Below are 288,358 nucleotides of genomic sequence, written 5' to 3'. Positions count from 1 at the left end.
GGTTTTCTTTTCTTTTTTTTTTTTAAATCAAAACCCTATTTTCTATTAAAAAAAGCTTTGACAAAAATAATATGGACCAGTGAAGCATTTCCTTTTATAATGGCTTCTGGCACTCAAGGTCAAGCTCCACTACATTAAATACAAGAGCTTAAGATCAATTGTTCAAAAGCAGGAAACCAGTGACCAAAGAGCCGGTGTCCTCATTTTATAGGTCCTGAAGCCACATGAGATCTGTCAGGGCACACACAGATGTTGTAGTAGGGCAGTAAGGGTGAGCCCTAGTCATTTTTCACCTTACAATGGGAGACTATCAAAGATTTTTGCAAGTCTTTCTTACTCTTCCATGAGAGAAAAGGTTTTTTCACCAACAACGTGCCCAAGACAGACCGTAGCAGAAAGAGATCAAACAAATTTGCCTAAAAAATCACACATCGGGTCAACAGCCCAGTGAAAAGAGGGTACTTGTTTAACCAAGCCTAAAGCCCAAGCCACTGAGTCACAAGCCCTGTTTCAGGAGAAGAATCGTCATACCAAGGACTACAGGTCGGTGCCACTTACCCTCTGAAGATGGAAATCACTCTTCAGGCAGCAAGGAGGGCGTACGTTGGATGCTTGGTGCTTTTTGCAAACCATTGCTGAGGCTTCAGAAAATGGTGCACAGGCCAGAAATATGTAACGATTTCCAACTGAAAAACTATTAATACAGTTTTGCAGGGGTTAACAGTTCACAATAATCTCCTGGTCTGAAAAGTTTAGGATATTGGACTTAGAAGTCCCACCACAAAGCAGTCAAGATGCTACATCAGTGAGCTGGAAATTAAGGAGACCTCAGTCGTCATCAAACTACAGAGAATCTAATATCAAATGATCTGGTCAGTCCAGAAAATACCCAGATTTGCTCAATCTCAGCTGAGTTATTTGGAAGAGGGGTGTTACTGTCCGATGCGCTGGGCAGACACGTTGGCCACATCCTCAGCCCAGCAGGTCTTGCTGCTCTTCTCAGAGGAAACAGGCAGAAACGGAAACCAAAACACAAACCATCGATGCCGATACCTAAATGTACCTCTCCTACATGGTAAAGCAGCAGACTGAAGAAACCCATTTTTGCACTAATTGCTAACTACTGCAGGAAGGGCTGACAGGAAAAAACAGTCACACGTGGCTTACTTACCAGGAATTTATACCAAGGTGAACGTATTAACCTATTATTATTTGGCCACTCAGTCCAGCACAGCCATACCCCAAAAAGTGAAAACAAAAAAACCTTTGGAAATCGCAGTTTTATCACCGGACAAACTTGGAAACCATTTTTGTTAAAGGAGGGAAAACTTCCCCCCCCTCCTCATATCCACAAAGGTCAATCAACGCATCTGTCCTTTTTTTCCCCCATGTCTGTTTGCAGATTTTTTTCATATATATTTTTAAAAGTTACGATTTTATTGTCTTCTCATGAGGGAGAGCAGCAGTGGGGAACATATAAAGGAAAAGATAATAATTGCCCTTTTTTGTGTCTTTTGTGCATTGTCCCCAGCTCAGAACATGAGGACAGGGGAATGTTGGTCCTGGCGCAGGCAGCCTGTCAAGAAATGTGCAACCAGCCACTCTGACCTACCATTGCCCTGTGCAGGAGTCACGAACACAAGAAATGACTTTAAATCCTTCCGATTTTAGTTCAACAAAGCCAACATGCTTAAGAGATCTTAATCTTTCTCCGTTTGTTTTCCCACTGCTTCACTCTTAAGCTATGCAGCCATTCTCTGGGATGACGTAGACTCATAAAACATTTCTCAGCTGACCTGCTTAACCAACAGTATGACCCTAATAGGCTCAATATCTCACAAGAAACCTCAGGAGAAAAGAAAGCTTGGTTCTCTGCTGCTGGACTGTAAGGAGCGTACTGGTTTACAGTAAATCCATGCCTGTATCTTGGCTGAAATAGTGGCCAACAGCAGATGCCTTGGGAAGACTCTCATGACCAGAATAATCATGTAATGCTGCTCCCCAGAATACTTTCCAGCTGCTGGGGCTCTGCAGGCCAAAGGCTTTCTGAGCCAGCGGTGTTACTTTTGTCCTCCAAAGCCTTTGAAGTATTCTTCCTGAATTTGCCCACCTGTTTTTTGAACCAATGGAAACTCATGCCCCCCACGACACCCAACGGCACGGAGCTGCACGGCTAAACAAGGAGCACATCTTTCTGCTCTGAACCTGGGGCCTGGCGGTTTCATTGGAGGCCCCTAGTTCTTCTCCTGACAGAGACAGTGAACAATCGATCACTCCCTAATTCTTCCTCCCCGTGCCATTTACGCTTCGCTCACCCCTCTGCTTACCAACAGAGGTGGCAGGTAAAAATCCAACCATCAAGAAAGACAGTTTGAAAGCACCTAAGCCATTTCAATCTCATTTTCCCACAGCAGAAGCAGTGGTGGGAACGATGAACTCGTTAGCAAATAGGAGTGCTTGAGGTAAAGGTAGGAAATCCTCTTACTTTTCGTCCTTCAAAATCAACACTCATGTCCCACCAAAATCCTCACTCGCACATCATGTAATCTTCTAGGCACGTAAACACCTCCAGGCACCTAAATTCACTAAAAATCCACTAAAACCCACTTAAAGACTCCCAGTCACAGCCTGCCCAAGCTGTAGCAGGTATCTTCAACTGCCTGTCTGTCCTGCTTCTCATGAAGGCCAGAGACCCTTATTGAAGCCCCCACTTTGCTGTGTTTGGAGCAAGGTTTATTCAGTGCTCCCTCATGCCAGGGTGGCCTGTGTCTTACCCAGTTCAATTGCCTGCACATTAGCTTGGCTAAATCTAATGCTTAAGTTCTCTGTTGTCATGGATTTAACTGGTAACACATTTTATATTCCCCAAGGGTAGCCAAAATAGTAGAGCCTCTAAAATAGCTGAATAAGGAAAATCTCATTATTACCTCTACCCTGAAATGTAGTCTTTGACTGACAGTGCTATATACTATTTGAAGACAATCTCTGAGCAACTAAAAAAACCAAAAGGGCATTTTTTTTACCCCAGCAGAGCTATTCCCATTAGCCCAAATTGTCCCAGTACGTGCAGTTTTGCCCAGCAGGTTGTAAAGACCAGACAAGGACAACTTGGGTAAAAATAAAGCTTTCATTCTGCTCAAACATCAGGTGAATAAAATCTATAGCAAGATGTAGCACTGTGATCTGTACCTGTCAAGGTATATATGTCCCTCCTAACTACCTTACGAATTTAACAGAGCATTGCCAAGCAAGGCTGTTCCCTTTCCCTCCTACAAGAGTTGCTACTGATTACTGAGTGTCAGAGCCAAAACCATTGAAGAACACTAAATGATATAATAAAACCAGAAGTAGCACACAAATTCATCTTCATCACACACTTTATTTAGCCCAGCCTGGATTTTCAGTATATTCTGCCCATATTAATTTCTTCTTTCTGTTGTCCCTAAATACTAATTTCTTGTTGATGTGTTTGACTTCCATTAATTCCCAAGTGTGGGTACATCTTGCCTGAAGAAATAACTCCGCAGAATTTGACATGTGAATTTGTTTTCCCTAGAGAAAATGAACAAGATACACAGAGCTGATATTCAAAATGATAATAAAAGCAGATAGAAATGAGAATTTATATCCAGTGTGTACTTCGGTGATCTGGTGAAGGACTGTCTAGGCTGAATAAATTAGCTCCTAATACGGTCAATTAAGATAGGTAGGTCATCTGTCAAGAGAAGCTGAAAGAGAAACAAGTCCAAAGAGACAAGAATGCTGAGGTTTGGAGAACTGGCTTTCCATCCATTGCCTGAAAGTGTAGTCTCTCCTCTCCTAGCTCTGTTACTGCCCTCCCACAATGTCTAATAGACAGCTTGTCTCTATTAACTTGAATGCCAACCTATTTTATTTGAATGACAGTGAAGGGGGAGGTATGTAAAAACAGGAAAAAAAACCTCAGGGATTTTCTTCCTGCTTACATTTGCATTGGTATTTTCTTACAAATAAGAAACCAAGTGAAAAGCGAGGGGCATATGGAAGGAAAAGAATCAGGTCTTTCACCTGGAATGAAATCAAGTGGACCAAACTTGGCTGGCATTAGCTATACATCCAGCTGCAGCACCTAGGTACTACGCAATGGCATTCTTAAAAATGTGTACTTGGAAATGCCTATGTCATCTTTAGCTATTTTGAACAGCTTGAAGAGGGAGGAAAAGCAGTGGTGGCCAGGAAACTCTGTACATACAGCCATCGTGTTTCTCAAGACTGAAAAGAGACAAGAGAGGTGGGGGGCACACTCTCTGGAAGGATGAAACTCCTGTAAAGCATCTCAAATAAGGCATTAGGATAATTAGGAAACCTTGACCTCACTAGTACTCAGAGGATTTTAGAAAGCACTCCCTTCGTGAAGAACATATGTAGCTGGAGGGGGCAGAAGGAGGGGAGGGGGTGGCAGACAGGGAGGTCTAAACTGCTCCCTAGCAGGAGCGCTCAGCAAGAGCTGCTGAGCTGGGCTCTAGGTTCAGCAGAGCGCCCTGAAAGCAGCAGTCCGGCAGTGCCCTCCTGCCGTCTGTCCCTCCCCATGGTGGTCTCTCTTCCTCACCACACAGCTCTGATGCACACAGTGCCAGATCTCACTTAGCCTGAGCTGCTCTGCTTTCCTCCACGGACTACAGCAGGGACCTGAGGAACACATGGAGGGTCGTCTGCCTAAGATGTGCCTCTGCACTGCTGAGCAAGAGTGCAGAGGAGGTTGCACAGAGCATCACTGTGTCACTCTCGAAGCCACAAGACTGCCAGCACCTATGTACTACTGATGGCGCCGGGTCACCACTGCCTGAAGGAGCTCACCCTGTTTCGGTGACTGGCACGCAGGGAGCAGGCAGGCTCCTCAAGAGACCAGCTCACCTGAGGAGCCAAGGGCTCAGCTTAGGGAAAGCCTACCCCCCACACACAACTTAACAGCAGCTCCACCAAGACACTAACATTCCACTGATTCCACCAGTCCTCAGAGGTCCATTTTCTCCACGTTATTATTGAAATTCAGTATACCCCCAAAAGAAAGGGCAAGGACATTATTTCATTTCATCTGTCTCTGGCAACAAAACCCAGGTTTTTACTACGCTTCTGAGACATCCAAAAGAACCCTTCAGCTTATTGCTCCTTTATGAGAGCACACGGCACTGGAAAACTTGATCCAAAGGGAAAGTGTGGATTTAACACTGAGCTGCTCACCCATACTAAACCCTGTGCAAGCGTTTCAGCCTTCTATCTCACTGGCTCAGTCCTGTCCAGCTCAATTTATTTTTGAAGCAATCAATGAAACATCAACTGCATCTAGGGACAGCAAAGTCAGAGAGGTCCCAAATGTTAGGCTACCTCTTGTTGGCCATAAAATCACGCAACATGCAGAACAATAGAAAACTGGGGGGTTCTCCCTATTTTATCTTCCCTTCCTGACAGATATAAAAGGGGATGCTAAGTCACAAATGTTAGAAAATCCTCTGGAACAGCAAAGAATAAAGAGGAGACAAATAAACACTGAGGTTTCATACTCCAGCCTAGGGAGCCATGGCATGAAATTCATTTTAACTGTTGGTTGCCCACATGACTGCTGTTTTTTCCAAGACATGCTAAGGACCTGATCCATGAACTCAGTGAGGAAGGTTCTCCAATGGGATGCCTGAAGTAGGATCTGGGCACTCATGATCCAAAGTGGGGGCTGCAACTGTGTTTCTTTTTATTCCTTGCTCTTTTTTGCCTAAAAGGAGATTCCCTTTGTCAGGCGGTTCTTCATGCAGCCTTCATTAGCCCTGAGGTGTTGCCTGAGAATTAAGGATTACCCATTTCAGCATTTTTAAACTAGAGTGAGCTTAGTTTAACTTCTCTTGGCACCGCTCTAGTTGTCGTGTACAGCAGAGGAATTCAGCGCAGGTAGCCCACAATTCACAGGGAGGTCAGTCCACAACGGGCGGCTCATGAACGGGCAGCACAGAACAGGCTGCCAGCGTAGACCAACTCCCAAGCCCTGATTCAGCCCTTGGGCAGCCACAGAATTAGGTATGAAAAAGAAACAAGGCTCGAATACCTTGTATCCACAATCCCCAAGGTCATTTTGATCTTTAATAAACCCTTAATTTCCAATCTTGACCATCTCGGCACTCCCCCTACTTGTAAGCAAAGGAGTATGACAGGTAGTGGAAGAAGGTAAAATTCAAAGGAAGCATTCCACATTATTCACAATGCAAGGATAGAATTAATCAGCTTTCTCTTACTCAGCCTGTCCAAACTGTATAATAACTATATAATAATTAACACTAACAGTATAAAATACTGCTCTGGGAATATTTGTTAAAAGAGATTAGCAATGCTGGGCTTTATGAGCCTGCCTAAGTGGAGAGTTCCTCCCCAGAACAAAGGGAAATCCTAAATCATCTTGTTTGCTCTGTGTCGCTCAGGCTCTGCCAAACCAAGGGCAGCCGTCGGAGCCCAGCTCAGCAGCTCAGAAGCGCTGAAGAGGACCCCAGGCTCCAACCACCTCATTCACCATCCAACTCCAGTTGTCTGAGCTGCTGTGCACTTAGGCTAGCGGGGCTAAAGCTTTAACAACAAAATTTGGGAAGATAACACAAAATGAGAGCAAGACAGGAACAGCAGGACAAGAAGCCCGAGCAGTTACTCGATTCATTCTTTTGATAGCGCGCCTTCTACACTGGCACTTTCCCGTCACTGCCAGTCTCCAGCAATGATGGGAAGCAGCCCGGGTCCACCTAAGAAGGAAAGCTCGCCTTTTGGAAGGAGTGCTGAAAATTGTGATGGGAGCTGGAAGGTCTGTGTGCACACCCTCGTGTGCATTCCTACTGACTTTAGTAGCTTTTGGTTGCCTCTGTAACCACCCTCCCCCTCGCCTCAAACCTTCAGGTTATTTTTCTAAAGCTTTTAGCAGTCACGAGAGTCTCGCATTCGCCTTCTTGCAAAACCAGCAGCCTCGCGTGCCAACCAAGAGAGCTCTTCCATCCACCGATGTCTCCCCCTGCCCGAGATTTTACAGCCAAGGGATGCTCTGCTGCCGTGCAAGGAACAATAGCGGCGGGCGGGCGGGCGAGCGATCCGCGGACCGCCAGTCGCCCCGCACGGCTGATGCACACACCGGCGGGTTCGCTCCGCGGGGCGGCTCCGGGCGCTCGGCGCTCACCCTGCGCCGGCCGGCCGAGCCTCCCCCGCCGCCGCCGGGTTCGCAGCCAGCGGCGTCCTGAGGGGAGACCCCGCACCCCGGTTCCTCCGCACCCCGGTTCCTCCGCTCCCCGCCCTGCCCGCCGCAGGCATCCATGGCAACTCCAGCCGGGAGAGCCGCCGCCGCGGACGCCAAAGTTTGCCCGCCCCGCTGACCGCCCGCCGCACCATGGACAGCGCCCGGCGGGCTCCCGCCGCCCGCCCCGGCCCCGGCCCCGGCCCCGCCGCCGCCACCGGCGCAACCGCCCCCCGCGGGGGCCGCTCCCGGCGGCGCGGCGCCCCCTGGCGGGGCCCCGGCGGACACGCCGACAACCGCTCCCCCCCGCGCTTCCCTCCCGCCTCCACTCCCGGTGGCGGCCCCGCGCTGCCGGTCCCCGCTCCGGTGTGCGGCGGGGCAGCGGCGGGCTCCTTACCTTCCGCAGCATGCTGCTGGGCAGGCAGCGCCGGGGGCTCCCCGCCACGGCGCCGCGCTCTACCCGTCCCTCACGGCGCGGCCGGGCGGGGAGAGGGGGTGGGGTGGGCAGCGCGGCTGCGGCCGGGCCGCACACCCCGTCCCCGGCACGGTGCCGGTACGGCCCCGGTACGGCGTCGCGGTGCCCGGAGCCCGCGGGCGCGGCCGCCCTCCGTGCGCACCGCCCGCCTGCCCACACTGAGCGGCGGCGCGAGGGCTGCCGCCCGCCACGAGGCAGCGCGGACGCGGGTGGGGGAGGAGGGTGAGGGCCGGGCCCACCCGCCCCCGCCTCCCGGCCCCTTCCCTGGCCGCGGCCCCCTCCCCGCCCGCGGCCCCGGGGCCGGAGGGGTGGCCCGACCCGGGAGGGTCGTGGGGCGAAGCAGGCGGCTGGCTGCGGGCGGCTCGCAGTCACGCTGCGTGGGCGCCCGCGGCACTTCGGGGAGCCGCGGCGGCACCCCGCGGGGTGCGGGGCTCCGTCCCCCTCCGCAGCCGCTTCCTTCCCGGCGGGGGACGGAGACGCCGCGGTGGGTGGCTTCCTCCCCCTGGCACGATCCCGGCCGTGGGGAGCCACCTGGACCCCGCCGGTCTGGGGCTTAAACGCCCTCTACGTGGTCACGGTGCTCCGGTTTCCCAAAACGAAGCGAGTCCCACCCAAAGCAAATTACACCTATTCCAGGAGCAATTCACTTTCCCTGCGAGCTGTAGTACAGTCAGAGCTACAAGCTGTTCCCAAGCTAAAATAGAACCCGATCTTGAAAGGTATTTAGCGCTAATTATAACGTGCTTTCTGTATTAACGTTAAATGCAAGAATGTGGGGGTCCTGCTGTCCGGTGCGTGGAGGGGAATCGTTGCTTGGTGTGTCCCGCCTGCACACATGCACCCCCGCCCCAGCCTGTGCCCAGCAGCCCAACCGGGATGACGGAGCAGCAGGTTGTGCCGTGTCTCAGGAGGACAGGACCACGCGTTTCAGATTCTGAAGGATACGACTTATCTCAGGGTAACCCATTATTTCACGTTTTCCCTGCGCCCTGGTACATTCGCAAGTAACTTTTCATGAAACTTCAGCCCTGTGAGCGTATAGCGACCTATGGTAATTTCATTTCCAGCAGGCTGGTTAGCAAGTAAAAAGCAGACAAAGGAGTTAGAGCAAACTGTCATCACATTTAGGCTTGGAATTAGTTTGACAGGAGCAGGTTAGCTGAAGTGACTTAATATTAGCTGGCAGGTTAATAAAGAGTTCATAGCCTTATGTCATGGAGAGCAGGGAGCCACACCACAGCACTCGGCCATCAAATCCCCGCCATCACGTTTGCCACGCGACGGAGGCTGAATCAGATGCTCCCACCTTTGATCTTGGGGTGTAAGGTATTAGCAAGGTATTATGTTGCATTAAGGTGCTAAAATGGAGGGGGGGGGTCACTTGAGTGAAACCTGTGTAACTAGTGTGGGGTTTTTATCCCAGTTACGGTTAACCAATGGTTCTTACATTGTCAGTGACAGCTACTGGGACCAGATTTGCTGGGCTCCTATTAGCATGTTAATTTGTGTCTCGTGATTCTGGGTGTTAGTTACTTCTGTCTCGGGTCTGATTATACAGGCTTCAGTCGTCCTTCTATTCACCTGCTGAGGTTGCCTCTTCCCTTTCTCTTGTCTCCTGGAAATGAAGGACTCCTCATTTTGTCAAAATTTCTGCATTACAGGTATGATATGGTGTTTTCAGAGTCACTGTAGATGACTATTACCAGAAAGCAGAGGTGTTTCCGAGAATACTGCCTGCTAACAGCCATTAGCCATTCTTGTCCACTGCCCAGTGTAAAATACTACAGGACACATCCCTCTTAATCTATCTGCTGTCACTCCTGGTTGTGACAGGCTCGCAAACTGCTTTCCTGTCTTCCAGACATTTCCCACTGAAGCACACGTGTCCTTCTTGAATGAGGGTTGATTGCGTAAGCTTGGTAAAATTACTGGTTTACCTATAAATGAAATGGGGTAATCAAGAGGAATAAGAACATCAGCAATAATCCTGGACCGCAGGCATTTGGGAATCAGCTCTGGGTATTTGGTTTGTTTTATCTGTAGTCACACTCATGAAAAGACACGTGCTCTGGAATCACTTCTTTTCTGAAGATCTCTGAGTATGATTAAAAGAGAGTCAGAACCCTAAGATTCAGGTGTTGCAATGCTTAACTTAAAGGTATGGGGTTCTTAGAGTACCCCAAACCTCAGTGCTTGGTACCTTGGCTTTTTATGCATTAAGAGACTTGAAGACCTTGGAACAGGTTTCATAGCAATCTTCCCTTCCTGATGAGTCAGAAACTAAAGTCAGCAGCTGAACATGGTTTTTCATTGAGCAGCCTCCTCAGGTTCTCTAACGACAGGTTCTTGGAAACCTGGCTCCCCAACTCAAGGCCAGAGCTTTTGTCTTCTCAGAACGCAGGGCTGAGCCATTTGCCCTGGAGGCAGATCCTGACGTCCATATCTTTCAAAAGCTGTATTAGGTAACTCACGTCAGCACACGTTTTTTATTTGTTTTCTCTTAACAGCAGGAATACTACTGCCTCCTTCTTGCACTACTGACCTCTGCATATTTTTTTTTTTTTGAGCTATAAAATTTTGAGTCCATCCCTGTATTTTGAAAACATAAACACTCTAAGGTAGATGAAAAGTTTGGAATCCAGACCTATCCAGAAATCTGGTGGGCAGGGATTTTTGACATAACTCCAGGGGCATCTGGCCAACCAACAGCAAACAATTAACTTTGCTGATTTGTCTTGTCTTGTCTGAGATAGTATCATTTCAGGGCATCGGGATTGCTTATGTTTCCACTCTTCCATCCCATCGCTATCCTTTTCTTTTTTTTTTTTTTGTGATCTTTATCAGTTGTTGTGATTCTGCATGGCTCTTGGCACCCAGCCTTTCTCCTGCTCTTCTGGTGCCATAAGCTCTCTCTGCGTTCCTCCTTGGCACACTCACTCTTACATCACCCCGCGTGCCCCTTTTCTCCCACATATCACGTTTGTCCAATACCAGGCATCTTCAGAGGAAGTCTGAGCATGAAGCAGTGTGTGATTTGGTGGGATTGATCCATGATCTCCAGGAACAGCCCCTTGATCAGTTTCCCTGTACACAAATTTACTTCCTCAAAAAAAAAAAACTAATAAAAATTATGTCTGACAAGTACTGTACAATTATTTTCAAGTTTGTTTTGACAAGGCCATGTTAGTTTGCTGGTCTTCAATGAGCTTTCCTCACATGCAATAATGCCACTTCATCAGAATAGGATGGGTGAGAACCCCAGCCCATGCTCATCAGCTCAGGTGAAGCTTGGATAACTGGAGAGCAACCGGCATTCAGCATGACCATGGCTGCTTCATATTCCCTCTGACTTTCACTCATATTTTTTGGTTTGGGGTGTCTTCCTTCCACAAAACTTCTGAAACCAATCAGACCGTACTTCCTTGCCCCAAAAACACTCTAAAGCTTTATCAATTTATTGCCTTCTCATATTGAGGCCATTTTTACCAGCTTTGTGTTACCAACTGAATGGTGCCACACTACAACAATGATCTCTCAACTTGTTCCCACTAAGGTATTTGCCAATAACGCCAACTTTTTGTGTTATTCTCAGTGTCATTACTTTGCTTATCTGTGACCAAAGGCAAACACAGAGAAAAGGTGACTCAATTTCCCATTAAAATACCACTGTATATTAATATAATTCCTAAGATACTCTAACATCGACTCTGTGTTTGCAGTTCTGTCCTCCTGGGTGACTTGCCACCATTTTTTCTGGGACTAAACCACTGTGCTTCTGGCAGGTGTGTACTGTGCCACTGAGCTGTGTGCTTCCCAAAGTGAAATCCTGGATAAATATGTGGAATCTTCCGGTTCTGCCCTGAACAAGGTTTGTGCTGAATGAGAGAGTACGTCTGGTGAAACACAGATGGCAGCCAAGGAGAAAGGGCCAGTTTATATCATCTCCTTTAAAGACTGCTACAAATTTCTTCTGCTCTGTCCTTCTTTCCCATTATTTGACAAATGAACCAAGAGTCCTGAAGTGAAATATATTCCTTGTCTTGTCCCTCTGTCATCACTGAAGTCTAATTCCTTCTTCTTTAGCCACAGAAATTACCCCTGCTACCGCATGATCAACTTTTACAGTATGAAGTTGCAAGAACCATAACCTAAATTGCTTTTGTCCTCCATTCTTTCTCTGGCGGTGTCTTCATCAGCACCACCTCCTATTGGGAAAGACTTTTTTTTCTTCAGCCTACCTGCCACTTTTGCAAGAATTCAACCGCCCCTCCCCTACTGCTGCCCTGTGTCTCTAGGACACAACCTCCTGCATGGGGTTTACTCTTCCTCAGCCTAGTAGCCGGTTCCCTCCAAACACCATGCTCAGTGGTGGTGTCTCCAGTGAAGGTAGGAGAAGAACTCTTACAAAAGTGACATCTGAGCTTTGGACCCGATTTTTACTTAAAGTTGCGGTGTCAGTTCAGACAACTGATACTAACGTGGTCAGATTGCTTCACTGTGAACATTTTACAAGAGCGGTTGAAGCGATGCTCTGCAGCGTAGCTAGTATTAGCAAGCTCCAGTTTCGCGTATGGGGATGCAAAGGTTTTTCTTTTTGTTTCTCCGGTGTTTACTAAATAATTCCGTCAGATGCAAAAATGAAAACACATTGTAGAGCACAGCCCGCTCTTTAAATGCAGCATGTCTGAAATGCCTCTAGCCAGCCTCATTTTTGCAGGCTCAAATGCAAAATGTTGCTATGGGAACAAAACCTTCTCTCCACCCAATCAGCTGAAGCAAGGGGTGGGGTTTTTTTAAAATAACAAGATTGTCTATATCTGCACTTCAGCTAATCAGTCAACATGAGACAGAGAACAATCATTTTCACTTGCCAAACAGTGGGAAAATATGACTCCTTCCTTCCCAAAAAAACACCTTATAAGCTTTTTAGGGATGGGAGATTGCCATTTCATTGTAGAACGTGAAGAGACAGTTAGACAAACTGACAAATCAATCCCATTTGGCAATGGACTCAAGGAAATAAATGGGTGTGAAACTGCTCAAATCTAACTAAATCTTGTTTTGGGAGAGAAAGCTTGAAGTGATCCTCAAAGAATTTGGAAGAGGAATAGCGGTAACAGAGGGCAAGACTTAACATGATTGCGCGATTGCCTCCTTTACCCTGCATGCACGTTGAGACTGGGTTTGGGTGGTGACTTTCTTTTCCATGAGCTGGTACCGTGTACTCCAAGACAGCAGTTCTGCTGCCCATCCCACCGCAGGGATGTCCTGGCTGCTCTCACACAAGCTAGAGCCTGGTAGCCTGCAGAAGCCGAGGTCAACTTCGGTTTCTCTCAGTGACCGGTGTGTACTGCTGCTCCACAGGAGCATGGACAAACCCATCACCGAGCACCAGCTCCTCCAGGAAAAGAGGCTGTGGACAAGAGCTGCTCTGTGAGGCAAGGCTCGTACCCTGCTCTGCCAAGTCCTTCACAGCGGACTCTGTCATTAGTCTCTGTCACTAATGTTTTAATTCTGTCAATGTGAGTCAGAGACCTCTGTCCACAGCAAATTAAAAGTAACATAACCTAACTTGGTCCTCTCTTGTGTGGAATGATGTATTAGCCCTTTGGCTCCACTGAGCTTTAGCAACCTGTTAAACTACAGTAAGCACTGCCTCTTGTCAGTCTCTAAGCAGAAAAGATATTTCCCAAAATGAAGAAAAAAAAAAAAAAGGGAAAAGATCAGTAATTTTGGGGTAGTTTTCAGACTAATTACAATTCTGTTTATTGATAAAGATTTTTCTACACTGTCATATGAGGAGAAAGTACTAAAGCAAACTTTAATCATAATAATATCTTTTAAAAAATGTTTTAGAATTTGACTAACAATTTCATGAATGGGAATACAGTAAGTCTTTATTAATGAGTGATTGAACTGTCAATCTTCACTCCTTCTTAGTCATTATAATGAATGAAATCATACCCTTATCAATCTTGGATTCTGTACACATGCCACATGCCGTCTCTCTCCTCCAGGAGCTGTCAATTTAAAGTTATGAGACAGTCCGTGATGAAAGGAAGTAGCTGTCTGCTCATAAGGCCCATAATAAAAATAAAATGACACTATATGTGCAAATGCAAAATAAAATGTGAGCATCATCCTAGTTATTTTCTTCACACCAAATGTAGAAGAATGATCTGTGCTTCGTGGTTTTCTTACAGGTATATAGGAAACCTAGACGTACATAAGTCCTAGACGCACCTAGACATACATAAGTCTACGAGGCCGGATGGGATTCACCCAAGAGTACTCAGGGAGCTGGCGGGAGAGCTCACCAAGCCTCTCTCCATCGTTTATCAACAATCCTGCTCAACAGGGCAGGTGCCAGATGACTGGAGGGTGGCTAATGTGACGCCCATCTACAAGAAGGGTCGGAAGGAGGATCCGGGGAACTACAGGCCTGTCAGCCTGACCTCGGTACCAGGAAAGATCATGGAGAGGATCATCTTGAGTGAGCTCTCATGGCAAGTGCAGGGCAGCCAAGGGATCAGGGCCAGCCAGCATGGGTTTAGGAACAGGAGGTCCTGCTTAACCAACCTGATCTCTTTCTATGACCATGTGACCCACCTTCTGGATGCGGGGAAGGCTGTGGACGTTGTCTGTCTGGACTTTGGTAAGGCCTTTGACACTGTCCCCCACAGCATTGTCCTGGAGAAGCTGGTGAATCATGGCATAGACAAGTGTACTCTTCGCTGGGTTAAAAACTGGCTGGATGACCGTGCCCAGAGAGTTGTGATTAATGGGGTGAAATCCTCTTGGCGGCCGGTCACCAGTGGTGTCCCTCAGGGCTCAGTTTTGGGGCCAGTTTTGTTTGATATCTTTATTGATGATCTGGATGAGGGGATTGAGTGCACCCTCAGTAAGTTTGCAGACAACACCAAACTAGGTGGGAGTGTTGATCTGCTTGAGGGTAGGAAGGCTCTACAGAGGGACCTGCACAGGCTGGATCGATGGGCCAAGGCCAACTGTATGAGGTTTAATAAGGTCAAGTGCTGGGTCCTGCATTTTGGTCACAACAACCCCAAGCAACGCTACAGGCTTGGGGAAGAGTGGCTGGAAAGCTGCCCAGCAGAAAAGGACCTGGGGGTGCTGGTTGATGGCCAGCTTAACATGAGCCAGCAGTGTGCCCAGGTGGCCAAGAAGGCCAACAGCATTCTGGCTTGTATCAGGAATAGCGTGGCCAGCAGGAGCAGGGAAGTGATCGTGCCTCTGTACTCGGCACTGGTGAGGCCTCACCTCGAGTACTGTGTTCAGTTCTGGGCCCCTCTGTACAAGAGGGACATTGAAGTGCTGGAGCGTGTCCAGAGGAGAGCTACCAGGCTGGTGAGGGGTCTGGAGACCAGGTCATATGAGGAGAGGCTGAGGGAGCTGGGCATGTTTAGCTTGGAGAAGAGGAGGCTGAGGGGAGACCTCATTGCCCTCTACAGCTACCTGAAAGGAGGTTATAGAGGTGGGTGTTGGCCTCTTCTCCCAGGTGAATAATGACAGGACCAGAGGAAATAGTCTGAAGGTGCGGCAGGGGAGGTTTAGGTTAGATATCAGGAAGAATTACTTTACTGAAAGAGTGGTCAGGCACTGGAAAAGCCTGCCCAGGGAGGTGGTTGAGGGATCTCACCATCCCTAGAGATATTTAAGAAACGTGTAGATGTCGCGCTTCAGGGCATGCTCTAGTGGCAGAGATTGTAGGTTGTTTGGTTGGACTCGATGATCTCAAAGGTCCTTTCCAACCATGAAGATTCTGTGATTCTGTGAAATTATGGTGGCATAAATTATTGAATTTCAGATCAGCCTACATTCAGGTCTAATATAAGCGTTATTTAGCTAAACTTTTTGAAATCAGCTGAACCTGATTCAATAGTAAGATTTAAAGCAGGAAAATTGTGATGGTCTACATTACGGTAAGACCTCGGTGTTTCTCATGAGAGTCAGGGTGTTGTCGGATGTGGTGCTAACTCCAAATGAGAGGGCAGGTTCTAGGCTCAGTCCGTTCTGCAGAGATATTAAGATCTTCTGTCACTATGGGAGTGCAAATCCTAGGATGGGCAACACAGGAGAGATGCACAGCTTTGGTCATGCAAACCATATAAATAGCCAGAGAAGTGGACAAGTTTCCTGAGCAGACTTCAGCCCAAAACATTGGGATATCACCGCATCTGAGTGAGTGGATATTAAGAGACCTGGCTTGAGGAGAACTTTGAACACTGGAGTGCCCAGCATGCGGTGGACAAAAGGGGCCGCTGCCTCACTCATATTCCACGTTGGTCTGAGGAGATGCCCGGCACTGCAGTGTGTGAATCAGAACACCTTAGAAAGGAGAAGGGAAATGTTTCCAAATAAGCATGGAAAGCCTTTTCTACACATCACGGTTTTGTGAGCTCAGTTGTTCAATTAGGAGCATGAGCAGTTGCTGTGGCAGCTCTCCTAGTTTAAAAAACATGGGTACAATGAGGAAGCTATTTGGTATAAGACAATTATACCAGGACAGTGAATATTGGCTTCAAGGACAAGCATCTCCAATGTAAACACTTCCATTGCCAGCATAACAGGTTGTTGCCATTGTGTCTAACCTTGGAGGGTTTTGTCAGTTCACTTCTTATGCTGAACTTGTTCAACGGCTGCAATACCTGCAGCGTAACTGAAGGGAAAAGCACGTGGGGTGCAGGGGAGTTGGGAAGGAAGTGGGAGCACATCTTTAAAGCAGTTTAAGTACGGAGATGCTGGCGTGGTGGACACGCAGCCTCAGTTCCTGCTGGTGCATACTGGTTGCCTGGCCTCACCTGCAGGACGCACCAGTAATTTGAATTTATTAAGGGGTTTTGCTTTATCATTTGCGATGTTGCATCTTACTGTAATATTTTCAAGCTCTCTTGCTACTCACACTTTTCAAGCTGCACTAAGCAACCTGAGTTAATCCTCTGTTCAGAACTGTCCTTGTCACTATTTCCTGGAAGCCGTCATTCAGGAAAAAAAAAAAAGATACAGCTACAAAATACGTATTTATTTACAGTGTCCTTTGTTCCTAGAAATCTGGAAGGTACATGACGTTGATCAAGTAGCTGTTCCTGTTCCTGCCTGTATGAGTGCTTCCATATAAATTTACACTTGGAATTTGATTATAACAGTAAAAAATTAGTATTATTCCTCATTCACAACGTAAAAGAATTGGCTCGTCCTTGCTAAACAGTATGCTGCCACAATTATGGTATAACTTTTAACTCGCTGTGAGTTTAGCTGTCGTGTTCAGGATCATTAGAGAGTTCTTCATGTTCCTGCTTTTCAGACAGCTACTCGGTTGGTTTTGCTGCTCCTACTGATTTGCCTAATAATTTTACATACACAAAGCCAAATCCTGCTATTATTTATGTACACGTGTTCCCACTGAAGGCAATCCAAAGTTTCACAATACCAAGACATTATGCTGATAGCATTGGTTGAGGTAGATACAAAGGTTCTCGTTTTGGGAGTCAATTTAGGACCGTGTTAGATCCTAGAGCATCTCACGTCAGAATAAAATCACCACATTTTAAACAGAAACTTAATAGATTGCGCCTTTCCTCTAACTGAAGATGAGGGAAATACTACAATATATTCTTCCTAGCTTCTGTACCAAAGGACACAGCATCTTCTAACAGCTCCCTAACAGATGCCTCATGCATTCCTTAGTCATCATAAAGCAAATCATCTATCCAAAAACATATGTTTGTGTTCGTTCACCTATGAACTCAGAGCAAATGGCCATCAGCAAGCAGTAGGGAAAGCAGAGCAGTCCCAGGAGCGCTAGCCAGGCTGACTTTAGCTAATGAAGTGCACATAAACAGCAAACATCCATCATCATAAATTATCCTCAAACTCCCCTTTCACACGCAGTCGTCTCCCTGCGTCTAATGCTTCTCAGACAACCTGTGACATCCGTGGCCTGGATCCTGCAAATGACTAGACAGAGTAGGAAATGTGCGCTGTAAACACGCTGTTCATGATAACTATTTTACCTACTGCCAGGTGGATAGATGTGAGATGGTTTATTGCTTACTCATCCTTTTGCGTATTTGAATTAGATGAGTTAGCAAACTGCCTAGTAGTCAGGAATCAAGTGCTTCAGGCCAGCAAAGACTTTTAGACTGCCTTTTCTTTTCTGCCTCCATAGGCAGCTGCACGGGAGTCAAAAATTTACATGGGAATATTTTCATTTGGGCTAATGCAAGATGAAAGAGATCGACTTTGTTAAATAAGCATCACAGTTAAAATAGAACTTGTACTTCAAGCCTATTCATAGGAGAAGCAAGTATGAAAAGATTGTAGCACAACAACTGGTTATGGCATTGACGACAGAGAGCCAGAGATATCTAGATAGGTAAATCTTAGTAGAAGAACTCAATTGGAATGTAAGAGTTGATACTAAAAAGATAACTTCCCCCAGAAAAGAAAAGGGAGTAGTAGCAAACATATATTCATTCAGTATCACTATTTCAACATCATTATCCAGGCATGAGATCAAAATTATTACAATGATGGCATCAGTACCAGTATCCAGCAGTTATTATTAAAGCAAATACGGACCACACAAACAGCATAAGCATGTATTTTGAAGTACACGAGTAAACCCAAGGTCTAAAAACCTATTGAAAGGAATGAATAAAATATTCCAGTCAGGTAGAACAGACCAGAATTAATGGAAATACATTATCCCGTGGCTAAAGAAACAAGCTCAGCCAGAATTTATGCTCTCCTCCAATGCTTTCATGGTAGCTACCCTGCTACTTACGAGATTATCTAAATGTAACTTTGCTGAATTGAGAACACTGCATTTGTAGCAATTTCAGTAACTGCCATTCTGCCACCTAGATTTTCTAAAAGAGAGAAAAATACTTCTGCGTTTGGCTTTACCTGCTCTATAGATAGAGTAATTCTCCCCCCAGCTGCTGTAAAAACAAGCCCAGCCTTTCTCAGGGTTGGCTAACTCGGATACGGTGCTGGTGCATCCAGGAAATATTTTGCATCTCTTAACTGCACCGGCATTTGGGAGCGCCTGCCTTCTGGAAGGCTGCCTGGGCTGTGGATCTTTTCTCAAACTGGGTTTTGACTTCAGTTTGGCATTCTAGCTAAGCTTGCAGAATTCTTAATTTTATTTAAATGATCAGATATTGGTCCTGACTCAGGAAAGCATTTAATAACATCTTTGAGTCCCTTAAACACTTGTTTGAAGTGCTTAAGCTCTACTATGTGTTGAAATGATTTCCTGCACTTACTCCATACGGTGCTAGACTGTCCTGAAATGACTTGCTGTCTGTCTTAGCACTGCTTTCCACTCTCTCCGTAGAAGAAATGCAGTTTAGAAAGGTTCCTTTGCTGTCGTCCTTCGCAACCCACTACCAGTATCTTCTCCGCATGAAGGGTACTCTGAGGAGCAGATACTCTTTTGAGGTACCATGCAGGGCATAGCCCTCAACAGTCCCAGCAGGTGTGTACACCCACGTAAAATTACAAACACACGCATAACTCAGGGCATGAAGAGCACCACGGTCCACTTAAAGATCCTAACAATGACCTACTTTTGATACCAGCAGGAGCTGGGGAAGATGGCAATCCAGAACGAGCAGAGAAGGATTGTTCTGCTTTTCCCAGCTTGTGTGCCTTTTGGTGGGTATTCACGCGTCAGACGCTCAGTGCCCGCTCAGCTGCTTAGTTGTTTACTTCTACCTTGCCTATAGGGAGGCGCCTCAGACGACAAATGAGGTAAATTGGCTTAAAATAGGTAGCGTGAATATCCCCTGCACTCAACCCACCCCGCCGCCCACCCGCCCCCCCCGCCCCAAGCCAATAATTGGAGCCAGTTCCTTTCCTACAGAACAGAGAAAAGACCATTTTAAACAATAGGAATAATATGAGTATAAAGCAAAAATCTGGCAAAGAAAATGTAACATTTTCCAGAGCCATTTGGACATCAAATCGGACTGCTTAATTACCAAGTACAAATAAAACTGTCAGGCCTCTACTGACAGTTTTTAAATTGATCTTTAGCACACAGCATGGAAAAAAACGTAACTTCAGCGTGCGGTGTGAGATCAAACAGGTTGTCTGCCACCGATTAGAATGAGAGAGTATATTAAATCTCGGGATGACATCTGGTATTTCAATACAAAATTGGAATCTCTCAGACTTTAAAAGGCTTTCGTCAAGATAATCTACATTTAAAGCTCAGCGATGTAAACTGTGACCAGATTGAAGACTGCAAGCACTAGCACACTCAGAAGTGAGACACTGAAAAGGCGACTTTTATTTAGTTGGCATTTTCCTATCTTTTAGCTCATTGCAGTATGCCGTGAGTGGTATATGGGCTGTGCAGAGTGAAATGGGAAGCCATGGGTGGCTGCGTTGAATTAGCCAAGCACTGTAACGTTTACTACTTCATAAACCCCGTCATATGAAAATCAATTCCCATCACAGAGGTTGTTGTTACGTATTTTGGCTGTTGAATGGTAAATCAAACGCTAGAACCGTAAGTTCAATAAATAATGTGTCTTGACATAGGATTTTTTTATTTTTGTTTTGAGCAGTTACTCTACATAACAGACTATGACTTCTTGTTTTGTGCAAATGGAAATAAATAGTCTGTGGCAGCATGTATTAAACTGATTCAACTCTTGTAGGCTGGCAGGAGAAGAGACGGGAAAGGCCACGTGCCTACTGCAGCGGGACTCAGTCAAACCGTAGAAGGCCATTACTTTCTGATCAGAAAAAAAAGGTGGGATCTTGGGCAGCACGGAGAACTGGTGACGATGAGGCAACCTTTCTCCTTGTGGTTTGGTTTATTAATTTCAATAGGTCAGCTGTGAAATCTAGGTAAATACAAACACTGTCTCACAAGTGCAAGAACTTAGGGAAACCCCCACGGCCTCACGTGCCCACTGAAATAGCTCTGGCTTTTTGCTCCCTACGTGACCCCATCGCACACACCGTTTCATCCTCACGCCCTAAATTCCCCTCTGCTTTCAGTGGTACCTGCCTGCCGTCAGACTGACTCGCGCCCCGCACTTACTGGCCAGCTGGGGCAAGGAGCTGGTGCGCAGGGGCAAGCCAGGCAGCGCGAGGGACTCACTCGCACGAGCATCCCACATCCTGGTGAAGTATTAACTCATTCTTTCTCCTTCACCCAGGCGCCAGCATTTACAAAACTTGTAAGAACTTGATATCCCTGACAGCTGTACCTCTCACCTTCTGTCTGCCGCCATACCCTTGCTCTCCCTTAAAGGGTTAGGAGCAGACGGTCTATCTTCAAAGCAAAAAAAACCAGCATTACAGTGGTGACAAATTCTTCACAGGGCTCACGCGTTGGGAGGCCAATGATTCAGGAAGCACCAATGTTGATAAAAAGTCCTAATGCACAGCAGCTACCACAGTCAGAAATAGCAGCAATACAAACCTGTAATTTGGTTTCCTTTAGAAATTTCTGAATGACAGGGTGAATCAAGAGTAACAGAATCCAAATAAATCTTGTGCCACTAAAGAAGTAACGTAACACATCAGGTAAGACGTATAGAACAGGATATTTTAATGCAGTTGGGGATTTTAACAAGCAACTATGAAGTACTACGGTTTTAGAGCCACCACATGCTAAATTAAGAGTGCAGCTACAGCTGGTGCGAAGCCGCCCTGTCAGTTTTATGATGGCACCGTGTTATGGCTCACTCGGCGGCTGCCTGGAGCAGCTTCACTGGGGTTTTCAGCCTTGGTTCAGTCTGTGAAACAAGAGCACACGCTCCCCTGTCAGTCAGCAAAGCCTTCTGCAGGGTAATTTCTCACTAAATATATAAACAAGGTGTAATTTTAGTGTTAGCTCCTTCCTACATTCTGGCTTTGCTACAGCCTTGCAACGCGGAAAAAAAATAGACCCGCAATCCCCTGAAGTTTCTCTGATGCCAGTCAGAAGTAAATGCAATAAAAGAATTAGCACAAATAAAAGAATTATGCAAGAGGAAAATCCTCCTCTTAAATGAAACCTAACATCACAGGAAAAGTCACAGGAAGCAGAATCTGATGAGATTCCTGGCTTTGATTTTTTTTGTTTCATTTTAATTTCCCATTTGCCTGTATGATTTTAAACTGTTGGTGATCAGGGTGGCGGTGAGCATCCCTGATGATCCGGGAACACAGTCCCAGCATAGCTCTTGAATCTGTAGAAATGGAGAAACCCAGGAACAGTGGGAAACTAAAAGCGGAGTAGGAGTTTCCATCTTTCCTTAACAGCCCCCTGCCCTGACTATACCTACCCCAATAAAAAGCACTTATCCTTATTGGATAGAGCGGTGTGAGTCATCGGTAATTTAAAAACCTGTATTAGCTTGTGAGCAGGTTATCATCAGCTGAAATGATTAACAGTCACCAGAGAGGGGTGGTGAACAAACGCTGCTCCTGTTCTTCCCCACAGCTGCCATCAGCCTTGTTGCGCCCCTGAGAGAGCAGATTTCCCAGTCCTCAGGTTCCCCTGAGAGGCAAAATGAGATATGCAAGCACTTATCTTCTCACCATGGCATCTAAAGGTCAGGCAGTTCCTACTGAGAAGGTTTGCATGCCAGCTGTGAGGCTGAGATCGATACAGAAGTACGCGAAGACCCAAACACCTCAGGAGAGTCGACGGTTCAGAACTGGATGGGGAAAGTGCTAATAATACAGAACAGCTTAATATTTTTATTTTGTGTCTGGGAAAATATAGGATTCATATAAATTAGAGAGAACTTGTTCTTTGATCATCAGGACATGAAGGATGAACGTTACTAACCTGGCATGTTTAGATGTCGGTGAAACCCAGGAGTGGTAGAAGAGTTGGCTGAGGATCCTTCTTTTTCAGTGACCTTGATTTTGAAGGTACTGGGGAAATTCCAGGAGACTGGAAGAATACTTACGCTGTGCTAGTATATAAAATGTTGAAGTGACTTGACTAAAATAAATACGGCCTAGCAGTGGCCAGGAGTGTGGAACAAACACAGTGGTAGAGACAACAAGGGGTGACAGCACTCCGAGAATTAATGGTAGGCACAGAGCATCAATTGTGATTTTTCTGAGACTTGCCAAAGAAACCTTATTTCATCATATCAGATTACAGGTTTGTACAAGTAAACATGGAGATGTAACACACCTAGCTGGTTGTGAGGGGTTTAATTTGGGACTGTGTAAAAGCTGATGAAAGTTTAGCAATATACCATGCCAGAAAAGCACTTGCTAAGTGGTTTAAGAACCAGCTGATTCAGCAGTTCCCATGAATATACTTTTTTATTTAGCTCTTCCCCCTGTATCTCAAGTACGTGTCCCACCCTGTCCTCCCTCGCAGTGTTTGCCAACATGTAATTCGTCAGCTCTTAAACTACAGGGACGTGTCTAAGAGTGAGCTGGAGCTGCACCCAGCGTGAGATGGGAAGGGCAAGGCAAAGGGGAGATGTGGAGCATGGGGTGAGCAGCACTCGGCGCTGGGGCCGGAGGAGCCCGGGGTTGCTGCAAAGGGCCAAATCACAGGCAAGCTTCTCAGATGGGATCTGCTCACCCACTGCCTTCAGGGCAACCCAAAGCGAGCTCCCTGTGCAATCCTGCAGCAGACAACAAAAAAGAGAGTCTAGCACATCCTTGACTCCTCGCTGCAGGCACGAGAGGAATAAAGTAAGCAGGAGGAGAAAGACAATTTTTACACTCTGTATACAGGATTGGTACGGTAGGGTAATCCTCATTCTGAAAAGGCTGATGAAAAATCAGGGAGGGAAGAGAACCACAAAAATTACAAGGGAAACGTGCTTTTCACGGAGAGATGGAGGGTTCCGTCTGTTTAGCTTGTCAACAAGAGAAGTGAGAGGTGACTTGATTGCAGCGTACAAGAGCTTTCCCAGGCAGAAAATACTGGGTCGTCGTCACTTCTCTCAGCTTGCAGAGAAAGACAACAACAGGATCCAGTGGCTGAAAGCTGGAGCCAGACAAATTCAATTAGAAATTAGGCAGCTTTATAACGATGGAGGCAACTGCTCGTTATGACAGGTGACCAAGGAGAGGCGGTTCCAGAGAGCAAGACAGGATGCTGTGCAAGAAGATATGCTGTAGCCAAACCTGAGATGTTTCACTCAACTCTGAGAAACATAAGTGCAAGTTAGTGATTTCTAAGAGGAGAGGTTAAATGGTCAAACGCCTACTTAACAAAACAAAACAAAAATAAACCCCAAACCTCTTCAGTCTATTTTGCTCAGTTCATGGATGTCTGTCATATTAGGAGAGCAAGGGGAGATCTTTCCAGTCTCTGTGGGCTAACAAAATAGAGCCACTCATGTTTGAAAGGAAAATGGCTAAGAATGATGTATGATGCTAGCAGGACAAAATGGAAATCTCGCGTCTCTTGCTCAGTCCCTTCACACTGGTAAGTAATCGTGCAACTTTCCTGTTAGTTCTTTCTGGGGAAAGAAAATGAGAGACCAACTTTAATTAGGTTGGAGATTGGATTGATGCCATTGCATTAAGCACTGGGCTCCATCGGTGATGAGCTCCGTATTAACAGCCGGCAGGGCAACGTCGCAGGATTAGCCAGGGAAGGGGAGAGGCAGACAGCTACTGGCGCGGGGAGGAGGGCAGAGTCTGATGCAGGAACTCAGGGGTGGCACAAAACCCCTTGGCTGAGGGTGAGGGGAGGTGGACAGGAGGCAGCACAAAAACCTGCAGTGCCAGCCCCGGGAATGAGGCAGGACAGCAGGGGAGCTGTCTTGAACAAGAGGGAAGGTGGCCGACAGCTTGCGAAAAACTGCAGGGAAGCTGGAAAGATGCAGGGATGCACATCAGAGTAGTAACACACGAGCCCATCGAGTGGGTTAAGAGAAGCAAAACTACTGTCTGCAGAGAGTTTTCCCCCCCCCTGTTTTCCTCTCAGAATTGATTACAACTACAAAATCTGTTTGCAGCACCGGCCTCCCACTGCTTGCTGCAGCCATCGCTGTAAAAGCGGTACGTCCTGCTGTGGAGAAGCCGAGCTGCAGGGAAGAGGTTGCACCTGGATCTCACCAGCCGTTGCCGCAGCGCTCCCGACAGCGTGGGGCTTCCCGGCAAAAACCAAACAAGCCAGCACAGCGAGTGAAAAGCTTTTCAGTGCTCTTAGCGGCTTCACTGAAAACGTAAACACAAAATGCTTACGCACCCCACTGGCTTGGGCTTTCTTGACCCACTGTGGCACGGCTTCTGGGGAATAAACGAAGAGAAGCGGGAGTTTCAGGCAATGCCGGAGGTGAGAACAGGTCCCCTACAGACTAAATGCATACCAAAGCTAAAGAGCTACCAAAAGAGAGTTAAAGGCTCAAGCAAGTCAAGCGATAAGCACAAATATTCCCTGTATGTATGTATAAAGGTACGTGTGTTTATTAACCCTATTTAGGAGGTTAGTGTCTCTCTTAGGAGAGTTTATTTTAATTGATAATTCTTATTTTAATGTTATTTTGAGGCACGGGGAAGGACAGAAAGGGAACAACAGAAAGGAGGACAAGACAGTCCTGCAAATTCACTCATAGCTCTTTGTTAACATGGGCAATCTGCTCAGGAAGGATATTGTCTAGATGCCTGCGAACCAACTTCTACGAGAGATCTGTATGAACACACAACTGCTCGTCTACAGCAAGTTTTAAATGCTCAAGTCTAGGCAGCATCTAGTGGGTAATAAAAGTTGTTTGTTCCCTTGGTATCTTTCTGTATCAAGATGCTATTTTGTTAATTGCAGAGCATGAAGTTAATTACAAGGGCATTCATTTTGCCCACTGTGGTGTTGGACAAATGGGCAAGAGATTTGCTGCTGCAATCAGGCCTGGACAGTCAGTCATGGCTTTTGTTTTCCTGTTGCTGAGTAACAACAGCAGTTACAATCCCGACTAATAGGGGCTACAAGTACAGATAAGAACCCACTTGGGCTTTAGAAGAAGCAAAAATTTACTCAATGTAATTTGACGAGTGTTAGGGCACAGATTAATTACTGCTCACCGCTTTTCTTTTGCGGGTATGCGATTGCACTGCCGGGCTGGGTTTGGAGCATCCGATGCGTGCTTGGCCGCGATGGAGATGTTCGCTCTCTTGGTGGTTGCTTTTTGGAAACCTGTTTGTGCTTTTCCTCATCTGCCAGCAGCAGGCCTGCAGCCGCAGCACGGGCAGGTGACAGGGCCACCGCCCGCCCCCTCCAGCTGTGGTAAGGCTGTGGCTGTGAGGTGGCCATTACGGTGTGGGTGACACATCCATTGCTTACTGCCCTTTCTTTTGTCAGAGGCGGTGGCAAGTAGCAAGCAGCAGAGATGACTGTGCTTCAGAGGAGTTTTCCAGCTCTGGGGACGAAGGCTGTTATTAGCACAGCGTCGATAGATGCTCTAACGATTGTTTGGATCCGAGTGAGCGGCTGGCGCCCGGCTTGGGGGACAGATTTGCAGGGGTGAAGGGTACGCGGAGCCAGGGACCCACTTCCCAAGGATGTGTGCGCTGCGCTGCGAGGGAGCAGTTGCCGTGGATGTGTGTGAGCACAGCAGGGACGGCGCGCACAGATCCAGGCCCAGTGGGCAATACAGTTCCCCAGTCACCAGGCAAGGCTGGATGTTAACATTTGGGATTGATCTCTGCGCCTCGTTTGTTTGTTACGGATGTAAATAACCACAGATTACTGCAGGACAGCAGAGCACGCAGCCATGGTGCCGAGGAGAGGCCAACGCTGATGTCTCCCAAGGAGCCCCTTCCCAGTGCACGCACACGGCAGCCTGGACCCCGCTCCGGGTCCCCAGCCCAGCGCTGACGGGCACCTGCCTACCAACCAGCCACAAGTCCTGCATCCCACTTTGATGAGTGCTAAAAAGAAGCCATGCTTAGCTTCACTCTTCGTTCATCTCTGATAACTGGCTACAGCAAGTAATAGTTGGGTGCTGAATTAATTTTTGCCCTCTCAGGCTCTGCACTTTCAAACGTGTCGCCAGACACGCTGCTGTTTACTGCACAGTTTGAAGTAGTCCTGCCAGGATACATGGCCTTCTGCTGCTGCTTTTCAAAACCTAGACTTTGGCCAAATCAAGCTTCAAAAGCCCAAAGACTAACAGGTGTGTAAGGAATTTTATTTTTTTTTTTTAAGAAAAAAAAATCCAGCAGAAAAAAAAAAAAATCCATCAGAAATTATTTGAAGTCTATCAGTTGAAGTCCATTAGAAATCATTTGAAGCTGATAAAACACAAATTAACATTTCCCATTGGTATTTACAGCAACAGCACTGCAGGGCAGAGAGTCACAAACTGAAAAAGCTTGTTTATAAAAATGAAACCAGAACCCACTGGAGGGGGATGCAAATGAAATAGCAGGAGTTAAAGGAAAGCCAGGTGGATTTTAATCTGATACCTAAATAATAATTTAAAAAAAAAAAAAAAGTATTAATACCTTCAGACTGAGCTTTTTCAAACAGCATAACACTGTGTCCTGACCTGCAGCCCATGGCTCTTATCTCAACCCCATGTCTGAGTCGATGTCATCTCTGTATGAGTCTCCCATGGGCTTTAACTCTTACGGCTGATAGTTAGCAAATAAAGCTTTTTCTAAGGCAAAAGAAATAAAGCCAGATATTCCTCACACTCTTCCTTTTTCAAAGGAATAAAAAGTTTGGATTTTTACACTTTAAGAAATCCAGATCTTGCTTTACTCTTTGTGATTTGATTTCTTGCTCATTAAATACACAAATGTTAGTTGATTACTCAAAGGATATGCTCCCTGCCTGTGATCTGTACCAGGTTCATTTTAGCGGCAGGGTTTTTTTCCCCCTCCATTTAATAGTTATTCATGGAAAATTGCAAGTTCTTGAATGGACACATGTGTTTTCTGACTGCCTGGCCAGCCTCCCGCCTGAGAGACCTCTAAAGGCAACACGACTTCCAGGTGCCAGGCAGAGCTCCTGGTGTCACCTGTGTTTCCTCCTGTCCATGAAACAGGAGAAAGACAGAGCAGCTCCCTCATCAGCTTCTGTTTCTATTTTCAGACTTGCTCTTCTGCATAGATTCACATTTATTAATGGGCTCTCTGGGGCACAGGCATCCAGAAATTAAGCTTGATATACCCAGAAGGCCAAGAGTGCTGCCAGGAGTCGTCACTGGGGGTCTCAATCAGGTGCCAAGGCTCAGTTTGAGATTCGGAGGTGATCCTCCGAGGTGGAGAGGTCTTTGTGTCAGGGTGGCTTTGTGCTGAGTGGCCCAAGCCACCCTTAGGCTGGGTCCCAGAGAGATGTGAAGGTCAGACAGGAGACGTTCAAGGTCAAGTTCAAATGTGCCAAGTAACAAAAACCTCTCACTTGTGCCAGCAATGGTCTTGCTGCTGCGTTGTAGGCAAGCGAGGGGTACCCGGGGCTCATGCTGTAAAAACCTTGCACTCAGATTTTTTCTTTGGAAAGTAAAGCAGCTCCATGAACTCCCCAACAGCCAAGGTTAAATAAATCCTTTTCTTTTTTAACACAGCTGCCTCAAATTAAAACATGCTACAGTTTTCTTGCTTCCTCTGGCCATTGTTTCACTGCAAGACACGAGGGAAGCGCCACACGGACAGATATTGCTGAATTTGGTTTTGCCTCATTGAATTTTTACGGACGGTTACCCTCAAAAAACAAACTATTAATAGGCCTGTGTCTGAATGCTCGACCACATGAGACTTCATCTGTTACATTCAGGCTGTGTTTTGATGGATTGCTATTCCATCAACTCAAAATCCTTTGGGCTACAAAGGATATAAAACAGTCCTACAACCACTTGCTCTAAAACTAGTATTTAAAATATATATCACAGGGGAAAACTGAGTAGTCTGTTAGAGGAGTGGGAAAGAAATTACACAACAGACAGAGACAAAGAAATAGATACAGTATTCTAGCAATAGAAATCAATGCAAAACAGAAGTCTCTTGAGCTGCAATTTGCTTAAGCGATGCTAACAGTAGTCCAGATTATTTAAATAGATTTTTGTAACCATTGTTGTTATTGCAGAGATTAAACTACACTAAGATACTAATGTAGTTTTTGGTGGGTATTTTACATAAAGGAAAAAACAGGCTCTTGGAATTTCAGTTTGCTGCATATCCTTCTTAATGGGAACAAATTCCAAAACAATTTAGATTTTAGAAGCAATTGGTGAAGTTGTCCTGTAATCATTGCTCCCGGTCTAAATACCCACTTAAAAATTAGCCAGTAACTCATTTTTGCTCTTATGCACACAAACAAAAATGTTTGATTGCAACATCAAAATCAATCTCTTCTGCCTTATCAGGTTTGTAGTGCAGGATAAACTGATCTAAGTGAAGCGATTTGTGATTTTAATTAGCAAGCAAGATTTGAATATCAGTTTTAAACTTGTATTACATATCTTCATAATTTGATGAAGAAAATTTCGCATTGTTTGTTGGAAAATGTGTAATGCAAATTTCTAACTAAATATAGTCTTTATGCTAAATTTGGTATTTCTTTTTCCTACTTAAAGTGTATTTATGCACATTTGTGTATACACATATTGTGTAGCACATGTATTCATATTCTAATTTTTGTCCTCTGTTGATATCTACTAGGAGAAAAATCGTGACTCAAAATCTCTAAGACACATAGAGGAAATTACAAATGTAATTCCTAAAGTGCTTTTTCAAAAAACAAACCGTCTTATAGGCGATTCTTACATATATAAATTTTGAAAACACAGCTTTTTTTCTCAAAATCCTGCTTCAATTGTGCCCTTTGTGTTTGTCACACGTGAACAAAGCTAAGAGTGCCTGCAAAATTCATCAGTCTGGGAAATGACGTTATGTGGGTTCAAGTGACTCAAAAAAAGTATGGAAAGGAAACGGCCAGACCCGGTTTTGGCTCTTCAGCAAAGGGAAGGCTCCGGAGGCTCTGAGATCCTCTGTGGGCTGAGTGTGGTCGTGCTCCTGCTGGCAGCGGGGAGCGGCACCCGCAGCAAAGCGCTCCCCTTCCTGGACTCCAGGATGAAATTCAGCTGGAAGCAAGAGCCACCATTAGCTCCGGTGCATGGGCCCTGCTCTGCTGTGGAACCAAAGGGTGGTGTTCAAAGCTCAGCAGGTCTCCAGGAGGAAACCCCTGCTGATATGCGTTGCTCTGATCTCTTCCACTGAGGGAGGCTTCCCCCAGGCGTAACACAGCACTTACTGTGGGATTTGCATGAGGAACCCAAAGTGCCACATAAAGGCTGCCGTTTTCCCCCCCACCTCAAAGTACCCGCTTTTGTACACCCCTTGCAAACGCCACACGTAGGAAGAGCCTTTAGACTTGCAGTTGTTTTAACCTCTTAGCAAAGCAACGATCTGTTCCTTCTCTCCTCAGTTGCCAGAAGAATAATAAGCCCCACAGAATTAGTAACTCAAAGGCTTCACTCTGAATGCAGCACAGCTGTGGAAAATATATACCCCAGCTTTCTGGGCTGATGACTTCCACCTGCATCCAAAACAATCATCCCTGTAATTCCCACTCAAGACTGCTTCTCAGCACCAACCTTAGCAGGAAACATCCCCAAAATTGAAGCCTGAGCTTGTATGACACAGAAATGCAAGGTGGTGAGCAACTGAATGTTCTCAGCCTGCCCTCAAGGAGCCGGGTGGGCACGGTGTGCAGTCAGAAGTACAGGACAGGTTGGGCAGGAAAGGACAAGGCCTCCTCCCTTCTCCTTCCAGCTTTCCTAAGTGGGTGTCCTGGCCTGTCAAAGATTTCTTCTCTTGCTGAGCTAGAAATGGTTATGAAATGTAAACACTTTGCTGCAAGCTCTTCAGTGTGATGCTGGTGCTGCCTCTCCCCTCCATCTATCTCATCTGGTTAAGAAATATTTTGCCAAACAGAGCCGCAGCGGCTTCATTAGCTGCTTTCAACATCACAGCCAGTATGCTGGCTGTGATGCTCGAGAGCATTGAACAGTGTTGTTTTTACTCACCGACAGCACAGGTCCTCTCTCAGCAAGGCAATCTCCAGACCTGCTCAGCCAGGGCAATTTTTGGGTCTTAAGGTCAAAATCTGGAGGCTTAGTGAGATGCGTGCTGACGAAGGATCCTGTTGATGGAGCCCACTCTTGTTATTTTAACACCGTGTTGTGCTGACCTGGGCTGTTGGACTGCCAGGGTCTTGATAAATTCTCTGCTGGCAAAGACCCACCCCTGGTGGTGGGGACTGAGCAGTGTGTCCTGCTGCGCAATGCCAGCCAGTTCGGCAGGGGGCTTGAATGTGGCACACAGTGGGCAGGCATGGCCAGCGGTGCAGCTGCCGCAGGGCCTGTGCTGCAGAGACATGTTGCACACCTCAGTGTTGACCGAGTGTTACTGGGATCTTCACATGGGGAGATGGTCTCCTGAAGCTCCTTTCATAAAATTATAGAATGGTTCGCGTTAGAAGGGACCTTAAAGATCATTTAGTTCCAACCCCCCTGCCATGGGCAGGGACACCTCCCACTAGACCAGGTTGCTCAAAGCCCCATCCAGCCTGGCCTTGAACACTTCCAGGGATGGGGCATCCACAGCTTCTCTGGGCAACCTGTTCCAGTGCCTCACCACCCTCACAGTAAAGAATTTCTTCCTAATGTCTAATCTAAGTCTCCCCTCTTTCAGTTTAAAATCATTACTCCTCGTCCTATTGCTCTACTCCCTGATAAAGAGTCCCTCCCCAGCTTTCCTGTAGGCCCCCTTTAGGTACTGGAAGGCTGCTATACGGTCTCCCTGGAGCCTTCTCTTGTCTAGGCCGAACAACCCCAATTCTCTCAGCCCGTCTTCATAGGAGAGGTGCTCCAGCCCTCTGATCATGTTCATGGCCCTCCTCTGGACCCGCTCCAACAGGTCCATGTCCTTCTTATGTTGGGGTCCCCAGCGCTGGACACAGTACTCCAGGTGGGATCCCATGAGAGTGGAATAGAGGGGGAGAATCACCTCCCTCCGTCATTTCTCAATCACCTTTTTCTGTCATTCTCCATTTGAATGTCTCATGGCCAGTTTTGGCTGTATTGGGCAGAGGTGCAGCCCTGGGCAGCAGCAAGGGAGGGTGCAGTTCCCCCAGCGTCCTGTCAGCACAGCGATAGCCCGGGGGCAGCTACAGCAAAGGGCTGCCCTGGACCCTGGGAATGTGGAAAGCTGCTGGTAAAGTCACCATTTTAAAATAAAAGTGAGTTTCAGCACTCAGCTGCTCCTGAGAGAGGTATTTGTCTTCTTAATGAGACGGTTCCCATGTCAGAAAGTTGCCTCTTTTCAAGTCACATTTGGTGCAAGGGGAATATTCCTGTCAGTGCTTCAGTTGCACTTGGTTGAAGGCACCATCTGCTGCGACACTGGGCCAGTTTGGCATTTAAAATGTCATTTAGACCGGAAAGCAACTGAGCTTGGATGCTGAGGCAGATGTCATCAGCAAAGGTGAACTTCCATAAGTGAATGAGGTTGCTGACAAAAGGAGTGAATCGCAGAAGCGTTTACAGAGCGCCCTGCGGAAGGCTGCGGATTTTTCTGCACGTGCTTTATGTAATCTGCCTTGGAGAAGCAATGTTACAAGAGATGTCGGTGAAATTCTGCATTTAAAATCCAGCATCTGTGGTTCCTGCTGATTAAAGCAGGATGAGCAGGTTTCTGTCCTCTCCAGAAACGGGATTGATGGGACCTTCCAAACCGAGCTGCTGAGTCCTAGGCTTGCTTCAGCCCAGCGGGGCAGGAGGACAAGCCCATTTTCCTGCCTTTCTGCAGCGCGTTGCTGCACACAAAGCTGTCCAAAACTGCATGCTTCCTCAAACGTTTCTCTTCCAGCTGACAACAAAAAGGACAAACCAGCTCTGAGGCCTCTTTCTTCAGCACAGGAAGAGTTACCGCATCCCTCTCTGCCCCTGGAATACAGAGGCTCGTTCCCAACTGCACCTCCTGACATGTGTTTAGGCTGCAATCCAAAAAATCCGCAGGACAAGGAAGGAAGAGGAATGAAATACGTAGAAAACGCATTAAAAAAGAAGCAGAGGCTAAAATTAATAGAGTTAATTGCTCTACCCAGGTTTGTGCCCATAGGGCACGTATAGATGAGTGTTAGTAATGAAGCTCTTCAGCAGCACTGGAGGAAACTTGGTTCTTAAGGTCAAATAATCCATCAAGATGAAAATATTGAAAGAGTCCTTTCTACCTACCCTGCTCAGTACGGCTCAAATTGCTTTTCAGCTGTGCTCGGTGCTTTTGTTGACTTAAAGTAAATTAAACATTATCCTTTTATAATTAGATAGGTTAGGAGATCTCAGTAAGTGCTACTTCCTACTAATTTAAAGACTAGAACTAGTTTAAAGCAATTAAAGCTAAAAAGACCACCTTTAAATAATTAATTGATATGGAAATTGATTTAATAAGGAAGCAACTGGAGTTTAAGTGACCCAGTCAGGTGGGGATGGGAAGGAAAAGAAGCCAGCACAGAGCCAGCAGTGCAGGTGCTGCGGTGGCTGTTAAGGAGCGAAGTAGGTTTCGTCTTCTTGACAGGCTAACTGCAAACATATAATATATTCAAAACCCTTCTTAGTTGTTCTTTAACAATGATTTTTATAAAGTCAGTGTATTGGGTGTAATTGCCAAGGCGCTGGCAGCGAGGGCTGCAGGGGAAAGTTTATTTAAGATGGGGAAAAACACTGCGGGGGCAGAGGAGGAGGGGAAAAGAAGCGAGCAGCAGCCACGCGGACACCAAGGCGAGAGCAGCAGGGTGAGGTGGTCCTCCAGCCCCCAGAGCAGAGATCCCCCCACAGCCCCAGGAAGAGCCCACTCCAGAGCAGACAGGTATCTCCCGATGGGAACCGCAGCCCGTGGAAAGCCCATGCTGGAGCAGGTTTATCTCGAAGGACTGCAGCCCATGGAGAGAACCCACGCTGGAGCGAGGCGTGGGGAAGGAGCAGCAGAGAGGAGTTCTGGATTGACCACAAACCCCATTCTCCAGCATCGCTGTGGGGGGAGGTAGAGGAGTCGGGAATGAAGGTGGTGAGACTGGGAAGAACCAGGGGGGAGGGAAGGTGGTGTTTAACTTTTTTTTGGGCCTTTGTTTCTCACCTTGCAAATCTATTTTAATTGGCAATAAATTAAAGTCAAGTCCCTTTCGCCCATGATGGTAACTGGCAATTAGTCTCCCCGTCTGATCTCAACCCATGTGCTTTCTATTTTCTCCCCCATCCAGTTGAGGTGATGGAGAGAGTGAGGGGCTGGGTGGGCATCCCACCATCATCAGTTATCTGCAGATTAGGTCATCAGATAGAGGAAGCCTTGTGGAGCAGCTCTGCTAAAAAATGTTGTCAGGCTGGAATAAGAATCAACCAACTGCAAGACAAAAAAAAGCCACAGCCCCAACCAACTCTCTTTCAAATGTGAACTTGCAAACTTCACATTTTTGAGAATGGGTTCTGGCACATTTTACTTCTCTACTTCCCAAAAAAGTGTGCATTCTCAAGCTTCCAAAGACCTTCAAAGTCTGGTCACAACAGGGCAAACAGCCCATCCCAAACTCTTGTGAGAACATTGTCTAATGCATCTCAGTAACACAGAAGTAACAAAAAAAGATTCTTGTGACAGGGGTCACTCTGCTTCTGGCTGAGTTCCCTTAGGGGCAGGAGATGTCATTTGATTACTGTAGCCTTACAGGTTTTGTATTATCATAGAACAGTTTGGGTTGGAAGGGACCTTTAAAGGTCATCTAGTCCAACTCAAATATTATTGATATTATATATATATAATATATGATATTATGTATCATACCACACTAACACAGCAATGCATGCATACTCCTGCACAAAGAGTTTATGAATAGAAATCCTTGATTGGCCTTATTATTCCAACTTATAAATATTTAAAGAGATGGCTTCCTAAAATAGTAGGTGAATAGCACATTAAATGCCATGCAGAGACTATAATAGGATAACGTTAAAAATGAGAATCCTGTATTTCAAATTTACATTTGTATTCTCTTGAACGGTACGAATGTGAGAAGTGGCTGTCACAGGAACAGTTATCATGCTAAAAAGAGTTTGAGAGCTGCTTATGTGAAGACAAGAGCCAGTGACAAAATGAGAAAAAGCCCAGTACCTTGATGAGATTAAGACTTGTCACGTAATCTGTCCGCTGCCTCTTCCCAATGTTTTCTCACTTGTTTTCCCCCCCAATTCAATAAACTAAACTACAGCTGTTATAGGAGGCTTTTATTTTGAACAAAACCAGTGAAAATACAATTTACACTGACAGCCAAAGCTGAGGCAAGTCACATTTGTTGTTGTTGTTATTTGCTAGCTGTTGTAGGTGGGACCCACTCTTGTATCTTCTTGCGAGTAGTAGAGTAAGGAACGTACTGTCCGGGAGTGCCACTCAGATTGAATTTATGGTTCTCCCAGATAAACTTACGAGCAACTGGTGGATGAGTAGTTGGAGGGTCATCCGTCATTGAGTGAAGCCAGCGATGCCTTAAGAGGAAAAAAAGACACATTGTTATTAAGGAATATTACATGATCTATAACAAGCCTTCCTCCTGACTCCCAAGGGTTCTCCCCTGGAGAGACACTTAAGTATTTATTTTGAGAGCAGGGGGAAAAAATTATTTTAATCCAGTATGACTTTGAATGAGACTACAGGATACTGATTTAATGTAGTTACACAAACGTAAGTGATAAATAACAGCTCTGCTTCCAAGGAACTGAAAGCACACCTGAGTCTGAATTTCCTGTTCCTTCGTACACTTACTATTTGGGCAGAGAGTATTTCACTGTTACACGTTTGTATGGCCTTAACCAGCCAGACAGGTCAAGGCACGCACTACAAATGACAAACCCACAAGGTTTTGTTCTGTTGTCTGGGGTTGGTTTTTTTTGTGTTTGGGGGTTTTGTTTTGTTTTTAATTACCAGAAGACTACGCCGCACAATTCCAATACCATCTCCAACGCATTCGTCCCATCCCCACTTGGTATATGGATAAATGATGCAGGTTCACGTAAAACAACCACGTAAATATTTACTGACTGCACAATAAAATGATTAATACCAATCAGTAATGGGGTAATTACCAAGTGATTATAGTGATTATCCTTTACCTATGAACTAAATGTCAATTCTCCCCTGTGCAAACAACATTAACGATCAAGCAAAGTATTTTCCACACCAATTTACAGAAACACTACAGCAGGGATCAACTGAATTGATTGCATCCCTTTTCTATTTCAGTGCCCAAAGGAACTTTCAAACCTGAATAACATTTTAATTATCTGCCAGTTTACATGTACTTCATACTGTATGCACAGTTACGACAGAAGGGAGGTTATGGCTTTTTTTGCAAGCTTATGTATTTTTTACTGAGGTAGAATTAAAGAGGCTTCTGCTAGTCAGCTTTTGCCAAAAACTTGACCTAAAAATAAGAAGTCTTCTATTCCTGTTGTTATTAGAAAGCCTAAAAATTGCATCTTTCAGCCTTTAGCAACAAATCTGGCACACTTCATTGATAGAGCAAAACAAAACCACGATAAAAGTAGTGAGAAACAGACTGACGAGTATATTCTAAATCTGAAGAGCTCTCCAGAAGGCTGATTATTTTTTCAGTCAAATAGCTTCTAGACATTTATTTCAGAAAAAGAAAAGACCTCACAACTTTGGATATAACTTTAGTATAAAAATCTCACTTTAAAAAAAACATGTCAGCCATATGTTCATTTTTTACCAGAAAAAAACCCAAACAAAAACCCCAAATGAAAGCCACACGTTGTAGGACTAAGAACTGCCAGGAAACTGGCTTGAATAACAAACCAAATGGAACCATAAGATCCTTTAAAAGTAAGAAGAAAAAGCTCGTCCGGAGACAAATGGTCTCCTATGGGAAAAATCACCCACTTTGGAGTTTGAAAGCTATAGACACGTTCAGATGAAGTGATCCAATGCAACATGGATGGGAGGGAGATCCCTCTCTTCCTTCCCTCACTCTCCTTTGTAAATCTGGTCTAATTCGAAGTATACATTTCCCACTACTTCTATTAAAAAAAGAAGATTTTGGGTAATGATTTCTGTCTGGAAGAAAGTGGCCTCACGGCACTACTAATCACGTTGTGGTCTGGAGATACAAGATCAGGCCCTGCTTGATTTTAAACCTGGTATTACCAGGTTATTATTTCAGAAAATGCCCTGGCCACATTACACGAGAACTCACTCCCCCAGTTCACGCCCGTTAGAAGAATTCTGTGTACTACTAGTGGGCTTCATACTACCTGAGATATCACAGGTCCTGTGACAGCTAGCATCAAAGTTGGCAGAAACGCTGTAGAACAGCTAACTTGACAGAGGTGGGATCACATGCTCATACCCAACAAGCCGGCCCTCTGCTGCTAGCACAAAGAAACACAGTTTGTGGCATTGGAGGAAGGGGAAAAGAACAGTCCATGGGCCCGTATGCATTCTGCCAATACTGGCTGAAGTACTGTGTTTCAAAATGCTTTGTAGTATCACCCCAGAGCAGCCCCAGTTTGTCAAACCCGCTTACCATAACCTACAGAGGGAACTTAAAACACACACACCCCTTCACCTAGTGACGCTTCTGGTAATAATGGATAGGGAACCTGCAAACAAACCCCTGTTTTTGTACCTATCACCGTGCCTCACCATCCTCCCGTTCCCCCCAGAGTTATGCACACCAACAGGACAAACAAAAAAATTGTTTCCTCAGACAGAAATGTAGTTACAAAGGCCCTGAAAGACAGGCTGGAGCAGGTACAGCACAAAAACTCTATTAAAGCTCAGTTATAATCAAACAGATTTCAAGCTTGCATGATGTGTGGCACCTCTTTGGTTACAAGCGCACAGATGTTGTACCCTCACTGCTTGAAATGTCAGAAAAAATATCACTGATATTGACTTATTCATTTAACTCGGAAGACAGAAAACAGAATAGTTTCATTCTGTCATTTAAACTACTGTTTTGCAGCTTTTCTAAGACTAAATCTGTGAAGTCTTTTAAAATACAGTATTTTGAAGTAATTAATATATTTGCTTTCAGGACTGTTTGAAGTTCTATAACATCAATATGAAATCGGGCTCCAATTTAACTAGATCAGCAAAACCAATCACTAAATCTCATTTTCTCCCTGGAAGGTAGAAATAAAATTGTTCAGCTATGAGACGCATCAGTACAGTCACAGGTACCAAAATACCTGAAGTGATTTCAAAAGTTTGTTTAGAACTCCATCCACTGTTAAGTACACTTTTATTATTTAAGAGTTTCAGGGCTTAAGTCCGGTCACAACAGATTTCCCCTTAGAAGCCCAACATGTGACTTATAAAAGCATTTCTATTTGCAAAGAGTCTGTTCTCTCAAACAAAAGCTCCCGTTCTCCACTTAAGCATAATACGTAAAAACTGAAAACTTTATTTTGGGAAGACTTTTCCCTTAACACTCTCCCTCAAAGAGTCCTTTGAAGCCCTGATGTCTCATAGACTCTACTCCCAGATGCTCAAAAAAAGCTTTTCATGCACTAGATTGAACAGCATGAATAAAGAGATTTGACGTCTTGCAGATGGCCAGATTTCTATACAAACTCTGCCTATAAATCCATGCATGGAAAAACAGGATTGAAAAGCAATTAATGACTTAAAACCTACAAAGCAGCAGACAACTTACACAGAGCAAAGAAAATAAGGAGGATAGCAGAAGCTCTGAAGAGGCTGAAGCAGCTTCCTGAATCACACAACAGAGTCACTACACCAAGCAGACTGAGGACAGCAAAGCCTCTGGACTTTTCCTTGGGTAAACAGATGAAAGGCACCTCAAAGCATCTTCAAATGATCTCAAGACTATGTAGAATTTTCTCCCGAGTCTTAGACAAATATTTAAAAGCAAAGATATTTCCAACTGAAGCTACGTGGGACAGGAGCCAATTATATGATGTACAAGCTGTCAAACAAGAACCGATGCTACACAAACTCTGTAGCTACTACCATATGTGCATCTGCAAGGTTCAGGAACCGTCTATGTAAGTTCAGGATGTTTGCCAACTTGTTAGCATCCACTTTTTTCAACAAGTTAACCATGCGGCAATAAAACAAACAAGAAGTGAAGATGTGCGTTACGGTCAAAGGGCAGAGAAGAATGAGAAGAGAAGGAAAAAGGGACAAAACCCATGTGTTTATTTGTTTACACATGGGAAGTAACTTTGATCTCTCATGCACGGTATGATACGATAGCACTGCATAGTAACAAGACAGCATGCCATTTACCTGAAAACGCAATACTAGCATTTAATCTAGTTATAATACCCACAAATTTATTGTGAAGCTACTGAAAGGACATGAATTTTACACCCACACCCTTCCTTTTCTGTTCATTTTTTCTGTTTTGTTTTCCTTGGTGGCAGACTTGAAAAGCAGCACTTTTACAGGAGAACAACACATTTCTTTACATGTTTTAGTATGTTGGCGCTTTAAGTCTGAGATGCTACATTCCTCCCTCTTTCAGCTGTCAGATCAACTAACAAAGAGGATGTAGATTACTAAACTGAAGTTAAATTTGAAATATTTCATTGTATGAAGTCAGCACTCATGAAGCTCCTTCCAAAGATGTCAGATTTGCACCATAAGGAAATAAATATTGAAGTACAGGACAGACGTTACACATACGTAGGACAGTTCTGGCAAAATGAAGTGCCCCTGCAAAAGGAGGATACTATTATCAAATTACAGTTCCTCTTTCCCCACAAGGCATAATATACTGAAAGAGAAAATGACTTTTAACTAGCTTATATACATAAACCTCAGTTGCCAATTTGTTTTTGCAAAGTATTTGGCCAAAACACAAACCAAATTACATTAAACCAGACAAAGTGTTTGAACAGCCATGAAAGCCTTTGAAGATGATGCAAGAGACGAACACCTAGCATCTAGGATATCAGGCCTTGACTTGCATGGACTTTGTATACTCTCAAAAGGAAGTCTTACTCCACAACATAACCCTGCTGAAAGTGGAAAATTGGGCTCCAAGTCGTCACCCCCTCAGTGGGCTCAAGCTGAGCCTCCCAGAATCCTCCAAATGCAAACCCGCGCTCTTCAAAATTTCAGCTACAAGAGTATCCTGAATAGCAAATAGGAGCCTATGGCAGAAATAAGCAGACACATAGGGAACTTTTGCATAAGATGCAAACATAACCTGAAAATCAAGAGTGACATAGGAGACGTAGAGGGGGGAAAAATGCTACTCTCTCCTCTGATCCCAAACAGATTAAGGACAGTAAGATACTCAGTCCTCGCCCCTGACCTTGTTTCAGTGGCAATAACCAACAAACCCGTAATTGTGAGGGCCAAAGCAGCTAGAAATACAAGTCTGGAAGGGATTTAGACATTGCATATGCTTTAGACCTAGGGAAGTATCAGCTACATCCATGTCACTCCCAGCAAGATGCCTCCTTAATTTGTTATGGAGTAGCTGGCTTGCTCATCTTCCCAAACCAAGTTATGCCAGTGAAGATGAGTAGAATTTTTTAGTGGTAAGGATAGTAATGTCCAATCTGTATCACTTCCTCTGTAATTCAAACCTACTGCTTCCTATTCTACCCATCTGTCCGTGGCAGATGGACTATGCCTTTCCCTTCTGCAAGAGATTAAATGCTTCAACATTATATCCATGGTCATTTCCTCTCCTTTTTAAGCAACCCCAATTCTTTCCAACTGTCCTCAGAGGTCTGATTATTCTTGATGCTCTTCTCTAGGCTTCTTCCACTGGTCTATGTGTGTGTGTTTGGTTTTGTTTTGTTGGTTTTTTTTTTTTTTAAGAGCATGGTACCAGACAGGAGTGCTATACCTTATGTAAGTCTTCCTGGTAATAAGCAGAAAGCAAGAGTCACTTTCCATGACCGCAGGCAGTAACTCTACTTCTCAGGATGGCACACTTCTTTCTCAGCACTACGATAACGTGGACTGACTCAACCTGTCATCCCCATAACACCTCGATCATCCTGCAGCACTGCCCATTGCTCTCCTCCTGCACACCATAAAGTAAGAGGCTGCAGGTACCAGAGGAGCAGGGTCCTGCCCTCTGTCTCTGCACTCAGCCACATGATTTCACTCCTCCTTTTCCTCTTGCGATCATGACATGAGACAACACAACTTGCTATGTTGCCAAACTTAGGAGTGCAGATAACTTGCAGCTGGTAACAACATTAATGAAAAAAAGCAGCACGGAGCTATCTGATTCATCTATCTACCTTTTACAACCCTAACATTTCATTTCTCTATGCAGCCTTTGATTAAGGGGGGGAAAAAGCTAACACTATTTGAAGTACACTTCCTTACTAGAACCTGCCTAGAACATTTCACCCAGGGTTACGCTTGCCTGTGATCCAAGTATGCTTCTGCCATGGCAGGTGGGAGGGCGGATGGAGAGAGTTATAACCCCTATACACCTTGCCCTAGGAAGAACGTGAACTGCATTACTATCAAAAAGTACACATTCAAGATAGCCAGTTTCTACTATGAAAACTCTTTGCCTGTTGAAGTATTTTTGGTATCCTAACTAATACTTACAAGCTGCTCAGGAATTCCCAAGGGGTCACATGTTCCTCTTAATCTTAATGCTAACATTTTCTTCCCTGAAGCCTTTCAAAAGCTTTTCTACAGAGCCAAAAGTATAAAGCATTAAACCTGCAAGTCATTTATCTGTATCATCTTCCTGCTTGGTTTTTGATTATTTTTGAGCAAACAGAAAAATGTTTTTGCTGGTAATGAGTGCATCTGTACATACTGTATGTAAGTTGTGGCAACGCGTGAATGTGCAGGGTATGCCAGTTGTGTAAAACAGTATCTATCACCTGGGGCTCCTGGAGGGGGTTTGCTAACTGTAGTATTTTTAGGTTGGGAGATAAATGAACGTGGAACAAAAGACGATACTGGGCCTTCTAACGTAACAGTAAAATAGAAATGAGCTCAACAGCCCAACAATCACAGCAATTCTGTAATGGAGACTTCTCTGAAAGCACTGCATAGAGTGCACACAGACATTGGTACAAGTGGATTTAACTTTTATCATTTCTATATTCACACAGCACACCCCATCAGTGTGTTCAAAAATGAAAGCACTGAGCCCCTGCAAACAACATGCTCTGAACAGCAGGAGACGAAACAAGTATTTTGGCTTTCATAACTAACAGTGTAAAAGATGTAAAGATGTCTTCATGGAGGAAAAAAAAAAGTGCCTGATACCTTGTATAGCATAACAAGAAGATTAATGCTAATCACTCCCAATGCAAGTATTGAGGGAATTTTAAAAAAAATCTAATTATCTTGTCTCCAAAGTAGATATCAACATCTTTGTTTTGAAGATAGAAAAAAACCCAGAGTAACAAAGAGGTTAAATAACACAACCAAGTCAGAATAAACTACAAGCCTAGGTATTCTGGTATGGCAACATTTTAAAAAAGCAACAGTCTCAATTCCCTGTATAGCAGACATGTCAAAACAACTCTCTTGATTTCCTTCAGACTGTGATTTCAGTACATCCGTTGTCAAAAGACATTACACCAATTATTTCAGAATACTGAAAATATTCAATAGTTCCTAAAAACGGTACTACAATATGTTATTATATATGAGATGTCTTTTCTTGCTGCTTTTTCCTTTTCTCCAGTATCTGACAGAAGACAAAGGGCAGCTAAATGAATCTGCATTTTGTTTTTTCCAGACAGTTGTTTTCAGAACTTTTCAATATACCAGAATGTTTTTTTTCCAATTCATCACACATGAAATACAAGGTCCACCTAATGGTATTTCAAAAATCATTCATGTTCCACAATCCTGAAGGCAAACGACTGACCCCAAAATGTATGCATTTTAGTACATACACTAAGACGCACAGTGTATTCAACAGCGAGAAACAAGGAGAAAAACAACCTCTAGTATGACTTACACTGAAGGGGAAAAAAAAAGGAAGAAAGCGTTTTTCCTGCACATCTGCTAGTGTCCTCCATACTTCCCAAGAAAATGGTGTAACTATACATACAGTAGGATTTTTATGAGTACTACAAAACCATTACAAACTAGTTAGCATCACTATTAAAAAAAAGGAAAATCTGAAATCTCTAGGTTAGCCCTGGTCTTAAACCTTGATTTTGCTAAAAGTGTCATCTTTAGGCATGACAGTTGCAAAATATTTTCTGAAAGTAACACCAGCATAAACAATGTAGTAAAATCTGCTTCCACCTGCAGAAGGTATAACAACATACATGCAAAATGCTCTACTGAGCTGAACTAACTAAAACCCAGAGTCGAAAATCAGCATTTAGAAGAATTATTCAGATCACAACTCAGCTGTTACAATGGTACTTTATATACTTCCTAGTTGACTCAAGGATGACAAACTTGTCTCAACTTTACATCTGTGGAAGGGAGGGCTACTGCTTTAAGAAATTAACTTGGTTTTGTTTTTAAACTGACAGGACAGATACAGGACCAAATGAAACTCTTTGTTAATAGAAGTAATTTCACACAATCTAATTTATTTCCAGTAAATTTCTGGGTACAAAAAACCCACGAATTTCCTGCATAGTTGCACAACCCCAGTGTTACACTGACATCAGCTTGTACAATATAGTAACAGTCTCAATTCAGAACTCTATGCCATATTAACAATTTAAGGCAGTATACCATCAGATGAAAACAAAACCCCAGAGCCTTACAATTTTGACAGCATTTATTCCCAGTCAAAATACTTCTGTTTTCAGAGGGGTATCTAATCAGTACAGAATTACAGACCTGTAATCAGTACAGGTCAGTGATTTAGATGTGTCACAAAGCTAGGAGATGTGTCACGAAGCTAGGCTTCCTACGTAAGAATAAATATCTAAGGTTGCCATGGGATATACAAATTTATCAGCAATCAAAAAAACAAACAAAAAAAAAGATTAGTACTGCACAACTACATTTCCTGACAAAAATACCTTAGAACGCAGGACTGTTTACCCTTTTATGACCCATTGCACTGACCAATCTTGAAAATAATGAAACATTTACTGTTTCTCCTAGGGCAATTTTTTCCACATTGATAGGAAAACAAGTTTTTCTACCTCATTCTTTTATATGATCTAAACAAGCTATTTAATCCTAGAAACGTGACTTTGATACTCAGGAAGATGCCCTTTGCCAAAGTTTGTAAGGACACAATAAACAACACATAAGCACGAGCAAAGAAAAAAAAAAATCCCAACAAAACTCATGCCTCAAAATAAGGAAAATCTTGAAAACTGGGACAGCCTAATAGCGAAAAGATAAAAACTAGAACCAAACAACAGTTACTCTGCAGATAATGAGGAACAGCCCTGCACTGGCAGGAACGTGCTAGTTTTGGAGATTTTAATGTCACTTCTGAAAAACAATGCCATTAAGCTCTTACTGGAGAAGACAGAAAAAAACATTAACTGCATTAAACATAATTTTACAGCTGGGAGAATCTGAAACAAAACTGACTACCTAGACAGTCTACCCACGCATTTCTCAAATGTTCTAATGAGAGCCACAATTTAGGAGTTTAGATATCTTGGCCTTGGCACACATCATCTATCATAGGAAGAATAAAAGCCAGTGTTCACCGATGTTCAGCATCCCCAAGCACCTCCTATTTCATATCACCTTTCATTACTTTGTGTCTGAAGTGCGATTCATATTCCTCAAGAATCGGGTAGAGATTGTTTTTGCTGGCATACACCGTTGTTTTATTTGGTGTGTGTTTTTCCTGAGTTGTTTAGGAAGACAAAAAAAATACTAACAGCTGTGGCCACAGCCCTTCTGAAACTCAAGGTAGTACAGAATTATTGCTGAAATGCATGAACAGAAAATAAAACCTTAAGAAAAAAATACAGTCAAGTAGCAGTCAACATATAGAGCATCCTGGATCTTTGCTGTTCATCATCTTGTAGCGTATCAATGTATATTAATTGAACCAATTATGCTGATAATGGCTGTGGATTAAGGAATGTTGTTCCATCATTGCCTTTGGTTCTTTAGGTTTTTGTCTAGAATGGGTAAGAAAAGTATTTTTTCCACCTCTGGCTGCTCAATGCTATTGTAGGCTTTGCCAAACCATTAAGATGAAATCGCAACTAATACGGAAAACTGGAAGACTGGCTTGACCTGCTCAATCCTGCTGGCAAAATGCTCTTATTCTAAGAAGCAGTGAGTGCAACTGTCAGGATGGTGAGTGATATAACGTTATGAATGCAGTGCAAAGTTAAAAGTAACAAGTTTGAAATCTTCTGGTCATATATAGGACAGCTGCGTCCTATATGTAAGAAAGCTTAATTACCATAAAATTGTTGTGGGTTTTTTATAATCTTCTGCTTTGTAATATAAGAAAATATACAGGCAGTTACATAATTGGTATCTGTCCACATTATTAAGCTAAATGGTTTACCATTCAGGAGGCACCATACTTCCATCAACTTCCCAGAACGTATTTTTGCCATTCATCTCATCAGTATAGATTACCCATCTGTGTCGACCTTAAATAAACAAATGGAAATATTGTATTAGCTAAAAGAAATAAATAATTTTCATATAAAGTAGAAAATTCATAAAAACACAAGGAAAAGTATTTTGAATAGAAGTATCTACCATTATGGGCACTTATTTCAAAGTCAGTACAGCTTTTATTTTTCTAAGTCTTCTGCGTTTCCACTGTTACTGTATTTTTATATGGCTGAATCTAACGCTCTCACGCGAAAGCAAGTATTAGCTATTGTATAAATAACAGGAAATCGGAACTTACAAAATTTTCAGGCAGAGAAAGATCTTTGGGGATTTTTTTCCCCCATTGGGAATCATCTTTTCCAAAATGACATTGCCGTTAGTAACCTCGGATTAAACCAAGTTTCAGCCACATAAATCTACCACGCAATGTTTACCAGCAACTGCTTTCCCCAGGTACCCTACAAGTTAACCTACAGTAGGCAGAGGCCTAACCAGCATGTCAATTACTTACATGTCACCTTCATTGTTTCATGTGCTACCTTTTTAACTGCACTACAAATATTACTTAAAATCCCATTATTTAAAGAAGTTTAAGCTAACCTGTGTTTCTTTGCCCTGAAGTGATCATGTAAGTAAGTACAGCTGTGAGGTAGTTTTAAAGGCAGTTCTCTTTTTCCCTCCACCTGTTAAGCTACCAATTTTTAGGTCAAGGACTAAATTCGTCTCTCAATCACATCATCGCACAGGTACACGTACACAGAAAGCACCTGACTGGCTTAAAGTTATCCCATATTTATTACGTCAGATTGAGTATGTTTGCAAATGAATTGAGGGAAGCGGCAGAGAGACAGAAGATGTCAAAGCATTTCTATGAGCCCCCTCCCTAAGACTCACACAGGTCAAGCGTGAGGAAGCTGGGCAGGCAAGAAGTTCTATTTCACCAGCAGAAACTACGCAATCTATATGAAGTTGGACAGTCAGTCAGGAGGTGTTCACATTAGCACACATACCAAAGAAGTTTCTTCTGTCTTCATAGTACTTGTTTCCATATTTGTCAGTTCCTATCAGCGTACCAGTCTTCAAATCATTGACCCTGTCAATTCCCAAAACAGGTTTCAATTGACATCATCTCAGAATGAAGTTGTGATAGAGGTTTCTTAGGGGTTGGTAAAAAATCTGTAATGAAAACTCTTAAACACATATATGTAAAGCTATTTTTCAAAAAATATCCAAGCTTAAGGATTGCAAAACTTAATCACCAATTCCTGCAACTAGTGTCAGCATGCCTTTACTGTGTAGCCCACTGATAGGATAATAAAAGTCATACAAAAAGGCTTTTGGAGGCTATTACTTATTTAAAAGCTCTTTATAGTGGAAGATAAAGCAACTCTGCAATATAGCACAATTTAACACACACAAATCCTTAAATACCATGGAAGGGAGTCCCAGAGACACATGTTAATTCACTTAGTTGAATATGTTACCGTCCTTCTCAACTATTTTTTACTATCATTTCAGCTTGAATTGCCATGGAAAGCGGTCAGTACTGAACCAGCTTAAGAGATCTCACACATCTATGTGGGCACTAACCTCCAGAAGAGGGACAGAAATATTTTAAGCCATTGTAGCGTCTTGCCGAGGAGATGCATGGTAAGCCCTAAATAAAAGTGTTACTTTCTAGCTTTTGCACAACTGTGAAAAATGCAAACATTTAGCCTGCAACTTCAGGAGACTCAGACTGACACAGGTAAGGTATATACCAGTTTCAACTCTTTATACAGAACATATTTTAACATTACTGTACATATCAATAATTAAACTGAACCTACGGTTTACATTCTGACGATAAAGCCTTACAATTACTGAAGTGCACTTTTCCCCCTGGATCCGCATCTTTGCGTTCCTTTTTACTGACATTTATGCTAGGCAGAATTACATAAGGAAAAGTTTACTCTCAAAGGTTTTAGTTGTTTACAGTACTATACGCACTCTCAACTCAGTCCCAAGTGACAGAAGAGATGTGCACATGCATGCTTCTTTAGTTGGGAACTGACAGATAAAGTTTTTTTGTTGGTTTTTTTTTCTCCCAGAGTCCACGAAAGCAATAAACACTCCACCAAGTACTATTTTAAACCTACACGGTCCCAGGCAGAAAGATTCTCTGATGCAGCTCTCCTCTGTCAAAGAAACGCTCAAAGATCCCTGGATCAGCTATTCAATCCCGAGCTCCCAACTTCAGAAAAAGAAGAGACACTTCACTGCTGCTCTCTCTTCCTTCCTCCCCTCCCTTTCTTGTAAGGGTTCTTACACCCTTGTCCTGACTTCGTCCCCTGAGTACTGATATCAAACATTAAGATGTATTTATGGCTTACAGAGGATACATTCCAGCTGATTTCACTGAGTCTTGAGCGAGGAGGATGTTTCCAGGTACGCAGGCTCTTAATAATTTGACTTCTACTGCATAAAACCTGTTCCACCCTCCTTACTGGGAAGCACATTGACAAAAGCAGGGAAATTCAGAACAAAACCCTTGCAGAGAAAGACCTGGGTAAATAACTTTTCCAAGTTACCAGTAGTTACTTCTTAAACATTTCAATTGTTGCAAGAAAGACACATCTTGATTACTCTTTCCGTAAGTGCCAAGTCTTTTCCTTGAGCTGGGACACAGGATTCAATGGCTTGAAAAGCAGATGGGAAGCAGCAGCTATGTTTGTCACTTGTATGGTTATGAGGATCAGGTGTGATTCTCCACCTAGCACACACCTCTCCTAACTTTGGACTTCTGAAAGAAAAAGGAGAGCACTGGCTCTAACCTTGCTCCCTTTTTCTGCATAGTAGAAAGACGTCAACACAGCCTGTGATCTTTGATTCACAAAAGCTCCCTGACAAGACATTCATGCTTAGGAAGAGGTACTCAGGTGAAACCTAATACTCAAACTCTTCTTCTACGCTTTTATTTCCCCAGCTCCATTTCTTCTTGAGAACTGCCAGTGTCATAGCTACAGCCTCAGAAGGGAAACAAAGTGGAGAAAACAACTTTGGGGAGCGATGACAGGAAATAAAAATAGTAGTAAAATACTAGCTGGGGAAATCATATGTTGTCTTAACTTACACTGCTTAACAGCTTGAAATTTCCCTCTAAAAATTTTTTTCAAGAGGAAGGTCTCTCTGAGCTACTCTCTACAGTGGAGACAGAAAAGCCAGAAGTTGCCTGTCACCACAGCTAGGAGGAATACAAAGACAAAGTTAAGACCCCCTGAAAGTCAAGCTGACTTCAGAAAAACATAGAAAATTTTGCAACAAAACAAATGAGAAAATAATTTAAAATGGATAATAATTGTAAAGGGAGCGATACATTGACTGACAGGAAGGCGACAGCATGCTCAGCTAGAAGAGACAGAGAGATGATTGAAGGTTACTAGTGAAGTTCCACAAAGAACGTTGATGTCAGGAGCCTTATTTAACACTTTACAGGGTTTCTAACTAAACTTAATTAAAACAAAACCAAAACAGAAACCCCACCCCCAAAAAGCACAGGGGTCTGACAGGTTATGATACTACCATACAGAGGAAGGTCACATTATTGTATGGGAAGTTCCATACTGTCTTCAGGACTGGACTGATACCACCAGAATGAAATTCAACGGTATGAAGGTCATAGCACAAGGTGATGCAACCGGGAGACTAATAAGATCTGAACCATTGTGTGCGTAATCACAAGGAAAACATCTGGATGTCACAAGGCAATAATGAGCTGCCAATTAAGTGACATGTGGGGGAAAAAGACAAGCTGATCCTAGGATGTCCCAGGTGAACTGAGCTGCCTTCAGGGAACAAAGCAAGTACTAAAGCCACTGTATGAAAATACTTATGAGGCCTGATCAGCAGCTGCGTAAAATGTTATGTTTTACTGTTCATGACAGATCAATTTAAAGTATAAGAAATAACAGAGAAAGGGCTACTATGATGACTGGGGGAAAAAAAGTCTTCAAGAAGGCTCAGAAAGCTTGGCTTATTTATTCTAGTGTAAAAGATATACAGCAGTGAACTTCACCTTTGTGAATCCTCTCTATCCCACGCTCCTTCCCACTATTAATTTAAAAAAGGCTTTTTGGCTATATGGTCAAGCCTGCAACATTCACTGGGTGCTGAAGGAATGTTCTATTACTTTTCCAAGACCAGCTACAAAGATAACACAAGTTACTGACACTGCTGAGTTTGGATCTTGTACCATTCAGACTTTCACCCTGCATTTCATCAAGGATCTAAATTAAAAAAAAGAGTACCTTAGGAAATCTGCAGCTCCTCCTATTTGGGAGGAGCCTCAAGAGCACTGTGTCACAACCCAAAACACTCTTCTCAAGGTAGAGTTGAGACGGGGCAAAAAAACCCCAAAACAACAGGAGACAGTTTAATATGGACGAGTGAGAGGTTCTGTGCATGGGGGACCAAGTACCCAGGCATGACTGGAAATAAAGGCAGTGCCTAATTCTGCCAAAAATGACACTGGGGCTAGACAGCACCCAGAGCTGAGCAAAGGTCAACGGTGACAACCTGCTGCCAAAGAGCGGCAGATGTACGCTTTGAAGCGTTAAAGAATTACAGCTAGTGAGACAGATGAATTAATTCTCTGGCTCCCAGGCGAAGGATGGCTTTCAGAACCGCACAGCGGTCAGTCCAAGCAAGCCACTGCCAACCTGAGGTGGTCCAGAGTCAAGAGCCGTCGTGCCAGTGCCATGGCGGGCGGCAGAAGCCCCGGAGGCGGCAGAGCGGAGTGTCACCGCGGCGGGCACGGCCCGTGACGAGCGGGCCACGAGGAAGGGCTGAGGCCGGACGCCGGGAGCCACAGCGCCCGCGGGGGAGCGCAGGGAGGGCTGCACCCAGCGGCCTCCTCCTGAGCCCAGGCCCGGCACCGCGTACCGCCCGCCGTCAGGCACAGCCCGCCCACCGCCCTGGCGCTGCGGTGAGCAGCGGCGGCCCTCCCGTCCCGCCCCGTCCCCTCACCCCCGCCACCCCAGCTCCGTCAGAGGCAGGGCGCCCGCCGCCCGGCCGCCACCCGCCAAGGTGACCCCGCGGGGCAGCGAAGGGGGAGCGGGGAGTCCCCCGCCGCCTGCTCCGGGCTCGCCGGGCGCCCCGTTACCTCAGCAGCTGCCACAGGGCGCCGCGGACGCCGCCGTGGCCGCCGAGGTGCTTCATAGCCCGCTTCAGCAGCTGCACGTACTCCGCCATCTTGGGGCGGTGCCGCCCGCTCCCGGCGTCGCCGCCGTCCCGGCCCACGGCCGCTCCGCCTCCCGCCCCTCGGCGGGGCAGCACCGCCCCGTCCGCCCAGCGCCCGCGGGAGGCCGGCAAGGTCGAGGTGGTGTCGCGCCGTCCGCCGTTTGCTTGGTGGTTACCCAAACACCGCCCCGGCGGGACCGGACGTGGCTCTCCCTGGCCTGCCCCGGAGAACGGGGGAGAAGGGAGCTTTAGCCGGTGGTGCCCTGCCCAGCAGCCCAGGACGTTGCTGCTGATCCCACCTCAGCTTCGCAAGCGGCTCTTCAGCCATCCCCTCCTGCTCTGTCACCCGCTCCGATGAGGGATATGGTTCCGATGAGGAATATGTCTCCATCGTCCTTGTTAACTCTCCTGCGAAGAGCTGTAGGCTGCATTTAGACGCCCCGACCACCTCTTCACCAGGCTGTAGGTGCAGAACCCAAACCCCATCTTCACAAATCCACATGTCCTTGGCTGTTGCAACAACCCTCTGCTGGAGCAGGATCTCAACATCCCGCTTGAACAGGACCCTGGTATCCCAGATATCACCTCAGCAGCCGAGGGGATGATAATTTCCCTGGACTGGCAGACCACCCTTCTCCAGTGCAGCTAGCACATGGTTTGCTTTGTTTGTGGTAACAGAGCAACTATCCAGAAACATCCAGCAGTGAGATCCTTCTTCTGGCCTTTGCTAAGGTTGCTGAAGAGTATTTTCTGATGAAGACACAGCGGTTTTGGCTTCCAACCTGCATAGTCTAGATCCATAAAAAGAGCATTTGCCTAGTGCTCACATGTGAAGATCAGCAAGAGACAAAGGTCTTCAAATTGGGACAAACCCCCTTTTTAATCAAAATGTCTACTTTTTATCCCTTATTTCACACAGGTCACAAGATCTGTGATGCGAAAAGAGTTACGAAGACTGGCAGTGAGGAGTCCAGGATTATGTACATCAAAAATTAGGAGATAGGGGAGGTGACGTCTCACCCCATGCAGACTGTGGGTTATGGTGAGGGAAGGGCTTAACAGTCCTGCCTCTCCCTGGCTTTTCCCGACTCTGGCAGGCCATTAAGGAATGTGTATGTCTTATCTCATCCACCTCTCTGCCTTGTCCCACTGCCTTCTCCTGATTCTGCACCAGCAGGAAGAAATATTTTTGATGGCCCTGCTGTGGACACTGTGAGTACTTTACTACTGTCACTGCAAGGTTGGTCTGGCAAGGTGCAGAAACTATTTCATTGACCTTCATAAGGCTAGGGCTACACAGGCCAGCCAAAAATAGATCTACAGTACCTTGCCAGAGCAGGCAGGACTTGGAAAAGCAGGTGGTAAACACACCATCAGTGCTGTGACCAGCACTGGCTCATCAGTGGAGCCTGGCTGTCAGACAGTACCGAGGCCAAGCTGCTGGGTGGGAGCTGACACTTGGAACTGGGGATTTGGGAAGGGACAAAGCAGGAGCTGAAGTGAAAAATTAAGCAGGTGCTGTTAAACCTGCAAGGAAAATGAGACTGGGGAAAAGGTCTGTCAGCCAAGTTCACAGTGTAGAAATGTAATACCCATTTCAACGTAAAGTCTAGTGGTCTAAGTTTCCCATTCAAATTTTTTAATTTGAACACAAGTGATTTTGTGCTCAAACACAAAACACAAGCCTTGCTGATTCAGTGTTCTGCCCTCTAACCACAGCATCTGTTTTGTTGTAAGTCTCAGGCTTCAGTACACTTGTGGTAGGTTATTTGTATTTTCACAATCAAATCTCTTAGAAAATTTATAAAATATATTAAAATATGCTCAGGTAATTGTACATTATTAGCAGGCAGAAAACCAGGGAGGAACATGTAGTCAAAATTAATTTGTTTTGTTGGCTGTAACTTCATACACAGCAACCATTTTGATATAAACTACTGATGATGGAGTGTAAAATATGAAAGAAATGTAGTTTAAATTAGGTCAGCCAACTTTTGAAGCATTGAAATGGTTCAACTCTTGAACCAATTTCTAAGCCTATTCCCTATTCACATAACTTAGATAATTTTCACTGACTGAGAGTATTATTCCATGAGCATTTTCTCTGCTGTCAGTGAAATAACAGTGCGTTGGGTTTTTTTCCCCAAGGGTTAAAATGATCTGTATCACTTCACTGATCCGTGTGGCACCATGATTCTTAGACTGAGACCACTGTGGAGGATAGGGCATTGTGGAGCAAAACTGGAAGAAGGGGTCAACTTCTTAATGTGACTTTGATCCTACAGAGGATTTTGTGGCAATACATTCTTAGCAGGAACATTTTACAGCAATTGAGAATTACATTTTGATCTTTCTTTGTACTATTTTTCTCCATTAATTGGGTCAAGTGAGATCTCCACTGAGAATTTCATTAGCTTGTAACTGCTCAAGTCCCATCACATCTATGTACACTGCTTTTGTTAATGTGTTTGGTCACTAAGCATGAAAAAAGAATCCTACTGCAGTGTTGAAAATTCTCCCTGAACTTGGTGTGAATGTTACGGTCAAATACAAGTGCAAGTATAGCGTCTTCCTAAGAATTTATTGGGGCATCTTTGGGAGACAGCGTCTCTTCACTCAAGTAACTTAGAAAACTCATAAGAACACATAAGAAATTTTTAATTCCCAGTTTTTAAAATTTAAGACTCTCTTAGATGTTGCTTTTGTGCCCCAGAAGTTAGTACACTGAACCTCACTCCCTCAAAAAATCTTGCTAAACACATTTAATGTTGCCTTGTTTTTCTCCTGTGGTCCAAGTCAATGGCGGTAAATTACTGACAGAACTCTTTTTCAGGCCTAAAAAAAAACCCCTCTCAAGTCTGAACACATGAGTTAGTTGCTTCTTTTCTAATACAGATTCAGAGTGTAAAAACCAAGAACATGTTTTTCAAAGATAAACAAATCCATTTCCCGATGCCTCTAAGGATGACATGCAATGTCCCTTGACTTTGATAGCACACAACAGTCTCACCGAGTCCTACACACTTCAGTTTTTCTTCAAAGACCTTTATTCAGTGGTACAACTGAACCTGAAAAACCTAAGTTCATCTATTCTCAGAAAGTGCAAAAATCAGCTGATCTACAGAGTAATTTAGCATTTACATTTTACCTTAGAAGAATTATTTTTGTGATGTTTGTCTACTCCACTGCCATTCCCTCTATTCTTAGTATGGAAAGTCACATAAATTTATTCGGCAATGGTTCACAACCGTGGAACATACATTTGCAACATTAATTACAATTAATTTTCATAATTAAACGAAGAAAAAAATCCAACAGAAAAGAGACTAACAAGCAAGACCAAACTATGTAGATTTTGAAAATGTTATCACTTCCTGCCCCATCTTTCTAAAATTGCGAAGTTCCAGAAGCAAAGTCCAATCCACAAATCGCCAGAATTCAGTGTCCCATAATACTCAAGTCCAGTCTCTAACCATAGTTTCTCTCCCTCTAGTCTAAGCAATGCAATCTCTAATGCTTTTGCTAATGCATTTTTTAGCCAGTCCTATAATCCATATTATTTCTCAAAAGCAAAATGAAAAAAATTCTGTCACTTGGTTTCAATGGCTCTAAAAGGTGAAAAGGTAAATGCATAGCCTGGAACTAAAGTGTAATGTTACTAAAAAATGTACACAATTTTCAAAAAACATTCAAGTATCTGCCTCTAACAAACAGTAAAGCACTCAAAAACCCCAGAATAATACCTTTACTGGCACTTTTAGAAAACACCTATTGCTTTGTGGGAGCTGTTGTGGTTGTCTCCAGCAGTAACTCTACCTTCATCTTCCATTTCCCAATGGCAAAATTCGACTGGTTACAGGGTGAAACAAAACCCCTCATTTTAGAATTGTTCCTCAGCTAGCCTTCCTTAGCCAAAGTATGTGGCTATTTGGTTTGCTCCCTCGTGAAACTCTAAGATGAAGAAGAATTGAAGTCGTCATAAAGGAGCTTGGAGACCTCATGAACAGCTTCTTGGAAGGGATCAGGCTGCAGGTCTGCAGAGCACCATAAGCCTGCAGGACCAAAGCGGCAGAGTTGGCTGCTCCTAAGTCTCTTGCCAACCAACTTTCTTGTTTAGGAAGTTGGTATTACCGGGAGGTTCAGAGCAAGGCAGTTTGGTCCTCTGGATGTCCAGTGGACAGTTCTGTGAGTGAAATGCACTGTTTCAGAAGAATGTCAGAAGAATCCATGGTGCAGCGGCTCCATCTAGTTTCTCTATTCTCACAGGCAACTCCACCACAGAAGTTTAATTAAAGTCATCCCCAAGAACATCACTTCTGTGCTATCCTCCTTTCCCCCTACCACTCCACACAAGCCACAAATAGTCTGCTCTCCTTATTAGCACCACCTTCCCCTAATCTGAGCACAGTTAATTTGAAAATATGTTTGAGCAAGTATTACTACAAGAACCAGTTACTAAAACTTAATCAGGAAATGCATTAGCTCGGCCTGTATCAACAGCCACAAAACGTGTCCAGCTGTTGATACTTGAAGATGGTGATATTCTAGTGGTTCAAATGACTTGCTTTCCAATGCAGTGACTCAGAGGACACAACTCAGTTCCTACACTCAAGCCAAAAGGCACAACCCTGACTTCTTCCAATAAAGATTAATGTAGGAGAAAATCGTATTCTTTACTAGCTGTTGTATATCGGAGTGAGGGTAAGGCTTTACATGAGAGAGCTCAGAGTGTCACGGAAGACTGAGGTGGCTGAGCACAGGCACGTATTAACACAAGAATTTTTACACATATGAAGAATACCAGAGGAGCTCATGAGAGATGGGGTCATATGATGAAGTACAAATGTTCTTTGGGATTATTTGATAGAGGTATGTGGAGGAAAGGCAAGACTGGGTGCTAGGGATGCTTGCTGAGTAGAGGGAAAAAGGGAGATGCCACAGGGAAATAAAATCGGAGAGTTCCCAGACAAGTTTTTGCTATTCACCAGCACTTTTTCCTAGAGAGTTCTTCCTCTTCCCTTCAGAGCTGACCAAGTGGCTGTGGAAAGTCAGTGGTATAAGAGAGAGAGTAACTGATTAGCCGTCTGATTGGGGAACAGGGCTCTGTAGAAGTTAGAGCAGGTCCAGAGGAGGGCCACAAAAATGATCAGAGGGCTGTAACCCCACTCCTTTGAGGACAGACTGAGAGAGTTGGGGTTGTTCAGCCTGGAGAAGAGAAGGCTCCGGGGAGACCTTATTGCAGCTGTCCAATATATAAAGGGAGTTTATTAGAAAGATGCAGAAAGACTTCTTACTGGGGCCTGCAGTGACAGGACAAGGGGTAATGGTTTTAAACTGGAAGATGGCTGATTTAGATTGGAAAGGAGAAGGAAGAAATTCTATACGATGAGGGTGGTGGGACACCGGAACAGGCTGCCCAGAGAAGTTGTGGATGCCCCATCCCTGGAAGCATTCAAGGCCAGGCTGGATGGGGCTTTGAGCAGCCTGGTCTAGTGGGAGGTGCCCCTGCCCATGGCAGGGGGTTAGATTAGATGATATTTGAAGATCCCTTCCAACCTAAACCATTCTGTGATACTGTGATTCTAAGTACTGTGAAAGGTAAGTTTTTAAAACAGGCAAGAGAGAGCCTGAAGTAAGTTTTGATGGGGAAGAGACTCTAAATGCTTATTTCCAGCTCTCATAATTAGTAAACTCATTGCATCTTTTACCAGTGCACCTTACATTTTCTGTGTAGTGTGTCAGTGGCTAATTAATTTACTTCATGTCTTGGTTTCGGCTGGCATAGAGTTAATTTTCTTCCTAGTAGCTGCTATAGTGCTGTGGTTTGGATTTAGTATGAGAATAATATTGATAATACACTGATGTTTTAGCTGTTGCTATACAGTGCTTATACTAAATCAAGGACTTTTCAGCTTCCCATGCTCTGCCAGCGAGGAGGTGCACAGGAAGCTGGGAGGGAGCATAGCCAGGACAGCTGACCCAAACTGGCCAGAGGGCTATTCCCCACCATATGACATCATGCTCGCTATATAAACTGTGGGGAGCTGGCCGGGGAGCTGGGATCGCTGCTCGGGGACGGGCTGGGCATCAGTGAGCAGACAGTAAGCAATTGCACCATGCATCACTCGTTTTGTATATTCTATTATTATTTTCTCTTCCTTTGCTGTCCTATTAAACTGTCTTTATCCCAATCCAAGAGCTTTACTTTTTTTCCCCGATTCTCCTGGGAGGGGGAGGAGCAAGCGAGCAGCTGCATGGTGGTTAGTTGCCAGCTGGGGTTAAACCACGACACTTCATGATAAAAACATTTCAGAATTTAAACATGGAAAGAATGGTAGCTCGTTTCTCATTTGGGATGCTATTCTGGGTTATCTGCACCTTCATGCAAATGCCACATTCATTTATAATAGAAGACAAGACTAAAAAAAATTACACTGGAATTCTGGAATAGACCAACATTTCTGATAATTTCACAATTTTAAACATGAATAAATTCGTTATTTATCCAGTAATATTTAAAACTGAGATAATTAAACCTGAACACCTGAAGTCTGTATTTCTTTCAAAAGAGAAAAAAACCTGTATTCAACCATATTCTAACTTCCAGCCTAAAACTGATCCATAATGAATCAAATAATCATTTCCAAATATACACTACTGCATTAAATGACATGAGGATCTCTGATCAGGGTTCATTACAATACATATTTCTATGAAGTGTTTTAAAAAGCAAAACATTGGTAACTTAAATTTTATAATAAATTATTACATTTCCAAATTCATAGGCCAGAAAGTAGTAAGCATGGAAACAAAGGGTTAGTAGCAACAAAGGTTAGCAAACAGCAAGATACTGCAGCTATCACAAATCCCAGAGACTGAATATAATCGACAATACTACATTGTGTAATAGAAGTGTGAAAGATCCACAAACTGTTTTACACTGTTTTAGGTCTGTAAGTCAATCCATATAAAACACTAACAAAGTAATAGGTTATTGCAATTGTTTTCTAGAATAGAAAGTTACAATTTATTTTAAAAAATACAGCCAAAATAGAATTTACCAATTTAGCCAGGTTTCAAGACATTTACAGTGATTTTTTTATACAACAACAAAACAGCTACAGTGACATTGTAATGTTTATGCTAAAACTGATGTACTAGCAAACCACAGAGGCTGAACAAAATTAACAGACCAGTTTCAAAATGAACAGACTGACTTTCACTGACACTGAAGATCCCACAAAGAGAATAAACGTATGGTCAGGTAAGTTCCTAGCGGCAGAAGGTATTGCAATGAATGTACTTCAGAAAACAGTTTATAACAATTATTTGCACCGGGAACTTTACCAGTATGAAACAAGCAACCTCAACCCATGTATATATGTACAACATAGACTTTCATGAAAAATGTCTGAACTAGTAAGCTTATTATCTGTAACATTGCTCCTGTCTTTAAATGACAGGATTCTAAAATGTGTAACATTGTTTTTCACGTGATTTATATTAAAATGACTTTTCTTGCTCTTAACATTGAAGATTTTAAAGCTGTTGAAATGAAACTTGTCCTTTCAATGGCAAAGAGACTTCTTATTTTTTGGCTAGTAAATGCCACAGTTTGGTTAAATCCTGATTGGGTATGAAAACTGTCAGGCTGCTGAAGATCAAAAAGTTGAAAAATCAAAGGTGAAAGGAAAAGGTCACAAAAATAATGAGATATTTTAACATCCATGGTGGAGTGAGCTTCAATATTCACATTTCTGTTAGCTGATTAACTGTGTTACTGAACAGCATGAAAAAAACTAGTAATATTAGCCAGCCTTTCATTCAATAGCAAAGAACATTTATTCACAAGACTATAAATGACAATAAATCACGCAGGTGGTAATGTGAGATCATGTCATCATAAAAAATAGCTGTTGGAAACACTAAGGGCCTGAGCTGAAGGTAACTTAATATGCTCCATTTAACTGAGCAGCAGCTATCCTGAAAAAAAAAAATCAACAAACAACAAAACCCAGAACTTCACTGTTTAACCTTTCCATGAGCTGTTGCTTTATTCTGAGATGACTGCAATAGTTAACATCCAGAAATAAGGAAAAAACATGTTCATCCCTGTATTCATTTGCCTGTTTTAAAGCTCCCATTCCTGAGAAAACACAGTTATGCCTCCTTCCTTATGAAAAGCATGAATTTATAGTTTAAGAATAATTAATGAAATTATTTTTTAAATGATTAATGAAAGACCTTGATGAGCAAAGTGAGTAACACTTGTAGTATGGGATCCAGCTTGTAGAGAGATGACACTTGCCAGGCAGCACAGAGCAGCTGCACTCTACCTTTAAATCATTACTGAACTTATGATGAAAATTTATTATTATGAAAAAATGTAAGAAAACTTTGGGGAAAAAAAGGTTACTTACCAGTAGCCAGAGCTCTTTGCAATGCGTTGTGTGTGTATGCACATTTAGCTCTATAGAGGTCCAAACATCAGAGGTGTCCAAGATCAAAAAACGGGGTTTTTTTGGCCCTCACAATACTGTGGGTGTGTACTCACCTCTCTCCCTTTTTCTTGACTTGACAGCAGGGATAGACTTATAATATTCTGTCAGACACACACAGCGAGGGAGAAGGGTATATGGTTATCACATATATGGATAACGCACAAGTTGCTAGAATCTCTTTGAGATAAGCTACTTTTCTTTATGTGCATATCCATCTAGATGGCCACACCACAGATAATTAAGTGTCCCAGTATTCTTGGAAAAAGGTGGCTGGCAGAGACTTCTTGGTTCTTTGGTTGAAGATTTCTTGAACTAGTTGTCCAGTTTGCAAAGATATGAAACAGATATTATTGAGCAAAGCCTCAAATGTAGTCTGAGAACTTTTAGAGTATATCCTGATTACTGATGGTGACTCAACCGTACTGTTCAAGAGAGGTAATAAAGTCCATTACCCAGTCTGGAGATAGTTCTCCTGTTTGATTTCTCAGCTGGTCAACAGAACTAGATTAAAGATAATCTGTAAATCTCCGTCCCATGCAAATCAGAAGACAATATTCATTGCTATACAACATGTGAAGGGAAATCTCAAGACCTGAAAATACAGGATTTAAAAAGAAAAACATGGATGGGTAAATTACCTGATTTGGCGACCTGGCAGAAATCCCAGATGAAGTCCAAGGGATTTGCCAGGAAAAGAACAGTAAAAGGTATGGGAGGGGGAAAAGTCAGCCATCAGGATTTAGATCTGCTGCTGCCCAGCAGAGGGGATGGGCATCAAAAAGAACAGCAAGGACATGTTTCAAACACCTGAATTTAAACAACCTGATATGAAACATGACCAAGGTCCTCGTGTTTTTGAGTTGACACATCCTAAGAAAGTAGCCTTGACCCAGCAGTCAGTGGTTATGGCAGTCCACGTGCTACTGAAGTAAGCTAAATTATAGTCAAACAGACTAGGGCACGAAGAGGAAGCAAAAACAGAAATCCAGAGAAAAGAAGGTTCTGAGACCACCTCCTCCAAAACAAAAGAAAGAAAAAAGAAAAAAAGGCAAAAAAGAAGCATACCAGTTATGGAAAGGCAGCTAAATACCCATCAAGGACTACAAGAACCTTGTTAGGGCATGCAGAGGTGCAGTTAGGAAGGCTCAGCTAGAATTGAAATTGGTCAAAGATGTCAAGAACAAGAAGGGTTCTTCAGATATGTGAGCAAAAGCACAGGGAAGACACAGACCCATTGCAGAACAGGGCAGAGAAACTATTCACTAATAGTGCTGACAAGGCAGAGGTTCTCAGCATCTTCTCTGCCTCTGTCTTTACCAGCATAGCTGGACCACGGAGCACAGGATCAAGTAGCTATGACAATGTGTGTGTCGACCCACCAGTAGTGGAGGAAGGGCTGGTCTGCAGGGCTCTCTTGCAAGGGCTCAACCCACATAAATCCATGGGCCCAGAGGAAATCCACCCTGGGGTATTAAAAGAAGTGGCTGACATTGGTGCAAGGCCAGTGTCTATAAACTTTGAAAAGTCTCAGAGATCTCAATATAAGGCAGAATTTTTTTATGCTGAGAACAATCAACCGCTGCAACAACCTCCCCAGGGATGTGGTGGAGTCCCCATCACTGGAGGTTTTCAACATGCCATTGCACAGGGTGCTAGATCATCTCCTCTCGGCTCCCTTTCCCACAAAAGGTTGGACTGGATGATCTTTCAAGGTGCCTTCAAACCTGGGCTGTTCTATGATAAAAATGTATGAGCTGAGGGATTCAATCACTAAAGATTTACATCTGTAGAAACAGTGGTATTTTCTCAACTGTTTCTGAAGACAGGACTGTTTCTGGACAGTACCATTCGAGAGGCTGCATCAGCTGAATCTTTTGGCCATCTGTAAACAAAGAAGTGCCTATCACACCTGAGGCTCAAGCTATGGAGTAAAAGATTTCTGCAAGGATGTGAGAGAGATTTGCACCATGTACTGCATTTAGAGGGAAAACTAGCTTTTATTTCTATCTTACTGTTATCTGGGTTACATGAATCTGGAGAATGTTGGAATAAATCTCTTCCAAGAATATTGGAATGTCTGGGAAATTATCTCCAAAATATTCAGAAGTAATGTGCTGTTGGCTTCCTTAAAAGGTTTAAGACAGAGGACTGTAAATCTCCCATGCCTGTCAGGGCCAAAAGTGGGTTTGGGATAGCACAGGGCTAGAAAGCAGGGTCAGAATTTCTAAGGAGAGCTGAACTGAAGAACGACAGACTTCCCATCTGCATCTTGGTCCTACAGATAGCAAGGTGGGCTTCTAACCTTTGGGGAGAGAACAAGCACAGCATATTGGCTGCAACTGTCTCTCCTATTTCCATAAGCCCTGCTGATGAGTTGCATACCTCCTGAGATAGAGAAGTAGTCCTCATACTGCTCTCCAGGGAACACAGATGAAGAGCTTGAATGCTGCGCCCTTTGAAAGGTGGAATGTGGGAAGAGCTCGGCTGCCATGGCCAGCTGCAACACTGAAGGCTGTCCTACAGCAAGTCAGTAAGTGCCATGGCAGAGCAGTGGGGATGGTTCCATCCCATCAGGGGTCCTCAGCACTGAGTGCTTGGGTCTGTGGTACTGGATATGACTGATCCTGCAGTACAACTTCTGATTACAGAGCTTGGGCAGAGGAAGATCCAAGCAGCTCAGTTAGTGGAATTGAAAAGAACACAGAAATTCAGTCTCAGAGGCAATTCTCTGATGCTTTTTGGCTGACTGAGGTCCTCAGGTCCTGAGAAAAACTACAGAACTCACTCAAGCCTCATCTAGTAACCTCTTGGTATTAGGGGGGCCTTGGAGCTACTACTGCAGAGTGGGCAAAGGCCCCTGTTTAAGCTGATGTTTTGGCTAAACGATTTCTGGCGCAACCATGTGTTTCTTAATTGTGAGGCTCTTCCTCACCCAGTGTTGCCAGACAAAGAGAAGGTCCACGACAAATAGAACTTGGCTTTGATCCAAGATTTAGATAATCCTAAATCCTAGTGTCAGAGGTAGACCACCAATTTTACTAGGATATTCCATTTTAAGCAACGGGTATTAAATGTGCTCGGGACGTATAACTTCCCGTTGCAAAGGAAGCAAGAAGCAGCCATATGTCAGTGTTACTTGCCAGTGAGGCACATGCCTCAAGATAGGAAAACATTTAAACCCATCCTTAGATGGAGCTATGGAGTATGATTCAGGCAACATACATGAAGTATCTAGACCCATTTCTAATAAGGAAAGGAAACGCAGCAGAGTCTCTGCTCCCATAGGGAGGGGCACTGGATTTGACAAACTCAAATTTAAAAAATAATCATATGAGACTGGTTGGAAAAGAGAACTACATAGCCAAAGGCTAACAACAATAAAAAAAATACAGACATGAACACAAGTTAAGAGGCATCTAGAATGCCTCCATGGTTGTGCACTGAGTATGAAAGAGGGAGGGGTAGTGTGAAAAAGCTTTAACTTCTGAGACCAGAAAAAACAGGAGGATGCTGTCTTTGAATACCTGCAGCATACACTTCTCTTTTAGTTTTTCATAGTATAAAACAGCTGATGTCTAGCAAGACATAATACTACAACACAGTATTCCTTTGCATCCACAAACCAGTCAGTACTGACCCTTTGCTGCTTCACTTTTGATCAACTGCATCAATGTATCATCGCAATATTTTAAAATGTGAACTTCCTCTACTTCCTCTGCACTTGTAATGGTGTCCAGCGTTTCACTCAATAAGAAACAAACCTCTCTTCAAAACAACAGGAAAAACTAAGTTTGATTATAATGGTCTTGTTTCCATGGAAACACTGGCCTTTTCAGGATGTTTGATCATGTATTTTCCACTTGATCAGTGAGAAAGAACTATTCGCAAAACACTGAAAACACAACTCAGAGAGGAAAGTTAATTTATTTGTCTAAAACATCAAACTAAGTTGAGATACCTTAGTTCAGTCAAAGCTTCTTCAGTTTCTTCACAAGCCTGGACTTCATAAACAAATATTCGAAGTTCATCTATCTACAAAAATAGGATGGACAATTCTTGACTTTCTTCAGATATCAAGATAATTTACAAGTCCTTGGAGATCAGGTGAAAAATAGGAAGCGATCCTATATTCCTTAATACACTCCACCACGTTTCCCAAGTGTACTGGAAAGGAGGAATATTAGCCTTCTTTGGAAAGGTGCATGGGAAGGCTTATTGCCATCTCTTGGAGACAGGGTATGCATTTACATCACCATGACTGCCATGGTACAGAATCCTTGACTGCTACTTTTATACGGCATGACCAATTATCTGAGAGTTATAGTCCGCTGTCTCCATTCGCAGAATGTATGGGATGATGCTATCAATCTGAACATTTCCAATTAGTCCTGCAAAGAATAGCTCTTCGGTGATGGCAGCACTCATCAGCCTAAGAGCAGGCAATCGGAGGAGAAGTCTAGACAGTCTGGAAAATAAGTTTGGTAAAAAGTGTTACTTGTGGTCACAGATTTTAGTGTTATTCACAATCGTGTTAACAGTAAGAGAAGAGAAAAAATGAACAAAGGGCAATACTAGTCAAAATTCGCTATACCTAGTTCATGAAAGGCTTAAATATTTAAATCAGTAGAGTATTAAATTTATGTCCGGTCATGTCTTCAACAGTACAAAAAAATGTGGATATGCCTGTCAATTACATGGACTGTATAATGTTTGGACTTAGACTAAGCAAGGAAATATTCCAAGCACGTGCAATTCAAAATGAAAACATTAAAAATATTTATTTTATTTCCAATATTTCATTTTTTTTAAAATAACAAATGAGCAGATAAATAATATGTATGAGTACATGCATAGTATTTGAAATAATCTAAAGGTAATTTCTTACCTTTAAGGAACTAAGAAGAAAATGTACATATTTATTACAAGAAATACTGTACAATCAGTATTACCAATGCTCTGAAAAGAGAATCAATCAAGCCTAAAAGTTTACAGACCTGTAAGTATCATCTGGATATGCTTTTGTTACATAGTCTTGGAACTCCATGTAAGCCTTTTCTTGAAATTTCTCAATCTGTACAACATTTTCTAGTCCTGGGTGATCTGAAAAAAACCCCACTCTACGTTGTTATATCTGTTTTATATAAGACGCACTAAAATCCATACAGATTATCTAATTGTAAGCACACTGAAATCATTATTTGGTAGCTGCAGCAACTTCACAGTTTTAGTGGTGGACTCTGCTTTACCTCCTTCTATTTCTTTTCCTCTGTGGTTATGTTTTACTTAGTTTTTTATAAATACAACCAGACATTTTGAAGAGTTCAAATAAATGCAGTGCTTGCAATGTTTACATCAGTCTTGATGATACAGCTCTGTTCTCTGTGTACCAGTGGAACAGCATTGTTTCAATACACTGACATTTACTGGAATATTGTAAAATTAAGATCAGTTGAAAACGCAGAATAAAAGGCTATGAACCATTTGTTTCCTGGAACTGTAGAAGATATGTAGCAGATCATTCTTTTTCAACTGTTTGGTGTACAATTTTCAAACGTGCCAAACATAATTTTTAGCAGTGATCTAAACACTTAAAATGTAAATCTTGCTAAAATGAAAGGATATTAACCTAACTGCCAAGACACATTTGGAAATTATTATCTGGTAATTCTGAACATTTTACATGGTCCGTAATTTTTATTATCCATCTATCTTAATGTAAATATTTTACTGTCATAGTAGCATGGCAAATCATGTAGATTTTTATTTTTCAGAAATGGGATCATAAATGACCTGCTAAATTATGTCAGATAAAAGATTATTTCTAGCAGTCCCTCCTCCTCTCCAAATATATGGCCTTCTATTAAGAAACCCAGGAGTTTTTGGTCTAGCTCTGCAGAAAGAGGAGCTTTCAGAGCAATTTAGCACTGCATGATGATGCTTTTAGAGCAATGTCAGAAACACAGAAGTCAACTTCCAAAAGCAGTAGGTTTGAAGATCACCGCTAGTACACTAGTAGCCATTTATAAAGATGCAAAGTCTTCCAGGCACTCCCTTTACACTCATCTCCTTGCCCAAGGCTGTCTTGTGACAGTCAAACAGCTGGCTTGGCACAGATGATTTTCAGTAATTTTGAAGTCTCCAGCTATGGAATACAGCAAATCAGCAGATTTGCTAAAGCAGATGTTCTTACCTTAGGGCTCTGCTGCATGTGCAGCCCAGCCCCATCCTGTAGCAGAGCAGTAAAATCCCTGAAATTGTAATTTCTGGCCTCTAAATCACTGCCAGAACATTCTTTCTGGTCAAGGTACTGAACGTGACTTTCAGGTATATGAAGATTTTGTTATATGGCTCATAGGATCTAGAATATTGACAACACATTGCCATTAAAGCATCTTCACGTCATTAAGAATGTGATCCTGAAAGCATGTGAGCTAAGAAAAGTAATCTCAATCACGTGACTGGATATAGTCTTTTCCCAAGATATTTTTCCTTCTACCTTTTGTGTTGTCAAATCTAATCAGAAGGAGACAAATTAACTTCAGACTAAACAAATAAGTAAATATTGCTTTGCAAGTGTGGTGAGGTTCCTAGAGAAGTATTTTCTGGCGTCTAACAGGATTGATTTCTTCAGACAGGCCAACAGATCTTCTCATAAATCCTAGCAGACATTCTTTCATCTTTTTTTTTTTTTTTCTTTCCTGGAGCAACCTGTACCAGTTCTGAGTATGGGAATGCCATGAAAGGACTATTTTGGGCTAAGTAACACCTAAAGGAGAATTACATCTCCTGCAAGCATTATCTACTAAAATTAAACAAGCAAACACCCACCCTCCCTCCTCTTAAAGGAAGTCTTTGCCTCTTCTGAAATAATGGTGAAAAGTCCATGCAACTCTTCAGTCCTCAGCGGAAAAGAAAAACTGCAAACCTTTTCAAATGCTCTTACTATTGCAATTAAACTCACGGTGGGTACTGCTTATCAGAAAAATGAAATCGTTCCTGTAATTCAGTGGACTGTAGAAGCAAACACATAAAACCATGAAAGATTCTGCTAGTCATGAGGACTGACAGTGGGATTATGTTCTATAGCAAAAACACTCAGGATCTGATTTTCCTTACTGATCCACAATAGAAGAGTATCACTGGAATATCCTCTAGGAATTTATCATCCTTCCTGGAAAGTTCTGATACTCCTTTACTGCCTCTTAATTGCAAGAATGTCTTTCATCTCGGAAGTCTTCCATTAATGCAATATAACAAAAAAAGCAATGGAAGACATGCAGGGTTCTGTTGTGCACTTAGATGAGTACCATGAACTCCTGCTCATGCTGATGCCACCACTTTGAGCGAGAGATGTGGTTACTCCTTGTAGATACTATATATATATATAAAAGATGATGTAAATATAAGGGAAATTGCAAAGCAAGAACCTCACAATTATTTTTATTTTTATATATATATTAGAAAACCTGCTTAAAATTTACATTTTGGAAGTGTCCAAGTTCCAAAAGATTTTCTCACCTCAACTAATTTTTCTGTGAAACGGTGAGCTGCATCTGAATGGAAAAATAAAGTTCTTCACAGATCTAATAAATCTACAGAACTGTCAAGAACCGAATACCCAGTTCTCCTCCATATCCTAAACTACTGATGGGGGGGTGGGGTGAGGTAGGGTGGCAGGTCACTGAGCTTCAGACAGCTTTTTAAGATTTGCTCTGATCTTTTCTATGGGACATCAGCATCTAAAAAAGGCAGAGCACCGAGGATTATGGAAGCTGTTGATGCTTTTAAAACCTTCTAATGCAAAATGGGGTGACTGAAGCTTTACTTTCTAAACGTGACTGAAAAATTCCGGGAGATACAGAAAGTACTTGAGGTTTATAGATTTCTCTTTTATCAAAGGATTTAGTTTTGGTTTTATATTAAATTCCTAAATTCTGAACGATCTAAGAGCTGCAATATACTGATATAATATCTGAATGCCTTTAGTAAAAAGTTAATTCTACAATTTTCGAATAAATAAAATTAATTTTGTAATTTTCTACAGTCCAGGTATATGCGTTGCATAATCTAACTACTCACTCTCTATCTCTATCATAACCAGACTCTTCTTGCTCCATATTGTAGACTAATCTCCCAGAAGGAAAAAATAATCATTATTTTATTTTATCTTTGCTGTCTAATGTTATGTCCAGTAATGTTACTTGGAGCACATTAGGCAAATACTGTTCAGAAGACAGAAATAATAATATAAGGGAATGTTTGCTGTGTTCATTCACCCGAAATGCTATATGTAATACTTATTTTCAAAATACCTATGTGACGTGAGGTGATAGGTAATTTTCTGTAATTTTGTACGTGAGAATTGATGCTCAGAGAGATAGTCTTTCATACATTAAAAACCCAACTTCAGTCCACCTCAGCTAGACGTGCAAGAGCAACACTTCTGAAAATTAAACTGACAGTCCTCGGAAAAAGTACTCCAGAAAGGAGGCACAGAATTAAAAGCAATAAATAAAGACATAATAATAATAAAAAAAAATTAATGGCAGAGGCAAGAGTAAAACTTTAGTCTCCAAAGTAGCATTCAACTCTTTACATTAAAAGATTAACTCTCCTCTTCCTAACAGTCCTCATTACGCACCTTCCAAAATTCCTCACAAGTGAGGCAGTAAATCTACAGGTGACAGTAACTGCATATAATGACACAGGCAGAAGTTATAGGGCAAAAAATAGCATACTTTAAAGTTTTACGTTTGGAATAATTACATACCAGGACTGAAGAGGACGATTGCTTTCAAATATGCATATTCATATCCATCTAGGCAAAGCTTAACCATGCTGTTACAGAACTCTTGCAGTTTGAAGATATGCTCCATCACTAGTTTTCCTCTGTCCGTTGGCAGCTTATCTAAGTCAACATGCACATAAAATATAAAACCATCAAGTCAACACACGCGCAAAAAATGTGGCCACACTGGATTTTTAAAAATAATGATTTGTATTAGATTCAAACGGTGGGAAATAAACGCACACGCTAGGTCTGAATAATCTTGACATCAACAATTATGGACTATAACAATCTTTTTTTTTTTTTTCCTTCACCCCCCACCTCCCACCCCCCCCATTGTACAATTCGGTCTCTCCCTGCCACTAAAGTTTCCATAATCAGGGGTGGACGAGAGCTTGAAATGATCGATGAAGGGAAAGACTAAAGTGAAGAAAACACCGCTACTGCAAATCTGCGCTCTACATTTAAGGGTCAGGTGCCATGAAATCGCTTAGTGTACAGTTTCATGGATTACTTTAGTCAGCCAAAGACCATGCCACTGCTGAAAAAGAAGGTGCACTATACACCTTTCCTGATTTGCATCTAGGGGAATGTGGTTGGTGCAGAGTTGTTCCCCTGGGGCCAACGATAGCTAAGCGGCCTGAAAATCACATTCCCTCCACAATCCATCAAACTAGGGTCCCTGGGCCACACAAACTCTTGGAGATGCTGCAGCTGGCATACTACACAACTGGAAGAAATTGCTTTAGATTTCTGATTTTTGCATTCAAACTGAATTCCCAAATTAAATGGCAAAAATATCTATTCGTAGTAATGATAAAACCATTATTATTTACTACTTTTTGGTGAACATGATTAAAAATTATGTAGATCAAAATAAGTTCCCAAATTCCGTTTGTATTCCTCCTAAAGACGTTCACAGATTTGTTAGTATGTTTAGCTGATCCATTACATTTAGTGGTTTAATCAGTTTGTTTTCAGTATAAACTATTGTTATTAATAGGAGGAAATTGTGGATATTTTTAAATCATGAAAACCTCTCAGAAATAATTCTTTAATTCCGTCATTACAGAAGGAGAGGAAAAATTTATAGTCTGGTGGGATGTTTTTCTACAGTTTACCAATCTGGTTTAGCATAGCATTAATGGCAGTCAATTTTCATCCACATAACAGCAAATAAAATGTAGTTAAACCTGAAAATGCTAAGATTTTTGTATGTGCACCTACCTTATTAAAATATGTTAAGACTACAAACAGATGAAGACTATACTATTTTTGTTTGCCTAGCTTTTAGTGCTGAAAACCTTGTGAGCGTTCACAAGCACATAAAGAAGATTAGCTGAAGGACTCCCCTACCACTCAGAAGAACATCTTTACTGCAGATGAAAGAGGAGGCCAACTGACATCTCTTTCATTTGAATGTAAAAGACGTAAAAGATGCAGGATGTAGGATTAAGAAGAAAGGAAGTATACTTAGTGAAGATCTGTTGAAGACTTGCATTAGTCTAAAACGAGTATATAGAAGTCAATGAGACAAGTTATATACAGGAAGTATATCACCATGTTGGCATTCAGCTGCTTTGTCTCACAGGTATGAACATCAAGGACAAGTGGGTCATTCTTTATACCCTTGATCCAGAAGAACCATATTCACAGTACACTTGCGTTCTTAACATTGATGCTACCTGACACATTCCTAATTTGAGCTGATGTATACTAACAGAACAGCAAAACACTATAAGACATTACACAGACACACAGTAAAAAAAAAACAGTAAATGCTAACCTATATTAGAAAGATTTTTTTTTTTTTTTTTTATTTTTAAATATGAAGGGGAGGAAGTATTACCATAGCTGACTTTTGCAAAATTCTAAAAAATTTCATCTTGTGAACTGCTTTTTCTAGTATTATTTTGGTTCAACACTAACTCCTAAACTCTACAAACAGTAAATTTTCATTAACAACTGAAGGATAATTAAAAAACTTCTGCACAGTTCAAAATTTAAAAAACATGACGTAATTCCCCAAGCATTGCAATGCGCCCAGTATACACCTTACCTTGCTGTAAACTGCTGTGAAGGTGATTAACAAATGCAGTTAATATAGTTGCCACATTCATAACTTGTGAACATTGTGCAAGACCAAGTGTAAAAAGTTCATTCCAGCAGGCTTTTACTAATGATATGCTGTTATCCTGTCTGTTAAAAAATACAATAATTTCACTTAATAAAACCAGCCATTTGCATTCACAGGTTTTTTTAGTTTGAAGAACAGTTTATAAAACATTCATCTAATTCAACCATTGCAATCAGTACCAAAATGAAGCCCTGCATAAGAAGTATTTTTATTTGAATGAAAATACCTGTTTTAGAGTGACACTTGTAAAGTAGTAATTTTTGTTTTAATGATCTAAAAGGAAACAGATCTCCATCACAAAAGCAAGCTGAACTTACACTAAATGACAACTGTCTAGGCATATTACATACTAGTTTTCTTAGTATTTACACTAATTTTTGGATAACATTTGCAGGCATGGACAAAAAAAGTTTGCATTGCTCCTCTATTGTGGATGTAGAATAGACTCAAAGGTCTATTTAAAAATACACATGAAATGGAACATGTCAGGTCAAGTTACTAAGCTTCCTGACTGCTATTTTCTGTATCCTCTTCATGTTTGGAATCAGAATTGAAAAACAGACTTTGAAGTATAAATAGAAGTCATGAGGATTTGCTTGATGGAAAGATTAGTCCTTAAATTAAGTTTCATGTGTAGTCAGTATTTTTTTTAAATGCTGAAGCTTAAAATTAGGTGTATCAATCCATATTCAGGCACTTCCATATTAGTAACCTTACTTTCGGTATTGCCAAGCATCTCTAACTCGTAGAGCTTAACAAGAACTCGGTACCTTAAAAAGGAAATACTACCAGCGAGGAGTCAAATTCAGGTACCATGTTTTACAGTTTTAGCCAGTAAATACAAATAACGGAAAGTTAAAAGAAGCATAAGACCTATCAAAGAAGGAAAGCATATTAAAGCTAGGATTTCAATTACAAAAATACAATGGAGTGGATTTTGCAAGAACGTTGATGAAAGTTTCAAGAACGTTTTCTGATGATTTACTGGAATACTAATATGCCAAATGACAGATTCATGTAGACTTGTCCTATACTAGATTACATAGAGCTTACCTAGGGCAATATTTTTTACTATGATCCAGTTCCTGTTATGGTAGATGTGATACTGCAGATGCAGCTTCTACACATATTTGTCATCTCCTGTCGAAGGGACTATGCTGAGGAACAGTGAAAATAGGGTGTACTGGCTACTCAGCTGGTATGCGTGTGGATAAATGTATTATCTAGAGCAACTTTATGGCTAATCAAACTTAAGCAGCCTCAAAAAACTAAGAGGCTGTAACCAGCTTGATGAACATTTCGAGTAGGAATCTCTTGCCTACAAAGATCCTCATGCAGGAAGATGAACTAAGCAATAACTTGGTATTGTTAAGTAAATCAGTATGCCAAAGCCAACTATCTTTCCAGCACTAAGGAAAACATCGCCTGAGGAAGGAACCACCTGGATACAATTATCCGTCTTCCTTACAAAACCATTACTATGGTTTTGTTTTGGCTCGTCATCTCCTCTCAATTACTAGTAATTTCATTTTAAAAGTGAGATGAGTCACCCTTCCAAAACTCAAAATTATAGTACATAATGTGCTCAAACTGAAAAAGCTGCATTAGTTTCAAATAAATCTCCACTTGAAAAAAGTTACTACCTTAAGCTCTTCAAAAGGAAAACTTGATATTTATGTTAAATAGTGTTTAAATATACTGTTGGCCATGATCTTGACTGGGACTGTAAATGCTAGCACAGGTGACTATTAACACTATTAAGACAGCCTACTCCTCCATTTTTTTTTAATCAAACAGAAAAACATATTGGGAAATAACATATTTTAAAAAATACGCAGATTTTCCATAAGCATTTCTTGTTAATCTTTTCAGAGAGACAGGTCTTCTGTACAACATTTTATTTTCAAAAAGCAATTCCCATTTGTTGTTTTAACACTAATTTGCAGCGTCCCTCTGTTACAAAAAGCTTTAAAAACGTATAATGATATAATGTACTAAGTTAATTTGCTATGTATTTTGAAATTCTGCAGGGCACCGATTTCTACTAAAATAAAACACCACATTTATCTGATTTTTTATCCTCGCTATTGTTTAACTTTATAGAATTTCACTTTTTCCTTCTCCAAAACAGAGGCTCCAGTTACACACAATATAGTATCTTTCCCCAGACAAGGTAGAATAATTTAGCATAAACATCTGAGCAAACACAAATGGTAATCACAGATCATCCTGCTTTTGACAGCCTTCCTGGAGAAGGGGACAGTCCCTCACTTTAAAAAGAAATTCTTTTTGCTACCACTGTCATACACTATTTTGTTATTGAATTAAAGAAAAATACTGTAGATGAGAACAGCCAAACATGACACATCCTCTATTTGTGTCAGAGCTGATACAGTATCTTTATTTGTTTGATGTGTCTTCATAAAATTACTTCTGAAAATAACATAAATCACTTTTCCCTATGCTGTCTTGAGATGTTTTCTCATGATGATTGGCAATGTACTACTACATTTGTCTTAAGAATTTTAAGCGCTACGCTGAATTCTGCTGGAAAAGCAGCATGTCACACAAACTGTAAAAAGAATAATAAGAATTACTTTCTGGTTACAGCAACTATTTGTTTTTGGAAAATCCCCTGAAATTAAATAACTTAATCCTGAATGCTTGCTGAATCTAGCTAATCTTTTTCTTTATATAGGTTATTAAAGGCAAAATTGTTACTACTAATTCACCTATAAAGATAACAATATTTGGGGATCCAGAGAGGAGCTTCTTTGTGGTGACTGCCTGATAAGCATCTTAGTTCAGGATGTAGCTATTAAAAAATGATCGGAAGTCCTATTTACTAAAAATTCATTTAAAAAGTAGCAGCATGATGGCATTTGATTGTTACAAATCTACTCTTTTTTCCTTCAAAATCCAACCAAAGTACCTGAATTAGACTGAAACTGGGAGTAGTTTTGATTAAGAAAATTTACATTCATGATGAAGATCTATAAAGCAGTTTTAATAAGTAGATTTATATTTTTAAATGTCCCTGAACAAAACAGTGGGGAAAAAAAAAAAATATTAAAAAGTGCGTATTCACAACATGAGTGAATAGTCACTGAACACTTACCCTAAAGCTTGGAAAGATGGAATGGAACGTGCCCAGTGCATGGACAAGAAAAGCAACCTGGAGGCAGACTCGCAGATATAGTGAACGTTAAGGTATTCAGGCATAGGAGAAGGCATGGTGAGCTGGCAACCAAAAAAACAAAAGAAAAAAAAAAAAGTGCAAGTCAGTCATTTTACTTTCTTTGTAAAAAAACATGGTAAGAAAAAAAAATCAGTCTCAGAGTTAAAAGAAAAAGTAAAATTGTTTTTTAAATAAACATGAGATAATCCTGAAATAAAACTGAATGGTGGCCTTTTTCATTATTAGTCACGCTGTTGTACCCTATAACAACTACAAAGCAACAAAAAAGGCAAGCAGTTTGAATCTTTAGCTCAGATAAATATTAATGTCTAGGTCACCTGGAGATGGAAAATCCCAAATAAAACACAACTTTTGAGACATTTTCAAAGAATAAGAGTTTTAAAACAATCATTGTAATTAGAATGAAGTTGCTTATATTTATATACAAATAAATACATAAAAAAATCAAACACAAAGGCATCATTACTTTCTCAATTTGGCCCCAGAGAACTAGAATAAGTGTCCTAAAAAATTAGAGGCATTTCCACAGTTCCTGGGGAAAGTGTGTGTGGGGAAATTCTATTTCACAAACATCTATCTTTGTACTTTTAATTAATATTTTACAAATAAATACATCAAAAATCTTTTGATGTGTGAGTAAAATACCTAATATACAGCTGCTCCAAAGTCTTAAAAAATATAATCAATGTACATCAGAAGGACCAGCTCCGCCCTTCTCAACGTATTTAACTAAAATCAGTGGTGTTACCAGAAAGTGGCATTTGACCCCAAACTGTTATATTGTAGTTTTATCTTCCGAAATTAATACTTCTTAATGTTGTGTTTAACTATATAACTATAAAATTTTTGTTTTGGCTAATACAATTTAAAAAAACAACTGATATGCTTGGTACTGAAGAAGTTTTCAGATGAGCTAGCTTTTTGATTTGTCCACAAATAATAAGATTAAAAAAATTGATAGAATTTCTGCAAGCTTGTAAAATGAGAAATAAAGCCTGAAAATATATGACTCACTAAAAAAGAAACCTTATTTTCCCTTAACGATTAAAGTCAATGAATACCATACTAAAATAGAGCATATACACAGAGGAGAAGCTGACAAATACACTTAAGAGTCACAAAATCCAGGTGCAGATTGCATCAGATCCACCTGTTAACAAGTGAGAACATGGATGCTGACTCCCTGCTTTGTGCGACTCTTGCTTATCGAAATCCTTTTGCATGGATTACTTAGTATTTTAAGGTAAGAAGCTATAAAACAAACAGTGCATCTAAACCACTGAAGAGAAGACGTACCTTTTCCCCAACTAATAGTTAAGCAGTGAACAAAAGCAGTGCATTCATCACAAATGAATGCTAATAATCGAACAAATAGTTACTCTTCTAAGAAATTCAAAATAAGATTTAATCAGACCATTATTTTATCTTACTATGTGAAAATGGTTATAAGTAGTGAACAGTAAAAAAGTATGTGGTACCCTGAATGCTACATGTGCATCACTGAGTAGTGGCCCCTCTATTTCAACGATATTCATGCTTGTTTCTCCACCAACCAGCTGCACGCCGGCTTCAATACTGTCAGAGTTCTGGCACGCTGCACTCTCTCCTGGATTCAATGCTTTTGCAAGAGTATCAAACGCCCTGCAAGATCACAACAAAAAAGCAAACAAATTTAGAATAATAATAATAAAAAAAAAAAAAAAAGAAAATTTTAGAGACCATTTCAATTTAGGAGGAAGCTGCACATGTCTGAAACCTGTATTTAGATACCTGTTTCAAAGAACCGGATTTGGTGAATAGAAGTCAGTAGCATGCTTTTCCTGCCACTCCACCAAACAAAATCCCTGAAAACTCCAACTTAGAGTGGCTCTGAAACAAAAATTAGCAGCGGATTCTGTTCACACTAGTCGCCAACAGATTCACAGTTTTGACATATTGATTGTGTTGCTGAATCACAGTTTGCCTTTCAAGATCTCTTCAGTGCTGTTTACTGAGAGCGCTGGCATGAGCGTTTTGAGGACATCAGGCTGCTGTTAAAGCAACTTCATGCACGTGTAAATTTTACAGACTTTTGCTGCTATGAAGCCCAAGTGCAACAAGCTTTTTTTTTTTTTTTAAAGTAATGAGTTGTGGTTAAGTTATTCAGCTTAATTTAAAAAGACTGTTTCAAAATACATAAGAGAAAGCACTCTCGTGCTTTCAATACCACTCTTAGTATCCTTTGATGTGAGGCAGTGGCTCCTGTGAAGACCAAGTCACAGGCACAAACGTTATGGGGGAGATGCCAGGAAGAGCACAGATGCATTATTCATTGTTTTGATGACAGTATTTCATTTGATGACAAATCCATTGTTTTTCTGTGCATAAATACACCTGAGAACCAAAACTGATATATCTTCAATCAAAAATATACAGATTTGATCACTGCCTGCAGACAGATGACATATCCTGAGAGCAGTATAATTTGTATACAGCGTTGCATGAAGAACTTATGCACAGAGGTCTGAAAACTTTACAAAAGCTGATCAACAGCTTGTATGTAGAACTGATTCTGAATTTATAGAGACATGTTTATCACCACAGAATCTAAAATCACTGATTTAATGCCAAAGTCTGGAGCAGAATTTTGCCACTTTCTCTTCCCCCCTTGCTATCTAAATTCATTAACATGCTAAAAAAATCTAAATATTTACTATGTTTGACATAACCATTTACAACCAAACGAAACATCACAATAAACGAGCTGCTGACACTGCCTCAGGCTTGAGATGGTAAATGAACTAGTTTTGGGTCCTACACTAGCCTGCACACCTTGACGTGTACAAATAAGGGTGACTGGGGCACGTGCAAGTGGACTGATAATAAGTGGACTACACAGACAAAACTGGGATGTTTTCCATCTCAGGTATCCGGTAAGTAGGCATAAAGGCAATGCATTCATGGGTAAGCTCTAGAAGTCACATTATTGGTCTCCTGCTAGGAGATCTGAATTTCAGGTCCTGCGTGGCTCATTCATGGCAGCCTTAGGTAGAAGAGGCAAACTCAGCAGCTCAGTGCCAGCTGCTTCTTAGGAAAAATAGGATCTCTGCAGGCCTCTTCAGGTAGCAGGGACAGAAATCTAAGAGAGGATCAAGACCTCTCCTTTCCCCAAACGGTAAATGTCATATCCATCTGTCATGATCCTGTATTTATTCTAGTAAAGGCTGAAGAGTCCGTTTTAAATAGGGTGGGCAGGTACACTGGTTAACCATGTCTGCCCATAATATTCCAACTTATTCTCTCAAAGAAGTCTTTTCCCTATCTGTGTTAGGGATAATAGAGGATGGTCCGAGTGAGACACGACAGAAAATTACTAGTTGAACCAAACCCAGTATACGTGCCGAGAAAAAGGACCTCAGTACTGCTGCTGCAAAAACTACGTGTGTATCCATGAGAACCTGACCTTTGAAAAGAAGACAACAAGAAGGGAGTACAACAATGTAGTCAGGTATCAGACAGACGCTGTTAGCAAAGCTGGATCATGAGTCCGGTAAGGCTCGCTGCATGCACTGGCCACGAACGCCCTGAACAAGTGCTGTGCCTGCCTTCCCTCTGCCGTACCGATGTAGCTCCTCATTATCCTGCTGCTCAGCAGTACTACTATGATCTATGGGGTGGTAAGACTCTCTGAAGTAACTTTTGGAACATTTGGGAACTGCTTAGCAAGGGCCATGCCTACCTCCCTCTGCCGTACCGATGGGTCTCCTTGTTATCCTGCTGCTCAGCAGTACTATTATGATCTATGGGGTGGTAAGACTCTCTGAAGTAACTTTTAGGACATTTGGGAACTGCTTAGCAAGGCTTCGCAATACAGCTGAATTCACTGCTTTTTTTTCTCTGTAGCAAGGCTTCACAATAAAGCAGAGTTAACCCTTGGTTTTTTTTTTTCCTTTGTGTGGGCTCCGGTTTGTACGTTGGAATCTTTAAAAAAAAAGAACCGGTTACACTATCTCATAAACCGGCAGTATACTAAGCTAGCAGATGTCAATAGAAGCGTCGCTTCCTCACAGCTCAGCACTGTGGGTCCTTTTCATACATGAAGCCCAACATGAGCAATGATTGCAAAGTAAAACACTAAGGAAAAGAGAATCTAGAACAAAGCTTGCCTGGAAGCTATGAAAACCTATCCCACAAACTGAGGGAAAAAAGGTATAATCGACATGAAAATACATGGTATTGATATCCTTTGCTAGATACAACTTTGGTTCTCTTTTTGTTGGGCCCAGTCACTAACAGATATATAGGACTGCTGATAAACTGTAAAAAATGACCACAGATAATGGCCAGCAGGTTGAGGGAGGTGATTCTACCCCTCTACACTGCTCTGGTGAGACCCCACCTGGAGTACTGCATCCAGCTCTGGAGCCCTCAGCACAGGAAAGACATGGACCTGTTAGAGCGGGTCCAGAGGAGGGCCACACAAATGATCAGAGGGGTGGAACACCTCTGCTATGTATGAGGACAGGCTGAGAGAGTTGGAGTTGTTCAGCCTGGAGAAGAAAAGGCTCCAGGGAGACCTTATTGTAGCCTTTCAGTACTTAAAGGGGGCCTGTAGAAAGGTGGCGACAAACTTTTTAGCAGGACCTGTTGCGAAAGGACAAGAGGTAATGGTTTTAAACTAAAGAGAGGGTAGGTTTAGACTGGATATAAGGAAGAAATTTTTTACAAAAAGGGTGGTAAAACACGGTCAAATGTTGCCCAGAGAGGTAGTAGGTGACCCATCGCTGGAAACATTCAAGGTCAGGTTGGATGGGGCTCTGAGTGACCTAATCTAGTTGAAGACGTCCCTGCTCATTGCAGGGGAGTTGGACTAGATGGGACCTTTAAAGGTCCCTCCAACACAAACTATCCTATGATTCTATGATATTCAATTAATGTATTTATATTGACAGTGAGAATTCTGGGAGTTCTCCTGCATAAAAAGAAAATGCTTTTCAAGCTTTTAAGATGATTAATAGTTACAGGCATTAAACTACTTACACAGGTGAGATCTCTAAGAAACAGTTTTATAGGACAATACAAAGTACTTAGAGTCTAGTACAAGATCTAAGACATGTTAAGGACAACCAAAACATAAGAAAATGAGCTATGAGATTTACATTGAAATTAATTTCAAGTACAAACAACTGAAAGTATTTATTTCTCAAGTGGAATTTCCTTATGATTTCACTTGGAAGAATCTTATATGAACTATCTTCTACATGAGCTCAGGCTGTTATTTTTAACGCAGTTAAATTACCTGTATTTTTAAGTGTAACATGCCTTACCTTGTAACATCACTACTAGCTTGTTCTTCTTGCTGGAGTTCAGATAACGATGCATCTCCATTACTTAAGCTCTCAATCATAGATAGCTCTGTACTGCTTTGTGACATGTCTTTGCATTTACTGAGATTTGCTAATGAAGTCACCACGTTTGCCAGGGTACTTAAATCTCCCTGACATGCTTCAACCTAAGGGAAAAGGAGAGTTTTTAATTCTTTCATATTGTCAGCAGTTAACTTGCAGTAGAAGAATCTAATGTTTACATAAATGAAGAGTTGAGCGTGTGAATAGACCTGTAAGAAAATTATCGTTTTCAGTAAATGGGTAATCGTAATGCAGCAATTAGAAACTACTGCTTCTAAAATATGAAATATTTAGACATTTACTTTTACAAGTAATAGCTATCTATTTCTTTCAGAAAGAATGCTACAGATGGTAAGCAACTGCAGAAAGAGAATTTATCATCTCCTCTCACTAGTCAGTCACCAGGACTATAAGACTGCACTAGATTATATTTTTAGCATCTTCCTTCCTTCCTCGTGTAAATGAGTCAGTAGAAATAGGGTAGGAGAACGTTTGAAAAGAAGGAATGGGTAAAAAGTCACTTTTAAAAGCAAGCAGAAAGAGAATTCTGCTGCACCCTTTTTGGTTTTTTATGTCTTTATTTAACTGCAGGGGAATAAGGTGATTCAGTGTTGATCAGCAACTCAGAGAGGCAGTAAGACAGGTTTCCCTCCCTGCCCCACAAAAAAATATTAATACGGAAAGTGCATGATTACAGACAAGTACACTGCTGCTAACACCAGCATGCTACATGTCGTTTAGCTTGCACTGTCGTAGTCTTACAGACAGAGCCAGAAAAGTGAAATGGAATAAACAACTTTTGATGGGGCCCTTTGCAGACAGAGCAAGCGAGGCAAAATGCATGAAAACAGTATGAGGTAATTTAATATCAGCTAGAAAAATACAAAAGCTTCCTACTGTGCATGTGTAGGGAAGTTATCACATGGCTTTAGCGAATCAGTAAGTGTAACAAAACCGAAACAAAGGAAAAGTAGCTTAGACGTAAGATTGTTGCTGAGATAGCTCTTATTAGCTTTGCAAGAAAAAAAATGACTGATTCAGGCAAAAAGAAAACCTAACAGTATTTATGAAATGCACTGTGATAATGCCATGTGAGGTTTTGCAAACACCTCATTTTATTGGTACAAAAGAAATACCCAAGTGTCAGGATTGCCCAATACAAAGAAAAATAATGCAGTCCTTAAAGCTCTCTAAAAACGTGGAGGAAGGCGTCTACTTTGTAGAGTTTTTAGCATTTTTACTATGCAAGGCTAAAAGCATTCTTGTGAAGAGAAGGTATCTGCAACACCGGCTAATGTTGTAAAGGAATGTTTTAAAAATGAATTTAACAAAACACAAGTACAACAAAACAGAACACCCTTCCTTCTCGACATTCACAATTACAGCAAACAACTCTAATTAATATATGTGTCGTATCAGCACATACCTTATCTGGGGTCATCAGCACAGTAGGCTCACTTTTTATTGCAGACTGATGAATGTTAACAAACATTCCCGATTCCAGCAGACCTGTTGATCTGACACAGAACAGCACACATTTTAATTTTGATTAATTTTAAAATTAATTTTTCCTGTTTCAGGAAAGAGAGAGCTGCTTCTGAGTAGAATTTACATACCTTGCTGTTTCATTGTCGGTTACAAAAGTTGGAGTTGCAGCTAATGGGCTACGAAGATCTTTCCGAATATAGATCTTTTCTGTAGAAGCTGCACAGTTTGAAGATTTTTCTCTTGACACTTCTATAGGTTTCCTCTCACACTGCACAGCTAACAAAACAATATGCAGCTATTAAGTCACATCCCAAATTACAGACTAAGAAATAATCCTTTTTTTCTCTCTTTATTTAATACGCAATTTTATTAAGGATTCTGAAAATAACTAAAAAAAATTTTCCCATAACCAATAAGCTAACATGGATAAAAATCAACACACCAATTTGATTTGTTCATAACGAAATGATGTAGTAGTCAAAGTCTGAGACCAAACATATAGACGCTAATTTTTTCAAGTTACAATTAAGGAAGAAATCTCCTTATACCTTACTTTTAATTTGGATCTTTAAGTGGAGGCTTATGGCTTCTCCTTCTCTCAATTTCACTATCCCACACTCTCAGTTCATTTGTGAAGGACCCACTGTACCCTTTTCCACAGATTGTGGGTCTGGGTTGAACCCACATAACTTTCTGCACTTAAAAAAGCTTCTCAAGTTAGGACCTTAGACAATACAGAGGCAAAGGGACATTCACAAAGTTCAGTTCTGACCATTTAAAATCTGTGTGACATCCTGACCCACAATCACTGACTTCAGAGATGAAGCAGATTTTTAATTTGAATAGCCCAGTGAAATGGTGGAATGAATCTGAGCTTTAGCCTACAGATACATCACCTTACTTTGGATGGATTAGAGAACACTAAAATGAAACTTACACTATTATACCCTATGGGGAACTTTCTAGCTCTACAGAATAAAGACAAAAGAAACCAGTTTACAGTTTGATTTTAAAAGCTTAAAAGCAAAAATTAATTTGTGGAAACATTACACTCTTACTGTAAAAATTAATAAAAGGTATTTACAAAGTACAATTTTTTTAAAAATACGCAATAAATTGTTCTTCCGTAATTTTAAAGTGGTGCAAGTCATTTTATAGACTGGAATAAGAACCTGAAAGAGAGTGACAAACCCAGCCTATACATAATTTAAAATATGCATCAATTCACCAGCCTGATAAGCACTGACTACTGGCTAGCAGAGCCTCTTTAATACTGTACTGCACATAAAAACTGCTTAAGCCTATAAAGAGAATCCTGAATGTTCATTTTTTTAAAACACAGAGGCAAATAGGAAAAAAATGATTTTTTTTTTTCAATTATGCAGTTTTGGAAAATGTGTAACTAAAGAAAAAATTAAAAAGCTCTCAAGTTAGTAGTAGTCTGTGATGTGATTTGAATTTTCATATTGGTAAGTATCATAAAACCAAACGTCATAATATCAAGTACTGACAATGCCATAAAGCTAGCCTGTAGCCCATGAACGGTGCTTTGAAAGGGTGGGAGATGGAGGGAAAAGTGTCTTTTATCTTCCTTTGCTAACCCTGTGCTTGCTAGCTGGATCCGAGTTTGCTGAGAACGGGCCAAGACTTCTTCAAGGGACAAATGACAGGGAGCTTCAGGACAAGATAGTGATGAGTTTTCCTCTCCCCACTCCACTGAGGAACGAGACTTCTTATCCCAAAAGAATCCTCTCCTCCGCTCAGCATTCCCCCACGACCCAGAGATCCTTTTCCTGCCTTTTGACCCCCAACCCCAGCGATTTTGTTCTGCTTGAAGAGTCTTCTGTGGAGGGGCCAAGTACTGCGAGCTGAACGAGAGGGAAAGGGGTAAAGATCCACTTTCACTGCCCCAGCTTTTCCTCCCTTTCTGAATTCATTTCCTCTGTGCTGGAAAAGCGTTACTGGTTTCTGCTGACAGAAGCAGGGCTGTAAGGAGGGGAATGCCCACAGAAGTTCAAGAGGGTCAGCAAAATAGAGCTGGATGGCAGAGAGCAGAGCACAAAAACTAATACTGTGCGTGTAGCAACAGCACGGCAGTATGGGGGCTGAAGAATCTGTGTATTGTGTGCTTTTCTGCGTATTTAGTATTCTGATACTGCTGCGGTATTACAGTATCACTACATCCAATGTATGGAAATCTAAAAAGGAATTTTAAATCTGCAGGAATGGGTAAGAACTGAACTCTAGGTCGCTATGGATCTCTGCCTTGTGAATAACTGTCTCTGCTGAGCTTTGCCAAAAGCGAACAGCAATTGCCGGTAATCTCCATTGTGGAAAAAGCGACAAGAAAGTAGAAGGATTCAAAATGTTCAGTAGTTTAATTTATGCATAGAAAAATTGAACGGCACATATAAAAACCGAAGATGGAGACGTGCTTGACATTTGCCACCTAGGATTAACAATCCATTCACTTTTACCACATGCAACGCGCTTATTAAGTTTGTCAAGCAATACGTATGCTCGAAAACATTTCAAACTTCTAATACACTAAACTTGTACAATTCTTTAAAAGAAAAAGATACAATGATCTAAAAATATAAAAGCAAAATAACAATTTGTATTAATGCTAAGCATATATGTTGAAGCACAAACTTTAACACAGCTGCTAGCTAAAATAAGTTACACTAATTCAGACTTACAGTCTTGTTTCATCCCAAACGCGATGCATCTCTGCAGCCTACAGTACTGACATCGATTCCGGTGGTGTTTGTTAATGACACAGTCCTTTGTTCCTCGGCACGAATAAACTAAATTCTTCCGTATACTCCTTTTAAAGAATCCTTTGCATCCCTCACAAGTTACTGCTCCATAGTGACGCCCTAGTTACAGAACAACATAAATCATGACATTAATTTTACACTGTAAATTTTTTTTGAGTTTATGTTTATTGAAAACAAAGTATTTACTACTTTCCCCAGAAAAAGAACACCTTTTTTTCCCCACAGGTTACAGATCTTGACATATATCATGGCTATAAAACAACATAAAAAGGCAAGTGAACCATTTTTCTAGTTCAAAGCACTTAAACAGGACAGATTTTCCAAATGGGCAAGTTGCTTATTAAAATCTTGCTGAATCTGTTGACAGCAGTGCTAAAAAATACTAAGAAAACAGGTTAGCAAGAACATAGAAGAAACTCTTCTAATTTATACCATCTTTAGCAATTTTTTTTTACAATGTCCTTACAGTCAAGCCCTGATATTGCTCATTACAAATTCAGCTGTTGAAATTGTATGCATTAAATCTAATGGAACCATGGTAAGTGCAAACATGACGTTTGACAGCAGTAGGTAATCACTGCAAAGCTTCACTTTCACCTTTCATTTTCTAACAGGGTAACGGTACATCCTTAGTTCTTTCAGTAAAACTTCAATGAAAGAATAATCTAAAATAGCTCAATAATTTTTTTTAAAAAAATCATTTCTCTGAATTTTCTAATGTATAATACTAACATAAAAATTTCTGGGATATGCTACAGAAAAAAGTTAAGTTTAAAAATTACTTTTCAGAAGTGAATTGCTTTGATTCTGCTATAGCACAACATATAAATATTACTAAAAAGTACTGGTTCTGATTGAGGCATGCTTGGCAATTCCAACAATTTTAATTCTATGCTCCTGAAGAAAAACCAAAATCCTAAACCCGAAGATCACTGACAAACACTCAAAATCCATACTGTGGAGACACTAAGGCTGCTCTTTGAACTAAGTAGGGCACATTGCAGAAATAAATCTCAAATATGAACCAATTTAAGGGAAAATACATTTTTAGATTCTCTCCTCACAAACTTTTTTTTAGATGCATCAATCTCATCTGCCTGAAGTTTCTAGACATTCTAATAGGTTTTCTAGATTCTTTTATGACAACCATATTACCACACCACTAAAATGTGAAATTTATAAAGCATCATATATATTAAAAGAATATTGCAAAGTGAAAAAATTTAACAGCAGCTGAATTGCAAATACTTAATATCCATCCTGCAAAGCACTGGGGCTGCTGCTTCACCTACTCTTTGATGTAGCTTCCTGGACTCCAGCTTGGAAGTGTCCGAGGAGCAGTTTGCCCAACACTGTCACATGGGAGGCTCCCCAGAACCTGCAGCTGCTCAGGGAAATGTGGGGCACCCTCCCCAAATTCAGTACCACTGCTCAATATCCTTGGGCCAGGACAGTAGGAATAGCTCCTGGGATCTCCAGCCTCCAGCCCTCCACTGGGGAGCCAGAGGAGTCTTGCCAATTGGAGGAGACAAACCAGATCTTTGCCTTACGTTTGGCAGAAATTTCCTTTGAGATGGGTGAAGTCTGACACGTATTTAGAGCTCTAGGAACTATATTTTTAACACTAAACTTTGCTCCAGTAGAAAAAGTTTAACTGGTTTTGTTTTCTAGGGAGTTTGCTCCCCATCCTACTACTTCTCACGATGACATCGTAACACTACTTCTTCCCCCCGGACCCCTACTTTTATACACTTTATTCCCATCGCTTCCCAAAAGGAGCATTTAACTGCAGCTGTCATATTTTAATATTACTGGAGGTCCATCATACAGACTTCACTGACAAAGCATAAGAATCTTCTAATGGAGCAACCACTTCCCTACTTAAACTAATTTTAGCTAAGTAAGTGAAGAGCAAAGTTAAATGTCTCATCTCTCTTACACCCCATTATCTTCTGTAAGAAAGAAAGTGCAAAGAAAAAGGAGCTTTCAGATAAACTATGCTGAGGAACAGCCCTTGTAGTTCTCTCTCTCTCTTTTTTTATTTTTTTAAATAAAAGAGAAAAGACATCCTCTCAGCAATTCCAACTCTGACAGATCTGGAACATCCGATGGCAGGCGCACATGCAAAGGGAATATGGGAGACAGTGTTCTCCAGTGCACTGCTCCCACTGTATTTCTTTTCAGTCTCTCAGTGACATTACACGTAATTCAGTGCATGAAACATTTTTCTTTTCTTACCTTAGCACTCTGGCAATGTATGAATATACCATTCCTAAGCTTACTTTTTACTGGAATTATAATGCATTTTTACAATTTTAATAATGGTTCTTCAAATAACCAACTGTCCTGCACAGATCTCATATTAGGAATTTTTTCATATACTTGCAAAGTCTTCCTTGCCTACTGGCTTCATATTTAAAATAATGAACAGGTTTCTCACATATTTTAAGAGAACCTGTCAACAATAACAAAGTTCACCACATTACCTTATTTTAAGGAAGAAAAAACTCTCAATGTTGTTGCTTAAGTAAATTATCAGCTAAATTTTTATAATGGAAAAATAATGCATCAGCCTAAGAAAAAAAGGAAAAAGCTACCTGGCAGAAAACATTAAATTTATGGTGTAAACCAACAATAAATCCCACCCATGGACACCAGAATACCATTTAGCGTAATTCTCCACTGAAAGAGTAGTGTATCCTTTCTGTTTGTGCATGTATAGATATATATATGTATATGCATGCAAATTGTTATAGAACTTCAGAAGAATTTTAAACTGCTTTTACAAAATTGCATTGCCCTAAAAAAAAAAAAAAGAAATAAAAAAGTAAATACCTGATGCCTTGTCTCCACATACAACACACAGATCAAACACTTTATTTAGGCCCTGTTCATTGGGGGAGTTGTCTGTTAAAATCTGGAAAAAAGTGTGAAAAAATTTCATTTTTCTTTTTCTTACCATCAAGAAAGATTAAAATATATCTCATGCTTGCTGTTTTTCTCTAAAATAGGGAACCAAATCTACAAAGCATACGGTTTTCTTGACTACATTTCACAGTCTTCATAGACACAAAGGAGCTACCTGCCATGCCACTGTGCTCCTTTTCAGGATGGAACAGAAGTTTTACTTGTAATACTTCTGAAAAGAATTCAAGATTTCATTTATCTAAACACTACTTTAGCAAAATGGACCAGCACTTTGAAAAACACTTAACATCTACATACTCTTACCTTCTGTTCAAATTTGTAATTATATCCTAATGACTTGTTCATAGTACAAAAGAGACTGAAACGTTAAACAGACGGAACAAAAAAATCCCTTGTAAAGGCTACTATATCTACATTCAAGTTTATTGACTGCTTTTTTTATAATACACATAAATGGACCAACAGAAAATGTACTCTGGATGCTACCATTAACTACCAAGTGGTATACAGTTTTGGATTTCAGTAACAGTTTGACATTATTACAGTATTCTTGTCTTGTCTCATTCATTTATCTCTGGTACCTGTAAAGCTTCATTAAGCACATAATATTAGAACCCAGCACCACAGGGTAGATGCTGTAACCTTCCATTTGATCTTTAAAAACTCTATCCCACTGCGACATAAATAAAGACCAGCAAAAATTCAATTTAAAAAAGGAACACACATATCACGAGTGACAACTAAACATCATCTTGACAATTATGTAAAGCAGAAAAGAAAAAATTATTCTTCCCATTAAAAAGAGATTATGGTTTAGAAGTTTTAAGAGTTTCTAACTTCTACTGTGTCTTAATGGGAAGCCAGACTCTCTCATTCTTGCTTTGCATATTCAAAACAGGACCTCTGATAAAAAGAAAGATAACTTACCGAAGGAGAAAGCACCCTATCTTCTACAGAGAAAATTAAGAAATCACTTTTTTCAGAAAGTTTGGAAGATAGCACAGACAATATATATGGGAACATTTAACAAGCATATTTGCTTCTAGCTAGCCTTTGTTAACAATACTGTCTCAGAGATTCATCTATTAAGTTTTATTTTAATATAACGTCTTTTTAAGAAAAATAATATTAATGAGTTAAAAGGATACTAACCTTTTGGTCCTTCCTAATTTCCATTATTAACATTATGTATTTTCATGATATTATATAAAATATATATAAACAAATTGTAAGTCCTTCCCTAAATGAAACCTGCACTGAAATGGGAAGTTCCACATAAGGAAGGACTACAGAATTGGGCCCATGAGGACATAAAAATCCCAGACTCTGACAACTCATCAACTGACCTTGAACATGAAGAATAAAAATTGATTATTAAGATGAAGAAGAGCCACTGAATATGAAAACGATGATGAGAGAAAGGGCCTTGCCAAATGAGGCAATGTAAAGATAAGATGCAATAAAGGAAAGGTTTTTTGTCAATGAATGAGGATTTCAAGTGAAGGCTACAGAAGAACAACAAAAAAGGGGAAACTGCAGATGAAAAGATCATTTAGGGGAGAAAACATGAAACACCCAAAGAGGATGCAATTGAACAACAAATGAATCATGTATTTCACAAACTTTAAGTGGAAAAAAGAAATCCCTACCCACACATATTAGCTGACCATAGAATTAAAGTGACAGAATACTCTGTTGCCTCCCAAACTAACCTGTTTTGCCCAAACTGTACCAGAACTAGAGCTTCCAGTTTTTGTCCAGATTCCCTCTATTCCTGGATTTTGCCTTTTAAACCAGCGTGGCACACTTATCATCTTTCAAGGTGTCTTCAAAAATAATTTTTTATATGGATTACTATAAATCATATCCCATTGGTTTCTATTTTTGTTGAGGTTTACCTAAATTACAAAGTGTATGATACCACTAAACATGCTTAAATGCCTTTCAATAGGATTGGCTTTTGCTATTGCTCCCCTATTCAAAGCAATCAAATTCTTTGGAGCAAGAAGCCTGCATGTCCATTTGCAAAGACTTTTGAGTTTAAAAAAAAAAAAATACAATGTATAATACAGTATAGGTTTCAAGCTTACACAACATGCGAGTAGCAAATCATAGTAGTGGACTGGCTCCCATATGAGCGCAGACTCAAAAGAACAGGGGTCTTCGGTTGAAAAGAGATTACTTGAAAGAGGATATAATAGTGATTTATAAAAACAATAGGATCCTTTATAGCTGTTTCTTACAGTGCAAGAGACACCTAATTAAATACTTCTCTCAGAAGATCAAATCAACCAAAGTATTCTTTGCACAACATACAATTATACTATAGGATATTATACAGACCAAAGCATATATGGTCTGTATAAATAACAAAAAAGGCTGTTAAACTTTAGTGGTAGCTATCAAATATGATGGTCTTACTGCAACCTCCAAATCAGGAGGTTGCTCTAAATCATCAGCTAATGGAAGTGAAAGGATGTGCTCAGAAGGACCATTGTTTACTTGTCCAGTTCTTAATATTTTTCCTTAAGCAACTGCTTCTGGCCATCATTTAAGTGTGATACTGGGCTAAATGGACTGTAGCTATCCTAATGTCGCCTGGCCTATGACACTGACGTATTTTAAAAGCAGCATAAATGTACTTGGGTAAACAATACGCAATAACGACACTTTAGCTGGAGTGCAGTAATCTACTTCACGCTGAAGGAGCTCACATCTCCCAAGTCTTCTGTGCATGCTGTTCTCATCAGTGCCACCCCATCCTTGCCAGGGGAGGATATGGGGCAAAAAGCCTGGAAGTCGGAGGGTGAGCACTAAGGAAGCAGCACATACTATGTGCATGAAAGTCAAGTGCACTGGGAACCGATTTAGGGAGTTACAACCCTGACTAGTTACAATCTCACATTAGTAAACCCAAAATATTTAGTGTTATTTTCCCACCCCCACTGAGTAATGTCCTTCCCTACTAAATAGTCTCTCTGACAAACTACTTTGGAGTACAATTCACACAGCTGAAGAGTAGTTACAGCAGCGTACGAAAAGGAAAACAAGCAGAAGGAAATGTTAAGTGATAAAGACAATGGAGGAAAGAACATGTTTTTCAACGATACATGAAAACAGATGGAGAGTCACGAAGCAGAAATAAAGGAGTGTTGGTATGACAGGAGCTGGAAATGACAATAAAAATAACAGCATTCTTTCTAATGTCACGAGCCAGGGTATAAATTTTAAAAGCAATAAATTTACCAAAAAAAAAAGTTTTCTTCATAATTTCTAAGTATCCATGCTGAGTCCTAATGCAAGAAAAAGTATACCGTTAAAAAAAAAACCTCAAAAAAGGAGAACCCCAGACAGACATTATTTGGAAATAAAACATCTCCTCTTATCCCATTTGAACAAAAATTATGAAATAAAGTGGATTATCTACCTGGATGTGTTGTGCAGATATATCAGGGGATGCAAAAAACAGTTGGTTGACACCTGCAGCATCTGGAGTTGCTAGGATAACTTTTCCTGGAGTGGAATCTTGTCTGGCAAGGATCACCTTGCTTGGGGTAGAGCCATCATGATTTGTTAAGATGAACTGCTTGCCTGCTGAGCTCTGATCAAGTGCTGTAACAATCTGAATCTTCTGGCCCGTCTGCTGATCTGTGACAATCTAATAATACATTTATCTCAAATTGTTATGGTAATTTAAGTTCACCTTTGGGGCCCAATCCGGGCACTTGAAGAAAACGGGAATTTTGCCTTTGACATTTGTGAAGCAGGATCATCTTCCCCTCTGTCACACAAGAGTGAATTAAACTTAGGCAAAACCTTGGATTTTCACTGTATTTGAAACACACTTCAACCAAGGGTGTCTGAAGTCAAAACCTGAATTTGTACTCAAGTTTTACAATTGGCCTGTGCTTTTACAACACTACTGAAACCCTTGATGATTCCAGCACACCCTCGATCAGCCCTAGGACCTGTCAGGTTACTAGAAATCTTAACTCTTGAACTCCCTGCATACCACGTGCAGTGCTCAGCACCTCCCAGATTTGGCTGCTTAACAAGAAGCTTCCTAAAACTACAAATGTAGACTTCCAAATAAAAAAGTAAGCATCAAACAGCAAGTAAAGCAATAATCTTGTTGCATCTGTATATACATTTTAGGCTTTGTTTTTGGGGAGCTTTTTTTTCACATATATATTCCTAAATAAAATAAGTAAAACAGAATCTCTCTCCTTGCCATTTTTTCTTTTTTTAAAAGGAAAAACTTATTTTCATGTTGGATTTCATAATCAAGAACAGGCCTACAGACTGTGTTTTCTATTTTATCCCTATTTTCAAGCACAAATACAGCAGAACTTTATTAAATAATCCTCCACTAAACTCCATTTTTTGCCAACTTTGTCAGGAGATTATAATCCTCAGATAAATTCATCAAGATTCCATGTATCCTCCATTACAAATCTCGCTTTCAATCACTTCCTGCCTTTCTCCATCAAAATGCCTATACGGAAAACTGCCTGGTTTATTCTGGAGACTAAGGGGAATCATCCTACAAAGACTGTTTCCTGCAAACTATTTTTGAATTACAGATCAATAAAATAGCTCAATGGATTTATTTTTTTTACCTATAACCAAATATTTATGTCCATCTATCCATCCTTAACATTTATATGATTCTTACTACTGATTAATTTATTTATTTCACAATCTAACACCTTATCATAACTAGTTTCATGTAATTAGGGCGGCAATATTAATTATATTTTCTAGGTGGAGAATGGGCACAAAGAGACTGAATGAGGCCTAATTTCACACAAATCTTTATAAACTATTGCACCTTCACAACTAGCTTATTACTTCCTCTAAATGTTCAATATACTTAAATTTGTTTCAAAAAACTGTATCACTTATGCTTTAAAAAGATAAGCAGTGAGAGACAGAAATTATTTGGAATAAAATTTCAGCCGTTATAAATCAATACTGCCACTTTCAAATATTCAGAAATTATGAGTTTCAAAATATACTAAAGGAATGTGTTTCCTTCTGGTAGCCTCTTGCTATTAACATTTTTATGGATCAAATTTCAAAGTTTTTCTCTGCAAAACACCATTAAAAGCTTATTTAAGAGAGAAGTCCAGGCAAGATGATAAAATTCCAGTTGCTAAAGATATTAAGAAAAGAACAGAAATTATCATGAGATTTGGGGCGTACAATGGGAAGACAACGCAAAAACCCCACAATAGTTATTAACATGATTAATACAGGGATTTCCATTCAGTTTTCTCAGATATCCACACGTCCAGGACCACAAATTACTACAGCAGTCCCTTATTTCTTCTTTCAATTTCTCTTTCAATTTCTTTATTTGAAAGAAATGTTCTTTATGTTGGTTCCATATTCCTTAGAAGGCAAACTTCCTTGCCCTTTTAATTCCCTTCTTTGCTTAACTTTCTCCTTTCATTCCATTTTTCATCATTTTACAATCTTTATTTCTCTTGTGTCATTTCTGGTTATTTTCGAAGCAGCTGATGTTCCCTTCCCCTTCTCTCCAAACATATCTACTTTATTGAGATTAGGAGAAATCCAACGCATGTTATCTGCAACAGGGTGCATACACGTACAAAAGGCAAGCACAGGATATCGTGCCGTTTCTTGAATTTCCAGACCTGCTCTTTAAAAGATACTCTTATCTAAAACCTGTCTCACTATCAAAACTTAAAAGTGCAACTGTATGTACATCAAAAAAAGGCATATACTTCATCTAGGTCGGTTTATACGAGGTATAGTATAAAACTAACTCAAAATACAGCACGTCCCAAAGAGCAAAGATACAAATTTGAACTAAAGTTGAAATTATTTTCTGGATATATATGCTAAATTATCTGCTTTCATATTACACTCCAGCTTTGCATTTTTAAAAGGTATATACTTGTAGAAAAATATGGCAGGACAGTAGGCAGAAGAATCATTGCTACTTCATACAATTCACTTCACCTCCTTTTTAACAAAGTGTGTCCCAATTCTTCAATTGGCTTCCTCCAATTCTAGGGGGATGCCCATGTAATTTTCACTGCATGATATAGTAGGTGGAGTGTTACGTTAAAATCAGTACGAAGCTGTTCAATCTGTATAAATGGTTTCTGCAGCTGTCAAGCATTTGACAGAAGCATAAGAGAAAGCAGTTTAAACAATTAAGCAGTCTGTCTGCAGCTGACCTCTTATGGCCATATACCTGCAAAAACTTCACCTAAATCACAATGGCACTCTGAAAGTGGAGCAATCCACCAAAGTGAAACAACTTGCAGTACCTAAATGTTGAGGTAAGAGAATAAAATAATCAGAGGGAAAAAGAAAACCACTTCTTCTCAAGGGAATCCATCAGGGCTCAGTGACAACACATTATGTTTCTTAATAATTTGAAACTCAATGTTGCTAAAGGGATCATATTATAGAACAGGAATATATTAATTTAGGATTATCTGCTTAAAAAATACACCTCCCCCATGTATTTAATTGAAGCACCCTGATGATAATGGCGGACAGTATTTTCCTTCGGTGCTTTTAAGCCTTGTCCACTAATAGGTTTTGACTTCCGTTTGAAAATCATTTCAATAAATTAAATACCTCCATAATTCTGTGTTCTTATTTTAGAAAAAAAAAAGTGCCTCAAGACAGAGGACTAATCCATCTGTTTGTAACTGAGCTGGTTTTGAACCCACATGTCTGTTTAACAATAAATGTGACATTCAACTTTTATCCTAGAGAAAATGTTAGCATTCCCTACAAAGGGTGACTAATGAAACATGTTTTAAGGAACATTTTACTGAGGATTTTGTATTTCAAGATTTCAGATAGTTATTTAACTAATTGGCATTTAACGTAATAAAAAAAAGGAAAAATATCAATTAAAAATATAAACTCAAAATGAATCAATTTAACATTTATTTTGAACATTTCACTGAGCTGTATTTGTTCCTACAAACTATTTCACTCTTCGTCTAAAGTCTGCTTTGAGGGAAGTTTTCATTACTAAGTTCTAACTCATATCTAATTTATTATTACTTATTTTGGTGACATGTTTGTAGGTGCCTGTTGCAAGAAGAATGCCATTCAACTGAGTGTTGTTCCACACATATCAAGAGACAACCACTGCCCCACAGCGCTTACCATCCGATGTGAAGCAAGAATCAACGAGCGTGGTGAAAAAAGACAAGGAACACAGTAGCTGGGTTACGTCCAAGTGATCTTCCAGCTACATGAGATGATGAAAAACTATAAAAATGTCCCTGTCCCTAAAACCACAATTCTTCTACGTTCATCACATTTTCAGCAATGCCTAACCAAAAGTAGCTCTCCCTTCCCAAAAAAGGTGACACACATGGGTTAGAAGTCTGCCACTGGCTTTGAACCAACAGAACTGTCCTGCTGTTCAACAATAAAGGCTCATGGGTTTATATGTCGTCGTCCCACAGTCAGACCCTGATGCTGAAATTCCATTAAATGGCTTCACACTACAGGGACATTATAGCATATAGGTATTGACAAGGAAAATAGCGGATAAAGAGATGGTGGTTAATTGATTAACATAAATAAGTTAATAAAAGGTACAGCTGTATACAAAGTGTAGAAAAGGAGTGGAGGTAGCTGAAAGAATAAAGGTCTACTGGATAGATAGGACCGGTATCATGACTAGAGCACAGGTAGGGGGTGATAAAACAAAACAGAAGATCATGTATGCGGGGCGGCTGTGAAGAGTCTTGTAAGGCTGAAAGCTTGGATGCAGTGCACCGAAACAGGAAAAAACAGTGGAAAATACTGAAGAGTGAAGCCAGCAAAAGAAAGACCAGCCAAGATTATAATGGCAGCTGGCTCGCTTAAATGAGAGTGGTTTTATATGCAACAACACATACCTAAAAATATTTTTTAAATTTATCCTGCAGTTGATATTTTTCTCTTGGATGAAATTTAAAAATAAAACATTTGTAAGTATTTGCATTGATTTTTAAGGGACAAAACATAAAATTCCACTCCCCAAATCCTCCTAATCTCCATATACACACATCTATGTTGATATAACTACCCACACTGCCAAAAACTTCCTACCATCGCTTGAATTGGAGATTATTACCTGGCCAGGCTATAAATTAGCATACTGGGACATATAACATTGGTTGGGACAATCAAAATCCAGTATCCTTCTCAAACATTAGGTTGCCTTGCACTTTTTCATGACTTTTATCAATGATACCATGCAGTATGTCCCTCCCTCCCTGCTCCAAAATGTCGAAATGTTCCAACAACTCAATTCAATTACCCGATCTAAAAATTATTCCGCTTTTAAAGAGCAATATCATTACAGTATTGGGAAAAGTCTTTTCTGTTCAGTGGTTATATTTTTTTCTAAATCTTAAAATTCTTAGGAGAAAAAAAAAAGAAGAAAAAAAAAGGGGGAAGCATTGGAATGATGTTTTATTCCTATTTATACAGAAACGGTCTCTGACATCCAGGGCTGAATATTTACATTCAAGCAAATAACATGATGCAAATAAAAAATGTGAAAACTGGCAGAAATAATAGTTCATCTCTGCTTTTAAAATATATCAGATGAAGCATACCTGTATACGTTGTGGTAAAGAGAGGCCTGAATCTGCAGGGACGATCTGTATTCGTTGTGCTGTCCCATCCATTAGTGTTTGTGTAACAGCTCCCTGGGAATGGGTAATCTAGGAAAAAAAAGAAACAAACGTAATGGATTGACAGTGCATATACTTAAGGATGGATACACTATCTTAATGGATGAAACCTTAAGGTTTCACCAACTTCTGATTTCTCTGCACAAGGCAACAGAAAGTCTAACACTCTTACTGTATAAGGAATGCAAATGCTTGTAATCTAATTTAAGAGCTTAATTTTGCTAGTTAAAAAATTCTGTTTGTTTCACGGGTTTAAACCCATTTTGAAATACCTTCCGATTTGAAATTTAGAAACACATCAAGTAAAACAATTCATTGTTGACAAGTCCATATAAGTCAACCAGACTGAATATTTATTACTGTTGATGTGCATGTTCACACATACTAAACACAATACCGTTCATCACAGCTGTGGTATACTTACACTAAAATATTTTTACCTCAATGTCTTACTTAAAGTGACAAAAGAATTTTTGGTGTGGAAACAGAGCAATTGGCCTTTTCTGTCTCGTTTCTGTTCTTCTGTTAAAGCAGCAAAAACAGAACACCAGAATTCTATACTGGGGAACTATCAAGAAAATTAGAGAAAATTAATGGAATGCACAATTTGTGGAAATGTTTTAACAATTATCAGTATTTTAAAAAATCTTCACATGCTATAGCCAAAGGCATATGGGGAAGGAGGGTATTATTCACTAAATTATTTGTCAATAAAAGTTAAGAAGTACAGCTACTATTTCCAGAGGCTTGATGAGAAAGGCTGGGCTTTTTGTAGTAAGTTTACAGATACCTTCAAACTGAAATTTTTGTCTTAAATTCCGGAGTAACTCCCTGAACTTTTTGCAATTCAAAATCTCTGGAACATCCTGCAATTCTGTATTAATAATAAGTATTGGTATTTACACCATCATAAAAATGCTCCTCTTCAACTGCTGCCCCACCCCCAAGAATTAATATAGAGAATATATATATGTTTATCTGCAGTAAAGGTCATGTTTCATAACACATTGAGAGCTTTTTTGTTCCTCCTGGATCAGCTTCCTGATTTTGCAACCACTCCACCATGTAAATGCTAGTACCAGCAGAAGAAAGGAGGCAAGAACACACAGCTGAAAGTGAGGATGAGAAGGGGAAGGAGTGTAAGACCTCCCCTTACAGTAGAAACACGAGCTCGCACCAGCCTAAAAGCTGATTTTGAAATTCTACCTGAAAATGCATTATTTTTGGTACCAGTCTCAGCTCGTATAACTTACTTGCTCTTAGGCCTTCAGCTTGGTAGGTAAAACTGGTTGGTTAGTCATTCGGCGATGTGGAATAGGACACTGATGCAGGTTAAAAAGCAGCCCAGGAGAGACAGACAAACAAAGGCTATTCTTAGCACAGATCAAACCTTCAATCCAGATCTCCGCAACGCTCAGAAGCACACACATCAGAGCAAATGAGAGAGTGGGATTAAGCTGCTGGGGGGGATCGCTTAAACTGCCAGCAGCATCAAAAGAAATGCTTGTCAAACTACTGCCCAAGCCATTTTGGAACACTGCTTTCTAAAAATACCCGATTTTTCATGACTACGAGTATTTTCCATATTCAAACAATTCATCCACTTCTTTACTTAAGTAAAGGACAGAGATGACTTCATTATACAGCAACATTTAGAGTTTGAAAGAGACACTTTCAAGCACTAAAATTCTGCATCAGCCTTTCAAGTGACATGTACCTGTGGTGATTTACAGGCAAGTGGAGTTTTATGTGTGTTTACCTTTGCTTTGCAAAATAAGCTACATATTCCAGGAATGCTTTATGCTTGCTCCCTTAAAATGTCATGATCTACATGTTGTGTGAGCTAAAACTGCTCTTCAACCCCACAAAATCTGTCAGCTTGACAGTTCTACTTTTATACAGAATACACTTTTTTTATTGCCGTTAAAAAAAAAATACTGATAAGAATAACCGCAGTATTTGTTAAAAACTGTATTTTGTATGTGTATGATAGACTCTGTTTCAACAACTACGTAGCTTTCCTCTGTTGCTGTTACCTGGCAGGACTGTGGAAACAAACCACCGTATACTTAGTGTACCCAAGCACAGATTAAAGAAAAGAGATTGCTGCAGGCTCTTGACAGGCAACCTCCCTACATAAGTCAAGGAGTGTGATCTTGATGTAAAAATATGAATTATCTCACGCTCAGCAAAAGATGATTAGCAGCTGGCAGAATTTGAGAAAGGATAAATATTGTGCAATGCTCCATAAAGGCAAGGCTATAAATTCCTTTTTTTTTCGTAAGTTTTGCTTTTATGCAAAAAAGCCCTAAATTAACAAAAAATACGTTTGTTAACATCATCATACATTTTTTGTGATAAGTTTGTGTTTTAGAATGCTTCATGAACAAGAGTTAATATTGTAAAGAAACCAAAACCTGTGTCACAGAAAATTTCAGACCATTATTTCAATGACCCGCAGGAGCACTTTCCATTCTCCTCAGAATGGGAGCACCTGTCTTTTTCCTTTCATGTACATCTTTCTTGTAAATTCAATTAAAACTATTTCAACATTCAAGAGAATTACAAATGCTAGCAAAAATACTGCTGAAGTTCCACAGACCTTAAATGATGGTTTTCAATGCTTACATTGAATAGGAACACCACCATGCAATTACAGCCCATAGGTCACAGGTAGGTAGGAACATATGCTATTACATGAAGGCCACTTTCCTTGCTGACTCCACCTTTCAGGCCGCGTGCTCATGCATGACATGCACCTTTGACAGTAATTTTGACTTACAGAGACTTACCTTGCACTGCCGTGGGTGATGCTTTTCCGCTCTTCTAACCATAGAATCACTTAGGTTGGAAGGGACCTTTCAGATCATCTAGTCCAACCATCAACCCAACACTGACAAAACCCATCACTAAACCATAGCACTAAGCACTATGTCTGCCTGTCTTTTAAATACCTCCAGAGATGGTGACTCAACCACTTCCCTGGGCAGCCCATTCCAATGCTTAATAACCCTTTCAGTGTAAAAATTTTTCCTAATATCCAATCTAAACCTCCCCTGGCGCAACTTGAGGCCATTTCCCCTTGTCCTATTGCCTGTTACTTGGGAGAAGAGACTGACTTGTACCACGTAAGGGAACTGCCCCCAACTGGGAGGGAGAAGACCTTTGTCCACTATCCCATAATTATTTTTTTTCCATTTTTGTCCACGACACAATGACACGAAGAGCTTACGTGAACAAGGCTAGCACAGCATGAGAATAAGTGGCTAAGTGAGGACTGGGGAATGCTCAAGCTGCACTGCTGCCAAATAAGATGTGACTGTCCCAGGCTTAGTAAAACCTTGCTAAAGGACAAATCCGAATCTACACTGCTGACAGAATGATATCCACGAAAACCGTAAGGCTGCAATTTCACCATGACCAGAAACAGCCAACAGCTCTCTGCAGTGTTGCACCTCCACTCCCTCCGTCTTCTCCCCTGCCTTCCTGGGGCTACCAGACACCTGTTTTATGCTGGCTCTGGTAACTCATTAGAGTCTTCTCAGACCCTACTCAATGCACAGCCCAGCAGAAAACCTTCCACTTGTTTTGGCCGGGTTAGCTTGCTGCTAGTGTGGAAATTAAAGAAGGTAAGAAACAGATAAAGGACCTTCCCTCTCCCACGGCCCTGAGATACTAAGTCAGCTCAGTGTCTCACAGAATCACATTATGAAATTGAGAAACAACCCTCACAGAGGCTAAACACCATCATCACACCATTCTCTTTTCCAAGTGGAATGTACTCTTCAGCTAGTTTTGACTAGCCTGTACTTTCAAAAAAACCCAACCCAAACCCCAGGAAATGCAGCCCTATTTAGACCTCCACAAGGAATTACATTACCAAAACAAAACTACACTAGACATGCCATTTTCACTTATAAAGAGGACACGTGAGAGAAAGAAAACACCATACATCACATAAATCATTTATGTCCTTTGAGACAGCCTTGGCAACCCTCAGATGCTACAACAATAAAAGCTGTAAGAATTTATACAGAATAGAATTAACCATCCCACCCCCATCCCTAACCTTTCTATTTGAAATCAAGACTGAGAACTAAAATTACTTTAAAATTAAGTCCATGTCTAGACAAGAATTAAAGAGCGGACATATCTAGCTAAAAATACCATTTATGTAAGATAAATAAGATACTGCTTGTATCCAATTTAAAGCAGTGCTAATTTTAAATAGACTATGCTATGCTTAAACTGTGCATCTCTGGAAGTTCTCTGGCTGCAATAGACAGATTCTGCACACAGGTTACAGAAAATGAAAAGCTGAAGTTAGCAGAAACAAGAGTTCAATCTTCCTTTTGACTTATGCCAAAGACCAACAAATATTTCACAGTGAAGAGCATGGCAAACCTTTACTCATGAAAACAAAAATGACAATTGAAGCAATTGCTTAATTGGAAAGTAAAAGCTACGTACTGACAACTCTCTTGATTGTAAATTTTCTAACTGAAAGTGAGCTAAGCAATTCTACAACCAGAGGCCTCCGAAGACCATTACAGGCCCAAAAAGCAGAGCTGAACAGCTACTCACTTACTGGAAACACTGCAACATTTTCCTTAGCTTCATTTCTGTGGGGCAAGGTTTGGCAAGAAAGACTTTGTGGCATAACTTTAAAACGGGCATAGTAAATTCTAGTCTTTCATGGGAGAGTCTCTGGAAGCTTTAGGTGTACTAAAAATTATTTCCTCTTGTGATTTTGGTTTTGACATATCAGTCTGTGCATTTTATTGTTCAGTGTCTCTTAACTAGGACTCAAAATGTATGTACCTCTCCCATTTGCTGTTCAATAATTTGATGGGCCAGTTCCTCTATTGCTGCCATGATCTTTAATCACCAGAATTTCCTGTCAAAAAAAGGAAAGAAGATGCTTAACATCTATAGCCTCAAAAGTAAAAATATCTTGGGAAAAATACAGTTCACATAAGTAAAGTATGTTCATAGTTGTCTGAAGGTGACATCCCTGCAGAATTTAAAGTTTGATTATACTATAAAAGTAATCATTTATTTTCTATTGGTAAACTTATGTATCTCTCTACTCAAATAACTCACCTAAAGATTTCCTATTTTCCTCCTCTGCTTTCCCAAAAAAATAAAAATACAGTAAACTCCCTGTGAGAACAGAAGTGAATTACTGACCATGACATCAGCAGGGACATAATCGACATCTTAAAAGCTGGAACAGAGCCAGTTTTGTTAATGCAAATCAAAGCGGGGAAAGCTGACTTCTTCTGAACTCATACTGATTTTTTTTAGCATTAATAGGAGTGCTTGAAGGTCAATTTTGTAATTAATAGGAGGCACGACTTGGCAGGCAGAAAATATTCATGTTTAAAAAAAGATGCTGGTTATTGTAATTAATGAGAGGCACTACTTGGGAGGCAGAAAATACTCATGTTTAGAATAAGATACTGGTTTGCCACCAATACTGTAGTTACAGCATAAGAAGTCCAAATCTTCGTAAGAATTTTGCAGGATTTAACAGGCACTACTACCTTAATGCAGTATAAAGCATTCAGATGTATGCCTTGTTTGTTCGGGTATTTTGATTTACAAATATTCGCTAGGCAGTACTTAAAATGAACATATACAAATTATGAAGCACCACAAACACTTAATTTTCCTGACAAAAGCTGTATTATAAACACTGTGATACTTCTTATATGAATAAAGAAAGTTCTCTTACACAAAAAAAATTGTCTATGTACTAAATTTGCTTTGTTTCAAATATACAATGTATACGGCCTCCTCATTGCAGGCAAAGTTATAAAGACATTTAATACCAACACACATATTCATGCATTAACATAAGAATAAATGGCGTCGGTATAAAGGATATTTACATGGTGTAAAAAAATTATTTATTTATTTAATAAGCAGGAAGTGTGCTGTGTAACCATAAAAAAAGCTAATGAAAGTAGTTACTTGTGTAGAAAAGGGGTGTGTGTGTATATATATATATATAGTTAGTTGGTTTTCACGTTAACTTTGCTAGAAGTCCTAGGAACTATCTCCTACCCCAGTGATCTCTAAACTTTCCCAATCAACTATGCAAATAAAAACGTTAACTCAGTTTGAAGATCATTCTGCTCTTGTAATTGGAAAGAGGTATTTCTTTTGACTAGGGCCAGAACTGCAGGCCTTGGAAGTGTGTGGAAAGGAAGACTATAGAAATATTTGGGCACCGTAGACCATTCTTAATCACCCACAAGCATGCTGCACTGTTAGTTAAATTAAGCCGAAAGATGACAGACATACACATAAAACATATGAGACTTGCGTTGAGAGGCATTATCTCCTCAGAAGATCTAATACATGTCAGCACCCTTGCAGGCACACTCTATTAACCCACTTCTGCACGCAGCGAGCTGTAGCACAATCGCTATTCACAGAGCACATTCAAGTCAGCCAGCATATTCTATCAGATGTTTTCTTATTTTAAATAAAATACTAGCAACAAAATATTGCATTGTTTACACACGCACTGACAGAAATTAGTACTACTTCATAACAAAAGACATGCACACATAAAAAAAGAAAAGCTAAAAAGAAGAGCATAACATCCTAAGAGCAAATTAGAGAACTATTTAAATAAGACAGACACACTTTTGGGTAAGAGATGTACTTTTTGCAAAGAGTTATTTCAGAGGAAGACCTTACTGTTTCATGACAATTTGACGTACCAGAAATACTGTGCATGTGATGATCTTTTGCAAAAAATAAGAGTAAACCAAATAAAATGCTGAAATTCTAGTCTGATCTCAGAGCTGATCCTGCTTGGAATGGGGTTTTGGACTAGAGGCTTCCTTGATGTCCCTTCCCACCTGTAATAGTCTACAACTCAAAAATGCACTGTTTTCTTAGCTACTGAAACCAGAGTTGCTCGTGTTTTCTTTAATTTTGTTTATTTTGGGGGCATTTAGACTGTATTGCTACAACTGAGTACACCTTGGAGGTTGTGACTGAGTAACACTCTATTCTGCTCCAGATTTCTTCCTACTTTTTTCTCGTATCTAATTTAGAATTCCTGCAAAAATAATACATCATCAAGACAGGGAATCTCTTTAGAGAACCTCTCCCACTGCTCTTAAGAGTAAACCAGAGTATACTTACATTGCTCCTAACAGCAAGAATAAAGGATGCCTATGGTCAGTTCTGGATTTCAGTGCACTGAGTATTTTCAATATTTTATTAGCGCTGTTTGATAATACTGAATCAACAATGTAAGAAAACACAAAGGGCAGTGGGATGCAAATCCTTTGACAAACTGTTTAGAATCAAACTGCTTTAAAGGTGACAATTGTTAAATAAAAACCTAATGAAATTACAATGGACTTTGAAAGCCTGACTACATTAATATTCCCTAAACAAGTGATGCTCCTATCCTTCCCCCATCAGAAGAATTTTACTGGTCAAAAAGATTTTCTTTGAAATGGGATTGTCAGAACGAAGAGAGAGAAATTTGTGTTCACAGGAGTTTTCAAATCCAGCTATTTCTGAACTTGAAGAATGTCACCTCTCCATTCAAAGCACTTTCAAGAAGGTTTTTCTCAACAACTATAATCTTCAGAGAATGACTTGTAAATGGCACAGCTCTCAGAGAAAAAAAAATCTCTCAAAAAAGCATAGCAAACACTTAAGTGTCCATCATTGAGGGTCTCAACCACCACATAAGCACAGCTTTTAAGAATGCTGCTTCTAACATTAATGTTTCACTGTACACCTGACAGTGCACCTTAGGAAAAAAAAAAGTACTCTTTTACCTACAAGCAGTTAATAATAAAAATTGAAAAAATAAGAGGGAAACTCATCTTGAAACTGCATAAATTCTTGATCACAACAATGAATTCACCAGCTAGGAACTTGAAGTATGAATCCCATACATCACAATCCTGTTGAGACACAGAAACCTCAAACCAAAGTAAAAGCTTTTTAATTGCTCATCCAGTCATTCTGTGCTACTCGTTAGATGATGCTGCGGCTCAGAGGCACGTTTCTGCAGTATCATCTTGGTAGGAAACAAAAGGACTGACCTCCAGAATCCAGAGGGGTGTAGCTTTAAGGAATCACTTTGCACCTGCTCGTTAGTTCTTCTGAAGCAGCTGTGACTGCCCTCACAGCTAAGATGTATTAGTAAAACAAGTTAGCTTTAAAACTGAAAGTGATTTAAACTGACACGTTTTCCCTTGCAGCAAAGCAGTGATGCAATATACACGTCTTCAACTATGATGCTCCGGTCATAGGGAAACTAAGTCTCAGAGAGGCATAAACCATTAGAAGTGAATTCTTGAAACTTTATCTAAAATAGGCATCTGCTTCTCATTTGAACTAGAGCTGCGTGAACAGAGTACTTCAAGCGTACAAATAAGATCGAACTCTTATGATGAAGAGGAATCTGGAGAATAGGTTGAGGCTGTCCTACCTCTTCATGCGTGTTAGCATACCTTTACAACTAGAAAAAAATCTCTAACGCAATAACTAGGATCTTTCGCAGATATAATTCATAGCAGTACCAATTGACAACTGCTACATTATGAAAGAGCTATGAAAGCAGGTTTTTTTTAATTAGTGTTTACAACAGTAATAGATGCACTGGAAGAGTATACTCAGTTTCTCTGCATTTTCACGCATGCATTAGAACTTGGTAATTTGAGGCCTCTTGATGTGACATTAATCATCGCTTGAACAAAAGGAAGGGGCTATGAGCTCTCTGTATTATTGTGCTGAAGTTTTGTCAAGCTGTCATTAAATAATAATAAATTATATATACAGAGAGAGAGTTGAAGTTTTTGGCATGAAGAACCATCCTTCTGGTAAAGCCTTATTTATTTATTTCATTGCAAATTCAGTTTTTGAGGGTACTGAACTTGTGATTATTTTTTTGAGGATATAGTGCAGAGGTGTAAAATTCTTGAGTTATAAATGCTGATAAAGCCATTTACGGAGAAGTTGTGAAACTCTAATTGCTTTGACTCACAAATTATGAAGTTCAAAAACTTTGAGTTAAGTTAGAAACAGTCCTATTATAGGCATAAAATGTGTATTTATACTGTTGCGACATCGCATTTTTAAATTTCTGTAGTGAAACAAGCCTTTAAACAAAACTAAGACTGTTTACAATGGATAATTGCCAATATATCCCTCTGGGGATCATTGGTTGGTTTTTTTTTTAATGCAGTGACTTCCTAAGACCCATGTACATCAGGCCGGATCTATGAAGTTATACTAATTATGAGGATGTGACCTTATGCTGGCTTCACTTCAGTAGGTGAAATTCCTTTGTGTATGCAAAAATAAATGGCAAATTAATACTCCTCAGCAGTCAGTCCCACTACAGCTCTTGCTAGTGAGTAAAGCACTGATTCAGACTCTCAGAAGCAGGCAACCAGTCTGAAACTCTGGTCCAACTTTAACAGCGCTTATAAGCAGAGGCAGCATGGCTTGGAACGCCCTTCTGAATTAATCCTCCACCTCATCTTCTCACTCAAAGTGTACATGCGGATGAGCTGCTTCTGAACTAGTTGCTGGTTGCTAATCACCAGAGCGTAGTGCATTATTGTGAAGTGCGTCTTTACCGTTCGTGTTAAAATGCCGTGCAATAAACAGTAATGCTCAGCAACCAGCTCAACACCACCTTGGCCACCTGTGTATTACAGGTGGGATGACAGCTAGCAGCAATAACTATCAGGAGTTGCACTGATGATTATGTATCAGAGTTCTTAAAGTAGAGCGTAATCTTAATTTTGGCCTGAGGAAATGGAATTTCCATGGACTTTAAGAAAAATAAATATTTAAATTATTAGCGTCTCTGACACTTGCAAATATCACACTCAACTACATCCTAAAATAAATGCTAATAAGAATCAGGTTCCTCCCTCATTTACCTGACATGGCATAAATGAGGCTAGGGCTTGTGTTAGTGCACAACTTCATGTGTTGCAATCACATCCTTTGTAACCAGTGTGACTTGTAATTACATACAGTGGATTATTCCCTTATGTCTTCTATCTCTTTTTTTATAATGTTAAATTATAGAGTATTATTTACAAGATGAATTACATGATGTTTTATATTTCGACACTTGAAATTTTAAGTTGCATAAACATTTAGTAGTAGGTTCTTTTGCATGTTGTTGCTTTATTTATCTTAGCAATCCCTAAACACAAGGGCACTAACTGACAAATGCAGTATTTGTAACAATGGTACTCTGTAATGAAATGCCTTAACTTAGATCACCTCCAATAAGCCAGGTGACTTTGCTCTGAAGAGCATGTATACTGGTGAAAAAACTCACCAACTTCAATGTTTAAATGATAAACTTTCAGGCAACATTTCATGCCACAGCTCAAATGCTGAAGCAGCTAGCTGAAACAGGCATTCCTATCCCATTGCCTATTTTTGCTTTATTATTTCATCTCTTCTTGTGCTGGCATCAGTATACGCATAATGCCTTGAGGAGTCAGTTCAAGGAACTGAACTGGCAGAAACCTCTTCCTTATTTGTAGAGTCATGGCATAGTTTCAAAGAATTTCAACAGTTTGAACAGTATTATAGGTCATCCCTGGCGAGGATGTCCTGCTCACCCTGACCAAGCTGTGGTGGTGTTGACCACACACTAGGACAATCCAACTCACTAAAAAGACAGAACACTAACCTAGCAGAAATGCACCAAATATCTCCTAGGTGAGCACACTGAACTAATAATTTACTTCACAGTCAGATTCATTCCACCGCAGACAAAAAGGAGAACATGTTGTTAGAAGTCAAGGGAGGGAAGAAAAAAACAAAGATGAAGGAGGAGGCAAACCTCACACTCCATCACTGGTGGTGGGGAACTGATAGTTCAGTTAAACTGACCATGGAACTGTACTTTCTGGTTTTGGTCCCTCCAGCTGCCTGACACAGCTCAGTGTGGAGACAGGCAAGCACCAGTTGCAGTTGTGGGAAGCAACAAGGCTGCCTCTTTGGGCAGTAGCTACCTGTTCAGCTGTGCATCTTGACACTGGAGACGAGGGAGCAGGACAGGCCAAGGAGAACTGGCTATCAACAAATTCTAAGCTAACTCTGGGACCTCAGCTAAGGTATCCATGTTAGACTTCACATCAGGCATGCTTAATCACTCTTTACAGACCACTGCAAAGAATTAAGTAGAAAAAGTGGTGCTTTGGCTGTTTTTTCTTCTATTTTGTAAACTTACAAAATTAGCACATTTCTCATGTTTTTAAAAGCTTCTTTTCCTGAGTTACTCAAGCCAGCATTCCCAAAAGCTGAACTGTTTCACATGAAAGGGTGAATATACTCTAAACTCAGAGCTATCTGGAATTGGGAAATATTCCTTAAATACTTTAGAAAAAAACCCTTCATTTCCCAGTGAAAAGATTTAAATAACTGTCACCACAGTCTGAGTTTTGATCTTCAATAACTGGAAGTAATCTTCAAGGTCTTCTCATCTAATGTGAATCTTCCTGAATTCAGAAATGCTTTTTTCCACACTTGTCCAAACCACGTCACACACCTTCAAAGCACACATCAGGCAAAATACAAGAAATGTTTTTTATTGATAGTCTAGGAAAGAAGTAGATTGAGTCAAATAATTGATGGTTTCTTCCTTGAGAATGCTTTGTTCTTCTTTCAAAGGGAACGAGACAAATCAAGATAAACCAAACTTTATCAAGATGCTAGTTAAAAGACTGCTAATCACACTAATATTTCCTTTCTAAAGTTATCTAAAATAATGAAAGGATAAGAGCTGGAGTTCTAGAAGAGACCAGAGAACACCACACGAAAAAAACAGCACAAATTTTAGGATCTTCTTTAGCATGTGCCACAACTAAAAGAACTGGAATAATATTACAGTTATATTATTAGTCCAAAAGAGGGAAGGAGTAGAACTAAACACTAAGTTGTTTGTAGGCAGTGCCCAATTAAATTTTCCCTCATTCATATCTCACTTTGAATACTCTTGCAAAAAATATTTTCTTCACTCACTGTTTCAACCAGTGAGTCTATAGTTGCCTATAGCAATTATTGCTTAATTGGTTTCCCATTTTCACATCATCCCTTCACAAGATGCTTGCCTTTACTTTTACCTTCAAGGTTCTGAAAAATGAAACGGTAAGAAATGCTTTGTCTCATGACCATATAGCTAATGATACTGTTACTCCCTTCTACAACTTTTTGTAGATCTGCCATGAAGACTGGAAACAGTCTATCTAAAACTCTACAAAACAAATTAATAACCTTTCTTCAATTTGTCTTAGAGATGTGTTGCTGACAACAACGTCAGAACTCAGAAAGACTGTCTGGAAAAAAGACGGCTGAGGGGGGACCTCAACACTTACAAATACTTAAAGGATGGGTGTCAGGAGGATGGGGCCAGGCTCTTTTCAGTGGTGCCCAGGGACAGGACAAGAGGGCACAGACTCGAGCATAGAAGTTCCACCTAAACATGAGGAGGAACTTCTTTACTTTGAGGGTGGCAGAGCACTGGAACAGGCTGCCCAGAGAGGTGGTGGAGTCTCCATCTCTGGAAACATTCAAAACCCGCCTGGACACGTTCCTGTGCAACCTGCTCTGGGTGACCCTGCTCTGGCAGGGGGGTTGGACTAGATGATCTCCAGAGGTCCCTTCCAACCCTATGATTCTATGAACTGACAACATTTAGACTGTCAACATGATTAGATCGCTGCCTCTCCAACTGTCCAATATATTCTGCTTTTGTACCCTTGTATTCCCTCAGTCTGTGATGATCTATTTGTGTATTTTCTCATTAGTGGTAAATTTCTGGAGCAAAGGAAAAATCCCTTTCTTAGAAGGTACCCAATACACTAAGGCTCCCCTTCTGTTATTCTACGTACAGAATAACACAAATATGAGCATCTGTATTTACACTGATTAGACCTGCTTTACAAGTATAATCGCTGCATTTGTTTCCAAAGTTATTTCTTAAGTGCTTGACAGTATTACTTCCTACATAATTAAATAAGAAAAATTAAGCTCTTTCAAAAACCTTTGAAAAAGAAACTAACTCACAGATAGACAAAATTATATATCCATCGCTTTTCAAAATCTCAATTTATTAGAAGAAGCACCTAAAAGCTTCTTTTCAAAAAGGCATTTTGACAAAAGACAGACATTGGACTTCCTCTCTGTTACTTAGAATGCATTTATTGCATCTCTCTTCAACCTTCAGACTCAAATGAAGTGCAACCAGAATCTCTTTCTGTATGTAAATCCTATGTAAATACTGTTAGTTTATGTCCCTAGCAAATGAGTTAGCGAGTCTTCTTGGCAGGAGAAGTCAGAGTTATTCTTAAATACATCACTATCATCAGTGTTAGCCCAAACTTGTTGGTGTTGAACCTGGCATCATTGCCAATGGTTTTCCATTTAAAAAAGCACTCCATGAGCCACCGTGTCAGGGGAAAACTTTCATTAGCTTGCACTAATTCAACCACTCCTCTTTACTTCTTCCTCAGTTTTTATGTGCCAGAGTTTTCTCAATGTTTTGGTCAACATAAGTTACTTTTTAAATTGGTTTTGGCTTACTTCAACTGAAATAGGTTATGAAACATTCCCATGAGAACAGCCAGCAGATTTGAGGATTGGTAGTGAGAAGCACTAACCACTCCACTAGTACAGTTATACCCATAAGACATCAATGTTTAAGTCACACCCTTCTCCAGGGACAAAAGTTATACAACTTCACTATCCTAGTAGGAAGTTCCTACTAATAGTATTTCAAAATATTACATCATTGTAGACTAAGGACTTTAAAAGCAGCAGCAGGAAGAATATTTCTTTATGTTTAGACTCTCCATTTGATATAAATGGTAACATCTGCTGCTCTATTACATTGCACTGTTGGTACAGCTGCCCCACTATCAAGTACCTTGCTTTTGATCTAACACCCTTTAAATGAGTAAGAACAAACCACACCAGTATGAAGATACAACATGAGAAAATTCTGTCCACCCCAAAGATCTTCAGTTTACTTTTTTAAAAAAATGTCATAACCCAGGCCAGTGTAGTTTTACTGGTGCAAAGATAACGCTTGAAACATATGTGTAATTTAACTTACCCTGCTAGCAATCAAACCAGCTTGACCCTGTATGTATGGAATGCATAATGACTCTGATAACGACTGTGTATATGTACAAAATGCATGTTGTTAATACATGGATCTTTCCTAGATTAAGTCCACCTGTACAAGATCAGATGCACATTTAAACTAATAAAATAACATAAGAACTTTCTAGATACTTCTGAGGTACAAGCACATTAACTAGTTATGGCTGCAGAAGTTACTGTGAACTTTACTTTCTGTTCTTATAGCACAGTAAAGAGAAATACCAGAAGATTAACATGACTTTTTAGGAAAGCTCAAAAGGTTAATATAACGGAAAGCCAACTGGAAAAGCATTCCCTCTTAGAAGAAACTGTCTTAATCTCTCTCTATAGTCATATTGCTTCAGTAGTAAATGATTTTAACAGATCTCAGAAAATGAACTAAGGATACGCTATTTTAGCTCAGGTCATCACACTGGGCTTACGGCTGCTCTGTACCTTAAAATGGAAACTAGTCCTCGTTTCCATTCTCAGACTCATCATGTACTAATTAAGAATTCAGCATAACCTGTGTCAAACCTATTTAATAAATACCTACACATAAAATAGAAAGCACTTAATCGCTCTATGATTAAGAGTTCCAGAGTTAGGGGATTCTGCTACTTGTTTTAAGCACTAAGATTTCTTTATACTTCCGAACAGTATTCTGCATGCTTTATAGATAATAAAGAAGCCAAGGAATGCAAACACATTTGTGAAACAAATGACACTGCTCTGCTCAATGCTTCATACAAGAAAAGCTCAATGAACGCTGGGAGCTAAATGAGCTATTCTTGGATTATCGTTCTATAAGCCATATTGCTCAAGATGGTAGAACAGCTGGCAGACTTAAGGGAGTAACATTCTCTTTATCAATGAACTAAGGAATATTTATGTGACTCTTGACACCCAGTTAGATACTGTTTATTAAACTTGCATGACATCAAGATTTAGAGAGTACATATGTAAGAGACAGATAACCACAGGAAACTGAAGCGGCTAAACCTGCAGGCAAGGAAGGGAAGATGAGATGCTTGTAAAAGCATAGGGAATAATTAAAAGGCACACAGCAATAGAGAAAGATCCATTTGCAGGCATGCCTGTACAATTAATTTAGAATCATTGCTCTCACTGCTTTTTCATGTAAACAAGTGCGACAGTGGGAGGAGAGGTGAGAAAAGAGAATTGCTAGGGTAAATTTTCAGGAGGCTGCAGAGTCATTCGTAGAGTTCGGGCCACCAAAGGGATAGTCTCACTTTTAGCCCCCGGCTGCTGTTGCTTTTATCATGTCATCTCTAGAACCTGCCTGAACAGCCACAGAGCTGATTCAGCTCACCAGCCCCACAAACAACAGGGCAAAGGAAGGAGAACGAAAGGCAAGGGGGCTCTCTGCAAGCTGAGCCCACTCACATGAGCACGGGCTATAGGCCAGAGCCAGGTAAGGAGACAGCCATTTGATCAGGTCAAGCCACCCTAGGTAATGTCAGCCATAGCCTGCATCTCCACCTGAAGCTTGCAAAATCCTGCAAGATTACAGGAAGAAAAAAACCCAGACTGGTTCCCTGCACCAGAGTTGAAGCTGCACAAGGAACCAGACCAGGAAGTTCATCTGATTGAAGACATCCCCCTTCGCTGGATTAGATTCAGCCAGGCCCATTCTCCTACCTGGCACGCAAAGATTATGCTAACACAGCACAGCAAGTGCAAACCCTTCTTTCCAAACACAGAGAGGCATTACATCCACTATGGCATAATTACAGCATTTCACAAAATGGGGTAGCCCTGCTCCTGGCTGACAGCTTTGTCCCCCTCTACATTTGACCTTGTGGTTGTATAGCTGAAAGGTAAGCTCATATCCTGAATTTATTCACTCTGCAGCTAACAAATGCTACACATAACAAGAGAACCAGATAAAAGCAGAAATAAGGCCATTTCTTTTGGAAAAAGCCCATATTGTTACACCAGCTTATATATAACACCAAATTGCCCATATAAGTGTGGTATGCTGTGGCTGCTCAGAGCATTCACTGAACTACAGCCACAGACGAGGTAGCTGATTCATGAAGGTGTGCTATGGAAAGGACTGTCAAACCTGTTCAATAGTACTACTAATAACTCTGACCTTACAATGTTCATATCCAGAGAAACTTCCTTCAGAAAAAAAAAAGAAAAAAGAGTTTCATACATACACATCCTTCCCGTAAATCAGTGCTGACACTGTTTCAGATAAAAATATCCCTTTATAAACATCATCACCTGCCTCTTCCCTGTTTGATTTTGGGGTGGGTTTTTTTTTTTTGCTTTATCAACTCCACCAGATCAGATTTTGTTAGAGGGTGTGTGTTGTTGCTTTTGTGAGGTTTTGTTTGTTTGTTGTTTTTTTAATTCCTATAAATATGCATGTAAAGTCCTCTGGAAAAAAATACTCGGATTAAGTCAGTCAAGAGTGAAAGCATTAGTTATGCTGACACTTACACTGTCCCACTAATAGTTCAAAGGAAACATATTACCAAAACAAACAGGGCAGTTTTCACACCACAAAGTTACTGCTAAGCTATAAACAGCAACCTCAACTTATTTGGAACCAAATAACCATTAATTATAGCTAATATGACAATAGCAGAGGGTTTGGCTTTAGTTTTTTGGTGGTTTATGTTTTTCAACTTTCTGGTTTAACTTCCTACAAAGACTCAAATACTTAGCTTAGTCCAGCCTGTTTGACTATCAAGTTGAACAAAAAGTAATTTCAGTTAAACAAATTTGAACCTTTTAGAGAAGGCCTGGCCAAACCAACAAAATTAATCTCAGTATTGGTACAGAAGGGCAGTTCTTAGACCGTGATTTTCAGGAACATACTTCCTTGCAAAATCCACAGCACTGCTTCGTAAGATACACGGGACTCGGCAACCTTCCAATCTGAGAACTGGAAATAGAGAGTTTGATTCTTCAGAAGAGAAATCCTTTGTTGCTTTAAGAGTTTGGTGAGTACTATCAAACACACTAATCTCTGGAATCAAAAGCTGCTGACTGAAGGGTAAGAATATGGAGAGGTCTGCATACACCAGAGTAAGAATTTGATTAACTGCGCCTTTGCAGTTTTATCTACCATTCTAACACTGATGAAATTCTGTTTTGCAGCAGCTTACCTTATGCCGATAATGTAAAGGCACAAGTTCAAAGTGCTAAAAAGCAGCCTGAAACAGCACTAAGGAAAAAATGCAAAAACGTTAACTAGAAAGTGACGTAGGTATTGTTCAGTTTTCCGTGATGGTCACCACTGGGTTGCACACGGCAGCCTGCATGTGACAAAAAAGCATATGCAGACAGCTGTGTCAGCCAGAGCCTGCAGCCCTCGCACCCACCCCAGCTGCTTACTGCTTCCTCACAGTGGATGTTAATACCCCCACAGGCCTGGGAAAGCAGATACTCACAGGAGAGCTCCCTGATGTGTATCAGCCAAAATAACTCAGGTTAGCAAAGCTTACTATTAAAACTGCTTCAGCCAGGATGGCAGCTGAAGCAGGAAATGCGCACATACCCTCTGCCAGCTGCTGCACTGCCAGCTGAGATCCACACTTTGTCCACCAGCAGAACAAACACATACAAGTTAAAGATTTGACACCACTATTCCTTATACACAGTTAAGCTCCCTACTTTTAGCAAGGCCTGCTGGCTTATTTTAGGGGGTTTTCACCCAGACATTAGACACAGGTTACTTTCTTTAGGGAAACTACTTTCCTTCACAAACTTTCAGAAAAATCCACCGACTTCACTGGCTGCACAAATTTTAATTGCATAATACAATGAGCACACAATAAATCAAAATGAAAGTAGAGTATCAGCATAGGGAACAAGCAAACTAATCTTGCCAGTGTAAATATTTAGATTTCACATTATAGATGAAAGCCAGTTTTCACTGGACTACCACACTAGCTTTAAGCATTCTGTAATTATATTTTGCATGTGAAGTATTAAACTGCATGCTACAGTATCACTGGGCTTTTGTTTGGTTTCATGTCATGTCCCCCCCCGACCAATACGCTTTTAATAACAGAATACAGTCATGAAATAATTCATGTTGAAAGGTACTTCTGGTGGTCATCTGGTCCAACCTCCTTTCCCCCAAGGCAGAGGAGGCCGCTTCAGCGTTACACACATTGCTTGAGGCTTTGTCTTCAGAGGCTAAAGAACTTGACCAGAAAAATCAATGTAGGCAAAAAACAACATGCCCTCCTCTCCCACAATCTAGCCTGGGCTATGACTATTCTTAAAGATATCAGAACTCCCACCAAATTTGTTCCCTTCATGACAACATTTCACAAGAAAACACAACTGGCAAGAAAACCAGAAATATTAGTAAGTGCCCTGAGAATTGAGGGGGAAAGTCAAAGCTAGTTAATTTATCTACTGCACACTCTTTTCTCTAATAAGCGTCTTGATCTGTTGTTTTAGAATTCAACAGACTTAACAAGTCTTTAACAAGTGCTGTCCAATCATCTAGATAGATAGAGCAGTTTGCATGAACTGCAGAACCATTTGAAGAGCGGACACCACCAGGTGATGTCAGTTATGTTTCTTACTTTACCATGCACGTGCCCATGTACAGCTGACCACCATCACATGAAAATACTTGGTTCTGTGATAAGAGAGGGTCTGCAGTGTCCCTGATGAAATAGCTACAGGCAGAAGGGGTAGAACACTTCACAGACCTTAAGACTTCCCTCAAACAAGTGTCCCTGAGGAAAGTTGTACAGCACGGAGCAAGCTGTAAGCTAAATGTTCTGTTGGACTAGGGCTGTGACATCTCATGTCACAGCTGTCCCCCAGAGACTACCAGGGAAAAAAATATTTAGTTATTTTCAGGTAGAAATACTGTTACAGAAAAATCCATATAAAATTACAACGCGTAGAACAAAGAGTCACCAGGTCAACACTACCATGCCCAATACAGTAATGTGATGTTTTGTCTCCCCCTCTGATACTTTCATTGCTACTTATACAATGCTGATCCCAAAATCAAGAAGCTGTCCTGCAAAAAACTTTTAATTTTTTGCCATCTTATTTTTCTATGATAGGGGTGGATGCAGCTCTTCCTACTATAGCACTTTTGCTGTGCACCTTGCTGATGCCGGTATCAGTAGCTTCCGATCAGAGGTTTCACACATGAAGAATGCCCAACTCGGTTTTCCAAGAATCATGTCCACACTCTCATCTTGCAGTAAAATCAGTACCAAAAGACCTTTCTTTTTCCTATTGTGTAAGTTTATTTGCACAACACACGCCATCTCCTCTCTTCCCTCCACAACATGCAAATGTAAGTTTACCCTGCGGTACAGGGCTGTGCCTTTTACACTTAAGACAATACACCGCAGCACCGAGTAAAGAAAGACCCCACAAACCCCACGGCTTGAAAGAAAAACCCCACCCAACCAGACAAAACAAGGAACAGCGACAGGGTCATCTGCCCCAGCAAAAATAACACCGAATATTATGCAGGACATACTACCTTAACCCAAATAAACCCCGACAGCCGCCAGAAGTATCTGAGGAGAGGGACCCGGCGGGGGCACGGGACTCATCAGCCACAAAGTGGTTGAGGGCGGGGGGGGGATGTCGGGGCCACCCACCCCCCGGCAGGGCCGAGGCCGCGCACGGCCGCGGCGGGGAGGGAAGGAGAGAGGCGGCGGCCAAGCCTCAGCCCAGCGCCCGCGCCCGTCCTGCCCGGGCAGGCTGCCCTCGCCTCTCCCCTCCCTGGGGGGACTTCGTGGGGTTGCGGCGAGAGGGAAAGGGCGACGGGCCAGCGCCCGTGCTCGCTCTCCACCGCGGCCAGCGGGGCCGCAGCGCCCCGCACAAAATGGCTGCGCGGCGGGGCCGGGGCGGGGGGAGGCCGGACGCCCAGCACGAGGGTGGCATCGCCCGCTGCCACTGCCGCCTCCCGCCGCTCCTTCTCCCCCAGAGCCCGGCAGGGAGCGGCAGCCGGCGTCGCCCGGATGCGGGACGGCGGGAGGCGGAAAGCGGTTCCTGTAGGTGAAAGGTCGGGGGGCGCGGGGCCGCCGGCGGGGCGCTCCGAGGCCTGAGGCGGGACGGGCCGGAACGGGCCGGGCCGGGCGGCGCCTCGCCACGCTCAGCGGAGGCGGCGGGCCAGCAGCCGCGTGGGCCCACACCGTTAGCTCGCAGCCACCGCCCCCACCGCCAGACTACCGCCGCCAGGGGAGTCGCTCACCTGGCAGGCCCGGCAGCCTCTCCGGCGGGTCTATTTGTCGGCGGCGGCAGCGGCGGCTCCGGCTCCCGGAGGTCAGAGTTCGCGACCCCACCCCCTCGGCGCCGCTCAGCTCAGCCCCGCCCCGCCCCGCCGCGGCGGCTGCGCCTGCGCCCGCGCCCGGCAGCCGTGCGGGGAGGGGCCGCCTCCCTTCCCCCGCCCTTCCGGCGGCCGTTAACAGCGCCCGGGGGCGGGTAAGGGTGGCCCTTTGGCTGTGCTGGCGCCGCCGAGCGTAGGCGACCGGGAGCTGAGGTGCGGCAGTGGGTCGGTGCCTGAGGGACGCGCTCCTCGGGAGGGGGCAGCTGAGGCGAGGTTCCCTCACAGGCCCGAGTCGTTGTCGCCGCGCCCATCGAGGGGAGGGCTCGAGCCTCCAGATCCCCACCGCGGCTCATCTGCCAAGGGAAGTGGAACGTGTCGGCTTTTGACACCACAGGGGCAAAGCCTTCGCTTTTGGCCTTGGGTAGGTTGGTGGGGCCTTCCCGCTGAGGTGAATGCACAGGCGAGACGTGCCGGTTTGGTTTGAAGCGCGCAACACGATGAAGAGATAAACCGCCTTATCCTGCCGTGGGTTAGCCTCACGGTTACTGCGGTTGTTCAGCCGGCGGCGTTGGAAAGTAAAGGGCTGTCTTTCTCTGCTCGTGTGGCAGCAGCAAATTACCTCGTTAAATGTCAACACTGCTCTGAACAGGGTTTGTAAAGGCAAGGGGGAGCTTGGCCCCTAGTGAGCATGCTCCCGGCTGGAGTAGGATTTTCAGAAAAGTGCCAAAATAACGACTTAACTGCTGTTCAGGCTGTGTCTCGACATTTGTTGGGCCCAAAGTTGCATTAGCTGATTAGTTTATGCTAATTATTTTAGTGACCTTGATTGTACAGGTGTGGTTGGAGATGTCAGGAACTTCCAAGATCATGTAGGCTACGGGGGTTATATGCACAATTTAATTATCTGAAATACGTTTAGACCATTTTATGCAACTTCTACTGAATCAGATGACATACGCATCAATATCTGAGAAGCTGGGAGATGAAAAAACCCCAAAGAATACACGCAATTTATGTGTTAACATTAATAAAATCATTCGCGCTCTTATCTTGCCAGTTCCTTTACTGCTTTTCTTCCCACCCACAGTCCCACAGCTGCACTTGGATCTAGCTACCCTAGCTCAACATCACTAGTTCAGTCACTACTTGCAAGCATCGTACTTTGCTTTTTGATCAAAGGCGTTCCCAAAAGCCAAATGCAAATGAACCTTATGAAAATTTTTTAAATAGGAGCAATTAACTTGCTAAGCGTTTCCTGAAAGTGTCAAATGTTACAGCACTCTCAATTTACAGTACTTGTCACTTCCCAAACTAGCCTGAGCTGCCCATCCACTTCCTAAATGAAGGAGCTTATTGCAGTTTAATTTAACAAATACCAAGGAATTTGCACCAAAGCTTATTTCAGACAAGTATTCTGATATCCTCAATAGAGCAGAAATGTCACTGTAACCAATAAAACATGTTTTGATTTTTTTTTTCTTAGCAAGTGTGACCCAATTCATACTTGATCTGTATTACAAAGGCACGTCCACGTAGCTGTGTCAGCCGGGATTACAAGAGACACATCCCTATCAAAAACAGGCAGAGAAGCATAACCGGTTATGCTGTTACTGCAAGTTATCAAAAAACTGCTTTCAAACATCTGTCAGAGAAGTACAAGGAGGCAGCATAACTAACCTGACAGACAAATCTCTCCCTTACAGGCCCTGCTAAAATACTTATGCCAACAGAAACCGTGATTCAGGTATACTTTAATAGATACCGCAGAACTGGATTTTGCAAAAGGATTTATTAATGTAACACCCTTCACTTGACCTTCACGTAGATGTTCTTTAGAATGATGGTTTCTTAGGATGTGTTCTTTGCCATGGGTATGTCCGTTCACCAGGAGACTGAGAAAGTAGCCCTCTCATCCTGTATCTAAGAACTGTCTTATCTCCACTGATAAATGTTCAAGAATATTGCATTAATGACTTGCTTTCTCTATGGATTAATGTATCCTAGTCAGCTGTTGCTGTAGCTGCAGTTTCTGCTCACAGACCTGTAAATCACACTGCATTATAGCACGTTGGTGTAGGGAGCCTGGTTCATTCCTGAGCTGATGAAGCTCAGAAGAGCCATCATGCCCAAGGCCTGGGAGGTGGCTTCAGGAGATAAAACCCCACTGCTTGGTGTCCTACAAGTGACACTTGCTCAAAAGCAATTTTTTGGATTGTCACGTTTTGTCTGCAAGCCACATTCCACCACAGGAATCTGCACCTGGTTGTGGAAGGGCTTTATAGGAAACGAACGTCATGAACTTGTGAAGCATGGCCTTTTACTTTGGGGGCTGGGGAAGGGGGAACAGAAAGTTAAGAACTAGACAGCAAGAGGAAGCTAAGGAAAGACAGGAGGGCAGGAAGATGGAAATAATTTTTGTAGCAAAGACACCAGTTTTGGTGGTGAGAGTGCATAGTGTCTTGGCTGACATGAGCAAGACAATTCACTTAAAACTAATGTTTCAGGTGGTCAGATGCAGCAGCAGTGTCAGTCTGTGCACACAGCTTACCTTTTCAGGGCGTTTTCTGTTCATAAGGGCAAAACATAGTAGGAATTTTAATGCAAGACTGATGTATGCAGGATAATGGCAGCAAATTCTGCCGTTTGAGAAATCAATGAATACATGAATTACATAATACATAAACCCCTGAAAATATTAAAACAAAAAACCAAAAAAACCCAAACAATGCAGACTCAACTAGTGTGAATTTATTTATACAAAAATGGTACATATCCACAGGAATATTTACAACAACTTTAAATTGTTTTCATTTACAAAATAAAGATTCTATTTTTTCATTTTGACAGTACAATATAGGACTGCTCCAAATAAAAGCCTATTTGGATGGTAAATACAGGGGGCAGCAGTTACAGCAAACAAATGCCTCGAATGTGTCTTTCCAAACACCTCTTTACGTTATGATGTAATACACATAACTGAGTAATCGGGTTTGATCACACACAAAATATTTAGTGACATGTGTTCCACAGCTGCTCAGCTATCCATCTGTTTTAAGTCCTTTGGGCACAAAAATAGTTTTAAGTTAAAGAGAATTCAGGATCCTAGAACGTTTCATTTCTCCAAGATTAAAGACGCTAGAACTAATACTCAATGCTAATGTTTGTCTCGTGCTCTACTAACCAATCTTAAATTATTTATTAACTACAGATTCTTACAAGAAGAGGTAGCCAGGTGTTTAAAAACTTGTGTTCTTTTTTTACTATTTAGTCAAATCAATAAGTGAATGGTAATGAATCAAATTGATGGTAATGAATCAAAACGGGAGGCGAACTGGAGAAACAGGGTAAGTTTGAAAAGCAACCATCTGAAAATGTTATGAAAATGCCTATGGGGTGGGTTCTTCTTAGGGACACCAAGCACTAGTGCTGGAGAGAGAGGAAAAGAAGTATTCAAATATGTTTACAAAGACAATTTATTTCACACAGAATTAAACTGCAATATGTGTACTATTGTTTTTAAGGCTCTGTTCCGACCTATTTCTGCCGCAGAAAGATTTTTTGATTGATCAACTGCTTCTGGAAGAAGTCCTCTGACTTTCACAGAACACTTTAAACTATTTTCTCACTCTACACCAAATCCTTGAGAGGTAGTTAGATGCCACATATGAGGCAGAACTTGGGCACCTTATTCAGTATCTATTTGACTTTTATTGCTCTATTTTGCAGCAGGGAGATCAATATCAAACCATAAATTGAAATTAAATTAGCTTGCTCCTAGCCAAATTTCTGATTCATTTGCTAGTTCATGGCTTTCCATCTTAGTTGGTGTGCTGTCCCTATAAAAAATATTAAGAAGCTCTTGCCTTTGATAATATCAACTGGAAGAGCCACGTTACACCTATGTTACATTGGTATCAGTGTTTTGGATACAGTAAAAGCCATGCCAGAAATTACCCTGAAGAGACATGCTAATAGCTTACGTGGCTTCAGTCAGCAGCTGGTTTTGAAACTTAAGTAAAAGCCCTTTATATATAACAAGAGAAAAATTTTCACTTAGCTCATTTGCAGTAACATAAAAGAGAATAAAGGCTTCGCTAAGACTCCCACTGAATTTCAAACACTATCTGGTCAAATCTCTAGTGCTCGTGAGGGAAGCCAGATCTACTGCCTTAAGTCCCTGATTCAGAAGGGTTCTCTACTGAAATGCTTGAAGTCAATGAAATTACTTATATACTTAATATTAAGCATTAGTCTTCCAAGCCCGCTACTAACTTAACAGAAGCTCTGGAAAATCAAGCTTCTTCAGAGCTACGTTAGTATCTTAGACCTGATCTTCAGATATTTGAGGGAGTAAGAGAATTTTGGGTTGCACTTTCATTCTTGGCCTTTTTGTGATGACTACTAACTACCCTACCATCTCTTACCTCTGTGAGGCCATAGGATAGCTATTAACATGCATTCAAACTGTTAATTAAAAGGGGATTGCTCTTAATTCTGTTACCACAACTAACTTGATTCAGAGGACTACTGAGAAGTGTTTCATACAGTAAAGTTGACTGACTACGCATCGCATCTGACATAAAAATGGCTTCCTTTCAGGTGTTTTTCATAGTTCTAGTTCCATTTATGCTATTACAGTGTTAAAAAATTTTCAAAAGTTAAATAGAATAAATGCACCAGAATCATCAGTAAGTATTTCCTAATGAGGTATACCGACAATTTTCTTAAAGAAAAAAACCTTAAACACCTAAAACTGAATTGTGTTTTAAAGTGTCAAACAGAACAAATCACAGTGTAAACAAAAGGTATGTCAAAGAATGGTATACATTTCAATGCCACCTGCACTAAAAATGCTGGGTTTTCTTGGTATGGCAATTCCAGTTTAGACATAATATTTAAATATACAATAGTTTAAAATTTTGGGAGAGGGGGGTGCATATATTTGTTTAACGTTCTTTGAACAATAGTTTATACAGTGTTTCATACTGCATACAGAACTAATTTGACACAAAGTTTTGAACCAAATAAGATATTTCATCTTTTCCCTGTATATCAGGAATGTAATTTTTACTCTACTTTAAATTACTACTGGAAACATAAAAGAAAACATATCCTGCAATTGTTTGAAGATATCTTATTTAGTCTCTTTGGCATTTGTAGTACTGAAGATGCTCCAGTGCCTCATCTCTGTAATTGCAAAGTCTGTTTTAAAATATTTTTCCCTTTTCTCTTTTTTAATAATTGAACTGTACTTTGCAATAGCTTCAGTGATACAGAATTTGTTGTCCTGTTTTAATGGACTGGTATGCAAGATTTCAACTGCCATTCAAGGAAAGGAGCAGCAATACCATACAACTTCTCATAAAGGAGTTTACATAGCTAACAAAGATCCAAAACCTTTGAAATTCCTATTCTGATCTGTTCTTGCTAAATTGCAAAGTGAGCATCAGCAACTCAGGACCTATACACAAATCACGAGGAACTGTACAATTGCAACAGATTTGGGTTTTTTTGTTTGTTGGTTGGGTTTTTTTTTGGTTTTTTTTTTTGTTTTGTTTTGTTTTTTTTTAAAAAAGCACAAACTTTAGGAATATGTTGACCAACCACCTGCCATTCTGAAGACATGGGCACTTTCGACCTCATTGCAGACCTCACAAATAATTTTGACCATTAAAGTAAACATTGGAATTTAATAAATAACACATTTTGTATCAACACAGAAATACACACAATTCTTTAAAAAAATATTACCTTATACTAAAAATGCACCAACTCCTAATTCTGACAAATATACAATTTTGCGTAGGTTGAGACGGCAGGACTCCGTTTCTTTGAACAGCTTCTGTGCTCTGTTTTACCACCATCCTTGGGCATTCTTTAAACTTGCCGACACGATGCTGACACTGCTATAATATGGTGCCTTCTTGAAAAGCTTCTATCCACCTATTAGAAAATTAAACACTGTTAGGAAGTTGCTGGTAAAGGTATAAACCACAGTGCTGTGGAATGGTGCCTTTGCATGACGGCAGAACTTCCCTGTTTTCACATACACAATACGTGCTACTACTGCATCACGTATTAACAGATACCCTCCATATTTTATCTGTGAAAATACAAGTGTGTGTAAAGTGGTGGTGGGGGGGGAAGTCCCAAACAGTTGATCCAAGGTGTCTCAAAACTGGAAATTCAAAGTTAATATTCAGATACTTTTACCCCCTATAGCTGTGGGTTTCTGTTTCTCCTTGATTAGGATAAGCGTCCTCACCTTCTCAAGCATGCTGCAAAAATTAATGTTTCTGAAGCACTCCAATGCTACACTGACAAATGCAGTAAAAAATGGAATAATTGTCTTCCAAACGAGGGTTAAACTCTGTGCATTTGAAGTTAAGGGGCCCACATGCTAATGAATTTTTTTTTCCTGAGTGAAAGTCTTGCAAGAACTGTATGGGACAAAGACTGTAAAATTATCTTTATCATGGAAATTCCAACCTGTCTTAGCGTTCACAGGGTATCTAAACGTTAGTCACAGATGTTGGCTCTTCCTTGCCCATAGTGTTTCATTTGGTAACTGTGTGCATGTTCTTTTAATTCAAGCTTTTGGTATGAACATATTCAGCATGTTTAAGGGCTTGTGCCTGTCTGCACACGCAACTCAAACTTCCATCCCTTACTTTTATAGGGCTCACTGTGTTTTCCACCGCCATTCATTAAAAATAACTAAAATGGAATACAAATACAACAAATTCATAAACAGCTGAAGCACTGAACATAGTACTGGACTGACGATTTTGAAGCTCATCAAAAAAGTAAACATCTGTTAAAATTTACTACTGTACTTACACAACTACATCAATTATTTATTTGGCCCTAACAGGAAAACACAGTGTCCACTCAGGAAAACAGGCCAACAACATGTTCTTTGTTTTTTCTTTTAATGCTATCAAAGAGCATTTATTCTGGAGGTTCAGCATAAACCTCCTAAGGATATTAAATACTTGGAGAAAGTTTGCCATTTAAGGTACTTAATGTTATTCCTAGCCTCAGTAAACTAGAGTATGTCTAATTTCAAGTTTTCCTACTGATGACAAAAGCCATTGTCTGAATAGGAAAACAAATCTATTGAATTCCTTGGATTTTTTTAGTTTTGTTTTATATAGTACAAATGAGGACACAGTGGAAACAAGAGAGTACTATCTTAATTAACAAGGAAACATTTGTGTGCATCTGCAAGACAAAATACGCCCAAAAATCAAATAAAGACTTCCAGATGTTGTGTGTAGAGAAATGAGAGAAATGTCACTAAGCACGTTCTCATATGTTCAAAATTTTCAGTAGCTCTGGGTACTTTGTATTTGAGAATATCCCTATTTGCACAAAACTATACCTGCAGCCATTTGAATGCTTAAGTATTAGTAATGGACTAGTTAGCACATGAAATCTATTTTATTAATGTAAAATTCACTTGGGAAAACTGCAGTGAAACCAGTCAGATAAGCTAGGTGTATAGGTTAAGGTAACTTAAAAGTATTGAGTCCATGCTCATTTCTAGTTTACTCCATGATTCACAGCGCAAATGTTTTCTACCGATTAATGACCAAGCTTTCTAGGTTATTTTATATAAAATGCACACAATACATAAATCGATAAATATGACTCCAAACTCAGACACATGAGCAGGACTTGAAATGAAACGGCTTGTTTGAGTGTTCTTTGAATTCAAGCTTTTGGTCTGAACATACTAAGCGTGCCGACGTGCTCAGGCACATCTGCACACACACACTTCAAACTTCTGTCCCTCACTTTTTAGGTTTCGCTTTATTTTTACTGCCATATATCCATTAAAAATAACTACAATTTACATCTGGAGATAAAAAAAGGAACACAACTATCAGTAGTTAACTCTTAAAACACATTTTCTGGATTTCTCCAAAGGTAACATTCAATTTTCACATGAACAGATCGGGGATAGAGGAATGGGCTAGGAAAAAGAATGATTTCTTACTTTATCTTGGACTTTTCCAGTCTCCTACTTTCATTCTTTCGCAGAGGACAGTCTGCTGCTTCATTTAAAGCATTTCAGAAGTCCTAATGAAACCAGGACCTTGTGTTGAATTAATTTAAGTTTTATTTACATATATAATATGCATCTTTTGTTCATATGCCTAATCTGTGAATATTAACATTCATGAGTTCTGGAACATTTTCTAGAAAAACGTAACATAAATTCAAATTCAAATAGTTTCTTACTTTTGAGCTGAATGGGGATCATCTGCTTTGAATATGTAAAATAAAGTGTTTTTGTGCAGTAAATGGAACACTCTAGACTCTGAGTTTTCATCTTTTACTTCACTGACTGTGAATCCAAGTAAAGGCTGGCTCTCCAATGCTGCCACATCCTATTTTACGGGGGGAAAAAAGCGAACAAGACAAAGTTAGAGCTTGTAAGTCACACTAAGGAATGCATTTAGACTTTACTCATGCACCATACCATTGCAACAGATTATACATCAAACAAGTTATTACAAACAGTCATGCACAAAATGCCGCTTTTTATACTCTCCATGCATGAATCAGAGGACAGGAAATAACAAAACCTCGTAAACTTCAACATTGCTGTTCCTCTTTTTATTTCCCTGATAACATCTACCTTGTCTTTCACTGTATAATCTCGTTGTTCTGCCTGGTAAGGACTCTTGTATCAAAAGATTGACTACCACCTGGCAGCAGACTAAAGGTCCACCTAGCCCAGTGCTCTCTCCAATAACCTCAGTAGTGAGTTTTCACGTCTTAAAAGTGATATGGGATGCTATAAACTGCACTGAGTATGCTACAAGGAGGAGCTGTGGATGTAACCTATGTTCTCAAGCACTGGAGTCGCACTCCAAATGCTTTTTTTTTTGATGGATGAATTTATTTTGCTTTCTGTTGCTGAAAATTAACAGGATAGGGGAAAAAAATGTTGCTGAGCATTCACAAGTGGTTGGCGAGGAAAGGGTAGCAAGAGATGCTGTACTTTTTTTACCTTCTCTTAATTTAATTTCAAAACCTGGCTAAAAGGGCAACTTTTTCCCTTCTTCATTCATCTCAATTACTGCCTTTCTTTTTATACTATTGTCTTTTAATTAATAAATACAATGCACAGCATTTTTGGAAGGGGGGGGGGGGAATATTTTTCATCCTGTGCAAATTCCAAAGCAGTGTTTTGTAACTAGGCAGGATCCTGCAATGCTTCTGGACAGAAGAAATAAAAGTACATAAACACTGACACATCAGGTGAAGATTCTGGTAATTGCCTCTACATTGAAACAAGAGTATCTGTGAAAGCAGCATTTCTTGATATTGGAAAACAGTCAAATGAGACTTAGCAATCTGTTTTACTATCTTAGGTCTTTGTACCACCAATAAATGGTCTTTTCACCACTAATCTTTATATCACTTGGAACTAATATACGTAGCTTAAGTGGGGTTTCCTGGCTAAGACAACACTGGACCTTCCCTTGAGAATCTCTACCCAATGTCTGCTGCAATGGCTCATCAAGCTGAAAAATAAGGACGGATATTCTTCAGTTTAAAGAAAATAGGAAAAAGTTAATTTTGTGAATGCGAGTGCAAACTGAAGCTACTCTGGAAGGCTGATATCTCAGAGGAAGCCAAGCAAATGAAAATTTAAGGTGACTGTCACAGACTAATATGCCTTTCTTTACAGTTGCCAAAGTCTCCTTTGCAACCGCCAGAAGAGACACAATGCTCTAAAATATTTTTCAACTCTTTGCAAAAGTAATTGTTTTGCACATAATTATTTAAGATTTTTTTTTTTTTACTGTTGCCAATGCTGCAGTGGAAATAACATCACAGGTTCTGGAGATAATTCAGAAGTGCTAAAATAAAGGTTGGCACTACAGCAGGAACAACCCAGGAACAAATCTGAGCACAAACCAGGAAATAACTAGAGTGGGGGTGGTGTGGGGGTGAAGAAGGGTAATTCTTTACATGGTCAGGATAGGTTGAGCCTTACATTTTGAAAGAAAGTGAGGGATAGCAATATCCTTAAACAGATGCTTTGGATATTTGACTCTTGAAAGCTATTAGCAAACTATAACATATAATTAAAAAAAAGCAAAACCAAGCAAAAACCAGTGCTACAATACATCCATGTATGTTGCAAAATATTATAAGATGCAATAAAACTACATCCTCAGCACACGCTGGGGTGTGCAAAGCTTATATATATATATATATATCAGTTAGAGATTATTCCACGTGACAGTAGGACTACACATTCTAAATAAAAAAAGCAAATGCTGTTAGACAAGATGCATTTCTTGTTTTCTACTGCAGCACTATATATTAAATAATAACTCCAGGCTGAAGACGACAGTATGAGGAGGAGTCAAGAGATTTAGTTTGCTCATTTTCCAAGCATTCAAAATACCTTATGGAACTGCAGAACAAAACACTTCGAGATGCTTTTATAATGTTGGCTTTGCCACTAGTCCAGTGTGATGCAGCTAAAGAGACCCCCATGTATTCAACTGACTCAGAACATACCTACAACTGTGCAATGGTGTGCAGTGCAGAGATACTCAAAGCTAGGTCTGGAATCAGAAACAGCATAGCTGTACCAGCGTGTTATGGTACCAAGCTCACTGGGCCTTTTCAAAATACTACATCGCAATCAGATCCATTACTGTAAGGTGATCTAATTTTATAGCTTGTTTCTAGATCATAAAAATAAACAATTTTATTACAAATACAGCATTATCATTGGATATTTGATTTCTAATATGTAGGCTCTTACCTCACTAGCAGCATATGTGTATAGCACCTTATTTTTTATAACAAACCATAGGTGTTTCCATGGTTTCTTACTGCCCTTAGATCTGTGTAGGTAGCCACTCATTGTAGAGTCTTCTGTATTTGCTGAAACCTGAAGTGAAAAAAAAAACCCAACACCCAAGAGTTATGCATCTGTCCAGGTTTTTACAGATGTTTTACAGAAGTTTACAGCTTTTTTAAAACAGATCTCCAGAGCCCTGTCCTGTCAAAGGCTCAAATTCTTCCCAGATCTCAAGTTAATGTTGTTAAGTAACTCAGATGGCTGAAAGAAAAACGATTTTGTCTGCCACCATCTAACTGGTCTGGAGGAGAAGTTTCTGCAGACGCTAAGGGTTGGAACTTAAATTGGGTGCAACAAGACAAGAGAGGGCTGAAACACTGAAGACCATGTACAGCTGGAGAACACGCATTCCTATATAAGAAGAAAAATTACTTCCTCCCATTCCCAAGACCTCCAGAGTAGGTAGGCAGAGTTTAGCTCTACCTTTCCTAATCACAAGCCAAGGGCTGAGTTGGAGTAGGAGCCTTCTCACTGGCTGTTGGTGTAGCGGTAAATCACAGTTCCTTGAAACACTGGGAGGCAAGAAAGAAATTACAATTCTAACTATCTTTCTGAATCACAGTCTTACAGGTGTTTATGCAGTTTATACACTGCTTCATAGTTCAGGTCCCTGCCTATATAAAACTAAGGCCCAACCTACTGTTACAGGTGAATTTCGACTTTTGATTCTAGAGAAGATGGCTAAAATATGGAATTATTTTTTTCACTATTAATATTGATGATAGAATACCAACGAGGTATTACTTTTGACCCATAAAGCACTTACTTCTTTGAGGGCTGCAGGAATTTTTTTCTGCTTTCTTCCAGAGGGAATACTGTGTAATACTGTAGACAAGGCACTTGATGGAGATTTATGGTTGACTGGGGATCCGGTCTTAGGAGTGCACTGATTATCTAAAATGCATAGGATGAACATATCATGTTCATGTCATAGATGACTAAACACAGGCAATGATTCTTGGACTTTTTTTTCTTAAAAACAGATGACATTTTTATTCTGCTTACAGTGTTTCAACAATAACACCTAATGACATTAAATTCTGTATTGAATTAACTTTTCAGTATTATCAGCAGCACCATGAGTTAGAATCCTCCAAATCACAATCAGACTAAAAAACCCACAAATTCAAAACTAAATGGATTGGTTTTGTTTGTTTTCAAAGTATGTTTTCTTGATGTTGAACTACCTTTGCCCATAAGCAGGGTGAAAATTTAGTCTTAAAAACCACACCAAATTTTTAGACCTGTCCTCTGCAGTTCAGTCTGTACTTTACCTCTGGTCCCCAACTCTCAGTCCTTCAATTCTCTACATCTGTTACCTTCTCAGCTTCTTTCCAGTATGGATGCTGCAGGGCTCCTCTTCAGCCTCATGCTATCACACACACACTTCTGGAGATTCCCATCTCCAGAGAACGTGCTGTCTTTTTCCACTGCCACAGGCAGTTCCTTCATCTCTCTTGGAAGACTTCTCCAACACTTCACTCCTTTAAAACCCGATTTTCTAGCAACACCCACCACTGTTTTACAGCCCAGCCTGGAATGAGTAGCTTCATTAAGGCTACTTCTAGAGTTGTCCCTGAACATAATGGGGCTCTGAAGTAATGAGCAGAGGAGGAGTGTAACTGGATTGCCAGCTGTACCGTGCCCGCTCTGCAGCTCTTTTCCCAGCTAAAAGCGCTCGCAATTGCCTGCAGCGCAGCAGCCTCTAGTGCCCAAGGCAGAGGCCTGCAGGTGGTCCAGACAATCCGCTTCCTCCAGCATTGCAGGTTCCCTCCGCCACTTCAAGGGCTGTCAAGGCCGCTTTCCACTTCCCCATGACAAACGTCACCCCCAGCATGCTGGAAGCCATAGCTTGATTATTTCACCGGGGCACCACAGACTTCCTGATACCTTAGAGAGCTTGCGTCAAACTGGCGCCTCTGCCAGAGGGAAGGGCAGCAAACAGATTCAGTCCCTGCTTAGGGCTCGTTTGTGTATTTTATACTAGAGTCTTTGGACTCTAGTCCAAATTCAGAGCAAGTCTTGTGAGATGGGACTGGATTCCCATCTCACTGGGAGGTGCCTCCACTGATTTTACTTTTGTTTCTGCGTAATGATATAAAGCTCCTTCAAAGAGACGGGTTTGAGTTCTCTCAGGATGAGAAGGAAACTGACCCTGGACCTTCTCTCTAAGCAAATGTTATTACCACTAGGCTATCTAATCCTTGCTTGCCAGCAGGCATCAGTAGTACCACATTCTCCGAAGCGTTTCAATGAAAATAGCTCTAGCTGTGGTGTTTCACTTTGAAATCCATGTTGACAGCGTGCAGTAGGCAATGGTTAGGAGTTTGCCCTCAGAAATAAGGTGCAGATATGCCAACTTCATGAATTCCAGATGAGCCAAGGCTTGAGGCTGAAGAGATTCAGCTTCGGTAAGAGGAAGGCCTACGTATTTATAGAGCCCCAGAACTTCAGCTATCTCGGCAGCTTAGCGGACAAAAACGAAGTTTACAGGCATACAAGTTACAGAGAGTAAAAATACACGTGAACCCACTGGGAGGTCACGATAAGCTGCAAGGACTTTAATGTATGCTTGTACCCTGTGACGCATGAAAAGCAACGTAACACTACTTATCTCAAAAAGAGAGCAGCATAAGCTACATGTCATTATCGTAGGGAAGTGCACGCATGTTTCTGGAAGGAAAAGCCAATGTATTGCAAATTCACTTCCTAGCTTACTCCGCAGAGACTTGTTTGGGTTCTTACAACCTCAGATGCCTATCGCTCTTCAAGCACTAGCAGAGTTAGGCACTTGAACCCAGCAGTAAAGATGAGGCACAGGCATACCATGTTAAATAAGGGCCACGAAAGTAAGACAGATAGTTTGTGCAGATTTTCTTTACCTTGTTTCTGTAGCTCCCTGAAGCAATGATCACATACTCTTGCTGGCTGGTTTTTCATATAGTCTAAACCATGTTTATTTGATGAACAAGCCTGACAGACAATCTGGAAACAGATAAAAGCATTATTGTACACGATGTGCACCTGTAAGTCACCAAATGCTCAAAGATGTTCACTTCAGTACTGTTAAGCCCATAACAGAACCTGAAATAGGCACTGTTTTAGATTGAAAATGGTTTAAGGCCTTGGCTTTTCCTTATGTCCTTATGTTCAACATGCTGCTCTTTCCTCCTCTAAATGACAAAAATTTAAATAGAAAAAAATCACTGAATACACAAGTCAATAAGTCAACATTAACAATCCACGAAAAGCAGAACAAGTGTATTGTGTTACTGAACTGTTTAAATCGTAAGCTTTTAAAGAAATAATTAAAAATAGTCATTGCTCTCTTGTCAATTTCTCCATAACACAGATGTCTCAAGTGGATTGATTTCTATATTCTCACTTCATTAAAACAAGAAAAAGAAAGGTTTATTAGATATACCTTTTGTAAATGTTAATTATAAAATAATTTTGGTACTAACTTAAAACCAAAATCATTATTATCTTACAAAAATTCATGAGGTAGATGTTTTTCTCATTCCAGCTAACATTCTTTGTTTGTACTATATAATTGTAGAAGCAGAAGAGAACCATAAATAGTACTCCAAAATGCAAAATAAGAGACATGTAAAGGGTTAAAAGGTTGAACACTGGTCTGTCATCACACCTTACTCAAAAAAACCCAAAAAACCCCAACAACCCAACATGTTGTTTTTAATCCAGATAATTGTGTCATAGTACAGTGTTCCATTAAAACAGATGGGGTGGTACAATCAGGCTCCATCTGTGTTTGTCACACAAGGAACCTGAATGACTAACGGAAGAGGTAGTCACAAAATCACCCAACCTTTCCGCATGCCCTGCAGTGATGCCTTCTCCACGTCAACGTGAATTCACTTGTACAGATCATACACATAGTGGCTCTAGTATCAGGGATCCAGATGGGAGCCTTTGATCCCAGCGGACTGTCTTCTTCCTGTTTCTCTGGATCTGCCTGAGAGAATATAGGCAGAAGTCCATTACATTCAGTGACGAGAAATAAGATTAATATTTATCAGTGATTATAGGCTACCTCTAATCATATTGGAAAGCCTTCTCTGATAAACTGCCATGGTCTTAAATGTTATCTACTGTTTCCTCAGTGACCATTATAATGCAAGCCTGAAGACAGAGCTGCATTTAATTAGTTCAAACAGACTGTGTGACTACCGAGCTTCACCAGCCTATTTTTATCAATAGCTGCTATATTTTAAAATCTTTTCATTTTGTCTTTCTGTTTGCAAGATTACCGAGAGAATCGAGAAAGCTGGTTTGGGTTTTTTTGAAGAAAATAATCTTAAATTTATGAAGTACATAACATTATGAAATATGATTCTGTTCTATGATCTGTTCGCTTATCATTTACCACCCTGTTTTATTATTCATTGTGGAGCGCTTCTTGTTTCTCTAAACAACTGCAAAGAAACTTTATATTTAAAAAGGGAACAAGCCCACAATAATGGTGTGATATACCTCTTCAAGACTTTTGCTAGGATTAAATGTGATTCTCTTTTTCGTATATTCTTCAATTGACTTGGAGATAGCTTCTAACCACTCATCTCTTTCTGTAGCAGAACTGTTGAGAATGGAAAAAAAAAGTCCATTTATTATTTCAACATTTAAAACAAGAAGCAAGTGTTGATTAGAATTCCATTGATTTAACTCTCTTGCAATTTCAGTTTTATAGTCCGTCTCCAGTTCCTAGTGAAACTGGCATTATTTTTTTAACTGCCTGCATGGTGTCAGTCATTTGTGTTGATTAATACTAAAAAAGATTTCTGTGTCTGTTGTTATAAAGTGGATTCCCTCCCTCCCTCCCTTTCCTCCTTCCAAAATGCCCTGCGATTGTTTCAAGGCTTGCATTGAAGGGTGTCATTTCTTCGCTTGCTCCCTAGACCCTTGAATAGCTTGAGTAACACTGCTGTAAATGGTGCTCCCAGAACAAAGGCATGGGACCTCCCTCTTGAGAAGGACTCTGAAATTCCAGCAAGCCTTTTTTTCCCCACTTTGTTCTCTCTCAGGGTGCAGTTTGTTATACCCAACCCTGTGAAACCCCGACCTTCTGTCAGAAAAACACCCTGTCTCTTCCCCAGCCTTGTCCTCCTGACTGTTGGCTCCTACCAGGTCGCGCTGCTTTGAAATAATTCTCGTTTTCCAATTTTTTCCATTGGATAAGCTAACCCAAAGAGATAAACAGATGAGCTTACTGCGTATCTCTTTATCCCAGAGCTGGTGGATCACTCATCCAGTCTAAGGAAAGCGTTAGGCTGAAGTGGCATGGCACGGGGGCAGGGAGAACAAGGAATGCCTGGCACGGCAGGAGCCTGCAGCGACGCTGGATTACGTGCAATGCCAAAAGCACTTCCTGAGGCTACGGGCTCACCGCTACTTTCATCTAATATAAATCCACGCTGCTGCTGACACCAAGGGCAGCCTACTAGGCTCCCTCTCAGCCACTAGGTCTTTTCTGCCTTGTGCCAGAACACACACGGCTACGCAGTGGGCTGTAAGTGCCGTGAGCTGGACTGGGAAAGAAATCTGTATTAAAGCAAGCCATTGACCTGTCCTTCCTCAGGATCAATTTACCGACTGGGTTCATCACGCAGATGAACAGCTACTTGTGCAGCAGCATGGAGGGTGCTCTGAGGAAGGAAGAAGGAGTTTTGTGGCAGAGGAACACCTAGATTTCCTGTTTAAGATGCCATGCCGGCTTAAAAAGGGCTTTGAAAATTTAAACCAGTATCTACTAATTTTTTTTATTGTCCACTTCTTAAATAGTATCGAAAAAATTATTTTTTTTTTTAAACTGATCAATTCAACATGATGAATATATAAAAAGGTAAGTTAGGTAAGAGGAAAACAATGATTTACACAAATTAGGTGTGCAACAGCACAGGCTTCTGTGGGTGAATTTGGAATTTGATCATCTTTGAACCTTTAAGGAAAGTACTTTGAGCCGGGGTTTTGAACTGGCTGAAATTGAGTACTATACCGAGTCAGAGGGGACAAATGCAATAAGGTAAACTTGGGGGAAGTCTGTGAGGTATAGGGGAAAAAAAAGATTTTGTTGCACACAGCAACAAAATCAGAACAAAAGGAGAGGAAATAAGATACAAGCAAGGGCAAAGCAATATATTACTGTCTGTCCCAATATCTCACACTCTGACTGGAACATTTTGTTCAGTTTATTTACCTTTGCCTCCTCCTCTGTTAAGAACTGTTCTGCATTAGCTATATAACATTCATAACTCTAATCAACTCCTTTGTTTTTTTCAAAATCTGGTTACATTTAATTAGGTTCTTAAAACTATATTAAATAATTAAGTTTAAAGTTGGCACAGTTTTTGGAGATTAAGCGTCCCCCATCATGTGGGGATTACTACGTATAGGGCTGCTCGCACAACGAGCTACACGGCTTACACCCTAATATTTCACCAGGGAGCTCACGCTTGGTAGGTTTGCTAGTGCTAGCCTTTAGGGCTGTTTACAGTCCTGCAGAACTTCAGAGCAAAGGCGGTGCCATCGGCAACTGAACTGATGTAATGGTTTGCTGCGGCAAAAGAGGCAGCGATTCTTCTGCTGTCACTGCCAGCACTCCCTCCCCCACAGCTGCACAGCCCCGACACCTCCCTCGCTGCAGGTCCAGTATCTCTTGCATCCTTCCAAATGTCATTTTGTTTACTAAAATTGCAGTGTTTTCTTAGTTTTGTGTTGTGTTTTTTTTTTTAAATTATTATTATTATTTATTTACTTATTTACGATTTAACAAAAAGTATGAAACTTTAAATGGACTGCAGAGAGTCCCAGCAATTGTTACTACTGGCAAACGTGTGTACTAGGAGCACACGTCGCAGCTGCCCAATGGAGTAAGCAGCTCGGTGGTCCCAGGAGGGCACGCAGAATGATACCCCTCTTGTTTCCAGGACCGCAGCCTTAGGGCACCTCTCCCTGCTGAGCTAGTCTTGCATGAGGCATCCTTACGTCGCTAGCCTTACTGAGGGGGACGGGGCCAGCTGGCCTCAGACCACGTCAGGCTGGCACAACTATTGTTTTCAGGGACGAAGCTTTACTTCTGCACAGTGCAGATGTGCTAACTTGTTTCTCTGATTAAGAGATTTCTAGTACAATACCGCATTGTACCACGTAAAACAATACACATTCCCACAGATATCCCGGGGAAACTGAAACCTCAACCACGACTAGATAACGCGGAATACTAACGCAGTCAGTAAAAATAAACCTGAAGTGACAAAGACTCTTGTCTAGGCATTAATCTATACTTCTGTTATTAACGGGCTTACAGTTTAATACTAGCAATTTTTCACCAGCTTAATTGCTCCCCTCCTCAGCTCTGCCCCCAGGAGCATTTCAGAATCTCTTCTTTAGTGTGCACTCCGCATAACGCTTATTATTTGAAAAAGCACAGAGGTGAAATTTGTCTCTGATGTATGTAAGATGAATTTGGACAGTTTTGGAATTGAGGTTTTTACCACACAGGAGCCAGGAAGCTGTTAGAATGCGGCATCATCAAAAGGAAGATACTGTCTGTATTGACGAGACACTGATTCTCTTCACATCCAGTTTATTTATCAATATAATTAATTGGGGGGAAAAAAATGTATGCCAGCACCTATTGCTGCTAGTTTTTCACTTGTTTCTCTCCTACATCATCACAGACACAAGCCTCACTTACAGACAGATAACAACCTGAAAATCCTCATTCACACCCGGGGCCCCCAGCACCTCCTTCATCCCAAGCAAATGGGATGTCACTGTTGTGTAACTTAGGGCTCTTGCACACAGTTTCCAGCAAGTATAAAAATAACAGAGCCGAACGCTCTCCAAAGATGCAACATCAACAACACTAAAAAAGAAAGAGCAAATCAGAGCAGCTTTAGTTGGTAATGTGAGGGTAATACCAGCAAATTTCAAGGTCAAGACAAAAAAGCATGTCACTAACTCTGCCCAATTTGATGAAAATGTTATATATAGGGATTTTCCTCTATGGACCAGCATGTGTTTCACAGGAGCTCATTTTAATCTACCACTTAATCAGTTCCTCAAAAAGACAAGTCTGTCCTGTTTTGTGGAAAATAGGTAGGTTGTATTTCAAGATGATAATCTTTTCACAAGCTCCAAAGATTTTTTACAATTTTTTAAAATGACTGAATTAAAATTGAAATGCTGTTTCAAGTCAAGCAGAGATAAATGCACATTGCCTACTGCAATCTCATAAATGTCTTCATGTATCTGTGTGACACCCAGTCACCGAGGCACCTCAGCAGCACGGACCTGCTCATATTATACTGGAGCAGAATCATCCCCTGAACTGTGAAAGGCATCTTTTTTTTCCCCAATGTGCAAAAAAACAGTAAGAAACATTTAATGTTGAAAAAAATACAAAAATACCCCTTTCAAGTCTGTTGTTATAAATAACTACTGCTCAGACAATTGAGCTACTTCCTTTGGCTACTCTGACGAGGCTAACCTTGGTTTACCCCTCAGCTAGAGATACTGCTATCTCTGTGCAGACATCCTCATGTCGGTATTTACAAGGTCACATAAAAAGAAGCAGCCTGCCCTTACTCAGCTTTGCTAAACAAAAGAGAAAACATGTCTTTCTGCGTTGGTATCAGCACTGTCACAAACGTCAGAACATGTAAAACTCCAACTCAAACGCAGTAAAAACAACAATCCACAAAACCAGGTTTTTGCTAAAGGCATTTCGGTCAAGGCAGATCAGAGCTGCTCTGGTTTAGTGGTCACATATCCTTTTGCTGCCACGGGGAGAATTTGGCTTTCTGGTAAAGACAAGCACCATTCCAGTAATTGCTGCCATTTCCATAATTTCAGGTTCACTGAGATCCCTTTCTTGTTTCAATTATACTGCTATTTTAGCTAGAAGACCAGAATGACTTCTTCCAATTTATATTAGTTACCAATAATAATATCAAAATTTATTGTCATATATGCTTCATATCCTGTCCTGTTAATGCACTGACAGAGCATATCAGTAACTTTGGAAAAACAAAAAAATAGTGAAAAGCAAAGCCTAAAACTAACTGAACGGAAACAATTTTAATTCTTGTTCCTCTCAAGGAAGGGCAGCAAGAGGATAATTTTTCAATTTACTTAGAGTTTCTGAAGGCGTAGCTAAGCTGAAAAGGAGGAACCAAGCAAGAGTTTTATTCGCTCTGATTAACAGTTAACTGTCTTGAGGACAGCAGAATCCCTACCAGCTGCAGCCTTAAGCCCAAATTGCTCAAATACCAGCCACATTTACTCTAGCCTTTGTGCTTCTATTCATCACCTCACAGTGGGCAGTCTTCCTTACAAGTCAGGGTGAACTGTATTAGAGACTACAAATTCATCTCCTATCTATGAAACTTATTACCCCTGACCAGGCTTCCCTTCTGCCAGTTATTTAAAAATAAACTTAAATTTTCAAAATCGGATTTTGAATGTGAACAAAAGTAAACTAGAACAAAGCCTACCTTATTACCAGACACCCATCTGTCACTCCCTCTATTCTGTAATTCCTCTAGCCAAGGGTAACTTTTCATTACGTAAATGCAAAATAAGCTATAAAAAACTTAAGTGGCCTGTTTGAAACCACACAGTTTTAAAATCATTATTCAACTGTAAGACTTACCTTGCTGAAAGAATGAAGGATCGCTCTACGCTTTCAATGTTCAGTTCATTCTGATACGCTTCCTGGGTTGGCTTTTTAACCTTCAGGGAGAAAAAATTTTATATTGAAACTGAAATGGTACTTTTATAGTTGCTTTAGTTTTACTTACTATAAAATCTCTTACGTTTTTACTGCAGAAGGTTACGCTGGAAAGAAAAACCTCTAAAGCAGGAAATCGTACACCAATCCAGAGTGCCCAGCTACAGGAAGATTACCTGGCAGCCCACCATTTTATTTCACTGTGGCCCCATGCAAACACTGGAGACATCCAGGGGACTGAAGCTGAAATGCTGTCAGACACCTCCTGCTGTGCTTCAACATGCCCAGACCCATTGCCCTCCAAGGACCTCTTGCAATTAGGCAAAAAAAGGCACTGCTGCTGCTGCAGGACAACATGTAGCCCACAGTGTACCCCAGAGTGGGCACCTGCCCCATACCCCCAAGGGCTGAATCACCCTGCTGATCCTTCTGAGCTACCAAGTTTCAAACATAAGGAGGTTTAGAAGTTAAGAGTGGTTTTGAGCCACCACGAGACATCTGCTGGCACAAGAGCTTTTGCAGCTCTGCCTGTGAAAGTTTGAAGCTGGGCGCCAGATCTGCACTGCAGCTGGATTTGTGCTCTTCTCTGACAGGACCAGAGACAAGTTACTCAATTCCCAAGGCAACAGTTCGTTGTTCCCACCGACTGTCATGTCAGAGACCGAGTCAATACATGGCATGCATGTCCCTTATCACTACCCAGAGGGGCTGAGGGTTTAACTTTGATGCTTTTCACAAAGACTTAGAAACAAAAGCCGTATCTTCCCCCACAGTTAGCAGATCTCTATAAACCATAGAGATTTGATCCATCAGAAGCTTATCAGGCAGAGATGCCTAATCTCTGGGTGTGGTCAATAAAAAGCATCTACAAGGCAAGAGTGAGGCATTCTAAACAAAATACAATAAAAAAAATAATCAGTAGGCAGGCTATTTCAGAGCAGGCCAATACTGGATGAAATGCAGGTGAGATGATCCTGTGGCAACAGAGTCTTTTAGGGAAACTTAGGCAGCAAATCCCACAGATGATATTATGCAAGAAAGGTTAAGCCTGTAGGATACCTCTGTAACACAAGCATCTTTAATATCTGTTTCCAATGATAAACATAGTTGTGCTATGAAAATTTGAAGGCCTGAGTTTAAATAGGTTTGGAGAAAGACACATTTTAACAAGTGACTCACCTTCATTCCAGCCAACGACAGCATATTGTTGAGTTTATACATCCCTGACTGAACTGGAGTCGTGTACAACAAGGCATCATTGAACTGTAACATAGAAGCAATGCTTTTTAATGACTAATGACTGTTTAGAGACAGATAATTTCAGATGCATTTTAGTGGAAGTACAGAACTGAGATCAACTGTCCGGAAAGGCATCTTCTACTTCCTATTATTCCACTTAGGCCACAAGAAACATTTTCATGTATGAATTTAGATAACAATAGGTGTCTATTTATATCTTCCTTGTGTAAATATACATTTAGCACACCAGTAAACAGTCCGCGGATGTCAAAGAACAGGCTGTCAAAAAGGACAAAAATGTTTCTCGTGTACGCAGCTATATTGTTTAACAAACTATTTTAAAAGGATATTAGAATTAACCATTCAAACAAAACAAAACATTCCAGAAACTCACAAGATAGCAGAATTAAGATTAGCAGTTTATGATTATAAGGACAAACTTATCCATATGTACCATGCAAATTTTACCAGCTTATGTGTGCATCTACTGTTTATTTCCTGTTCTACCAGACCTGGCTTCATTCAGTGCACTTACTGAATTTAAGATTATTTTTTTTTTATTTTCTGTGTTGTTCAACACATGGATCCAAACTTCATTTACTGCACGTAAGCACAGACTAGAAAACTGAATTGTCCCATGAGTTTTTGCTATGCGGTTCTTTGCAAAATAACCAAGTGCTTCATGAGCCTTGCTAAATCTTCACAACATGATCAATGGAAAAATCACCGCTTAAGTGTCTAAAGGTATAAACACTAGCCTGCACCTTTTAGATCTAAAAAAGAAAAGAAAAAAAACCAAACCACCAACCCAAAAAACAAAAAGAAAGAAAATCTGAGCTAGAGACACTAAAATTAGCAACATCTGATTTGGGAAGTCAAGCTTGAGACAGCACCAGATTCAGATTATTACCTTAACTGATATCATTTGCAGTTATCTCAGTGCTTTATACGCTACAAAGTCATCTCCAGAGCATAAGACAGGCACTTGCAAGCTTAGAATACATACATAGGGAAATATTTACTACAGTAACTACAGTACTAAAAGACTATAGTAACTAAAAGAGAGATTTCAGCCAGGACTGGGGACCAATAATGCCACAAATTACTCAGGGCAACAGTTGCTTTACTGTCTAAATAGAAGAGATAAACAAAAGGCTCAAGTGGAAACAGGAACTTCAGAGATGCACAGAAGTTCCAAAACCAAACACAACAGAGACAGGAAGAGAACCCAGCATTTAACTTCCAGCCCAGTGCTCCGCTCAGGATGCAGGAGGGCTTGGACAGGGGAAGGAGAGGAGGGGGAAGGAGGGAGGGAGGGAGGGAGAGAGAGGAGGATGCAAGAGCAGCAGCGGAGCTGTAGGTTTTAAGATCTGGTACGGCGAAGTGGGATGGAATGACTGCTTTAGTTTTCACGCTACTACAGATAATGTCTTCTCATAAAAGTGCTCAAATTTTAAAGTACGCGTTGTTCAAAACAGTACATTTCAGTGTGAAATGGTTAAATGGTTTTCTATTAAAATTAGTGCATATGCAACAGATGATCTCTCTAAATTAGAAATGAGCAAGCCAAACAGCATCAACTTGTCATTTTTTCCACTATCTGAAGTTATTAATTACTTACATTTGTGGTGTAATGTTTTGACCACTTAAAATTACACTAGTGTTAGGCACACAGCAAGATACACAGCATCTTACCAGAAAAAACATTCGTGGCTGCATGACCTTCCGGGACAGCTTCATCAGTGTTCCCTCTTTCAGAAAGACCTAGCAAATTAAAACAAGCAATTCAAAACTTAGCTTTTCAGGGCACAAGCCGTACAAATAAGCTGACCTTTTCATCATCATCATCATTATTACTACTACACTTGAAGTGCTGCAGAAGTTTGGGGACTCAACGTTCCCTTTCTGAGAAAGGCTGTTCGTCCTTAGGTTTCTCTGAAAGTGAGTGTGAATGGCTGTATTACAGTTTTCCATGCTGCACTTGAAACCATGACAAATACAAGGTTAAGCTTGAGGAAAAAAAATCTGCCTGCGAGATCTGGCAAGGAATCATATTCTAGAAATCATAAGTTTTCATCAGATAAACGTCTAAACACCCCCCCACACACACACGGAGTGGCAGTATTCATTTGACTGTTAGGACCAAATAATTAGAGATGGACCATTTTTCTTCTCAGTATATGCCAGCTTCAGTCACTTGCATATCATCTGTGCTGCACTTTCACTGCAATCTGTTGAATGCCTTCTGGAGGACCTACCCTTCCTGGCTGCACGATCTCATGGTGTCCATTTAAACTGTACTGAATCTGCATGAGTTTCTGGAAGTTATCCTACAGGGAGAAAAAGCAAAAGGTGAGTAATTGCCCTAAAAAAAAAAAAAAAAAAAAAAAGAGAGAGAAAAAGCTTTACTCGACCATCTTTGTAAGTCAAAATACTTACTCCCTGCTTCATGATGTCATTGGCGTGGTTTGCAACTTCTATGACAACAGCTAGAGCATCTGAAGAATGAAGAAATGACGCTTTGGTTATACAGACTAGTTGGCGTTGGTGTGACGTAAAGCACAGATACAATATTGCCCTTCCGCATCACGCCAAGATTCAAGGACCTGATAGCACAGTCATTGCATTCAGGAGCACTTCCCATAGATCCCAGAGTCTTTGGAACATGGTTTAATAAGCGTGCCCTAGAAAGTCACTGCTTCAAACAACAGTCAGTCATTTCTTACAGCTAATCAAAACAGTCCGCAAGCAAAATTAAATTGTAATTTTCCACACAAAGAATTACTTTAATTTCAATGTCTCTACTTACAGCAGAAAAGTTAACATTTTAAGTGAGACTATGTAGAGATTAAGTTTTTTCCATTTTACACAACTTTACAGTCATGGAAGACTACCTAGAAAAATCACCCAAATCTTTGTGATTTCTTTCTTCTGCCTTTAGTTTTGCTGCACTTCAAGATAACAATATAAAGTTCAAATTTCTAAATTTCAAACTTTTTAATACCAGAAAAAAAAAACCCTCTGAAAGAGAAGAGTTATCAAAGACAAGGGATTTTATTAAGTACTGATATTTAATAACTAGCAACTCGACTGTAATATATACTAAGGTATAACTGCAAAAAGGGGTTACATAAAAGGATTATGTAAATTACTGAACAGTGAGTGTACATGAGACAGAACCCATCCAAGGATCTTATCCAAAAACCTGTAATTCACTTAAGTAGGAAAAAAAAAACAAAAACCCAGACTCATTTAATTGAAAGCTAGAACAACTGCTCTGATAAAATGTAGTCTCTGAAGCATTTAGCGCCTTCTGAGTAACTGAAGTGCAGTCAGGCACTTCAGATAAAGGAACTACATTTGCTTAAAAGTCCACAGAGATGCCTACCAAACCATGTAACACCAAAGCCTTGGGGTTTTTTTTCCAGGTAGTAATTAGAATATTAGTACTATAGAATATATACGCTTCCCTTGCAGTTGAGTTCATATTCAGAAAGACAGCATGTTAAAAGACACAGCTTTCTGAAGTGAAAGGTTCAGGTGGTCATGAAGCCATATAAGAAACTAAACTGAGGTGTGAACAAAGAGCTTCTTCCAAGTCAATCGAAGGAGAATTTTTGTTCAAGATTTTCATGAACCAAGGCAATGCAAGCACAGGAGTCAAAGAGTTAACTTTGCACTTGATCAGACTTTAAGTTTAGATATAGATGTCATGATGTCAACTGAGCCTGCTGAAAAATAGCTGGTGCTCTCCTACTAGGAACTGTTGGAGCTGCTCCAGGCAAAACACTCCCCAGCTCCCATCTGCTTGAAAGAAAATGATGGGAAATTCAGCTCAATCCATGAGACAGGAATGAGTACCTGAATTTTTTGTTATACTTTGCTTCATCTGTCAGCTATTATATTTATTAAAAACTAAAAATTTTACTCATTGACTTCAACAAAGATTGAAGACTGTTAGAGAAAATTCGCTGGTTATTAAGGGAAAATTCCAGGATCTCAGGGCTACTTATACAGCCAAGACTAAGCAAATCTAAACAACAACATAAAATAATCTATAGGGTCAAAGTCCATAAACAAAGTGGTTTTTGGCAGGGAAGAGCATTCCATTTCTTATACCACTTAGCTGGAGTAATGTATTCAAATGAAGGTCATCAGGAAGAATTGTGTTCTTTGGGGTTATTTTCCAATAATACTAACCATAACCAACTCTAGTCTTGCACAAACCTAGGGCTTGCACAAATGTCACTAAAGAGACTGAAATAAGTGACAGGGGCTCACGCAAATGAAATGGAAACGTGAACTAGGAGCATTTTTAGTACTGCTCCTGAGGCCCACACATGGAAGAAGGAAATAGTCTGAATGTGCATTGCATTGCTACACTTGAGTTAAACCAGCTTAATCCCAAACTACCATGAAACGTAGTCCTGTCCACTTCCATCACCAACCATTCCTTCTCATTTCCTTGCATCTCCTTTCCCCCCATATGCAGGCAAAGTTGTGGAAGTCACTTGTGTTTGTGCAACATGTGACAAGTCAAACTGTAGAACTCCTCACGTTAAATATAACCCAGAGCAGCTCCTTGATCTTGTGCACTTCCACCACACAAACACTTGTCCTGGCACAAAGAGAGAGGAGGCAGCCAGAAAGGCTCATAGCTGGGGGAGAGCAGCTGGTAGACCAGACTGCCTATCATGAAAGGTCTACAGATGCAAAGATTGTCTCTCTCAATAGCAGTGCCCAAAATATCTGCTTAAGCTGCCTGTGCAACTTCACTCTTATCTCTTCATTTCAACTCAAGGGTGAGCTGACACCACTGTAAGCTCCAAACATTTTTGAAATACAAGCTTGCAATCTTTCAGTATCTCTGCTGAGAAACTTAGAACTAACTAGAAAACGTTTCTATTACTGAGCATTTTGCATGCATTTAAAATTTAGAAACATTATCGTATGTATGTAAGATGTTATTTCTTTAATCTAAAGAGACATTTACCTTGAGTATCCCTATAGTCTGCAGATTCTTCCACAAGATTCTTTAAATAATCTGTATAAAGAAAAAAATAATACTGAGATAGTTTTGTTAAAGAAATAAACAGCACCAGAAAGTAGTAAAAACAACCTTTTTCCTGGAAATCTGCTTTTCAGTCAGACCTATGCCACAATGATCAGCTACTTAATCTTTCAAATCTGTCACAGTAGTAACATAAGGAAAACTAGCTTTTCCGTAATGAAAGTATATCATCTCTTGCTCAGAGAAGATTATTGAAGCAGCGCCCTTCTCCAAAGACAAATGATACTCTGTACGTATTATTCCAGAATAAAACAAGCAACTGAAAAATAACTACACACTTGCAATCTTTTACTTTGAAGCTGATGCAAAAAATTTTGAAGATCACAGAAATTTTCCTGAGCACCTAACTTGTCTATAGGAGCTAAGAAAAGAGTGTTCCATTACAGAAGATCTGATTATGATTAGTATTTTTCAATCATAAAAGTATTATACCTCTCCTTCACCGTTCAAATAGGCACTTTTGGTTTTCAATTATAAATTTAGTTCCTCAACCAGGAGATGGCACCCTCAATCCATTAAAGTCTTGGTAGTTTTAAAATCTATTTTACTCAGCTAAAATTAACTCTAAATGTATGACTATACAAGAAAACATCCCCCTCGAGTTTCCATTGCCTGGTCTAGTGTCCAGTTCACCAAAAAGTACAATATCCTGTCAAAGATTAATATATATCCTCAGTAAAAGGTCAACCATCTATTCTCCACAATTTTGAACTGCTTAAAATGGAAAGAAACAAAATAATAAACTTTCAAAGAAATATAGATGGTAGATTGATAATATCAACAAATACTGATTTATAATTACCTTTAAATGAGGTATTAAGATTCTAGCAGATCTACGGAAAAGTAATCATATGTGATCTAGCAAGCATTCAATTTTAGCTTTGTGGTTGTACAAGTTTCATGTAGGAGTGAAATAATTCAACTCCCATATGCTTGCCCTACCCAGATTCATCCTTTTACTCAAGAGGAATCAGGAGCCAATTGTTCCTGCCTTCATAGGATGTCTTGCTTCATACATGCCCCTTGGAGACCGCTCAGTGTATTATAATCTTTTCCTTATGCAAAAATAAAAGGGAATTATGAAACACGTTACTCCAGTAGAAATGCTACAAAAAGTGAGAAATAGTGTCATAGTTAATGAAAGCTTTGAGAAAAACAGAACTACAGGAAGAGAAGTATTTGGCACTGAAATTTTATTTCTTGGCAAAGACCTAAGGGAGGGTCCAAGAGAGAAGCATGAAGAGCAGGTTGGGGTGAAGGAAGAGGAACTGGATGGGGTCTCCTGCAGGGAAGTGGGGAGGGAGCACTGGGAGGTCTGGCTGGGCCACAGGAACACCCACAGCTTTCTGCTCTCCTCAAAGTTTTGTCTGATCATTATCAGGCATTGGTCAATGTATGATCTTTTAAGACAAGTCTGTCATGGCACCAAAACCTCTCTAGCTACACTCCGTAAATATTGCATCCTTCATATCCCTCAAGATCTTGTGCTATAGTGGCTACCAGATGTGCCAGCATAATATTTAGGTGGATACATATTCCATTAAAAGCAAAGTTCATCTTGCTTCACCTTGGGTTATACTGGTAAGAAGCTGGTGGGGGGGGGTGGGGGGGTGGGGAATCAACAGGAGGTATTTTGAAATGAACTGAGAAGAGTTCACATGGGTTTTAACTTGGTTTAACCTGGAGGAACCTGTCACACACCTGATACCAGCTGCCCTCCCTGCCGACGGGACGGGTGCTCTCTCATGTAGGAGCTGTGCCATACTGCCCAGGCAGAGCAGTCTTGGGACTCCACCATAAAGCAAGCAAGTTAAAGCTTTACAGCTGCAACGTGATCTTCATCGGGGTCAGCACAAAGGACTCCAGTGAGAACCTCCCAGTATAAAGAATAAGTCCGTACAGCTTGTACAGAAATATCAGCTTCTTAAAGCTGCCAAGCACACGCTCACCTCTACGGGCTGGGAACAAGAGGCGAGGCGGGTATGATTTATTCAACTGCAAATGTACTGCTGGCACTCTAAGAAACTGTCCCTAGTACATGGAGACATCAAATTTAATGTCCAAAGTAATTGCCCTGGAAACTTAAATCCAGAGACCCAACACGGGAAAAAAATTGTTTCTTGGTATATTCATGCTTTATTACATGTTCCCCAAAACAAAACTTTACACCACTCAAAAACATTTTTTGATGGATATCTTCGAACATTTTAAACCATATCATCAATGAACAGAAGGAAAACTGGAGATTTTAACAAAAGCGTATTCATTTAAAATTCTGTATTTAAAAAAGGAAGGCAGCTTTTGTACTACAAGACTGAAGCAGCCAATAAAACTTGCAACTTAAAATACTGAAAGTGATAAATACTTACATAATTTGCATCTTAATATTCTCTATGTATATCTGGTAAGTGGACCTCAGTTCATACCTAAAACTCAGCTTCAGAGAAGTATTTGGACAGATATTTTTAGTCTGTGAATACACAGTGGAAATTCTGTGCTTGCAGTAACTTTCTGGAGGTACTGTCTTAAACTAAGCAGACAAGAGGATTTCACAGACATGAATAACGTTACAGTAAAAATTTAGCAAAAATATTCCTAGATAAAATAAATACATAAGTCAAATATTAAGGTGGAATGGTATCTGCTGTCTTTGCCAAAAATTTTCCCCTTTGGAAGGTACTGTAGTTGTTCAGCCTAGCAAGACCTTAAGCATACCTTCAGAAAGGCAGACTGAAATTAATAATTCTGCTGGATACCCCAAAAAACAACGAAAATGAACACAAAAGCACACAAGTACTGTTTCTGTGACAAACAACATTTCCTCATGCCCTGCTTCTACCTGACAGCAGCCAGCAATTCTCTCCTCCTCCTTGCTGGGGGGCAGCAACTATCACTTCTTCCCCTGCTAAAAATTCTCTTCTGCTTCATTAACTATTTTTTTGTCTCAGGTTGTCTAATTTAATTAAGTTAAACTCAAAGCAATTGTTCCCCAACACGTAATTGGCCTCAAGCCTGACAACTCTATTTCCGAGCTGCAAAAGGAGCAGTGCGCTCAAAGGCTTATTTCCCCCCCCCCCCCGGCCTCCCCTCACTACACCCCAGTTAAGGATAATAAAAGACTCTCTCCCCGCAAACCTTATATTGAGAAAAAAAAAGAGGAGAGAGGCTTATCCTATGACAATGGAGAGCCTGTTCATACATATTGTACAGTCTCAAGTCATCTACTCGAATCGGAGGTTTTCGGGAGGAGAGAATCACCTCTCCTCCGTTTCTTTCTATTAGAAATCAGAGGCCTCTAATTAACCTCCCCCAAACCCCATTAATATTTGCTGCATGGAGCTCGGGGCCAGTATGTGGGGAAGCGGAAGTTCACTTGCTGGACGGGAGCAGCTGTATAATTAAGGAGAAACACAGCTGAGCTGCGCCTCTCCTTGGCTGATTTACGAGTCCACCTGCTCCTGCTTTTGTTCGCAGAAAAGTAACTCCACTTCAAAGCACAGCAACAATCTTGTGATGTGACCGTGGAGCAGCAGGTTACCAGTACAAAGCTGTCCCACTGACACAGAACATCTAAATAGGAAGAAATCCCTGCTGACTCAGGCCGAGCAGCTTCGTTTCCTGGATTATTTTCGCTCCCTTGCTCTTACCCGCTGCCCCCTCCTCTCTTGCCCACAGATCTCCCCGTCCTTGCTCTGGGCGGCTGCCGCATCCCTGCATCTCGCCCACTGCAGCCATACATCCAAATATTTTGCGTGTCCTCCAAAGGATTTGCAGCACAAGTTTCTATAGAGATTTCTATAGAGCTGCTGGAAGGTAACAGAGCAGATAGGTCATCCACAGAGATATCAAAGAGTGAGAATCTCAAGGAAAACAGAAATGCATGATAGATGGAACAGGCTGAAAAGGAAACAGATCCCAAATAACACCCCCCAGCCCCAGCATAATTAAATTCTCAGTCTGACTTCTTTTATTGCTCCCATAGAACAAGCGAAAATTACTTTTCTAAATCAGCAGCCAGCATTGCAATCCCATCCCTGTCAATAGCATTCGCATTTGCAGGTGTATTTAAAGCCGGGCAGCCACAGTAAGGTCTGCAGACCAGGGACACCCACAGCAACCCCCATCACCACATAATGAGGTTTTTTCAGGTCTAGAACAGCCTGTCCCAGCCACAATGACAGTTAATGGTCACAAGGAATTCCCCTTCAACACGGGAGTTTTGTTTCAGTGCCATTCACCCCTGACATCTCTCGCTTTCCTATATATATTGACAAAGGCATTTACCCCATCCTGATCCTCTGTTCAACGTTTTTAATTAAAACCTTTGAACTTATCCAAAGCTTCGCTGATTTTGGAGTCTATAACAAGTCCATACCATGCCCTAAGTCAGTATCCTTTTAAAATATAAAGCAACTCCTCAAATGACATTTTATGGCTTGATTTCATCAATTAAGAGCCACTAAGATTTTCCCCTACACTTAATAAGGGCTTTTCACCCTTTTTTCAACACCTGTGACTTTAATGAGATGATTCAAATGAAAACAGTCAACGTAAATATCTTGGTAACTGCTGTATAACACTTAAGTCTGTATCTCCCCACAGCATCACTAGTCTAAGTACTTGCTGGGGAAACGCCAACAAGCTGCTACAGAGCCAAAAAAAAAAAGGTCACAGAGCATTTTATTTTGCAGTTACTACATAAACAGAAGCTATTTTTAAATTGCTCATCAAGAAGCAATGACTTTCAAAAACAATGCCTTAAGTATTTCCAAATCCTTACAGGAGCCATCCCCCTCTTACGACAAACACATCTTAAAATACTTCACAAAGGCGGTTTCTATCATCGCTCTCCTTTTACAGAATAGAAAGTGCAGCATCATGGAGATGACTTGCTTGAGGTCACCCAGACATGCCAGCGCCAGAGCAGGGTACAGAGCCCAGATTTCCTAGTCCCAAGCCAGCTCTTCAGCCTGAAATGCCCCTGTAACAAGTCTTAAGTACTTACTGGTAAGGTACACTAAAAACTCGTCTTTTGCCTTTAAAGAAAATGGATTTTACAGACAAAACACCTGGAGGGTGGGGGAGAAATGGAGAAGCTACTTGCAGAAGTTCACAGTTGCAGAGACACCTTTCACTTCCTTCTCCTAGCTCCAATTTTCCATACTACCTTTTTTCTTTGTTAAAAAAACAAACAAACAACAAAAATCCACCAAGAAAACCTCAAACCCAAAGCGCAACAGGAGCATTCCAACCCTCTAAGGAAATTACAGGCTTCTATTACCACAGAAACAAACAAAACCCACCCAAGGTTTCATGTTTTCCAAGTACTGCTGAATGTACCATCAGAGAACACACCACGGCGTTGGGAATCTTAGCACCTCGCTTGCGTGTCTTACTGCAATCAATACTAACAAAGAAAGCCTCTAGACCCACGCCACGTTTTCAAAAAAGCCTCACGTATCTGAAGTCGGATAAACACGCTTTACAGATGGATACAACCGCCTGAAAACAAGTTTCCTGGGACGTGTGAAGACTGGCTTCTTAAGGCTGCGAAAGAGCTTGACCGTACCTGTCAACAGGAGCCTGTACTGGGGAATCCTCTGAACCGGCTTGAGCAGGTAGTGCTTGAGGGCCAGACTAGCACAGCGGGGGCTCATCTGAAAGAAACACCCAAAATAAGTAACGATTCTGTGGTAGTCAAGGGTTCCAGAAAAAGAAATCATACCTGCAAACAATTAGTGATTCCATCAGATAAGCTTTATCTTTAAAAGGTGCTACTATCGCAGTATTAAACGCTGCACCATAGAGCAAGTATTTCCCTGTGTGCAAGACTGAATGCAAAATTAATCGTGAGTTAAAAGACATCAGTAAGCACTCCATACTCTCTCTAGATTCAAAATGGGTGCTTTTGCTTATGAGGAAGAGAGGTGAAGCTTCCCAGAAAGAAAGGAAACACCAGCGGCAAGGACAACGTGCTCCTTTGTAATTGCTGTCAGTGTCCATCAGGCAGAAAGGCAGAGAAGGCAGCGGTGTTCACTGAAGTAGTTTTAATTAATCCACACCTCTAAAGACAACGCAAAATTAAAAGATCGATGCTTCAAAAATGTTAATTATATTCAGTTTGCATTCAAAATAATGTGCATGTGAAACAGTGAGTCTTTAGAAAGCCCTCTTTTCTTCTTCCTGTCTTTGCTGACTACTTCAAATTCTTCCTTTGCCCACCGTAAGCAGCCTTTCTAACCACTCGTAAGCAAACAGAGCAGGGATCACCCAAGGGGAAGCCCGTGTAATAGGAGGCAAATTCACAGTTTATGTGGATCATGTGCTTAGAGAGCTCGCGCCTCTTCTCTGATTTGTTTTAAGGCTGTTATGTAAAAATCTGGCAATGCTCTTAGGGACGTGAATCAGGTTTCATCTGATTGCTGCGTGTACTGGGTTTGAAACTTCTAGAAAGACGCAGATGAGAAAATTCACTTTTTTAATGTTACCAACTGAAATGAAACACCCTTCCCATGAGTGCAGCTACTGCCCTATGATGTGGCAGAGAAATCAACCTGGTTAAAATAGGACAGTTAATCAGTGCACAGTACGATCAGGCGACAAAACTAAAAAAAAGCAGCTGGAGATTTTGTTAATGTGTCTTTGACACAATTTGTAGCAAGTGCTGCCTTTTCCGAATCAAGGTCCTTGATTTTCAAATCAGATGTCACAGTGGTAGCCAAAATCACTAGTTACTTCACAAAATCTGAATTTACTTCTTTCCTCTTCCATCCTACTAAGTCTCAAGCCAAGAGTGCAGAAAAAAAAAATGGAAAAAAAAATAATAATAAAAAAAGAAAACCCAGACAAATTGGAGGATAGTCTCTAAAGCCTTATGGGGAATCACAACTGCTGAAAAGACACAAAATAGGATATATCTTACAAAAGACTACAGTACCTCGAAGTCTTTGACTACTGAAGCAAAGCCTGTGTTCTTCTTACACTGTTCATCTAATAGTGCAACATTTTTATCAAATTCTTTGATGTAAGTTGAATACATCTTTAAGTAGGGACCCTTTTTAACAAATATATCAGCAATTCTTTGATGTTCAAGCCTAGAAACAAAAACCAGAACAATTAGAAAGAGCTAAAATGAGTGTAGGTCTTAACCCTACAGCAGAACATCAATCTTTTTCATAATAAGATGTGCTGGTTTATGTTCTGAACAAAAAACTCACAGTTCAGCAGATAGACACCCATCTCCGTAGCTACTCCGAAAAACCTTCCCAGGCACACCTTGACACACTAGTTTAGTGTTAGATGAAAACCAATTAATACATAGTCTGTTTAACATGGTCTTGAGCCATTTGAACACTTTAGTACAAGCTGGATTTCTGAGGAGACAGATCTTCAAATTTCAGGATGCAGTCTCCGTCCCTTAATAGCAAGCGGGATTACAGTCTTCACCCATCTCAGTGCCTTTGTCAGTAGGCTTTGTATAGCCGATTTAGATCCAGCCACCAGTGTAACTGAGAATGGACTTCAGTGGGATTGTGGCTGTCAATCAGTGCTGTGTCTAGTTAGAAGATCTCAACTACCTTTAAAATGCAAACTGGTCTTCAGGACAGCCTCCTTTTCCTCTGATGCAATCAGTCTACTTATCATACACATGCAGGGACCAGAACTTTCAATTAAAAATGAAATTTTAAATAAAAAAGTGTGATTGCTAAAACTGTGTATTGGCATGCCTTCTGGACCTTTCTGGATACATCCAAATGGCAACAAGTACATCTAAACAGAAAATTATCTCCTATACTTTCAAAGTCAATTCTGTCATTTAAGAAGGCACGTGAAACACAAACAAGAGTCAAACTGTGGTCACATGGAGTCACATAAGCCCCACAGATAAATTTCAACAACATCAAAGGAGTGGTATCCCTTTATTGATAGTCACCAGTGAGATAATCGCTCTTCCAGTTCCCTCAGGAGGTCCCGGTTGAGTTCGTACAGCTGAGGTAGGTAGTACAGGATCTGATTCAGGATTCTGTCCTCAATCACTGGCTTTCCAAGCTGCCTAGAGGCATGCGCCACAGCATCGCGGAAATCCTGCCGGAGTACAAAGAGGACAGAACCCCCCGTTCCCATGAGCGAACAGCCTTCAAAGCACCAACTCAGACAACGGTGTTCTCTCTGCAGGCATTCCAGGCGCTGCTCCCTATTACCGAAGGCAAGGCGGGTACCATCTGGGTTAGGTTTCTCTGCAGCTTCAGTTTACTCCCCTGGGACTGCTTTAATCCCTTTGGTTTGACACTGCAGCTTTACTTTCTTGCTGCTGTATGCATACTATAGAAGTTGTTCATTATTTTTATAACACACCCTTAAGAAATGTGCCGGTACTACATACAAGGAAACTATGGGGGGAAAAAAGGCTTCTAACTGCAAAGATACTGGGAACCTTGACTATCTTCTTGCTAAGATTTGTGTCAAAAAGCAAAAATGTTATATCAACTCATACAATCATAATATTTTATGTTAAAATTATACTAGTTTTCATAAGTCATCTACAAATGCCCTTTCGGAAGATGTGCCTCTTGGATTTAAAATGTAGTGTCACAAAGTTACTATACGTAGCAGCTCTTCTATATACAGGAAAATTAACACGTAACAAAAATATATTGAAAAAACACATAGGAACCATGAGATTTCAAATGTTAATAATGATCAAAACCAACATTGGCACCTTCAAAACATTTACAGAGAGGAGGAAAATCCCACCTACACTTGAAGGATCTTCTTGCAGCATTTTTATGCTATAACCAGCTCCCAATAGATGGAGTTGAGGTTTATTGGTCCTCATTAAACTGTTTAGAATTAAAATCTTGGCTCCACACGAGTCAGTATGGCCAAGATTGTATCCCTAATGAAACTCAGCATCCATTAGGTGAGGTATTTTCCTTAATCACATACAAACACAATTTTCAGAAAAGGTTAGCAATTTAGCATTTCAACTTGAGAAAGAACACTGTCTAAACAGCCAAAAAAGAAAATTCAAATTAGAGCAACAGCAGAAAAAAGACAACCCGTAATAGCTCTTTTTAGGTTTGGGACGATGCAAGCACGATCTATAGGAGGCTTGAAAAAGGTGACCAAACAATGTGTTCCTAAGTACAACAATGAGTTATATTTTAAATATATGGGGTCCACACCTGCCTTTGAAAATCTGTAGGGTTCTCAGGTTAGGAAAAAAAAAAAAGAAAAAAAAAATTAAGCCCCCTCTTTCCCCCTCCCCAGGTCTACTACTATAGGTCTTACTAGCTACTTCATCAGTCCAGCATCTGGCACTATTTAGGGTCTCTTAAACTTAAGTCTCAACTTTCCCCTGCCCTCTCTCCTCATTACATCAGCTCTGGGCAGCGTAAGCTCCAGACACGCTTTCTTGCTTTGTGACCCTCTGGGTCAGCAAGGCTGTGACTGGGCAGAGTTATGACAAGAAACTGAAAGGAGATACAGGGCGATGGCTGTGATGGGGGAAGGCTGAGAACTAAATGCAAGGGAGTTAAAAAACAGATGGTGTTATTCATATGGAAATGTTCTGTTTTACATCCTCTGTGCAGGCTAGTGACACATGGGTTAACTACCAGCTGCATCTTATGGGTTTTCCTGACCCTAGGGCATTGCTTAACACTGAAATGATACATGGAATTACAATGGCAAAAGCTCAAATGAGGCATTCTGGAGAGCTTCATGCAAAATGCATCATCATATTATGACAATATTCTCCCCCCCCATCAAATGCACACACAGTATACTGTATGTACTTGGCCATGGGATGAAACAAGAACTTTACTTGCACGATGAAAAGAAAAGCAGTTTTGTCTGTAGCATGATCAACAACCCAGGCTTTTCCCTGACCAAACAATAAAAGGAGAGCAGGGAGCCAGGTTTAAGCACCAGTAGATAAGACAGGAATGTCATTTGTAGTTAAGAGCATTTATTTAACTTCTAGATAGAGCATTCAAAGAGTCTGCAGGATGTTTTCCAAATACAGATTTGGTTTTTCGACTAGCTTGATCCAAAGTCCATCAGCTTCATCAGACTTTGGATCACACCATGGAAGAGTCTATCATTAAAAAAGCCAAACAAAATTTTGTTTCATCACCCTCTCTGTCCCCCTTCACAACTGAGTAAACTGAGGAAGCCCTGCAGAGAGGAAACGCAGGGAAGAAAGATAACGTGAAGCTTTCAAATGATGCAAACCAGCCTGCTAAACAACAAAAGAGCTGAACTTACATGCCTTTTTTTTCTTTTTCTTGTTTTTTTTTAATTATCAAGTCTTCACTACTGAAGCAGTACAATGCATTTGTCACTGTAATCATATTAAGATTTATTTTTAACCTGGCAGTGGGTGTTAAGTAACTGTCATGCCAAGTTCATCTTGAGATAAACTTAAGAGTTGAAGGCAAAGGGCACATGCCTGAGGAGTAGGGGTAGGAAAAGTCAAACAAATGTAACAAGGTTAGAGTTAACAGTGTTTACACTTGAAGGTACTGGCCTTCTGAGAAAGTCATTTCTTATCCAAAAGCACAAAACATAGAATAGGTCTGGTTTAATTACCAAATGTAAAATACGTTAACTTAAAAAGTTTCACTCCAAATGCTGGAAGGTATTCAGACAAGGACAACTTTTTATACAAGTAGGTGAATGACTTAAAAATTAGAAACTGCAGTAATAGTCATTTAACACACCAGAACCTAATTCCTTCTAAAACTAAATCCATTTACTGCTAAATAAAAACAGAATTGCTGTTGTTAATAATATATGCATTGCTCTGATATCTACATAGCTAGAATAAGTGATTTGTATTACACGCATATTTAGCATATAGTACTATGTAACACTGCTGAAGAACAGTCCTTTCATCAGTCTTTTCATCATCATCATCATTTCAAAGACAATCACCTGCGTTGTCCTAGAAATTATTCTGTTTGAAGCAATGCAGCAATCCATTACAGTGAATTTTAGAGAGAGGGATTTTCTAAGTAAAAATGAGCATTTCAAATATTACAATCTTGCTCATTAAAAAAAAAAAAAAAAACAAAAAACAAAAACCCCAAAAAAACAACTTGCCATGCTTTGGAATTAATGTGCTTATTTCACCAAAAAACACTATTTCCAACTCTAGATGAAAGTTTCATACGCTGCATGACAGAAAACAAAAGATTATGTTAGTTATACTGAATCATCCCTGCTTCATATCAGGATAATTTTCTTTTCAGAAGGGGGGAGGCCATTGTACACTTTCTCAAGTGCTGGTTTACAGCTTCTAGTTCTACATTATATTCTGGCCCAACAATAATCTTCTGATACCACTTTTTACTGCTTTGGCAAAAGCAGTTGTCTTCACGCAGCTACTTTAAGAGGCCGGCACTCATCACCATCCCTGGAAAACATGTTCTTTCCAAATCAGAAACAGTCTTAGTTTATTCTCTACTAAGACAGCAATCCACTGTCTACTTGTCCATATGAAAATCTAGTTTCGGCAGTTTTAAAGGCTTACGAGTACATATTGTCACTGAATTACTGCCTGATGAAACATTCCCAGCTTGAAAATGTTTAGGGAATTTTATTTATTCTATTAGTATACACTCCCCCTAGAGCTGTGCAGCTTTTAATCAACATTTGAGGAAGATACCACCATTGCTGCTTTTGTTTCCTCCCACCCCTCCTTCAACGCAGCTTCCTTAAATAAGCGAAGGGCCGTGATATCTGAAATAATTCTAACCCTGTTGTGAATCATCTGCGACCAGCCCACGCACTTCCCCTCTGCAAAGGCCTGACTCACGATCCCCCTCAGTTCTTTCCACCGGAGGATTCCCAGCACGCCGCGAAGTGACCTGCCCGCCTCCATCTAAGCAGCAAAGGAACAAGGTTTAGTTGGAAACCAAAATAGGTACTTGACCAGACTAAACCCTCGCTCAGCTGCTGACTGAGTTAAATGTACCTTCAGGTATCTAATAACTGAAAGAAGACCATTTCAATTGGTTGAAATTAAAGCTTCTTGTAAACTTAGCTGGAATAGAAAGAACTACATGATCTAAACGTGGTCACGTATTTTACTCCTAGGGCTTCAACCAATATTCATCTTGGATCGGCTCTCTTAGAACATACCATCAGCAAAGCAAAAATAAGCCATAATCCCTTCCGCTGAGGTACAACTCCCAGCTAAATACACCTGCAGATAGCTCAAATATCAGTTTAAGGGAAAAAATATGTTTGCGCTTGGACGCTTTTCAAGGAACACACAGACACACATCCTACAGAGGGGGAGGAGGGAAGGGGAGGAAGTTTCACGCTCTGGGGAACAGCCAGGCGGCTATATGTGACAAACTGTAAACACGACTGCCAGGAATACGGCTACAGAAGATTTCACAAATATATTATTTAAAATATAAATAGTCAGTCTTAACTAGAGTTAGATTACTATCCATAAACTGTTAAGTTAAACTATAGCAATGATAGTTAGTGAAGACTATGAGTAAGTGTGGATCGTGACATTTTCCAAACATATGAGATGGCTTCTGGAAAACTGTCAAGTAGTTCCACACCTTTTTTCTCAGGCAGTAAAATCATTTATAAGTCTTTAACAATGTAAGATAGTTAATTTTTTACAATAATCAATGATTTGATTGTGGCATATTCCCATAATGTTATTTCAAGGAATAGGCTGGGTAATAGAACAATGTTTCCTTCCAAACCAAAACTATTTCATTAGCCTTCTTAATAAGATGACTACAGCTGCAATTCATTGTCAAATGCCTCAATCAGCAATTCTAAAGCACTTCATAGACTAAAAATTTATCAACTTATTCATCTCAGACTGGTCAAATATTGAGGTTTTACAGTTGGAGAAAAAGGAGTTGGAGGCTGAAAGAATTTTTCCCAGCCAAACAGTAGATCAGTTGTAAACCATGACCAGAGGTCAAGACTTCCTTTGCTCCAAAACCCAAAGCTAATTTATTTCTCAATATGCATATTACATTCTTTTCCCAAATCTACTGTGAATTATTTTTCATAATATTTGGCTCAATATACAAAAAGTCTAAGTCTTTATAGATATATAAAATTATATAGTTTTTATATATATTTTGCAATTTCTTTTGAAAACGGAAACATATTAAATTAGAATTTCTTACTCTTGTAAGCATCTCTGGAAGGACACACAATAGAAAAAAGTAAGATATTTGACCTCTTATCTGCCTTCTCCAATAAAAGGATGACCTTGTGGCTGTAGAAAAGTTAGAAGTGCCTCCTGACAACCTCCTACTCGCTTTCAGAGTCCTAATAAGGGCATAACAGGAGTCTAAGTTAGACAGGCAGATATAAAAGCTCAGGCCAAAGCCCACAGGCTTAAGCTTTTCTTCGGTCACACAGCACAAAGTTATACACTGAGCCTTGCACTGGAAGGAGCCATCCCAAAAAGCATGTTCCTCTGATGGACCAGAAGTTTCACTGTCCATATTGTAGCATCAGGGGGAAAATGAAATGAAAATGGATGGGAGAACAGAAAGAGTGGTGGGTTTTGGCAAAAGAACAACATTCAGAACAAAAGAAAAGACAGCAAATAAGCCAGGCAGGTTACCCTTACAGCACCAGGGTGTTGCTGAGGAGGTCCTCTCACTTGTGCGAAGCAAACCATTTCCAAAGAATCCCACAACAATGAAGTACAAATGGCACCAATCCTGCCTTACTCGCTTTCCAGGAACACCAGGTGTTTTTTGGGCACAGAGCATCTCAGACAGCAGTGACAAGCTTGTTTCTCTTCTATCACTTATGTTTTACATCCAGTTCACAGGTTCCTTCTTTTTTTCCTGCAAGTGCCCTTAGGGAAGAACCAGCACTTCTCGCATTTTCTCATCCCTTGTTTACCTCCTGGAGGCCATGCATGAACCATCTCACAAAGATGCATACAGATGGGCTGCTTTGATATAACCCTCTTTGTTTTCAGGAGTTTCTAACAGCATTTTAAGGGAATTTGGTCCTCTAAAAGAGCATTATGATAGTTATGGAAATGCAGAGAATTCAAGATTACATCTAATGTTTGATTCTCCCCTCAAGCAACCAATTCTCCCAAGTATGTTTGAGAGCATCAGTGTGCAATGCCAGTTAAGCCCCTTATCTCGGTTATGACCAACTTATTTCGTACTACAGAAGTGTCCCCAAGTGTTTATCATTTTCTAGAGAACTTCTGTAGTCTGTCTTCAACAGAAGCAGCCAGGTGTACTTATGAAGTGCAACAGTGTCCAAACAGGCCGGCACCCTGGTATCTTGGAAGAGTTGCTCCACCTAACTTGACTTTGTCAATATAAAAGAAAAAAATGCTACAAAAATTTCAGTGGTACTTGTAGCCAGTTTGCAATCACATTCCCACCTTCTCAACTGCTTTAGACTCCACTTCAAATACTCTAGGCAGTAGCAACTTAGAAACCTTTTTCTTACACCAACAGTCCAGTTCCCTGGCTGTACTAAGAGCCATGAGCTGCATTAACTGGCATCGGTAAGGCAGACCGAGGAGAATACTATTAATTTCAGATCACCACTACTGGAATTAGTCACTAGATTTTGAGTATTTACTCTTTGGAAAACCACTAATACATGGTTCAGAAGGTATAACAGAGCCTCCCCTGACCAGTCAAATCTTTACTATGGGTAAAACAGCCCAGCCTGGGGAGAATTTAAGTTTTAATTCCAGAAATCTGTCAGAGGTTGCTTGATTGGCAGTTAGTAATCCTGACACTGAAGTTAGTAAGCCAAAGTGGCTTAGTGCACATGAAATCAAAAGGATATTTTTAACAATGTTTAGCTATTATCCACAAGAAATATGGATATGATTATTAATCATATTATTATGATTAAATAAACACATTTAATAACATCTGTGATGAACATACACAAATCCTCAGGCATACCACTCCAAGGAAATAAAAAATAAAATACATTTCTGCAACCTTTCTCAGGTATGGCAGTTTTATTTCATGAAGAATGCACACACACACAGGGCCTCAAAACTGGCGCGTGCTCTGACAAGGACACTCACCAAGGTTCACGCTGCAGGCCAATGGACAGGTTGAGGGCAAAGTATTTCCTCGACTGCTAGCCTAGCATCCTCTCTGTTAGATCAGGCTGAATACATGTTGATTGTTATTGCTAGCCAACAAAAACATTTCTAATGGTTTTTATTTGGCAGCTAGAAACTCTCATACTTACATGAATAGAGTTGTGAGTTATCCATTAAAACAAAGCAAAACGCATCCTACAGCATGCACATTTACACTGTCCAGACGACCTTAAATTTACCCCAGGAACTTCCTAAACTCCCTATTATTTTCCCCTCTGTCATTCTTCCTCTGCTTGCCTGCATTCTCCTCACCAACAGCCTTTTCTTCCAGTACTGTGCATGTTACCAGAACTGGTACACTGAAAAGCAAAGACACCTTTAAGATGTAAATTATATATGCCTGAAAAATATGATACATAAAAATTATATGACTTAAAACTTGTCTATACTCATTAGGACAACTCTCTTCCTTTTAACCGGTATTTAAGCTTGAGTTGTATAGAAGAAACCATGTTGAATATAAATTATATATTGACTGCAACTGCCTGACCCAGCTTTTAAAAACCAAGCTTGAACAGAATAAGAAAATCAATTACTAAAATGGAAGGCAATAGAGGAATTAGCAAATGGTGTGGTAAGTTTTTTGTTTCCCGAAAGATCTCCGCATTACAGGACTGTATACATCCATCTATAAGAGCCTTTGTTCCCCGTCTCACAGAACATGCTTCTCAAGAGACCGAGATAGACCAACGCATCTGTTTGCAATATAACCACTTCTATTGCCCAAGGAAAAAAAAAATCACTAAGCTTGTACTTCATAGAGTGACAAAGTGGTACAAACACATATCAGTTAAAAGTCGACAGAAAACACATAAAACAGAGCTAGAGAAAGCTAAATTCTTCATTAATTTACTATTACCGCCTTCTACACAGCATGTTTAACAGATGACTGGTCTGCATAAACATGGATCAAATACTTAACCCTTGCTGTGGACAACACATTGCACATACTACAATCACAGCTGTTATCAGAAAGCAAGCATCTGTCAAAGAACTGAGGCCCAAAAAACATGCTGCCATGGTGATGGATGCACCATTAGAGCTAATTAGTCAGATTACCTAAAGAACATGTATTTTTATGTTTCATTCACATGTTCATTATGTTTCATACCTTTCTAAAGGTAAATTTTTCCTGCCTCCCCCTGCTACTTTAAAAGCTATTCTAACCAAAGATTTTATTTTGGTTGCTATGGTACATGCTGGCTTATAAATACGATGCTGATTAACATAAATGGATACATATTCCATTTTCAATATTCAAGCAATACCCCCACTCAGCTGGAAGACTGCATACATTAATTAACGAGATGCAGAAGGAACCACCAAAACATTCATCCATTATATAAAATCTGAAACTTTAAACTTCTGCTTAATTAGATTGATTTTTACATTTTGAATAAGTAGACACAGCAGAAAAAAGTCACATTCACTACAATAAAGCCTAAACATAGAACTTTAACAGATTAAACAAACAGAAGAGGAAGCCACTTTTTTTTTTTTGATACTTACAATGTGTAAGAGCTTTAGCACATCCACAAACCTACCAGAAAAGCAAGAAAAAGCAAATAGTTACATTTTAATTGCCCAATTAAAATAAACTGAGTAGCTGTTAAGTTTAGCATTGACACTTACACTTTCTCTGAGCTCATGATCTCCTTGGCAATATGGTAAACCTTTGTCTTCTTTCCAGCTGCCTTACTCTGCAAATAAAATTATATGTTATACTAGGCACCTACAAAAACTGTCATAAAAGTAATTTCAGGCTAGTAGTTCCTCAAATTCGATGTAATTATTCTATAGTTATTTCTAATAAAAACGTTTTATATTGCTTTATAATCTCCTGGCTTTGAAATCTTCTGGCTTTTCAGGATCTGTGAGAAAATCAATTTAGCTTGTAGCTGGAAACAACAACGTTAGTTAAGAGTAGTTTTTCTAACATCATCAGCCTTTCTATTTAATTATTACAGGAAGCACTGATGCTTATAAAAAATGAAGCCCTAGCAAGTGACAACTATTGGTTAGTAAAAGTAGTAAAGTACAGATAATGTTTGATTACTATTCATTTTTTTTCTGATTAATAGAGCAGCAGTAATATTTGCAGTAAACTCAAATGGGTTTCAGGAACATCTTAAAAGAAATACATGTTTTCTTTACTGAAAAAGAAGACGAAAGGAGAAAAATATCACACTAAAGAGAAAAAGTCAGCTTCTGGCCATCTACTAAAGGAGTCACTGAAAAACACAGCAACTGTACTGCAAAGCTGTAGATGCATGAGCCTTGTTGTCTACCCAAAACACTGTGGAGATGACAATGTTTTTTATGTGCACACATTTGACTTCCAAAAAATCAATGCTACTGTTCAACATCAGATAGAAGGAACAGGTATAGCAAAGAAAAAAGGGGGTGTCAGGATACAAATGTGTTTTTCTACACAGCGTAACTCCCATGTATAATTTCCCTCAGATAAAACACCTTTCTCCATAACAGCTCTCATGGTTTGCCATATGCTCCTCTGCTGCCAGCTGTCACCACATCTATTAGATATTCAGGCTTTCACTTCAATGGGCTGCAAAGAAAGAGCGTGGATGAGGAGCTCTGAAACATCACAGGGGAGACAACACGGTGCGATGGAAGTGCTGGGGAGGCTGTTATGAGTACGGTAGCATAATACAGGCATTGAACAGTTTATCTAGAAAAGCAGATATCGGCGGCACTGCATACATGAACCGTTGCTTCGTAAGCACTAGCGTTGCAATATTCATCTGGAGTTTTAGGTCTCCTCTGAACCTATAAACAAGTCTCAAGTGCTGGAAATCAAACCATGGAACTGATAATATTGTTATATTCCAAATAAAAAAGATACCTAGATTAATTTTTTTCATTTGAATTTAATTGACACAGTGCTTAATTACTAAATTAAAATTAATTTCTAAATTTAATAATTTGGTGTTACATGACGTATCTGCAAAATGCATTATTTATTTCATATGCTACATGGATATCTTCACACAGAGCTGGCATTTTACTTCTAAAATTAAACTTATTTATAAAAAAACACTTAGATCTACCCAGTGAGGGTCAATTGGATTCAGGCAAGATTGTAACACCCATTCTCAGGCCCCGATGCCTTTTTAGCATGCACAGCTGACACGCTCCCCTACAAGACTGAATTCACAAGTAACTCGATTATGCAGAGCAAGGTATCTGCCATCACTTGTAGATGTGACACTTGCAAATGAGACGAAAATTAGTATTTTGAGAACAAGATGCTAACACTAAACAATTACAAAACGAAATACCACAGTCTGTTTTCAAGCCCATTTGAAAGACTTTTCACATACCAGCTGGCACTGAAAAGGCCACGTTGCATTTGCTCAGCCAAAGACACCCTGGGCCTAAGAGAGTCTCTAATGGGCGGACTGAAGGGATACAAATCCGGCTCTGAGGCACGGCATTGGGAAGGAACCTTGTAGCTCCTCTAACGGATGAAAAGCATCAAAACAGCCACATGCTTGTGGGAAGGAAAAATAAAAACAAGCCCAGCTGATGATGGACGCAGAGACTGCTTCATTCTCCTCTGCAGCTGCTCTCCCTGTTAGGAAGTTGGCTGTTAATCCCCAGCTGCCGGCCGCACGTGCCATGGGCGGCTGAAGCAAGCCGACGAGCAGATGCTTCACAGCAAGCACTGAATTACTCCATGAAACCTGCCTGAGAAGCTTGTAATGGGAACACTTTCCTGTAAAACTCCATCCTGAGAGGTTGAGGGCATTTCTAGAGGCACACAAGTTAGCTTCCATACAGGTACAGTCCTGCTTAGTTTCACAGGAACAAGCTTTTCCCTCAGCTCCCTTTCCTTCCCCAATTTATTCTTCTCAGAATCATAGAATGGTTTGGGTTGGAAGGGACCTTAAAGATCCATCTAGTTCCAACCCCCCTGCCCTGGGCAGGGACACCTCCCACTAGACCAGGTTGCTCAAAGCCCCATCCAGCCTGGCCTTGAACACTTCCAGGGATGGGGCATCCACAGCTTCTCTGGGCAACCTGTTCCAGTGCCTCACCACCCTCACAGTAAAGAATTTCTTCCTAGAAGATTCAGTTAAACGATATTCAGGTCTGACACATCATCACCAAGCCTTCTCTTCCATCACTAAAAAGTCTCATTGCCTTTGTTGTTTGTTTTTTTTTTTTAATTATTATTCATTTTTAAGGAAAGGAAACAAATATAACTACCATCAAAGGAAACAGAGGTGCTAGGACTGCTGCTGAGGAGAGGTACCGGTCTATGGGCAGAGGCTGGTGTCAGGGCATCCAGGACTGAGGATAAAGTGGGTGTCCCCAAGGGGAGGGATGGAACCCCCAGAACTTCATTTCATTCTAAGTAGGTAGCACTGTCTTCCTGCTCCTCATACAAAGAAGAAATAAAATTAAAATAGGGGAAATCATTACAAGCTGGCACTCACAGAAGCTAGCAGAAGGTCAGACCTCAACCGCAACAGTCAAGTGTGACTTACACCCTCCAAGGGCCATAGAGGTGGCTCTGCAACCCTCCAACGACAGGTCTCGTGTGCGTACACCAATAGTTTCTCCACAGCACCAAAGGAGTGAATTAAGGAACTTAAATGCTGAAAGGCAGGTCGAGCCCTTTGTGTTTCATGCCATTGAAAAGGAAGAACTAAAAACCCGTTGAGTCATCTGTCCCCTGTGTGCCAAGCAGTGATTTGTCAGGTTACTATGCAGAACGTGCAAACGCAAGAAAGCTGTCTGCACAGAAATTGTTACCGGGACACAGCCTTTGCTGCATGGCTGAGACCTCCAAAACAGGACCATCCAGGCAAAAATACAGCTTCCAAGAGATTTTTTTCAGAAGGACTTTCTCAGACCTTGCAACCTTCACCTGGCACCTTTCCTCGAGCTTCACCAAGGCGGACAAATCAAAAGTTGATTTTAAATGTTCAGTGCACAAGAAACATTGTGCACTCTAGGATCTGTGAGGCATAGACAGCCCCATTAAAAGGTATTTACAAGTTTCAAAACTGAAGATCTCTAACCACGTATCTGTGGACGTAACGCTATTAGAGGGGCATGGTAAACAGGTCTACAGCTCCACGACTCAGTGAAAGATTAACATAAACATATTAAATTAAAATTTCAGGAAAAAAATCCACTAAACAATATGAACAATGAAAAGAAATATATAAAGCTATGTTGACTCAATGCTTTTTATTTGAAAATATCCCAAGAGGTTGCAATGTACAAAATAGTGCAAGAGTGAGGAATAGCTTCAGAAGATAAAAATAAAGATACCTGTTTATCTTCTTGAGGATCAGGCTCCCCTTTGCTGGAATCAGAATTTGTGTCATCATCTTCATCAGAACTGTTCATGATATCTTCTTCATCTGACTGAAGATCTCCTATTACCACGTTAGGATGATTGTGGTGGTCTTCTAAGGACCTAAAATTAAAATATGTATAGTCAATAAACTTATACTGTATTTATGTAAAGAGTTTTCTGTTTTACACCACAATAAATGATCTACTTGGTATCAGAAACATTGAAAACAGTAGTGGGTAACCTGAAGATGAGGATGACAGTGGAAGGCTTTTCCACAGCGGACTCGTAACTCTCCAATGTTTTATCTATGCTGGTATTGATACAAAGCTCACTGACAGCAAGCAAAAGCCACAGTATCTTTGAAGTATTTATGTTATTCTTGTCCCTCAGAGTGTGCCTGACAGCAACATTTGATAAATCTATTCCCTTATTGCTATGCACGTATATGGTGCAACATTTGTACTGTGTACCAGAAGGATAAAGAAGGATCATAGCTGTTTTGCTCTCCTCTATCTCACAGCATCAGGAGTTGTTCCAGATATGGTACTCAGACTGGAGCCTTCTGTCTGAAATTTTAGATGCATGTATATACACAGGGTTTTTTCTCAATGCGTACACTAAACAACTGCATCAGGCAAACACTGCATCAGGAACATAGTATAACTGTTCTGTCCAATAATTCCTCTTAAAAACAAGAAAGCAGAACCTTTTGTGATTAAAAACTCCCATCCCCCAGGGATAGACACCTTCCAGGTAGCTGTCAAAGCTATAAAATATAACCTTGTTTTCCTGCTGTACAATGATTACAGAGGTCTCTTTTCATTAGCTTCAGCTGTATTTGCAATACAGAAATTGCATGAGACAGGCACACAACCTTCTTCCTCTAAACAGCCTTGACAACTTCAGTAGAGATTTAAGAAATGCAATTCTAGAAGAAAATCAAAAAGGAGGTAGGGAAAGATAAAGAAGAAAACAGAGACAAGAGGAAACGGAGCCTGAAGTTTTGGTAAAGTTACATAAAACCACAGCAAATCCCTGGGCTCCTACTTTTAATCCTTAAAAATATCTGATAATTGCCAATTACAGTAAAGCTGTGTCTAAATTCACATAACCTGTGTTCAAGGTCTACAAAAAGATGCTGAGATGCCTCAGGCTTATTGTGATATGAGCCACAAGTGATTAGCTGCCCTACAAACCAAAAAGCAAATCCAGAAACCCTTGCCCCCAAGCTGTTGCAGCCAGCAGAGAGCTCACTGCGCTGCTCAACACCTAATTTTGTGCAGCCAACATCTGTCAGGGCTACACACTTCTCCATACAGCTGCCCTCTGCCTCCCGACGCAAGGGATGGTTACGACTGATCTTTTCCTAACTTTGAATCCCAAGAACGCAGGGATGGAGGGCAAGTCTTCAGACTCACCACCTCCAAATGTGATAGTTACCGGAAAGAAAACCTGTCAGCGTGGATCCTATGGGAGGTGGCTGCTGATAACGTGAATAGCAGATGTAAGGAATACTTAGCTGTGTGAAGATGCTCTGGCAGCCACAGCAAGGTGATGATTATTCAGTGCTCAAGGCAGAGTTAAAAAAAACAACAAAACACCACCAATGAAACAACACACAAATGCTGATCACAAAACAGAAATATATTTAGAGATAAAGACAAGATAAGTTGGCCGGCAAACAGACTTTGGTCAGTCACGAAGACATAGAAAAGATTAAAATAGCTTGGTTCTATTAAGACAACACAGGAAGGACTCAGGAAACACCCAAGCAGTTACTGTCTCCCAGAACTGAATGGGGTGGGGGGAGGAAGGAGATTGCAAGCACATCACCGAGTTCAACGAAACCTGGAGCCACCACTGCAGCACCCAGGGTGCAGAGAGACAAGCCATGATTTCAGTTTGGTAATTATCAACTTCACACGGAAAGAGAGCGGCCACCAGGGAGACGAGCATGGAGGACAGCGGCGCATTGAGTACACGAGCGAGGGTTCCCATGGAGCCTCCACCAGCTTCAGGAAGGCAAAAAAACAGGTTTTCACTGGATCTTCCCCTGGAACCTCACTGGCAGGACATTAAGACTTCTGTAGTTACTTGTTAACTTCTTAACTCCTTGCCTAGTCTATCTAACTCAGTGTCAAATGACCTGTTGGCCTGAGAATGTTTATTTTAGCAGATGCCATCTCATATCATTTTATTTTATCGATGATAAACATCTTTATTACATCTGTAGCAGTACATGAGGTAGATATTCCCCCACTTTAGTCAAAACCTGCAACAGAAATAACTACCGCTATTCCTTATTTTACTATGTTACTCGCAGTTTTACCATCCACATCTGTCACTGAATCTACATCTGATACGGGGTATTTTTATTCCCCATTGCAAAATGTATTAAGCGCTTTATCTCTAACCACACTGGAATTCACTTTTTAGTCCCTTATTCATTACTTTTGTTAATGGACATTTTATTGCCCTTTTTCTTATCCTTAATATTTGTTTTAATTGCTGCTTTAATTTCCTTTAACGAAGATTACTTCCCATCAAGAAAACATTTTCACACCTGTGAAATCACAGTTCTTTTGCCTAAGCGTATTCTACAGGATGCCTACTCCCAGATTTTGCTATCGTTTTCCATTTAAACTATTCAGGCAACTGTGCCAAGACTTAAAAGTTTTAGAAAACCTGCCCTTTTTGAAGTCAGAGAAGCATATTTCTAGGTAAGGCTGTATTCTGCTTGCACAAAAGTAACCCCGTTACCGCTGAAGGATGAAGATCAAACTAGCTGGCCTGCGCTGGGTGAAGGATTTTCTAAATGAAAGATCGGCTTATGTAAGAGAAAGTTTCAGTAAAATTAGGATGTTTAGTAAGTGTCCACAAATGAGAGCCACTCACTGCACACTTTTTTTTTTTCTTCTTGTGAATCACAACGTTTAAGCAGCAAGCTCCTTTTCTAGCCTTTGTAGTGCATAAGGACCTACTATTGGTGTAAAGGAAATTATGAGAGCTGAGAGAACTATCTGCCAAATCTGGCCTGCAGTATCTGCCCCATCACTCAAAGCACCTCAGTGCGATCCCTACATGTCTTCATCCTGTATTTGCTCAGCTCACAGCCTAACACAGCCCTCAGGTTCTCCCACCTGATACATTTTATTGAGGGGTTTTTTTGGTGGTGTTTTTTTTAAAAAAAAAAAAAAATAATTCTTCTTTCTTTGTTTTTTAAAGCAAAAACCGCAGTGGGTGATTAGATGATTAAAAATCAAAAGTCAGTTCCCACCCAGCCATTTTCCAGGATCCGACAAGTCGCCAGTTAAGGGACAGGACGCACTACTGTAGCCATGGGCAGATGTACTCCTGGTGCTATCTGTGGCTGTGCCCTCTTCTTCAGAGAAGATGGTGACAAAGTCACTGTGTTGATCTGCCTTTATCAGCCATGTGCTGGAAAACATGTGAGACTCCTTGTACCTTATGCCTTAACCTTTCATCATAAACACTATGGTGTTACTGTCGAAACAGAAAGAAGTTTTGTATTTACTGATTACTCTTTCTGTACTTTTACCTCGGAAGTCATCTCTAACACAAGTGTATATATAGTTCTCTTAAAGTTATCTCTGGATGAAGTGAAATCCCTTGCAGCCTTTAAATGAGTTTGGAAATAGTAGTAAATACTTAAATAAACAGAATCTTTTCTACTACATATCAATTCCCCTTTTCCAAACTACCACAGGCCTGCACTAGTGGTTATTTTTAAGCAGCTCTTCTGATAGGTATTTTGGGGATACTGTGAACTATCTCTATCTTGTTCCCTCTTCATCACGATTCTTTGTCCTACCCACAGCGCTACCGAGAGAAACTTCTGCATTATCAGTCATGTGAAACACCATCACTGCCAACTCAACGTGCTGCCCACTGAGTAAGAATATCTTGCCGTATCTTGTGAGCAAGTTGTCTAAATATAGATGTGGGGCTTTTTTATTTGACACATAAAATGAAAGGATCGTTAGTTTGCCTCGGAATGAACAGTTTATGGGATGAAGCATATACATTGTGCTGTATTTTCCTAATGCGATAGTAAAAAACTAACGAAACAAAACACACCAGTCCTAGTCAGGCATACAGCAAGATCAACTGTCAAAACTTAGGGACTGCCATCAAGCTATTACAGCCAGAAAAATAAATCCCAAACAGCATAAAAACCTCTTATTGTCTTCAAAAGATGAACAAGACTAGTTCAGAGTAGCTTATTTGTATTATTATAGAAGCTTCAAATAAGGTTGAGGCTTCATTTTCAGGCACTGCTGATTTAGACACTGCACAGGACACTATAGCCTGAAGTCACAATTAACATTTCAGTCTCAGTTCCCAATTCATTTAGAAGGCAATTAGTATTTTAAGCTTGACTGAGATGAGTCAGAGATTCTCTGCCATGGAATGCCCCAACATTAAGTATTTTATAGTATATTGGAATTACTTCAAGTGTTAGCATTGCCATAACTACTAAAAAGCAAGTTTCCACAGGTCCAAAGTAGTTGTTAAAATAGATTCATCCACTGAACCTGCTGCTTTACACACATTTCCTTGTGATCATCATTATTTTTAGATGTTTTTTCTACTTCCAGCAAGTAATCAAAAATATATAGGACTGCCAAATGAACAGAACCTTGCATACAACCCTCTGCTAAATTCTTCTTTTCTCATCCTTTCATTATTTTAAAAGGAGTGTCCACTCTACTCGGCTTTTTGTAGGAGCGTCTCAGCATCTTTATTGTTCTTCTAGCTCTTCCTCCAGTATTTCATTGCATTTTTGTGGGTATTTCTGTTTGTTAATTTTTTAAGAAAGCCTTCAACATACAGGCAAAATTACACAAACTAAAGTTCCTACTCAACTACAAAATACACACCAAAACATCAGAGAGCAAATAAGCATATCCTACTATAACATTTCATCTCAAACCCTTTTTGTATCATTACAGCATTTCAGAACCCTTTCACAGCTGCTTGCATCTAACTTTCCTCCAGAGAGGTAACTATTGGTGGCTCATCCATTTTCAGATTTTAATATCACCAGTCCCTGCAATCAATTTCAATAATTAAGGCATGTTCGGCTGCCTTTTTTTTTTTTTTTTTTTTTTAAAGACCTAAAAGCACACCGTCTCTCTGCAGAGGCAACAGCTGATAAGGCTGTTATATATTTTCATAGTGCCTCATAATTGTAGTAGCTGTAGGAAAGGCAGCAAGCCTCACTGATCGAATCCCTCAATGGATCCTAGCTGTATGCTTCTGGGAAATTCCAAGGATAAAAGACTTAAAAGACTAAAGGAAAAAAGAAAAGAAAAAAAACTTCTTGGCATCTTTTCTGTTAGGTCCTATCTAAATTCAGAATCTCTCTTTTGAGGAACAAAGAAGGGCTGTAAATATAGAAATAAAGTTAAGATCCTGAGCGATTTAAGAAGCAATTATCTGATTTGGGTGCTCAAGACAACAGAAGATGCTCTTAGAAAGCCAAAGCAAAAGTGAAATTATTGCTTGGTTAATAATAGCTTGATTTTGTTTAGTGTACTTCCTTTTGCTTTAATTTAATACTTTTTATTTAAGACAGTTCAATGTCTTCAGCATGCATTTATTTATTTACTGCAGGTTTTTGGAAAAAAGGAAATCAGTTCTAGAAAGCAAGCATACTTGTCAAAGCACAAAGATAATAATGAATGCTAACCAAGATCACTAGGGAGCTCCTATGGAAGTTTTAAGAAAATATATGACGGCATTACTGATCAGCAAGATTAATAAAGGCATCAGTTATTGTACTTTTTGGATGAGGTACTTTTTGCTGCAATACCTCAGCTCTACAACCATCCCCAAGAAGCCAACATGCCCACATTTCCTTTCACAAACCGGTCTGAAAAGCATAAAGATGAACCTCATATCACTCCAGATGCACCTGGACCCTAACCCATCATATTCACCTCATTATTTAAACTTCAGATTCTCTGAACAATGCTGACTGTCCATCATTATAGCTAAAAAATTCCCTCCCTCATCGTCCTCTTCATGTCCCCCTGCTTTTCATTTCTCCTTCATGCATACCGGACCATTAAGCAGTAAATGAGGATGAAATGCAGCCTGGACCAGGTGGCTTACGTATCTGAGTTATTCCTACGGCATCAGTCACCTCTCTGGTTTAATGACAGATGCACAGATGGAAAGAGCTGAAGCTGAGATCACGTCTCTCCTCTCTAGGTGCAGTGGGAGAACAGCTGGTGGATACCAGAGCCTGTGGCTCTCGCGGTGCTGGCTTGGCTGCCAGTGCTGGGGACTGGTTGCCTTATTGCAGCCAAGCTGCTTGGGCTTCAACTTCTCTGCCAAAAATGGTGCTTTTTCACAGCTAGAGAGGGAGATAGCAAGGTGTCCTCTCAAACAGGATTTTACACGATAGCAGTAAAGTTATGCCATTCTTCTGCAGTGACAACTCAATGATTTTAGTAAGTTCTTTGTGTTATTAGTCCTAATAACAACAAAAAAGGCAAGAGACCAGGAGTTTTTATTGGTCTGATGCTAAGGAACACAACAGGCAGTTAATCTCAATCTCCCTTTTATTTATACTTTTAAGACCACCTGAGCAGATCGCGCCTGTGATATTCATGAGTTCCTTTTGTGAGCTACCCTTCCGTAGGTGACGTGTCTGAGGAACGACACAGACCTCTACAACAGTCTTTTAAAAAAAAGTACCACAAAACAAGAGGCAAACAAACTAGACCAATGAATCCACGATTATTTGCGTCACTTATAACTATTGCGCTATATTCTCTCTGGGCACTTTAAGGATACAATTACAAACACAAACACTCCTCAAGAATCACAGCTAGAAAACAGAAACAACCCACATCCAGCTGAGCAACTCCAGTGGAAAATGGTTTGCGCACATCAGGTTACTTTTTTGAAATGCAATTTAAAGACTTCAAGCATTCCAACAGAATTATTTTAAGCAATATTGTATGCAGTGTATGCATGCATAAGCATCTATGTATTTTTTAGGAAGTCAGGACCCTTGATGTCAAAAGAGAAGCTCAAGGCCATCGATTTAAAATGGATTTTGGTTCAGAGCCACTTGTACTTCGAAAGGTGTCTGCTGCCTGCTGGGCGAAGGGCTGGCTGCAGAGACAGCCCAGGTGGGAACGCCGGGAGTTTGCTCCTGCCAAGAGAAACTCCAACAACGATCCTCTTTGTCCCGGTCTTTACCTCTGGCGTTCCCTGCTCACACCTGGTTTTTCTGGGCAAGGAGGATATCACAAACACTGCCGAGAGCTGCCACCACATTTAGCCTGTTAGATCATGCCACTGGCAGCTCCCTCCATACTTGGCTGAGCATGTCGCAAACTGCAGCACCTGACTTGCTGGAACCGAGTTATCCAAGTCTTTGCAGCCAGCAGCATCTAGTTCACTATTTGTTATCCTCAGGCCAAGACAGCACTTATTTCTTTCCTCAACAGGAAGAAAAAAATAAATCTGACTCGTGCTCGAAGCAAAAAAATAAGCAAGGCATTTGTCATATGTGTTTCATACTTGAATCAATTTTGTGTCTTTTCTTCTTTCAAGCAATCCATTCCGTCCGTCACGTTATTTCAGGCATACTATGATCAGTACAGTTGTGAGCGTACTTCATTGCACAATGTCCTGGTTTGAGTGACACAGGACTAGTTTCTAGTCTAATGCTTGGGAAAACGGCACTTTTAGAAGACTCTAGTGTCTGAATTTTTGGAAATACTTACTTTATAGCCAGCTAGGCTATGTGGGATTCAAGGTCTCAATGTTTTCGAGTTAGCCAGGTGTGGGGGACAAGGAGAAGCAAGACCTGGGCACTTGACCCAAAATGGCCAACAGGATTATGTCATACCATGAACATCCCATTCGATATAAATTAGAAAGTTTGCTACGAAGTTCTCTCTCCTCCTCTGATGGCTGTGGTCCAAAGAACTCCTTGCCCCGGTGCCAGACCCCTGAGCCCTTCCTTTCCTCCCAAAGCCGTAGCGCTCACAGTGTCCGACACTTGCTGTCCACTGCTGGGAGTGCACAGCTTCTACTGATAGAATGGGCTGAGTATAATCCTTGTGTGTTTTATATTGGTATTGGGATCAGTATTGGTTCTTTAGTGTTATTAATGTTAATTATTTAGTCTTATCCTATTAAAGCTGTTGATATTTCAGCCCTCAGGTTTCCTTATTTTTTCCCCTGTTTCCCTTCCCAGGTGGGGTGGGGTCCTTGGGTGATAGATTATTGTCTAAATAATCTAAAAATTAGATTATTGTCTAAATGACAACAAATTTTTGTGGGTTACTCAAACCATAACACATAATTTTAAAAAGCAAAAAGAAACAGGAAAAAAAAAAAAGGTGCAAACAGCTCTCAGATTATCTCCATATTTAGCTGCGATTTGAAAAAAGGAGCTCCCGCGGCCAGAGGCGCCCAAGGAAGGCTCTCGCCACAGGCAGCCTTCCATGCTCACAGGAGCAACCTTCTGCGAGACCATTTGTTGACAATTCCTCAATCCCTTGGAAAGTTCAACATAAACACACACACATGCTTCAGATGTTTCCACACTCGCTATAGAAAAGCCACAGTTTAAAAAAAAAAAAAAAAAAAAAAAGTCTCAGTTTTTCTTCGAGAAAACTGTTGCCCACAATGGGCCAGTTCAGCTCCAGAGCAGCGTGGCACGGCCGCCCTCGTGACAAGCAGGAGAGACGGTGGCATCGCTGGGACGGCGCCAGCAACGGTGAGTGCCAAAAGGACGTTATGCCCACGTAGCAGAATATAGTCCAAGAGGATACAGGGAGACAGGCCTGAGCATTGGTTCTGGAAAGTGAAACGCTGTGGCAAAGCCCAGGGATTTAAACCATTGCCTGGAGACTCGAACGAGGAAAGTAGTTGCTGCATCAATTCTTCCCATCTCCACCCAAAGCTGTGAGGAATTACCTCCCTCCCAGGGTAGGTAAAGCGGGAAGTCTTTGCAGAATTTACAGCTTTTTGCCTTCCCTTACTAATTCTCGTTTCCAGCCCTACTTCATAGGGAGAGGTGCACATCAACAGTGCTCACAGCCAAGACTTTTGGAAAAAAAACTCCTGGCATGGGAGTGAAAACAAACAATATAAAAAAGGACCACCAAAATACAGTGCTTATTTACAGTCAGGACCTGCTGTTCTAACTTCTCTCAATTCACAAAGCAGACCCTAGTGGGAAAACGTTTACTGGGAAAGGACAGCAGGATCAGAAGAAAAATAACACTTTCCAGTCACATAAAAAAAGAAAAACCAACAACAACAACTCCAGCACATACTGAATAGACTTCTAGAAGACTATAATAAAAATGTGACAAAAATCTCAAATCAAATGCATCAAATAGGAAAGGGAAAACTTAGACCAAGCGAGAATCAAATCTCCCATTAATACCCATTTCAAACAAAATTGTCATGGTAGCCCTGGCAAAGTAAAGACATTCTAATGTTCAACTGCTTCAGCTCCACTAAAATCAAAGTTAATGCAAGGCCCTAAATATCTTCTATATTGACGGATCATTATTTTTATGTTTTTGGTGACTTTATCCCTGAAATCAGGGCTGTAATACCTCACTTCAATGGTTCGTTCAGTTGCTCGTTCAATTTCGAAATAATACACAATCTGTTGCACTCCATCTTTTACACGTCAGATACCAAGAAGATGACAAAAGAAAGCCAAGTAGCAAAGTACTCAAAAGGTTGTCACCTAGATTTAAAAAAAACATGGAGTGACTTAAACACAAAACTGTCTGCATGCACAGGAGCTGATGCAGTTTCCTGGGCAGTCTGCCGAAAAAGAGAGGTTGAAATAGTTTCGTTGAAACCAACACTCAATAGCTTTCAAGACTGGACTTATGCTCTCTCTTCCTCTAATCTTTTGCGCAGATTAGAAGAATGGGATTTTGACACTTCTAAACTTCTCATCTCATCTCAAAATCAATACAGAACATCTGACCCCCAGGAACATCGCTGCGGGGGGAAAAAACCCAAAACAGAAAAATCAGCTGAACTCTGCACCGTTGAAATCACCAAGTCATAAGGCTCAAGTTGTAGCTATCAAAATGGCAATTTTGATAAAAACTCCTTTTATTTATTTACATGCATCTTAAGAGAATTTTTTTAGTCCACTTCTGCTTGAGTGGAGCAGTTTTTCATAAGCACAAAGATATTTTAAGGAAAAATTAAAACTTACGTAAACTTAATATTTTCAACAGAAACTTCTTGTATTCTAGCATCTAAAATAAAACCTGCATTCCTTAACCTAAATTTTGCCTAGTGCATTGAAACAACATATCTGCATAGTTTTGTAAGTCTATTCATTAAAACATCTTTAACTGGATCAAATATAAATGTTGGGTAAATAAGGCGTATTAATATCACTGTTGGCATTTAAATAAAATTGTAATTAATATTTTGGTTGCTTTCTTTCCAACATTTATTTTATGCCCCTCAAAAATCTTACTGTTTTACCTATACGATTACATTAGACCTTGCTGCAGTTAAAATATCACCATAACCAGAGTACTACAGAGCTTCACAAGCACATTTCCTGAGCCAACGCTGAAAATAACCCACAGGAAAAGGCTGTTGTTGAGCATATAAATGGGTCTTTCATCAATCCTCATGTCACATTTGACTCTCCACTCTACATCTGAGGTACGCTCTGGAGCTACATTTCTTTAACCTGCAATTTATACCACGGTTGGCAACCAGAGACGGAGCGCACGTGTTGGAGGCCAGTATCAGGTGACAAACACGCAATGCTAAGTGAGCTTCCCCCATCTAAAGGAAAAGGAAATACATATAAAGAATGCTGAAATTAGGAAAAAAACAGACGTGGAATAAAAGAGGAAAGAAAAAGATAAAGCGTTGGAGATTGACTGAAGAAAGTGCGTGACACCCGAGTTCCTGTTGTCCATAAACAGGGGGGTTAGGAAGCAGGCGAAAGGACACAGGGTTTTTAACGCGCTGCTTTGCTTACTTCAGGCTCCCCCCATCACACCGAGCCGCCCTTCGGCTAAAGGCGAGAGGCGACATGTCGAGCTGAGGCAACGTCACTGGGAGGAAGGACGAGGACATCCTTGTATTGTACCGGGGGATCGATGGGAATAGCATAGTTAGGGCATTTTCGCCATCTGCTGTGAGCACTTCTTTGGTGGGAAATGAAGGATAGAGCAGTTTATTGCTTGGCTTGTTGCACTGACCCTCAAAACGTCTCTTTTAATGCATACGGACTTCATGTGCTCCAAGGTTAACATGATGTAATTTTCTAGATTGCGCCAAGACGATGACAAAAGTAACCACCAAACCTTTCGCAGAGCAACAGAGGGGTTCACCCAGCAGCTGGGCAACGCACCCACCAGTGCCTGCCTCATCACCACCATCAGCTTTGTCCCCCTCATACTCACAAACACACCCGGCCCCAGCTACACGCAGTAAAAAGATAATGTCAAGAACTTAAACCACATCTGTTTTTATGTGGCACTTGTAATACCTTCGGATAAATTCTAAGCGTTTCATTATTGCACCTCCAACTCCATCAAAAGTTTCCCTGTGTGCTGTGGCGGTATCAACCTGCTTCATCCATCTCTTTCTTTTACCAAAATCAATAGGGATTCCTCCCCCCTTGAAAAGAGGGAGGAAAGAAATGCCAAAGACAAAAATTCTCTTTCATGACCATCTCTGAGATCTTCACAATTGTTTTTCTTTCAGAAGACCTTTCCAACCTTTTCAAGACTGGATTGTGTACTAGAATAATGGACTTGGTATTGGAATTCTCTAACTCCTTTCTCTCCTTCATTGGAGAGGGAGAACATCACTCAGAATCTTTCCCCAACATCAAAACAGATTAAATTAACACATCTCAAACACATTTGCAAAAGCGCGTGTCAAGATTCTTTCAAAGCAAGAAAGTTCCTATTTGTTCTGATTAAAAACAAAACAAAACAAAGGGATCAGCATATTTCTCCCAGATTACTTTAGAAGATTTAAGTATTTCTGTTTTCCCAGAGTGCATGTCTTCTTCTTACAATATATGCATTTTATCTCAAGTTGTATAGTAGACTAAACTATAAAGCTGTATGACCAAAAGCCACCCCAACACTAAGGAAAAGTCCTTTGCTTCCTGGAAAAGCAGACCATGGAGACACTGACTTGCATAAAGACTCTTGGCAAGGAAAGAAAAAAAAATAAAATCCCCAAACGCACCATATGCTTTCCTGAGGAAAAAAAAAATTCACTGCAAGTCTTTCATGTAGTTTCACTGCCACCCTAGTAGTATAAAATAATTAACTTGACACTAGAAAATAGTCTGAATAATTCCAGACCCAAGGTCACTTATTTGAGTAACCCTCAGGAAAGAGAAGGAGCTCCGAGAGTGGTGTGCAGCCCCAGGATGAGGGTCCCACCACCTGCATACACCCAATTCCTTCCCAGTCCTTGTGTCAGAACATCGTTATTCCCAAGCAACGGTGCTCCCAACATTTCCATTTCTCACCAATTTGGACCCTGATTAGACACCCCATAGCCCATAAAATAGCAAAATGCGAGAAATCAGCAAGACATCACATTCCTCATGTCCGGTAGCCAAGAATTGCTTTGTCCATTCCCTGCTCCCAAGCGGCAGAGCCGGGGACTGCCAGATCAGCTTTGCATTCAGCCTGGCGGGGGACGGGAAGCGGAGATCCCAGCCATCTGACTCACTCTCTACTGACAAGCCCTCGGAGTTGGCAGAAGCCTACCAGCTGCATAACATGTACGTGAGAAAGCGAGGGGGAAAGAAAAAGGCAGGCTCAAGGAAGCAGAATACAAGAAGCAAGCCAGTGATAACACATGACTGAAGATAACGAAGTCTGATAGGAAACCTAAATAGCATATTATCAAAGCTCTTCCATTAAAACCTGAGGTGCAACTGCAGAGAAAGAATTTATCATCTAACGAAGGAAGGGCAGAAGCCAGCTAGAAGCACAGGGGGAGACAGGAAGACAGGGCAAGACTGCAGAGCTGATGGAGGAAAAGGAACCTGACTTCTTCAGATCAGAAACTAATCCATTATCGTCTTTACAAAACAGATGAAATCCAAAAGATCTACATACCTGGCCTCTACTTATCAGGAAATTATATCCTTCAATAAAATTCAGTAAAAAGAAAATGTGGTTTTTAATGACTAAATGTAACACTTTCAATACCTAAAATGTATTTTGTACATTCAAATCTCAGCATAAGCATTTGAAAACCGTTTTAAATACTATTTAGACCCCGCAGTATTTTATGAATGTAGTTTTTCTCTTGAAATGTTTTTCAATGGGAATTTTGCAACTGCAGAAATAAACCCTTCCCTAACATAGCCAATCCCTAAATGACAACACATTTATCTGGTGCAATACTGCTCATCAGAACCATGTCTCAACCCTAAATTCAGTACATCAAAGAGGAATTGGTATCAAAGCAAAGTGCTTAGCCACGCAGATTTCAATACTAAATTCAATATTCCAGGAAGGCTTTCATGGACACTTAATTGACCTCTGGGGACCCAGTCACCAAAGCAGAATTTAGCCCGGAAAACTAAACTTACGTTTTGCATTGAGATGTTCTTTCAATGGATTATTCTAAATCAGCAGGGGTGGGGAAAATAGGAAGCAGTATTTAGTTAAACCAACATTAAGAGCTCAAAGGATTGTTACCATGTGGCACACCCCCCCAGCCCTTTCCAAAGAAAAATCCTAGCTGGAAACACAACTCCTCTATAAATTTCGTCAAAATCAATCAGCAGTCATGTACATTTGCAACGTCTTGCAGGAACAGTCAAAAGCAGCCAGTAAATACAATATGCTATTCCCTGAAGGGTGAGGGAGCAGACTCACTCAACCTGAAGTACAATTCTCTTGCCTAGAACAACATAACAAACATGAAAAGGAAGCCCACAAGATCCAGAGAAGTTTAAGTTTCTGTTTTCTGCAGCATGACAGATCTTCCAAGGCACGTCCACCATTCCTTTGTATCTTTAGATTACTGGACAAATTTTACTTTTGGTTTTAAGGAGGATTTTGCTGTCCTCCTCAGAATAAAGGTTTGTCACTAAAAAGAGGATTCTTTTTATTTCTCTTTCATTAGGAGGCTTTAAAAAAAAATGGTGTTACTTCAAAACAGAGCCATCTCAACCACTGGTCTCTGACAAGATTAAAATGAATTGTGGTAGGACCAGCAGCACTGACTTTTCACTTTTTGGACCTGAACCGCTCGTTTCTCAAAAACACACACACAAAGAGATGCTTTCCCTGCTGTTATCTGCAACTGGATAATGATATTTAAAACTTCTTTTACATTTAACAGTACATTTTCTATCCCACAGCATCTATTCTTCCCTCACTTAGTTTACAGAGTTCTCATAATAATACATTCGCTTTCATTATCTATTTTAAATTGGTAGTTAAACAGGTAGACTAGGACCAAATAAGCAATCCCTTAAAATCATTTCAAGAGATCTCTTTTTTCAATAGTGGAAACAAAACATGGACTATCTGCTCCCAAGGTATTGTCATTACTTTCTTTATTGAGAATATTCCCCTGAACTACTTAAGACAAGCACAATCCATCAGTTTCCCATCAACAGCATCTGTCTCACCTCAGTGGTTCACACGCTGTATCAGGACCCTGGTTCTCCACCTTTCAAAGCCAAGCCCACCTTCAGTGGAAGGGAGGGTAACATCAAACAACTCAAAAACCAAGTGGTAAGTGACAAATGATATACCATTAATTACCCAGGCCCGCCATTTGCATTTAAATCCCTGTGGGAAGGCCAAAGCAAACAAAATGTATCTGAATTTAATAAGAAATATGAATTTAGGATAAGAGTGTCAGAAGCTATTACCATTCTCCATTAAAGCATACTGGTTTCACCAGATGAGATCGGGAAGAAATTCCTCAGTAACCACCAAAGCACTGGGGACATTATGAAAATTTTATTTCTTCCTCCAGAAAGAAATGTAATATGGGGTAAAGACACCACCAAACTCTTCTGGTTATGGCATGCCTGGCGTTCAGACATAATATACTGCGTATATTGTATTACGACTAGAAGTGTAGGCAATCAGTCTATGAATTTCTCAGAATAACAATCTCATTTGTACGTTGGCTTTAATCATAAGATAATTTGCTTTGAGATCCCCATTAGCAGTGCATTACAGGAGTTTTATGTGCCATGATCTACGAAGAAGAGCTAAGTGCGTGTTCTGACAGGCTGGGGAAAACGCGAGCAGTAATTATTTCAATAACATCCGCGCTGTTTCTCTAACCGGTTTTATAATACCACCTGGCCCAGGAAATGATAAAAGGCTCTGAGAGAATTATGCAGAAAAGGTAGGATGACATTGATAAAGAAGCTTCAAAGGATTTGAGATAACAACGGATGGGAAAACTGGAGCAGCTGCCTGCCGGGCTCCGTCCGGGCAAGGACCCTTACACCACCTCACAAGCCAGAGCCAAAACGAGCATCTGTACCTGCTCTTCCAGCAGCAGATGATCCAGGTCAGGAGACCACTGCCCCATTGTGTCCCTTTTTTCCCTAGGAATTTCTTTGTTCCCTGAGATCTACTGACATAACTGCACACATTAATTGTTTCCTAAGGTAGTTTCTGGCTATGTATTCTAATTTAAAATAAACACTTACATAAAGGGTTCTGGATACAGTTTTCTATGGTGTGCTTTTAAAAGAAAAAACACAACACAAACCCAGTTATGTCAACAACATCCAGCTGAGGGAGCAGGTATTGTTGCAGATGTAGCAGGGTGCAAGAGATCATTTAAACCCTTAAAACACCATTGGTACCAGGGAAGGTTTGTGTGGATAGGGAATAAATATATACCTCTCATGCTCAGCCAGGTGAGAAAACTACAGAATTTCACCCAAGGAGCAACTGCAGTCTCATGCCTACCATACTTCATATAGCAAAACAGTCCTTCTCTTTTCCTGAAGCCAAGACATATGTTCATCTGACCCAAAACCACAACACAAACCAAAACAGAACACATAAACACATAAAATAAAATAGACCCTTATTTAAGTTTGGTCTCACCCTTCTTAGGTAAATCAATTCAAGGGAATGCTAAGAGAGCCCGGTCAAAATCCCCAAAAGATAGCCAAACCAACTTAAACAAAAATCATACACTTAGTCAGGAACTTAAACTATACCAACACAAAACCAAGAAACGCCCTACTGTAAACAAGAAAAATAGTGAAAACAAACAGGAATAAATATACTACTACCGAGCCCGTAACCAGAAATCTACTTCCTATAATAAGGCTTCGTGCTTTCCATCAAACAGTCAACAAAAGTTGAGGATATCAAATCTATAAACAATTATTAATAGAGGATGCCACTTAAAATATTTGTCTCCTCCTATGCAAGAGAACATGCTCCCCTGAAGAATGGCCAGCTCTCAGATTCCTTGGAGCATGCGCTTGCTACACACACCCCCAAAATAAAAAGAAGCTTAGTAACTCCCAGTGAAAAATTAAGTTAAATGTGACTATAAGCTAGCTCATTTATTTTTGTCAATAGGCATATACTCTCAACACTGTAAAGAAGTTTGCTGGGGACTCTGAAACATACAGCCTGCATATTTCATTCAAATCCTTATTGCTGGTTTGAGATAAATCTTGAGGATCTGTACGACCAACTGATTAGCTGAAGTTAGGAAGTTAAGTAATACAGTGCTGGATCAAAACAATGCTTTGCCTGTTAAAACACTCTGGCAGACACAGTAAGCAATGCTATTTAGGGAGAACATACGAGCCTGGACACTTTTTGTGGCCGGTTCCTCTTCCCAACATTTGCAATCACAGTATTACAATTATTAAAAGATCTGCTCCTGCCTATGCCATTATGCATTATGCATCTGTTTTGGACATATCTATGAATCGGTCCAAGCCCTTTTCGAATCTGCTGATGTTATCTGTCTCCACCACCTCCTGAGACAACGAAACTCAGCAGCAACCTGCAGAGTCACCAGACCCCATCTTTCAGTAATATTCTGTCTGAGTCACACAGAACTCACACTACTACCACCTTCGCAGGGAGCACAGGGAGATACAGAAGACTGTTTATATTCAGGGAGGCAATATCTTCTGTTATACCCAAGAAGCTTTCAAGACCTGATGAAGAATTTGCATAACCAAAAGCTTGCCTCCTTTTCCCAGATCTATTAGCTGACCTAAAAATATACTAATTCCCCCTACAAACCTAGCAACTATGCACTCTGTGGATGCTTATTCAAATTCATCCCGAGACTCTTCATTCCTCCCCATTTAAGTATTCTTGGATACAAATACGTGACTGTATCTGATTTGCTTTAAATCTGGAAAAGCACATATGTTAGTGTCCTGAATTTTTAATCATATATGAGGAAAAATTATCTTATTTATTTCTCTTCACTCTTTACCAAGTGCAAACAGTTTTCCAAACAGCAAAAGCATATAAAGATACTCAGCAATGACTGTCCTGTTGACCTTTAATGAAAGGGGTACAGCCTCTCAAGTCATCATCTAAACATGTTTACAACCAACAGAGTTGCAATGATGCTGTTTAACTTCCCTTTTCTCTTTATTTTACCTGCCAAGTCTCAAACGCCTGCTTGTAGCTTCACAAGGCTCTTCAACCTCATAGAAGCCAGGGGTCTGGTCTTCCACACTGCTGGAGTTGTGACATTCAAAACAGAGATTTCTCGCAGCAGCCATAGCAAAAGGCAAGTTCTCATACTCAGGTATTTCCTCATAGTGACGCACATTCTCATACTCTGGAGCACAAGCGCTGGTTACAGAATTCAAATGCATTTGTGACAAGTTCTCTCCCAATAGCACGTGCCCATCTAAAGACTCCAGCCTTTGGTTACTTCGCATCTCAGGTTGGCTTCTGTTTCTCTGCCTCTTCTTCTGTAATGCCGGACTACTTATTTCTACTGAATGCGCCTTGGCAGATTTAGCTTTCCTTTCACTGCCTACAGATGCTATATTCCGGTTGCTACCACTTCCATACCCTTCCCCAGTGGAAAGGCTGGCAACAGCACTATCCATTGACTGGCTGCCTTTAGACAAAAATTTTTGGAAGTCGCCTTTCAGTAAGCAAACCGACAGTTTCATGTTAAGAAACTTTTTCAAGCTATTTTTCTTCTGATGGTCTTTGCAAGGCTTGTCTGTCCTTTCCATGTCCACAGAAGAGAGAGATTTGGCCCTGGGCTTTGTCACAACAGTCAAGTGGTTGAAGGTGGTAGCAACACTAGCAGTTTTTAGTGATTCAGAATTTCCTGAAAATGGAAGAATAGGATGAGGTAACTTCCAGACGGGTTTCTCAGAAGAACGTTTGGGTATGTCACAGGACGACAGCGCGCCTTGCTCTTTGGCTGGTGGACGCGTGAAGTGAGATCCTTGCAGAACACTGTTCGATTTGTCCTCACTCGAAGGATAAGAACTTTTCTCCACAAGCTCTGCTGATGCAGCTTTTTTCAGCAGGCCAGCAGCTGGTAGGCTGTGCCGCTGTGGTTTCTTAGGAACGATTTTTGGAGAACTTTCATCCTTTATTTTAACTTCTTTATCTTCCAATTTTTGTTGGGAAACATGGAGGCTATTGGAGGCAGATGAGTGCTGACTGCCAGTTAATTTGAGTTGTTTTGGCAAACTCATGGACAAAGTATCACACCTGACAAAGTTAGTCCTTTTGTCCACAGCATCTAGCATACTGGCATCATCTGTCATCTCATCTATAGAGTTAACTACGTTACGGTCTGCATCTAAAGAACATTCAACACTTTCCACCAAATCAGAAGTTTTCTGTGACAACTGAGGCAAAAGATTTTGTGAAGTTGACTCTTCTGCAGCAGGTTCCTTCACCTGATGTGTTTTTTCTGCATTGCTTTGAGTTATCTCACATTTTTCAGGATGAAGCACTTCTGTGTTATTGTTATAACAAACACTTTGACCAAGGATATTAATTTTTGCTGGCTTTTTAACGCTTTGTTCCACAAGTCCAAAGGAATCTTTCTCTGAATTAGACGGTTCCTTTGTTCCTTCTCCTGCGGTGTCTATGCCATCCTGACGGATTAGACAGGCAGCACGTGGCTTTCTTGGCTTAGGGACTGGAAGCACTTTTGAGCTCAGGACTGAAGATGTTTCAGAGGAGGTTTTATCAGCATCTGCTCTCACACCCTTTTCACCTGAAAATGTACTATTGCTACTTAAATTTTCATTTTCCAGGATTTCCTGGTCCAATGGGCAAGAGTAATGGTGATTATTTTCAGTCAAACTAGGACAAATTTCAGACATCTGAAACTCATCAGCAATGAGCTTACTGTCAGTATTTTGTTGCTTCCCTTTAGCTACCTCAGAAGGCGCCGAAGACTGTACAAGTTCCATAAACTCTATTTTAACGTTGTTCTTGGAACTGCTGCCATCCCCTTTGCCAAGTTTGTCTGCATACCTGTGCCTCACAGGACTGCTGTTAGGAAACACACTATGAGTTAGAACATCCTTAAGTTTCTCTTCCAAAATGCTGGCTTTCAAAACCACCTGATTTCTATTCGCCAGTTTTTCATTGTGACTATCCCCCAGAGCTAGTGCAGTTTTTTCACCAACTTTGATGTTCTCTAAGTTGTCAAAGCGCTCAAAAATGATCTGAGTTTTACAGGTGTTCTCCCCATTTCCAAGCTTATGAAGGCATTCAAATTTGCAAGATGACACTGGTAGAATATATGCTGTGTTATCAGTACTCCCTTCCGAGGCTTCATTTTTATAGTTCAGGTGGTCTAGTGTTTGAGAAGAATCTCCCCTGTGCTCCTCAAAGCTTTTTGTGCTTTTTCGTGTAGATGACGGAGGTTTAACTTCCGGAATGGATGAGCTCTTGAGAACCTTTGGTTTCGGTGCAATTGCTGGCTTGGTTTTCCTTGCTGCTTGTATAACACCAGAAAGTACAACATCGGGCTTCGGTGCAACAGGTGGAGGCGTCGCCTTGTGTCCTACCACAAATTTTGGTTTGGGGGCCACCGGAGGCTTCTTAATTTCTAGGAAGGATGGAAAACAAACACTTTAGTCATGATCAGCCCACAGAACAACTTCACCTGCACCACAGCGTTATTAGAGGTTCTGTAACATCTAAATCACACGATCTACAGGATCTCGGTGTGCATATGCATACATTTTCCTCTTAAAAGCATGCTTCCCTTCCACACCACTGCTTTTTCACTACCTGCCTTTTTTTTTTTTTTTTTTTTTTTTTTAAACAGGTATAATCAAGGTGTGGTAGGAAAAGTCTTCAAGGGCAACTTGTTTGCTAAAAAACAGTTTAACCTTATGAAAGTGGATGTCCTTGCTCAAATGGCGAAGTATGATGTTAATAAAAACAGAGCAGATTAGCCTGGTTTTGCAGTTTGAACTATTGTGATACCTTTTAAAAATGGTGCCAAGGTGCTAAATGCCTCACATACAATAAGCCACAAAGATAACAGAACAGCTAGGGTAACTATCAAGACAGTTCAGTTCCTTTCCCTACCACGTCTGGAAACGTGTAACCTAATATTCCCCTTTCCCTTCCTCTTCTTTTCAAACAATATTGAGATGGATTATCGTACCAGCTGTGAAAATGGCATGTCACTACCATCGGTTCAGTGAAATCAGTCTGTGGAGTGAAGTTAATGCAGTATTTTGTAGCAAGTCAGTACTTCCCTACTGTAAAAGTAAAATACTATTTCCGTGCATCTTATAAAATTACTCTTCCCAACATCTTACTGTCTGACCTAGAAACAGTCACCACTGCTATGACTTATGACCCACTTGACAGCACAAGATGACAAACCCTGGGGAGAGTGGATGGCAGGAAAAGGAGCACATGAGGAACTTGGAGATTACGGATTTTGATCACGTTGTTGATTTTGGGTGGTTTTGAGGTCTTTTTGTTGGTTGTTTTGTGGGTTTGGGTTGGGGGTTTTTTGTTGGGTTTTTTTTTGGTTTGGGTTGTTTGGTTTTTTTTAAGGTATGTATGAAACATTTTAATATTGCAGGAGATCATTTATGACCAATTTATTTCCATATGCTGGAATAATTTCATATTTCTAAGTGCTTTGACTGATTTTTGACATATGAAAACTGATTTATAAGATAAACAAGTTTCTTATTCTGTTTTCTTATGTACTACCTCTGCATTTATTACCTTTTGTTTTGAATAATATTTTGGTATACTTTCAGGAAGTCATACACATGTTAAATAAAACTCTCAAGAAAACACGCTAATTAACGTTTCACATGCAAAGAGACTGGGTAAGCCATTGATTTTATTATTCCCTTTGAACTCTGTGTTTGGTTGTTTTTTTTATCACCATTATTATTACAGATGTGCAACTGTATCCTAATCTCTAGCCTAGAAATACAAGAATAAAGTTTCAGGCTTGGGGTTTTTTCTGTTTTCGATTTTTTTGGTTTCTTTGAAAGAAATCTAGATGGTGGAAAAAAAAAAAAAGAATAAAGGCAGATGCCCTCAGTTGCAAGCATTTCCCAAACACTAAGCCACTCTTTAAGCAGACAGCCAGAAACAATGTCTCTACTATAGAAACAGGAAAACCATGTTTTTCTAGGACATGAATCATTAAATGGTATCCAGACTGACTCCACTTACACTTAGAATAGCTGCCCTCGCTGCAATTATATTAGCAAAGAGGTAAACCCGATGGTAGAGATAATTTTTGAGACATTTTGCAAGAGGGAACGCAGAACTTCTTTCAGAAGGTACAGCTCCCTGTAGCCACTGATGACAGCCAAGAGTGACCCAACTCCCAGCTACTGCAAAGGCTTTACCACCTTCTGCTTCTTATCCAAAGACAGAGGTTTCACACACAGTGAAGCGTCCATAGTTTGCTAAGAAAAAAAAAGTTAACCCTTTGGATAGGGAACCACTGATCAGAGCAATGGAGAGTTGTACACTCACTGTCAGACAAGGCAACTGCCTATTCAGTTGGAAAATGAAGCGATGGCAATAAAGGAGCCTGTTTCCTACAGTAAAAATTGAGGAAGGGATGCCCAGTTTGTCACAGAACACGACGCAGTAGTAGACCTGGGCCACGTTCAGTAATTATTATTAAGATATTAAAGCTCTCTGAAAACAGGAGAGAGAGAGACAGTCTGCTTGGGAACACTTCCTGATGCCCAAATGAGAGAAACAGATTGCAGAAGATACAGGAGATTAAATGCTGGCTAGGGAAGTGATATCCTGTGGATTATTTGTCCCGCTCCACAAATTGAATTCCATAAACCTTGGAAGTTTCTCTCTGTCTAGTGGGACTGCCTAACATTTTAGATAGCAGTCGAACTAGATTATTCTCTAGGGCTTTCAACTAGTATTCATTAGGGAGGACACTGAGAAGGTATGACATGATATCATTACCCGCATATAAGATTCAAAATTAAAGCATGAAAATGTAAAGGGATGCAAAGAAAACAAACCAGTTGTTTATATGCCAATAGTGGAAACCTGGATAATGAACAGAGCCAGAAAAATTCACTTCTGACAATAAGCCTGATTCAATACGATTTCTGAAGCCTATCTTTCAAATCTTTCAAATGACTTCAACGTTAAAAAGCATTGAGATAGACAGAAGAGATCTGCAAGCTGTCTGGTACAATAAAGACACCACTATCTGCTTTAAAGTAATTGCTCATTTCATCTAGAGTAGATATGGGTCAATGTATTAACAGGCACATTACAGTCTCGGTATCAATACAGATCTGCAGTAGACAGCTCAATGGGAAAGGAATGTTTGAAAGGGCTCCTCATCACATAACTATGACGTGAGAGGAAAGACTTCAGGAAGAGAATGCATGCCAATACTTTTCCTCAACAAAATATCTTTAAGTTTCTGAAAAATACAAGTATTGGACTTCTCAGAAAAAAATCACAGCGGCTAGGCAAGGGTAATTTAGAATTAGGTATCTTAGTAATTTAAGTATATTAGATTTTGATTAGAAATCAAAAATTGAAGTTCAGTTGATTAGAAACTAATTTAATTCACCACGTGTGAATCCAAACTAGTTGTACATAACGCAGCTCTTTAAAAGGGACCATTTCCCACCCTGAAAAGAAAGAAAACTAAGTAGGGGGCAAATGTTATATATAAAGGTGTAAGCAATGACTGGAAGTCATGAGAATGACTTGTTGTTAAACGACAAGCAAAAGCAACCCTCTTTGGTGAAAATCAATAAATATAATCAAGGAAACATTATACAACGAATGCTTGTAGTGGCGAGTTGTTTGGACAATGGGCTTTTTCCTGGTGCCATATGGAGCTGTTCACCTAAGAATAGGGAGGTTTGGTTATGCTTAGGAGTAGAAACTGAAGAGAATTTGGAAATCATTGTAGACGGTTATTTTATATGAGCTACATGCAGGTCTGCAGCTAAGGTGGTAAATAATCCTCCAAATTACAAGGAGATAAATATAAGAAGATGAAGGGAGATGAAAATATTTCTGTACACAACACCTGCCAGACTGTTAGTGACATGCTACGTCACCTTCTGGCATTCTTAGACAAAAACTTAAAATGAATTCAAGAAATAACTACAGAAGTATGCAAAGGCGAGAAATCATGCCTCAAATACCAAGAAAGCTCATTCTGCTTAATTTAACCAAGAATTTAAGTGAGATTGTGATAATGTATATGCTCGTGCATATGTGAAAGATTTTTGAGAAAAGATAGCTCTTTAATCAGGAAAAAAAGAGACACGATGAGATGACATAGCTGACCACTGAAGTCTGACAAGTTCAAACTAGAAACAAGGCTTTAAAATTATCATTAAGCCCCAAAGATAATTAACTACAGGAAAATCATGCCTAGAGTTATGGTGGAGACACCAGCACTTACAGTCAACCCAAACTCACTTTCTGAGATGTGTAGAAGCTTCAGAGGAAATTTTGGACTGGACATTGGATTCTCTGGCTTGCCTTGCTCAAGAGGATTAGAAACTCACCATGATTTTCCCCACTCCCCCCCTCCAATTTTACCCCATTTCTTAGAGAAGATCCCCACATCCAAATTAGCATCCTGGACTACCACTAATAAACCCAAACATAAGAGCAGAAACACCAAGTTTTATTTGCACAAATGGATTAAATGGTTAGGAGTTAGAGAAGCAGCCAGAGATATCCTCTGACTTGCTTGACTAGGCAAAGGAAGAAATCCATAAATAAAGTGACTAACAAAGCTGCCATCACCAACAGGAAATCTGCTGCTCATCTAAGAGCAGTCAACACCATATTCAATGCTGAAGAAAAAAGCCAATGCTTAAAAATACTAACACACCCAATGCCCTTAAAAAAATTAAAAAGTGGATTAAAAAGTGCATTATTTTTCTAACAATAAATAGCCATTAGCACCACCTACGCAGGTCAATGCATATGTTCTCTGTCCTACTTCAGGTCACAGCACAGAGAACAGACATTTGTCCCTCTGGTGAATTACCTCCTCCAGCGTGCTGAGGAAAAAAACACCCATTCTCATCCTGCTGATCTCCTCTGCGACCGACACTCACTACTGCTCAACAAGCACATGTTCCTGCCCTGCCTTCAAGTTGTTTTAGAGGAGGATAAGAACACCCTGGAGCAACTCAAACTCTCAATGTTTTGGCCTTAAAGTGTCCATTTCTGTTCTTCAGATGATAGGACTTGACATTTGAGGACCTCACTTAAAAATCCTTGTGTATCTTCTCCTCTGCAACATCATGAATGAGCAAGGAAAGCCAATAAGACGGTGCAGTCTCAAGCACTATTATTACACAGCTTTAAATCTCCTTCTCAAAGTTTTACCTCTTGTTATCTTGCTCACCCAGTATTTAATGCAGGAACAGGTGGAAAGAAGTAGAGAACTGAGGCAAAAAAAAAAAAAAAAAAAGCAAATAGCAGTACCTCTTCTGCAATAAACCCTACTGTTGCTAAAGGAACATTATTTTCCCAAGTTGCGTTTACGCCCATGCTTCTGAGATTCTGTTAACAACTTCTACACTTGGGAACAGCAAAAGAACAAGAACAAGTTATGTTCATCTGCATCTGTCCAAGAGATAGGGACAAATGATTCTGGCTGCAGGGAAACAAACTTGTGATCTATGATTGATCATCCCAATCCTCCTTTACAAACCAAACTAAAAGGATATCCAGAAAACATAAAATTCTAATAGCTCATCTGCTTGGCAACACTGTCCATCATGCAGACATAACTGGATATGCCTTTCCTTGCAACACTACACATGGACTGAGGCCCCTCTCCTGGTGTCCAGGTTCCTCTACAGGACTGCCCTCTAGTCACCCAAGAGGTATCTCCATGCCAAGACCCTGCAATCCACCCTAAAGAAATATCCTTTTTGAACCGTGTATCTGTAGGGAGATGGTAAAACAAATAATCAGTGTGACATAAGATTTTGTTAGCAGCTGGACCTAAACTTAAGGTTTGGGTACTCAGTCAAGTTACTATATGGTAAGCCAAGGTGTGAATTTAACAAACGAGGCAGTCTATAGTAGCTGACCATACATACACTCTTATCTTACTGCAAAATATACAAGACAGATTTCACCCCTTAGCTGAAAAGGGATAAACTATTTCACACACTATTTCACCAGTACTACAAAAAGAAAAGGAAAGGGCTCGAAACAATTACTGCTTCACAGCTGGCCTACTGTAAACATACATATTGGCTTTCTCATGGCACCTTGTTTACATATGCATATTGTATCCTTGGAGTTCGGAAATTGCATCTGTAGGCTATATATGAAAATAATACAATGCCCAAAAGCTATCTACCAAGGGATCGATGTGCTGTTCTTTCTTACGTGAAGGAGGAGGTCGCTCCAACAGCCAATTTACTGTTCCTGAGACCACTTTTGGCATAAAACACTTCAACGCACAGACACAAAACAAGAAAGCCAAACTGGCTTTTATAAAAGTGTGCAGGGATAGAGATAATTATTGCTATATGTTTGAGTTACAGTCAGACATTATTGTGATGGTAGTTAATACACTGCACAGAGAAAGAGATAAAGCATTTTAAAACTTCCGTTCTCCAGCAACTTAAGCTTTAGTGGCTCACAACAAGGCTTTTCAGTTCAATTATTTTGCTTTCAGTTACAGAAATAAAGTTTCTTTAGGTAAACACCTCAAAAAAGTATTATGAGATCATTAATTTATTTCCTGCAAATGTGTATTTATTTTCTCATTATGCAGAGGCTCTGATTTTCTCAGGTGCCACAATGCTCAAAAGAAAACAAAAAAAGGAATGAGTCATGACATCCCGGAAGATAACACATGTAGTTTTTAAAATACAAGGGGAAAACGACAGTTTCCAAGCCACTATGGTTTTAGAAAACATCCTAAATAAACTGCAAAAGGAAAACATTAATTTCAAAATCTCAGGTTGTTGAATGACTGGTTGAAATAAACCAGGATAAAGTTGGGGATAACTTTAGAGTAAGGACAAAAGATGAATAAACAACCTTTTAAGATCGCATGTGGAGATAGAGCTGAGTAACTCTAATGAGACTTGACATATTAGAGGGCTAAAGGGACATTAAACCCTGTAGGCCCCGTTTTTTCAACCCTTGAAAGCAATGAAGTTTGATTGGAAAAGTCACGTTGATTTTGTTTATTCTGTTCCTGTTATGTTTTTTTCCCCCCTTTGAATTACATTTTTGACATTAAAACACACCACATATTTCTCATTGCTGTTGTCAAATCAGATTTCAAGTCTAAGCTATACATTCTGCCCACATTAAATAAGCTGTATAGATTCACATATAAGGACTGTTTCTTCAGCAAGAAATAATAAATGTCAAACTCATAACTCTGAGCTTTTGTTTTTCCCTTTTAAAGGCAAAGCACATACTTGAAGACAGCACAATAGTTCCAGGCAGAAAATGAGTAAATGCACATTCATTAGCATCGTATATAAAGAATAGGCAGCATATAAGAAAGCAATGAAAGAACAGCTATAAGTGAAGGTTGAAACCAACATACAACCACCAATGTATCACTACCATAATTTTTACATTATCGAGAAGTATTTTAAATAAGTGCTATAGTCCCTTAGTTCTAATAAGTCCAGATTTACATATGCATCTTCATATACATGTAAGCGACAGCTATGAAAGAACTGCTTCACCTATCACTGAATTACATCCAGCTCTGAATTGAAATTTAAATGAAACAACTCTGTACAGGAACTAGAAGAGATATATAGCAACAAACTTAAAATGCACTGCATCGTTTAGGAAGGCAGAAGGCAAGTTGGAGTGGAGTTAAGGCTGGGTTATTAATGTTGGACCTTATGCAACTTCTGTCCATAGACAGAAGCTGTGTTCAGTATTTCTCTCCCTACCATAGTGTCTCTTTCAGAGGGTCCTGCATATCAAGCTGAACGTCGCTCATATCTGCAAATCCTACTTAAAAATATTAAATAAATACTGACGATGCTGTACCAGGTTGCTTTGTTCTAAAGGCACATTAAAAGAAGACACAAGAGAGAGACACTCAAGCCCTCCAAGTTAAACTGAAGGAAGAGCAGAGGGATTTTTAGGCATTTCAAATTCCACCTGAAGCCTTCACACAGGATAACATTTACTGAGTGCTGTATTACAAATCAGTTGTCAGAATGCTAGCTTACACATATCAGAGCAAAGACTGAATTCACAATCTACATAACTCCAATGTAGGAAATAAACCCTATAGATCACAGGACTGAAATTAAAATGCAGGAGTTGGTACGTTTTTATTCGAGCACTGGCTTTTTAAAGCACGTCTATATATTTCAGGAGTTAAATTCTGCAGCAATACAGAGAGACAGATGTTAAACTTTCAGAACCCTTTTCTGGCAGTTCCCAGTCTCTTCATACCCTGCCTATGAGCTCCTTAATAGAAATGTCAAAAACTGTCATGACACTGTCAGCAGGATTGTGAATCTCTGATCTTATTTCACCTGTTCCCCCTATATTTTTTTATCCTCACATAATCCATCACACACAAAATACTCTTCATTCCCTCATCAACAGCCTTCACTTAACCCTAGCTTCCCTCTTCCTGGACTGTCTCTACGCCTTCCCCTTCAAATCCCTCGCTAAAATTCACATTTTCCATGAAACTGTCCCACTTTCTTCTTACTGATATTTCTCAGCATCCCTTTCTCTTTTGCCTTCTAAGTGACTTTGCTCGCCAGAACCCCTTCCTCCTCACCTTCCCCACAAACACCACCACAACATAAACTAAACCAACAGACTCGGTCACGCAACCTCAGCTCTAGAAGTCCTGAAATCACTGTTTAGTGCTGAAAATCTACCCAACTTTCTGAAACTTAGAACCGTATCAAATTTTATTTAAACAGCCCAGCTCTAAGCTCTTGAGCACCCCCTAACACATATCTTTTATTTGCACAGCTGTTTAACTCTTAAAAGAGCAAGGGTGAATTGTACTACCAGCGGCACTACTAAACAAGGTGAACAGACGACACAGCTGTTAAGTAGTGATGATATCCCGCTTTATTACATGTTTTTCCTGACCTAAACAAAATCAGTTCCATTACATATATTAAAACTGGAAATATATTAAAAGGAGCAGAAAGATGAATTAAATAGCTTTTTATTTTCCAGTAAGTTCTGATTAACTAAGGGAGGCCAGACAACTTAACGCTGGACTTGGTAACAATTTGACATATTTGAGAGGAAAGCACTGAGAATTAAGTTGATGGTTTTGCCCGATGACTGTGTATGGCTTTTTCTTTGGAACTGCCTCCCCCGCTCCCCGATCCTTACAGGAAGCACTTCGCTGCTTCAGGTTTACACTGTAATTAGTTGCGTTTCCACCCATTACATCATAACTTACACATGACATCTTTTCAGCGAAGAAAACGTAAACGTCTTCAAGCGGACCAAGAAAGGAATTCACTAACCTAACAGTGAACAAAAGTACCAAGAGCACACCACCGCGCAGCCCAACAAACACGAAAATACCAGCAACTCCCTTAAACACGGGGAGCTCTCGTTTTAAACCAAGAATTTGCCTTGCAGCTCTTTTTTTTTTTTTTTCTTTTTTTTGCCATAAAATCGGCAACGGTCAAAGGAAGGGGGAGAGGAGGAAAGCTGAGGAGAGGGCTGGAGTGGGTGAGTTCAAACCCGCAGCTGGAAACGCCAGCGGTGACAGTGCCGTGCCGCCGGCTGCGGGCTGGGGCTCCCACGGCTGGGTCGGGGCAGGTACAGCCTCCGAGCGGAGCCCGAGCTCGGCCGCCGACAGTTTCGCAGCCCCGCCAAGTCAGACGGGGCGATAACCCCGACCCCCGGTGATGGCTTCCCCGCCGGGTTCCACCCGCCGCCAGCTCAGCCCCATGCCAAGCGACCCGCTCCGCCGCCGGGCACGGAGCCTCTCCTGCCGGACACGCCGGGAGGGGAGCGGGGCGCCTGGAGCGGCCCCCGGGCAAGGGCTGCTCCCCCACCTCCGCCGCCCCGCTCTTCGCCGGGGCGAGGGGGAGGACGCAGCGCCCAGCCCCGCCGCGGCGGTGTGAGAGAGGGAAAGCCGGGCGCAACCTCCCGGTGCCGCCGGGACGAGAAGCGCGGCGGCTCCGGCTCCCGTCCCGCACCGGTACCGCGGGGTGGCCGCGGAGCACCTCCCTCACCCCGTCCCATCCCATCCCATCCCGTCCCGTCCCCGCCGGGCAACCGCCGCTCGCCCAAACTTTCCCCGGGCACTCACCGGCGGAGCTCATGGTGCTCCCCAGGCGCCGTCCTCCCCCTCGTCCCTTACACCACGGCCCCTCTGAGGGCCGAGGAGGAGCCCATTGTTCCCCCACGCCGCCACCCAGCCGCCACCGCTGCCGCCGCAGCACCCCCCGCCCGCCGCCGCATAACGCCCCGCGGCCGGCGACTGAGTGAGCGCCGGCAGCGCCCGCCACCCGCCCCGCCACCGTCGCCGCACCGCGGCGCCCCCTGCCGGGCCCGCACGTCCCGTCCCGTCCCGTCCCGCCCCGCCCCACCCGCCAATCAGCGCCCTCCCGTTGTGCCTCAGTACCTTCTGGGGGATGTAGTTCTTACCGCCCCCGGCGCCAGGCAAGGCCGAGCCGGGCGGGGAGGGGAGGGGCCGCCGCCGGCGCGGCGGACTCCGTTTCCCAGCGTGCCCGCAGGGGGTGGCATGGCGGAGAAGGATGACACCGGAGTTTGACGAAGAAGTGGTGTTTGAGGTGGGCGCGGGGGCGACCCGGGGCGGGTTAGGCCCGTGTCTCTCCGCCCCTCGCCGGGGCGGTTGCGCCACGGCCCCCGGGGGCGGCGTGCGCCGGACGGCCCCAGGTGACCGTTGGGCGCGAGGCGGGCGCGGGGCCCGGCCGGCGGCAGCGCCTGGCGGTGGGTGGGGGAGGGCGGGAGCCGGCGGGACCGGCAGGTCGGGGTGGGGACCGGCGGGACGGTGTGGGGTGTCCCACGCTCCGGAGCATCCCGGGGAGCAGAGCCGAGCCGCGCCGCGTCCCTCCGCGCAGGCCGAGGGCGGGACCGCTGGCGGGAAGGGGGAGCCGGGCCGGGAGGGGGAGGCTCCGCCGGGGAAGGGGCGATCCTTTGTGCGGTTGCCGGGCAGTCCGTCCCCGCGTTGCGGGCTGGCGGCGTGGCGAGCTCGGTGAGGGGTCCGGGGAGGCCCCTGTGGGCCCTGCGAGGGGCTGCGGGGGGGTGAAGGGGCGGCCGGGGGCCGGTGCGGGCCGGGGGCGTGCGGGAGGCTTCGCACCGGCCGAGCGGCGGGGTGGGGGGGCAAAGAGCAAACCCGCGGTGCCGCTCATAAATCCTGCTTCTAAATCGGTGTAATTCACGTAAAAGGTGCGTTTCAGCACGCACTCGCCTGTGTAGTAAGTACCTTGCCTTTCTAGTGTTCGTATTATTTACAGGATTTGCATAAAGCCTTTACAGTTGTATTGCGTGTCTTGTCAGGTAACGGGGCTACAATATCATGTCGGCCTCATTTAAAACAATGGTTAAATATATCCGCTGTTGCAGTTCGGTGACAAAATCAGACTGGTTTGCAGCAGGTGAATGTAATTGCATCTTCATGGAGGGTGCACCAGTTTTTGCAGGTGTATGGAGAAAGCGTTTATAGAGAAATACTGTCTTTAAAATGATTAATTATTATTATAATAATAAGGCTTCTGTTTTTACGAGCATGCAAAAAGCTCCTTACATAAGGAATGCTTTTTTTCTCCACTCCATAAGTACTACCTGTGTTTGGCTTTGGTCTGTACCACAAAGTTTTGTGTTTATCCACAACCAGTTTTGAATCCTAACAATAAAATGTATTACTTATATTGCTGTGTATTAAATCAATTCCTTTAATGACATAAACCCATAGTGATAATTTATGTCACGGATACAATGCCTGCCCTTTGCATTTTCTTCTTCAGTAAAAGCAATTCTTGTTTTACAGTTCCACGTTCTTCAGTTCATGGAGCAGTTACAGTTTTGATTGGAAAAGTTCTGATGTATAGGGAGGAAAAGATCTCCTTGCATGTGCCATATGTAGTTCACTACTTTCTTTGCATTTTAGGAATGGATTTCCATGGGTAGTAAAGTCTCTGATACATCACTGTACCGTGTGTGTATACACACTTATAGGTATACTGATTGACACAGTAACATATCTTTCATGTATTAGGGTACAACTATAACATCAGATAAGCAACAGTAGGAAAAATACAGATTTTTTTTTTTTTTTGGTTGGTTGGTTGATTTGTTGAGGTGCAGAGTTGGGTGAGATACCCGCTGGTAATAACAGGTACCTTGAAATACCCACAAAAATTATCTTCAGAAGTGCTCAGCAGGATTCATGCTATTGTAAAATGAAGGCTCTACAGAGAATTATGAACATACTCCACACAGATAAGGCAGAGATGGGAATTAGCAAGCAGATGGAAGGTATTTAGGTAGTACTACAACATATTTATTTTTTAATTGCTGTTTTAACTTTTTCTTGGGCCTCAAACTCTCCCCCTTCATTATTTGTGGTTTCTGGTAAGCAGCTACTGTTTTTCTAAACCTCAGTAGGTCACTTCCCTTGCTGTTCTTCAGTGGTCACTGTTGCAAGAAGGCCTTCAGCATATAGACCTAGGTTACTGTGAGCAGCCGTTTTCTCTCTGCATTTGGAGCCCTTGTGAACAAGATATTGTTCAATATTGTAAGCATTAGTGATGTGCTAACAAATGCATAATCAGAAAAGAAGTGGTCTCTTATGGTTTTCATACCCAGTAGGAGAGGGAAGAGAAGCGAATGGGGTATGCTTCACCTGTTCCACATCACAGTTATGCCCGGTGTTATTTTCTGCACATTTTTCAGGTCATAGCTCTGTCCAACAGGCCCTGAATATATCAATGAAAGCTGTCAGCATTACAAATTTTGCAGCATCAAACAGATGATGGCCTGCTGATAGATATTTTTTGAGCTTCCAAGGTCTGAGAATTTTTCTCACTATCAAAATGTCTTTTACATTAATGTATCTCTGAAGGAAGGGAAGCACAAACATGACATCACTGCTCTGGGAAAGCAGTATTTTTATCCAGAAATTCAACAACCATTGCTGATCATTGTGATTGAATAATAACGAACAGTGGTCATTTTACTCTATCCAGTAAGTGCTGCCGCACTCTCTCTAGTTTATAAATGAATTCCTACAGCAGCCAGTGACTTTCATTCACCAACGGTGTAGTCCTGAGCGCTTCAGTTCTTGCATTTGTTACAACCAGTTGCTCTTGTAATTAAAATGCTACAAATATTGCAGGAAGGGGACAGAATCCAAGAAACACAGAGGTGCCCCTGATATGCTTGGTGTGGGCTCATCTGCCAGCAGTGTGTCAAATTAAAAATTGTTGCAGCGTAGAGCAGATTGTACTAAGAAATGGAGGAACAATGAATGACATTCTTTATTAATGTCTGTCTTATTTTATTAAGGAAGATGATGAGATGGGAAATTTGATGTTAAATTACTTGAGTGTTTTACAAAATGGGCTAGAAGATAGAATGCTGTAGTTACAGTGTAGTATGCACTGTGCTGCAGTCATAATTACGGTGTACCCCAGAGTCCTCTGGAAAATTGCCGTGTTTTGTGTATTTTGTTATGAGACTGGAATTGCATTAGTATTTTTCTTTGTTTGGAAAATGACATCTGCTTCTTTTTTTCTTTTTCTTTTTTAATGTATAAATTAAAGAAGATCCTTGCTCAAACTGGCTAAATTTCTGCATCGTTATTCCAGTGGGAGGACTGTCTCAGAACTTCATTGCTTTGATAGTTAATAACTGCCATCTAATTTTTGACTTGAAATTTATTCATGGCCGTATCATACCTACTTACTCTTCTGCTAATATTGTCCACTAGTGTATATAGTTTTTTCTATTTCTCTGGAATTTACCTCTGCTAAAGTATTCATAGAAAGCAGTCTTATCCTGGATAAGATTTTGCTAAACTGAATAATTCAATATATTTTCTTTTTACAAATCGGATTTTCCTGTTCTTTGGTTTTGGTTTGGTTTTTTTGTTGGTTTGGGTTTTGTGGGTTGGTTTGGTTTTTTTACGTCTACTTCTGTTTGGGTTCATCTTTCTTTACCTGAGCTTGCAGCATGGTACTTGGTATGTTGCCTGGGGTCTTGTACAACTACTTTCACTTGCTTCTGCTGGGGATGCTTTGTTTCTTGTGTCTTAGGCCTACAAACAACTTTTTCAAGCCTTCATACTGTTTGACTCAGTTGTAATGTGACAGGATAACCACTCATGTCTGTCCTTATTTTTATCAACAGCTTCCACATTATTGGAGAGGGTTTTTTTATTAGTCCCTGTATGCAGTCCTTTTCTGCATATATGATGTTTCTTGGTGTTATCAGGAAATTTTCATTCGCGTGCTTTTTTGCTAGAAGGTTAATTAATGAAAATTCAAAAGCTTTGACCAAAGATCCATTCTTTAGGAACTCCATTAGTAACTGTCTTCTGATCTGATAGCTTTCCGTTCAACATAACCCACTGTTATCCCTGACGTCTACATATTTGGTTCCTTTCCCATTTTTTTTTCCATCTTAACTGATATGGCACAGTATCAAAAGTCCATGCCCCATATGGCACAATGTAAAAGTCCATATAAGTTCCCTGTGTTTCCTTTATCTAGAAAAATTAGCTGTCTTGTCAAAGAAAGATGTCAAGTGAGTTTGGCACAACCTCCCTCTGGTGAACCCATGTGATATCTTCTTTGATGATCATCTGTTTTCTTCTTTGTCTTTGAATTTTGCAAGAAATAATTATTCTCAGTAGCTTGCTGGCTTTTGATCAGATTCATAGGCTTGACATATTCCTGATTGCTTGTAAATATAGGCACTACGTTTGCTTTTTCCACTTTTGAATTTATGGATTTATTAAAAATCCTTTCTGCTGTATCTTTTCTGCTGTATCTTTGATCTCCTGTGCCCATTCTTTCAGAACACTCGGATGAAGGTGATCCAAACACTGCTCTTTAAGTGCATTTTCAGCTCCTGATTTCTTCTTCCAGCTAAGTCATTTGTCCTGTATTTTAATGAGCTTGTGCAAGTTTGTTTTTTACATTTGGATAGATATTAAAGCCATGCTCACAGAATCACAGAATGGTTGAGGTTGGAAGGGACCTCTGGAGGTCATCTGGTCCATCCGCCCTGAGCAGGGCCACCTACAGCCAGTTGCCCAGGACCATATGCAGATAGACGGCTTCGAATATCTCCAAGGATGGAGACTCCACAACTTCTCTGGGCAACCTGTGCCAGTGCTTGGTCACCCTCACAACGAAAAAGTGTTCCCTGATGTTCAGAGGGAACCTCTAGTTTTACAGTTTGTGCCCATTGCCTCTGTCCCTGTCACTGGGCACCACTGGTAAGACCCTGGCTCCTTCTTCTTTGCACCCTCCCTTCAGGTAATAACATACATTGACAAGATTTGCCTGAGCCTTCTGTCCAGGCTGAATGGTGCCAGCTCTCTCAGCCTTTCCTCACAGGGAAGACACTTTCCTTACAGGGAAGACACTCCTTCCTTCAGGTTCACCCAGGTGATTGTTGGAACCTAATCCCAGATCTTCCTGGCTGTGTCAGCTATATGGTTGTGGTGGAAGGATTGGTGCTGACTTTTGTTGTTTTCCTTTCTAATGCTGTGTTTGCAAAAGAAGGTTAATCCATGCAAGACTTTTCACCAGATTGCACGAAAAAATGAAATTTTGATACCCACAGTGTCAGACAGCCACCACCTTAGATTTTTAAGGGCTTTTTCATACACAGTGTTTGCAATATAAAGCTTTGCATGTAGAACTGTGTAAGATATAGTATTGAATTAATGTCATTGACATAAACATACCTCTTAATTTTTTGTTTTAATTAAGAAAGAAAGCTTTCCTCACTTGAGACATTGTTTTAATTAATTAATGAGTCTTGTGCCATTCCTACAACTAGTTCTGTCCATACTTTTACTTAATGTTGCCATTCGCTAGTGATTTTAGTATTAAGGGAAATACTTGTTAAAGAATAGCCCCACTAAAGACTGGCATATTGTCATGATGGTGGTGTCACTCTTGAATCTAATATTTTACTCTGGATCTAGAGGATATGATCATTAGTATGACTCCAGACTTTTAAATTGGGATTTATTGTTTGTCCCGTTAAAAATCCCAGGCTGAAAAATACAGTAGAAATTGTACATGTGATCTTTCCCAACTTCAAGTTTTATTTTGTGCGAATGGGAGAATTAATACCAAGTTAACAAAATGAGACTTTCTTTGGCTCACCTATCTGCATCAAATCTCAGAATCCATGCTATTCTGCATATAAAAGAAAACAAGCCGGGATGAATGCAAAGAGTGTCAAAAATCTCCTGTCCAAATTCAAAAGTTTATAGTTATGTAAAATACTGAACACAGCTCTACTGAACCTAGAATTGGAACCCACGCGCTCAGAATAGAGATTTTGAATGCAGAACAGGTGCTCTCATTTCACATCCACCTCTTGGTGAAGCAGTCATCTTCCCATCATTGGGGGAAAATACGCACAGAAATGGAATTGCCCTTTCCAGAGTTTGGAGAGACATGGTCTGCGTTCTTTGTCTTCTTGCTGTAGAGGAAGAAGCTAATGTGAAAAATGAGTCCTGAAAACAGTGGAGAAGTGCTTTACAAGCAAGATGCCACCCTGAGAGAGAAAGGAAGCACCAGGACTCATCAGAGCTGGCAGCTACATGGCGCTGCGTCTGGCCTGTGCAGGGAGGAGGTAGCAATGGTGGAGTCCGTTTAGGAGGGACATGGGACAAAAGTGCTCGGGAAATATTAGGCAACATCGTAATGCATTGAAATGTCAGGTTCAGAAAGACAACTCTCACTGAATCTTTAGACGACAAGCCAAGATGCTGCTTGGTGCTGAGGGGCATGGGGGGATGCCTACATATGATGTTCTGATGTACAGATTTCTGTAAGCTTTAAGAGAGATTCCAGCATTTCCCAGCATAATACAACTATGTTCAGAACATCCTTTAGCTGATGTGTTTTCTGCATGCCTACAAAAGTAAAACATGTCTAAAATACGGTATTTATTTGCTTAGAATACTGGTGTATCGCTAAATTGAGATGTTCAGATCCTCATCTGAACCCTTTTAAGCCAAATGTAGCTTTTATCAAAACGCTCAGTGATGTTTGTTTTCACAAATGCTTTCTCCATCATGGAGTTGCTCTGGAATTAATTGTTTAAAAAATGAAACAAAAACAAACGAAAACTCTAGGAAACCTAACCTCAGGAATTTTTTGTTGTGATGAAAATTTGAAGTCATATTCGTTCAAAAACCTGAAGACTTTCGGGCTTGCAAAGTAATGTGATTTTTGTCAAGCATTAGGCTTATAAATGTTGTATTCTAAAAAATAATGTCTCAAACATTATACATCAGGAAAAAGAAGGTGGTGAAAAAGAACATTCACACAACTTCAATGGTAGTGTCTGTAATGCTCCCTCAATAGGATTTTTCTCACCAAATATTGGGTGGACTAAAGATGTAGTACTCTCATTTTATACATATGCATGAAATAAAGACAGTTTTGAATACACAGTTCTGTCAAAACCACAGTTCTCTTGTCATTATGATGAGCTGGTTCTGAGGCTGTGCTTTGTCTGCCTGAAGTGTGGGCTGTTGCCAGAAGAGGTGTTTGGGCTTCACTCCTCTTTTCCTGCTTATTCCCATCCTCTTCCTTACACTGGCACTAGGATTTGTACGTGAGGCTGTAAACTGGCTCGGGAGACTGATTTGACTGTAAACTAACCTGGCTAAGAAAGAAAAAAAAAAAGATGGATTTTTTTTTTTTTCTTACAATTGGATCGGTTCCTTGTTCCATCTCACCATTTGGCTGTATAAATATTACCATTAGTGTTCTAAAATGGTACTGCAGCTTTCATCTGCACCCACTGGTAATGGCAGATTAAATTGACCATGTAACTGCGGCCTGGGGAGATCTCTCTGCTGCAAATTGCAGTGTATTGTAGATGCACCTGGGCTAGTGATGAATGGACTATTTCGGATATCTTGCTTCTCAGCAGTCTGTGAAGAGGAAGGAGGGGATGGACTGTGCTCCTTTTCATCGCATGACTGGGAGGCAGGTGATACCAGAGAGAAAACAAAAGAAACTGCAAACTTAAAACTCTGCAAAGAACAGTCTGGTTACTCTGGAGGCTGAGTAAACTCATCAGGCAGTTTTGGATAACAGTAATGTCATAAATGAGCAGATAGAGAAAAGTGTTATACAGGCCATATGTGTGTGAACCCGTATTGCCTTTATTATTTTTAATAGAAAATTTGAAGACCAAAGTACATGGTGATCCATAGTAAATTTTGAAGTCTGTTGGTCCAAAAATTTTTTAATCCTCCTCTCTATTAATTACTCTGGGGTCATGTTTGTGGGAGAGTTAATACTGCAGTACTGCTCTCATATCTTCAAGTCATGAATCAACTTCCTTGGACACTTGAATAAAAAAAAAAAATGACTCACTGTACCTTTTTAGACTTTACAATGTGACTGTCTTGTTTCTTGAATGCTTTACTTCCGTAAAGATGTTTGCTTATGGTGTGTTGTCATTAGGAGTCAGAATTAACACGATTTAGAATGGATAAACAAGGTAGTTCTTTGGAGCTGGTGTTTTAAAGAGGTTTCTAAAATGTTTCAGAAATACTCCACTGGTTTACCAATTAATTTCATTAATTTAGTTTTGAATGTAAGTGAAGGGTAAAATCTGCGGGTTGTTAGTAGCTGGTATGAAACAAACCAGATTTCCTCTATCAGCCTGGTCTGGTGACCTGCATGATCAGTGACTTCCTACCGAAAGCTCCAAGTACAGAGCCTGGCTGGCCTCTTACCCTGTCATCCAGGGAAGGTAACATTTACCACTTTTACTTCCAGTTTTTCGGATATTTTTCACCTCTGTCCTTGTCATGAAGGCAGAAATCTGCTCAGCTTTTCACCCGTATACGCAGGCCCACTTGTGTATGGGTGAATAATCCAGAGCTCCCAATAAGTTTCTTATTCTGTCTAGTACGTAATATTTCTTTCTAAGACTTTTCCACAATGGCAATGGTGTGCAACCACCTGCTGAAGATGCAAAGGAAAGAGCTTTCCCATGTTGCAGATACAGGGGTATGGAACTATATACAGGCTATAAAACTTTTCTAACTCTTCAGGCCACGTGGGTGCATCCAGAATTAGACATATATTGCGCATCAGAAAATATCCGGGAACAGTAATAGATTAATGGCTTCAAAGTAGTTCTGGGAGCCTGCTTCTAAATCAGATGATACAGTAGCGCTGGAGAAACCAAGGTCTGCGCTTCTGTGGCGGTGGAAGCAGAATAGGAAATTTAAATGACTCTTTCACTGCCTTGAAGTCATTGTCTAATATTAGCCCTGTCAGCGCCTGGCTCTTTGTCAGTCGGAGCACAGGAGGAGGTGGTTACCAGCCAGGAGAATATGACCAAGGCTTTTAAATACTGTTGCTTGGAAAGTCTCATTAATGGCTGCATATAAGATCGATGTGCAGTAATTCTTTCAAGTAGGATCTTTTTAAAAGCCTTTAGCAATCTGTCATCCTCGTCTCCCTCCACCCCCCCCGTTAGAAAGCCACATTAGTCAGGAGAAATCGCACGATCCTGGGAAGTTTCAAACTGCATCCACTGATGCTGTCAGGAAAATGCTACTGTGCGGGGGCACAGGTGCAATTACACTGACAGCTGCTCCTCATCCTCGGCTTGGGTCATCCTGGAGGGACAAGCGAAAAGAAACGGGGAGGCAGGTGAGATTCTGTCAGGTGCATGGGAGCAGTACCGAAGAGAAAAATGGAATGCCCTCTTCCAGGAGACAAAGATCGCGCTGTCTGTGAGTGTTGCCTCAACTTCTTCAAATCTATGTTTTGAGAGTTGGGGGTGGGGGGGGAAGATTTCAATACTGTTCATTTTGTTCTGAGTTTAGCCACCTGTTCAGCATATTTTAGCCTTTGCTGTCACTATGGTAGAAATGTTTAATCTTGTTTTTAACTGATAATTCATAACTTGTAGTATTTTTGGAGATGGTTTAAGCTCCCACAGTGTTTTTGGCTTACGGGAAACCTCAGCTTTGGAAAAACATATCCATATTTTAAGAAGAGATCTTTAAACCTCTTATGTTGTGCGATGGCATTAAATATTACTTTTAAGGTTAATTTGCCCCATTAGCTATGATTGGAAACTAGAGCAGGGGTTTACTAGTTAGTAAATTTTATCATGGTAAAGAACGGTCATTGTGGGAAGCCCCTGTCTCTAATGGAGAAATCCTGAGTCACTTACTTCATGATGCATCAGCAAAAATAATTTGGGTGTGGCTTTGATTTTTCAGCTTCTATTGTAACAAGAGTATGAAAACTAACAGTGTCTTAATCTGATGTGTGATTGCAAAGCTTTTTCTCAGAATACACACAAAATGCCTCACATATTAAAGTGTGATATCTGTGCTTGCAAGGCTGCAATAGATGTAAGTATTTGAGTAGATATCTATGAAAAGTAAGCTCTTTTCCAAAGCTAGGGAATTCTCAACTATAACAACCTTTCCATCACATAGCAGGAGGCAATGTTATATATGTTTGATTATCTTTTAATGTTTAGCTTGGTTTTGGCTTTTTTGTATTTTTTTTTTTTACTGTAGGCTTAGAGTTGCAAACATGATGTTTAGTCTTCAGTTTAGGTGATGTTTTTTTTCTAACCAAGTCAGTGCTGTATGGCAAGTGGCATTAAAATAAGCATTGATAAAGGGTTAAGGAAAAAAACTAATTTAGTGGACTGTTCTTTAATCCCGCATAATATATCTTGGGTTCAGAATAAGGTTCATCTACTTTCAACAATGTAAAAAGGAGTGTTGTAATTAAGATACGTATGTGAGTGAAATAATTTTTAGTAGTATGGATCTAAAATAAATATGCTCAGGGAGTTATGAATGAGGAGGAAATTATTTTCTTTCTTGATTCTAGAAATGGGAGTTTATATAAACCTATATTATAAATGTCTAGTTACAATTGAATGGCTTTGCACTATGACTGACTGTAATGAGTGAGAAAAGTCATAGTGGGCTTTTTGTTGTCAGTCTCTGCTGAGTCCCCAGAAAACCCTAATTCTTAAAATTTTCAAAATGTATATTCCTGCTTAGTACATCGACTGTTTCCGAGTGCCTTGCATCACTTATTAATAAGGTGTTCCATGTCTAATCTATACAAAGTGCACCAAAGAATAATTGCATTTTGTCTTCTGTCTGTCCTGGTACCGTTTTCCATTTCCAGCACACATTTTGGACAAGTAGAATAATAAAAAAATGCCCTGGCTGTAAATATGATGCCTGTCTCTTATATTAGGTGGTCTCAGAAAGTGACTTAGAAGAAGAAACTTCAAAGAAACTTCAGAAATAAATACAGCATATTGCTGAAAAACTCTGTCTTGATATCCTCACTTACTTTAGATAATGTTTCCCATCAGTAACTGGTAGTATGATGGTAACATAACAATAAGCTGAATTATTAAAAAGTTTTTTCTTCTCTACTTTGTACATGATTCATTACTATGTCATTCTGCCAGAGACAGCTAGAAATAATTAAATGAATCTGACTGTCAAGCATGAGTAGTACTAATTATTCTAGTTATTATCTAAGTTGAGAGCGGTTGAAAGTAAAGATTCAAAAATACATGGAAATAGGTTCTTCTAGAATAATATGATGCTGTATTAATAGGAATGTGAGATTTTATATTTTAAATTTCCTTTTCTGCCATCCATTGAAACAACCTTGCTGTCCCTTTACCACACATTCTAACATAAAAGCTTTCTCTCAAGTCTAAATTTTTTTTTTAAGTTACAACCTGCTACTGTTTGCAAGGATAAACTTTCTGATATGTCCTGAATTTCTTAAACTAAAAGTGTAGTATATATAATATATGCAGAAAAGTAGATCAGGTGCTTTTTAAATTTTTTTAATATTGGACTGTTGAAAAAAGGACTGCATGAATTCTGGGCAAAGAAAATTAGGAGGAAAAAAGGCAGATCCCTCCTATTTTCCCCAAACAGGAAGTAGATTTTCTTAATATTATCATGGCATTTGCAGGTGAAAACAGCTGAGCCTGACAATGCGGATGAATAACAGCATGAATTGAAACCAAGGAACTTTTCTCACAGTTAGAAGTGCATGTGCAAGAATATGTGTGTATCTGTGATCTTTTTTATGGGAAAGAAGGCATTTAGGAGTGAGAGGTTTGGGTAAGGATGTAAGCTAGAAATTCAGAGCTATAATTTGTGCGACATCAGACACATTATGAGATTTAATTATGGTTTTTTAAGCTTTGGGAAGATGAAAAATGCTTCGTAAGCATTAAGTATAATCCTTCTGTCTCTTGTATTGAAACAAGCAGTGTATAGAATAGGATATTTTAATGGTATCATATTGCAATTCTGTAGTTGCATATTTAATATTTTTCTGATTCTTTGATAATACTGGAACTTTTGAGTAAATGTTCACATACATAAAATATACCCTTTAATTTCCTTTACTGGATTTTCTAGCTGTTACTTACATATGTCATGGGAGAAATTTGGTATACGCTGGTGGAGACATCCTCAGTGAGTTAAACAGACCACGCAGCCTTGCAAGTGACAGGCTTGTCAGTATTGTTTAAAGTTGGGCAATATCTAGGACGTGAAATATAATAAATAAATAAATAGTGTCTGTTTTTATGTTCGCATAGGCTAATGTATGTATGCCATCAGTGATATTTCTAGTAGAAGAGGAGTGTAATCTTCTGATTTTCTGAGCAAAATGTAAAGCTGCATGTGCTGCAGAAGAGACCTCAGTTTTAATGGAAGAATTTTATGATCGGTTCATTAAGGTTCTTAATAATCTAATTTCACAAGAGGCTCAACCCACTTCTTATTCAGTGCTTTCTTTACCCACATCTTTCATGCTTCTAATGGATTCAGAAAGGGTAACGATGGTGGTTTTACTTACAACATAAGGGATTTTAGTTACAGCATAGTTCTTGGTCATTTAAGCTAATAAAAAATGAGGTTTTCCAATGTGCACTTAAGTTCTGCTAATAATCTATTAGGACAAAACGGGAAAGAGAAAGCATGTGGAGCCAGAGAAAATGTGTTATAGGAGGATTATCGTAGCCTGAGTCCTTTCTGAGAAACTGAAAGAGGAGGACCCTTATCCACTTGAAGGAATATGTGATAAACATTCAAGTTAAATTTTAATCAGTTATCATTTGCTAACTCGATAGTCAGAAAACGGATTTCCAGTTCCGAGCAGTGATAAAAAAATCACAAATCTACTCATGAGACCCTGTAAAAGCCTTTAAAAAGTTAATCAGAAGGAATTTAGGTAAAACTAGTAAGGTGTCTGTATTCTATGTTGGCTTGAGAGCAGCCCTGAAGAAAAGGACTTGGGGGTGCTGGTGGAAGAGAGGCTCAACATGAGCCGTCAGTGTGCACTAGCAGCCCAGAAAGCCAATCGTATCCTGGGCCGCATCAGGAGAAGCGTGGCCAGCAGGTCAAGGGAGGTGATTCTCCCCCTCTGCTCCACTCTTGTGAGACCCCACCTGGAGTACTGCGTCCAATTCTGGAGCCCCTACTACAAGAAAGATATGGACATACTGGAATGTGTCCAGAGAAGGGCCACGAGGATGATCAGAGGGCTGGAGCGCCTCTCCTATGAGGACAGACTGAGAGAGTTGGGGTTGTTCAGTCTGGAGAAAAGAGGGCTCCGAGGAGACCTTATCGTGGCCTTCCAGTATCTTAAGGGGGCCTACAAGAAAGGTGGTGAGGGACTTTTTAGGATGTCGGGTAATGGTAGGACTAGAGGGAATGGATTAAAACTAGAGATGGGTCGATTCAGACTGAATGTTAGGAAGAAGTTCTTCACCGTGAGGGTGGTGAGGTGCTGGAACAGGTTGCCCAGAGAGGTGGTGGAAGCCCCATCCCTGGAAGTTTTTAAGGCCAGGCTGGATGGGGCTCTGAGCAACCTGGTCTAGTGGGAGGTGTCCCTGTCCATGATAGGGGGGTTGGAACTAGGTGATCTTTAAGGTCCCTTCCAACCCAAGCCATTCTATGATTCTATGATTCCAAGAACAAATAACATTATTCATCCTAACTAGGGACTAAAGTTTCATTAACGTTTGGAGAGATGGTGTATTTTTTACTATTTCTGTAGGGTAGAAAATGTACTAATTACAGTTAGGTGGAAGGTTTTGATGTTGCCAAATACCCAGTAAGAGGGAAGAATTGGGCATTGTTACATCTACACAGTATTTCACTTACTAAACGTAGCGTTCAGGATTGTAGCTAATTCTGTCTGTCTTCAGTGGACAGAGTCTCTGTCTGTCACTGTCTCACTCACTACCATCTTTCGTCCATTTTTGTGAGGAAATGGAACCAATGTAAACAGCATTAGACTGATTTTCTTGATCAGCTTTTAGAAAATTATCTCATCATGGACCCCAAAGCAAGGGGCACCCTGAGATACTAGTGGAAAAACTCCTTGGTATATTTGGGTTATTTTGCCAGACGTCTGCATGTTAGGTGGGTATGAACAAAGTACGAGAATAGTCATGTGTCAAATGGTGGCTGGCCTTGCTTGTGACAAGTATGATCAAGATGATGGACAGGTCTGCTGAGAGCCTACATGTGATTTCCTTGGAGTCCTGCCTGGAGCGAGCATCAAAACTATGATTTTGAATAAAATATTTTCTGTTCACCCACTGTTCTGTCTTTGCACTTTTCGTCTAAACGGGGAAAATTCTGTCTGCTTGTGACTGAAACTTCCATGCGACCTTAAAGCCTCTCATGTGGGGGTGTTCAGGTTGTTCCAGGTATGCTGGCAGTGCACAGCCTGGTTCTGTATGAAAACCATTTTAAGATGAGAAAGTTATGCATATCCGTTCATATTCTGAGTTTTGTCCTGAAGTTATTAAGGGAATTTAACAGTGTCTTAAATAAGGGAAGTATCACTCTGCAACTACCTGAAAGGAGGTTGTAGCGAGGTACGGGCCAGTCTCTTCTCCCAGGTAGCAGTCAATAGGACAATAGGAAATGTCCTCAAGTTCTACCAGGGGAGGTTTAGGTTGGATATTAGGAAAAAATTCTACACCGAAAGGGTTATGAAGGATTGGAACAGGCTGCCCAGGAAAGTGGTGGAATCGCCATCCCTGGAGGTATTTAAAAGATGGGTAGACGTGGTGCTTAGGGACATGGTTTAGTGATGGTTTTTGTCAGTGTTAGGTTAATGGTTGGACTCAATTATCTGAAAGGTCCCTTCCAACCTAGACAGTTCTATGATTCTATGATTATTTTTTCTTTTCCATTTTAATTAAGTAATTCTGATAAAGTGGCATGTTCTACTTAGAGAGAAACATACCTTGTTTCCAGCTACTCCAGAATAGCATGTTGTTTAATTAGTGTTAGATGGACCTGAAAAAGTACTCAGTCATGGAGGAAGGGTACTTGGAAAAAAGATAGGATTGAGTTGTCACACTGGAAAAATTCCCACAAGGAAATGAGTCATTAAGCTATCCTAGAGTTTTGCACAATCGTCGTCGTTGTGGGTGAGGGGGGTTGTCTGTACCTGTGAGTCGGTGCGAATGTTTGAGTTTCAGGTAATGAGTGGACACTGAGTCTGCTGTGAGTAACTCAAGCGGAGCATGCAAAAGTGTGAATTTGCATGCTTTAAATAGATAACAGTGGTCAAAATAGCACTTTGGTGATGGGGTTAAAAAAAAAATCTGTAGAGGTAACAAGTTAATTTGTTCAGCTAGTATGAATGATTGCTTCCAAGTTTTATTGTATGGCAAGGAGTCATTTGAGATTTGGCCGTGTTGATAGATGGTCACATTAGATGGGCCACCTTCAAAACTTCGCTGGCAAGTTAATGATAGTTAATGTTACAATTTGTAGTAGATGTTCTGTTGGTGGTTGTTTCTGCAGACCTCCACAACTGTGCATTATTTACTGTAAAGGTTTTACTTTTTATTTTTGTTCTCTCACTGATAGTATGTTATAATTCTTAAATTGATTTGTGTTCTTCCCATGCAGTTTGCTGGTGTTCACATACTAGCCTGGGATGTTGATAACATTTTTCATAGGTCACAATGAATCCCTAACTAACTAGGCTATTGAAGACTGATTGCTGGGAGGTTTTCTTAAAAAAGAGAAGTCTCTTTACATGTCCTGAGTAAAACTGGAGTTAGCGTAAATATCCTTTCCATCAAATCAATCCTAGATGCTGCCATATATGTGAATATAAAGAGAAAAATAAGAGTTAAGTAAATCTAGATATCTGATGCAGATGACAATAAGAAATTTCAGAAGTCTATATAAATAAATATCTAAACATGTAAAAACCCATTCTCTGGCAATCAGGATTCCACACTTTCTCTAAGAAGTTTAATTAAGGACTTTTCGTAAATTAGTAGTTTTGCCAGTGGCTTAAAAAATTGGGTTGGTTTTTTTTTAGGTTTGTTTGGGTTTTGTTTTTGTTTTTTTTTTTAAATAACTGTGATAGTTCTTTGGCAGAAGTGCTAGTACCATCCTTGGAGAGAGCAGAAGCTTTTTTCTAATTTGTTTTTCCATTTCTGTAAAACACTCTGTGGATACCTAATCAGGTTACACTGAGGGTTCATTTATTGAAGTTTGAAAAGTGCTCTAGTTTTAAAGTTTGTTTCAATAGAAGTGGTTCAAAGTATAATCTACTCAATTTTTATAAACTTTAGGAAAACAGTGTCATTAAGTGTTCCAGAGTCACACCATAGTGTTTTAAAATATATTACCGAATACATATTTTTTTATTGAAAACATGTAAGTTATAACCTAAAGAACCCTATCAGGTAACCTAGTAAAAATATTGCTATGGGAAAAGTTGATTGGTTACATTCTTATTTCTCATCACATTGTTTTGTATGTTGACTCTCTTGCAGCCGCTTTCACTATGGTGAGGGTAAAACTTAAGGGAGATATTCAGAGCAAAATTTTGGCTTCATTGCTATAAACTGTGTTGGGTTTTTTCGTGTTGCATAGGATCACAGAATGTTTTGAGTTGGAAGGGACATTTAAAGATCATCTAGTCCAACCCCCTGACATGGTCAGGGACATCTTTCACTAGACCAGGTTGCTCAAAGCCCCATCCAACCTGGCCTTGAACACTCTAGGGATGGGGCATCCACAGCATCCCTGGGCACCTTGTTCCAGTGTCTCACTACCCTCATTGTAAAAAATTTCTTCCTTATAACTAATCTAAATCTACCCTCTTTTAGTTTAAAACCATTACTCCTTGTCTGTACTTTGAGGGTGGCAGAGCACTGGAACAGGCTGCCCAGAGAGGTTGTGGAGCCTCCTTCTCTGGCGATATTCAGAACCCACCTGGATGCCTTCCTGTCCAGCCTGCTCTAGGTGACCCTGCTTTGGCAGGATGGTTGGGCTAGATAATCTCCGACGGTCCCTTCCAACGCCTACAATTCTGTGATTCTGTCCTGTCACTACAGGCCCTGGTAAAAAGTCTGTCTCCGTCTTTCTTGTAGACTCCCTTTAATTATTGAAAGGCCACAGTAAGGTCTCCCCGGAACCTTCTCCTCTCCAGGTTGAACTATCCCAACTCTCTCAGCCTGTCTTCATAGGAGAGGTGCTCCAGCCCTCTGATTATCTTCATGGCCCTCCTCTGCACCCTCTCCAACAGGTCCATGTCCTTCTTGTGCTGGAGGGCCCAGAGCTGGATGCAGTACTCCAGGTGGGGTCTCACCAGAACAGAGTAAAGAGGGAAAATCACCCCCCTCAACCTGCTGGTCACGCTTCTTTTATGCAGCCCAGGGTACAATTGGCTTTCTGGGCTGCAAGCGCACATTGCCGGCTCTTGTCCAATTTTTCATCCACCTCTATCCCAAAGTCCTTTGCTGCAGGGCTGCTCTCAATCCATTCGTTGGCTGGTTGTGTGGTTGCTGTATTCACAGTTGTGTTTTGTGGGAAACAGGGAATGATTTTTAACATTTTTTTTCTCATTTTTCTTTTTTAACTCTCTTTCAGAATTCCCCACTCTACCAATATCTGCAGGATTTGGGACACACAGATTTTGAAGTATGTTCATCTGTGTCGCAGAAGGCAGAGCAATGTGCAGCAGTGGAAAGCCAAAGAGAGCGGACTGTGCATGCTGCCCAGGAAGTGAGCACTCTCCTGTTCCTGAGTATTTATCTTCCCAAGAGAAAACCGCATTAATTCACAAATAGGCAAAATCAGAGGGGATAAACATAAATCTCTTACTGTATTTAAAAAAAAAACAACAAACAGCAAACAACAAAAAAAACCCCAACCATTTGTCATATCTTGCCTGCAAATGTGTTTGGAAATGCCTGGTTTATCAGCACAGTTTGAAGTGGGTTTTTGCAGTTATGTAAGCTAGGGAAGCAAGAGACTTTCATAGTGATTTTTTTGAGTGTTATAAATTATCTTATTTACTTGTTATTATTATGTTAGCTTCAAATGACTTTCTGGGAACAAAACCTGTAATTTTCTGGAACAGAATATTTATAGTTCCCAGCCCTTCTCAGGCATTCAGTTGCTAAATATCACTTACTCTGTGACAAAACATATTAAGAAAGAGGATTTCTGGGAAGTATAAATACAATAACCAAGCTGAATGAGGTAGTAGAACTGTGCTTCGGTTATGGCAATTTTCTAACAGTAACAGCTGACAGGGATCATCAACTGATTAGCTCAGATTTCTTATTTCTCTATCATTTTAAGTAAAGGCTTGTGGATTTTTTTAAAACATTTTGGTATTAAAATTATGGTAGAATTTGGCCATTTAACACCTACTATGGCCTACATATTTTTTGTTTTCCTCATTAAAAATGAGTGGTATTTTACTATTATTGGGAGTGTATAGGCCATGTGATTCAGGTGAGGAGCTGAGTGTGGGTGAGGAAATTCCTCTTTTGAGGTAGCTAATGTAGGAATCTCTGTGCAACAAGTCTACTGAAAATTCAGTACTCAATCTGTCTTCTCCTTAGCACCTATATGGAGTATGCAAAGAGCAGGTTTTTTCTGCCTACCTCTTTTGCTTCCACAGTGGAGAGTTCAGTTTTCAGTGGACATGCTCCATCTATGTGCTAAGCCAGGAGAAAAAACAGGCCTCCATGCAGACTTCTCTGTCCTGGTCACTGCAGGCTAAGGTGGGCAGCACCTCACAGGTGAGAACCCAAACCAAGCATTCATGGGTTGATGCGTTGCCTCTGAGGAATTGCCATTTCTTTCTCCTCTCTCCCCACCATCTACAGTAACTTCCATCTTTGTGCACCCTGCATCACCTGATTCTTGCCCACTGTGGCATTTAACCTTCCACTGGAGATCAGTTTTCCTGTTGTTCATTCTGTTTTATACCTCTTCAACTATCTTCAAATCAGAAGTTCACAACCCCTTCCCTCTCATTTGTAGGCTCTGCTGCTTCCCTGCTCCACGGTGTTCACCCTTCCAATTAGCTGGCATTGAACTGGGGAGAGCATCTTTTCCCAAACTAAGGCAATATGATATGAGTGTCCCTGAGATCTCCAGGTCTCCCTGCAGATTGTGGTGGATGGGAGATCATATGGCAAATGGGGAGAGCTGAGGCTTTTCTTAGGATCTTTTCTCAAATAATGCCATCTTGATGTATATACGCTACTCAATTCTCAAGATGCTTCAAGGAATTAGCCAAGAAATAGTCACACTTAATTATGCTTTATTTCAAAAAGTTCTTTCAGTTTTGTATGTGTCCCTCTTGTTCAGGCTTTGTTCTGGGTCAAAACTATTTTTCATGGGATTTTTAATCTATTCTGCTCTGTGTAGGATCTTAGGTGGGTTAGGATTCGGAAGTATATTAGTTGATGTGGATAACATCAGTCAGTTTTTTCTGATCTGGGTGAAGAATGTGTGGTTTCTGAAATGTTTACAATAGTATGGTGTACTTGCAAGGACTGACATGCAGAGTCTTTGAAGATGAAATTTAGAAGTTTCAGTGTGAACTCATCTAGCAGTACTCAGAGAAATGTTGGTAGGTCACGTTTTCATGTAGTGATATTAATTTCAGACGCTTTCTCTATAGACTATATAAACTTCCTCACACACTCATTAGGCTGTTTGAAAAGATGGGGTAATAAAACATGAAACATTTTGCTTTGGTCTTCAGTCCTTTTGGAGTCTTTCTTCATGGATAGATGGGTCACAGTTGGTGTTTATCTGTTGGGCAGGCGCACTGCGCACTTTGCTTCACAGCCTTGATCCCCAGTTTCTGAGACTTGTAGTCCTGTGGAAGCGTACTGTGTCTCCCTTCTCTCATGCCCCACTTTCTGGTCAAAGATGACCATGTAGATAAGATGCAGGGTGCATATCCATTGAGCAGACCAGTAAGTACCATTGTGTGCCCAGCACATGGATTAGGCAGAGCCTGTAAAACATAATCATACTATAATAAGAATCCTGAAGTTTAGTACTGTTCAACCGTGTTCTTGCAGAGTTTACAGCTTTTCAAAGAGTTCAACAATCATGTAGAAAAAAATTATGGAGGAGCTTCATACAGAACTCCAGTTTTGTGTTTTGAGGATTTGTGAACCCAAGAAACAGATTAACTCAGGGGAGGAAGAGAAATGAATTTTGCAGTGTCTCAATGCTTCCTTGGCTGGCTTCTCTAATGTAAGATTATTTTAAATTTAATGAATAAATTGATTTCTAGTTACTGTTGGTGTGGATAGCTATTGCGTTTGTGATAATGATTGTTCCTATGGGTGGTCACAAGGCAAGGTTGAATTTAATTCAGAGTTTAACTCACAAATTTTTTTTGTATTTTTAATTTTTTTTATATAATTTTTTATACTTTAATTTAAACTACCTTTAAAAGCATTAATGGAAATATTAGGTCCACTACCCTTACTTTTCAGTATTGTCAGCTGGCACTCACCATAACCCTCAAGAAACCACCCGAAAATATATTTTCCCTTCAAAGCTATTGGCAGTTTTGTGGTACATTTGCATTGCTTAGTGCAGGAAGACTTTAATTAAACCACTGTTAATTGAAAATTAGGGTGACATATTTCATTGGCTGATGATCTGTTCATTACTAGGAAGTAATGCATGGACTATCGCTTGTTAGCTGCATTCCTTTATTTTGCATAGTTACTTTTGTGGAAGTCAGTAAAGCAGTATGATGCTGTGTTCGTGTATATGATTTCCACTGAATTTAATACAAAAGTGCTGTGGGGTTAAGAACCTCAAAAGTATTAAGATATGCTGCTTTTAAAAGCCTGGAGTATTCTGGTTTTTTTCCCTACCTTCCCCTCAAGCATTTTACACTTAATTTTATTGTGTTGGGAGCAAGTCCTCCAGTGTTGTGTCAGATGTAGAAGTAATTTGTCATGGTTTGCCTTCCAACTTGAAGGGAGTGGGTGTGTGAAAATGGGCTGTCCATTTCTTACAAACACTAGGATGACATTCACGTTGTCTCATCTCTGTCTAGACAGGGATACCTAGTAGAAATAAGGAAGAAACCTCTGTGTAATTTCTAGTGGTAAAATGTCATAGATTCTTCCTGCTGCTGTTCCAGGACCTGTTTGGGAACGTTAACACTTTCCTTTTGTAACCTGATGTCAGAAAGTCTGTTTTTGTCATTCGATTTCTGTGTCCCATTTTGGTGGGATGTCTCAAAAGGAAAGAGAATGAGGGAGAGGCAGCTAGGCACACATTTGAAGAAGCAGACTGGGTTTAGGAGGATCTGAGGTTTTGTTGCAACTTTTGTATGACATACAGGCAACTCATTTACATTGCCATCCGATCATTTCCTCATTTTTACATGAGACTATTATCACTTCCCTTCTCTCAGCCTTCGCTGGCCTACTCTACTGAAATTATAAAATATCTGGGAAACAAATGGTTTCTGAGTTCTGAATACATACCTACCCACAGTCCCAATATAAAATGATCATAGTTGAAGCTTAGTGTAATGCAAAATATAATCACAGGGAAAAGATGATGTTCCGTGCTCAGTGATGCCTAGTATGTGTGTATCGTTTTCCTTCTGTTCTGAAAAACAAGTTTACAAATGCCTTAAAGGCTTTATTAAAAAAAAAATAGAAAAGCTGCAGTATTGCTTTGTCTTTGAGTCGAGATTGTTTACGCCTCTTGTATTCAGTCAAGTGGGAACCCTGTGCAGATACAATCTGGTGACACGTAGCAAGATTTTGGCAAGGCAAATATCTAGTTTGGGATCTTCAGGGACTGAAAAAACAAATCTGGACAAAAAGAGGTTCCTAGTGACTGATAGGAATGTTGCTGCTGCATCTTGCTGTCCTGCCGAGCAGAGCATATGGTTCAGGCTTAAGGAACCATAGGAGAACCTTAAGGTTCAGCTTAAGGAACGAGGCAGAGGCATCAGTTGAATTAGAAGCACATCTTCAATAGTTTTGGAGGGGGATTGGAATTTTTTTTTTTTAAATCAGAGCATGGTCTTAATGAACATTGGTCTGAAAAGCTGTAAAGGTACTTCAAGGTTGTGTTCTGAGGGCTGATGAAATGCCAAGCTCCCATCTGAGGGAGCATAGACATGGGATTTAGCACGGTAATTATAGGTGCAGTGTTCCTGGCTGTACCAATGAGCTAAAGTTCTGGTCTCAGGATCACTTGATAGTCAAAAGTACCGTTTGCAAGAGCTCCTAGACCTGTTTTCTGGAATTAAATCCTATTTGGGTAATTCTGCTTGATCTTTAAGGAATATATTTCTTCCCATTTACATTTTTCCTTTCTCACACATTTTCCTAGACTGCTGTGCATATCTGAATGTTTAAATTGATTACACTGTCACACCTTATCCCATCTTAGACGCGATAATATTTCATCAGCAGAACAAGGCTGGTGCTGGAGGCAGCTACTGAGGATTGTGTTGTGGCTAGCCCTCAGTGGCTGTGCAGGTGACCTGATGTGAAAAGGCAGAGGGACCAGTCCTTTGCCTTTGTTTAGGGCTCCCACCCACTTAGTGCTGGCTCTGGGTAACTGGAAGGTGTTTGATGTGTAGCATTATCTTCTTTCTGAACTGCACAGAATTGAAAGGTGCCAATGTGAATGATGGTATTGTAGATACCGGCTGGTTTGCCATTTCAGGTTCATCCTGTACAAAAAAGAGAAATAGCCCTTAGAATTTTATTTTAGATTCAAATGAACGTGCTTAAAATGTGTGTGTCCTATGCTATTTTTTAAAAAAAATTTAGGAATTATACATCTTTGTTATTCAGTTTACAGAGAGTTTGACCCAGTGGTGTTCTAAAGTTGTAAGAAGAATACTCCAGAAGCATTTGCAACATGACCTGACTTGTGTGTTGATGAAAGTTGTTTTACTTGTCAGTAACACTCCCAATGGGAATGCAAACTCTGAGGCACTGTTCTAAGGATCTGAATAATTTAATGCAGTTACTGTACTCTACTGGGTCACAGCCCAAGACAGTGGGTTGCCTTGTTTTGTGTTTTCAAGCACTGACATGCCTGTTGAGTGTTTATGCAAGCTCAGATTTTTATTTTTAAACTAAAACACAGAAAATAAACCAAAAGACTATTTACATAGCACACTAGTATGGGGGTTTTTTTTTCAGTAATTCCACAGTCTAGTCTAGTCAGCTGGTAGTGGTTTAAAATTACCCTTGGTGTAGATTTAAATCTTCATGATAAAAGCCCAAGGACTTACGAAGGCTAAGCCGTTGCAAATGGTAGGCTGCAGGAGGCATAATTTTAAATAGTAAATGGGCAACTCTTTCTGTACTCTGCTTTCAAAGTACTGGGAAAAGTATTCCTGAATGAGGTATCTGTCTGCAGCTCAAATGCAGAGCAAGGACTTTGGCTTAGTTCATCTCAATTTTCTGCAAATTGTAATTGCGAAATTTTGTTTTATTTTCCACCACCTTACAAGAAACTTGGAGGATAATCTCGTGCTGCAGTTTGTGACAACTTTTCCAACTTACATCAGTGCCCTTGAGCAACATCAAAATGCAATCGCTTGGATTTTTTCCATAGTCTAAGAAGTGTGGATTGCTGGGATAGCTCCTCCTAATAAGCCACGATGATGTCTGTGTATCAGGAAGAGTTATCGTTTTGAAACCCCTATTATTGGTTTGTCTCTCCACTGACCTAGAAACACTTCCCTTTGGCGTAGGTCTGCAGTTCTTACTGTACACAGAAAGATGAGGCATAGGTAAAGAAAAACTTGAGTCAGGTTGCCTAAATGGACAAAGTTAATTCAAAAATTGTTCTGTGAAGCATAAGGGCTTTAGGGTGACAATTTCTGATGTTACTCAAAGCTTTTCTGCCCTGGCTTGCTACTTCAAACTTGTGTCACGCTGCATTTCAGAGGGCTGTCAGGCTGATCACAGGGCTGACCGCAAAGCTCCAAGCCCCTGTTGCTTGGTTTTACTCTTCTATTTACTCTTCAATTTGGGGTGAGGTGGGGGGGAACCAAGAGGGAGAAACGGAAGAAGCTGATTTAATGCAGACACCCTTTATACATTAAGCTATTGTAATCTGTTTGGGTTTTTTATATATATATTTTGAAACAGTATGCCACAAAATGTAAGTGCTCCACAATTAATTTTTTTGGCATACATTTTGTTTGATTGTATTACATGTCAGCAGTCTGAAGATTTAAGAGGTAGGGCCTCAGAATTCATGAAGTATATGTAAGTAAATATTTTGAAAAATACTTCCTGTCAGCTCAGTCTGAGGAAAGTAGATATACAATGTGTGTCTCAAACTCAATTTTTTTCTCATTGAATGGCTGCAGAGTGAAGCAAAATCATGCATCTATTTAATTATAATCTTTCATGCATTGTATTTTAGGAAGATATATGAGTAAAATGTGTGATGACTGAGAGGGAGTCCCTCTAATTAGTGGCATTCCAAGTTATGTTTAGATAAAAGCGTGGATTTAGGTTGTGTGGGAAGCAGCATGGAGAGAAAATACCTGACAGCATGAACTGGTTGGGACAGGGAGTTTCTGGGACAGTTCCTCTATTTACAGTCACTCTTCCCTATCTCTGTTCACAGCTCTTCCAGAGCCTTGTCCTCAAGCTGCGATGGTCTGCCAAGGAGAGGATGTTCCTCTCCTGGTCCCCACTTTTCTTCAGTCTCCGTCAGCCATTTAACTTCACTGCTTTTTTTTATCCTCGAGGAAAGAGAAAGTCTCTCATATCAATGCAGCAGCTGCCAATTTGAGATCAAACTAATTCTAGCTGTTGTTATTTTTAACAGTACAACATAACAATCCATTATGCTCCAAATAGGTGGGGCTGCTGAAAGCTTTAGTTCATGCTCCTGTGTACAGGCAAACTGACGGGAAGCAGATGTTCCTTTAGTGTACTCTGAAGTTAGGCCAACCACAGTAAGCGAAACTTCCTTACAGGTACTTGGGTCTGAGTTAACAAGAAAAGCAAATGCAGAAATAAAGGATTTGTCTGTTGTTATTTATTTATTTGGGGCTTTGGTGTTTTTTTTTTAATTGGAATAATTTCTGTTCCCTTCAGCAAGGCATCCTGTCAAAACTAGTTGAGTTCTTTAGAAGTTGGTTTCCTTTTCCACAGTATAAGAAAAACGATGACATACTTCACCGACTGGTAAGTGATCACTTTTTTTTTTCCATTTCCTTTCCTAATCCACAAGTCTTCCTTTCCTCTGTACCTCATCCTCTGAGTACCATCTTTGGTCTGTACTGTTGGGTTTGGCTCTAAGAGTTTTACTTCTTCTTCAGATAATATTGATTCTGGTTTTCATACTTCGTGTGCAAAGCAAATCGGGCACGCAAGAACAGGAGAAATATCAGTAGCCAGCTTGAAGATGTTAAAAATGTGGAAGATAAATTAAAATAAAATGTGTGAGAAATTCACGAAATTCTTGAAAGCAGAAAGGAGTTAACCTACAGTGTACCTGCCCCGTTTGGTTGAAGGCAGTGTGGAGACGCTGACTGAGAAGGTCCATACGTTGCAGCATAGTGCCTTGGAGGCACAGCTCAAGACAGAAGGCTCTAGAACTTCACCTGAGTATTGCTTTCACCCTCTGTTCCAGCCTGTTAGCTCGGGCATAGCCCAAACGCAGTGCAGCTGTACTACCCCTGGACCCATCCTGGCCTATTTGTTTCTTCGCTGCTCTCCACGGTGCTTCTGCATTTGCGTAAAGCAAAGCAAATTAAGGCATCTCTGTTATAATGCTTCAGAATGGTGTTATTCATTAAGAACAGATGACATCTGTGTAGTGGTCTGGCTGTAGGGAAAGGCAAGAACAGTTCTGTGTACTACCTATGTGCTCTCATCTCAGCAGGTTGGGTGTCCACCTGCCTTACCAGAAGTTCTCCTACTCCTGGAGCCTGCAGGAACTTTTCGGGCCCAAGTCACCCTGTGTGGGGCAGACCTGAAGGGTGGTAGTTCTACCCCAGATAATTAAAAATAGTTTTGAGCTGCCTTTACGCCTGTTCTCTGCAATGCCACCTTTTAGCCAGTTCAGTCTCTAGCCTGGGCTTGTCTGAGATCTGCTTTAACTTGCACACAGCTGCCTGGTGTTCCTAGGCTGGCTTCCAAATGTCACATTAGTCAGACTGTTCCAGAATCTAAAAGTTATAATTTTCATTTAATTTTTTCTACTATCATATAGGGATGATGACTTCAAATGTAGCTTCGAAAAAAAATTGTTAAGCAACATGAGAAGTTAGGGATTTCCATTTCTCAGAGAATTCTGCCAAGTCCAATTGCTATCTCTTCTTCCTTATCTCAAGCGGACAAAATTTCCTCTGAAAACTCCCATTAGTGATCTTTGGTTGTCATTTTTTCTTCCTCCCTCTTCCCTTACGAATCAAAGGTATTATCTTCACAGCTTTTTTTAGCCTTACTTTCTTGAGATGGAGACACAACCAAAGAATATGGAAAACATGTTTCTCCTGCTGCATGCTACAGTAGGGTACTGAAATGACACAGGATGCGTCGGAGGAGGGCAGAGTTTCCTCTTACACACAGTCCCAAAACAAAAGTTTTCCATTAAAAGCAGAATGAAAATTATCGCAAGTGACACCAATGTATGGAATTAAACTTTTGACTAGCTATCTTATGGTTTCATAGATAATGTCATTCTGCCAATGACAGAACCAAACAGATTTTGTATTGTGAAATGTCAAACTTCTATTAACAGGTTCTGTTAAAGGGTTTTACAGAAATATTCTCCTTCCCTTCCGGTAATCTTTCTAGATGCAAAGATGCACGTGTTCGATGTTTGTTGGGTTTTGTTATGACATTCTTAACTTGAAGTGTTTTGTAATTATAATTTGGTGCAGTATGCAAATTAAAATTTCAGGGGGCTTCTCTGATGGATCTGTTTTTCTTCAAGATCTGCGTATCTGTCTTAAAGAACTATAGCTGTAGGGGAAAAAATAGCAAATGCTTATCATGGCATCAAATCCACGCCTAAGTAACTCCCTGAAGTTTGCCTGGAGTTCAGCAAGTGTGAGGTCGTCAGAGTCCCATGCTGTTTTATGTTTGGATCATGTTCCCTTGGGAAAGGTCACAGAATCCTGCAGGAGAGGACTTCACTGCCTTTGCTGGGGGCTTGAGTCCAGTGTATTGACCCTACTATTAAATGTCCACAGGCAACTTTTTGTTGACTAATTTGTAATGTTTCTCTTTCTAATTTTTGCTTGTTTGTTAATGACATAAATTGCATCATGGCATTTAAAAAAGAAGAGTGCTGTTTTATTGAAGATCTTCTAATAGATGTAGCACGTCTCTGATTCTTATGCAAATATACTGGCATAATCTGTGGCGTGTTTCCAGATATTGTTACTATCTAGGTCAGAGCACAAAGTCAGTGCGACACACCATGCAAGTCTGAACAGTTAGGTAATATGTAAATTTTTACAGTTAAGCGAGTTTCATAAAAATGAAGTAGCTACTTGTGATACATCTGAAATATTCCTGTAGTCTTTGGGAACAGGTTGCTGTCAGTAAAGAGTAGGGTGTCTGAGTGTTTTCCTTGTTCTGCTAACTTAATTTTAAGAATGGGCATATTCTTTACTAATACTTCTTTTTTTCTCCTGCCCGTTTGTGCTAAGGATGTTGGATTTCGATTTGACACGCTCCGTACCATCCTGCAACAGGAAGTTCTGCTGCAGGAGGATGTGGAACTGATTGAGTTCCTTGACCCCAGTATCCTGTCTGCAGGGCAGTGTAAGCAACAGGAAAACAGACAGCTTCCAACGCTACGCTCCCTAGCAACTCCTAATATTTGGTATTGTACAGAGAATATCTACCACTATATTAACTGAGAAACAAGCAAAAAATATATTGTGTGTTCTGTATATAAAATGCAGCAATAAAGTAACTACTTTTTTTCTCAGGTCTTTGAGTCTTTGGTCCACTAGTCCCCAAATTTTTCAATAAGCATGTTTTTTCCATTGGGCATTTTCTTGGAAGAGTGAGTTTTAGTCTGAGATAGCTACACGAACATGCATGGGTGCTTCCAAACCCTAATACATGCTATAAGGAAGAACTATGGCTGATTAATTCATGAATTTCTAAAGCCACAGAGTGGTGATTCTGATAAATGAGACGTGATTGTGAAGACTGAATTGAAAAGTGTTTTCTTTGCTGTGGTCTTCATAAAATGTTGGGGTGAAGGTGTGCGTGCAATTAATTTTCAGATACAAAATACAAGAAGAACAGACTAAAGAATATTTATAAAGCTGCATTCAAGTCAGCAGAGACTGGTGAAATTTATCGTAGAATACTGAAGGAGCCAGCTGCAGCAGTCTCTGAACAGCTACCACCGGTATTTGAAAAATAACAAGGATGTTGGGTGTTCTGACAGAGCGACTTGCTCAGAAATTGACAGGAATCGGTAGATAAAAATACCTCATAACACAGCCCGGTGCTATGTTTTCATACCTATGTTAGGAAAACAGATAAAAATATTATAAAGCCACAGCAGGTTAAAAACCCCAGCTGTTTAAGTTGTAATATGTCATTATTGATGCTTTCTGTCAAACGAGAACTTTTGAACCAGATTTTTCCAGTGGTTTGTCCCAGTCCTGGTGCTATTCAGTTTCTTTAACTGTTCAGATTATGAAGTACACTTACAGAATTTGTGAATGTTGCTCAGCTTACAGATGACACCAGGTTTGTAAGTGTTTTAGCAGAATGGAGTTCAAAAGTAGCTTGGAGAAATATCTTGAAATCAATAGAAAGGTCAGTAAAGACAAAATTCTAATGCTGCACTTGGGAAGGAAAAATCGAATTAACAAACACAAAGTGGTGAATAATTGAGCAGGCAGTACTACTTCAGAAAAGGATCTGCCCATCGTTGCACAGCATAAGTTGAATGCATCAGCAGATTATTCAAAAAATGGCAAATCTTATCCTGGTGTCCTTGTTATATGCAGGACATGGGGGTTTACTTTTCTATCTGTTTCCCCAAGCCTTGTGTTAGGCGACATCATCTGGTTTTGGATACCACACATGGAGAGGCGTAGGTAAACTGAACAAGAATAATGAGTTTAGAAAATGCAGTCTTTCGGAAACATCAGAGTGTGTGCTAGGATTGTTGGCCAAAATGGAGAAAATTGAGGTGGGGTGGAACAGTGTTACAATGCGTAGAAGGTAGTTAACAAGAAGGTGGTGATCAGTTGTCACTTATTCTGTTCAGAAAGGGGAATGATATGAGGAAAAATAATGTAATTAATTTGCCAGTGATTCAGACTGGACTTGGGGGAAGTCTTTTGAACTCTAATGGTACTTACGAGTTGGAATAGCTACCTGGGTGCGTTGTGGAGTCTCCGTTTTTTTCTTCAGTCTGTCCACGATGATCTGGATTAACCAGAAACTGAAAATGGACAAAGTCGGGTCTTAAATCTCTTCCAGTCTTTCACTGTTGTGATTCATTTTTTTTGTGTGTGTAATTTTTTTTTTTTAGTGTACCAAGGAAGTTATAGACTTTGTGTCTACCCTTTTTAAAGTTAATTACATATCTGCAGTATTTTAAACCTGCACCTTTACTGAAACCAGTAGCCCTGGTTAAGCGTTAACACTTGTAAAGCTTGTTGAAATATGACCACAAAACAGCCCAGAAAATAGAAAACTAGAGATCATGTCTTACTTTAGAAATGGGAAGATATTCCCTGTGAATACTTCCAAAACTAAACACAGGATACACAGCTTTAAGGGGTGAAGAAAGTGAATATTTTTCTTTCCAAAAATTCTGAAAAATTAAAGTTGTTATGCACCTTGAAGCCTATATCCCATCCATCTCTGTGAAGACTGTTATAATTTTACAAAAGTGCAACTATAATTACTATATAGGAAACACTGTATTTTCTAGCAGTTACTTATTTTTGTTGAATTTTTCTAGATGAAAATAACAGCTTTATGAAGTTTTTTAAATGTCCTTGAGAAATAACTGAACTGAGATACGAATAACTCTTGTACTTTAAGGATTTTCAAAAGTTGCCACATTATTTAAAATGATTAGTCAAGCCATCTTTATAAAAATGTGTTAAAACCTAGTGGTGTGTTGGTGTCCAAGTTAAATGAGTCAGAATCTGCAAAACATAAAGCTGGCATTACTTGAGGGTTTTGTTACCAAAAGAAACATGCCCTTCCCTACTGTACTCTTGAACCTGGAAGTACAGATATTCCAGTTCCTACCCACCCTGGCTTATAATGCTGAGTAGTCAGGTTTTTTTCTTTTTCTATTTTCTTTTCTCTCTCTCTTTTTTTTTTTTTAAAGTCCTATGTATAAGAGAAACTGACCTTTCAGTGTGGTACATTATTCTTTTACTCGTGCCATAAAAAAGCTGGATAAATGTTTCCTTAGAGTATATTGACCAAGTAATATTGTGTACGTATACATCTAAATCTGCCACTAGGACTAGCTTTTGGTGTTTACAGCTCCCTTCAGGACCTACATAAAGCCCCATAATAAGATGTTGTAATCTCAAATGTAACCAGAAGCTTTGTGATTTTTCCCACTTGTTTGACCTCGGGAATCTGTGGTTGATGATACTTTCTCTGTTCTCAGGGATGTCTCGCTGTTGCTTGCCTTTGTAAGTGCACTGCTTATGCTTCCTTCGTGGTGGAAGGAATCATCGTGGCTGCTCTGGGGACTAGTTCTGCTTGTCTATGCAGTCTTTCGAGTGTGGGGCACATGGAGGACAGCCAAGCTGCAAATGTCCCTGCGAAAATACTGTATCCAGCTGGAAGAAACAGTGGCAAATAGCCGAGCTTTTACTAATCTCGTGAGGAAAGCTCTACGACTCATTCAAGAGACTGAAGTAATTTCCAGAGGATTTACCCTGTGAGTCTGTATTTCACTTTATTTAATACACAGGTCCATTCAAGTCAGACATCTTCTAAAATTCTCTTGTTACGCTATCTACCATAACAAGTGGAATTACCGAAAAACATAATACTTAAAGCTTTTCATCTACATAAAATAGTATAATTACCATTCATACTAAAAGTATGAATTCTAACAACTCAGTGTTAAAACTGTGCATCATGAAGGAGAACTAAGTCTCACAAAACTCGTATGCTTTTAAAATCTCATTCTCTGCTAGCAATGACATACATGAAGAAATGGATTTTGAACCATTTTAGTTAACTCTTTTGGGGAGTCATTTGGAGGTTTGCTTGTTTGAAGGTTTTTTGTATCTTATGTTACCAAATCTATGTAAATAAATTGATCTGTAAGTAATCATTCATATTTTAGAAAACAAGATGACATGAAAGCCATTCTATTTTTATTTAACAAATAACAGTCTGAAGTAATAAGAACACAGCAATCAGCAAAGACCGTCAAAGGTCATTTCCCACCTCAAAAAAAAGTTTACAATACTTTTTTTTCTTGCATACAATTGCCAAGATTAGAATCTTAAATTATTTAGTGCTGAATTTACCTCTCGTCCACTTAAGGGATGTGAAAGTGTTCCCGGTTATTTAGCTCTTGTAGCTATTTGGTAATTTTTGCTTCTTTGCTATGTGAAAGGACATCAGAACACGTTTGGTGTATGCAATGATCCCAAAGCCAACAGGCCCACTTCTGAGCACTCTCGTTGCCAGGGATGTGCTTCCTTTGTAACAACCTATGGTTGGATACATACCTGTGCAAGTTAGAGTTAAGGTTAAAGGAGGTGGGAAACACCAACAGCTAAAATCCAGTTGACTTCTTTCTAAAAACAATAAAAAAGTGCCGTGTGTGCACCAAGACATTGTTTGTTCATGCCAGACCAACTACTCTGCGCTCAGTCACATGTTTTTACGTGCAAGCTTGAAACTGTAGACTTAACATTTTGAATTAATTTTCTAGTTTGAGATACCTTCAGTATGCTTCATTGAAGAAATGTTTCATACTCCCTTTGGAATGCATAAGCATGTCTTCAGTCTGCCTAGCTATGTGTTTTGTTTTGGTTTGGTTTTTGCTGAAGAAGCATATAGTTGAGCAATAGGCAGTCTTATCTTTGGAAACGGGTTCTTAAAAGAAATTATTGTTAGGGCTTGTCCAGATTACTGATGAGAAAAACATTTGGATTTCTTCCTAAGTTTAAGCAAACGAACTTGTGGTCAGTGTCTAAATTGCTGCAGTCTTGCTCTTTTACTACATATCTTAGATAACAGATTAACAAAAAACAGACTGGTCTTTAAGCTGATGCTTGATCTAATAGCCTCTTTACTTAAAACTTTGGCAAGCTTTTCAAAAGACTTTGGAGTATGAATAGAGTGGGAGAAGTCTGACTGTGCCAGCATCCTCACTGGAACAAATGTCCAGTCTGAAGCAGTCACTGCTGTACAAGTTTTGGTTTGCTTTAACCTGGAGGAAGTTCTAAATCCAGAGTGTCCTTTTCTGCATCCACATATGCAAGAGATGCTGCTGCAAAGGGCACCATGAAATTCTTTGGTTGAGACAGCACTTCATGTATGATCCAGAAAACTAGCTACCCCTTTTTTCTTCCAGAATTTTGCTACAGTAAATCTCAGCAGAACAAAGCTTAGTATGTTCTCCTGTAGTAACCTTGTCAAAGTCTTAATGCTTGTTCAGAAAGAGTCACACGGCAATGGAACTGGTCGCATCTGGAAAGTTAATGAGTATCTTCTTGTGTCATTTTACATCCTTGAAGGAATGAGATTTCAACCAGGTAGCACAGCACCCTGTTGAATGAGATGTACACTGCTGGTTTAGCGTACTGCTAGTTCAGCACGGTTTGGACTGTGCGTTAACCATGTTGTGAATGGAAAGATACTGAAGCTGCCATTTAAATAGTACTGAGTTCAGATTGTGGCTAGCCGTACTTAGCTCAACTCTGATATGGCAAGCCCAGGTCTTCAGCTTTGGCCTGAAGTTCCTTGTGTTCCACTACTGTTTTTAATCCCCATTGCACCATCAATTGCTATGTTCTTGTAGGCTAATTTACATATGCTTTGAGATATCTATGGCTTTGCTTTATTCTACCCTATTTCCCCTTGTTAATTGATACTTGACTGTATCTGTAAATGTTACATTATTCTTGACGAGGTTTTGCTCAATTCTTCACTGGTCCACTGCTGTCTGGTAGTGACTGCTCTATGTTTAACTAATTCAAGCATTGTCTTCCCCTCATTCCTCTCTCACTCAAACAAACCACAGCAGCCATTTAGAAAAGGAACTAAGAACCCCATCGGGCCTCTCTTATAATAGCTGCTTTTAAAGGCAGCTTGATATTCTGATTTCAGAATGGTCTTCAGAAGCGTTTAATGCTGCTGTTGGCATTTAGGGTACGTCAGTGTGGTACAAGCTCCGCGGTGCAGAGATGCCCAAGACCTCACCAGGATAGTCTGGATTAAAGAGATTGCGTAGCCAAGGTAGGGCAGGGCTCTGCTCAGACAGAACGGCAGTATTTCTGACTAATTGCTTCATTTGCAATTAGACAAATGAGGCCTGATCACGGGTTGCAGCCTGGAATTTCTGCTGGCTAATGAGAGTATGTTCATTGTCTTGCACATTATAAAATGAAAACTGTGGGAATATGTAACGAAAGGCTGCAGCAATAAGCAGCAAATAGTTATTTCCTTGTCTGTCACTGAAATAATTAGCTTTTCTCCAAAATGCTCCCTTTCTATTATATTTTAAAATGGAATCAAGCTCTACGAGCCCATATTGGTGTATATAGCATCTTTATAGAACTGTTTTCATGTTGGAGTGCAGTAATAGGTTTTTATTAATGTGTCTATACATGTTTGTTAAAACTTGAGAGCCTATTTAAAATTTGGCTTGTGAGATTAATGGAGAAATAAGTCACTGTTCTTTACAAGTAAAATGGGTTTGGAGCACTAGGAAAGAGGAAATTCACCCTTAACCTTTTTTTCTTCTTGCTATTTGTGGCTGATATGCAAAGCTGATAACATTTTGTAAGTCCAATTAAGATACATAGAAGATAAATGGAACATTAGGACGTGAGGGATATGGCATGTCTGGCACATAGACATTTATAGCAAGTTATATTAATTTTAGATTACTGGAATAAAGAAGAATTATTTTACAAAAGACACTGCAACAAGCCTTCCCAGAAGGAAAGCAAATTGTTTTGCTGAATACTGGCAGTACATGCTGTGCATGAGTTGTGCCACATTTATTCTGTATAGGAGCTGGAAATGCTTACATCGCTGTAGCAGAACATAGATCTCTCTCTCTTTTTTATGGTAGAAGAATTTTGCTTCTTTCCTTTGAGCCTGCTTCTGACAATTCACCCAGGGCTTGAGTCTACAAACTACATAAGCACTTCCAGTTGTTACCTTCAGAAGCTAGGCAGATTGGCAGGTACTACACTACATGCTGTGTTCCCTAGTGAAATGTATGGCAAGACTAGCATTTTAGATTTATGTTTAGAAATTGAAATTAACACAGTTTGTTTTTATTTTATGCAGATTTTAAAGTACTTTATGAGTTGTTATATAAACCATTTTAATATTGTTCATATAATTTAATATGGTAAGCGGTTATTTTTATATGGTATTTCAGCTAGCGTATTCAGTACACTGCTATTTGGCATGACTGTCCTCGTGTTAACCATATTTGACGTGCTGGTATGTGTCCAGCCTTGCTCACTGGGTGGGCTGCATTGCTTTTTGTATTCGACAGTGGAGGCGATAAGCTATTTCCCTTCCCGATCCCTGTGCAGCATGATCCAGCCGAGTGCATGCAGTAGGACTGGCATTTTTCTAGCAGGGTGAGGTCTGCTGCTTTAGTCAGCTCTTCAGTTGGATGGAAGTGGGCTAGAGAAGTAGCTACCAATACAGCAACCCCAGTCTTGCCAGGTACCCTGTATGCTTTTCCCTTTCAAGTGACTCCTGACATGTAATTGCCTCCTCAGCGTGCCCTGGGAAAGGTGAGAGCAGAAGCAGGCTCTCGGTAGCCAAACAATTCATGGCAATTCGTCGTCCTGTCGTCCGCAGCATGTCCATGCCTGAGTTGATTCTATTAAAAACAGTCCCAGCAAGTAGAATGGATGTCCACCTAGGCTATTTTCAGTATCTCAGTCATAGGTTTGGCATCAGACTGTATATGAATAGATATAACTGGGTGTTAATCTTTTTTTTCTTTTTCTAAAGCTTAATGTTACACAGACAATTTAACATTCACCCAGTTCACAATTCAGTTTATTGCCAGACGAGGTGATTTCTTGCAGATCTAAAGCCATTCTGAAGTGTATTCTAATGGGCAAATGGCCCAGTTTCTTTTAAATAGTATATTCACCTGAATATCTGGACACCAAAATATACTTCCAAATATGCTTGTATAGTTGCACGCGTTTCATGTGCTTACCTGTCAGAATCCCACAGACACAGCTGTCATTCATTGCATGACTGATAAAATCTAAGTCACCACTCAAATAATATTCCCGTTGACCTAGAGAAGATTCTGCACTGAAAAGGTTGAAAGAATATAGTGTTTTGCATGAAAAACAATATGTACTAGCACATTTTTTCTGCCCAAATTATTTAAAGAACAAATTTGCATATGGAGAGGCATATGTTCAATATCTGTATGTTAAAATTTCCAAAGCTTGCAGTGGGCTTGTAATAGTTTTGTATCAGAGATAATGTTATGGCCTGTCTACCCTTAGTGTGTCATTTTGGAAAACTTTGGAGAAAACAAATGTCCTCAGGAGTTTTGCTGTGGCTCAGATGAGAACAGAATCATGCTGTCTACTGAGGAATCCTGGCTGCTTATCGAAGATTTTGATTAAATACATGATTGACATATGAATTACTTTTTTTGCTCTCATAGTTACTGAGTGGTTTGAAAAAGTTTTCTAAGTAATGGAATAAGAAATCTGATGTACTGTCTTTTAAAAATACTTTAGGACATCTGTACAGTTGTATCACATTTTACTTTTCAAGTTTGCTTGACAGGGTCAGTGCCGCTTGCCCATTTAATAAAGCTGGACAGCATCCCAGTCAGCATCTAATTGGTCTCCGCAAAGCCGTTTATCGATCTGTCAGAGCCAACTTTCGAGCTTCAAGACTGGCTACTCTATACATGCTGAAACAATATCCTTTTTGTAAAAAGCCACGAGTTCAGATATTTGGTGTTACCTACCTATCATTGTGCCAACGTTTAGAGTTAGCATGTCTGGAAACATACAATATCTAATTACATGCCTAAACAAGATGAAGAAAAGGTAGCCTAGTAAATTGGGTCTTATGCTTGGTTTGGAACATTCTTAAAATTTTTGTCTTTTCATACTGTGCTGTGTGAGATAAGATTCTGTGCCCTGAAAACATTGTCCCAGTTACTGACACCCACGCCTTTGGTGTAAGTACTGATAATGTGTTTCAGAGTCCTTAATGATTTTGGTTTATAATTCCTTTTAGCCATCTTTTTGCCTTGCACCAAAATATCCTCTCCTCTCAACAATATGGCCTTTCATTTGACATCCCTGTGTTCAAAGGTAAGTTTATTTCCTGTTTCAGACAAGCTGGGTGAAACTGTGGTTACATTAATTAGCCAAAAGGCACATTTAAGAGCGAGGAGTTTCTACTCTGAATCAAAGCAAAGCACTTCGTATTCCTTTCTTTAATGACATTAGCATTTCAAGGTTTTTTTCTATGTTTATTGTACAATATGAGAAATAGCAATGTCTTCACCCTGTATTATAGCAAAAAATAAAACAGATATGTTCCTAGTCTGAAAAAACACATGCAGGGAAACAAAAGCTAGTGCAAATGGATGGATCTATTGAGTGATGATGTGTACACACACAGAGGCAAACACAAAGCTATGAGTGCGTGCATTCACTTAGAAGGAAATCCTCATTCTGGGCTCAAGACTTCACTCTTAGCTCTGAGGGATAAGGTGTATTTGCTATGTAAAGAAAGAAGATAATGCTCTGGCTGGTTCAGACATGTCCATAAGAGCAACCGATACCTAGCTTGGAAATAATCAAGAATCAGTTCTAAGAACATGGGAAGAGATCTGAAAATGGGATCTGTTAACATGTCCTTCCCAAATATCCTCCAGCATGAAGAAAGAAAGTCCAGCATTGGTTATGATGGGAGTGTAGATTATTGCTGTGGCTGGGGAGGTGACAGGTTCAAGGAATATTGGTGCGTACTAAACCATCCACTAGTTTTGTAACTACTAAACTTATGGAATGGCTTTTAAATTAAGGAATGGGAGAGAAGAAAGTTTTGTTTACTTTGGATAATTTGACATATCTGCCTGCAAAATTTTTAAGACCGAAATTCCATTATACCAAATTATCATGCACGTATCTCAGTAGTATGAGACAGCAGAAATAAATGGCCAAAAGTTTATTGAAGTTGCATGAATAATAGGTTCTTGAAAAATGGAAAGAGAAGCATTATATTTTTGCAGAACATTGTGGCAAAACCCGTGGCAGCACGTGAGCTGAGATGCAGGCTGGGCCAACGCTGCAGTGCATGAAAACTGAAAGCAAGGAATTTAAATGTAAGGAAGGCGAGTAAAGGGTTTCTGCTCCCTGCCAGGATAATTTAGAGCAGCTTTAAGGTAGTTCCAAGTTGCCTTAGTTGGAGTTTTTCCCCGCGTATCGTGAATGCCTGAAACTGCTGTGTGTGTTATGTGGGCATTGGTGGCAAGGAGCATCTTTCAAATAGATTCCAGTGCCTTGTGCAATTAAATAGTACTCTTATGTTGGAGGGGCCAAAGATTCCTTTATGTCGAAAGAATTCACAGCTGCCACTTGTGACAACTTTAATGCCCTTGTCCGTCATCAGATTGTTAGCACAAATCTGGCCTACAGCAAGGAGAAAGAGGAACTGGGGAAATTAAGTGAAGGACTGAGGTGATAAATTGAAGGAAAGGAATGTTGATAAATTAAAGGAAAGGAACTTCCATCCAAAGTCTGGAAATGAGATCCCAGTTCTGAGTTTTACAGTTCTTTTTAGTAAGATCTGCTTTGCACAAAATCAGAAGATATTCTCCAATTTAACTCCTCTAGGTTATCTGAGTATGAACTAATGAATTGCTATTTGAAATTTGCTTTTCCTGAGCGTTGTGAGCAATGTGAGTCCAGTAGCACTATCAGTGATTTACACTGGCAACAGCAAAACAAAGTGCTTTTATTAGAGAAAAAGATATTAGAGAAACATTCCAAATACTTAAAAGTTGGATTAATATTACAAATTACATTAAAAAAACCCCAAACCCCATGTTCCCTGGTTAGTCATAATACTGTTTAAATAAACATTTTGTGTTTTACTGGATATTGCTTTGTATTTTTGTAGCAGAGCAGATGTATCTCTGTATTTAGGCAAGAAACTGAATTATTTTTGCTTGGAACAATTTTCAGTAGGAATTTAATATGCGTATCACCTCCTCGTCTCAAAGGTAACAAAATTTGAATCTTCCAAGCTAATACACTAAAGAGCAAAGCTTAGTTCCATTTTAACTGATGGCCATTTAGGACCATTTTTCTCTTTGAAGAATAAGGAAGTAGTAATTTCTTAAGCGTGTGAGCAAATACATAGACCAGGCACTGCTTTGAACCGCAGAGCGTGCATTTCTTGGAAACATTTATGTGCATGTATAAATGGGAAATAAACTTCCACGTTAGAGTTTGCTTTCCTTGGCTGACAGTATTCAGTTGATCGTGCTACATGGGCACGATACTGGTCATCCAACAACAGTGGTGAGCCTTTGACGTCAGAGATCCTTTCTGGGTGACGTCCAGTTATCAAAATAGGGTCCTTGTCTGTGACTGGGCCTCCTGAGTGGTACACTGGGTACAAAAGGATGACAATTGAAGTATGCCCTATTTTCCTTCATTCTTGTGTTTCTTATAATGAACCTAGAAATTTGAGATTGACATTTATAATGCAGTGAAGATAATTGCTACGGTAAACATATCTTGAACTGAGACATGTCTATTGTTACATATAATGGTTAAAGTAATATAGAAAATGGTATTAAATTTACTAATGTAGAAAAAGGTATACTTTGATTTAAGTTAAGCTTTCATTTAAAACATTGCTATATATTCAGAACTTCATAGAAATACCTGTAGCCAAATTATTTTTCAAGCTTACTATATCATAACATCCCTTTCAAAAATTTTTTGCAACATCAGTTTACTCATTCATGGCTTAATAAGGCCTGATAATTTTCTCTACTTTGAAAATATGCATTTATATGTGCTTAACAAAATCAGCCAAACAGCCTCTTGAAGGAACTGTTTTCTCAGACAGGTTGCATGTACCTAATGTTAAGTCAAAAAAGTGTTCAGGAATAAGCAAAATCTGTTTCCATGGGGCAATTTTTTCCCAGAAAAAGTCATTTCAGTGAATGATGTTGTACAGACACACCTTTGAGCTAAATTCTGTGAATTTTCTACTTACATTGCTTTAAATCTAGAGCTTTAAAACTATACAGTAAAAGAGAGAAATGTTTAATCTTAAAAACATTTATAGATTTGTATCTCATTTTGTCAACAAACGCAAACTGCAAAGCTTATTTTTGCTTTACTTTACACTGCCTTGAGAGGTTTTTTTGTTGCTAAGCATATACTTTAATGTATTTGATTATTTCTGAGATAAATATCAAATTCATACTTTGAATCGGCAAGAGGAATCCTATTGGAAGCCAAAGGGAAACTACTTTGAACTTCAGCCGCTTGTTTTATGTGTAACTTGAAGAGAGACAAAGAAGAACATATGCTTGAGGGACTGAGCTGGTAACTGTTGGGCTGAGTCTTAAAAACTGGCTTATACAACTATTAATCTAAATTGTAGACGTAAATGAGTGACTCAGTAAAAATAAATTAGTAAATACATCTTAAATGTTAAGGGATATACTGATCTACCCTAATCCATTAAGTGTAGATTTTATAGCTGTAAGTATTATTTCTCCTACCAAAATATCTGCAGCAAATCAGGATTTTATGGTAATGTGTATCTCAAATGTGTTAGAGGGAAAGCTGTCTGATTAACCTGTTACAGAGAATTAAAAATCTTAATTCACAGCTTTATTCATGGCAAATCAAATTGCATAAACCTGATATGTTATCATTACTCACTTCAAATAAGACTAGAAGTTTAGTGATACTTGCTTGCAGCTAGTGTGCCCCCTTTTAGCTAGACATCTGCCTTCCGCGAGTAGAATAAATTAATACCTTCCTAGTTAAAATTTGTTCCCATGTAAAATAGAAAAAATACACAATTATACAGTAGCCTTATACCAGATGTATCAAACTTGACAGACCAGTAATATTTCATTAGATGGAAAGTCACGTTCCTTACATTTTATGTGAAATGACAGTTGGGTTCTTGCAGAAACAGTTCAGGAGTTTCTCATGCCTTTCTTATTCCGATTTGCTCCTATGAGGAAGAGTTCATTGCTCAAAATCATTGAATAAAAAGGCAGAAGAGAGAAAAGAAAAGAGTATTTATCTTGCAATCTGGAAGATAAGGGTATAGCAGGATGCAGCAGCTGAAAGTTTAAGCTAGAAATTAGGCATTTTGGGTTAAGTATTTACAGGATGTTACACAGACCAGTCACTACTCGCTCAATAAATCTCAGCGCTATACTCCATTCAATTGTGTAATAACTCAGGCAATACTTCAGTTCCCATGCTGGTTGCTTAATATTTTTATACTTAAGAGCCTTGTGCGTTCTGCGTCATGGGAATCCATGGTTTATTCACTGATTTGATTATATTCAAGGTGGATGGAAGAAATTTTATAGCTTATGTTACTGGGTGATGTTAATAGTCTCAGCCTCAGCTGGTGCAAGATGGCATGATACTCCATTTCCATTGAACTATATTGATAGGTAGGGCTTGGGGGTTGGACCGTATAAACTCAAGCAACTTTAATTTTGTTGTAAGTGTAAGGTGTCGTTCTCTGATGGCAAGGCATAAATAATGTTATAAAAACAGACACGGGATAGCAGTATTTTAAACTGAATGACATCTTACCTCATTAAGGTGGAATGGATATAAAATGCATTCTATGTCTTTGAGATGCAAATTTCCCCTGGTAAATCTGGTAAAAACTTGTTCCTTCTCCTCTTTAAAAATTTAGTTATTGCATCATGAAATGTTAGAAAAACACATACTTTTTAACTTGTGAAAGAGAAAGCTCACACAAGAAAACAGTAAGCTAAACAAAAAGTAGTACCCTTTTTGGATCATAAAAGCCTAAGTCAGAAATCCATGGAAGGTCTGAGTAAAGATACTTGGGCATTTTTCTGTGCGGTGTTTCTTCCTTGACCATCCAGTTCGTCACATGCTTTGCTCATCCCTTCCCGCCTGGTGAGCAGGTGAGAATTTTAGAAAAGAGCAGCTTGGATTTCTCAGGGATGTCGTGAGACAATCCTGTTAGATCTTTAGATGGGAATGTGCTTTTGAAGAGCGAAGTATGAATATTAAATTGTTATCTACAGGGGTACGTTAAGTGTTCGTGCTTTTCTATAGGTAAATAAGATTGGCCTTCTGACAGATGTTAGATATTCACTGTATAGATATTTTATTCCATATTTGACAATTTATTGTTAAGTTGTTTTGCCTTCTCTTTTTCCAAGCTAATAAGGAATGTCAGTTAAACAGATGAATAAAATATTTTCACAAAGACATAGAAAAATTTAACTAACCTAAGGTTAGTTACTGTATTTTGTCTTTACTAGAAAACATTAGCACCAAAAATACTTGCGTTTTAGAGGCGAGCGCGTGAAGGAGATGTGCTTGTGCCTATATATATGTTTGTGTGTATGTGTTTAAACTTTCTAAAGGTTTAGTCCTTAGGAAGCTAATGGGGGCATGGGATCAGTTCTCTGCTTTCATCTAACACATGAAATGGGACTGGGAGGGCTGCAATAGAGGAGGGGCAAGGCATGAGGTGTGGGAGTCCGCTGGGAATCCTTACCTGAGACATAATATCAGTAAGTCAAACCACACGTTTGAGAGATTCCCTGGATAATATTTTTTTAGCATGACTTAGAAATTCACATGTGTCCAAACTGATTTTTATGGTCTTCATGCTGTTGGAAATGTCTTGTTGCGGGAAAAGATTAACAAGGAATATAATTAGTCTCTGAGATAACTGGTCCTGAAGGGTTTTGACCTGACTTTTCAATCTGTGGTGGAATCACCGTCCTCATCCCATGTGCTCCATCTGCTGGGCATGCTGTCAGGTTAATTTAGAATAGATACTGTGTTTATGTGACAGAGCAGCTGGTGGCAACAGCATAGTAGGTTTCTGAGTGATTTGCATTGCAGGTTTTCACCTGCGTTCGTGCTTCTGGAGAAAGTTTAATGGGCTTCTTTCTTCCTGGACTTTGGGGAGAAACTAGAGAGAAATGTAGTTCTTTCTTTAGAGCATGGACACATAGTATTGCTGTTCCCTGGACCACAGAAATTTTATTATATGCAATGTTCTTCTACTCAAGCAGTAAAAATCTTCTTGAGCAAATCGTTATTGCAAGTTTCATCCTATGAGGATTTAGCAGGTGGAAAATTTGCGAGTGAAAGCAGGTGGAACTTGTAGCTTCCCCAGAAAACACATGAGTTGGACAAGAGACAGGCGCTTCTAATCAGCGTTATGTGCCCCAAGAGATGAGAGCATTCAGTTTGTGAATCAATATGTAAATGAAAACCGCCCTAGTTTAAATTAAGGCATAGTTTTCATGAATGCTTCACAATTATTATTTTTTTTTAATGTATTTCTGTGGAACAGATGGGCTTATGACCATAAGTTCTAAGTTTCTGCTTTAAAGCAAATTTTATTGTTTCGTGACTGGGTAACTATCCAAAATGTGCAGAAATTTTGAACTGTTCCTCCTCCCTCTTCCTCAGCATGAGGTTAGCCTAAAATTAGTGCCTTTTTTAAAATAAATGCTGCCTAGTCTATGAATTATTTTTATCTGTCTTCTGCTATCAGTTACATTTTGCTTGCTTCCTTTTTAAGCATTTCTGAGGACTGGAAATGTACATTCTCATACTCAAAATTCAAATGTGCTGAATAGCGTTCGTAGATAACAGGTCGCCACCATTCGTGCCAAGATCATGGTGGCTTTACAGCGATGCAATCAATGAAATTAATGGTATGACAGTCCGGGAGCTCCTGTTCTTCACGGTACTATCTGAAATGTCAAAGAGCAGTTATTGTAGAGGTCTTTGAGCAGTCCCTCCACAGACAGAACTCGCAGGGAATTCCCATCATCCTGAGTCTGGTCTATAGCGTAGGCTACCTCTGAAACTTAAAATTGCACAGGAATTGTTCTCCTCTTTCCTCTGTTAAATGTATGACTTCTGGTTTAAGATTGACATGAGATATTTCTTGGAAACTTAAGACTTAAAGATAAGATATTTTCCTCGCCTGAAAGGGATGCAGGGATTTTTCATCAGTCTGTTTTGTTTCTTTTTATGTGTTTGTATGTAGATGTAGGTGTTTTGTCGATGTCTCTCTCTCATTCTTCTAAGAGTCTTTAAGGTCTCTGCTCTGAATAAGGATTGCAAAACATTCAATTAAACAAAAGGATTTGTGTGGAGTGTATGTTCTTTCATATAAATTGCCAGAAATAAGAAACCTTATTAGGTGTTGTTTTTTTCCTTTTCCGTGTGTTTTACACAAACGTTGCTTTGTTAACCGCCTTAACTCCGGCTAAACCTACCCTCTGAACTCGGAGAGCGACAACGTGACCAGCTACATCTGCGTAGTCCCCTTTAAGGAGCTGGGTCTGGGACTGAGCGAGGAGCAGGTATCTGAAGAGGAGGCACACAATCTCACCGATGGCTTCAGCTTGCCTGCCCTTAAGGTAACCTCTCCTAGAAGGACATACACATCTGCACAGGCTCCTCGCGAAAATCTTTCAGTTGTCACGAAGCCCTGTGGCTTGTAGGTATTAGCCTGTAGTAACGCGGTCAACTGAGGGGGAGATGTAATCAGTCTTATGTCACGTGTTTCTATGTTTATTGGCATTTAGGTGATTTCTTCTTGCATGTATTTGAAGAGAAGTTGCACAATACAATGTGAGGATTTTTTTTTTTCTGCGAATAACATAAATTCAAGTTGGTGTTTTATAATCAGCTTGATCAATTTCTCTCTTACACACGTTCTTTTGCTCTCTGATTTCACTTGATCCTAGCCGAGTAATTTCCAGATTCGTATTTATGTCTTTTTTAGCTAATCTCTTAAATTGAATAAAAAGATAGAGATCCAAAGATATAAATTAGTTGTAATTGCCAAAGGGAATAGCTGCATTTAGTCACGCTGAGGAGTGGAAATCATAAGCTTGGACCCCTGCTGCCATGAGCCAGTGTGGTTCTTTGATCTTTGAAAAACATTTAACTGAACAGAATGCCAACCATATAATGGCCTTTTTAATCTATTTTGTTTTGAGATGTTAAGTATTTTTAATTTGCATGAGTAAATGTTTGCAGTTGGAAAGAAGATCTAATTTGAATGCAAGCCTTCTACACTCTAGTGGTTCTCTGCTGAGGCAATTCCCTTTTAATATTTTTTTTTAATGGAAAATTCCATTATTGTGTGACTTCTGTGTTTTTATGGGGTTGGCTCTTGTTGCATATTATTCACTTAATTCCTAGACCTTGACTTCTTTTGTTCTGACAGTAAATATTACCAGTAGTAGTGGTTACTAAGCTTTCAGGCTTTGTCTAATTAGTTGTAAGCTAAGAGCTGGATCAGATGTAAGCTTTTGGGATTTTTTTCTTGCCTTTTCATTAGCTGAAGTTCTAATTGCAACCATGCAAACCCACTTATGTACCAACTTCTTTTTAAGTACAAGAAGCCAGTCAGAGTTGCCCAAGCTTGCAAACTAAGTCTTTGTTTACCTGCAATTTGCAGTAATTTAACTGAAATTTTTGGCTTGAAAATAAATGCTGATCCGAGCTGAGGAGAGCCAGTTGGATGTTTTGGGTGAAGTTTAAGTGCCAGTAAAAACCATCAAAAGTCACTGGCAGAGCAAGCTATTTGCAGCCCTAAATAGATTTGGAATTTCCGTTTCTCTCATCATTGGGCCTTTTTTCAGGTAGGTTTTTGGATTATTATTATTATTATTATTATTATTATTATTATTATTATTATTATTATTATTATTATTATTATTATTATTATCAGTTCCTGAAGTTCACTACTTTTGTGTGCAGCTTTTTCACTGCTTTTGCCTTACATCTGGTGAAAAGGGATTCGTCTTCTTTTGTGTTTGTTGTAGCATGAGCTCTTGACATTCTGTCCAGGGCACCACACTTTCAGGGACGCTTGGGTGACTGCTGCCCATTTGTTTGCTTTTTATTTTAGCACCCAGACAAATCACTGTCTTGCATGTGGGCCCCAAATTCATTTCATATCATTCTGTGTTCTTGCTTCTCATAACCATCTTTTTTAAATTGAGAATTATTTTTTTCTTTTGGAATATTTTATCAGTTTGCATCCAAGTATTTTTTATAAACCCTTGGGTATGTCAGACCACATCTATCTGAAGGCATTTAATTTTTTATGTTAGTGTTCTGAGTGTTTTGCTCTTGATTGTTTGCACACTGGAAAAAACTGTTACTTGTCCATAATACAAAGATGTAAATATATTATTACAAATCCTGTAGATCTAAAATCTCAGAAGAAGTAAATTGTTAGTCCTGTTCTGTAGCCGGGGGGGGGGCAGAAAAAAAGCATTATGAGTAATTACTTTGTCTTCCTCAGCCTGAAATGCTTGAGAACAGATTTCAGACTATACCTCATGTTCACCTATAGTTGAATCCTTTTAGTAAGGACCAGTATTGCAGAAGAAAGTGTCATAACCTTTCCTTTTCGTTTTAGAAATATAAGATGCTACTGTTTTGTCGTGGTCTACTGAGCCAACAGTCTTCTCTAAACTAAGAAAAGAGCTCATTTCATTGGGAGTGGAAGCACTCGAGAAGTCAAACTTGTGGCCTTCCTTGCTCCCAGATGGACTGAACTCTTTTGTACCATATATAACATTGTCAATAGATTAATTTCTTACAGGTCTTTCCTCCTTACTGACATTGATGAAATTTCTCACTTTGGCTGAAAAAAAAAAAACTAGCAGCTCAGATGTGGAATGTGTTTAGTTGAATTACAGTGCAATTAGACTCACGTTTCAAGGTTGGGTGTGGGGCAATGCAGTAGTTAGCAGATCGCAGAAATGATAGCTTGGCATTATAAAGGAAAAAATGTCTTTGCTGCCACTGGAATTTTGGCAGCCCTTTATGAGCTGTAGGGTAGGTGGAGATTATAGCAAATAATGAGACTGCCTGATGAGAATATGAGATTTTTAGGCGTCTGACAAACTTCTGAGCATAATTGCATATAATATCCTTCATTGAAGAATTAGCAGTCACCTAAGGTTCACGAGACCTGAAACTCACATGGTCTGGAGTACCCTTCAAAAAACAGCGGGTTTTCTCAGTTTTTCAAAGTTCTTCTGTGGCTGGCCGAGGAATGTTTTCCCATGGTGTATCCGTACATTTACTTTGGAGGCTGGCTGTCTTCCCAGGTGCACAGAGCTAACCCCTTCCCTGTTTTGCAGGTCCTCTTTCAGCTCTGGGTAGGGCAGAGTTCAGAATTCTTCAGGAGGCTGGTGCTGCTCCTCTCCCCAGCCAATGCGTCCCCCAAGCCCTTGGTCTCCCCAGAACGGCTGCCTCATCATATCTTGTCCGATGTGACTCAAGGCCTACCTCACACACACGCTGCCTGCTTAGAGGAGCTTAAGCGAAGCTATGAGTTTTATCGGTACTTTGAAACTCAGCATCAGTCGGGTTTTGAACGGCCAACCAGAACAAAGCAGAAGTCAAGAGAGCTGAACAGCCTTCAGACGGCGGTACGCAGCTTGCAGCTTCATCTCAAGGCACTGCTCAATGAGTAAGTTTCCACATGAATTAAGAGAAAATGCCTGTAGGAAGAAGGCTTCAGACTTGAGTTCTTTAGGTTGTCAGCTTGTATCCCAGATTAAAAACAAAAAAGGCACATACGTATAGTCGTTGCAATCGTAGGCATATCTTCACAAGGTATGGGGTCAAAGAGCCTTGGTTCAATATGGAATTTCATATTGTTCCCTGGTTATTCTTGAAGTATCTGGTGAAAATTCAAAGCTAAGCAGTGCATTAAGGTCTTGCCTCGCTTTGTCACTGGCTTGAAAAAATCTGAAAACTTACTTATCTTCTATTGATTTTGCAACATACCAAACGCTTTACAAGAAAGTCCAGCTCATAGTAACTACCTAGTAAATATTTTTAAAGATTTGTCACTGCCTTGGTGAAGTAGTTGACACTGACACATTATTACTTATTTCTGTTCATCTCATCGCTTAGGGTAATAATTCTTGAGGATGAACTTGAAAAACTTGTTAGCACTAAGGAGACACCTGAGATGACAACAGAAGCCCACCAGGTTCTGGAACAAAAACTGAAGTTTATTCAGCCTCATATCCAGGCAAGCAACAGCTGCTGGGAAGAAGCCATTTCTCAGGTGGAAAAAATGAGTGGAAAAAACCCAAATAAAAAAGGTAAATGTGAGAGATTAATTTAGCAACTAATGAGATACACTTTTGAGATGGAATGATCAAATGGATCAGAGACCGCGTTTAGCCCATGTATCAGAATTTTAGCTGACAAGGTCTTACAACCATACAATTTGAAAAACTATATACATGTGTCAGGCTTTTTCATTGTGATGACCTTGAAGCTTTTGTTTCAGCAAAAAATGTAAACATGTTAACTGAGTCTGTTAGACATGTGGATTCAGATTGTTACATTTCCAGGTGCAGACTGATAGTGGCTTTTTGCCTTTGACTGGTGAATCACATGTGATGGGGTAGGATTTTCATGAATCATCCCTGAGATTTTCATTTATTTACTGCACAAAAATTACATAGTTAATTGAAATGACAATGGCGTCATGAAACTTTCTTGACAATGACATTTCCTGGAACATTTTAAATTGTAGAAGATGTATTGTGCATATAATACCCACTTACCTGCTCCCTCAGAGCTAATCTTCTGTGTGCTTGAAAGTTATACTGAGCAGCATATCTCAACATTTTGCCTTACGTCCCTCTCCTTAGTGACCTGTACTGCCCATGCTGTTCTCCTTGCGAATCACAACTAGCTAGGAAGTAAATAATGGAACTTAAGCTCTCCTGACATGGTGTGGAACCTGTAATTTCTAATCTTTCTTTTTTCCAGGAGCTTTTTTGCTGTCCTAGGAAGGCACAACCCAGCATCTGAATAATGCTGGTAATGGAGACTGCAGTAGGAAAATTATGACTTGGGGTATCAGCAAGTTATCTACAGAAATCCAGATTTGTAGTAGTGATGTATGGGTGGGATATGCAGTAGATGGATGAACACTGCTGTGGGCCTAGAGGCGTGCAAGCTGACCATGTTCATTCTTACGTCAGAACTGGGAGCACTGGGAGGCTTAATGCAGGCTCCCTGCAGGTCCAGACATGGCGTAACCAAATTTGTGCGTACTTTGCCTGATAGTCTAGTCTTACAACTTCCCTCTCAGTGCTGCGTAAAACAACCTATGAGGATATTAGATGTCGTCTTGATACATTTGCACGTGCTAGCCTCTGGTGTTTTGTTGGTGCCCTCCACAACCAGCAGTTCCGCTGATCTTTTTCTACCCCTTTCCTTAAACATTCTTTCTAGACCACAAGCCATAGTATTTTTAGTTATTTTAGTTTTATTTTTACTTTGTGTATAAATTTCACAGCAGGCACTTTTATAATAACTTCAGTACAAAAATAACTTAGTGTGTGATCTAGAAGGGAGAGATTGCGTGGGAAATAAAAAAATCCTTCGCTTTCATTTTTGCCCAGTGACTTTCCTGGAAATGTGCTGGGGTTGAATCTCTATTCTGCAACAAGTTTACTGAATTACCTCACAGAAGCTACTTTTAAATTATGTTAATCATTGAAAACTATTTTTATCTGACTACATTTGAGTTTCCTGATGTATTTCTATTTCAGCTTCTGTGAGTTGACCTTTTCAAGCTGTGCGTGAAATCAAGTATAATTCTTCTGCTGTCTTACTACAAATCTTAACAGCTGGTCTGTTGGTCATGATTATTTGAATTACTTCATTAAATTATCTCTTCTTTTTTCCCCAATGCTTACTGAAAGATCTTTCGGAGAAGATACCTTCCTGCGGAAATAATATAGCAGCTAAGCACATATTTCTTTTGTTTTTATGCACTATTATCCAATCAATCTTTTGACAAGAGCTGTAGCAAGAACCCCATAGTAGTAAACACTGTGTCCAAGTGGATGCCCAGCACCTTTGCTGCAATAGATGTTTAGTTCAACTAACTACTTGAACCAGTACAGCAGTGGGAATACCATTTCCAATGTCAGTTATGGAAACTGTTGAACAGGGATCTGTTTCTGATGGCTTAGTCCCAGTTTTGAGAGGAAATATTTCATTGCATAAAAGCTGTATATATTTGTTAAATATTTTTAGCAGCATCTCATAATTGTGCTTAGTATTTAAACAAAATAAGTCTTTGCTTCTTCATCTATAAATACAAAATGTATCCACTATTTAAATTTACTGTTTGCTTAGGTTTTCGCTCTTACCATGTTTATACACTGAGCAAAAATGTATCTATCACAGGATGGTTTTCTTCCATGAGAAGCAGAAGTCATCTCAGCAGTTGCAGCAGCAAAGGACCCGAGTTGATCCGTAGAGAGGAAGAAACTGGGAACTCATTGGTCTGTTCAGCATCAGAGTGCTGCTGTTGAACCAGGAGTTGGAAGTTTCCAACCACTAAAGAGCTGTGTGAACAGTGGGCTGTCCTGGTTGTGGCATCCTACATAGCTGCCTGTCACTTATTTTTAGAGCAGTTTTGCATATCTTTAATTATTTTCTGAATAAACAGTTGAGCCTTCTTCAACAAGCACTGCATGCTTCTTGCCCTAAATCATTCTGTGTCAAAGCAAACTTCTTACAGCTACATTAAATAGTTCATTGTGTCAAACTCTGTCAAAGCGAAGCCTTGAAGTCTAACTGATTGAACATCCATACCCCCCCATCAGCCTGTCATGGGTGGTGACACTAGCATATCTTGTAGTATGTGGTTACTTTAGGGAATGCCGTTTGGCTTCTTTGTTTACAGGACTCGGTGTATTTCTAGAACCAGTGCCATTAGTCACTGATCCTGTCGGATACGGAACTGAGCCTGAGAGAAGCGGGGCTTTAGCACCTTGAGGGGAATTTACCTCTACTTGAATTCATTAGGCAATGAATAGACTTACCTATCATTGATCTACACGTAGATCTTTGCTACTTTCAGCCATCTTCTCTTTATTCACCTTTTTTTATCACTGATAAAAATGATTTACCACATAAGGCCTCAACAATTCAAGCATGTAGTAATCTGCTGCTAATATTACAGAACGGAATACCCTTTATGGCTAGTTACAGTGTTGTTTTAATGATCTTTGAAACAATATCCCTCAAACTGTTTAAATTCCATCCTTTTTCCTTTTGAACTGTCTCTGTCTTTGAAAATATATACAACTTTTTTAGATATTTATAAGAGCAAAGCTGTGGTACTCTGCTGCAAGCTCCTGGGTCCTGCAGTCCTTTGGTCCACTGCAGCAGCAGTTTTAGTTAAACACTGTGAATTCATGTTCTTGAGGCATATTCTTAGCAATGGGATCATCCCGTATAGGTGACAAACAGAGCAATCTGTACATATTAGAGCAGCTGCTTTACTCTTCAGCTTTTAATTGGTAACTTACATATACTCTTCCAAATTTGTCGTCATACCTTCAGGAGCGTATTTCTATTGTTGCTGTCATTATTGTTATTAAAATGTTTTTATTACAAGGCAGAGTTATGCAATGGACAAGGGGGCTGGATATTTATAAAATAAATATGTCAATTTTGCACTTCAAATTTCACTACGTGCTTCACCTTTCTTTTAAACTTTGCATTTAGATAGTTCTGGAATGTTAAATCTTTAGCTCAGCCCAGGCAACTAGGGAATTACATGCTTTCCTTGTTTGCAAAAGCAGGTAACTGAGCACCACTAAAATTATCATTAATATGCCTACTTTCAGAATACCATCCCTAAGTGTTCAATGTATAGATTATAAATTGAAAATAGGGACAGGTGGGGCTTGGCAAGGTCATCTAGCCCATTTCTCTCTTAAGGGTGAATTAGTGTCTGTGAGTAAATGTTGTTTACCTCTTCCTAAAAATCTCTCTTTAGAGACATTTTACAGTATTTCCAGGCATCTGTTCCAGCACTTAACTCCATTACCAGTAGAAAGTTATTACTGAATATAAATATCTCTTGCTGCAATTTAAAAGCGGTACTTTTGACCCACCCACAATGGAAATCCATTTCCTCTTTATAGCTCTTACATTTCTGAAGGCAGTTAATATGTTTCTTGCTATCTTCTCTACATGACTCTGTATCCTTCACCTCTGCCCTGACGACTATACTTTATTTAGTCCTCTGATCATTTCCACTGTTTTCCTCCAGACTCCCTCTAGTTTGTCCACAGTATTATTGAACGAAGGAGCCCCAGACTGGGCACGGAGCCCCAGACTGGGCACTATGTTCCATCCACAGACTGGTCAGTGCCAGAGCAGAAATGTAATTTCATGTGTCTAACAGTCAGTGCCGTTGTTCATATGTGCTAGTATGTAGTTTGGCTTTTTGCTTGTGGCAGGGTATAGTTGACTGATAGGCTTCTCACGTCTTTTTCTCAGTGGTGCTGCTCAGTCAGTTGTCATATATTTGTGCATTTGACTATTCCAAAACACAAAAATTTGCAGCCACTGTCACCAAACTGCTGTATCTGAAATCCACTTCTTCCTGGGCTGCATTTCTAATTTTCGGATATTATTTTTGATTCTAATTGTGTCCTTCAGTATCCTTGGGGATTATCCCAATGTCAGAAGATTTAATAAGCTGAAACACTTTCCTTTCACCCATTGGAATTATTAAAGAGTATTGGACTAGAGACAAATCCTCACTCAATATATTGTTCCTGTCTGAAAATGGTAACTATGCTCTGATTATCCAAGAGAATGTTCTATGCACCTAATAGCAACTTCTCTTGGACGATGCATTTTGCTTATGAGTATGTCATGACACAATGTCCAAAGCCATACTGAAAACAAAATGCAGGTTGTCTTTGCCTTCTTTCTATTCATAAGACCTGATACTGCATTGGAAAATGAAATTGGAGAGATCTGACATCTGTCCTCAACAAACCCACAGTGGCTGTCACTGATCTCCTTGCTACCTTCCAAATATCTTCCTGCAAATATTGCTTGATTATTTCTTCCAGTATTTTCCAATGATTTGAAGCTGATTTGCCTATAATTTTACTGTTTTACTTCTCTTTTTAAATTTGGGCACCAAGTCTCTTTTCTGGTTTTACTGATTTTTCTTGCCATCTGCAGGTTTTCAGTCTATAAAAATTTTGAGATTTGTTAATTGAAGTATTTGAAGATATGTTTCATCAGATCCAGCTTATATCAAAACAGCTAATTTAAGTGCTCTCTAAAACAGTGTTTCAATGTACGCTTAACCAACCTTCTCACCATTCTTTTTCATGTGTGCCAATCCTGCCTAATGAAAATGCCTGGCCCCTGCCGGAGTGAGTCAAAAACATCATTCAACACACAGTCTTTTTCTTTTTTTTAATCCCTTTTCTTCTTTCCCCCTAAAGGCAAACTTGAAGTTTCCTGTGACAACCTACAGCGTACTGCAGTACCTTTAACACAGCCTGCTGTATACATAGAAAACAAAGATCCAATCCCTGAAGAGCAGGTAAAAAGAAAATAGGACCATTTAAAATAATAGTTGGGGCTTCTTTGCTGTATCCTTTTTCAGTTGCTTGTGCAGTGATCTTCTTGTCTTGCCAAGACAGCTCAAGTAGGGAGCCAGTGCCATTTCATAGTTGGACTTACAGAAAAAATTATGTATGTTCCTTTTGCTGTTCCACGGGGAGGTACTCCCTGTCCTGGAAAAAAAAAGCACTAGCATTCACTTCTTCTTATATATATCAGTAGAAATAAGTGACAAAAGGAGAGCAGCAACACAAGTCAGAATAATACGGAAAAAAAAAAAAAAAGTGGGTCGCTAAAAGGCTGTATATAAAACAGAGTCCTACTTGCATATCGTTAGATGAACTGACACAGCCGCAAAAGGAACAAGCTCCAGAACAAACCAGGTTGTCTTCAGTTTGAGTAATCTCTGCATTTTTGGGTACCTAAAATAGACTGTGACACTGAACAGTGTTGTGTTGTTTGGGGAACTCGTGTGTCATTGTTGGGCCCTCTTGGAGAGACGCTGGCCTCCTCCGTCCCAGAACTGAGCGGCAGATGCACTCTGAAAGCAGATTGAACACCCATGCTCTGCTCTGTCCCTCCACTGCCTTCTCCCAAGCCTACCCCACATGTATTCTCTCTAGATTTTTTTCCATATCAAAGCGCTGGGACTATATAACTTTACTGGCTGTCTTTATAATATAAATGGAACTTGTTTTTTCATGCTTGTAAGCCAATATAGTTAAAATTGGAGTAGGAGTTTGCTGCTCTCAACATCCTCTTAATAAGGATTTACATAAGTTAAATTAGGAAGATGCCTGACTGAGGAAGAATTGCTTACGGTGTAAATTTGAAAAAAAAAAAAAAAAAGAAACCTACATCAGCGTTGCTTATTTCCACCTGTAATTATGGGCAAAAGGACTCCCATTTTCAAGGTATGTCACTTGATCATACGTATGTATGAAAGTAAATGTTCCCTTTCAATGAGTGGAATTTCTCTGAAATAATACAAATATAACTAAGAGCAGTGTCAGATCCACTGGCTCTGCCCAAACAGGGCTCCATCCTTTTCCTGTGGTTGGCTCGTGTTGAGGTCACTTGATCATGCATCAGGTTGTAAGACAGGGTCTACACTGACAGTGAAGATCAACTTTTTTTTTTTCTTTCTTTCTTTAGGAATTGGAAGCATATGTTGATTATTCAGATACGGAGAATGAATACAAAAGGGAAGATTTTTACTGCTTTTCCCAGGAAGAGAGAGAGAGACAAGAACGAGAGAGACAGGAATCTAAGAGGGTGTTACAAGAATTGAAATCTGTACTGGGATTTAAAGCTTCAGAAATAGAAAGACAGAAATGGAAACAGCTGCTATTCAGCGACCATGGTAAGCATTGCTTTTGAAAATTAATTCCTTTAGGGTAGGTGTCTGTTTGCCATCAACTTCTGACTATGTTAGAATTTGGACAGGGCTTAGCTATAGTAGTGCCTTTGACAGAGCTGTGTGGCCTTGGTTTGCCATTCCATCACTTTATATTACTTGTAGCAATCGTTTTACTATGTATTGAAAAGAACTCATAGAAATGGGAATTTGGCCCTGAACACAATATTGAGCTAAAATTTTAAACACACAAAATATTAAGACAGCATAAAGAGAACTGTCAGGCTATAAACCTGGCAAACTGAACTGACTCTGTTTCATGGCTTTCCAGTAAATATGAATTTTAAACAGGGTGCATAAATAAATTACTTTTCAGAATTTATTGAAACCATCAGAAATTATTCCACTCTTACAAAAATACATAGGTTAAAGGGAAGAGCTAGACTTTGAAATATTAAAGGCTCATAAAAGAGTAAGACTGACTTTTGTTTCCATGAGATAGTGAGTATACAGAATACGTTTTAAAAAAAAAAAAAAAAAAGAAGAAAAGTACTAACAAGAAGAGTTCTTCCAAACTAGCCTTTACTAACTCTGAGGACTGCTGGGTAGCTCCATCCACTTGCACTTGAAGGCAGGAATATGAAAATTTCTCTTGCCTCAACGAGAAAGTCTGTCTCTGTTCCAGCAATAAGACTGGATACAACTTCATTCTTCTCACCACGTGACAGTAGTTTGTCTTTTCCTTTTTCCTTTCTTTTTCCCATTTTCATTCCTTCCTCTTAAAAACAGGTTAGAAAAAGCCCTCTAAAAATTTAATGTTCTAAGTTATGAAAAACAACCCTCAAGTCTGGCAGCATATCCAAGGATTCTGCTTCTGCCAGTGTCTACCAGAAAAAAAGACCATGGATTTCGTCTTTCAATAATTAAGTGGGAACACACAGTAACAGACCATACCTATTTATGAGACTGTTTCTTTTGACATCAAACCCACAAAAACATCTGTTCTTCCCAACTTTCTTCTTTATGTCCATTTAGCTACAACTACGGTGAAAGAAATCACTTGGTCATTGGTACTGACTTCTCTTCTAGATGAGTTAAAACAAAGACATCAGATTGCATCAGAGTCCGTTCATGAGTAGGATCTGTTAGATGCGACACCACACAACTCTTCACGTAAATCTCTTCCAGGTCTTCCTTTTGTCTCTGTTGAAGGGAGAAGGAAGGAATCCTACTTCCAGTTCAAGTCTTGACAGATCTAGTGACTGCTGCAGAAAGAGTTCTTGTCAGGAGCACTTGCATAGGATATTTCCTTATCTAGGTTAACCGCTGATACCTGCCCACGTCAGTAAATCCTCAGGCCATTTGTGGCTGTAGCTGGAAAGAGTCAGCTGATTTCTGTAGCCTTCAGTAACTGTCCACCTGAAAGCCTTTGTGGCTCATGTTGGTTCCTTTCCTTTTCATGTATAGATATTACATTGTTTTAGGATTAGAGATTCAGTGGTGGGGAGGTAGGAAAGTGTGATTTCCCCCAGCTGCCTAGGACTAATCATTGATTACTTCCATCCTGTATAAAAACGGAAAACATGAGGGTGGTTCATGAAAGTAATTTATATTGTCTCCTTTGGCTCAGAGACTGCGTGTGTCTAATCTGAAAGACTGATATGGACAACAGACGTAATGTCTTCTACTGGTTTTTAAGGAATTTCTTCATTATTTCTTCAAAAGAAACACAAGACAATTAAATATGACATAATGGACCCTGGCGTATTATGGCTGCACACTTTAATTTATCCACGTGCACAAGTCGTTCCTTAAAGAAGCATTTTTGTGAGCTGTGCTTTCCACATTTGTGGCTTGCTTTATCTTGAAGATTTAAACCCAGAAAGGTTCACATTCTGGTCTTCATTGACCCAAGCCAATGGATGGCCCTGATATCACGCTTTTCCATAGCCCTCTTAAGTCTTGCTTTTACAGTACGATTGTATTCTAGAAATCCTGTGTTCTCCTAACTTGTGATTATTGTGAAAAAAGATCCTGAAATATTCAAAGGCTTTAATCTGTTAGTCAAGGCACCCAGCAAGCCATTCTGATTTGTTTGGGTTTTTGGTTCGTTGAAGGAGGGGATGGTGAGGGTTTCCACATAAAAGAGGTCAGCTCCAGACAAATTGATATGTCTAAAGAACACAGCATGAAGTCAACTGGAGATGACAGGTTGGGTTCCAGAAGAAAAACATCCTCTTAGCAGAGCAACAGACCAAAGCAAATTTGGCCAGGCCCTGTGCCATGGTACTACTGCTAACACTCTGGGCAGTAGGTAATTTATGGGAGTGTAGGTGACCTTATATTTTTGGTCCTTTGGCATCCTGTTGAGCCAATAAAATGGAAGTGTTTTTGAAGAGGTCTGTGAAGTTCTTAGTGGCTTCATTTTCATTTGTCAAACATTGTAAAACAGCTTTCTTCTGGTCCAAAATCACTTCTAGCCTTTCCCCTAACCTCTCCCCCCACAATGGTTCATTCTGTCAGTGGTTGCGTTGTACCCAGCTGTTTCCCCTTCTCCCACCTTGTCCATATAACACTTCTTATACAGATGTTTCTCAGTTTTGGAAAGCTACATTGTGAGAATTGATGAATTCCACCTTGCTTATTAACTAATCAACTCAGCAAATTGGCCAGCTACCAATCTGAAGTATCTATTCGTTTTTCGAAACATTTTGGCTTTGGGAGTATTCTTTGGAGGAAGTAGGGAATAAGTTTCCTCCTATATGATAAGATTACTGTGCATATTCCTGCCTCTTCAAGTAAATGGGCAGAAATAAGCAGCAGCATGTTTTATACAAGATGGGGAAAGAACTACCCCATTAACAATTGAGATGAGTCTAGTGCAGTGCTCCTTCGGTATATAAGGTTTTAAAATAAACAATGCAATGCAAATTCAAAGCCGTAGTCTTTCACGGTGCTAATGACAGTAATTATCAATGTGACAACCATAATGACGTGCCTGCCTGTGGCTAGCTAAAGTAAATATTACTGAAAAAGGATGCAATGGAAAAATCCTAATACCGTAAATTTTGTTTCCCGTGAAAAGTCTGTATATTTCCCAGAGTTATTTTCATCTCTGCTTACAGGGGTAAAGTCAGAATGGAATTAGAAAGGGAAATGCCACTTGGGAATCTGCTGTTGCCGCTCTCATTTATGTTCGTGCTGCTACTCTAATGGAGCTACTGCAGTTTAGGGAATCTGTTACTTGGAAGTGGACATTATATCGTTTTCTTAAAAAGAAAGACGTCTGTTCTTCAAGAAGTGATTGTACCGAGTTATACTAACCCTTAACACTGGGAGGAGAGACTTCCTGGCAAGCATCCCGTTGCTGGCAATGGGACTCGCTGCTGCTACTAACTTCAAGAGAGGCTAAATTAAACCACACTTTATTTGTGAGGACACCTTACCTGACTGTATGAATACGTGTTGTATTTATATGTTGTGATGTATGAGATCAGATACTGCCTATAAAGACTTTTTCATGTAACAGCTCTCTTTCTTGGATTAGGTAAACTGTTGATTAAAACGAAGACAGTTCAACTCTGTATACAGTGCAGTAGTTTTACTTGTTTTTTACTTTAACCTTGAATGCATCATTTGTGTTTGATGTTGGTATTAAACATCACCAATTTTGTGCTGTCTCTACATCACAGATTTAAGGAGTACTTACAACAAGTAGCTGTCACATTTCACTTCAGCTTTGTGATGAGAAAACACTCTTTTATTTTAAGTTTTGCTTGATTGTGTTTTTTGTTTCTGTTGTTTTGGGGTTTTCTTTAAGCTATTTTGACCCTTTACAGTCTTGCATCTTTTCAGACACAAATAAATTATTTACCTATAGCAGCTTGCTTTTAGTTATCTTTTTTTTTTTTTCCCCTTTTTAAGCTGCAGTGAAACCCTTGTCTCCTGTAGAACCACTGAAGCTACTAAATAATTTGGAATCACATATGAATTCAGATACAGAAAAGCAGGACTGCAGCCAAAGTTGTGATAAATCGGAAGAAAAAGACTCTAATCCAAAAGTGAATGCTGCTGATAAAAGCAGGACAGAATATTTGTATGAAGATCCTGAGATGGAGAAAAACAAAGACAGTACTACTGATGAAGGTATTTCTACAGGGGCTGAAGAAAGAATGTGTTATCAGCACAAAGGGGAAGTTGAAGAACTCAAGCCAAGCAATATGGATGGAGTAGAGGTTTCACAGTCTCCCTTACGTTCAAAAATCAAGCATAGGCTGGCCCAGCTCCACATATCAACAGATTTAAACTTCACATCTGGTCTGGCTGCACAAGTTGCTGCCAGGTCTTTCACTTTTACTACAATGCAAGAAGAGACTTTCGGAGATGAGGAGGAGGTGGAAGAGGAGGAGGAGGAGGAGGAAGAGAAGGCAGAGGAGCATGAAGACCTTGTGGAGGACTGTGAGAATGAAGGTAGAGGCTCTGAAAGCGAAGGAAAAGCATAAGTCTGAGCTGAACTTTGTTAAACCAAACAGCAGGCAATTTGATGGAAAAAACTAAGGTGGGGGTTTGAAAGTGAAAATACTGGATGGGAAAAAAGGACACCTAAATATAATACATCTTGTTCCCTAAGTTTGATACACTAAATAGGACTTCTAAGTATATTGAAAATTTGCAGGTAAGAGAAGTTTAGGCTGCATCCAAGAAATAGTTGGCCGTTGCCTTTTTAAGATCCTAGTGGTGGGTTTTTGGAATTTACCTTTGTGTTTTTTGTTTTATTTATTTATATTATAATGTATTGTGGTGGGTTTTTTTCTAAAAAGAAGGAAAAACAATGTCTTGAATTACAACAGACTCCATTTTTTTGCTCTCTGATTCTGTTACGGTGTCAATGTTTGTTCCAACAGAAAAGCCAGGACGTTTCTTTTGGAAGAACCTGAACTGTTCCCTGCGATCTTCCCCCACCACTTTCCTTTCACTTCTTGTCTCTGCAGTGTGTTGGCTAAGCCACCGTAGGCATTTGTGATTCCATGGCTAGTGATGTGGCTCCCAACTAAAATGTAGAATTTTAAATAAAAAGTTGAAAGAGCTAGTATTTGATGTGTCCTGGGGTATGGGGCTGAAATAGTATAAAGTTAGTCAAGCTTCATATTAAGGTTTATTTAGAATTTTATGAAGGGTTAATAAATGATTCCTAGATGTTGCAATTCATGTTAGAGAAATGTGTAGTATATGTTAGGGAGGGTTATAAGCACATCAGTAGGAAGTGCTATAGACAGCTAGAAGCGATCTGTTGGATTGATAATAGATGGGAAGCAAATACCTATTTATTAAAACAGCTATTAATTATTTGTTAACCTTTTGTAAATTGAACCTTAATATAATGTTTGATTTGATGTAATGATTGTACATTTTTGGTTATGTCCTAAAGTAATTTTCTTAAAGCAAAATTACCTGAGTGCTTATCATAACAGCATACTGTATTTTGTTTAAACAGCATACTTGCTTCTCCCTAATGTTCTTTCGTTTTTCCTTAGATCACAACTATAACCTGTGTGATTAAGAATCCATGAGAGAACAAGAATTGTGTATTTTCTAAGGTGTATCTTGTAACTTAGTTGACAGCAGGGTCTGGATGTGTGGCAGGGGTTATCCAGGTTGTTTTTTACTCTGTGGTGGTATTACGAGGAGCAGCAAACTGATGCTCGACTCACAGAGGATCTGGTTAAGGTTTCACTGCCTTCTCTTCCTTTTGCCCTCAGACACAAAATGGAGCAAAGGTCTCATGCCTCTGATGGCGAGACACCTCTTTGTATGGAATACTCTACTGGGACCTCGATAAACTTCCAGTCACGAAACACCTCACCAGTTACTTAGGGTATTTTTTTGTCTCTTGCTGATTCTGTAGAATAAAGGGTATGTTAGATTCAAGTGGTTTGGAGCAGTATCTTTTCTAGGATGCTGTCATGGGAAGTGGGGAAGATAATGAAGGTCAGCAGGTTAGGGCGGAACTCTTGACCATAAGTGCAGAAAACAAGTGCTTTCTTTCAACCTCCCTCCCTTCTACTACTGATTTTGTATGAACGCTGCTAAATTTGTGGATTTTTTTTACAGACCATAAAGAGGTAAATATCAATTGATAGAGAGGGGAGTATGTGACTTACTCTGTTCTTTCACAATACAATGGCTGTCTTCTCCCTCACACGCAGATTTTGGGAAGGGAATGTTTTGCCATCATTCATTAACCAGTAACACTGTGTTCTGTGCCCTTAATTTCGTGTAAATGACTGTAAGCTGAATGGATGATGTCTTGGGGAACTTGTAAAATGAAAAAAAGATGCTTTTCATAGTGTATTCAGAAGCGAAGCCTCCTCTTAGTGGTAGAGTATATTCTTCTGTAACTTTTAATGGTTAGTCTAAGATGATGAAACTTTGTTTTACTATCTCTGTGATAAGCAATTATTTTTTTTTATTTAGAACAACTGCTTTGGATAAATTGTGTTTGAAGCATTGTCCATGCCTCTGAAAAAGAAGTCTTCCTCATCCTTGACTTGAGATCCTTGAGTTCACGAAGTGCCCAGATAATTTTTGTTCCTAGCTAATTGTTCTGACTTCCTAAATGTATGTTCCATTAATATTTTTCCATGAACTCATCCACCAGCATCTCATGATCTGATGTTGTGTATCCCAGAAATGATACTCCTGAACTCTTCCCATGGGATCCAGATCATAATTTACAATGTGTATGGCTATGATACCAATCTGGAAAAATGATCATATTTAGGATATGAATTATCACTGTTCTCACAGTTTTGGATGAAGTCAGTAGTAGCCTGAGTGCTTGGCATTGCTACTAAAATAGGTTTCATATCTCACATTTATAAAAGTTGCTAGCTCTTTATTCCTTTGCTGCAGTCCTTAGCAAAAGACCTGGAGAATCTACTTTGGTGGCTCACTTGGGACCTAGTTTTATAATACGCTGGTCTTTGTGATGAAACTGGCCTAAGAAACTCCATCCATCGTTCATTGTTCATTTTCACCCATCAGTTGAGTCAACACAGGTTTTTGTGGCCATGTTATAAACCAGCTCATGAGCCCACTTGGGTCAAAAATCCACCCTTTTTAGGGGTTACTTATAGTATCATAGAATGGTTTGGATTAGAAGGGACCTTAAAGATCATCTAGTTCCAACCCCCCTGCCATGGGCAGGGACACCTCCCACTAGACCAGGTTGCTCAAAGCCCCATCCAGCCTGGCCTTGAACACTTCCAGGGATGGGGCATCCACAGCTTCTCTGGGCAACCTGTGCCAGTGTCTCATCACCCTTGCAGTAAAGAATTTCTTCCTAATATCTAATCTAAATCTCCCCTCTTTCAGTTTAAAACCGTTACCCCTCATCCCATCGCTCCACTCCCTGATAAGAGTTCCTCCCCATCTCTCCTGTAGGCCCCCTTTAAGTGCTGGAAGGCTGCTATAAGCTCTCCCTGGAGCCTTCTCTTCTCCAGGCTAAATGCAGTTTACAGCATTTACCTGCAAACAGCCGTATCAGCACATACTGTGTTACTGGCGCGAGACTCAGGATTGCTCGCGTTTACTTTATTGGCAAAGGTGATGTAGTGTGAAATTACAGTCTTGACATTAGACATGGGTATGATCAAAGGATGACTTTTTGGAGCAAGTTCTGATCCTACTTTGAATGAACAGATTTTCTATAAGCAATTTAACTGATTTCCATGGTCTGTCTTAATGCAGTCTTAGAAGCTGCCCATATGAACACCTGGGCTCACTTGCTTTCTCTGCCTCTCCTCACATCTATATATAACAGCCATCAGGTCATTTATTTTGATTCATTTAATGTTCTCCCTCCAGAAAAATACGGCTAGTGGTATACAGCACACAAAGCATGGCTTCCCTTGATTTGATAACCAGGTTCCATCTACATGTAAATAGTCTCTTATAATCCAGATTTTGTCATAATTATGTCATTTGAAAGATATATGATAAGAAGATTACTTGTCTCTTTTTCTAAGTGTATGTCTTCATGACAGAAATGAAACAGTGGTGTAATTGAAGCAAATTTTGAGAATTACAGATGGTAGCGAACCTTTCAAATGTGCCTGTGTCAACTATAAGCAAGACTTGCAAATGCGAAGGCTTCTGCTATCGGTTGCAGTAATGAGACAGTTTTACTCCTGACAGAGGATTACTAGACATCACTGAATCTTGCACTCAGTTAGCTAAATACAAGATGAAATCTGGTGGCCAGTTTTACTGAGGTTTCAGACTTTGTCCTGAGGACACCTGTCTGCGTGACCTGACTGTTTGTGTACAGGATTGGAAATCTTATGTGTATCTGAAGTGCAGAATTTGCAACTGTCTTATTAATTTCTTTGCTAGTAAAAAAACATCTGAATAGTGGACTGTGTAGAGTTGTTGGCCTACACTGAACTTTGTAATCTATCTCTTTTTTTCATTTTTTGCCTTATTTTTAACAGAAACACGGGGTCAAGTATACTAAACTGCCCTTGTTCTTTAAAGTATTTAGTGAAGGGCTGCTGTTGCTCTGCAAGTAGCTTGTTCCCAGGGCTAATTACTCTTTAGAATTAACAGGTTTTCATACTGTCTTATCTGAAAAAGCAGGCAGAGTGTGAGAAAGGCACTTGGTCAGTGTAAAGGGTCAGGCTGCTCTGGCATCCTGTCTGTGACAGGGACTAACAGCAGATGCTGAGGGAAGAGAATGAGAAAAGGGAGGTGTAGTGATGTTTCCCCAGGCTGCTCCTCAACAATTTGTGGCTCAAGGGCTGCTTGAGCCAGTGGTGGTGGCTGTCAGCTCAACAGGTCCCAATGGAATTCTCTTCCATAAATTTGTTCAGTCTCATGTTTGGTCAATTATTACTAGTCCCGATGCCAGTATGCACTCATCTTTATTACAGTCTTTTACAAACTAGAGGATTTCTCAAGAATGTTTTTTAATTTTCTTTTTTTAAACTGAGCAAGCCCACTTCTCTCGGCCCTTCCACAGAAGTCATGTTTTCTACCTTTTGGTTGCTTTCCTCAGAAATCTGTCCAGTTTTGGAAGTGTAGTGACCAAAGTGTGGTACGGTACTCCAGACCTAACCTCAGCAGTGCTGAGGCTGGAGTAATAATCACCTCCCATAAAACACTGAACCATTCAAATATATTTGAGTACATATAGGAAGAAAATCTTTTCAGATCTTTTACCTCTAGCTATTAGGATGACAAATTAAAATATTTGGTCTAGTGGAGGAGAAATATTTATTCACTGTCAGCAGGATTTGGCTGGATGATGTTTTTCTTTGCTAACAAAACAAAAAGTTATTATATCAAAATGATCTTCCAACAGCTGCTACCTGGTCTAACACAAACTAAAGCAGCCAAGCAACACTTGTTTAAATTTCAGCCTGAGTTTTCAGAGCTGTTTGGATCTCTGATGAGTAAGCATTTATCACAAAATATATTATCACACAAGAATATGGATATATGGATATCAGAGGCCAAACTGAAGGCTTCTGTGGCTAATTTTTAAAATGCTTGGAGGTGTGCTTAATTCATATTCCCATGATATTTAATTCCCTTGTGTATATGTTTTTATTTTGCCACCTTGAATTTTAAATGCCAAAAAATACACTTTGATTTATTTGACTTGGAAATTTGTGTAGTAATCAGATAAGTGGTAGTAGTTCTGTAACTGTGATAATAAGACATGGTCATAGGTAAGGGTAAAATCTTCCTACAGTGAACTTTGCTTTGTAGATGGATACAGCAATATAATTTGAGCTACAGATCAGCACGTAACTGTTCTTGATATTCTGCCTCACCTTTCACACTGCCATCTCTTAAGTTATTGGCAGGTTTGTCAGAATAAAATTTGACCCAACAACTTGAATGCTCTGTTAGCCCATTTTACACTTTCTGAATTGAACACAGGATCCTGAAGAAGTGACTGCAATTTAGTAGATGAGGAAAAAGGGTTTGTTTCTCTGTTACGAAGTGGCTTATTTTAAAAGGGTTGAATAGGACCAAAACTTGAATACTTTCACATGATCAGCATATTTTTGACCTTTATACCTTCTCAGCTTTAAATCTTAAAAGGCCTCACGGACAGTTTGCTTTAGGGAATGCAGTTCTACAGCAGCTTAAACCAATCCAGGTCCAGGCTGCCGTGGCCCTGCCGTGGCCATGCAGTCTCAGTCCCTCCTTTAGGCTGGCTTTTGTAACCACGCAGTGATTTAGGACGGGAATCTGGCTGGAAATGCACCGCTGCTTTAACTTTCAGCTGGCTCCCTCAACTCATTCATCGTGTGGTTGAAAGAGCAGTAGTAGCATCTCAGGGGAGCAGGAGGGAATACATGGCCGGGTGATGAAGAGGAATGCCATAGCTCAAGTTTAAATCAGTTTGAATTAATGTTTATGCGCTGTGAGTTGGCATCATTAGTGTCTGTACTGAAGTGAGATAAACTCGACTCTATATATCGCTTCCTTCATCTCTGTATTTTCTGTTGATTGAGGATGATGCCACTCAGTATTTTCCTCACTCATTTTGACACCTCCTTTTTTTTTGTTCTTCAGGCCTAGGCTGCCCAAGACCCGTTGTGTCTGACTCCATAGAATCTGTTAGAACTGTTTATTATGCTGCCAGTAAAACTGAAATTATCATGCATGTCTTTTTCCTGCTTACTGTTTTCACCTTTCTGATCCCTATGACACCCACGGTCCTCTCCTTTTACCACCACTCTTAAGAGTTTCAGATTTTAAAATAATACATAAATTCTTTTTGTCTGTATTTGTAACACAGCTTGATTCTTCTGTGTCTCCAGCATCTGAACGACTTGATCTAGAAATGTATACTGACTGTCCCAGTTGACTTGAGGACTGACACAGAAGGTAGACACCATAATAGGGAGTACTACAGTCAAAACAGAAATAACAAAGTTTGGCAGCCCCATTTTATACCCCTCTGTTGGTGTATATTGGCTTTTATAAGTAATTCTGGCTTATTGAAAAACACCAGTTGTGTTTTAGAAATAACTGCAATTCTAGTACAAGGTCCCAAAATAAGTGTCATTAGTTGGCTTGATTTGTGCTCAGTCTTAATATTTAAAGACTGCTTCCTGTCCTTCTCCAGCTGCATGGATGAGAAAATAATCTCAAATTTCCAAATAGAGAGTGACCAATGCTTTCCGTTACTTTGTGCTATTAAAAAAAGGTCCATTGCTAAATAAACAAAAGGAGAAAAGTCAGCACTTAATATCTTCAGTAGTCATTACTAACAGAGAATCATGCATTTTATCTCAATAGAAGCACCATAAATGAGGGCTGTTTATAATGTTTGATATCTGTGTTTCTAAAATAATAATAAAAGGCTTTAAATGTATTATGGGATAAAAGCCAGAATTCTATGAATTATCCTCCAGATCTTTCATCCAAAGCCACAGCTGGTCACATTTAAACAAGTTCACGCTGTCTGTTCCTGAACTGCTCAGTATGACATTGTACTCCAAGTTTTTAATGTCCTTGCGTGAGTGTTCATGAACAGTCTGCATGCACCTGTGTGCCCGAGCTCTGCAGAGCCTGTAGAGATCATGGAACAGTGCTGAGTGAAACCTATACAGGAGCAGGATGCCTCAGAAGGATTTTTGGGTTTATTGCCTCTGTCTTCCTCTGTTGCAGCATCCACGCTATATGCAGTCCCACTCATAAACATTTTTCCTTCTCAGCTTTCCTCTTCGTAGACCATACAAACCAATGGTGGAGGTTTTTTTTGTTTGTTTGTTTCTCACCTGGGTTACTATCCTATAATGCACCAGGTAATATATTTCCAATAGAAGCTTAAATGTTAGTGGCCATACTGCAAAACATGGGGCCTGGGCACACGGGGGCTGGAGAAGCTCTTCTGGTTTGACCACTTCTGGGAAGGGTTGCACTGAGGTGATGGACTATGGTGGTGCCATGCTAGGCTCAATGACTCTGCAGGGATCTTTCAAAGCTCCAGTTTTTGCTAGGTCTGTTCTTTCCTCTGGTGGCATCTCTCTTTCCTCTTAGTAGTCTTCAGCTCTTCTCCGGCATTCTTTTGCCAACCCTTTAAGAACTTGGCCTTTTTCCCCTTCGTTTCTGAACCCATTGTCTACGTTTTAGGAAACGGCAGGCTAGAGGCAACCCACACTAAGGCACTTCTGCTTGTTCCCAGTCAAAAACTCGTAAACAAGAGGATTCTTAGGGCTGGTAGCTTGCCTGTCCTGACTTTCCTTCCAGGGAGCTTTGACCTCCATTTCAACCTGGCCCTCCTGTTCCTTCCTGGACTTCAGAGCATTTGCTTCCAGAGGGCTCCCTCCTTAATGATCATAAGATGGCAATGTCTCCCCAGCAAGACTGATCCTTGAACACACATTCTTCATTACGTGAGCTTTACTTGTTCTTTCCAACAGGAGCGTGGCACAGTTATGGCTGAGTCTGCATTCCCCTAAATAACCTTGTGTCTTCCTGCAGCAGGGGCTGAAGACACGCTTTCCAGCCGCTATGCCACTGTGCTTTGGCTCCACAGCTGCCTAGCCTTGAGCTCTGGAAGCTCTGGGATCTAGCAGTTGTGCTTAAACCTTGCCCACTTTCAAAGAGCATGTGTTTTCGGAACACAGTTACTACTAAATCTCCCCTGCATTGAGCCGTTTTGAATTTTTATTGAGTGGCATTAATGGATTGTTTCTTAACTTAATTTGAGGGGTTCGTGTGAGTTTTATATACACACACACACTTCATATTGTACATGTGTGTTGCCAGGTATCACATTGAAAGGCTTGTCTAGCAAACAGGTATTCTTCTCATATATCAAACTTTCCAGTTACTTACTCAGAAGGTAAAGAAAAACTCGATTCTTGCTATCTAATGGCAGTTCTGTTCTACCAAGCGGGCTGTGTGGAGGTATTTAAAATGCACGCGGATTTTACACCCTTTATTAGAAAAGCTATTTAACCTTGTTTTCTCTAATCAAGGCTTTGCACCCGAGCTGCTGTGAGTGCCTGTATGCCCATCTGCCCTGTCTTAAACACGTAAACAAATACATGTTCCTCAACATTTCCTGCCTGCTAAGTCTTATCGTTTCCCAAAACAAGCCCTAAGGGCAGCATAGATTGCCAAGGAAACCACAGGGACGGGAAAGAAAAGAACCTGGACAAGCTGCTGTTTAATTGGTTAATAAATGAGGGCTAAAATATAAGAGGAAACGTTTAAAAGAACAAACTGCAGGAAGAGTCTTCTGGCAGGGCTACAGAGGGAAATCACGTGTGATACGCTCTGAAAAAATCCTCTGTTTTATCTACATTTTTGTTTCCACAGAAAGACTCAGTCCTGCTGTGCTGGTGTATCAAGCTGTATGTAAATCAATCTCTGTATCTCTTCCTTTAAACTCTGTACGATGTCAGTCTCTTTCCTTCGACTGCACCGAAACCCCATGTGGTTTGGCTCCACTGGGAGCCTCTTCTGCACCTTCCCTGCCAGTTGCTGACACTGCTTTAAGCACAGTTGATTAGATCAACCTCAAGCAGGTTTAGATCAGCAAGTCTTTAAATCAGGTGTGAAGCCAGGTGACTGCTCATTTTAAGGCTCCAAGATCTAAAGTTCTAGGTTGGATGTAGGCAGTAGCAGGAAGACATTCCTCGGTTCTGCCCTTTCCTTGTGATAGGATTTCTTGCATGTGGTATTTTCCCAAACGCTTTTATTTCTCTTTTTCTTACTTTACTGCTTTACCTCATTCCTTTTTCCCATGGATATGAATCAGGACCGAAAGTCTTTTTTACATGTTTGATGATGTGCATCACCAGGATCATTTTTAAGCCATTTTTTAAAAATTTTGGCTGGGTTTCCCCAGCTTCAGAAGTAGTTTTCTCAATTGTAATGGTAATCCCTTTCAAAGTCTTCTTGGTTGCTATTGTTTCTTCAGCACCTGTTGTAAAATTCTGCCTCACTACTGCATGTGTCTCTTTTTGTCCTTATCCTGTATCCCTAAGAGCTGCTTAGGTGGCGTGGATGTGGCTTATCCATCCTTCAATTAGTAATGATTGAATGGAATAGGGAATGCATTTATAGGGATGCATAAATGCTGTATCAGCAGTTTGTTTGATCTTTTATATGGAAGTTTATTTATAATTTCTCTTTCATCCTGAAAATGAAATTTATTTTAAGCAATCCTGGCAATAGTTTGTTTCTGCAGTGTATTTTGCTGGCTCCTTAGTACGAGCACTTTAGTAATGAACACTAGTTACTCTTGTATAAATAAGTGATGACTGAAGCAAGAATGTTTTTCTGTGTCTTGTGCTTCCAGTTGCGCCTTCCTATTACCTTTCAGAGAACTGTATGCTGTGCAACCATGTGGCAACTATTACGAGAATCCCTTTTATCATCACATAAATGGCTAGGTACGTTGGGCTTTAGGAAGAGAATAATGTGACCAGTTGAGGAGACTGGTCGCAGGTAGATCTTTAACCCAGAAACTGGGCTTAGGTGCTCCACAGGAGATGTCTTCTACTTGTCTAGCTGTATGACTGCTGAGAAACAGACTTTCTCTGTACGCTTCGAAAGTGCCAAAATAGTGGCAACAGTACAGACTGGCTCCTTTTATCTGAAGCTTTGTGGCTCCCTCATAATGCTTAGACTTTATTATCAGAGCAAAGGCTGTGCTCTGCTGATGTTAGGAGCTGTGGCTGACGCGTACCTCTTTCCCTGTATTGGTTTTAAGGTTAACAGCTGTTGACCGCTCTTCTTGCTTAGGTATGACTCACTCTCACCTAATTCATATCCCCAGGAAGGAAAGCTTGGAGATGACTAGGGAAGAAGGGAAATAATTTGATTTTGAAGGGCAAGGGGAAGCTTGGCGAGGCAGGAGTATTTATTCTTACGCGTTGAATCTTGCTGCCTAATCAGTGCATAATTTGCTGTGCAGTACATAAGGTCTTGCTTATTCTTTGCTGTTTCCAGGTTTGTTTGTTTGTTTTCATATGGAATACTGAACTGATCCAATTGCTGCTCTTAGAAGGAGAAACCTGTCTACCAAGAGGGGTCTGTAATGTTTTCCTTCACTCGGAGATTTTTTGAATGCTAAATTGCCTGTGTGTATTCTTCATAATGTACCATATGCAAATATTCTTCAGGAATTGATACTACCACTTCAGACAGTCAGTATTTTCTATGTAAGAACTGTACGTTTCCTATACTGCCAAGAATGTATATATATCTACGAAGACTTAAGATTGTATCTTTTTGAGCAAGCCTCTTTCTTCAACCATCTGAAACTTTCTTCCTGTTTCTCAAGTTCTCTGCTGATTTATTAGACACTTGTGTTACTTATTGTGTACTTTTTGTATCAGCTGTATTGCTGTATTTCTCCTTTCTCTCATTAAAACCTGTTCTTCTCATCCTTCTACTGTGCTGCTTCATATTGGAAATACTCACACCGTATCAGGTAACCTAGTGTAGCGGGTCTGGCTGAGATGGAGCCAGGCCAGTCCTAAAAAGCCAGTCATTCAGACTTTCATTGTATGGTTGCACTGATCCCAACATGTAATCAGTTTTACTGCTACTGCTAGTTTACTGTATTAAGCTTCCCTAGGGTTATTTTGCATCATAGTCCATGCTTTTGTAAGATAGCGAAGAAGAAACACAGAAATGGGATACCCATGGTATAAACAAATGGGCAAGACACAAAAAATGTGCTGAGAGATGAGGTCCGTAAGTCTCATGGATGGTTGTTCCTGCTAACGTACGCTAAGAAACCTGTGGTGAAGCGAGTTTTCAGGAGACATTTGGAAGAACAATCTAAGGGCACATTTTTCTAGAAATGTGGCTTTCAACTTCAATCGGTCTGTTCTCTATGCTGTCACCATGCTTAACTCATCTTCCACGTAGATGAAGAGGAAAAAAAGAATGCCAGGGTAGGACCTGTTTGCTTACTTCCATTAGAGAAGCAGCTGATTTATGAACAAGAAAACGCCTTCTCCTGGGAAATTACTCCATAGACAAAGAGAAATGATAGTGCTTCTTTTATCCTCCCAGTGAAAAGCAAGATTTTCAGTGTTTCACTGATGCTAATCCCCATTTAGCAGTGCAGGATCTTTCTTGACCTACAGCCATACTCTCAATATTATCTGTCCCACAGCATGGTATGCAGCAGGAAAGGGTTCAAAGGTCCATTACAGCGGACCCAAGGTACTGAAAGAAAGCGAACACAACATGCGCGTGCACCTACATGTTAAGTATTTGGCAATTTTTGAGGTCGTGAGATCGTCCGGCAAGAGGGAAAATACCAGGAGCATCTGCTCTTGGAGAGCCTACCGTTTCATCTGTAATTAGACACTTAATTAAGGATGAAAGTAATCACATCTTTAGCACCACCTATATGATTATAGTAGTGTATATGGAAATAGCTGTGCCACCTAGCCTTGGTTTTCTCTCAGACTCTTCATCACCGTGTCCTTCATTAAGACTGATTTTGTGCTCCCAGTTGCACCTGCTCACATGCTCACAGCCTGTGCATGAAAGAACCTTGTGGAATGTCCAGTGGTAGCACGTAAGGATTTCTTGTCATGGTGCTGTGGTAGCAAGGAGCAGAAACATACATGTAGAATAACCGTGCTGGCTCTGGCCACATGTCACATTGGTTAGATTTAGATTAGGCAAATTCCCGTCTGTGCGTCTGCATACGTTCCCTTCTGAAGTTGCATTTAGGGATGATGCCACAGTGGGGAATATTTAGGGAAATTCTAGTGTAGAGAAGAACCATCACAGGGAATTCCACAGGCCAGAGCAGCCCTTCCAGCCTAAAACCCATTTGCAAAAACACCCAGCCTAAAGGTAATCTGTCCTGCCTGCAATCAAGAAAGCTTGCCACTGACTTGGAGAGAAAGCATGCCAGTAATTAATGCATTTGAAAATGCTACTGTTAATTACCTGTCATATTTAATCCCTGCCTTCTCTACTACTCCAGTAATTGCTTTGTGTACGTGTGAAGTGACAAACTTTCCTTCAGAGAAGAACGGACTACAGCTATAATACGTGCTGGTTTCAGCTGTTGTTCAATATAAATGAAATACATTGTTTTGTTAAGCTAAAAAGAAATACGAGAAAGGAACAGACTTTCCGTGACCTCTCAAATCCAGCTAAGAGCAGCTCAGCAAAAGACTCCACACTTCATTTTGGGCTATATCCTGTGTTCTTCTTAGCTGTTACGGCTGCCAACTGCTTCTCAGCTATTAACAGTAGTTTAATAGGTCATCACCATCATCACACCCTGCAAGATGTATTGGTTAAATCAGTAGTGGAATGCAGCGGCCTTTGCATTCATCACAGGCACTGGGAAGTTCAGGTTTGATTACCGGTTTGCAGCACCACTAAATTAGAAATAATGATAGGGTTCCCAAAAGCTATGTAACAAATACATTGCCAAAGTTGCAATTATTTCCCCTTTCTGCCTGTCTTTGTTTCTGCTTTGGAAACTTCTACCTGAGAGCTAATTGTTGCAGCATGTGCTTTAGCTCCTGGGACTGCTCCCCCCGTGAGCTCCATCCTCAGCGTGCAGCTGTGGAGCATTTGACCGACCACCTGCTGCTATTTCTCCAGGTTATGCTTTGCTTCTAAGGCTTCCCTGCAGCTGTTAATTAAATGAAGAAGCTAGTGGCCGGAAGACACATGACTAAAGTAACTGGTCCTTTAATTGCAATTAAATTTTTACAGATAGAGCCAGAATGTAAATATAACAGCCCATAAAACAAGTAAGTCTCAGTCAGACATGCACAAAAGAAATGGGGGATGTGCCCAGGACCTTCACCTCTGTTTTCGTATTTCCTCATTGCTGGCAACTGGCAGGATCGGCTCAAATATGACTCTGCTGCTCAACAGTTACACAGTCCCGACTGCTGAATGGGACAGGAAGGAATATACAGGACGGAGAACTCGTAAGCGCACCAAAAAGGTGCAAAGGCCTTGACATTGAGGCTGCTGTACTTGCTGCTCTGAGTCACTTACCCTGCTTTATACTTAAGAAACTCAACAAAGAAGCCAAAGGTCTCAGAATGAAGTGATTAAAAGCCATGATGACGGAAAGTAAAATACCTGAACTTGAAATCACTTGGAAGATAGTGACCCGGGTGATAATCACTCCCTGTCTTAGCTATTTGGTTTTGAAGGTCTTTAGTTGACTTGCTGTACCCATTGAAAATATGTTTGGCAAAGAGTAGCTTTCCTTGAATGTACATCTGCCAAAGAAGAGAACAAAAAAAAATATGCAGAATTGGCAAGAACAATGTCTTATTCTAAATGAAGATGATAGGTTGAGAAACAAACAAAGAAGGTTGTTAGGTAGCCTGACTTACAACTTTATTATAGCTTTCAGCTTTCACCTTTCATGACTTTGTTATACAAAATCTTTTATTTCATTTAAGAAATTAAAAAATAAAAGTCATATTTTTCTAGTCCCCCCGAGACTTCAACACATGGCATACTGGAGTGTGTAAAACAACGTTTTGCATGGTGCTTCATGGACTACCAAAACCCACCACCATCCAGCCAGGTAATATTTCAGTTTGGGTACGGCATAACACGACATATTTGAAGATGAATACAGACGAATACATTAGGCATAGGAAAAAACACCTGTTTGTTTGGGTTTTCTTTCTTTTGCATATGTTAACTAAATATTTTTCTTCGATTGTTTTGTTTTGTTTTTTACTAAGAAGGAGTAGAAGTAGGGTACCCTACATCTAAACTTTTATAAGTAGCAATGAACTTTCCTGTTTAAATCCTGTATCTCACTGGAAACAGTTTTCTTGAGAAGAAAGGAGACCAAGGTCATTTGACAAGTGATTGGAAACCTGCAGGAATTAACTATACCTGATGTTCAAAGCCATAAAGGTTCAAAATATGGGCAGAAGCTGAAACTTCAGCAATTTTCTCTCCCTAGAAAAGTAAACCAGGAGACTAAAGCTAATTCAGAGCTGTTCAGAAAGATACGGAAACATTTTCCAACTCTGTTTCCACAGCTTCGAACTTGGCTTTGATTCTGAAGTCCTTTTCATGACGTCTCAATCACTTGCATGGTTCCCGAAGCTGGCATTTGTAGATGACTACCTTATCCTGACATCCTCAACAAAACAGATGAGTTAAAAGCCAAATTCTGTTTTGTGATAGCACTTAGAATTCTTAAACAAGTCAGAGTTTGTTTGTTGTAGTAAGATCTCATCAACCGAAAGGAGGCGTCCTTCTGGATTTTTAGAATATTTCTGTTGGTTTCGGATCAGTTTGTTAGGTTGAACCTTTTGGTTTTTATGTCCCCAGGCTCAAAATCACCAGAGCAAGTTCAAAAAAGATAAATACTTTTTCAACGTGTTGCGAAGACTGTTCCATGCAGTTATAAACATATGGGTAATCTCAGAATTAGGGCTTGAAGAAAAGCCACTTGAAATATTAGATATAAAAATAATGAAGGTGAGAGCATGAGCCTTTTCTCAGCCAGTAAAGAAACAGTGACATAGTTGGTCCAGATTCTTACTGACATGAAGGCCCATGTCATTGTTCTGGCAGTGTAAAGGAGCCTTTGTTTAAGTGAAAATTGGCTTCATTGAATTTAAAACTATAAGAATCTTTTAGGATGATGTACTTTCCAAAGCTGCTTGTGTTGTGGGATGTTCCCGGTGTTACACAATTGGGAACATTTGGCTTATTTCATGGAAGCTCTCAGCATGCAAGGCTCCAAGTCAAGACGCTCGGAATACTTCAGGGTAATGCGTATTCAAGTAACAATGGATGTAGTCACTAGAAGGAAATCCAGAGGACCAGCGAATTGTCTTCATCTTATGCTCACACCAATAAGTATTCACCTCTAATACAACCAGTAATGAACGTGACATAGGACGCTGCTTTTGCTTGTGGGTAATGGAGAGGGGAGAACCATTTTATATCATGCATTTTGCAGTTTTATAGGCAAAAGTTATTATGATAGTGCTGTTTTACTCAACTCTGAAACATTTTTCTTTCAGATAAGTAGCTTGTCTCGTTACTGTGAAGAGCTCTATTTACCTGAGCGTGAGAGGAGCACTCGCGGCGGTGCAGGTTTGGAAGCGATGGGCAGTTTGGAACATGTTACACTGTGACACAGGTTCTCATTTCTCTGCTCCCTTGCTTAAATCCAATGTTGTGAGCAGCGGCAGCATCACAACAAAGGGAGTCCTGTAAGCTGTCCTTGGGGCACAGTTTTGAGTGTATGTCAGCGGGTGGAAATGACAGTAACGTTTGGCCTCAGCTGCTGATTCTCTGGCTTTATGTACCCCTTTATGTCTGTGCGTTTTCCCCTCGGGGCAAACTCTTTGCATTCACTTGTTCTGACTTTCCTGACTCCCTCTTGATTTTCTATTCTCTTCAGTTTCTTCCTCGTACTTTACTCATACCTGTGTTTCTTTCCCTGCTCCTTACTTTTTTCATAATCAATGCCTCATCCTGCTTCCCATAACTGGTCTTACCTCCCCTTCCCTATCGTATTTCTCATTACACAGATCCTTCTGATCTGATGTCCAGTTTCTCGTATTTCTCCTCTGTTATCCCTATTATCATTCTCCCTCAGTTCTGCATGTCATTTCCTTGCCTATGGTGGGAGCACAGAGAGAACAAGAGGAGAAACCTGCAGCCACCTCCAGCCCAGCTTACTGCCTCTGCTCCACATGCCAGGGATTTGTGCTTTGGTTTGGTCGCCGCTCCCTGGTCTGTTCTAGCCTTTGGGTTCCCCATCCAGTTAATCTGAATTAGTTTCCTCTCGCTGCTGCAAGCCCTTGCGTGCTGCGTTGTCCAATTTAAGTGCCTTTCACTGCCCCGTTGAGGAGGAAGAAACACACAACGCTCCTCTCGCGTTGGCTGCATTTAACCACTGGCATTGTCCTACTGCCAAAACGTGGTGGGGTGCATACCAGTTTTGTTACTTCATTTAGAGCTCCGACTCTGTTTCATTGTGGCTAATGATGAAAACTATGGCAAGCAGATCGGGAAGGAATCTTTTGCCGCCGCAGGATTGCCTACAGAACACTTTGAAAAGAACACTGCTATTCTCCGATACGCGTGTTCTGTAATTCTACAAAAGGAAGAGGCTGATCGAAGGGGTAGATAGATCTGTTCCAAAGATGATCTGATGCATTAATACACAATGCATCGAAACTTTTCTAAGTGAATGTAAACAAGGAGGCTGCCTCTGGCAACCACCGTCGCTCTCAGAGGAATGTAGCCCTTTCCATTACAATTCACCTGGTTGATTCTGTAATGTTATGACATGGAGGAATTTCATTATTCCTTCCACCAAGCAATCCATTTGTGCCTTCAAGCGTAAAATTCAAGTACGCTTGAAGCTTTGCTTTGCTTGCATAATATGTAAATGTTACCAGTCAAAGTTTTCCAGTGTTTTTTTAAATTCCTGCCACTCTCAGGATGGCCTTCTGTAGCGTGTGACTTTCACAGGCTGGCATTTTATGGCATGAGTAAGAATTTTATCTTCTAGGAGGTACCTTTCTGGCTTGGTTCACTCCTAAAACACCAGGAATTTATAGAATAAGAAGGTTTATTAGCAAGCAGCTCTGAAGGTCAGCTTTTCTCAGTAGGTACCAACTGGCATAGCAAATCTCTTTTACCCCCACTGGGGTAAATTTAATTCAGAGTGTTTTAAAACCCAAGTCTTTAGTGAAAGCCACGAGATAAATTTGGATGGCGGCGTTTTGGAGTGGGGAAAGGTTCTTTCTCCTCTCGGAGCTAAACATAGTTCTGGCAAATGGCCTCAGACTGAAATTCTTGAGGGAGTCATAATAAGCAAGCCAGGGCAAAGAGGAATGTTTTTTCTCCCTGACTAATTCTTCCACATAAAAAGGTGAAAGGTCAAAGATGAACTTTAATACTAATGAAATTATGAACTTCAGAGCAGTAATATGTCAGAACATTAAAAAAAAAGTCAAAATAAAAATGTTTTATTATTGGCAACAGTATGTTAATTTTATAAGCATATATATCTCTGTCCTGATTTCTTTTAACCTTTGGGAGAAAGGGAACTTTCAGATATTCAACACAGACATTAAGCAATCCACAGTAGGGGTTTTGGGAGTTCAGCCCGTATTTTTCCCCTTAAGTGCCCTTCTGCATCTTTCCAGCTTACTGAAGGAGTAAAATGGGGCTGCCTTCAAGTTATCACAAGTTCATTTTGCCAGGCTTTTCTTGACCGAGATGGTCATTCTCGAGGTTAATTTCCTTCTTCCTTCTGTCTAGGAATATTTCATGCAGATTAGCAAACTTCACATGTTCATATTATGGAAACAATTCTTTTGATTCAAACTGCCCCTTCAAGAAGCAACTTGACAAATTCATGGGTATGTGTGCACGTGTGTTCAGATGTTCAAGTAAAAAAGATTTGGTCACACTGAAGTTGATTTAAATTTAATCACCAGAGTTGAAAGACATTTAATGAAAGCTTTGTTACCTGTTTAGGTTTTGTAGTACCGCCCTTCTTGGGCTGGTAATGTACCAACAAGATGGTTGAGCTGTCCTTTTCATGTTATAGATTATCTGTGCTGATGATGACATACAACTTTTAATCATTGTGGGGTGTGCAAATAGGAATCTAACCTGTGAAATACGAAGCACTACTTGTACGCTCAGCAGTGCTGGAGTGGCCAAATGCATAGCAACCAGCAAGAACGGACAGGAATGCAAGGGGAATAACCAGAAAATGTGACCTATAAAGGAAGGTTGCATAATCTGTCCTTGTTTAGTATACAGACGTGAAGATCGAGTGTGGGAGTATAGTTACAGGAGACAGAAGGGACATAAAAATATGACCTGCTACAGAAAGAAAGAGAACGGTCTGTTTTCCATGTCTATGCTAAAGAGAGCAAGAAATAACAGGCTTTGACTACAGGAAGAAAAATTAAATAGGAAAAGCTGTCAAGCAATATGAGTATAAAGGATTCAGATATTTTTGTAAGGATACCGTGGCTTCTCCATCACCATGTCTTTATGAACAGGTTAAGCAGCAATAGTGGAATTCACCTCACCTACGGCTGAATCCCATGGGAGAGAAACAGGCATTTCCAGCATGTGATTCGTTTGACCCGCTTCCATTATACATTGGAAGGAGACAAATTACACTGTGGCAGCGCCTGTTTCTCTTCAGGGGCTGTGAAAGACTGTAGGAAAGCGATTCAGGTCTAAAGGTCTCTTGTGTCAGTCATAGCACTGAGGTAGTTGATTTTGTACTGGTGAAAATGGCGCGGCTGGATGACCTCTCGAGCTTGGTTCTAGACTATGAAGGAAATGAAGAACCGCCATTGCAGAAGGTCGGCCTAACTGAAGGCCTAACTGAAAACAAAAGTTGCCTGTTCGGTAGGATGACAGTAACAAGAATTGGTTATTGTTTGACGGCTCCTCGGCTGAATAATTTGGAATGAGATAATGAATAATTTAATTGTTAATAAGCAAATGAGTACATTATCACCACACAATGAGCAAACCAGCATTCTTAGCCTGTCAAAGAAGTCAAGAGTAGAAGAAGCATAGAGAATGATTACCCAGTAAATTCCTGAATACGGCCTTTCCAGAATAGTTTTTGTGAAACAGAAATCTGTACCAACAGTTGCTGGGTGTAATGTTGGGTTCTGTGTATAAACAGATGATTCCACATCCTGGGCTCATTTCATAAGCAATATTTTTACTGGAGAAAAATTACTAAAACCATTTTCATCTACATTATATGCAGCAGAAAATGGCAGAATAAATTTTGAATGATATTCCCAGAAGAGTCCCATTCAACTCTTGAATCCAGAGAAGTCCAAACTCGCTGAATGGCCTGATATGGCACAAATTCCTTCCGTGCTGTTGATAAGATTCAGAATCAGCTTGAAGTGTTCAGCCTGTATCGTAATGAGTGCACTTAAAAAGCTGGCAAGGCTTTAGTCCACTGCAAGGCAAATGCAATTACAGAACCCAGCCTTCCTTTAAAAAGTTTTGGATCTTGAGATCAGCTGGAATGAAATTGGTGTGACTTTACCTTTTTCAGGGCAGTACTCTATTTTTCAAGGGAGAAGAATAATGAAAACCTCATCTGTGAAATTTCTCATACTGAGTTTAGCTTGACTTGTACAACCAGTTATAAATGTGTACTGCCCCTCATCGCTGTGCTGCCTCCTTATTTTGAAACTGTAGTCATCCGGGAATGGCATTAAAACAGGTGACTAGTGGATTTAATTTACTACATTTCCCATCTCAAACCTGCGTGCTCGAACGCTGGCTGGGGATGGGGAAGTTTGGGACAGGTTAAAGTCAGGTTGTGGTTTCACCAGACCTTTTCTGGAAGTTTTGTGCATATTCACATCTTGGGGGAAAAAAACCCACGGATTCTTCTGCTCTTCATCCTAGACCTTGGACGGCTGATTTCCCCACAGAAGTCTGTTTACAGGTGTGTATGAATTTCACCACTACTGGCAAACGCAGCAGGTGTTACTAAGGACAAGCTTTGGCCCCTTCCTGCTTTGCGTCCTTTCTATTTTTCCTCTTCTACCTTCCTCGTGCATTTGGGGGACTTCTGTCTGTCTTTCACACTTAGCAGAAGGTTGTCAATGGCACAAACCAGGCACACTGCCGCCTGCTGGAGAGGCCACTTACCTTTGCTGTTGTTTGGGATAAACACAGAATCTGGACTAATGGATTGAAATCTAAAGCTGTTGCTTTCCACCTGTGACTGCACGGCCGCGCTGCAAGTGAGAGCTAAGTGAATGTAAGTAGCTTTCATAGCTTGTGTTGCATTCTTCAAGGGCAGGAACACATTTCCAGACCCATGGATCTGGTTTTGACCTCAAGTTGCCTTCTCCTCTCCATTGCATCACGCGGTCGGTCTGACGTGCTTCAGAAATTGGAAAATGCAGCCTTTTAAGAGTGGTGCTGCTAGGGCTCAGGTAGTCACATCCCGAGATAATTGTAAATCTAGAAATGTAATAATTCAATGCTAGTTTCCCTCAGCTAGCTCTCAGGATAGTTAACCGTCATTCCATGTAGTACGGCACTGATGGATGACAGCAAGTATATTGGATTAAGTTCATTCTTAAACTGGAAGAGCAGTGTGTGTTTCCGTGTGCGTATGTATGTAAGGACACCACGCTTTGTTATTGTTAGGTTCATACGTTTGTTACCCCAGTAATTTCTCAGCAAATAATATATGATTACAAATTTGTAAAGTACACAGAAAAGGCATCCACTTTGGAAAAAAAGAGGAATGAAAATCCTATGGGAAAGAAAACAGCAGGAATGTTTGGTGTTTGGTGGGTGTTTTTTTTAACTTAGCGCAAACAATGCTTTCGAAAAGCCACTTCTTGCAAAAAAAAAACAACCCAAACTTTGGTTCCTTTCTGCCTCCTGCCCCTCAAACACACAAGTCCCTAACAGTTTGAAGGCACAGGAATTAAGTCCTGGCTGAAGATCTTTAGATGGGGGCAGGGGGAGAGAGGGGGATTGTCCATCTGTCAGGAAGTACATGCCACGATCAGAGAGAAACAACTGCCCCTGGGAACAACTGCATTATTATAATGCTTCTGGAAAAAGATTTCCTTGAGGCATCTAAAAGACTATATAGAAAGCTGTCTAAAAGCAAATGTTTAATATCATACAACATTTCCTTCTTGCCTAATACATTCATTAAAGCTTGAACTTAATTCCTTTTCTTTGAAGCCATGAATTCTTTCTCTGAAACTCACTTGTATTTATTTAGCTGAACAATAGTTTTTTTAGTAGGAAATTAAGGATGGACCCTGTCCTTCTAAGTATAATAAGGGTAGCCTTTTGATTCATTAGACGCGGAGGACAATTGTGTTTCATTTTGAAGTTTTTTTTCCTGATTATCTGAGGAAATTCCCAAGAACCAGAGGAAATTGGTTATCTGCCTCAAGAAGAAAGCACGTAAAATTAAGTAAATTTTCAATCCTACCTTTACACAGCTTGAGAGAGACCTTCCCTTCCTGGCAAAATAATTTTGCTTTATTGAAGCTTTGCAAATTAATATATATATATATACAAAATTGTTTGATATATGTAGCTGAGGATGATTTCAGATGCAAAGAATCTTCTCATGGACTTTGTGCATTTTGCCCCCTAATCCTTTTATTAAAGTTTTACCCAAATTAAAGCAACAACCTCGCACGTACTGGTGTAAAAGCAGCTGTGTAGGATTACACCAAAGGCTCATCTAACCCGTCCATTATCCTGTCCCTGCGAGTGTCTGGCAGCCAGGGGAGGAGTGGAAGAGAATTTATAAGAAAATCCTATCCTTTGTGATCCACAGCAGCCATAAGAAGTTAACAATTCGGGGATTTCCTCAACCAAAAGCTTTGTCTGGGCCATAACGTTTGATAGCTGCCAACGGAGCTAATTTTCAGGAATGTATCTAATTCCATTTTGAACACACTTCTGCTTTTGGCCTCCACAACATCCTGTGGCAAAGAGTACCACAATGTAATGATGTGCTGTGAGAAAAAGAACTTCCTTTCATTTTAAATCTGCTGCGTATCTCCTCATTGGTGCCTGATCATTCCTGTGTTTTAAGAAACAATGAATAATTATTTCTTATTCCTTTGCCACACCGTTTTTGCTTTATAAAGCTTTCTTGTATCTCATCTTAGTTTCTTTTGTAAGCTACCCTATTTCGGCCTTCCTTATACAAACAGCCATTCCACATTGTATCCTTTTTTGAGATGCGGTGAGGACAGTCACGTGCTGTGTACCAGAATCTCAAGAATGTTTTATTTACCCTTTAACTAACATTCTGCTTGCACAGGGACCATGGCAGAGCACTGCTCAGAAGTTTTCAGGGATATCAATGAATGAGTCTTAGATCTCTTACGTCAGTGCTAAGAGCTATTGTGTCCATCTTTGCATCTGTATAAATAGTTATGATTCTTTTCCCCCACGTAAATTACTCCACACTTATTGACAGTGAATTCCATATGCCAACTGATAATCAATTACTGAGCGTTGCACAATCCCTCTGTGATCCTCTTTGAACATTCCGGACAATCAAGTGTGACCTGGAATTTTGTCATCTCTGACACATGACCGATTTTTCAGAACTATAAAAAAATGAAAGTTGCATTCTACCCTAAATGTAGTTACTTCATTCTTAATTATTATTACTTCTAAACTGCAATCAGGCCAGTCCCAGTTCTTCAGCAGAGGTCGTGCTGTTGTCCAGCAGACAAGAACCATAGCCTGTTTTAGGTTCCAGAACCTCTGAATACTATTTATTATTTTGCTTTTGAGCTGCTCAGGAAATGAATATATAAAATGCTGTGGCCCTTTCCAATTTGTGATTTCTAGTAGCATTGTGTTTGACAGCTTATCTTTCTCCTGGTCTTTGCAAGTCAGCACTGTAGGCAGATAACATAAGGAAAGCTGGAGCTGCTCCCTCTGGCAGGTTTCCTTAGTGTCCCCTGCTCCACAGCGAATGCTCGTGTCCAGCAGCACGGCTTTGGTCAAATCCTGCCCTTCAAAGCCAGGCCCATGAATCTGTTCTGAGTTGCTACTGCTCCTGTTGGTCGATCAAACTGCTGTGGCTGAACATGGTAACAGCTGGGTGAGTCTGACTGGGAATTGCTTGAGGACGGGTTGAATACCTCCCTGGAAGCAGCAAAGGCAGCTCCGTCTGTATCGGATGTTCACTGTATCATTTGAAAGGTCGTAGGGGTTGTAACCAGGTGAAACAGGCTCCTACCTTTGGGACTTTTTGTTTGCTTGGGCTGATTGTCAGCTGGGAGACGTTAGGAGCACTGATAGAAAAGACTATTAAAACGTCCCTTCTAAAAACAGACTCCATTCTTCCTTAAACAATGGTTAGCTTCTTGTTCAAGCAAAAGGACTAGCCACCTTGCCTCTACCGTTAGGTTTTTAAAAACAGTAATTAAGACCATGCTGACAGGCTAATTAGGTTTCAGGGTTTACTCATAATGGATCTTTTGCGCCTATCTGTCTGTATCTAGATACGCACTGAAACTGAGCTCCTACTGGTGGCTAATCTTTGTTGCAGTGAATTACAGGTAAAGTAAAAAAAAAAAACCAAACCAACCAACCAAACAACCCAAAACAAAGTGCTGCACATATACCATAGAGTGTCTTTAAATGATTTTTAAAACAAAAGAGTCTATGAGCTGTTCTAAGGATTAATCAGTTCATCAACCACAAAAAAAACGCTTGTTATCCCGATTTTTCTTTCAAAAATAATAAATAATTTCCATATGGGAATGCAAAAAAGTGACACGGAACAGAATCAAACTGCACGTCTGTAATCAGTTACCTGAGCTCCTCAGGGCTGTTAACAATCATTTTCACCAACCGTGGGCCATTCATACTAAAGCACCTCCCTCTCTTGCTACAACAGCCCCTCAGTTCGATGTGTATGTCGCATCGTATTTTTCCACCTTGTCGCCTTCAGCTTTGTAAACTACCTGTAGTCGGTTTGGAGGAAGTTTTGCGTTTTCTGCATTTTATTCTTCCTACTTATTTATATCACTTCGCCAGCAGAGAGGAAAGAAAATGTTATTAATGTTAGCAAGAAAAAAGCAGCTGTGTGGTTAAGAATTTCCTGTTCTTCAGAGGCGCGTTCTGTGGCACTGTACAGAGCGAAGCAACGTCAGACGGGCTGCTGGTGTCACCCAGTGGACAGAGAGGTTGATCACACATGGATGACACGTAGGGAAGTTTTTCTTTCTATTCAGAAACGGCCTTAATCTTACAGTAATTAAGATGAGGCGATATTTGCAAGGTCCTCTGTTCTCATGGCATGGCCGCTATGAAAAATATACAGAGCAAACACCGGAAGCAGCACTTGTTCCTCACCGTTATTAGGAAGGAGACAAAGAATAGTCAAACAATAATTAGTGGGCGCTCTCTCCTACTGGGAGAAAGTAACTAAAATAACCAAGCAAAATTGTGTTTGTGCTGGTGTTTACGGAAAGATGTGAGGATTATTAAAATCCAATTATAATGCAATTCCGTGCCATGCAAAACAAGATTGCATTTTCTTAGCCTAATAACAGCTTGCGACAGAGGTGAACAGCTTGTGAACCGAGGTGAACGAGACCTGGAGAATCCTCTCTTCACAGTGTCACAACAATAACGTGTTTCAAAACACATGCTTTGCACGCAAAGCTTCAATAGAGTAAATCACCTATGAATTAATCTCTTACAAGAACGTCTAGGTTTCCAGACCACATATGAAAACTATACAAGTGTTTAAAACTTAACTTCAGTGTGTGTTTCATCTCAGGCTTTTTCCAGATTTACAAAGAGTAAATGTTGGAAATGTTGGAAACAAATCCAGAATGTTGGAAAACAAAAGGTTTTTTTTCTTTTCCTAAGGACTGAAACACGCTGTTGTGTGATGTGCTTCAAGATTTTTTGCCACAAAGGAAGCAGAAACGGGGCTAAGTGCATATAGATGGCTAGATCTAACTACAAAGTCCAAAGGAAGAAATCATGTTCCTTTTCTAATGCTGTGGCAACTAGTATGTGCTTCTTGCCCTTTGCGGGTGGAATGAGAATGACCTGATGCATTGCAAATCCTGAACTGCTAATAGATAAAGAGTTGGGGCTGCTGGGACAACAGTCGGTACTCCTGAAGAAGGAAGACTAGCGTTCCGCTCTCCTGATGGCCCAAATACTCATGACGTGGCAATCCCAAAGTCTCTCATTTGTAACCAGATCACAGTAATAGCATTAAAAGTCAAATAATTGACTGTAAATAGATTTAACTTATCAAAAACACGCCAGGAGCTACATTATGTCTCTTTTCCAGTATGGAACCCTTATGATCTGTAAATGCATCTGCAGAAGTGATGTCATATTTGAGGAGGCGAAAGGAATCCAGACAACCCTGAAGCACAAGGGAAGTACGATTAGATAATAAAGTAGGTGGTAAATTTTGCCTGACCAATTAAGCTAGTAATATTCCTTCTAAACAAGTCCTTACAAACTCAACTGGATTACCTTTCTCTTTCAGACCAGGTAGCAATGGTTCTTTATGCCGTAAGTTTGATGAGAGAGGCTTCTAAATTTCTTATGTTCTCTCTGTGGGTGTATTTCTCTCTTCCCTAAAGAAACAGCTCCCCTAATTTATGAAACTAGACTTCATAGTTGCGAGAAGAGCGGCAGTAGCTAGTCACTGTGCAACCTCCTGATGGACTTGTAATAATCCTCTGGAATCCTGGCTTCCAAAATTCTTGTGCTCCTGCCATTAGTGGACAGGGGCCAACTCCAGGACCACACTGTGAGACAAGAAGGCAACGCACAAGACTTTTCCACTGATTTCCCAAATAGGTTTTTGGGTCAGGATTCCAAAAGGAAAGAACAATATGAAAATTTAGGTCCGAAAACATCCTTACTTTCTTCCTCTTCTTTTTATACAAAAGGTAGATATTTAATTCAGATTTATTCTCTGCCTCTTGGACTAAAAATCCTGCTGGTGCTGAAATTCATGGAAGTTTTCCCAAAGACTTCATGCAGGCCAGAATTTGACCCCTTCTATGCAAACTTTTTCACATGCAAATCAGATATGATAGTTGCTGTGTGACCAGTTTCTCGAGGAATGGAGAAATAAGACAAAGTGAAAGAAGTCATTTTAATGCCTGAATTGGTACTGAAGTCGCATCTAGGCAGACTCAAATCCTCTTAACATTTTAACTTCAGTGCAGCTCCACTAACGACTAACAACAAGTGGAAAATATTGAATACACGAGCCCACCGGTGTTTACTGTTGTGCCCACTATGTCAAGATGGTAAAAATGCCTGTTGAGTCTCTACTACCACTTCCGCTGTTAGCTTTGTTGAGAAATTTTCAGGTAGTTATAAGAATAAACAACGCCCAGGGGACATTGAAACGAAAAACATTGCTTGTTTTAAAGTGTTTACCATATTACCTATCTTTTGCTTTTTTGCCCTTCCAAACTTTAACTTACTCATATTTCCAGTCCTTCTAAATACAGACTTACACAAAGATATTCTATGCGGTGTATACTTGGCTATGTGAATGTGAGGACAGAGTCTTGTATTAAATCACTACTCAGTAAGTTTATACTGTAAGGAAAATGAGCTGCTTTGAAACTTTCTAGCTGCCTACTGCGTTGCGGAATTTTTTTCCTTGATTTTTATTAGAAAGCGCTGATTCCTGGAAGGCAAAATGTTTCAACAAAAAGAGATATTTTGTCACACTGCTACCAAATGGCAGATTTCTGCTCAACTGATGCAATAGGTTGTTGTGATTACTAATCCTTGGGGCCTGCAATGCCACAGTAGCCACATACACACATCGCAGGGTTTCCTGGTACTGTGCTACAGAGCTAGAAAGCCCCCCAAGACTCAGTTCTAGGGATTTTTAATCAAGGTGTGAGGTCCCTGCTCTACATCAAGGGATTACTCAGGGTTATTCCCTCAGCCGTTCCAAAAAAAAGAATGATGTGAGGAATTCCTCTAAGTTGGGAATAGCGATTTACTCCATCTTCAAAGATATGGATTCAAGTAATATTTAGTTTTCAGAAACAATTTGCTTTGAAATGCTCTTTTCTGTAGGAAACTCCAGCATTTATAGACTTTTTTTCTACTTTTGAAGTATTTTTTTAATATTAAATTCCCTATAGAACACATATTTGGAATTGGTGCCCATTAGACGTTTCTGGTGAGACAACTTTTCAGATATTTTAGCAACGAGGTAAACAGAAAATTATTCCAAAAAGGACTCTTTAAAGTTTTCAACCATATATTGGAAAAAGTATCCACTGTCTGATAAAACCCACCTGTACACAAGGCATACTTCTGTTCTCATTCTCTCTTTCATACAGCTGCTCTATCTTGTCTTTACTAGGATCTTTGTTTGTGAAGAAGATGAGACACAGACCACTATAAACTGCTCCTTAAAGGACATCTGATTGCTAATGGGGTGATCACACTCCAGGTCCGATACATAAGGAATCCAGTGATTCCTACACCTGCGTGTTTTCCCTTCCTCCCCCATCGCAATTTTTCAAAGCACAGCCCAGCAGCACAGCCTGGGATGTGACCCACAGCTTGTCCCTGTCACAAGGAAGAGAAAATATAGGAGAAAGTGTTAGGAAGTTAGATTGTCAAATAAATCAAGTACAGATTGAAAAATCATGTCTGTAAATGACAGGCCTAGGCCCAGTCATCCCCTGTTATCTGAGGCGTGCAGCCATCTAAATGTTTCAGGTATTTCTTAAGGTCTGATGCAACCATGAGCGCTGTGGAGCTCCTGGCTTCTGCCAAAACACAGCCTCTGAAACCAAGCCACCAGGAGAATGAGCGATGCTTTAACCAGACGAGCTAGCCAGGCAGGCTTTGGTAGCAGCCAAAAGCAGACTTCAAAGGCTACTCCCTAATTATCTGAAGGTCTCATAGGCACCTCTTATCTCTGACAGCTGACTGTAGTATACTCATTTTATATTCACGCGTATGTGCTATGTGTGTTGGTATCATTTGTCTTTCAAACAAAAGTAAGCAGTGTGGTAAAGACTGCTTTGTTTGAGAAGTCCTTTGACATTTTGGGGGGGATTCCGTAGGTTGTTTGGTCCTGTAAAGCAGGCAGCAAGGAGGGCCAAGTTCCAGAGCCCTATCTTCACACCCCTAGTGAAGTCATCAATTCGTCAATAAGAACCTGCCACACCTCTCTAGGTGATGGTATCTTTTGAACACACTTTCCTCACAGTGAGAGCAAATCCTATCACAGGTGTGGACCAGAAAAAAAGAAAAAAAAAAAAGAGACTCTAAAGCTCACAGGCCTCCCCTGTGGCCTTCTGAAGCTAATGGAAAGATTGTTGCTGTATTTGAGGATGTTGGATCAATCCCTAAATGGCTGTGCCAAGAGAAAAGCATTAGAACAGAGAGAGCTGTGAGGAACACTGGCCTGAATTAGATGGTTGCTGGGCATATATTGTGCTGGAGGGAGCAGAAGGGAAAAGGAAGTAAGTCTAAATGGATCAGGGGAAAGAGACCGTAAATGATCTCACAGACAGCAGGAGAATGTGCAAAATTTGGGGTTTCAGCTTCACATGTATGTAAAACAAGATTGCAATTTCAGCGTACTAGGAGCAGTAATAAAATACTTGGGATTTTTACTTTATTAGTTGAGCTACAGCCTAGTTGTATGAAATGAAAAGTACTTTCTTCCATTAATTTTGCTCATTTTTAGACATCGTTGAGTTTGTAAAAAAGCACTGTTACTATTCGCCCATAGGAAAGGTATCAATAAAAGCTAACTTGCCTCAAAGACACAAGGGAACCTTGAGCCACCAAAAATACAGTGAGAAATCATGTCATCTTGTTTTCTTACTTAGGTTTGAAAAGTTAACTACTGCTTTTGATCCACATCCAATACAGCCTATGCAATGGCGTAAAGGCTTGGAGGCACAGGTGAACTACTTAACCACATCCAGAAATGAACGGATAGTAAACTGTTTGCACTGAAGCCATCATTGTCCAATCTTAGCTTAGATTTCCTTATCGTGAATTAATGACATTCGGTACATTCCTTATTTTATTTAAATTGAACTGAGTCGCATGCAGCGTCTCTGATTTGGTATTGTTATTTAGTAAAACAGTAGCTCTGTATGAGAAAAGAACAGCAAGTAAGTGAAAGTTTAATGGCAAAGCAAAACAGACAAGCATCTTACATTAGCAAGTTGTGCCCTGGATGGGTGAAGTCAGATTTCAGATTTCAGATAATTGCTAAGGATATTGCAAACCTCTTTGCTTTAATGGATTGAGTAAAAAGACATTTGTCTGAGACTAGCAGATAATTCGAAATCAAATACGAACTGTCTTGTACTTGAAAAGGCAAGGACTTGGGAAAGATGCTGAAAACAATATTCCCTCAATTTCTCTGACTTCTCTTACATATTTTTGAGTGAAACAAAGTATGACTATGACTCTAAACAAACTCTTAGAAAGCAAGTCTGAAGCTCAGATTTTTCTATATGTTATAATTGGCAGATGGTGGCCCTTGGAAGAGCGGAGCATCAGTTAAGTCCATGACACACGGGGTTTGCATCTTCATAAATGCTGGCATAGGGAGGCATTGCTCCCAGACTTTTTTGGATGCCACTATCACAAATGTCACTGATAATAATAAAGAAAAGTTAATCTTATTTGCTGAAATAGTATTTAAAGATCCAATATGGGAATTTTTTTGAACCTTCTCATCTGCTGCTTCATTGCTGTTGCTGCCTTTACAGTATTATACAGGGATATATGAAGGCTCTGAGGTACTGATAATAACATCTCATGGAAAAAGGATGTAAATTCTTCTTGTGTGGCATAAGTAAATGATCATAAAAGAACCATTTAGTGACTCGTGACTTGGGGGAAAAGTAGTTCTTTCATCTCCTCCCCTTGTCCCCCTCATTTACCTGAGAGGATAAGAGTATGGTTCCTGTTGCATGCTGTAAGGAGCCAACCGCATTTAATCTAGAAGGAGAGGAGTTTCTGGCTTGGGAGCTTGGCTGTTCTCTTGGCTCTTTCCTTGTGATCTCTGCAAACCCGAGATAACTGGGAGAGCATCTGCAGACTGAATTATGCCCTTCCTTAAGGGCTGCAGAGGAAGGCCAGACATTTTCTGAAGGTGTATGTGGTCAATTCCCAAAATACACCACCACTGCTGAAATCAGTGACAAAGTAGGCCCTGATTTGGTAATTGATGGTGTTTTTGAACTTATAAATGTAACTCATCTGCTGTGTGATCCGAACTGGAAAAGCAACAGTGAAAGTTAATCATAGAATTACAGAATCACAGAATGGTTGAGGTTGGAAGGAACCTCTGGAGATACCTGGTCCAGGCCCCATGCTCAAGCAAAGACACCTAGAGACGGTTGCCCAGGACCATGTTCAGATGGCTTTTGAATATCTCCGAGGCTGGAGACTCCACAGCCTCTCTCGGCAACCTGTGCCAGTGCTCAGTCACCCTCACAGTAAAAAACTGTGTTCTGATGTTCAGAGGGAACCTCCTGTGATTCAGTTTGTGCCCTTTGCCTCTAGTGCTGTCACTGGGCACCACTGAAAAGAGCCTGGCTCCATCCTCTGTGTACCCTCCCTTCAGGTATTTACATACATTGAGGAGATCTCCCCTCTCAGCCTTTCCTCATAGGAGAGACGCTCCAGTCCCTTAATCATCTTCATGGCCCTTCACTGGACTGTCTCCAGTATATCAAAGTCTCTCTTGTACTGGGGAGCCCAGAACTGGACCCAGTACTCCAGGTATGAGTTATGAGCTAAGTAGGGGAGAAGAACCACCTCCCTCAACCTGCTAAGGCCAAAGTCTTAACTCAGGTGGTAGATCTTAAATCTGATCCTCACCCTTTTATACCTCTCTCTTCCTGCCCAGAACTAGTTATCTACTGTTGGATTAGGTATAACTAATTGGCAGGTTGGCAGGTTTTTCTGGTGGCTAGATTACAATCCAGAAAAAAAAATTATTGGTGTTGACAATGATGTTGACAAGGTAGAAAAGCAAAAATGAATCCTGCCAAAGGAACATGGTGATGCTCAAGCTGTTTTCTCCATAAAAGGACTCCAATGTATGGAATGTATGTTTTGTTAATTCAATCAGCAAAGATACAGAATTCAGGCAGTGACGACTTTACTGAAGCCTGTTCAGTAAACCAGAGCATGTTCTTACAGCTTCTGTTTGTAATTTTAAGGAGGCTTTTATATATCAAGCACTCATCACAGAATGATTCCCATGGCATGTAATGCATCAGCATGAGCTCTCTAAATCAGTTTCATTCCATTCACGGCTGAAATCAAGTTTATATTAGCCTTCTGCCCAGACCCGGCTTTTGTGCTGTTAGGAGTTATATGAACTCACAGTGGGTTACATTACAAGATAGTTCATTTAAATGTTATAGCTAATGCACATAGAGCAACAGTCTTCAAAAAAATTAGTAGTTGCTACACACTTTTTTTGCCTCCTCTTTTCCAAATCTTTCTTCCTCCATCTCCACAGTCTCATTCTAACAAAAGCTGCATTACCAGGGAAGTAGGGAATCAGAGAGGTCACTACCTGTCCTGTTGTCCCCAGTAATTTCCTCAGCACAGGACTGGAATCCACTGTCTTTTTAGCCCAAATATATCTCAGTGATTTATACAGGGCACATCCATACTGTGCAATGTACCTCACTGCAGCAACCCCTGATCAAGTCAATGTGCTTGGCTCGGTGCAGGACCACGCAGAGGTATTAACCTGGCCCCGCTAACAGTATGGTGTGTAAACGTGCTGCTATATCTGTGCTAAACGGCCCGATTCCAGGGATCCCAGGGAATCCCTGATCCCCTCATCAGGTCGAATGCAGTGGCACTCTGATGCAGCTCTACTGCTGCCAGTTGTGGAGTGGGCTTCTTCAGCACTTGCCTAGCAATTTTAATGCGATTCTGTATGGAAACGCTCAGCATAGAAATACCTGCTGACCTCAGAGGAACCATGTATCCCAAGTACCTGCTCACCAGTTTGGGTAACAGGTCTCCCATTGGCCTCCTGTCTAGTTCAGCGTTCAAGCCAGCAGTGTCTGTATTCTCTGATGCTCAGTCTGGGTCTGACTTTCAGAAGACTATTTAATCTACTCTGTTACCTGCTGATACAGAAACAAGCTCATAAAACTATGTCCCCAGCTGTTTTCTGACCATGCCTGACCTATGGCTGTGCGATAATACTGCAGCCAGTTATCCACAATGCTCCGGATCTTCCTCTGCAAATTCCTCAGTTCTCTGGCTGTAGTGATGTCATTTATGTGGCTTACAGTTGCCTCTGGAACTTCATTGTTCATCAACAGGTCTGTCAACCTTGGCTTTCAAAAATAAAAATGGAAAAACCAATTAAAGAACTTAATGGTTCCATCTGGTGTTTAATGGTGCAGACACTGGCGTGACACTATCAAATGTCTCAGAGATACAAACACCTTCTGGGTGCAAATTATTGATAGAACAAGGTGTAATTTAAAAAGAAACTTTTTTGGCCAAATCAACCATCACTGGAGAATAGTTGCAATAGTGACTCCTGCCCTCTTCTCACCTGGAGAAAGGAAACTATAAATACCGAAAAGCAGAGCGCATACTGTTAGTTTGTTTGCTTGGCTGGGCTCAGGAAAACTCCAGTGGCCAAGAAAATAGCGTTTTGCGCTATGGGGGAAAAAAAAAAAAGAAAGCATGAAGCAGATATATCTACTAGGTTTTTCACTGAATATAGAACCATTTAAATCTTTGCATTCCAAACAAATGCTCTACCTTTAATTTGTTCTGAACATACATAGTAACAGCACGATACATGTAATCACATTTTACAAACAATAAGTGTATGTTTGATAGATACCTCGATAACTACAGAAAATGAAAATTAACAACTAAGGCACCTCTGAAAAATATAAATGCAACCTCAAATTAATAGAAAATTAATTCCACACAGAATCTCTACTTCATGCCTGAAATAAAATGCTCTTAAATTAAAAACACAGATTTTTAATATTGTGCCCCTTGAGAGTCTCTTTTTTTTCACCAGAAGGCTGCTGTGGTAGGACTACTATGGTTTTATTTTTGTTTCCCTAATTGTTTAAATTGGAGTAGATACCAGATAATCCACTCTTCTCCAAAGCTCTAGTTGTCTCTCCAGTTAAGACTGAAGTGTATTTTTCATTCTATACAGGTTTTGCTCTTGTTAATTTCCTGCATAAATCAAAATCAGCCTTTTGCTTCTTTACTTGCAATTTGTCAGCTTACTTGCTGCAAGTTAATGTAACTATTTTTCATTTCTTTTTAACAAAATCTTAGTTTGCATGCCAACATTCTGTATTCTCTCAAAAAGTTACGGATTCTACCATACCACAGTGTGACTATTAATTTAAATCTACCTGAAAGTACTCCTCTTTCAGATTTGCCCCTGCGAATTAGATCTTACCTAGCCCTTTCAGAAGAAATGAACACAAAGTCTCTCCGGCTAAACATATTTGAGGGCTAGAGAGCAAAGAATCAGAAATTTTTCCTCCGAACGAACTCTAATCTCCTCCAAGTTTCCAACAGTTTGTCCAAATCATCTCAGCTTTGAAGAAAAGAATTTTCTGCTGGTGGAAAATACAGATGCAAGGGAACTACTAAGTGACAGGTAGTGGCAATATGTCTGGTTTTCATGATCTCTGATTATGCTATGCTTACTTGGGGCAGAAAGAGTTGCAAGGATTAACTGGTTTCTCAAGGTGTAGCCAGCAGCAGGGTATGGATTATGTTGTCTGCTGTCCAGCTCTTCATAATGATGACCATGCCTAGTGCAGGAGAGCTCTTGGGGTGAAGAACCTTCACAGAGAGCACAGACTGACGTGGAAGGGAACGTTAACAGGATTCCAAAAAGATAGGTACCACTCTTAGCACCGACCACTTGAAGAAAGACAAATACCCAGTGTGCTTAACTGGCTTTAAAAAGAGTATTCATCACTTCTGATGATTCACAGTTTTCATTGTGTGTCATTTAAATATTTGTTGTTTTGTGAGGTTCTACTCCACAGTGTCTTTAATTATTTGGATTGCTGACAACTGAAAAAAAAAATCAGAGTTATTTCAATTGCTATAAAAGGAAATTATTTGATATTTGGAAGAGAAAATGATAATTAGATAATTAGAAAATGATAATTAGATAATTAGCTAACTATAAGTAAGAAGCACTGTTTAAAATTCGGAGGAAAGATAATTTTCATTAATAAGAAACAAAGGGTAAAGTACAAAGACAAATGCTGATTTACCTCAAAGTTCAGACCATTTTTGGTGCTGTCAGTTAATCTATAAGGAAATAACAGGTACAAGTATTTAAAATGCCACTAACTACAACTGATATTCTGATGTAAGCGAGTGCCACCTTCTCATATCCGTTTTCAAAAAGGTCTGACCTTTCAAAATAATTGGTTCTTGTGGACCAGTAATGTTTAAAATGACATGAATCTGCTTGCAGGAGGGAGGACAATAAGATTGCAGAGCACCATATACATCTGGTGTGTGTTGCTGGGGTATCTCTTAATGAGTCAGTGTGGAGTCTTAGAGAGTAGAGCCCCATAATCACACTAAAATGACTCAATAAAAGCTTCTGGTCATACCTTCTTCATAGGTTTTTACTGACCCACCCTCGTGCCAGTAGAGTAAGTGAAGACAGGTTCTCTCTGACTCAGAACTTACCTGGCTGCCATATATTTTCTATAATCTTTTCTAGGTGAAATTTCCTATGTCAGCTATTTAAAATTAAATCCTCTTAAAGTCAAATTCTCCACCTCAGTGCTGTGTCAAGGAAGGCTTTGTGTGTAAAGAACTAGGTCTGAATTGAGGACTGTATAAATTCTAAACACCTACTCAAGGGTGTGAATGAACCAAAAGACTTATTTCTGCTATACCAATTCTCCCTGTTTCCTTGTAGTCAATCAGAGCAGTCACCCTTCCAGTTCTGCCAGGGAGAGATATCCAGTGAATTCCTCACGGTGCTTCGTCTTCCCTAGTTCTACTTTGAGAGAGGCTCAAGTTCTCCATTTGACCATACAGGAGGCCTTGTTCTGGTGGCATTTCAGATGACAGACCTACAGGGACTCGGGAGTAGCTCTATTATTGTTATGGCCCAGCCATTTCCAGAATTAGAAGGAATAAGGTATTGTTTCTCATCCCAGTGTTACAGAGGGATTACAGCTTATTAAGGAGGTATTAAGAGCTTCTTTAATCAAAGAACTGCCAAACTGGTTTAAAAAACTAACGTCCAGCTTACGAAATGTAGATTGAATTGTTTCCAAACAAATAAAAAATAGGTTAGATTTTGAATATGTTAGGTACTTTTATCTTCCCTCATTTAGAATGTTTCCTTACCCACATAAGCAGAACTGTGTGTGAGTGAGAAGTTGGGGTTTTTTTTTGCTAACGAACGACGGCGATGTTAGTTGTAGTAGTCTCACAGATAGCATTCTAACATCTAAGCCTATGAGCTACACATCGTGAAACTCTGTTACAAAATGCCATTTTATAACTCCAACAAATTTAATTTCTCAGAAGGTCAGGAGTTAATCTACATTTCTCTTAAAATCAATGAGACGTGCCTCTTATAGACCTACAATGTGTGCTTCTATATTTTCTAGGCTAAATGGCTTCATATATAACAGGAAGAAGGAAATAAACTCTGAACAAACAGAATTTTGGGCTTGCTACACTTGGATCATAGATTTCTTCTGCTTTGCCAACAACTCTTTTTGTAACTATCTTTCTCCTGACTCCCAAATCACATAAAAAATCTGTATTATGAACAGTATATTTCAACCCAACTATAAGATAGCATTTGCCATTAAGGTGGAGAGTTTTGGCTGGATGATTAACCTAGCTGGACAGCCAGCTCACTGCATGGAAGTGAAGACCAGAAAGATTTGGATCAGGATTTCTTGGGGCTTCATTCAGAAACCCCCACCTACAGCGCAATGAATTATACCTACCGCAGAATGGGCTGTCAATGCACTTAGTATTCTATCTGCTAGACCAGAGAATTCTAGATAAATTACAAGTGATATTTAACCATCCTTTCTGAGCAAAAATGAAGATTCATCTGTGTTCTAGCTGCACCTATAGAGTAAACACTGGATGTAGGTGGTAGGGACTTAATCACCAAAAGTTGTGAACAGGTAATACATTAAATAATTAAGGAAATCAGCGAGAAAAAAAAAAAAGAGGACAGAAATAGAAACCTAAGTATATAGAAGTAACTGTCTCTTTGGTCCAGACCTATACTAGGTGGACATTGGCATAAATACACTGGAGTTTATGTTTAATCTCTAGAAGCTCTTACTTGATCGCTCTGTGGCATTGCACTTAGCACACTTAAAAGTAAATAAACTCGAGAACTGTATTTTATGGGAAAGCTCATCAGTTCCACAGTTTGCAGAGGGCCTTCTAAAGGGCCTTCATAAAATGCAATACTGTAGCAGTTACAACATGCCAATTCTTCTAACCGTGGAAGAGCCGCACCCTGCAGCGGTGACAAAGACAAGCACGCACTTTCACGTTGCCACTTGTAGACCAAGCTAATTGCAAAGCACCCTGCAATCCTCACTGTAACAAAGAAGGAGATTTTCTAAACTTCACGAAGCTTTCAGATTTATGTTTGTATAGAACAGGCAGACTGAAGTCTCAAAGGGTTATCCAAGACAGCTGGTCATAGGTGAGGGAATGATCAGTTACTCCAGGCTCCAGTCTACAAACAAGTTTTGGTGCTGTCACTCTCATTTGAATCCTGCCAAGTTAGCTTGTCACATAAGAACTGTGGGCAGAGAGAGCTCCCTGCCCTTTGTCTGGATGACTCCTGCCCAAAGCAAATGAACAGAGACTGCGCATGTTTTTAAAGGTGATGCTGTATAGCAGGAAGACCTGAAAAACTCTCCTACCTCTCAAAATGCTCAGGAAAGCGTGTATATGCTTGGAACAGGCTGCCCAGGGAAGTGGTTGAGTCACCACCCCTGGAGGTATTTAAAAGATGGGCAGACATAGTGCTTAGAGGTACGGTTTGGCGATGGTTTTTGTCAGAGTCAGGTTGATGGTTGGACTAGATGATCTGAAAGGTCCCTTCCAACCTAGGCGATTCTATGATTCCATACTTCTGAGGCAGAGGCTGTGGAGTCACGCATGGACAGACTCGGGAAGCTCTAGTCCTTGCTTGCCTTTTAACTACTGCTATTGGTGAGAGTGGGCA

The 288,358-nt window shown here is 40.4% G+C and overlaps 4 protein-coding genes across 15 annotated transcripts; 1 reads left to right on the top strand and 3 right to left on the bottom strand.

Moving 5' to 3' along the window:
* Window positions 1-34,918: 34,918 nt before the first annotated feature.
* On the bottom strand, window positions 34,919-50,508 carry NDUFA12 (NADH:ubiquinone oxidoreductase subunit A12). Its single transcript, XM_054181026.1, has 4 exons — window positions 50,350-50,508; window positions 46,220-46,302; window positions 45,154-45,241; window positions 34,919-35,191 (listed from the first exon to the last, which is right to left on the bottom strand). The coding sequence occupies exons 1-4, from the start codon at window positions 50,436-50,438 to the stop codon at window positions 35,011-35,013; spliced, it is 441 nt and encodes a 146-aa protein (XP_054037001.1). The 5' UTR covers window positions 50,439-50,508; the 3' UTR covers window positions 34,919-35,010.
* Window positions 50,509-62,832: 12,324 nt separating this feature from the next.
* Window positions 62,833-114,822, bottom strand: NR2C1 (nuclear receptor subfamily 2 group C member 1). Of its 5 annotated transcripts, none has more exons than XM_054200359.1 (15): window positions 114,702-114,806; window positions 99,143-99,218; window positions 94,244-94,351; window positions 89,062-89,292; window positions 85,542-85,623; window positions 82,626-82,805; window positions 80,055-80,202; window positions 79,865-79,955; window positions 78,358-78,542; window positions 74,530-74,692; window positions 72,971-73,092; window positions 69,775-69,914; window positions 67,698-67,835; window positions 63,922-64,027; window positions 62,833-63,392 (listed from the first exon to the last, which is right to left on the bottom strand). In XM_054200359.1, exons 2-15 carry the CDS (start codon window positions 99,194-99,196, stop codon window positions 63,218-63,220), a joined length of 1,923 nt encoding a protein of 640 aa, XP_054056334.1. In that variant the 5' UTR covers window positions 99,197-99,218; window positions 114,702-114,806; the 3' UTR covers window positions 62,833-63,217. The 5 variants fall into 5 exon arrangements, with proteins under 5 accessions (XP_054056334.1, XP_054056342.1, XP_054056351.1 ...); XM_054200367.1 differs by lacking the exon at window positions 114,702-114,806 and adding an exon at window positions 99,425-99,444; XM_054200376.1 differs by lacking the exon at window positions 99,143-99,218 and having other exon boundaries at window positions 114,702-114,822.
* Window positions 114,823-117,509: 2,687 nt separating this feature from the next.
* FGD6 (FYVE, RhoGEF and PH domain containing 6) lies at window positions 117,510-192,178 on the bottom strand. 3 transcript variants are annotated; one of them, XR_008467210.1, is made up of 22 exons: window positions 192,023-192,178; window positions 179,878-182,317; window positions 162,193-162,340; window positions 158,521-158,588; window positions 158,398-158,428; window positions 149,668-149,819; window positions 148,672-148,828; window positions 147,304-147,391; window positions 141,657-141,707; window positions 139,103-139,161; window positions 138,922-138,993; window positions 138,359-138,427; window positions 136,604-136,687; window positions 135,347-135,426; window positions 130,168-130,270; window positions 129,503-129,649; window positions 128,556-128,658; window positions 126,440-126,567; window positions 125,575-125,703; window positions 123,024-123,172; window positions 120,528-120,719; window positions 117,510-118,202 (listed from the first exon to the last, which is right to left on the bottom strand). XR_008467210.1 is itself a non-coding variant. In XM_054207433.1 (21 exons), the coding sequence occupies exons 1-21, from the start codon at window positions 192,033-192,035 to the stop codon at window positions 120,683-120,685; spliced, it is 4,308 nt and encodes a 1,435-aa protein (XP_054063408.1). In that variant the 5' UTR covers window positions 192,036-192,178; the 3' UTR covers window positions 117,510-120,682. The 3 variants fall into 3 exon arrangements, 2 of the variants coding, with proteins under 2 accessions (XP_054063408.1, XP_054063422.1); XM_054207433.1 differs by having other exon boundaries at window positions 117,510-120,719; XM_054207447.1 differs by lacking the exon at window positions 141,657-141,707 and having other exon boundaries at window positions 117,510-120,719.
* Window positions 192,179-192,377: 199 nt separating this feature from the next.
* On the top strand, window positions 192,378-251,644 carry VEZT (vezatin, adherens junctions transmembrane protein). Of its 6 annotated transcripts, XM_054195234.1 has the most exons (14): window positions 193,078-197,179; window positions 198,409-201,691; window positions 209,891-210,025; window positions 210,933-211,053; window positions 217,393-217,482; window positions 219,960-220,135; window positions 222,920-223,195; window positions 228,286-228,423; window positions 236,017-236,164; window positions 238,913-239,244; window positions 239,694-239,887; window positions 245,075-245,175; window positions 246,351-246,558; window positions 250,477-251,644. In XM_054195234.1, exons 2-14 carry the CDS (start codon window positions 201,507-201,509, stop codon window positions 251,052-251,054), a joined length of 2,682 nt encoding a protein of 893 aa, XP_054051209.1. In that variant the 5' UTR covers window positions 193,078-197,179; window positions 198,409-201,506; the 3' UTR covers window positions 251,055-251,644. The 6 variants fall into 6 exon arrangements, with proteins under 6 accessions (XP_054051190.1, XP_054051173.1, XP_054051164.1 ...); XM_054195215.1 differs by lacking the exons at window positions 193,078-197,179; window positions 198,409-201,691; window positions 210,933-211,053 and adding exons at window positions 192,378-192,506; window positions 203,934-204,028 and having other exon boundaries at window positions 217,397-217,482; window positions 228,274-228,423; XM_054195198.1 differs by lacking the exons at window positions 193,078-197,179; window positions 198,409-201,691; window positions 210,933-211,053 and adding an exon at window positions 192,378-192,506.
* Window positions 251,645-288,358: the final 36,714 nt, after the last annotated feature.

The sequence above is a fragment of the Rissa tridactyla genome, chromosome 1, assembly GCF_028500815.1.
Source record: "Rissa tridactyla isolate bRisTri1 chromosome 1, bRisTri1.patW.cur.20221130, whole genome shotgun sequence".
NCBI lineage: Eukaryota > Metazoa > Chordata > Aves > Charadriiformes > Laridae > Rissa > Rissa tridactyla.
The sequence above is the reverse complement of the archived record's forward strand: the minus strand, read 5'-3'. Positions and strand labels throughout refer to the sequence as shown.

Excerpts from the sequence above, each read along its gene's own strand:
- NDUFA12 (XM_054181026.1), bottom strand. The coding sequence starts at position 50,438 with ATGGCGGAGTACGTGCAGCTGCTGAAGCGGGCTATGAAGCACCTCGGC. Across the intron at positions 46,303-50,349 it reads GCCCTGTGGCAGCTGCTGAG|GGTCAATGATTTGAAGACTG; the intron begins GTAACGGGGCGC and ends GGGAATTGACAG. Across the intron at positions 35,192-45,153 it reads AGTATGGTGCCTCCTGAATG|GCATCGCTGGCTTCACTCAA; the intron begins GTAAACCATTTA and ends TTTCCTCTTAAG.
- NR2C1 (XM_054200359.1), bottom strand. The coding sequence starts at position 99,196 with ATGGCAGCAATAGAGGAACTGGCCCATCAAATTATTGAACAGCAAATG. Across the intron at positions 79,956-80,054 it reads ACCGACAATGAAACAGCAAG|ATCAACAGGTCTGCTGGAAT; the intron begins GTATGTAAATTC and ends GTTCTGTGTCAG. Across the intron at positions 78,543-79,864 it reads TGCTGATGACCCCAGATAAG|GTTGAAGCATGTCAGGGAGA; the intron begins GTATGTGCTGAT and ends CTTTTCCCTTAG.
- FGD6 (XM_054207433.1), bottom strand. Across the intron at positions 129,650-130,167 it reads CTAGCAAAAGTCTTGAAGAG|GCAGATCCAGAGAAACAGGA; the intron begins GTATATCACACC and ends ATATTCTCTCAG. Across the intron at positions 128,659-129,502 it reads ACTGCAGGGCATGCGGAAAG|ATTGTCTGTCAGGCTTGTTC; the intron begins GTTGGGTGATTT and ends ATCTGTTTCCAG.
- VEZT (XM_054195234.1), top strand. The coding sequence starts at position 201,507 with ATGCTACTGTGCGGGGGCACAGGTGCAATTACACTGACAGCTGCTCCT. Across the intron at positions 210,026-210,932 it reads CTGTGCATGCTGCCCAGGAA|TGGAGAGTTCAGTTTTCAGT; the intron begins GTGAGCACTCTC and ends TTGCTTCCACAG. Across the intron at positions 239,888-245,074 it reads AAAAAACCCAAATAAAAAAG|GCAAACTTGAAGTTTCCTGT; the intron begins GTAAATGTGAGA and ends TTCCCCCTAAAG.